This window comes from Struthio camelus, chromosome 1, assembly GCF_040807025.1.
Source record: "Struthio camelus isolate bStrCam1 chromosome 1, bStrCam1.hap1, whole genome shotgun sequence".
Classification (NCBI taxonomy): domain Eukaryota; kingdom Metazoa; phylum Chordata; class Aves; order Struthioniformes; family Struthionidae; genus Struthio; species Struthio camelus.
In genome coordinates, this window is record NC_090942.1 from 41985629 (window position 1) to 42273986 (window position 288358).

At 38.4% G+C, this 288358-nt stretch overlaps 1 protein-coding gene across 1 annotated transcript; it reads left to right on the forward strand.

Annotated features, from left to right (window-relative positions):
• Positions 1-8435: 8435 nt before the first annotated feature.
• On the forward strand, positions 8436-234044 carry TRHDE (thyrotropin releasing hormone degrading enzyme). The gene is made up of 19 exons (XM_068935803.1): positions 8436-9306; positions 14744-15017; positions 51069-51195; positions 96869-97023; positions 103074-103187; positions 115468-115605; positions 134958-135023; positions 151703-151768; positions 154236-154423; positions 175948-176036; positions 187121-187254; positions 187353-187408; positions 204500-204647; positions 206766-206863; positions 207365-207472; positions 221688-221855; positions 222459-222599; positions 227428-227509; positions 229742-234044. Exons 1-19 carry the CDS (start codon positions 8468-8470, stop codon positions 229883-229885), a joined length of 3135 nt encoding a protein of 1044 aa, XP_068791904.1. The 5' UTR covers positions 8436-8467; the 3' UTR covers positions 229886-234044.
• The last annotated feature ends 54314 nt before the right edge of the window (positions 234045-288358 follow it).

Below are 288358 nucleotides of genomic sequence, written 5' to 3' on the forward strand. Positions count from 1 at the left end.
AAAGTGAGAACCAAAGGCAAAATGCCATATGCTGAATCAATACTATTTTAATTAGGAGCACGCTTCCTTTATTGTCAGTTAAATTTTATTTTGTGAAAAGCCTTAAAGCTACATAGTGGCAAAAACGGTTCATTGCCCCCATCCCACAGCAAAAGTTAAGTTTTAAAGAGAACGAACGAGACATAGGTCAGCCACTTATCGCAGTTCCAGAATCTCAAGGAGGATAATTGTGATCAAAATGTGGTTAATTAATTTTGTTCTCTAAGGAATAAAGGAATTCAAATGAACTAAAAGCTGAAATCTTCTTTTCATCATGTTTGGTCATGTTAGTAAGAGATACTACCCGAGGAGTTATTTATTGTCTGCTGCATGAATGAGTTTTCTATCAGAATATTTTGACGGTTTAATTTTTACACCTTTGTTGTCCAGTGCTCTGGGCTTATTTTGTGAACAAATCGCTTAAAATAATATGGTTCTGTCATTAATAATCTTAGACCAACAGAGCTGAAATCTTACCACTTTAATAATGAGTAAGAATTTTCAGCCAAGACATCTTAGTCATGTAACTCCTCCTGAGCTCTGAGTTGGAAGTGAGCCATCAGGTTGACACTTTTCTCGCAAGAAGGTAGCAGCCACCTCTAGCCATGGCTGTCCTCTACCTGCTCACCTGAAGCTTATAACATAATCAAATGATACCTAAGTGATTTCTGGACCTTTCGAAACCTGACTAGCCATAAGGCTTTTATTCCTTCCGAGATGTGTGCCAACAGGATTGGTACTATTAAGCGAGACAGGCTTTACTGGTAGAGACATATTTAAAATAGCATCAATGCATTGAGGAAAAAAATCCCCAAAGTGATTTCTGGACCTTTCGAAACCTGACTAGCCATAAGGCTTTTATTCCTTCCGAGATGTGTGCCAACAGGATTGGTACTATTAAGCGAGACAGGCTTTACTGGTAGAGACATATTTAAAATAGCATCAATGCATTGAGGAAAAAAATCCCCAAAGTGATTCTAAAATACTTTTCTGTGAGGTGAGTAGTATTATTGGATACCTGATAGTGTGCTCTGGGACCCATCAAGCGTATCAAAATGTATTTTGATGCTTAATCAAATTTAGGAGACTTTACAATCACCGTGGTAGTCAAGAATGACCCATGTGTAGCTAGCTGGAATGACTGGAGTCTAGAATTCCTTGGGAGGATACTTTCATATATTTTAAACATTGGTTAAAGTTTAAGCACATTAATTGTATTTGGAATAGTTTTATCACTGGAAACTTTTTTTTTTTTTTAAATCAGTGATGGGTATTCTACATTCAAAGATCTTGCTCAGTTGGTTTGCACGATTCACTGTACAAGGAAAGAAAAATGTCTATTCATTCACGCCTCAGATCCCATTAAAAGCAAACCCAGGCAAATTCTGGCTCAGGTGATCACTGAGGCAAGCACTGGTGCCCATTCAGCCAAACTCCTCTTCCCGCACGCAGTTCAGCACCCCTGTTTAGGACTTCAGCTTCAGCACTTACTCAATGGTAAATGCTGGCCAGAAGGAAGCTATATTTAAGCACATACCAAAGTGCTTTTTTGGACACAATTATAAAAACATGCCAACAGTAAGCACATGCTGACCTGCTTCCTTATTCAGAAAGTTTGGGATCAATCAGAGTTGTGGCTGAGGAAATTCACAGTGGTCCTGTTCACATAGGTCTGCCTTTTATCTTGCAGCTCATTCTTCCCTGGGGACTGCGGCACGCTGGGAGGAGGTATTTCCCTCAGTTGTTCAATTTCTAGCCACATTTCTTCAAAAATTATCTATTTTATACTCACCCAGGACTTCCGGCACGTCAGAGATCCAGGTATCTTGACCAAATGGGAGGTAAAGGTCAGTATCCTTACAATGTCTGATACTCAGCAGCAATATCCTTACAATAACTGAAGGGGTTCATAAAGGGTGCAACTGGCTGCAGTGGAACGGAGCGTATGAACACGTCCACGTGCTCACAGGACACGCAAAGGGACCTGAGGCACGTGAAGCATGACAGACGCTCTGGTGTAAGGAAGGGCTCTCCAGCTTAGCTGCATGAGAACTACGACCTGACTGCTAGTTTCTTTCTCCTGTAAAGTGGGCAATGGGATATTGAAAGTAATAAAAGAGCTCAGGATGTTTACAAAGTTTTACAAAACAAAACAAAACTCCACCTGCGCTGGCATTTAGTATGCATAAGATTGGGAATGGATTACAGGTTTTAATGGGTAATAAGATTAGCTGGACATTTTTTTAAAACTGTATTTTAAAATAAACTGTAATGGAAAAAAAAAACCCTTAGCTTGCCCACTACTTGTGTTTTTCAGTGAAAAGGTGCTGAACTACTAGATAAAATATGATCTAGATGTGGAAACATCCTAATATAATCTGGGATTTCCACACATGCTTGTCCCCCACCCCCAACTTCTTATCACCAATTGACTCTAATTAACTAGTTTAAAGTGTAATTACTCAGTGAAAGAAACACACAGCAATATATCTATGTTCTGCACTTCCCTACTAGCAACATGTCATTATTGAACTTGTGGAATTGAAATGGCCCATGGCTGAAAAAAAAAAAAAAAACCTTCAAGAGGCTGTGTTTAAAAACACTGCAGAGGAAAAAAAAAAACTTTGTAAAGGAATCCAAGTATGCTTTAACTAAAACTTGCTAGTGGAGAATAAACACATTTATTTTCCTTCTTATATTGCTGCTTAAATGGGAAGAAAGGAATGAATGGAAGAAAAAGACACATCAGTTTCGTGAGGCTGTAGACATGGATAAATATGAAAACAGAACATCTGGGGAAAATCACACATTTCTGGCATCTAATTTTGAAATGTAAAATATCATTTAATTCTCATGTAAGTGTAGATATTTTTAATCCTAAAACTTTGGATTGGCTTTGAGTAAAAAAAAAGGTGTTATGGTTTATTAGGATAGTGTTGAATAGGATTAAAAGGATTGAAATTAAAAAAAGAAGAAAATTCCACGGCAAAGGATGGTGATGGTACTATTTCGAAGAACAGGAGCAATGAGAATCAACAGATGGTCAGTGTGACCTGGTTTAGGTGCCTACATGGTACATAGGCAACCCCCTCTAGGTGCCTTCTCAGATGTTCCTTCCAACTCGAGAGGCTACTGAAAAGCGGGAGGGGAAGATAAAAGAAAAAGATGGGAGGAGAAGAAGAGAAAGATCCAGAGTACTAGAGATCCTGTCTGTGCTGTGGTGAACTTCCAGTTTCTCATTATATAGGACTTCATCCACAGCATAATGTAGCACCATGCCTTTTCCTTTTATGTCTGTTCTTTTACAAATGGGAAAATGAAATTTGTCCAGGATGTAGGTGTATCTAGTCATCTGGCCATCGCCATCTTTAACTGGAAGCTAAACATATAAATACTGCTTAATGTCACTGGACTTTAGGAAGCAAGGTTATTTATACAGGCAGCCTGAGGAGGGTTAGGTTGTACTGTGAAGGAGCAGAGGAGAACTGTGGAAGGCAAACTCCATTTCTTGGTATCTTTAAGTCAGCACAAATCACTGCCTGTCAGCCTGTTTTACAATCCAGTGTTTTGGCTGTTTAGGCTTTTTATTGGAAAGTCTTTCTCTTAGCGTTTTTTTTTTTTTTTAGTAGCAATTTTTAAACTCAACAGAAGGTGTATGCTCCAGTGCCATATGTTAAACCTGACATGTTACTGAAAACGTATTCTGAAAAAAAGTAAATAAATAAAGGGTAGGCTCACTGTCCTAATCCACTGCCTTTGGCCTACTTGCAAGCCTCAAGGGGTGAGAATGGTCCCTGTTGGGCAGTGACCCTTCTTTAGGGATTTAGTAAAAACCTGCAAAGCCAACAGACCACAGGCTGCTAATTTTCTCTATGCTTCTCTGAATGCAAGAACCTGTTGTAGCTTGGAAACAGTCGTCCCCCAGCTACCCCTTTGGTCCCAGGGACAGTTGGAAGGTACAGTGCCTAAAAGCTGGGATTATGGGAAGTGAGTATCTTACAATACTTTGGGGAGTCTTTGGCGGGGGGGATATCAAAATCCATCTGCCGTTCAAAAAACCCAAAACCTTACTAATGTGTTCTTGACCAAAATGTTAGTAGGCTGTGTACTCTCTTTTACATCTTAAATGTAAGGGATTAAGAGGTATGGGTATCACCGAAGTATGCAAGGAAAATCCAATTAAGACCACAGAAATGCCTGATCATGGCTGTACCATGGAAGCAAAGGGTCTGTGGAGCTGACTGATGTGGGCTGGCTCAAGGGTCACTGGCTGATGTAGGCTTACTAGCTCTTTTTCCCCTGTAATTCTTCCTTGTATAGATTCCATGGGGGTGCAGTTGTTCCTGGCCTTTGCGTAGAAGGACATTTTCTGAGCCTTTTACCGCATTTTTTTTTTTTTGGTGTGAGGTCTGTAAGATAAAGTCTGTTGGTAACTCTTTGATATACCCAGATGAATGAGGAATGGATCAATCAGGTCAAAAAGCAGAAAAAGTTAGGCAGCCTCTGAAAGCTGTAATGTGCTGATCCTCTGTTTGGATGAACAGTACCCAGCTGCATGATATACAATAAGGTTGCTCATCTACAGAGCTTTTCTGCCAAGATTGTAAAGTGCCAGTGTGACTACTGAGTGGTTTGTGTGCAATCTTAACATAACGTAAAACTGCAGCTTTACTGGGGTCCCTCATCAGCTCTTTGCTGGCTGCAGTATATGCTGGTATAGAATTGGAAACTGTATTCTCTGAAGTTTATCTATGTTTCTTCTGACACTTGTCTAGGGAGGGCCATCTCTGTAGCAATTCAGTTAAGGTGAGACATGCTTTTTTATTTCGTACAACTGAAATCCCATCCTATAAGATCATAAAATGTGATTGCATACAAGATGTTGATGGCCTAGGGGAAGTTTTGAACAACTGGGAGTCATTATCAGGATTTTGCTGCAAAAATGATCCATGATTTGATGTCTTTTCCAACAGTATTTGCAGAAAGACCAAAGGAATTGCAGGCTTCAGCGGCACTACCCATGAAATCCATGTGTACACTTATAACTGTGGGCAAATGAACAGCCAAGAATTTTTCTCCAAATTTGCATAGAGCATTTCTTGGAAGCCTCATGTCTTTGTGACCTAACACAATTTCTCTTCAAAATGGCTATTTATACCAATCTGTACACAGGACTGTTTTCAGAGAATAGCATTTGAGAACAAAATGAGAAGTTAACACCTCCCTTGATCTGTATGTATCTGGTCAAGCTACATTTTAGAAACACATGATTACTAATACGAAGAAGAGGTTAATCTAGTAATGTGCAGTTTTAGGATGACAGTCGAGTCCAGGCACATAAGTTTAACATAAGACTTAGCAGCACCTTCCTGTAATAAATCTTCAGATTAACAAGAATTCCAATGAGGGCTGCAAACCTCTCGACGCCTTGTTTGAGTAATTGGACCAATGTCAGAGGCGAATATAAACAACCCTAACTCCCTTCACTTGTGCCTTGCTCTGGCATTTTGCCTGTTTATGCTATTTTAACCTGGCTTTATAAGGAATTAGCCTCACAGCTGCTTACCAGCATGCACCTTACGTCTTTTACATACCCTCTCTGATACGGGCCCTTCAGTTTATAGATTCATGTCGTCAAAGCTGAGTTGTGTGACTGCCTCCCTCAGCTGGCTTTGGAAGATCTCAGCCCAGACAGTTACGTATTCGTTATTTGAATAGCAAGTTGGCCAGGATGATGTCGTGCTGTTATACGCAACTGCACATTTCTCTTCAAATGTGGCAGAATTGGTTAGCTACCAAGCATGGCTCAACTGCCTGACACAGAATTCCCCACTTTTCTGAGAAGGTTTCACCAAAACGTTCATCAGTAAAACTTGTAACTACTTCCTTGAGCTCACTGTATTTAATTAAAAATGTTCCTAAAACATGATTTAATAAAAATGTTTATAAATGACAGTCAAACTGTTCCAGTTTATCACAGTCTACTTCTATACATCATTGCCTGAATGTCTCCCTAGTCTGCTGACGGGAACAAACATAAAGACCATTGCAGAAAGAGATAAACACTGCCTTTTCTACTAACGCCTGATACTGACAGCCTGCATACAAAATCTTAAAAGCACTCAGGCACATCTTTTGTGCCCACTTTTAAGGGGTTTAATGAAACATATAGAAACTGACATTTTTAAACCCGTAGCTCTGGAAGTTATTTTGTAGTGTCAGTTTGTTTCTTTTTTTTTTTTCCAAATCACATAGCAATAGTTTTCTACTTTTCCGCCTCAAACTTCAGTCAACAAATAATGAAGGCTATTTTCAGATAATAAAATGTTTCTGTTCTTTGCCCTATTATAACAGGTGGGTAGCTGAATAAAACTGCAGTGAATATGTGGGAGTGATAGTTACGGGGCAAAGTCTTACTCCTTCTAGGACATACAACCACAATTAGCAAGTGTATCACATACTTATGCTTAAGACTGCTTCAGATTACAAGCTATTGTTAAACTGTGCTGCAAGATTAAAAAAAGGCTCAGATCATCCCAGGGAGAGCAGACTTATATATATTCCTGACTTAAACTGATTTGAGTGTCAGTAAATGATCACTCGTGTTCTGCAACTGCATGCAAAGGCAGATAAAAGATGTAGTAGGTTCAGGGGAAATAGAAATCAAGCATTCCTTCAGAAAATAAAATGGCCAGTCCATCCCATTGCACGATCCTGTGCACATTTGCCTTGCTTTTGAAAGAAGTGTAGGACCTTTCTGTTGTTTTTGTTTTGTCCTCCTCCCTACGGAAAATAAGGCCCTGATCCTGCAAATCATTATGTACGCGTTTAACTTGACATACAGCATGTATTCCCATAGACTCCGTAGGACTAAATGCCGTGGATAAACACATCTGTAGCTGTTTACAAGACTGGAGCTAAAGAGCTTCGAAAAAGAAAATGAATGGAGATAGTTTTTGAAGTATGTAAGCAAAATAAGAGGAACAGGGATGCTTTGAGACATTGATCTAGATCCCTGCTGCGTTGACTGATTCTGCGTCTCTGCAGTCCCTATGGGCACATGGGTTGGCAGTGGGATGGTGGGGTGGGGGACAGGTTGGAGAAGCTCAGATTCAGTAATTCAGTTTTCCGCTTGGGGGTTTGCTCCCAGGTACGCTTAAGCCACGTGTCGGAGGTACTACCCTGGAGAGCATTTAGCACGCCTTCCAGTCCCTCCCGACTGAGAAGCGGGGTTCAGACCCGGCTGGAGGGTGAGGGGGAAGGCTGTCCCGGGGCTGCTGCATAACGGCGCGGTGATTTCTGGAGGTCCCAGCCAACACTTACAGAGTGATTTCTCTCCCCCATATTAATCCTACCGATTTAAGCATGGGCACTCATCCCTTTTTTTTCGGCTCCATCCCCGCGTTAGTATGACAGTCTCCCAAACGCGCAGTCGAGCCGCTCCTTATTAATGAAGTCCACGTAAATACGACACCGTGCCAGCGCTCAGTAATTTATGTGGCGAGCACGCTCGCGTGTGTCAGTGACCCCAGGAAACCCTCCGGCTCGGGGGCTTGCAGCGAGGCACCCGCCACGGCTCCCGCTGCAGCCCGGTCCCTGCCCTCCTCCGCCCGGGGGCGGGGGGGGGGGGCTCCGGCCGCGGCTCCCCGCCGGCGCTGCGCGTGTCGCCGCGCAGAGAAGCGTCGCCCCGTCCCGCGTCCCGCGTCTCGCCCTCCCCTGCCGCCATCCCGCCCGCCCGCTCCCCCGGGGGCGCCGCCGGCAGCAGCCGCGGAAGCCGCCGGGCGGCGGGGCTTGTCCGCCCGCCCGCCCGCCTCGCCCCCTTCCCGCTCCGCTCCGCTCCCCGGTGCCTATATATAGCTGCCTCTGCCCGAGCCAGCCGGGAGAGCGCTCTGTACCTGCAGGAGAAAGAAAAGAAGAAATAAAAGAGGGAGACGCCAGGAGTGAGTGACTTTCCGGAGCCAGCCCCGCGAGGCGCCGGCGGCGGCGGAGGAGGAGGAGGAGGAGGAAGAGGAGGGCGCGGCACCGCCGCCCCGGGTGCCCGGGAGCCGGGTCGCCCCCGCCCGCCCTGCGGGGCGCGCATGGCGCGGGCGCAGCCGGGGCCGGGCGCGGACCCCGAGCCCCGCGGCGGCGGCGGGCGGGGGGCGGAGAGCTCCCCGCGGGCGCGGGGGGGCGGCGGCGGCGGCGCAGCCCTCCCCCTCGGCGGCATGTGCTGAAGTGCCCCGCAGCAGCCGCCCAAGTTGCCGCACGGCGTTTACCGGGTCGGGTCGGGCGGCGGGAGCGCCCCCGCCGCCCCTCCGCGGGGGGCGACCCCGGCGGGCAGCGCCATGAGGCCGTGCGGGGAGTGAGGGGCGGCGCGGGGGCCTCGCATGCCTTCGGGGCGCCCTCGGGGGGCGGCGGCCCCGCGGGAGGCGGGGGCGGCGCTGCCGTGATGGCCCTGGCGGAGAAGCGGCAGAAGCGCTCATCCTTCACCCCCATGATGATCGAGGAGGACGCCGCCTTGCGGAACGGCAGCCGGGGGCTGCCGCCGGGCCCGTGGGCGGACGCGGCGGCGGCGGCGGCGGCCAGACCGCGCACCACGGAGCGGCACATCACGGTGCACAAGCGGCTGGTGCTGGGCTTCGCCGTCTCCATCGTGGCGCTGCTGGCGGTGACCATGGTGGCCGTGCTGCTCAGCGTGCGCTTCGAGGAGTGCAGCGCCGCTGCCGCCGCCGACGGCCCGCCGCCGGCCGGCAGCAACGGGAGCTTACCGGGGCCGGCCCGACAGCCGGGAGCGGGGCAGCCCCCCGGGCGGCCGGCGGAGGAGGAGGCGGCGGCGGCGCGGGGCGGGGAGGAGGCGGCGGCGGAGGAGGAGGAGGAGGAGGAGGAGTGGCAGCGACGGCGGGAGCCGCCGCCCTGGACCCGGCCGCGCCTGCCGCGGCACCTGCGGCCGCTGCACTACAACCTGATGCTGAGCGCCTTCATGGAGAACTTCACCTTCTGCGGGGAGGTGAACGTGCAGCTGGAGGTGCGCAACGCCAGCCGCTACATCGTGCTGCACGCCCACCGCATGCACATCGAGGCCGTGCGGGTGGCCGAGGACAAGCTCGCCGGCGCCGTGCGCGTCGCCAACTTCTTCCTCCACCCGCCCACCCAGGTCTTCGTCGTCGTCCTCAACCGGAGCCTGGAAGTGCAGCGAAGTTACAACCTCAAGATCATCTACAACGCCCTCATCGAGAACGAGCTGCTCGGTTTCTTCCGCAGCTCCTACGTGCTGCACGGCGAGCGGAGGTACCGAGACCGCAGCCACCGCGGGGGCCGCGCCGGGGCTGCCGGCCGGCAGCGCGGCGGGACGGGGCGGCGCTAGGACCCGGCGACGCCGCGGCGGGTCCCGGCGGCGGCGAAGCGGCTTCGCGGCGCGGTGAGGGGCGCGCGGCGGGGGGCGGGGCGGCCCCTGCCTAACGGTCGCCCGGGCGGCGGCGGCGGCGGGGGGCCGTGTGCCGCGGGCCGCCTTGAGTCGCCTCCGGCTCCCCCGTCCTGCCGCCCCCGAGCGGGGGAAGGGGAACGGGGGCTGCGGCGGGTCTGCGGGGGCTCCTGTCAGGGGAGGCTGGCGGCGGCGGGGACAGGCCGGGCGGAGGTTTAGCCTGGCCCGGTGGAGGCGCCGGGCTCGGCGGCGCTTGGGCGGGCTGAAGGTGCGCTGCCGGGGCCGGGCGGGACGGTGAGGGGCGGCCTCCTTCCCGCCGCGGCGGCCAGGGGGCGGTGGGGACCGGGCCCAAGCGTGTGAGGAAGGGCCTGTGCGCGGCGCGGGCTGTGCTGCGGCGTCAACTTTCCAGCTGCTGCCGAGGTGAAACATCCCGCCAGCTGCGTCCGGGTTAAAGCCGCCCCCTTCCCTCGCCGCCGGTCGTGTTTAATGAACGCTCCTGTGCCCAGCTGCGATATGTCGTTGTGTAACACAGCCTCGCGAGGTTAAAATTAATAGTGTTTAGCACAGTGGAACTTTTATGCTATTGTTACTACCTGCGTATTCAAAAAAAAAAAAAAAGTACCGTGATGTGATTTCACACCAAGCAAGTAGGTATATTCCGCTTGCTGCAGTGGAATCGCCGCCGCATATTTGCGCTCTGTGATGGAGCGAACCGGCTCGATTTTCACTGTTCTCACGCAGAACAGGAGTCGATCTTTATTCATTCCTGTAGCTCATGGGTCGTGATCGAGGTCCCTGCTGTGGTAGGCAAGTTACAGAGGTACATTAAATCAACAAAAAAGTTTTCTCCTTTAACCACATTCAGGCTCTGTAATACAGAAGGAGAGATGGGACGGCTTCTTCACGGTTCTGTTGTTGCTTATTATTTTAGTTTAAGCTGTCCTTTCTTGAAACATCCATGTGGTTACAGGTTCTGTCTTTCTCAGTCTTACTATTCTGTGCTTCCTATGAGGCTAAGAGTTTGTAGTTGGAAGAATAAGCCAAAAGAAGCAAGTCAGGCAGAAAAAGAACACTCCCCGACTCAATTAAATCAACAGTCCTCATGTTAAAAGATGCTTTTGTTGCTATGGTTACTGTACGCTCTAAACAGATTGATGTTAGAATCATAAGCAGGATTAAAATTAAATTTGTATGATTTATCATCATAGTGAAATAAAGTGGAGGTTTTGAATAGCGTGGTAGGGAAAGATGTGGATAAAATTCCTTTTGTCATTGAGGACTGAATGACAGAGGTAATCAAGAGTTCTGATCTGTCCATTTTCATACAGGTCTCTAAGAAGATAAAGTATTGATAATACTGGGGATGTAATTCACTCTACAAAAACAACAAACAATTATTCAAGCAGTTATCATTCTTGTCAATTTGAACTTTATATAGTAATAATTAAACTCAGGTGTTGCAGTGACATTTCTCCAAAGTTGCTGTACTGCACTACAATACTGATGCCTCAGCTACGATAGAAAGTTTACGGTCCATTCACTTTTAGAAACATCAAGATAGCTTAAGACACAGGGTGGGAGGCAATAGTAAAATGTGTTACCCAGGACTTCTTGTATAACTTTTCAGCTACAGCTCACTTTCTGTTTCTAATATGCTACTTAATTATATTTATATTGGGTGAGATCCTTACCGAATATAAGGTAGCATTGCTATATTGAAATCAGTGGAATTTCCTCTTTACACCAGCCAAGGGTTTAGTTCACTTACATTCCTTTCAGTAAAATGCTATTTTTAAAACTAGCCAGTGTGTGAATATAGTTTCAGGTGTTTAAAAGAAGTACTGCTTTTTCTTTTGAACTGTCACAGGTTTGGTGATTGACTGTAGTATAAAATAAGTAATACGCATTCTAAACCATGGAACTTCTTTATTCAGAGTGTGTTCCTGCAATGTGGCAATTTGCATTTTGATTAATAATCCGTATATAACGTGGGTAACCATTTGCAGTTGTTAAACACGGACAGTTTCTAGTATGATAGACAGAATGGCTTCTCTCATGCTCTCAGGGACCTTGATGTTCCAGTACAACTGTACTTTAGCTTTTCAACATCTTTGTATTTGATTGAAATCTAGCTACATCACTGTAGTAGTGGTTGCTATAAAATTATCTTAAACATCATTTTTCACTTCTGTTGTACATGAGAAGTGCATAACTCTGGTTAACAGTGAGGCTTCACAAACATAATGCTTTCAGCTTATAATTTTTTTCATAAGCTGAAATGTTCATCCATTTTCTGTGTTCTTCATAGGTGAAAGCCGTGTATCAATCTGAAATGTTCCTAGTGACATGAAAGTATTTATTTTCGTACAGAAATCTTTGCACTTTTAATTGAAAGGTAAAATGCAAGTGATATGCTACAAACTTATTTTGTGTCACATGCCGAAATTTACTGGCAATTACCAACAGCATTTAATAGAGAGCTTTTGTAGAGTGCCATAGTATCCATACATAATTTAAATGATCATCAAACTTTGGCATAAATGAAAAGAACAAAAATTTCTTACATCATTCAGGCAAAACAAACAGACAGATTTTTCCATCTTAACAACTAAGATGTCAAAATAGACAAGTTGTTGAGGAAACACATGTCTCCCTTTAATAGATGAGATGGAATTAAAGTACCTGCAAATTACTGCCGTGGGTATGCTGAAAAGACAGGCTGCAAGGCTGTCATTCCCAGAAGTACAACTTCTTACGGTGATATTTTTGGGAAATGGAGATAAAAATGTCAGTGCCCAGAGAGAGATGTGGAGAGATGGATGAAATACTCAGCCTGCTCTTTAGTTTTGGCATGGTATAGAAATTGTGCTTGGTTTTTTTCCCCTAAAACAGAAAGAAATAGATAAACATACACTCTCCCCCCCGCCCCAACATGCATAACAGTCTAGTGTTTGGGAAGCACATTTTAACTTTTTTTTTCTTTATAGTACAACAAGCAAATTCATATTTGATAGTAAGACACAGGTTATAAATATTACTGTTACTGGTAGTTTGATGTATTTTTAGTATGAAATATTGACTGCCTAGTGTTAGCCCAGTTGTTACGTCTACGCGGGTGTATACATCTGTCTGTGTGTATACAGAAGATGCAAAGTTTGTCAATTTTTATTAGTCTAGTGAAGAGATTGTTTCGATTGCCTAACACACAACAAATATTAAAAGAACACTGATAGGACCTCCAAGAAGTGAAAAACAATACTTCCTTATTTAGATTGTCAGGACATATACAGTATTCCCTAAGTGCATATTTACATGTGTATTTGAGCTTATTAAAATTGCTAATTGCAGAGGCAAGTTCATCGTTCTTGCTTTATTAATAACAGGCCAGTACCGTTTTCCATGCTTGCTTGAAGTCCCTGTTGATGTCTGTAGCTACTGATGTCTGATGCTATTTTGAGTGTGCTCAGAATGCAGAATCAGGCCCACTAGTAATACTTAGCATATAAATTAAGATGCCTTGCTCCATTTAATAGGCCAATTCAGCTTTGTTGCAGTAGTGCAAATCCACTGCTAATAATGGAATTTTGATGGGCTAATGCTGGAATATCTGAGAGCAACATTTTCCTGTGTATTTAGCAACCTTGTGATTTTACTAATCCATGTTTTATGATGAGACAGGAAAAACGCAATATACTGAATTTCTTAAACAATTACTAGCCAATTAAAGTTTTTTTTTTTTTGATGAAAGACCAATGGTAAAAGCTGCAGCAGTGTAAAAATTTCCAAGTTTTTAAAAGATTAGCCTTATGAAACGTGATCATTTCACTAGGAAACATTTCTAGTAAGACAAAAGTATTGTAACATTTCCAGATGTTTATTTCTTCATTGCTTTTATAAAATATTGCAATAAAATATCCATAAAATCCAAACAAGTTTTAGAAAAAGTTAGACAGATATTTTGTTTTCCTTATAGGTTACCTTTTTTTTTTTTCTTCTCTTTCCCTCCTCCTCCTTCAGCATCATATCGGAGTATCATATTGCAGAATAACATTTACAGAGGGATTTACAATGGATGCCATTATTTTCATTATATCAAATATAGCTATCCCTCCTCTTCCCCCAAAAGAAAAAGAGATGATTAGTCAACCTCTAAAATTCTGACAAATGCTTACCTGGTATCTGAAATTATTTGGGTATTACCACTGATGGAACCTTGACAAATGAGATGTGAATCAACACTACTCAAACTACTCAAACAACCTACATACGTGCTACTTTTCCAGTTATGTTGTTGGATCATAGTTGCTTTCTTCCAGAAAATATTCCCATCTATCCTGCAATTCTGCCTTTTATGTGTAACTTTTTCCTGTGAAGAGCTTGTCACACATGGGCTTTCTCCAAATGTGTAAATATAAGTCTTTACCTACAAAGGTCCATTTACTTTATCTTGATTAACATCTATTTAGTTCCAAAGAAAACAGTTACACAATAAAAATTGCCAAAATAAGAGCTTCCCATTCTATATAATGACATAATAAATGCCTTTTTCCCCCTCAGAAATCTTTTCGTAATTTGACCCAATTGACTGAGAGCATTGATTTGTCCTCCATAAAATTCATTAGAAAAGAAAAACATGCATAGAAAAAAGAAACTGCTCTGTAGATGTTTAATCAGTAGCTTATATTTGTAATTTTGCAAAGCCTGCAGAATGTTTTTCATTGGATTTCTATAGTAACAATAGCGCTGTAGTGTAGACTCAGATACCTACATGCAACCAATACGCAAATAATCAGGAGTGGAAAATAATGACCCTCTTGAGTACGCTCTATGAAGATAAGTTCTAATGTCCAAGGAAGGGCAAAGTGTGCTGTCAGTGTCTCAGGGAAGAGTGAACTCCCTTCAAGTCATTAAATCCTGATTTTAACTGGAGACTGTGCTTATTTGTTTTACATTGTATTCCTAATATTGGCTAACTTTTTTCACAAATTGATAAACAAAACTCTACTGGTAGAACCTGAATTTTGATACAAGGCAAGGGATTATTTATTTAACATCAGTGCGGTGTCTGCAAATTTGTTGTGAATTTGTAGGCTTTGTGTTGATTGTCTTACAGTACAGGCAGTAAGAATTCACACCAAGAAGAACCACAGTGATAAAATAGTGTTATAGATTGCAGCGTTTAGCATTTTCTTTTTCGTAATCCAAAACAGTCAAACATTGGCTTGCTTGGTATGTCCATGAACCAACTGCTGCATGCAATTAGTAATGCTTTTTGCTTTTTTTTTTTGTTTACTTCTCTTCCAGGTTCCTTGGTGTTACACAATTTTCTCCAACTCATGCCAGAAAAGCCTTTCCGTGCTTTGATGAGCCTATCTACAAGGCCACTTTCAAAATCAGTATCAGGCATCAAGCAACCTACCTATCTTTGTCCAACATGCCAGTTGAAACTTCTGTTTTTGAGGAAGATGGATGGGTTACAGACCACTTTTCACAGACCCCTCTCATGTCCACATATTACCTAGCTTGGGCAGTGTGCAATTTTACGTACCGGGAAACTGTCACCAAGAGTGGAGTTGTTGTAAGTATTTCTAATGTTGGATTAAAACCATTTTGTTATTTTGAAAAGCCTTGCTTTTTGTAAGGAAACATAACTTCAAGAGCTTAGAGTCTTTTTTTGATTAGCATTCCTAAAACTTATAAGTTTTTTTCAGGATAGTGTGTGTTATTTGGGATATTTTTTAAAGGGTTTTTAATCATTAATTGCTTAATAATTAATTATTTTTGATTTGTCTGATACTTTTTGAAACTGTGTAGTAAGTGTGGTTGCCTGGGAAATTTTTAAGCTTTTAAGTTTTTAAATATGCCATTTCACTTCACTTTGATTTTTCTTCTGAAGTTTTCTATTATTTTCCATAAATCCTTTTTCAATACCAATGTTCTATCAAAAGAACACAAAAATACTGGCAGGTTTTCCAGGCTCCTTCCTTCCGTCCTTTGGTATGCTGTGCCTTAGCTCAGGAAGCTGGTAAAGTACTTCATAGCTTCGAGCTTTGGCTTAGGCTCATGACTCTACATTCTACCAACTTCCTGTAGATTTTCGGACTCATAGAAACAGTAACTTTCTGGAGCTGTTAATATGAAATGGTTCCAGGTTGTTAAGCCACGAAAAAAGAGAGAAAATCCTTTATTTATGTCACTTTTGTTTTTGTTTACAAATACCAAGCACAGAACTGTCTAACAAGCCAAAATATACATGAGAAAGGCTGTCGGCTTAATAGAGTATTTCACAGTGTTGTCATCTCGATTTTTCAGGCCAACGTACAGAGAAACCCTCCTTTCTTAGTTCTGAACAACAAAACAGCTAGTTTTGGAAACAGAGGGCTAGGTTGCAGTTTAAGCTGTGCGCCTGAGCAAAGGTGCCTTATGCTTCTGCAAAGGCTTGTAACTTTGTGCTGTGGCCTGGGGGCATAAGGAAGAACTTGAGGCCTCAGTTCCATGGTTGATCAAGGCAGGAAATAAGTCTTCATAATGACTTTAAGTAAGCTAGCCTAAGCACTGAGCTGCTGTATAGGAAGGAGACCCCACCTTGTTTGAGCCAAGTGTTTTCTTGTTCTGCTTTGTGCCAGTGCTCAGCTCTGTAGAGCCACATGATCGGGCTGAAAATTAACCTGAAAAATAAATTAAAATGGTGAAAGTTTTCAGCCGAATAAGAATCTGCCTGAGCGCTAGTGTGGGTTCAAGGCTGCACTGAAGATGGAGGAGGACGGACCCAGGGCAGCCCTTTTCTGTAGCAGCATTCGTTTAGGCCAGGCTGAAGCTGTAAGGAAATCCAAGCCTTGCTTTTTCTTCCTGGAATAGCTGAGTAGGACATTGATGGGCCTTTGACTCTGCTACAGCCCTTTCATATAATGGCTAAGAGATGATGACACAATCCTATGGCCCCACTAAGAGCGGGGAGAAAGCATGGCCGAGAAGTGATTGTGTGAGATGTTTTGCTAGCATAAGGAGGTGGGAGCTGCTGAAGCCAAGTTTGCAGTCCCAGTGTGAGGGGCGGTTAGCTGTGATGCTAAGCTGACTTCATGGCTTACCATTACTGAAGGGGAGCAGCTCCTACTCCTGCTCCTGACTGGGTCATACTGTTCCTTCCTGTGCAGTAGCTCTGGGGCTAACTGGGCTCTTTGCTGAGCTGACTTTGCTCAGTGTCTTGAAAAACAAAACCTTTCTGTTTTTGCCAGGTTGTTTCTCTGTCAGTTCAGTGAGTTTAGAAAAGGATCCTACAAGTGCCAGTGCTATTAAGTACGGAGAGAGAATGGTGGAGTTGGATGCTTAGTTCTTCATGTCACTACTCGCAGATTGATTATCCTGACAAGAAGGATTGCTCTTGGGATGAGGAATTGGTCACCTCTGGTTGCTTGTTTCACTTCAGCTCAGTTGAGTGGTTACTGGAAACATTAATAATGAGAGGTGTGTTCACTGGCCTAAGCCAAACAAGCTGGGGTTTCAGTCCAGTGCTTCCTACGTATCAATCAGTACTGAAACAGACTTTTATCCAGGTAGCGGTGGAGGATGTTTGTTACAGTGTAGGGCAGCTGCTGAAGGATTTGGTCTTAAGCTAAGAAAGAAGCTGTATTTTTCTGCTCTAGAAAACACTGGTTACTCAAGGTTATCCCTTAGCTCTAATAAGATGAAAGTTTTTAGTGTATAGTCTAGTAGATCTCATGTTCCTTGTGATATAATACAGTGTAACACTTGCAAGTTAGTCATTCATAATACTAGAGTATTATCTCACTTTGAAACATCTTAGATTCATATGAAAAAAACAGCTGCAAGCAGTTCAGCATCCAGTATCAGTGGAATCAAATATATGCAACATAGGGGACAGACCTCAAGACCTTCACTTTGAAAAATGCAGGCTATTTCCCTTCAGCTCAAGGAGAATCTCATTTTCTTATAGTAGTATTTAGAGCTCATATCCTGTAGGCTTTTACTGCTTGTATGTTTGATACCCTGAAAGCAGGGGGCTGCTTTTGTCTTAGAGGCAATACTTGGTTACTTTCTGTCATTTCTCATATTAGGCAAAACTGTTCTGAAGGCTTTAGGTTAACAGGAATCTAAACAGAACATCCAACTATTAATTTGTAGGGAATTTGTGGCAACTGGGGCCTCTACTTGTAAAAGGACATGCAGCTTGAGTCTGTTAGTTCAGCATATGTAGGACACATATATGCACACTCTATCAGCTTGACTGGTACAAAATTTTACCTACTAATTTGCACAGTTGCTGGCAATCTCTGCAAAGAGTTGAAGACCAAAAGCCTATGTAGATTGAGATATTCTCTTATTCCTAAAGATTATTCCATCGGTTCAGAGCTTCTCTCTCGTTTGTTAGTTGTTGAGCCCTTATCACAGTGGTATGTTAATGCCTAGGAAGACTGAAATAGCTTACACTGAGTTGTTGATTAAAGATATTTTGCTGCTTTTTCAGTTCATTTGTAACCTGATCATCCTTAAAAGTTGTTCAAATTTGTTGAAAGAGTATCTTTTACACTATGAACTTAAGGCAAGCACTCTAGATTTAGAGCTGTGTTCATTCAGATAAGTTGCTGAGGTAAGCCATCTATTATGATTTCTGTATTGCAGTTCCAGAATTTCATGGGCATTATGTAGGTGAATTTAAACTTAGTTTCCTTTGAACCCTGGCACATGCAATTCTAAACTCTCTGTTTTCCTCTGAAGCTATTTTGTCACTAAAATTTGGCTACTCCAGGGTTCATGGCAAGTGAATGCAAATGTGTGATCAAAGTAAATTTACTTCTAAAAATGTATGAATGTTAAGGAGAATTCACCTAACCCTCGTGTTGAAACATTCTGATGAGCAGTTTCTTACACTGAGGAATCTTCCTTCAATTAAGGTGGTGTATATTATATTTCTTTTGTAAACACTTAAAGATTTCAGCTTGTATATACTGTTGCTTTTGGTACTTTTGTGGATTTGATTTCAAATGTTTCAACATTTGAAAAAAAAATTGTATCCTTTCAGATTTTGACAGAATTCTAATGATTAAAATCTCGCCTCTCTTCCAGCTGACCAATTAGCCTGCTATGGTCAAGGGTAGTTAAACTCCCTGAGGAATAAAAGAAACAGTGAGTTTAAAGCAGGTTTGTTCCTCAAAAATGGTTAAGTGTTAACTGTTCAATTTTCTTCCAAAGAATGACATTGGCCTCGAAATTAATTTTAACTTAAGTGTGACATTCAAATAGAAATCAAGTTATAAAAAGAAACTGACTTTTGGAAAGCTTAGGTAGCCAAGAAAAATAGTAATATCTTCTATTATTCTTGCACACATGAAGATGGTATGTATTTCATACACTAAAATTAATTTGGAAAGGGGAATTAAGACAAGCAGTGCTTTCTAAGAGCACAGCTGAGTGCATGTGAATCATTAGCATAACTCTTCAGTCCGTGTGGGACTGATCAGAATCCCTTCCAGAGCAGGTAATTTAAAAGCAGTGTTGCCTTTTTATATGCATTACAGATATATAATATGTTGTTCATGTTTGTCTGGGATTGCAGGGAATGATTCAGAAACCCCTGGAACTACCTTTCAGTGAGGGCTTGATACCTGTGTGAAGGGCTGTGGTGCAGTAATCTGTGCTGCTGTGGGCCAGGAAGGAGTATAATTCTACCAGGGTGCTTCCTGAGGTAATATGTTGTACTGAGGCAGCAAGGATGCCCTTATGACCAAGCTTAGCTAATCTCTGGCTCTGTACTGCACTGCGGATGTGCCAGCTGTAGCCAGTGAAAATCATGGGATATGTGTACCTTTGCACAGTACAATAATCCAGAAAACCCCACTTAACCTTCACATGCCTGCCTGTTTTCACTCTTGCATTATATTCTCTAATCATGCCTTATATGAATGTTCTTTGTGAGTAATTCTTAAAAGAAAAATATTGCTGGCTATATTGTAATGTCTGCCACATGATCTCTATAAGTTTCTTTCCTTCATTGTTGTCTTTAGCTGTCCTTTCAATCCATTAGGCCTTTTCCTTCTGCTGTTGCTATGTTTTTCCCTATGTTCTGAATTTATTTTTACTCTAATTGATGTTTAGCCTTGCTCTTACCCTCCAGACCCTCTGTTCCTCATTATTCCTTAGTCAGATGGGTGTGGAAAATCAAAGCCTCTTGCATATCTTCTCACTGTCTCAGGTTATTTTTATTCCTTGCTTTTTGTTCTGCTAATTCTCTTTCAGTAAGTGGAAGGAGTGAGCAATCAACGACAAAGCAGGGGATATCAATAGAGGTGGACATATTGCAGGAAAGACATGTTTCAGGGAGATCTGTCTTCTACCACCTTTCTTTTTTGCTGTGGGTAGGGTGTGGAGATAAGTTTGGAAATGAAGTGACAAGTTGCCGCTTTAAAGTGATAGGCTCTTCTCAGGGAGAATATATGCTTAAGAAAAACAAATTGTACGTAGAAAGGAGCAGAGTCAGGAGGAATTCTGGGTAAAGGGGTGAAAACAGCAAGTGCAGGCAGCACTGAAGCAAATCAGAGTGAGTAGCAGTAAAAGAAAGTGGCGCTCTGTCTGGGTGATGATGAATGGGAGGAAGAATGTCGATAGAAGTGAGTGCTGAAAAGAAGAATTGTATGTGGCTTCACTTTTATTTCTTCCACTACTATTTCAAAATGGTTGAACCCTATGTTGCAGAACTGACAGTGGGTGGGCCTGAGCAGAGCCTGGTCAGCTGCACAAGGTAGGATAGCCACTGGGTGTCTGAATCTATGCTTGTGACGTTTTGAAGAGAGCGCTACAATAGGATAGGTCTTGGGTTTTAGTTTTAATCTTACATTACTGTAGAGTCATCAGTGATGAGTAATTTGTCATGGTGCAGAGAAAGACCTTGAGGCTAAGAAAGACCTTATGAGATGAGGCATAACAAAATAAGGCCAACCTTTATTGCGCTGCTGTATTGTGTTATTACTTTTATCTATAACATAATTAGAGATCATGAACTCCTGGTTAGTAAAGATCTTATTTCAATACTTTCATACAGTTAACTTTTATCCTGGCTAATGAGGAGGGGCTGTAATAATCTGGATAAGGTAATTACTGTTTCCATAGTGCTGCCTGCCTTGCAGAGAGCGTGCATAATTGTCCCTGCACTGAATTCTCTTTAGCTGGTATTTTGGGGGTGCTCACTCGATTTGGCTTGGCATTGCTTGATTCTGCATGTCCTTTTTGCCTTGGATGGTGCACAGGGTCATATAAGCAGACTTGGGTCAGAATCATCTCATGTCGAATGACTCTTATTAATTTAAGTTCAGCAGCGTCAGGTGAACATCATTTTATACTTGTTCCTAACACAAGATGTCTGGAAGTAAAGTAGCACTTCTAGTCATTCATGGGATATTAGAGAGAAAGACTGAGCACGCCTTTGTCTGCAGGGCAGTTTGCATGCAGCCTGGGTGATCAACCTGAGGAGGCTTGAAAGGTGATTTTCATTAACAGTTTATTAAAAAAAAAAATCAAACAACAACAACAAAAAAGAAAACCAAAGCCTAAATCCCGCCAGCCTCCAAAATTTTAGACTAACCAGCTATTCAAAATACCTTTTTTCCCTAGTAGCTTCTGTCAGTTGTTAGTTGCTAAAAAAGCCTTGATTTTGTCTGAAATAACTCCACACCCATTGTGCAGTTCAGCCTATAGCTTTTCAGAGTATAAAATAAAAGATATTCTGTATTTGAAAAATGTAGTAGTATCTTTATGTAACAGCAATAATGACCTCAAGACCAGGCATTTTCTGTTTGTTAATGGCTACCTGGGTTAAAGGCCTGAGGGTCTGACTTCTGCCCGCACTCCAGCTGCTAGTTATTAACTGCCAGCAAATGCTTTCTCCGTCGGTTACATTGGTACTGAAACAGTTATACACTAGATAATTCTTTGTGGGTGAACAATTTGGTTGTAGCAGAATGATTTAGCTATCAAAAGTAGGATTAGTCCTGAGTTAAAATCCATTTTTCTTCCTCTTCAACCTGAATTTTGCCCAGCTCCAGAGTTGAGCTTTACTTTTTAAACCCATCTATAAGTGAGAAGTAATTTTTGTTAGCCCGTCACTTACCACTGGGAGGCCACACGAGTATCTGATAAACAGATAGCCAGCTACTGCAGGGAGCACCAGGCATATTTCTGAAAGCTGGTGCTTTGTTGACTTTTAACATTTGATCTTTATATGTCCTGGAATGCTGCTACGGCTGTGTTATGATGATACCCATTCTTTCTTGATCTTCACTATATTTGTCCCGCTTTTGCCCTCCCAAATAGCTTTTGTCAAACAGTTAAACCCACACACGTTACAAAGCATGTGGTTAGACTCTGTGGGAGTTATGTGGTTGTATTGAATTGGAAAAGCACTTAAACAAACATGAACATGGACAGGTGTTTGTTTTCTTTTGCTTATATAATTTTTTCTTTGTAATAACAAGAGTAAAGGCTGATTCTACAAACATTTTCTATCCAGTTAAGTACTTACTATTGTGAATAATTTAGTTAATTGGGAAACCCTAACACATTAGTAATCCAAAGAAACTGTAATTTTCAATTTCAAAGACATTTTCAGATTCATCACATCAGTATGTATTTACCCATTCTGTTTCAGGTTGATATATTGAAAATGACTTTTAGTTTATTAATTTTTAAATAACATAGATAAAAAATATGCCGCAAACAAACAAAAACCTATACGATCAGCATCCGTGCTAAACTGAATATGCGAGGGCATCCGTTAAAAAACATAAAACTGCAAACTTGCAATCCATTCTTATTGATTTCTGGTTGAATTTGCAAGTCAAATGCACTAGGAAAACACTGTACATGTATTGTGCTTACTCCTTTAAAAAAAAAGTTCTCGGTCAGCACTTGTAGTACATGCAGTATTTAAATGTGAAATTTATTAACATAAACTCTCAGCTGCACTCTGAAAAGAATGGCATTGAATTGAAAGACTCGAGATTGGGAATGTCTTGTTTTGTTTTTGGCTAGGAAGATCAACTGCAAGTATCTGGTGGTATTCTTGTACTTTGTGTGCAATAGCAAGAAGATTTTTTTTTTTTCAAAAAGTACAAATCAGTTTCTTAATTCATGGCAGAACGTTAAGTTTATGGCTTGCTTGGAATAACAGGGAGTAAAAAGAGAGGTGACACAGGCAGTTGTTGCCACAAGCATCAGACCACAGTCTTGATGGCAATTCTTTCCTTCTAAGAGCATTGCTTCACTCGGAGTCTGTTCTGGCTAGCAAAAAGCAAGAAAGATCTAAGGCTCTTAGAACTTGTCTACTCCTTCCCTGCCATGTGCTCCCATGAGTAGAGTAAAGTCCCTGCAGTTCCTCACATCTCCCACGTTGTAAACAGGGGAAACAAGGAGGTGGAGGAGAAAAGACACTATTTCTTTTGCTTTCAGGTGTTAACAAGGTTATATCCGGTAGTAAGTACTGTGACAATGTCAGTCAAAGTAGAGCATGAACACTTTAGTTGTGGTCTGCTTTCTATACTACATTCTTTTATGTTTCCTTAGATCTCTTATGTTCTACTGACATATTTGACCTCATTACCTTTCTCGTTAAGGTCTCTGTCCTTTGCACCAACATAAATTCTGATTCCTACGGTATCAAGACTCTATTAACATGTTTCCGTAAGAGTCATATTCTTTCTATGAAATCAAAAATGAAGTGCCAAGTAATCTGTAGGAGGTATCTCACCCCAGGACAACATAAAAGTGAACCATTCCTGCACCGGCCTGAACATCTGTCAGTCAAACCAGTGTTATCCTGTACACCTACCATGGTAACTGCATGCTACAGAATGAAAATGGATTACTGAGGCAAGTGTCTTAGCTGACATCTGTTTGAGTGACAGTTACAGTATTCGTGAAGCAGGAGAGTGATGTGTATTTTTATTTATTTATAGACCAGTCTCTCCTTCAAGGTTTAGGTAAATTTTAAATCTTTTTTTTAATATAGAATAAAAATATTGAGCCTGTTTGTTGCCCATTGTTACAGCCAGTGAGGGGAAAGAAATCACTCATATTAGAGATTCATAGCTGTTGAGTCCAACCCTTCCTTTTTGACAGTCAGATCTCTGTAACGTTCACCCTTTAGGCTTGGCTTCTACCTGACTTTTTTTTTTTTTTAATTTTAAAACTTAAGCAAAGGCTTTCCTATTTTTATCTTTGTCCCCATATTTTTTGCTGCCTTGAGTAAGAGTAGTGCTCTAAGGTTAGTGGTGCTACACCCATTAGCCCTAGCAGAGGAGCAGTCTATCTGTTTGTTTTATTTTCTATAGATGTGTCCATGGGGTTAACAGGACTCATTCTTCCAGCTGGGTGCTTTCACACTTCAGGTACCTTTTTGAAGACTTTCATGAGCCAGAATGGCACAGCTTCATAGCATAAATGCACTTTTCCAGTGTCCAGGCTGGATGAGTCTGGCCACAGTTGTTCACACATTCTTCCCATCTTGACCCTTCTGTTCTTAAAGGGTGTCATTTGCACAGTATAAACTCTGCAGCTATAGGAGTAGCCATGGTGACTCTTAAGCTGGCTTGTAGCTGGCTGTTTCATTTTGAGTTTTTTCCATGTAACAGCAGCTGCTGTGAGTGCCTAACTGCTAGAGCAGGGTGCACTGCACCTGTCCCTGGCATCCTTCTTGTGCAGCAGGGTGGGGAGAGGTGGCAGGGAACTAGCTGCATTGGCTTGGTTTCACTGAACAGTACCCTTAGGAAATCCTCAACTGCTTCTTTCTGGCAGCTTTCTGGCTGCTGTGTGCTGTTGAGACATAGGAAAAGCAGCCAGAGATGAGAACTGAGCCCGTTATCTTCTTACTTGGAACAGCATAATTTGAAAGCAGATTATGTTTCTCTTTGAAGGGTAAATGACCTAAAGTGTAATAAAAAAGTTACCCTACAGTGGATTATTCTGAAAAATATTTAGCGACATGTTTTGTTTAACAGCATGCCGCAGTGCTCTGTGGCAGTTTAGGATAGAACACGAAGACTAGTTCTTTATTTATTTGAAATGACTACAGTGGGGGAAGGGATAAGAAGTAAAATGTAATTATCAGCATTCATTGGGGGCATCTCTGGGGGTCCACACATTTTCTTTTTCCTCCAGAGTGCAGCGGATGGTTTGGTAGTCACAGCAGCTTGGAACCTCAATTAGAATTCATGTCCCCAGGACAGCAAGCGGTACCTTGGTTAATAAAGATGAAAAGAAGGAAATAAAAGGTGGAGGAGGAAGAAGAGAAGGGGATTCCTATGGATTAGTTTCAAGGAAAGAAGTATACCTACCGAATCACTTCCCACACCACCTATGTATTTCTTGTCGTTCTCCAGTCCTGTGGCTAATTAGATCACAGTCTGTGGTTGAACAACAGTAGACCATGCTGTGTTTCATTTTGCTGAGAATTGTTCCTATATGTTTAAAATTGTATAGTGTTGTTTTGGAATAAACTCATTGTCTCCCTTTAAATAGTAGGGGCAAAAAGGGAGACTGATTTGTACTGTGAGAAAGTTTGATAGTTTTTTTTGTCTAACCTGAGTAATTCAGATGTAAGCTCAAACCTATATGTAGGAGTGTTAATGAGTGATAACATGCACTGCTTCATTTACAGTCATATGTGTGAATGTATATGCATTCATAAAATAGATACTTACATTTTTGGCTACCTCTGTGTTAGAGAGGACATACGATTTTTGTTTTTTCCTCCCAGTCTGAGAGACAGAATTCCCCTTCTTTCAATGCAATTTTGTGAACTGGATTCAGGCGATGGAAGTTGAGTGATGCCCAGACTTGATTCTCCTCTATTCATTAACCCTTGCCTTTTATTCCTTAACATCTCTATATATTTAAAATGTGTTAAATGTGCAGTTTTAGAGCAAGAGAATGCAATGATCAAAGGGAATGTCAATGTATTTCAGTCTACGATACTTGTACTAAATCACCTTTCTGAGGCATCAGCAGAGGTAATAGCAGCATTGTTTCCACATTTGGAAACCTTCCTGTGAAAATTTTACTCTTACAAACCTTTGTGCATCTGCATGCACAGAGAGTGTGCCTCTGTGATGGATGCATGTTCTATGTCCACCCTTGCACATGCTTAAAAACTCTTGTTATGCTGGTTGCTAGTGGGAAAAGGGATGTTGTGTATTATTTTTCTATTCCTGTTCTTCCTTTTGAAGAAGCAGGGACTTCTTTTGGAACCTGAGACTGAAATATTTCCTTTTCTCAACCTGAGGTTTAGTTAGGGTTTCCCATGGGGCTGTGATTTTTAAACCCATGAAAAGTGGACTGGTATTTGCTTTTTGTGTCTGTTTTTTTTTTTTTTTTTTTAAAAAGGCAGGGCTATGTGTTACTTTCCTAGGAGCTGTTCAGAATTTGTATTTGAGCCAAAGGCAACTGGGCTGAACTAGAAATTTAGGCAGTTAATGTGAGCAGAAGATCTAAAATTACATAGCAATCACCCTTTGACCCTGATGATCACTTTTTAAAAAGTTTTAATATGCAAAAGATTAAGAAAGAGAGTAGACTCCATTAAGTTTTTTGCTCAGAAACATTACATCTATTGTGAATGGGGAAGTGAATGAGTGTATTAAAATTAATAGGCCCCAAGACAGCAGAAAGGGGATTTCCCTGAGATTGTGATGTCTTGGTGTAGAAAGTTTGAAAAATTCCTTGCATCACATTGCAGAATCACAGAATAGTTGAGGTTGGAAGGGACCTTTGGAGATCGTCTAGTCCAACCCCCCCTACACAAGCAAGATCACCTCGACCAAAGCTGCCCAAGACCGTGTCCAAATGACTTTTGAATATCTCTGGGAGTGGAGACTCCGTAACTTCTCTGGGAAGTTCTAGCAATGTTCCAGTGCTAAGGACTGGTTTATGATGGTCCACAGAGGACAGGTCGTTCAGAGTTGCCAAGGAAAATGCTATATAATTTGTCTGCCAACTACAGTTATGTCATCATCTGGCCACAAGAAACATGTGAGGCATCTGGAGGACATACCGTTGGTAGCTTAGAGTTAAGGAGGTAGTGTGAACTTTTTCAAAACTGCGATGCAGAAGCATGAAAAAGCTAGAAGTGAAAGGTGATGAAGTCGTCCAACTTTCGGAAAGCTTGGGACTGCTTGGTATGAAAAAAACTTTGAAATGCCTAACTAGTTCTACATGTGAGCTGCTTGAGCAGCACAAAAAGTTTAGAGAAGGCGTAATTTACATATGGAAATGAAGATTTGTAATTTGCATGGTTACAATAGAGTATATTATCACATTTGTCTTTACTACAAAATACTTTGATGAGTCACACAGGACTAGGAATGATTATACTACCATAAAGTATTGCGAGGATAAAAAGCATCAGTGAATCATAGAGCAGCTGGTAATGTAGAGTTGCCTGGTGTCATAGTTTTGTTATTCACAGATTGATGGGTAAGAAGAAATACCCTGAAAACTGTTTTGTATGTACGTATGTTCTTTAATGGTGTTTAAAGTATTTCAATATTTAATTATTCAGTCTGTTCCCTAATTGAAGTCACCAGAATGATGCCTTTCAGTACCTGCATGAGAAAGTCTGGAAGAAAACTAACTTTCCTACAGAATCCATCTGCTCTGAAAGATGCTTTCTCTCAAATACAGAGGAGATTTACTGATGCTAGGCTGTTTTCACAAAGCTGAATAACCGTAAAGATTATGATAACATTTACAAGTTGAAGTGCTTATCCGTATTTATTGAGCTCTGTCACCTAAACTTATCGTGAGATTATCAGTCTTTCTTCTTCTGTGGCTGCCTTGTAGCATGTTGTCAGTTCAGACCTGCCATCTTTCAAGTTGAAGTTGACTTCTGTTTTTCATTCAGCAGAACAAGTTAAAATTATTTTGCTAAACATTAGGGTGCTGTTTCATGTTGGTGTAACTGAGAGCTGCTGCTGAAAGTTGTTCTCCTCACCCTACCCTGCATACTTTTGCTGTATCATTTCTGTCAGATCTAGTGATCTGTGGCTAACCAGTGACTCAATTCAGTGACATGATCCAAAGGAAAACTAACCGAAAAATGTAATAATCTTTTTACTGAACTGTCTTACCGAAGGTGTACATAGTCCATGGTCTACTCAGGAAGAGGAGGAGATGCATGATGGCCCTTTTTAGCCACATGCCAACATATCTGTGGAGTAAGTGCAATGTAAAACTGCCTATTTTGCAAAATGTTGTCTCATGGAAGTGCCGCTCTATCACATCCAAGCTGCTATCATTATTACTCACGTGAACAAATGAGGTGTTTCTACTTTTACTATTTTCTCTACCTCATCTTCCTATTTAATAGGAACCCACTGTTAGTTGGATTCTAATTGCATTGGTCACTGTTTATAGTGGAAAAAACTGTATTCACCGTTAGGAAAAAGCAGCGTGAGAGGGACCCGCAGCCACAGCCGGCCTTCAGGTCTTGTGCTAGATTACACTGAAGTGTTTTTTCAGTCTTTTCAACAGCAGGCTTATTGTAAGAACAGCCACACTGGATGATATTATTTAGCCCTGTACAGTATGGAGACCAGTTTAGAGAAGATGACTGACAGAGTGTTACTCCTAGATTCCAGCCGTAGGTGACCATGGACCACTGGTTCAATAGCCACCGAAGGGCCTCCTCTATCAATGTAAATTATTCATGTTGGAAGCTGTAGCGCTTTGCTCTCCCATAACAATCAATGGCAACAAGATCGATATTTTACTTACATGTCTTGTGAAAAAGCCTTTCTTCTCTTATGTCTTAATGCGTTTATTCCATGTTTTTCATTTGTTACCCTCCCCTTTTGTTGTGAGGAACAGTGACTGGTAGTTCTTTATTTACTTCCTGTGCACTAGCCCTGCTTTTCTAGACCGTTTAGCTGTCCTTTCCCAGAGCTCAAAGTACTTAATCTCTCCTTGTATGGGATTCATTTCCTATCTCTTTTTATTCTTTTCTTGCCTTTCTGTGCCTTTCAAGTTCTACAGTGTCTTTTTTGAAATGGTGAATGGGAAAGAAGTGTGGTGCCACAACTGTCTGCAGTGCTCAAGGTCTGTGTACTGTGGCATAATGATCTCTTTTGTTTTGTTCTTTTTTCCTTCCTTAATAAGTTGTAACATTCTGTTTGCCTATTGAATGTCTACTGAGCACTGAGTGGACGTTTTCAGAGAGCTGTCCGCAGTGACTCAGAGAATTCCTTCCTGAGTAGTTGTAGTTAATTTAGACTCCATCACGGTGTATGTATAGGTAAGTTTTTTTTTTTTTTCCATTTGCATTACTTTGCACTTATCGGCATTGAATTTCCTGTGACATTTTATCAGTCAGCTACTCAATATTATGAGATCCGCTTGCAGAATTTTGTACGTGTGACTATCCTGAATAATTTTGTACAGTCTACACATTTTTCCACCTCTATGTCCATGTCAGTTCTGGACACATTCCTTACTGCTTATCTCTGCTGGTGTAGCAGAAGAGTTTGTGACTAGCAAGAAAATGGCAGTTGCGTATTCTGTTTTGTGACAGAAAACTTTCAAACAACTTCACTGAAAACTCTTGCTGAAAAAGATTCAGATAATGTGAACCTAAACAGGCTCACAGCGAATATAAAGGTTGTTATTAGAAGACATATGTAAGTATGGTTGAGGTCACTGCCGTGTGAGAAGATTAGTAGTTGCAAGACAGTCTGTCACTGCTGAAGTTCACCAACAGCATGAATACTTTGTGAATATATTTTAGGCTTTATAACCTAAATAATACTTAAGAGTTACTCTTGTAATCTTGATGCAAGTGAAATTCCCACTGGGTATAGAATTGAGAGAGGGAAAGAAGGAGAAGGAAAATGAAAACAACTCAGAACAATTAAAAGAAAAAGACAATCATTTGATTGTATAATTATTTTATATTTTACACCACTCTTAAAACAGGTTTAAAGGTGGAAATGGCATTTACCTTAAGACTTCTGTAGCTGTGAATACTTTCAAGAGAGGATTTGGAGAGAAGGAAGGAATTAAAAATCTCAGAATAGATATTGTATATTTTTCCTTGTTTCAATGCATCTAAAACATTTTTGAGTTCCCCTACTTTCTTTTTCAGTGTGTGCATAAACTAAGACTTTGCTGAATATTTAGATGGTAATGGCCACTTGTGCTCAAACCATTTTTTTTTATCCAGTAGCATAAATTGTATTTTTAAAATGTAGCCTTTTGATTTAATTTCAACTTTTATAGATATTTACTTTTATAGATATTTTTCAACTTTTATAGATATTATATAGATACTTTGGCCAAGTAGTCCAAACTGGCTGGGCTGGCATGCAAATTGTGTACTTTTTCAAGTTATGCAGATTTATAGTAGAAAGTAGCACAGCACTGAAGCAGAGCTAGGAACAATCTTTTCAGTGAATAGTGAATTTTCGTTGAATACGTTCAACAGTTTTGCCTGAAATACAGTCAGGAGGGAGAGTAAGAATTACAAAATTGTCAGTGAATAAAGCATACCCTTTTTTATTTAGTAACTCAGTAGGATAGAATGCTCAGCCAGGCCACAAGAGATGTGAGCTGTAAACTCTCCTTAGTCTAAGAACGTTCAAGCCCACTCTTCCTGTTCTTTTGGATGTGCCTGTATGTTGGTATTGCACGTACCCAACAGGATGCTCTTAATTTTTTCTTTTTAGCTTTTAATTAAATGTTTAACAAGTAGTGCTAGGGAAAAACTTTATATAGTTGAGACATGGGGTAGCTTTGTCCCAGTCCTTGTTCTAATTTTTGTTTCTTTTTACCAGGAATGATGTCGGTGGGAGGAACTGAGAGCGTCTCAAAAGAATAGCCTCGTGACTGAGGCACCCTTTTTAAGGGTTTCATGCAGGAGAGAACTGAATTCTCAGTTTTATTCCCCTTCCATTAGTTTATCTAAATGAAAGTCTGGGCATGTGAGTGGTGTGCAGACTCCCACCATTTTAGCACAAGGTAATCTTGCTCACACAATTAGTGGTTCAGCTGCTTTGATGTAGATGCCTGTTTTGGAATAATCCATATCTTTAGGCTCTGTTGACTCTATTGACCAGACCTCCATTGACTTATAGTGGGAGCCTAGACACCATCTCATATGGAGATGCTTACGTTACACCTTCAGTTAGGACAGGAAAGCCGTCCGAGGTGTTTGCTTTTGTGAAGCATTGCTGTACCCACGGCTTATGGTGTGGTGACTATAATCTGTTTCCTTTGCTTTTTGAACAAATCTTGGAAAACGAAACATTCTTTTTATTTCAAGAGGCAAGTATAGTCTGTCATGACATAAAATATTTTGTTTTTGTTTTGGGTGGGAAAAAGCATTATAGCAAACTTGATTTGGTGCTAAGCAATTAAGAACGGTAAGTTTGGCTGGTGAACTGAAAGAGTCAGTTGTTCTTACATCCTTAGCGAGATGCAAACACACTTAAAGTACTAGAACACTGGGAAGATTTTTTTCTTTGTTTCCTGTTTTCCTGATTTTCTGGAATGTGTGTAAACTACAAATTTAGCAAGTTTAATACAAAGAAAGCATTCTAAAAAAAATTATGATTTTGATATGTGTAAAAATGTTTTTGCATTGGTCTCTGTGCATTTGTGTGTGTTTTGGTTTATAACCAAGGCTGCAGTGACAGAAAGATTATTTCTGTTCTTAACAGAAAGCAAATAAGGACCATGAAGAAACATCATATCATTGTTTGAAAGTTCTGCCTAGTCTAGAGAAGGACAGGTAGTGAAATTTTTAAACGATCTCTATATAGCTGGACAGTGCCAAATATATGGCTTTTGTGGAAACTCTAAAATGAAAAAAACTTGCGTATTCCATACCTGAACTTTTCACCTGAAAGAAACTGAGATTTTTGTACCATTTTCTGCTCATCAGCATTCAGCAACACTGCAGGATAGAGGAAAAATACAGAAACATAAGAAAAGAGATAAAAGGAGACTGGGAGCTGAAAAAAGATAAATGACTCTGCTGTCAGTGCAGTATAATGAAATCAAATCAGTGCTTGGCAGTGCACAATTGCCCAGTATGGCTAGCTCCAGACTGTGTTTTAAGTAAAATGTATGTATTTTGTTATTTTATTCTTGTATTCATATAAAGATGAGTGACTTTGCTATTAGTTGATTGCAATGGAAACAGAGGTCTTGATTCTGTAAAGTTATAATAATGTGTGTGACTTTCATGTTTAGTGTCTGCTCAGTTATTGGCTTTGTCAATAATAGGATTTTGTTGTAGTAAAGGTAAGGCCCCTCTTTGGTTCATTCAGGCATCTTTAACTGGATATAAAAACATTTTACAAGCAGGATGTACTTACCTTAAAAGCATACAAGACGTGTTTATTGACTGACACACACACACACAAGATAGCTGGGACTTAATGAGCTGTTAGGCTCAGCATTAGTGTGCTCACCATCGCAGGCTGGCCACCTGCCCAGAGTCTGTGCTGGCCTGGCAGGCATTAGTCAGGAGGGGAAGGGTTGTCCTGCATCAGTCCCTTGAACAGCATTGCTGAGCTGCTATCTTCCACCAGCTCTGACACTCATGATACTGAGCTGATGACTCCTGACAGGCCTGACTAACCTCTCCTTTTTTTTTTCTCCTTACCCTCTCCTTTTTATGGTTTTACACTTTGCCATGTTGGTGTTTTCTTCTTGAATGCCGTAGCTACTGATGATCTCGTCTTGATAATCCTAGCCATCTGTAATTTTTACTTTTTATCTTCCTATAGAGTTTCTTATAGTTCTTATTCAGCAAGTCACACAGAGCTGGGCCTTGGTATATAGGCAGGTAAACTGCTGGGTGGGAGAAGCTTACAGCAGAGGTAACAGAGGGGATGATAAGCCATATGGGGAGTATTCACAAGACCAAGTTATATTCCTAATTGAAAGTATTAAAAATGAGTTTTAACAGACTTATTGATTTCATTTTATTAAAAGAATTATTTGAAAATAACACAGAAAAGGTATATTTTTATTAATTTTCACGTTTCAAGTTGTTATGCATTAGCATAGTGGCGCACTGTTTGTGAAATACACAGTGGAAGCATAATTCATTTTAGAATGTGCTTATACTGAATCAAAACACAAAAAGGAATCAAGAGCAACTTTGAAAGACTTTTGCAAACTTGCATTTTGTTCCAGATTGGATCTGACAATGTACCTTTAATGAACTTAGTCTTGAACATCTGCAAACTGTTTGCAAGCTGGAATTTTCTTTTTGAATAGCTGACTGTGGAATCGGTCTCTGTAGTCACTTATGCTGTGTCTCCACAGTACCTATTTGCAATATAATAATAATAATAATATAATCATAACAGCAATAATAAAATCCCTCCCTCCCAGTTAAAATTTAGCATTTTGGGCAGCATTTCTTAGTAGTGTAATGTGTTATTGGCTGTTTATCGTGGCTCACAGATGACTGCAAATGGCCTCCAAGCCCCATGTACAGCTGAAAGTACACTCATTTTCTGGACTGTTCCCTTCTGGTTTCTTCATTTTAGTAAATGAACCCCAGAATCCACAGGTGGACAAGAAACTTATGTACTAGAGCTTTTTTTCTTTTTAGATATAGATTAAAATATACAAGACTAATAGAAGCAATGTTTTTGTGGTCACAGGAGGAGCTTGCGATACTTCTAACTTGCTCTTCACGGGAGATAAATGAGGCAGCATTGCTCACAGAATCATCCCCTTCTGTCCATACCTGTACTTTTAAATATTCATATTGATATAGATTGTTTTAGATTTTGGTTTAAGTCTTTGAATGCATCTCTGTGAGTGCAGTGCAGTGTACAGACAGGAAAGCTAACAGTATATGAACTAGCAGGGATAGCTAACTTACCCATTAAGATCAGGTGCAGAAGCACCCCAATTTAAATGGAGAGACTGTATAGTTGTGACCATGCTGCGTGACATGGGAGTAAACACATTCCAGATCAATGTTAATAGAGGAACCAAAAGCCATTTTATCCTCCGCTACCCATATGTGTGTGCGTGTACGCACGCACACACGCACACACGCGCACACACACACACACACACACACACGCGCGCGCACACACACACACACACACACACACACACACACACACACACACACACACACAAAAAGTAAATTACCTTTCACTTTGTAATACTGCCTGTGATACCTCAGCTAGTGTTGGTGCCTCTAAACATTGCAGTGTTCAGTGAAGATATACCCTTAATCTTGTATTTGTTTTCTTAGCTCATTTTTCTTTATAAGCTGCAGGACCAAAAGGGAGTGAAGGATACCAGCTTTTCCTTGCTGTGCTTACTGGCTCATTCATGTGAGAGACCTAGCAACTCAATCCATTTCTGTAATTCCTGAGCCCTCAGTGACCTAGAATTTGGAGTTTCTTCCAAAATACTTGTTCTTTCTAACATATGAGGATAGTTCTGTTTTCATGAGCTCAAAGACGAAATGTTACACTTTATTTCTGCATTTGATATCATCCTAGGGCTTTCAGAAAGTCCTTTGCTTTAGGCTCAAGAGTCTGAAAGAGCCATTGACAGTCTCGGCAGTAATGACAAAGTAGAAATCAGCATTCAAAGATGAGTCACTTCTCAGAGTCTTGAGCAAATGTGCTTTGCACAGTGTGCTGGTGGAACTTGGTTCCGAGAAGACCAATGGAGCAGCCTTGGCTTCTGCTGGAGGATCTGTGGTATGGTGCCCAGATACAGAAAATGATGGGAAAGAATGAAGAGAATGATGGCTGTTCAGCTTGCACTTATCGTACAGCTCATATTTGACCCCATTCTTGCAGTGGCATAAAATGAATGAAGCACATCTGTTCTTTTGGGGGGAGATGAGTAATCCTCAGTAGAGTACAATGTTGTGATCCCTTAATTGGCACCGTTTTAGCTGTCTCTGGAAGTGAGAGTAGGATAGCAATGTCAGCAGAGCGTCATGTCCCAGGTCATTTACTGTGTGAGAGTCAAGGCTTATTAGCTCAGACACAGCTCTGCCTCTGTGATACATATCTCTGTGCAATGCTGGATTGTAACAGGCAGTGATGCCAGCACGCCTGTTAGCTCCTCTGCACCATGCTCTGCTGCACAGGATAGTTCTGTCCTCATGATCTGGGCTGCTACAGAGGTTGCTCGTGTCTCTGTGTGCCCTGTCCTTGGAAAGCTGACTGTTTTACGAGTCTGAGCTCAACACTACCTTTTGGATAGCTTTTTTTGTTTGTTTAATTTGTTTTGTTCAGTGATAAGGCATTTTCATTCTGCTAGAAAGAAAAACAGAGGTGAAGTACCTCAGTAATTGTTTAACCCAGTCTGTGACCTACTAACCTTTTTATTTTTCCATAAGCAAAGTGACTGGGCAAAGATCAAATGCAGCTTTAAAAGTCAAAAGAATTATTTGAATTCCGAAGTGTAATGCATGGAGGCACTTGGGAACAACAGCAAGTTGTGTTATGTTTGGAAGTCCGTGAAATACATCAGCTGGATGCTGACTGTAGTGCATCTTTCTCGTAGGCTTAATCTGTTTGGATGCTAATGAAGAGATTGACTGGTCCTTGAACCAGGGAACACTTTCAACTTTAGCCTTTAGTTTAAGGAGGAAACAATACTGACAGCAGTAGAATCCAGCAGTGGTGTTTTTCTCTGGGATTTCTTTCTTGTTCCCTCATAATTTGTTGTCCTTGTTCTCTGTCTAATAGGAAACTGTAGCTTTGAAAACCCTCATGGGAAAAACACAATAGATATCTCAGAGGCAGTAGCAACAAGCTACTTGGGAGCTTTAGGTTAAACTGGCAGCAGAATATTACTAAGTGATATTTATACAAATGTTTTCCTTAGACTCTTCTGGTAACAGTTTCCTTCATTTCACAGGCTGATCTTAAGACTCTCAGTTGAGTATTAGTTAATACTTTCCTCTGCTTAGCTCCTTCAAGCCCCCTTTTCTTTTTAATAATCTTCCCACATCCCCTTGGTATTAGTTGCAGTTTTATTCTTACAGAAGTCAAACTTTCAAGAACAGGGATGCCTACTCCTCACTGATACTTTGTTGCAAATAGTTAGTTTACAGAAACTGTGGTAGAAGATCACTTGTCCTTTCTTCCACTGTCCCACCGACGACAGTCTAGTACCAGAAACTTGAGGAGAAAAAGAGGCTGGAGGTCTTATTCTGAAATACGCTGAATCTAGAGAAAGCGTCTTTATAAAGTCCCCATTTTATCGTTTACAATGTGTGTCTCCCATGAAACCTTCCCAAAGCTTTTGCATTTGTTCATGTCAGTTCTCACTAAAGTGAACAAATGCTCTTGCTTTCTGTCCATATGCTGTTGATGCTTTCCCTAATAATTGGATTTACGGTTGTTAATCTGGATGCCTGGAGGTGCGAATTCTCAGGTTGTAGACAGTTTATTCTGTGGGCACGAATACGATGAGAGCAAATAAAGTCTTCGCTTTTAAAGGTTTGCCTCACACGATGTAGTCAGTGTATGTCTCATGTGAGGGAATGTTGAAGTGTTGGAAAGAAGGAGACTAATGAAGCTGTTACATTGACATGAATGTCATCTCGAAGCTAAGGAAGGGAATAGCTTTCTTCATCAGCTAGGAAAAGGGAAGGAAGGATTGTTCAAACATGGATGTTCTGCTCCAGTGTCACTGAAGGAATACATCTGTGCAGTCTGTGTTTTATTGTGTTAGGAACTGAAGAAATGATTGTGGCAAAAATGCTGCAAAACTTTTGGCTTCATGTTGGGCTGCTTGGCTGTTTAAAGCCTAAAGCTTTAGTGCAAATTGAGTTTTGCCAGTGGTATATCTTCCATGCTTGCAGCATCTGAAACTTTGCAAAGTGTAGGTTTTAGAAATAAGTCTCATATCCACCTTCCCACAATCTGTTGGGCCTAGTTGTTGCATTTTGTGTTAGTGAGTTTCCTAGGGAAGGAATTGCTTTGACTTTTCTATAAGAAATTGTTCTAATCTTGTTTCGTCCCTTGAGACATTATCCTGTTATAAACAAACTATTAATCTGATGCTAACCAGGAAGTCAGCATGAATAAACAGATCAGCTCTCACTAAATTGCTTTCTTTATCTCAGGGAAATGAGTGTGATGGTGATCGAGTCCTAGTTTAGTCTCAGCTGGTTATTTGACTGATTGGATAGCTGTCCAGACGTAAACCAGATGTGATTTGAACTATGGCTGATCAGAAAGTGTTACCAAATCAGTACTCAGCCTGTGCATTAGATGTGCAGGGGACATCAGTGAATAACTAACATCTTTCTAATAAGAAACGCATCCCAGTAGTGGAGATTTAAAGATGGGGGATGTAATTTAAATGATAAAATGTGCCAAAATTAATTTTCACAGTCAAGCATCTGAGCATTTCATATATTGGAAGAGATGTGACTAATAACCCTGCAGTTAAATATTTTATAGTATTTTCATTTTAATTTAAACAATTAACACATTCTTATATTAATTTATGTTCTGTGGATTAAAGCCAACATGTCTCAGAGTCTTATTTATCGTCTTTGTCAAGGTTTGTGTATGTCAGAACATGTGGATTTTGCATCTTCTTCTCTTTTAAGCAGCAAAAAGCCTCTGTCTGCCAGTTTAGATTTTTTATGTATTATAATCTGCCACCTCTCGTCTGTATCTCTGCTGCCTGCTGGTTAGGCTGTTAATCACTTTGATCCCTGCTTGTGGCCTTGATCTTTCTCAGATGGGAGTCCTGAGATAGGAATAATGCTCTAATTGATTGAGCCCTTCTATTTTTCTTTCTCTATTTATAATTGTCATTTGTCTTTATAATTTTTTTCCCTAATTCTTTTCATATTTTACACTCAGATTAGTGTGCCCATAATGGGGAATCCTTCCAGCAATGATTTGGATACGTTATTGATAGAAAGCTGACTCTTCACTGATTTATTTTCTCTAGTTGAAGTGCTCATTCTGCCCATAGTTTTGTCAGAGGTTAACTGTGCAAAAGTTTTTTGGATACTAACACATTTAGCTTTTTGTTGTATATTGTTCTGTGGATTTGGAGGGTTCTTTAGAGTATTTAAAACATATCTTTTAAAATATTTATTCAGAGTCAGAAACAGAGCTTTTAGTGAAGGCTTTTAAATGGATTTTAGTGGACGTCCATATGAAATTTTTGATTTATTGTTTTCCTATTTCATGGTTCATGGATTTTGCTTTTACTGGGCAAATTACGTTTCTTTTTGTTCTGAAAAGTTTTTAGCCTGAAGGAACTTACACTCTGGCCTGCTAATATGGTTGCTGCTCTTACTGATGTAGCCTGATTTTTTTGTTTTTTTATTATGGATTTTGTACAAACCAGAATACACAATTTCCAACAAAATTTGCATTATTTTTCTCCCTCCTAAGGAAGGGAATACAGTTTTTCAAGAAGTATTATGTGTTTGATTCAGCACAATGCCAAGACTTTTCTACAAAGTGCTGAGTTTCCTTGATGTCAAAAGGTTTAAAAGGGTGCCGAGTACCTTAAGGTATTAATCAGTTTATCTTGCAAACAGTTTTTTTTATCAAGTTTTCTTATAGCTCATAAGGTACTTTCCTTGCTTATCTCTGCAATTATAAGGTATACATTGAGTACATTCATTTGAGCTCACAGATGCACTCTGCTCTGCTGTTCTTAGGACTATATTTTATCGTTTATTGTCTTTATTTACCGTAGTTTTTTTTTTAATATGGATAAAGATCTTCTACTGCAAACGTGATAAATATGGTGAATGTTGATCTCCAACAGCTTTTCCACTATAGTTATGTTATATTTATGGGAAACATGAAAATACTGACATGCCCCGGCAGTCACAGTGTTTGGATTGTCCTGTACAATTTGTCTCTGCCTTCTCCTCCTCTTTCTGTTATGGTCTGAACAACTACATTGCTTTACTTACTAGATATTCTGTAGGTGATTTCTTTGTTGTAATCTCTTAAAATGATTTGTTTTAAGTGAATAATAAAATATAAAAGAAAATAAAGCTAAATTGTCTGAGAAGAGTAGTTAGTTGAACAGAAGATGATATGTAGAAATGGGATGGTTACTCTTAGATATGATTGAAAATGGTGAATCTCAGTTTTCAGAATGTCTTCTGAAGAAAAGCAATTTCAGGGATCCAGGTTTACATTTTTGGGATATAGCTTAGGTCTGGCTTTTAAAAGCAAGTTGTGATTGAGGGACCTGAAAATAGGATTTTTTTTTTTAAATTTCTATTAAAAAAAGCAATTTTCAAGAAGGCGTTTTAGGAATAATAATTTGATGATTTACAGTGAAAAGAGTTTGTCAGTTTAAGGGAGCAAGAAAATTTAAGTTCTGTTTTCAGCTCTTTTTCAGACTTTCTTATTGATATTAAGCCCATCTTTCTGCATCCTTCAATTCTGAAGTGGAGGAAATGACAGTTCATTTTCCCCTGGTTCTTCCTGTCACTGTTTAGACCACAAAGCTCTGAGGGTAACGGTCAACCCGTACTCCTATTTATGCTCCCTGCTTAGCATAATGGAGCCTTGAAATCACATTGACAGCTGCTAGACACTGACAAAATGCAAATCCGTAGTTATAATAGTTACAGTTTATCATTTCAAATAGAATCACTCTAAGGTGACTTCAGTGTACTTGTAACAGCGCAATATCTAGCCAGGTGAAATCAGTTGTACTGTATAGCAGCTGAATGTTGTAGGTCGCTTGTTAGCGCTGTCTTTAAACATATGTACTTCTGTAACTCTCTTTTTATCCAAGAGTAGGTGGAATATTATTTCTGGGTGGTGGTGTGAATGGCCAGTGAAAAATACTCTACGTTAAACATTTCTTGTAAATCCTAATCCAATCCCAGTCCAACCAGGGGAAATGGAAACTGGTCTAAGCCTTTGGGATATGTCTACCTGCATTTTTTTCCTGGAGGAAAAAAAAAAAGTTCTCATACCATCTTACCACCAATGTTATGATACAGCATTTTTATATGTAATATGTAAATAATGTAAATATTTGTGCCTGATTTTTTTAAAGCTGTATTGGTTTCCACCTTTTAACATTGAGAATCTGAAAAATTTAGGCACTGAATTCCCAACCATAGCAAAGTTTGTCCTCTTACCTTGAAATGCTGTAGCAACTCAAATTTGTGTATATCTGTCTGTCATGGTCCTCTCATCCCTCTCCAAATGCTTTCTCATGTTGGCCCTAGCACTTGCCTGACAATGTGGGTGGCCAGGTTAGGAGGCTGGGCTGCCTGGACACTACTCATGTGGTTGGCAGAGTTAGCCCACTCCTCTGATGACGGAAAACTCACGGTGTGATCAGATGAGTAAAGGAAGAATCAGGACGGTATGACTGTGTTTTTGGTGGTGGGATCATGGCAATCTTAGTTACCTTAAATGAGCATGAAATGGCATCTTTAATTACATTTGCTACTCATTTGTTGTTACATGTTCATTTTCTGTCCCTGAGCCATTTCAACAAGATGATACAGCTCTGTGGTGCTCTAAATTAATATAATGGCACTGTGGTCAGTGGCATAGTCATTATTTTATTTTATGCCAGCTGAGCATTGGTTGGATTTATGTGTGAGTGCAGCTCATTAACTTTCTAGAGTAATTTATGATCTCTTCTCATGTTAGAAATTGTAGCATGTCCGCATGACAGTTTTGCCTCCTGGTGGAATATATAGTTGCACCTTTGCCTCAAGCACTCAGCCAACATTTGCAGTTGTTTTTATTCGGATAAGAAATTGATGAGGCAGCTAGAGGTTTCTTCCATACAGGCATGTTTATGTAGAAAGGAGGTACACCAAACTCTCCTTTTTTGACAACGCGGAAAATATTGTGTAATTTCATTGCTTAATGTTCCTCATTTTCCCACCATCAACTGGAACCCCAGCAGTTTCTTTCACTTTGGTCTCCTTCAGGGTCATGCTACAAGCTTTTATCCTGGAATATCTGCTGCCTTTGTTCAAAGCCAACTTCCCCTTGCCCTGCAAAAATATTCAGGCACTCCTGTGTTTGTATTTCGTCTCCAGTGAAACCTCTCTACCAATATAACTCCATTCATGACCATTTCTTTCATATGAACTGTGTTTTTAGTGATTATCTCTGTTATTTTAACTTGTTTATTAAACCAACTAAATCTATCTTGAATGAGGATGCAAAGATTATATTTGTTTACTTCAACAAAGTTCCACCCAATCACCAGTAAAACAAAGTTTTTCATTAAAGACTACCGGGTCATTGAACTCGTATGGTTTGCAGCTAGCTTTTAAAAAAATCTTAACTGTAATAAAATATTTGTGGCTATAGTTATATCCAAAAAGACTCCAGTGCACTACTGTGTGTGAGTGCTCAGCATGTGGAAGAAAAGGGTGTCCATATGAGCTGTCCCTTTGGTATTCAGTGAGCAACTTTCATTACCATACAATCTCTTTTGGGTATTGTCCCTGATGAATAATGAATAGGAGACTGAAACAAGGCAGTTTTTATAATTTCTTCCCATTATTAGGTTTAACAATGTTCACTACAGCAGACTTGATGTTTCACTGTAGTTACTACTTTCTTTCTCTCCTGCACTCATCAGTGTATCCTCTCGTTCTTCCCCCCTCCCCCGCAACCCTTTTCCAAAATGCACTTAGTTGTAAAATTTATTGCATTTGAACACCATAAAACTTGTAGAGTTGTGCACACACATGAAACAACTCATGCTCTTTCCTAGTGGAATTAGGTTGTTTGCTTAAATAGAGAAGACCACATCAAAGTGTTATTTCCTTTAAATCTATCAAATTTAAAAACTCATGTGAGATTCAATACCTTGTTTGCAGAAGTGACCTGGGGAAGTGGCAGGCAGAGACATTGCGCACAGACATTTATCTACTATATTAAATGTGCAAACATGAACGTTTATCTCTGTAACAATAATGAATACAATACTTATGCCTAAGATACAGTCAGTGAACAGGGTTAAGATAAAATAAATCTCAAATTAGCAAGTAAATCAAAGCTTTAAAATACAGAGGCATTGCACATATTTTTCCGCTAAAGTGTCACTTGCTGCGAAAGTATCACAGATCTTGAAATAAAGAGTATAAGACTATTTCCTCCCCTTTTATAAAATTTGCAGTCTGCTGCTCTACTGAAATGTTAGTCTGTTGAAACACTTAAGTACCCATATAAGGTTAAAGGTGTATTTAAAATAAAACGTATGCCTAAGTGCTTTTCTGAGCTGAGATCTTAGATTTTAGATGTAAGATCTGATCAATCAGAAGATTGGGGTTTCAAATGAATTTGGAGAGGCCTTCCCAGAACAATGTTTGTTTTATGCGCTGTCTGCTGGCTTTGAGGAATGGATTAAAGAATAAACATTATTCCTAGGGTGGTATTGCTGACACCAGCTGATGTGCAGAAACATCTGTTTTGTAATGGGAAAGCACTTTCAGCTGCATTAGAACACCTGACAAAGTTGCTTTTAATTCTGGTTGAAGTAGGTGGGAGGGGAAACTACGTTTAATTGTGAAGTGGATTCCTATGTTGATACCATGTTATCTAAACTATGTTTGACTGAGAAACTAAAAAGTTTTAAGACCATCATCAATCTTTTGCTCAATTTCCACTTGCTCCAGTCTGTTCTACCTTCAGTACCACATGTAGCAAAATGAACCAAAGACAGAAAAAAGGGGGAGGGTAAGTCTACAGGGTAGCAGAGAGATGCCATCCTCAGAACATGTTTGTTTGAAAGGATGCTATGGCTGTAATAGTGCCAAGCTTAGGAAGAAGATTCAGATCTTTTGTGGTTCCATAATCCTATGTGGTGCAACAGCATTCACGATTAGATACAGGCACTGTGTGGATGGAGGTATGTTAGGGAGTGGTTTATGTAGTCATGCCCCATCTGTGATATCAGATGGGGTTAATTGGGGGCTGCAATTATAGACACATCTTCTCACCTTGTCAGCAGCAAAGCTGGCCTTCTTGTACCTGATACTGTGGCAGAGATACAGTGAGTAGTTGTTACTGTGTAAATTCTATGCTGGGGTGCTTACAAGAAGCCAAGAGCTATTCTCCTCATAGTACATGGAGTGTAAATACTAGATTCACGAAATGGTTCTACTTCTCTTAATCTAAACTGTCATCGGTGGTCATGGCCAGAGTACTACCATTTAAAGGATTACCTTTGTTCTTTTTTTGTGCACTGCCTAACAAGGACCGCTCAAGTGGGTGCTCTAAAAATCTGGATTGTAGACATTGCATCAGATGCTTTTGGTGAAGATTGCTTTGCCAAAAGAGTCCCCAGTCCAGGGATCGGGTTGAATCATATCTCCTCCAGTAGCCTGATTTAAAGTCCCTATAGTTAACAGGAATCATTCCATTCAGCGGGTGTTGTGTTAGGTCATTAGAGCCCAACGAGCCATCTGTTCACACAAGCCTTTTCTTGCAAAAGGGCAGTGGTGCACTTCATTCCCTTGGAGCAGTATTTCTCAGTCAGTGAGCTGTGGTTCCCCAGGGCATCAGTGAAGGCAGTGAGTGCAGTGGGAGAGGTCTTAAAACATGGAAAACACTGTTAGAATTTTAAAGAAAAGAAGACTTGCAAAATTAATGTGTTTAGATCTTCAAAACTTATGAAATTGAATCTAGTAGATGTTGGAGTAACTGTTTTATGAGATTACCATGATCAACAAATCTTGCTATTGTAATAACTAAAAGAATAAAAATATGTCTTGATGTCAAACAAGGTGAAACGATTTTAAAAACATAACACTAGTGTAAGGGTGTAAGTTTTTCAAATGGGATACACTAATAAAGAAGGTCAAATAACGAATAATGTCCTCAAGAGCAGGCTTGGGATGTAGATGTGGATATTTAATTTTTAAGAGGTGAGCTATAGCGTATGGCACACTGTAGACCTGTAGGAATCACAGCCTGGAGGCCTTTTACTGCAACATCCTGATTTCTGCCAAGTCTTGAGCTCCCTTAACTTCCTGCGGAAGCAGACTGACAGGCTTGTGGCACCTCTAGCAAAGTTTATTAGTGATTTCCTCTAGTGCCTGGGGGAAAACATACTTTACTTCACTCTGATTTTCCTTCATCTTTGGTGAATTCCTGCAGAAGGAGGAGGTTAGACAACAGTCCCTTTGCAATTAGACACGTGTAAATAATAGTTTGACGAGTTACTTCTGTGGCCAGAATGATGAACCTAGTCCATATTCCTCCTACCTGCAAGGCAAACCAGAACTGAGCAAAGCGTTCAGTTTAACCAGAACTGTTTTAGAGGGTGGGAGAAAAATGACTGCAGGTTTTTCCTTACAGTTCTTCATACTTCTCACCCTTTTCCTTTTTCAGATAGTTCAGTTTTAATGCAAAAAATAAAGAGGAGGAATGTTCTTAAAATGTTAAAATAGACCTATTTCACTTTTTCTGAACCCCTTATGTGCTGGAAGTATCACCAACCTTTAGTCCACTGGAGAGGTTTTTAGCAAACTTAATATTCATCTGAAATAAACATATTGACTGCTATTTTGAGTTCATAGTTGTCAAAACTTAGCCATTGTACCTTGTATATAATTACTAATTCACATTTTTTTTGGAAACTGTCTGAAATAATAAGACAAGTCTTTTCCTTAAGTGTTAACTTTCTTTTTGATGAATTTCTACCTGCTGTAGACAGGAATATTTTATCATACACAGTAGTTAATAACCTGGCTTTGGTTAGATGTGATTTGTTCTAAATCCCTTACACATTTCTTAGCATGTATCACAACTGTCCCGCACTGTGGGAGACGGCTCTCATTTTACAATCACATTTATCTGTTCTGATGACCTGGTATTACAGGTACTTTTGAATTACTTTGACTACAGAAAGTGTTGCAATATATAAAAATTTATTTGTGAAAGTTACTTTTTGCACAGCAAACAGTTCTAACTAACTGTAGAGAAGTAGACAGTTGATCATTCATAACTATTACATGGTAATTTACCACATAAGTTTCAGGATTTTTTTAGGTGGAGCTGATAATGCTGCCAAATCCTTTCCATTCTAAGAATCTGATTTTGCTTACTAATATTTCTGAAATAATCCTTCAGGAAGAGTTATTCATGGTGGTATCTGATCGTGGCTACTGTCTTGTCTTTATACAATACCTTAATTCTTTGCTCTTAACAAAAGGGAAAACAATTCCTGGCAAAGTGTGTCTCATAACCCCCACCAATGTCTATACCATGTAAGAACAGCAGCATATCCTCAATGTCAGAAGTGGATGTCTGTGTTGCAGATCAGAAGATGCAAAGCTAGTTGTTCAAACTGATGGAAGGACGGGGAGGATTGATCCGGTTCCATTTAAAAGATTAATGAGAGGTTTTCTTTCTTTTTTTTTTTTTTCCCCTAAATGATTAAAGATTCTTTTAAAAGAATGATATGGTTGCAAATGCAGATGCAAAGAAGGTAAGACAAGTCAGAGTTCTTGCTGAGCATGCAAACTTTTTGTCTGCATGTTTGCAGGTTTTATGACACTATCTTGACTAAAATGATCCCACATGATGTTATTTTTCCTTTATTTGCCTCTTTCAAACACATGAGGAACTATACTACGTCAGGGCGCCACAATATACCTGTTATCTTAAGAGTCCCTGCCTTATTCATTACAGAATTTGGAAAATGTTTGGTGCAGACTAGGAACTACAAGCCAGTCAGACTTACTGGCTGGAAAGGCTGGAAAGTTCCTGGAAAGGTGATGGAGCAGCTAATCCTGGATAGCATTTCCAAGCATATGAAGGATAAGAAGGTGATCACAGGAGTAGTCAACGTGGTTCACAAAGAGGAAATTATGCTTAACCAATCCGATAGCCGCCTGTGATGGGACAATTGGCTGGATAGATGAGGGGAGAGCAGTGGATGTTGTCTGCCTAGACTTCAGCAAGGCTTTTCCCACTGTCTCCCATCACATCCTCATAGGCAAGCTCAGGAAGCGCGGGCTGGATGAGTGGGCGGTGAGGTGGACTGAGAACTGGCTGAATATCTGGGCTCAGAAGGCTGTGATTAGTGGCACAGAGTCTAGTTGGAGGCCTGTATCTAGAGTGGTTTCCCCCGGGGTCAATACTGGGTCCAATATTTTTTAACTTACTCATCAATGACTTGGATAAAGGGACAGAGTGCCTCCTCAGCAAGTTTGTTGATCAACAAAACTGAAAAGAGTGGCTGATACAGGAGAGCGCAGTGCTGCCATTCAGAAGGACCAGAGAGAAACCTTCTGAAGTTCAAAGAAGACAAGTGCAAGGTCCTGCACCTCGGGAGGAATAACCCCAGGCACCATACAAGCTGGGGGCTGAACTGCTGGAAAGTAGTTCTGCAGAGAAGGAGCTGGGAGTCCTAGTGGACAACAAGTTAAGCATGAGCCAGCAATGTGCACTTGTGGCCAAGAAGGCCAATGATATCCTGGGCTGTATCAGAAGGGAAGGTGTCAAGAGGATGGGGCCAGACTCTTTTCAGTGGTGCCCAGTGACAGGACAAGAGGCAACGTGCACAAACTGAAACACAGGAAAGCCCGTCTGAACATAATGAAAAATTTTCTTCCTGTGACTGAGCATTGGAAGAGGTTGCCCAGATAGCTTGTGGAGTCTCCATCCTTGGAGATGTTCATAAGCCGTCTGGACACAATCCTGGGCAACATGCTGTAGGTGACCCTGCTAGTGCAGGGGGGTTGGACAAGATGGTCTCCAGAGATCCCTTCCAACCTCAACCATTCTATGGTTCTCTGATTCAGACTGTCAGACAGGCAAGGAGTGGCTGTGAGGCTGCATGCCATCTTTGAATTCTCTCTCTGCCTCTGCCACCAGAGTTTCTATGTGATGCTGAGCAAATCACGTAAACTGACACAGTCTCACTGAGTCACTCACTGTGTGTTACTACTTTTCTTAATATCCAAACTACGAAACCTGTGACCAGACCCAAAGCTGTGTAAAGCTTTCACCACTGCAAAAAGAATTAATGAGAACTATGCTTTAAGTGTGTGCCATAAAAACGTTAAGTATACTTGACAGTCAAGGCTGTACAGATAGGTACCCAGCATTAGTCTCAGTCTCTCTCTTTTTTCCACTTTCTTATATGAAAATAATGTCACCTAATCTTGCTAAGATTGTGAAAAAGAGTTTCATTAACGTTTGCAAGGCAGTAGCATGCTATGAGATCACCATATAAATAACCCAGGGTTTTTTTTTAAATTTGATGAGTGGCAAATAAAATGTGGAGCCACACCGAATAAGGAGGATAAGAAGAATAAATTAAACAAATATCTGTTTTGAAAGAGGCAGAAGGCCTGCAGAAAAAGATAGCATGGTTATATAATCAAGGACTGTATCCCAATACAGGTATGCAAGAGGAAATGAGTAAAATTGTATGGACTGCCTTAATACAAACTTTTCTTAACTCCTGAGTTCTTAAATTTGTAACAGTAGCTTTTTAAAAATGTTTTTGTAGTTATTAAAGGCTCAAAGAGTTGTTCCTAATATTGCTCATATAGCTCCCTGCTCAAGAGACGCTAAAGCAGCGATCTTGCTGTACAGTGCAAACATTCATAACAATACAGGGACAGATCTAAGCAACTAATTCTCATTGATTTCTGTAGAAGAGAAGATCCTGAGATGGTATCCAGTACATTTAATGTAGGTACCTAACTTTCATCTAGGTTTTAGGTACCTACTGAAGTAGTCTTCCTGAAGGATGTACTTTTCCTAGTATAGATTAGGGAGATAAACAGATCCCTCTCTTTCAGGGAGAGATTCTGCTGGTTTAATTTTGGTGCCCGCGCTTATGCTGAAGGTATTTTTTTCTGCAAGCCCGTCAAGGCATCTTTCTCTCTTTACTGATTATGGAGGGAACATAAGCACTTTGGCAGGAAAGACTGAGTATGCACCTGAAACACAAGCTTGAGTTGGTGCCTGTGTAAAATAGCCTGGACATTCCCTTTGTTTCAGATCTTAAAGGGGATTCAGATGTATTTGTGTAAGCATGTGTATGAGATCCGGTTAAGGGAACAAAAATACCTGTGAGAGCTGAAAAAATTAGAAAATAATGTTATTTCAAAATGATTGTCAGTGCTGCAAACCTTTTCCTTGTGAATAGCTCCTTAGTAGTGCCATTGCAGTCAGTGATGAATTATGCACCTAAGCTAGAATCCTATTTATCTTCCATAGCAAAACGCAAATTACTTTTATTTCTGCAAGTCTGACCCTGTAGAAAATCTTCTGTTCTTCCTCTTATTTAAATTAATGTAAAATCAAGTTCTTAGGGTAGTGATCAAACAGCCTATGGGGAAAGTGTACAGTAATTACGCATTATTATTCAGTTCAACCTACTTAGTGATAACGTAACACAAGTTATCTGCATTTTGAAATGAAACTAGTAAACAAAAATAATTTTATGCTAAACACAAATCTCATGTCTTAATCTTCATTCTGTTTTGTTTGCTTAAGCTCCTTGTTAGGGCAGCATCTGAAAACTTTACAGTCTTTACTATTTAACTCAGAATATTCCTGTAAGCTAAGGAAATAATAAAATCTCCATCTCACAGAGTTGGAAGTAAAACATGAATAAGATAACCCCAGCTCTGTTAAAGGACCGCGATGCATGAAAGTTAGGGGCTTCAATTTCAAGCTTTTAGGTGCTAGGCCTCAGATTGAACTCTGAATCAAATTCCTTACATAGTAAATGAGGGAGACACCTCAGAATGTGTTATCTGAAACAGCCAGCAAGGTGACTGAAGTATCACAGCTTTAAAGTTGTATGCAGTAGACCTCTGATAACCAAGAGAGGCCAGGGTAGGTCTAAGATGGTACCTCTAAGGCTCCTTCAGGGATTCTGCATTAAAAGGTTGTTGGGTGAAAGACGGAAGCAGATCCAGCTCCTAGGAGTTTGTCTTCCTAATGAAGACACTGCCTGGTTACTTTTCACTCCTTCATTTTCTTTCATAGTCTTTTCACATAGAATTTTAAGCTCTTTTGTGAAAAATGGCACCTACTCAGTACGAAGGATACAGCTACCTCCTGCCTCTTTTGATCAGAAAAACCTGTAACTAGGTATTTAGGGTATTCTCTTGGGCCGTGTAAGCTTGAATTTCTTCAGAGAGTAGAAGAAGCTAAACCCAGGTCTCCTGTGTTTTGGGCAAGTGAACTAATAACTATCTATTCTGTGAAAGAGCAAAAGAAGATATGTTGTAAAAGGAAATATCAGCACCAACTGCCCTTTTTGTGGAGCTGCTCAGCGTTTATAGATTGCTTGCATGCTTTGAGAACGCCTGTCACATCAAAGCATTTGAAAGACTTGGGCAAAAGCACAGGTAGTTTCTGAACTGTGTTCAAACTTAAGGGTGATCTTAGTGTTGACCCATGCAGCCCTGTTGAGTCTAGAGCCATTCTAGACAGGCAGAGAGGCACCCAGGGAAACTTTAAGGGCAAAATAAAACCCATCTTCAACATTAGGCAGGTGGCAAATGAAAATTTGCAGTATTGTAGTTTTGGGGCTTTGATACCTGTGCTCCATCTCAGAGGCAGTTTAAATGCCTTTTCTGCATTTACCAAAAGATATACATTGTAATGGGGTAAGCTGAACTTAGATTTTTCTTGTATATACCTGTTGAATCACCTTTTTCTCTTTCCTTTTGTTGTCCTATCCCTTAGTAGGAACACATTTAGCCACTGCCAAACAGAGTGATTTTTTGCATACCTGCTGTCTCATTTTTTTTCCCCCCCTCTGCTTTGCAGATACGGTCTACTGTGGCACGAAGGCAATTATGCAAAATTGTGTATGAAGGTTTAGTGATACAAAACAGTGTTAATCACAATTCTAATTGTGATTCTTACCATTGTTCCATAAACTAAAGGTTTCAAGGTGTTAGAATTGGGATCTCTGTGGTTAATCTTTATTTTATTAAAAGATATATTTAGTTTAACAGATGGGGTACAGCTAATACATGCCATTGGAAGGAAGCAACAACTAGACACAGGGACTTGGAGGAGTTCAGATAATAGTTTATATGCTTTCAGATAGTGGTTGAGAACTCTTGCTTTATTACATTTCTCACTAGGTTACATTGTGGTATCTTTCTCACATTAGAAATGGTAACTGTGTATGACTGTGTGCTAGGTCTGTAATATGACAATATGTAATATGTATGTAATATGGTAAAGATAGACCTGTATTAGTTGAAAACAAAGGAAAACAATGTGTCTGAATACCCAAATTAAAGAGATAGTGAGTTAAAACAGAGTTGACACATAGAGTGTATTGAGGTTTGATATCTGGTTTCCACTTGGGTAACTGAACTGGTTCAGGAGATGAGCGATAAAGGAACTTTTGGTAATGATTTCACTGAAGGTAAAAATCCCATTGGCTTTTCTAATCCAGAATAGAGCATTTTAAAACATTTCAAAATTGATATTTGTGCTTCATATTTGCCTTGGTATTTTCAGCTTTCTGCCCTACTGCTTTTCTCAGAATCCTGGGTGGGATTTAATCCTACCGCAGAAAGTATTAGGGGATCTGATATTATTATTAGGACTGGCATTTTGCAGAGTATTGTTTGTATCAGGTAGGTCATTATGTATTTCAGGGAGCAGGAGCAGACCTTCTGCCACAGGCGTTGGAGATTCAGCAGGCACTTCTTCCCATTGTTGGCTGCATCCCTCAGACTATGTATGAGGAAGAAGTATGAAAAGTTGCCCTCCTTTCTATGCCTTTCTTGGTTAACAGATGTCATTAGCTGTATGTCATCTTTGCAGTAAGGAGATATTAAGAGCTGTAAGGATGGGGAATAGCAAAGAAATAATCTTGTGGTGCTTTCTGCTACCTTGTTCATCTGAACAGGAGCTGGTCGCGTTTGAGTACTGAATTACGAAGGTCACTTCTGTTCAGTTTGCTCTATGCAGTCGGATGTGTGAGTTGTTTTGTACTGAACACGTCAGTATGTGACTTGTATAAACAGCTTTAATTTACTGCTTTCTGAAAACAGAGGCCTGGAGCAGTCATGAAGGGTTTCAGGAATGTTAATTGTTTGTGTACAGGAATGAGCTTATAAATGCTTGTTTTGCAGTCTTGTGTTGCTCATTGAGGCTAACTATGTCACTGGCAGAGAAGAGAAGGGAGAATGATTATTTTTTTTTCTTCACAGTCTATTGGTACTTTCAGGGCTCGATATAATGTGCCTTTAACAAACCGTGAACTTCTCTCCTACTGAGCCACTGCACCCTGCTTACATTCAGAATAGGCAGAGAACCATTATACTAATCCACTCTACCATCATATCTCTAGCAAACACATGTAAGTGATCGCTTTGAATATTTATTTTGATGCAAGGAGTGTTAGGTCTTTTATTTGGCAACACAAACAAACAGAAGATTGTAACTTTTCTCAACCTTATAACCTTAATTGTGTAAGTTCTGTATTTTCAGCTACAACGTGTTTTGACAAATGTACAACAGTCATATTTGGCTTTCAGAGAATGACCCTGCCGCCTCACAGCAGCCTTAGAGTAGTTCAGCTCTGCTGTGAGGATAGTTTTAAAATGTAGAAGCTGAAATGATCAAACTTTCACTTTGTTTTTTAACAGGTACGATTATATGCAAGGCCTGATGCAATCCGAAGAGGATCAGGGGACTATGCTCTAAATATCACAAGGAGACTCATTGAATTTTATGAAGATTATTTTAAAGTGCCCTATTCCCTGCCAAAATTAGGTAAGGTTTCCCCTCGAACATGAAGCTTACCCAGAGACTGGGAAATTAAGTTTTAAAGAAAACTTAAGACTGGGAAGTTTTCAAAGGAAGGAATGTTTTAGTTATTTGAGAAGGATCAGTAAGCAAGGAATTTTTCATCTTTCCTGCGGAGGAACAGAAACCAAGCTGTTACTTCTCCAGCCTTTCACTGAAAGGAGCAGCAGGCAGACAATACTTAAATTTATTAGGCGGGAAGAGAACTTTGACTGATTAGTTTCCTTTTTTCCGATACTTATTATGTTGCGCCTCACTTTCATTAGCTAATATTCATAACTTGATGGCTCAGCTTTAGATGGAGAACAGAAGTGAAAATATCTGTGCAAAGTGGGAACCTATAATGTTGTAGGGCACTATTTGTTATGCTGGTTTGTGCGGTTTATTAATTACGATTAAAATGTGCTTAATTATGTTGTTGCTTATGGAGGAGAATGGCCACGAACTCGTTTTGCTGCTCAAGTGACCTAAACATAAGAGTTGTCAGTTTCTGTTATTTTTTTTTTTAAATAGTTTCTTCACTCTTCCCTTTCACCACAGTCATTTGCTCTGCTACGCACTGGATTATTTCATACCATATTATTATACCCTCCCTCCTTAGGAGCATGTTTGATCAAGATCCATAAAAGCCTATTGCTTAGCAGCAAGAAGAAAGCTTGTTTTTGATCAGGAGTGTTGGAGTTGGAACCACAGGTGATCCTCCCAGGAGCTCAGGGCCTATTTCATTAAATTCTTTGCCTGCTGAGTAACTTTATTAGTCTTACAGCTAGCGGTGTAGGAGATAGATAAAGTAATTGATGTTGCTAGGTGAGGGTGTTGCATGCATTTTTTACAAGACTGTTGTGGCATTTGTTTCTTGTCCTCTTTAAATGGTGAGTTACAGGCAGTGTTCTCCTGGAGACATAGCAGAAGGATTTAAACATGGCATGCACATCAGACTGTGTATCCTTTCATACCTGGCTTCAGCTATGTAGTGATGATTTCATACTGTAAGTTATATACTCACCGATGCCAAAAATATAAAAAGGAAAAAAATAGTCAAAATCTTTCCTGTGAAAAAGGATGAGCAATGGGACTCCGATCATTACTTCAGGTAGTATCCTGTGGATGCCAGGTAACAGCAGGCAGTACTGAGTGTTTCTGTTTCAGAATACCTTTCATAATTGCAGCATATGACCTTTCAACTCCACATGTTTTGTGGGTTATCATTACACTGTGACATACTTTTTAAAAATATCTCTGAGGAGACAAATATGTTCCAATTTGTTTCTATTGAGAATAGAACAGGAGGAATAGCCACAAATCAAATTGTACTTTTTCATAAACTATTTGTAGAAAAAATTATTATGTTAATGCTGCTATTACTACTGTAATAAATACTATTTCGTTTATAAAATTTGAAAACTGTTGGTTATCCTGTAGTGATACTATAGGAAATATTGCGAAGTTTCTTATCCTATAATGAAGTTAACTTTACATGACTGTGAACAGTTTTCAAATTACTCTGTACTTTCGATAGGACTTACAAGAACATCATATTTAATGTAAATATAATATGGGCAATTTCAAAACTGTTCCAATGACATAAATATTTTTGAAAATGTCACTTGTATAGACCACTGGGATCTTTGGCTGCTGTTCAACAGAACACTGACATTACCAGCTTTGAGCATATAGTAGTGTCTATAACCTGAAGGAATGCTGAAAAAAAATTCTTTGGCGAGGGGGAATGGAAGGTTAGGGACAATACTCTAGCAGATGAATAGAAGTGCTGAAAATGAACGCACTGTAGTCTTTCTGCTGTAGCGGTGCTGTAGTGGTTTTGCAGTAGTGTTAAAGAATTTTCCAGACATCCATCTGAGGAGCAGAACAAGAGGCAAAACAGCATTAGCTACAGCTGTGGAAGGAATCAGGAGACTATATTGGTATAGAAAGCACACTTGTGCTTTCCAAAGCGAAGAACGAGTTTATCTTAGGACTGTCACCTGATATATCGTTGTTGTCATCACCGCAGAGGATTGTATATTTCATTAAGGTTTTAAGAAAAATCAGATTTTTGGGGGGAGATTTGAGAAATTTTTATTTATAAAGGAAATGGGAAATATCTTCTAGTGGGAGTAAAAATTGAAGGATATCCTGTAAAAAGCTTTTTAAAGACAAAAACCAGTTTTGTAGGAAATGCTCTGTTTAAGCATAGATGCTATATAAGATTTTTCATATTTTGATTTAAAAATATATCATCTAGTTCAGAAAAGAGTCAGCCGTCACAAATGTAATTCTTTTGGTTGAAAGGCACACTTATTTTTTCAAAAGAATCTTCTTGCAGAAATACTGTCCAGCTTACTGTGCAGGTGCTGTATAAATCAATGACTGATATGTTGTTAGTGTCAATGCTGTATGCTGCTGCTCATTCTTTTGTTCCATCGCTGACTCTGTGTGTGTATGGCGCACTGTTCTGTGCTATCTTCACATTCCTGAGGTAGTTAAATTTCCTAGGGTCTTAGGCTCTTTGCTTTAGTGGGGATATGGTAGTCAACTGAATCATGGTTTGGTAAGGGACCTGTGGCCCTTGGTGAAGCACTGCCATTGTCTACATGGTCATCTATTTTAACTCTCTATATGATGCATATTCAAGGCATAAGGTGCGTATTTAGGCTACCACTGTGCTGCTATATCGGAGGGACTTATGCTCATTTGTTCACTTGCTGTGTCACTGATGTCCATTTTGGTGGATATTTGGCAACTGAAACTAGTGCTGGTCATCTGAGATTGTCATAAATCATCTAGGGTTCTTTATAGGAACCACTATGTCCTGACATTCTTGGCTATTAGACTGTTTTTGACCAGGCTTTTTTCCTTTACACGTACACATTCAGATATCTGCAGTTGTGGTCTGTTGTGGGCTCCTCTGGCTTCTTGGCAGCCTTTGTTAGTGTGTGTTAGCACACTTTGAAAGTGTGGAGAATCTAAGGGAACTGTTTGGCCATACGATGACTACTTTTTTTGGGACTAACGTGGCCTGTGTTAGCTTTTAAATATACTGGAGCAGTAGATTTGTCTGCCAAGTGATGTGAATTCTAGCTATGAATGTGAATTGGGGATTTTCTCATGTGAATAACCAATTTCCACACTCAAAAGTTCTACTTAGCTTGTAGGCATGTACATTTTTCCACATCATACTCTGAACTGGAAGGTGCTTGTGTGGGGTTTTAAACTAACAATTCTTGTATGAATTTCATTTCTGAAAAATAAGTCAGGTCTTTAAAAAAGCAGATTATTTCTCCAAGTCTATAATGTTATTGTAAGCACTAGTTTAAATCAGGAGAGGGTAAGGGATTGGGCTTTATTTAATTCTGAAAAGATGTGCAGTAGAGTTTTTAATTGTGTTTCTATGGCTGGTGAATACGAAAGACTTTTCTGTATTTGTAGCACATATTTAATTTTAATCCAGTTTGCAATATACAAAATCTTTTCTTCGTATGTGTAGAGCTTTTTCTTACAAGGATCATCGAACCATGGAACAGTTTCCCTCTGGAGAACGATTAAATACGCTAGAACTCTTCACACTCAGAAAGTTGCGTCTCTAAGTTGTGAATGGTAAGGAGTGGAGGGGTTGACTGTTTACTGTCTCTTGCAGTCAAGAATAAAGGGCCATCCGGTGAGGTTAGCAGGAGACAGGTTCAGTGAAAACAAAAAGATATCAATCTTCCTACAGCAGGTTGTAAATCTGTGAAACTCCTTGTCAAAAGACCTTCTAGGTGCAAAAGGTTTCCATGGGTTCAAGGGGAGATATGGACAAGTACTTGGAAAAGAGTTCCATTGGAGGAAATTCCCTAGTTTAAAAATAGAGGCTGGAAAATACTTGAGAGAGTACTATATATACTTCCCAGTTCTTGCTCTTTCCTGGATGCCTGCTTATGGCTCCTGCTGGAGAGCAGGATGCTGAGCTAGAGGTCCTTTTGTCTGAACTGATAGGTCTGTTCTTGTGTTCATGGTCTTCTGATTTCTGCAGTGTTTCCATTAAAGGGCTATGGAATATCTTTACAGGAATACTCTGTGTACTGAAACTGGGAAACTGTAACGTTTTAGTTATGACAGTCTGTCAAATCTTTGCGTGAGATGCATAAATGAGTTATTTTGTGTGAAGATTTTTTGGTTTCTGGGTCTCAGTTTTCCTGAACAAAAGAACTTAAGCGTCCCAAGGTTTAGATGCAGTGCCTAGCTCAGAGGCAGTTTGCTCAGATTCATCCAATCCTTATACGCTCAACTGGGATGTCTAAATTAACAAGCTGGTTGCCGTAGGTTCCTTAAATCATCAGTGGAGAAAAGCTCTTCCTGAGGATAATTTCTCATATGTCTTATGCGGACAGAGTCTCCCTCTGGAGCTGCCTAGGTAAAAGAAAAAGTGCGTTATTAACCCCTGAGCTTAATTTAAGTGTGTTACAAGATTAGGATTTCACAACATGGGGGACCTAGGAAGGTTTCTCAGCCGTGCATGCTGCGGTGATGGAGAGCTGGGAGTAGGGTTGGGGAGAATGTAGCTTTAGGTTGGGCTCTTCTAGTTTTGGTTTAGAGTAGGCTCTTTTTATTTTCCTTGACAGTGTCCTGAAAGGTGGTAATATGAACAACTGGTGAATCCACTTTGGGACATAGCTGTGTATGTTATAGAAGGGTGAAAATATATCCCCTTGCCATTTAGTTTTGAGGCCAATGGAGATGAAACAGTATTTCATTTATAAATACTACAATGTGTGTGAGCACTATGATGTTAAAAAAAAATCTAAAAAAATATTTTTTTCCAGACTTTGAGAAGTCTCTTTTATTGTAGGATTGCTATATAGCAAACTTTGGGGTTATACCTGATACAATTTATACTTTTTTCTTACAGGCATGTTTAAGGTACTAATTACCGCACATACTTGTTAGTGCCAAAATGATACATTCTTGTCTTCATTATGCAGCACAAAACACTGAAGTTGTGAATGCAAGCTCAGAAAGTGATTTTCCAAGGGATTCAATGATATATGCACAATGGAAGACAAGATTGAACCATTACCATTTGCTCTTTGAGTATTTCTGGAGAGCAGGATTCAGTTTTTAAAGTGTATCACTGAAGAATTAAAGGTGTTTGTTTCCTGTGATGTAAAAAATTGCTGAACCATATAAAGAATTAAAATCCAAAGGAGAACTGTTTTGACTTTTGAAAGAAACTCTTGGACATCTGCTGTTCCCTGCTTGTTGACAGTGAATATTTCAGTGAAAGATAGTGCTATTACTTGTTACTGTGGGAGGTGTTAGAGACATGGAATAAAAGTGTTGGGATGCTTCTACAGGATGCCCAAAAGATTTACTGTGCGCACTAGTGATTAACTGTTCATTTAGATTTAATTGCTTTACTGTTAGCTTGATTCTTCGACGTATTCCTGCCCTGTTCACTGCGGTATTGTCTTCTGCTCTGCTTGGTCTTGCATCATCTACATCCACACTCTCTCTTCTTTACTCCTTTCTTAGTTTCCCTTCATTTGTCCCTCATCCTGTCTCTGTCACTCCTTTTAATTTGAATCTGACTCCACATTCATGCATGCTTTCTCTACTTTAATTCTACTAAAAGTTTCGCAACTCCTGCCCTTGTACTTTGTCTTTCTGCCCAACAGAGTGGCCTTTTCCTGTCACCTGCCCAAATCTGACCTGGAATTGCACTATTACATCAAGAAAGATATTTAATTTTTTCTTTCTCCATGTATAAAATGAAAACAATAATACATTTTTAGTCTTGCTTTAACAGTAGTTGAAAATGGTGGTCAGTTGTTTTGTTTTGTTTCATCCTGATCAAGAGCTTGTCAGTCTGAAGATCTGAGAAATATTGATCTGGTCTGATCTCCAGCACGCCAGGTGTTTAGAGTTTCATTGTTTTCTTGTGCCATCAAAGCGGTAGCTTCTATGTGAGCTACACACAATCTTCTTGAAAGATATCCAGACTCTACTGAGAGAGAATCTATCACAACCCTGTAGGAGAGAGGAAAGGAAAGTAAAAATTTATTATGAAGTCTGAATGAGTTAGTAGTTTTACAGTGTTCTGAACAGAGAAGAAAGGAGCATAGGAAGGGAGAAGCCCTGGGAATGGGACACATGACTTCTGGAATGAGGAAGGGTGGGAGGGGAGGCATTAAGGGATTGATTTACGTACTTAAACTGGTACTGTTTACAGTGTCTTGGAGTATTCCTAGCTGCTGGTTCTGCTAGCATCCAGATGAGGTTCTGTTAGCCTCTGTCATCCCTGCCAGCTCCATATGAGTACTTGGAATAACACTGAGTATCTCAAATGAGGCAACTACCTGTGGTTAGGCCGCAGAATTGAAATTTTCTATTTTCTGTGACCAGCTGCTTGAAACAAATCTAGTAGCTCTGCACATCTGACTATCTTGGTAGATACAGAACATTTGTACCCAGAATGAATTATTTCACGTGCACCATGACCTTTACCATGACCTTTGAAGCTTTGTTTTGAGTTTTTTTGGCTTGTTTTTTTTTTTTTAAACATTTCTAAACTGTGACCACTTCAAAACAGCAGCTGGTCAGGGCTCCAGAGGGAAAAATTCCATCTCCAGTCATACGAGAAAGCAGTGATTTTTTTCTGAGCAGGACTTTGCAATATGTAAGGGAATAGTGAGTTACTAAACTGAAACAAACAATGAATGGGAAATTCAGTCCATAGTATGATATTAAGAAATAAAGGAAAAATAATCTTCACTTAGGACTTTTTCTTAATATATTGTTTTAAACTGTGTGAAATGGTAAGACAATTCATTCCAGTAATTCCTATAAAACAGTTCATAAAGGCCATTGTAACCAGTTTTGGAAGTTAGGGGAAGCTGATCTCTGGTGAGTTGGTGCTGTGCAAGCTTGAGTCTGATATTGTTTGCAGGAGGCTAGAAAAGTTACATATAGGAATAAAGCAGCTTTATATAGAATGAGATAAATCGATCCTGGTGGAAATAATCCTCTTTTGAGTGAAATGTTTTCATTATGCAGCTATTGTCCTCCCATCTGAATTATGACATGAATAGTGTCCAAACCTCTTGAACAAGAAAAATGTTTGGATAATAGCATTATTGCCAGTAGTAGCTCAGTCAGTCTGTAGTAAAAGGAAGGTGGCCAAATCTGACCGTGTTCACACTGGCTACTTGGCTAAATCAGCTTATTAAATCAGTAGGCTTTTAAATGCTTAATTAAGGGAAAATTAGGAGTAGGAAATGATGTTCTTATGGGAGTGTAACAGAATGTGGGGTTGTAGGAGACTTCATGGAAATGCCAGTGCTTTTTGAGCCATGACAATGCCTCATGCACAATCCTTCATATGAATGTAATGGCTTTTTTCCTAAGCTGCTCTTAAAGTCATGCAAGCAGTTAGCACCAACACAGAAGTGGGATTCACTGAATTTTAGTCATCTAAAAGCTGTGTCTAGTCCAAGCTAGTTCCTTGAGTTTCTTACCTAGTCTGAAACGTAGGTACCTTTAGAAAATGACTCATTTTATAATAAGTTAGGAGAAATAACTTATCTCTGCAGAGGCACCAGTGAAGGTACCTCTGCTGACTACAGATATAGGAAAATGAACTAAGTTAGATTTGATGCCTGATTTTTAAATGGCTAAAAGGTGAGGTGAATCCCTCTTTAGGAGTTATAAAACGGGGTAAGTCTTTGACAGACACAAAGACTCTACAGAAATTTTAGGAATTGCTGGGAAAATGTGTGAACTTTTACCTGGTAAGAGAGAGTTAAATGCCTAAAAGCACATGAATCCAAAATACTTTTTAGATAGCCATGGCTAAAGTAGTTTTCATTATAGCTCTTTTCACTCTGCTCCAGCAGAGCTCTCATCCTTGATTGTTATCTTCTTTGAGGCTGCTAATGATTGTCTTTTTGTTAGCTTAATCATACTGTTCTTGACCAGAAACATTCACTTACGACTGTCAGATTTTGAAGGGCGGTAGTGACTTCTGCCATAAAATGGTATTGCTGGCACAGCAACCCTCTTGACCAGGTCTTACTTCTTAGCCCGGGGACATTTTTAAAAGAGGCACCTAAAGTTTGTTAGTAACTTGTTAGAACTGAGAGTTGGGAGAGTTCATCAGAGACTTTCACTAGCAGCCAAAACCTTTTTCACCATTGGCTTTAACTTCATCTTAAAGAAGAGTCTGTAGAAAAAAAGCTTAGGCCTGGGCCCCACAAAGAACTCCATATGTATATAGGGACTGGAAACTGTGGCTTTCTTATGGATTTGGGCTATATGTCATAGTATATTTGAAAGAGCTACTTTTTGTACATAGCACAGCACTGTGAAAGTTAGACTGGAAAGTTAGAGAACATGGAGACAGAGCTGCATGGAAAAAAACAGGTATAAAAATGTTTGGAAAAGAAGAGCAAATTGCATCACTGAGGATGCTGTGATAGATTTAGATAGCATTCATGAAGAGGTGTGTGTGAATCCTTGCTCAACACATGGGAAGATTGGATTGCTAAACTAGGAAAAATTCCCCTTAAAATTGTTTCCCTTTAAATAATCATATCTATATTATTTATAGTTTGAATTAAAGTAGGTAACACAGTTGGTCTAAATCAATTAACTAGTGCACTGAGAAGAATGTAGTGGTCTTTCTTCCCAGAATTAGACAGATGTGTGGTAGAGATGTGATAACCTTCATTTGGAACACAGTGTAAAAGAAAGAAAAAATCTCTTCAAGAATATCTTCTCGTAATGAAGAAAGGAAATGACTACTGTTGACCTAACAAAACATATGGTCTACTTATATGATCTTCTTCAGTGAACAGTTTTCAAATATCATCAAAGGATGTGTGGATCCTTAGACACAACTAACAAAATAACAGTAATATGTTTATAATGACACTATTTGAGTGAACGTGGAAGCTTGCTGAGGACTTACACTTTATTTAATTTTGAGTGTAGCTGGTTCATATTCATAAGCATATGGTAAGCCTTAAATAAGGACAATTTGAAGTTAAAATCAAGAAAATTCCAGTTTGCATCTAACCCAGCAGTTCCAGGTAAGGGAGAAAGAAAAGGTACTATGCTGAATTCTGGCAGGCTGCTGCCTTGACAGGTTTTGTTGCCCTTTGCCTGCCTTATGAATGAAGCCCAACAATATCATGGTATTGTACTGATCAGAATAAAAAAAATACATAAAAATATAGGGCAGAGTGCTTTATGCTGCCCCACATTAAACACCGACATAGCTCGTCCGACTTTTTTTTGTATGCCATTTGAGAGCGGGGCTTTTTTATTTTTTGCTAAGAATTTTTGTTGGGAATAGATTGAGACAAGTAGTTTTATCTTTTGGAGCAGTGTTATGTTTCTGCAGTATTGTCTTTGCGTTCAGTGTTGTGGTAAAGGTTATTGGGCCTCCTCCATTTCACTTGAAAAGTGATCAGGATTGAGTTTCAGGTCAGATTCAGAAGTAAGTTCAAATGAATTTAACAGGAGCTGTATATGATTGTGATGGACTCTTTCTTCCAGTCTTGTCAAACTTGCCTTCTGTATTAGTTTTAGCTCTGCCTGGTTTTATGCTTGCTAAACTCTGTAGGTTGTTGGCTTGCCAACTCTGGAAGAACTAATGCCATATCAAAGCCTGTTCAGAACTTTGTCTTAGGAGCACCCTTTTTTTAGCATTACACTCGGAGAGCAACACCAATAAAGGCTGTTTCCTCGGTTCAGGTAAGCTAGAGAGTCCTAGAAGACTTTTCTCTTGCACCTCCTTCCCACACTGCAGGCACTTAGATCCATTAGGATTTGCCCAGCTCCCTGCCTTCCTCCTCTGAGGTAGGTCTGATGTTTGGAAAGTTGTTAGGTACATGTTTCAGGGTGCTTGGCAATAGTCTTAGAGATACTTTATAACATCTGTTGCGTATTCAGAATCTCTGAATGGCTGGAATGACAACTTTTATGCCGAAAGATCGGAAAGAGAAGAGCAAGAGGTGATTTCAACAATACTTACATTGTTCCTTTTTCAGAGCTAAAGCATTTTTGAAAACATTGCTGTCATTTGTATGCTGATTAGGACTTTTAAGAATATGCATTTTTCATCATTTTTCCTATCAATAGGAAACCTTAACCTTAACTGAGGATAGAATACAAGCTTCTTAGCTGCAGCCACTGGAGAAGTGTTCCTGTTAACTCTCTACATTTTCCGTTTGAGAAGGACTGTGCTACTTTGGAATAGTCCATTTAGCTGTCCAGATGATATTGTGACAAAGTTTGTTTTCCGTTAGATGCTGAAACAGAAATTTTACTAGGCAAAGGTGATGAGAAAGCACTTTGCCTACTGACTCATTTAAATCAACTTGCATTTACTTTTGTTTATTTCTTAAGTTTAACTTGAAATTTGGGTACATATTTAAAAATTTTGACTTCATTCATGCCTACTGTAACTCCAAAGTCACTTCTTAATAGTCCCACCAAAAAAATCACTTTTTCTTCAATTAGTATCTTTTATGTTCTTCAATTAGTATCTTTTGTGTTAGATGGAAAATAGATAAGGGAAGTACAGATACCCTTCTCCCCCCCAATTAATATTTTTATTTTATTTCCTAATTTATCTAAAGCAGAGATCTGCATTAGTGATGTGCTGAGAGCTACAAAAAAGTAACTACATACTGATAATGCCCGGGATATTAGAAACGGTTAGAGTGTGTGTGTAGATGTATAAAGTGAGCTTTCACATCTTTCTTCGGTACTGTAAAAATACAGATACAGACATAAAGCAGATACATTTTCATATATCATCAAAGAGCTGAGGAGTTCCTTTCAAGAGATTATGACAGAGTCTTGAAAAAGATTATAGCATATTAAAGTGGGACTTAAATAGGCCAGAGATTTCTGTTTGTACAAAAGATGAGAAGAAATGTATAACTACAGTACCGAAGAAACCTATTGTTACCGTGTAGATTCTGTTGGCTTAGTTATAGACCTTCCACCTGTACTAGCTAGTTTCTGTAAGCTACTGAAATTCAGAGGGATGTATGTGCTCACCTTTTATTGCTTTTACTAAGGATATTGTAACTGAAAAGATATCCTAACACATTGAATTATGCTACATTTACAGCACCTTGCCTGAAGCAACTTCATTTTTACATTAAAGAAACCATTGAATTCCAATGTCAAAATAAAAATATTAAGAAAGGTGAGCAGCTTTCATTAAAAAAAGTGAATTGTCACTCTAAATATATATATTTTTTCTACGTGCTGGTGAGCTTCTTAAAATGTTATATGGACATTAAAACAATCACTTTATAAGAACACTATGAAGATCCTAGGCAGATACTGCTAAGCTTGCTTTCTCTGTTCTCCCTTTCTGTGTATAAATTTTCCTTTTCTTTGCATCTAATTTATTTGAATGCCATCTGCTTGTGTATTTAAAACAAAATGCTTCCAGATTCAGGACCATTTCTGTGAATATTGCATTTTCCTTCACTCTCTCTGACTTCTTATCAGTAATGCTTTTTTACAAAGTAATCCTCAAAAAGGTATATATTTATCATAGTGACAGCATACTTCAGAAAGTGTACCAAGCTAAACCAACTCCCACTGTTCACCTCAAAAATATGTTCCTTGTCATATGCTGCTCCTCACTGAAACTAAACTCAGAAAATATTTTAGACTAGAGAAATCAAGTCACTTTTTCTTATAGCATGTTCAGCTTTGGGATGGCTCTCCTGTTTTACATTACTGGGTAGAGAATCCTCGAGAAGATGAAGACCAAAACAAGGTCAAGGAAAGGGGAAAAATATAGAAAGGCATATGAAAGAACATAACTTAAAATGTATTCTGGAGACCCTGGTCATAGATTTCTGCAACTATTGTTGTCTTTCTGGACAGCTTAGATGAACCTTTTGAAACCTCAGAATAGCCCCAGTCTGTGGCTCTGTTACTGATCTGCAGGTCTGTAATGACAGGGAACTTGTTAGCTGGAACTGATCACAGGAAGAGAGCTCCTGTAGGTACCTTAAGCAGCAGGTGGTTTGGTCTGTCGCGAACGTTACGACATTAACTACAGACAGATTTCCTTTGAGAATCATGATCTTAAAGCGCAGGTGTTTTGACAGAACATTAGTTGTACACATGGCTACATTTGTGATATGACACCTAAACCAATAACAAAAGTCATCACTTGAATTCCTCATATGAAATTGCATGAGATATTTCTGTAGTCATCATACTACCTAAGCATTTCGTAATCTGACAGTTTCAACATAATGAATCTTGCAAATGGAGAAGTACCGTTGTTCTGTTGTACTATTTAGAGGCAGAACTGGAAGAGTGCTGAGAGGTGAAGGCACTCAGATGTTTAGCTGATCACACCTATATAAAATTCAGTTGTCAGATGAGATTTGAGTATCTGTTGAAGCAAAAGAAACAGAACACAGTTGGAACTTACACCCTTTCATAGTTAAGTATTGATTGTTCAGTTTCGTGTGACGACATGCATGTGGCTCCAGTATTTCCTACTTTAAAATTAGTCTGAGAGCTTGTGTTCCTAGGTGCTAATTCTCAGGAGTGGAAATATGTGAAGCCCCACTAGATCATTAGAGTCCTAACTTAGATACGTAGAAAAACTACATTTTATTTCTTTTCTTTGATAATGTAAAATTATTTCCTAAGAATTTCTTCTTCATACTCTTGAAATATTTTAAGTAAATTTTTTCTATCTTGTGGGAATCATGGACAATTGAATTTTATGAAGAAACATGGCTGTTAATCAGTAACAAACAGATACACTAGAAATAATGTTTTATGCTGCATATCCTCTCTCCTGATATTTTTGTATAAACTATACAACAGTTTCCAAGTGATTAAAAGCATCTGAATTGTATAAGCTCTGACTGATAACAGAATGATATAATGTGGCTCTTAATAAAACCTTCCAAAGATAAGAATGTTGTCAGATGACACTGAAGGACATTCAGAAATTGCTCCAAGTCACTCAGAGTCACAATGAACAGACAGCTTTCTCTAATGCTTATATTGCATTTGGGGACAGCTCGATGAAAGTATATCCCCAGTAGAATTCATTATGTTTTATCTTTACCAGTCTAAGTCTTTAAAAAAAAAAAAAAATTGTTGTTGTAATCAAAACACCGTACCTGTTGGCAACCCTGATATTTCTGGGTATGGGACTATAAAATGGTCACATCCAAGTACTTAGCTAAACGCTAATTTAATGTTGCAATAGCAAAGTGGAGAAATAAAACAGTGCAAGTGAACTTAATACAGTTTTAAACAATAAAAGCGAATCTTCCTACAAGTGGTTCTAAATTCTCAAAATAGTACATGTATTTGCCTGCACATGCTCCTTTAACATTAATCTTTCCAGTCAACCATACATAAGTACATAAACACACATAGGTAGACACATGCAAATACGTATATTCATTATCCTGGCTGTATTTATATGTGCCTATCACTGTAGTTCTATTAATTAAGAGTATACAAATATATATTTATAAAGATAAAACTCCAAGCAGCAGGTGACATGGACTTTTATGGAAGCCCTTCCAGGTCGTAATTCCCAACTTTTTAGTGTCACATGATCAAAATTAAAATGTAATGAGGCCAAATCTGATCATACAACCAGACAGTGGTTGTATTGTGTGATAGGGAATCTGTATTTGGTAATGGATACACTTCCAATCATGAGATGACTTTGGGTCTGTGGATAATTAAAGTGGGGCTGTAGGGAGTGCACTGGCTTTCAGGCCCTTATCTGAGGGTCTCATGAGGACACGGGATCCTTTTTATTGACTGTAGGTTAGATTTCTGACTTAATTATGATCTTTTCCTAGCTGCCCCCCCCACTTACGGATTCTCCTTGCAAATACCCCCTCCTCAGATCCAAGAAAGATGAGGCAAGCAGACTCTATTCTAGGTATGGTTTCATAAGGCATCCACTTCGGTGGTAAAGTCATCTCCCTTCCTTTTATTTTTGAGAGATTATTTTTAACCAACTCTTTCCAGAGATCTTGTTTTCCGGATGGTCCCACAGTTGCCAATGCCAGTGCCAGATTCTCAGTGCATAGCTGAGAAGCAGTGAACTGTAATGTGGAGGTGGGAACTGGTGGCTGGGATATGGGTGAAATCCAGAACTTCTTAAGACAGCTTTACTACCTAAGCCAGTGTTCATGAAACTATAGCCCCAGCAAGGCTACTTACTTAGAGTGCTCCTATAGTGCAGCACTAAGAATATGATAAATATAATGCAGAAATAACTCTTAAAACTCATATGTAAAAAATCTGATGTGTATTGTATCTGTGCTATAAAAATCAGGGGAACTCAGCATCAGAAACTTGCTGGTCTTTGCCTCTTAGCGAAGTAAAGATGGCAGAATCAGCTCATCTAGAAAGAACTGTCTCTTATACTTCCACAAGTAGCCTGTTTCCATTATTTCAGTAGCCCTTAAGTGGAAGACTACCGAAACAGAGCTTGTAAAATTGTTTCACTTCAATAATCATGTTTAGGAGTAGTGCTCCTACAGGGAGATAATAGGACCAGAGATAATATAAATGTCTCTCTCCATATCAGAACTTTTGACAGGACAACCAAGCTATTTTATTCTTTGGAGGGTAATTCCATGCAGAACTAGGCTTGTGACAGCATATTCTTTGATTTGTGAGACTGGTGAGCTCCACTTAAACTCATTTTAATATTCCTAGCTAGGATTTTGCCTTCACTGCACGTGCAAAATCAAGGCATTTTGACCTGAGGATTATGAACAAGTCCGGGAGGCACAGTGTTGCTCTTTCTTTATATGAAGATGGAAAATTCCTGATAATATCTGAATTGGTTCTTGGGATTAAAATACAGAACCACTCATGTAGGTATATTTATAAGCTTTTTGGATGTCTGTAGCCATCTATCATCACTTATAAGGGATAATACTTCAAGTTGCTGAAACCTCATCTCTGACATGGGCCTTTATAAAACACAGGATTTAGATAAACATATAGAATATATTGCAAATGTAGTCTCTTCAGTCAGATGCCTTTTTTCTGTCCTAATACTCTAGCATTATGTTCTTCCTTAGGTTAAGTATACTATTGAAATGTATGTGCCGTAGAAAGGTAGTGATCAATTCCTTGCTGTTGTTTCTGTGACATGTAAGTTTCAAATTGTTCTATCCGTAGCTTCATATCTCCTGCTCTGATGGAGATGTTGCATTGTGCGTTCATTTCAGATGCATTTCCATCTGGTCTCATGATAACTGACACTTCTCTAGAATTGAATGTGGAGTACCCCAATAAAGGAAGGGCATCCTCTTCATCCTCTCACACATCAGTTACAAGAGACACATTCTAAAGTGAATACCATGTGCTGCATTTCTTTCAGAATGTTTTTTTTATATCATCTATGTTAAAAAGTTGCACTTGCAAAAATTCTCTCTTTTTTTAGTGGGGGTAGTGAAAAACAAATGGCAGATGCACACATAGTGTTTTATAATAAACAAGTATTGGGTCCCAGCTTACATTTCTTTTTGTGATGGTCAGTGAATTTTACTTCAAAATGTCCTCTTTAGCTTATTTCCTCTGCTTTCCTGGGAAGAATTGAGTGTATAAACTGATTGCAGAGTGTCACAGTTATAGAGCTAATTGCCTCTGCTTTTTTCCTGTGGTCTCTCTGGGTGTGGTAACCAGCTCTTGGTTAAGCAGTTTTCTCATCTGTACATGGTACTTTTCTGTGGTGTACTATGGTTTTCAGACTCTATAAACCGCAAGCTGAAGCTGAATCCTGTTCCTGATTAAAACTATGATCTGAGATTTACCTGAGGTTTAAAACTTATATGTACTTAAAATGTTATAAAATTTTGATAGATTTTAGATCTGTATTCTTTAAAACGGATTTTTCTCATAGTTAAAACAGAGAGGAAAAAGGATTTTTGTTGTCTCCTTTTTTATCTCACCTGAAAGCCCACCTTCTGATATTTGGGATTGCGTACTTGCTTGGATCTTACCTTGAACGTTTGGTTTGCTGTGAAGATTGAATGATTGGCTTTGTGGATAACACTAGCTTCAAATATTTCACCATGTTACTGTTTTAAATTTTACATCCCTGCAAACGTGATTATGAAGCCAGTACAGCGGTAGAACTCAGCAGCATATAAATAACCTTTTGTTTATGTTTTCTGCTCTCAACGTTACTTTTATGTCCGCTGGACCTGTTCTAACAGTGAATGCATCTTTAAACTTGAGTATGAGGGTCTTTTCCATTACAGCAGTCTTTACTTGACATCTTCCCTATGCGTTTTTACATGTTGGGCTGTGGAGTTTGGGAATCCCAGAGGCTGTTAGGCTAGAAATTCAGCACATAGTTGGAGGCCTGCCAGGAGCTGGGATGAGTTGCAGATTTGAGCATCATTTATGAACTACCTGACTTTGCTTGTGGACTACCAGTGGCTGTCCTTGGTCTTCAGTAGGTGTTTCCGGTTTATGTTTTAAATGGGAATGCAGCAAAACATACACTTTTAAAAGTTAATTTCTAACATGAAGATAATGTTCTATCTGTTTGATCTTAATAAGATGATGTATCCTATTTAAGCCTTAGAGTTATCATAAATCTGATTTAGAATGTTTTCAGTGAAGAGTTTTGATTCCATTTGATCAGACTCTATTCATTCCCTTTATATTTCTTTTAAATCTTGATGTCATTAACATCAAGAAGTTAAATTCTTATTATGTTCTTTTACTTGCTATCTGAAGCCAAAATGTTGTGCAATTTTAGATGAGATTGGGGAGACTTCATATATGCAGACAGAGCTTTTCTGAAGCAGAATTCTGAAAAAAGGCATTGCTGAATGTGCACTTAAGATATAGTGTATGCACATGGTTTTGTGCTTAAATTTCCCATTTCTGTGCAATAAAACTAAGCAAAAACGTAATATATTGAGATCGGAATTTTTTTAACACTCATCACCATTGATTAATGTACCATGGCACCTTTTTGTGCCATAGCACATTTTTGTATTATGATATGCCTCAACTAGACTATCATCCTGTCAACTATCAGACATGAATAGGCCTGATCAGAGTTTGCAGGAAGGCTGCCCTATTGGTAAAATGATGTTTTAATTTAGTAGGTGATGCTTTTTCTTCAGATCAACTCAATTCCTCTATTGCTATTGGATGAAATACAAAGCAAGGAAGTCCTTCACCACATTATTCATTAAAAGAGTTGTGTATTTTGAGAGGAATAAATATGGATGCTTACATCTTGGTCAAATTCCAACGTAACGTAAATTGAGCTTGTATGTAAACAAATCACGAACATCCAAAATGTCACTAATCTAAAGTGGCTTCAAAATAATAAGTGAAGCGAGTAAATCAGTGATGAATTGCCATAAAATTGTTCATCACTCACTTTTCTCACCCTAAATTCTATAGTCCACACAGAACTTGATTTTTACCCTCGTTTTCTCTTCAGTGAAGTTACATTGTTGGATGCTCAGGATTTATTCTTTATATTATCTATTGAATATATAGTACAGGTTATGAAAGGAAGGTCTTAGGTTGTACTAAAAATGTCAGAATAACTTAAATCTCCTAAGTATTTTCATAGGGTGATAGGTAAGGCTGGAATAACACCTTTGTGACCAGAAATATTTGGCATTGTCAGTTATGAGGACTACAGAGTTATAGATTTTATAAGTTTATACAACTTGCAAATTCAGTTTATGACAAGATTATTGTTAAGGTGATTTTCTGGAATGAGTAACACTGGAATATATAGCAATATCTAAATATATTAAAAACATTCCTGTTCAATAATAATTGAAGAAATATTCTTATATTTTATAGTTAAAAAGAATACTACTTTTTTTTTTTCAAATATCAGTACGCCTTTTTTGTGAGAAAGGCAGTTTTGAAATGTATCCAATGTTTATTTAGGCCAGCTAACTTGCATACCTTTAACAGACATAGAAAATAGTTACTTTTGTCAGTAAGGACATAACAGAAGAAAATAGACCTGTGCAGCCCTGTACATTCAAATGGATACTTTGCAAATGCAGATTTCAATTAAGGGTCTAGTTCAACAAATCAGGTAAATAGTTGACTGAATTTAAGTGCATGATTATTTTTACTAATTTAAATCGAGCAAGTACTTCATTGCACTCCCTGAACTTTTAAACACATAACTGGGAGATGCCAATGGATGATTTGTATGTGCAGTTCTATTAAATGTACAGAAAGTTGGGTAGGTAACAGATGTTAATATCAAAATGCTTACTGAAGAAATGTTAAAAATTCATGTAATGACGTAGAGATGGAGGTGAAATAGACTTAGCCTATTTATTTACTTGCAACAGATTTCATTTTTGAAGAAATATATGTGCTCACCTGTTTTGGTCTTGACTGTATCTGAGGTTTATAGTTTATAAGAGTGGGAAAAAACATAGATGATAAGTAATGGTTTGCAATTGGATGTAGTAAGTTTTCATGATAAAAATATAGCTGCTATTTATGACAAATTTATGACAAATTTTCAAACAGCTATTGCATGATACCTCTGATTCCAGAAGAACCCATTTTTCAAATTTACCCTTTAAATCTTTGAAAAAGAAGGGACATTTTTTAGGATAGTTCACTTAATGGGAAGTGCCCTAGACAGTATGCTTTTGCCAATGTTTGGTGGAATTTTTGATACAGGCTATCTAGATTTTCAGTTTCAAATAATCCTTTCCTCTCAAATTCTTATCTGAATCCTAATTTATGTGTTGTTGCTTGCATTACAACTAAACTAAGAGATGTTATAAAGTGCCATGTGCAGTTCATAAAAAGGTGATCTGCTAAGTGATGTGTCCTACTGTTAAAGATCCATGGGTAATAATGTTCTTGTTGGTGCATGATACAGCTGCTTCCTGACTCTGTGGGGATCACCTCCTAAACTAATGTCTACCAGAGGGAGCTCCATCTCTTTTTGACAGCATTTCTTCTACACATCACAGCTCTGTGTAACACTTTCTCTATGAGGATTTTTCCATCCTAGAAATACAGATATTAGCTGCAAAAGTAACAGGCCAGTAAGTCTTTACGTCCCCACTTGGATTTCCTTGAAATTACTGGCATAAGGACCAAATCTTAGGTTCCACAAATATAGATTCAACTTGATCAAAAATCAATTGAGTTTCCAGGCTGAGAAGGATTTCAGTTGGGGTTTTGAATCCATGATGTCTTTTTGACTGCTAGTTCAGGAAATCTTCCCTGTTGGGTCCTTTCAGACTTTTATTTTGGGATGTGGTTGTACCAAACGAAGTTCAGAAGTGAATCTGCGTTAAGAAGCTCTTCTGCCCATTACTGCCTGTTCCTGCTTTCCTCACACAGGGGTCATTGAATATTGCTATAAATCAGCTTGCTGAAATAACACAGGTAAAAATAACCTGCCAAGAAAGAGTCCGTCGGGCACTCAGGTTTTTTTTAAGGATAAGCTTACACAGTCACTTTTTTAAAGATACATGAAGAAAAAAGGTGTACTGTTGTTGGTAAGTTGTGTCATCAGGTAAAGGAGTTATGTGAGGAAGTGAGCAGGCTGCATAGCATCCGAGAAGACGAGTGAGAGAGAGATAAGATATTCTCAAAGGTCCTACAGCTTCAGGTGTCTCAACCCCCCACAGCAGTGGATATGCAGGTGTGCTCTGTGCCATGTGGAACAGTCATAACTCTGTAGAAGATGAAGGTTGAAAACTGATCACTTATAGGAGGAGAAAGGCTCTTGCTCTTTCTGAAGACTTACAGCTGATGAACAGGTTCAGCGCCCTCCAAGCTGGGTCTGTTCAGCCTGGTGAAGAGAAGACTGAGGGAGGATCTTATCAATGTGTATGAGTATCTAAAGGGAGGGTGTTAAGAGGATGGGGCCAGACTCTTCTCAGTGGTGGCCAGCGATAGGACGAGGAGCAACGGGCACAAAAAGAAACACAGGAAGGCCTATCTGAACATAAGGAAAAACTTTTTTCCTATGAGGGTGACTGAGCACTGGCACAGATTGCCCAGAGAGATTGTGGAGTCTCCATCCATTGAGATTTTCAAAAGCCACCTGGACAGGGTCCTGGGCAACATGCTCTAGGTGACACTGCTTGAGCAGGGGGGTTGGAGTAGATGGATCTCCAGAGGTCCCTTCCAACCTCAACCGTTCTGAGATTCTGTCAGAATGCCTCACAGCAAATAATTAAACTTCCCCAAAAGTTCTGTATTGACATGAGGCACTCATAAAGGAATATCTGGAATCACTTATTTAAAATACAAAAGCAATGGACTGAGGTCAGCCTTATTGTAAAACATGGATAAACATTGTGTGGTTCTTTGACAGTCCCCTTTCTAAAGTTGCTTATGATTAGAGCTAATAAGATTTTTTTTGTGAATTTTTTTTTCGCTTTCTCCCCCAAATGTAATATTTTAGTAGCTTTACATTTTTTTCCATGCACACTTGCCGTTTTCTAAACACAAGTGTAAGTAGCTGAAAATTCTGTTTCCCTTTGCAGATGAGTCTTAAAGAAATCTTTACTGATCAACTTTACTCTCACTCTGAGAGAACAGGCCAGCTCTAGGAGGAGTGTTCAGAGACTTTCCCTTGTCACCCCTTTCTAGTGTACTTGGATTAAGGTAGTCCGTAAGGGAAGGAAAGGGGCAGATTGTTGTTGTTGTCTGCATAAGCATCCCAGATGACATCTGTCAAAGCTGGGGGACGGTATTCCATGTCTTTATTGTGGGAAATGTCAAATGTAGGAACAATTTTATTAACAATATTTCTGTCTGCTTTCCATGTATGCTTCCATAGCATATATGTGGCTTAGGAAAGCTTGTTGATGTATAGATCAGATCTTGAGAATCAAAGCTGTTGCCTTTTGTATTGTTTGTTTAACAAAAAAATGCAGAACAGTTCTTTAGGTGTCAGTTTTTGCATTTGACTTTAGTTAATTCTTGTTGGCCAGTACCTGAGAAACGAGAACTGGCAAACAGGGGTAGACTTATCTCTGAGTACCGCTAGCTTTTTTCTTTCCTGAAATTGAGATTTCTTCTGTAATGCTATTGGGTAACAAACCCAGAAAGATAAGTTGTATACCTGATATAAATAAATAGACTTATTTCTAAAGCGGTAGGAATGGCCTCACTTGCTATGGGACTACCTTGAATGGGAAAAAGTACAGGGATTGTTAGGCTGGTAGAATGCATAATAAACATAGGAACGCAGCCTGGGTCATTGAGCCCAGTCCTATTTTTTTATTTGACTACAAGAAATATTTCATCAATTCGCCAAGGTCCACTTTGAATACAGCTAGAGTTTTCTGCCTCTGATAGTTCTGCAAAAAAATATTGTGGATTCAGAATTGCTTGGCAGAAATGAATTTGTGGTGTCTGAATTCTACTCACAGTCACTAATGGGATTCTTTATGTCTAGTTTCTCAAAGTTCACTGAGGTCTTGAATTTCTAATATAGCATTACTTTTTTGAAGAATATTAAAACATCTGTTTTAAAACATTCTATATAAACACTATGTATACAATTTTATTTTTTTTTTCCCGCAGAAAATGTATCGTGACTTGGTAAAGGAATAGGTGAACTGTTTGTGAACAAAGTACAGTTAACTATTTGGAACTGATAGCCGGTATTGGTCTGTAAGGAGTAAGAAGGAAGGAAAGTGTGAGAATAGGAAGGACTGAACGTAGATCTTGTGCAGTAGGTTATTAGTCTGAAGTGAAGCCTTTTGCCTTATTATCAGACCTTAGACCTGGAGCAGAAAGAAGAAACAAATGAGAGAAAAAAAGGCTCTTGGTAGTCATGGGAAAGTCTGGCAATTAGGTCTTGCACTGCAACTTGTTTCTTCCTAGAATCTTTAGCTGCTTAACAAACACTAAAGAGAAAATCCAGATACCCTACTTCTGGCAGTTAAATTAGATTTTGCAGTTCAGGTCCAGAAGCAATAGTAACTCTATCTGTGATGTTTTTCCATTTTTTGGGATAACTAGAGTATTGATTTTAAATACATATTCCCTAGGTACCATATCCTTCCTCCTTTTCAACCTATGTCAGTACCACATCTTTTCCAAATCCACTCAATTTCTTTCTTCTTTATGTATTGATAAGGGCCATGGCCAGTTTTACTGCAGGCAGTTCTTTCTCAGAGCTGGGTCTTAGAAAATCCACACTGTGTCTGGGAGGCAGATTCATTTGTAAAACCCAGTGCTTCCAGGTCTCATCAAGACCAGAACTTTGCAGGCATTGTGAAAGGGTTGAGAGATTCAGATGAATAAAAGCATTCATTTACAGTAGATTATTTGAGACTTTATAAGAGATATAAACCCTCCTGCTTCAGCACATAATCCAGCTGCTGATTGATAGGGATGGAAGGGCAGAGGGAAGAGAGCTAGCAAATGAAAAAAAAGGAGAAGCTTTTGCTGTGGGTCTTTAATGACTGTTCATCCTCAGTGGTGCTACTTGCTGAAGCATCTAGGTAAAGCAAGGTGCAAGAGTTAGATAGACACCAGAGGTGATAAGGGATTGCAGTTTCTAGATCTGAGTGCAAAGTCAGCTTATATTTGTTAGGGTATCATTGTACCCTTGCAGATAGGATTAAGGTCTGTTCATCCCAAACTTCTTATCATTGCCAAGAGACTTGTTACCATCATAACTGGTCTTCGTCAAAAGGCAGAATTGCCTTATGTGTGGGCCACACGCATCCCATGTGTATCTCTTTATATAATATGGTGGATTAACATGTTTCTTTGAATCACAGTGTCAGGCTATGAATCCGGAAAGATTTCTGTTCCAGTGGAAGATGTCTTACACCACATAGTAAATAACTTGTTGAGGGTTCATTCAAGGCATTTGTTATCACTCCAGGCAAGTGACACTATTCAAAGCGTCACCTCACACATTAGCACCTTCAAAGAAGTAGAGGGCAAGAAGAATTTGATGGGAGGAGATATTAGATTACTTTCTATCTGGGTTGAGGTTGGCTGGCAGAATATGGGAAGGTGAGAGAAGAGACTGGAATGTGAATGATTCCAAAGATAGATCTGAGTTATAAAAAAAATGAGTGTATTCTCTTACCTGGGATCTTTTCTGTGAAGGTGACCCTAGGAGGTTGGGCACATATGAAAACCACAATCTTCAGCCAGGAAAGCTCTTGGCTTACTTACTGAACCATACAGTGTTGGAGAAACTTTTAAAGCTGACTGAAGTCAAGGTAGATGGGGGCCTGCTTCTTCTTTTTTTTTTTTTTTATAAACCAGTTTTACTATTTTTAAACTGTGCAAACTGGTTTACTGGTTTGGATTTGGAAAATGAATATTTTTATTTTTACTTTAGCTTGATTTAAGAGTGATATAAAAATAACGATCTAACATAAGGATACTCTTTATTACCTGTAACTATTCTTAATAAAGGGGCATTGGGCCACTCTATCAGTAAAGTATCCAGCTCCCAAATTCAAGGGCATCCTGAAGGTGTTTGTCCTCTTAAATTGTATTGGGTAGTTCTTGATTCATTGATCTGGGAGGAGTGTTCACCAGTGACCAGTGATAACCAGGAAAACTTTTTGCTATATGCTAAAGTGTGTGTTAAGGGGATGTCTGCACAACAGAGGTTAGAGTCACTCTCTGATTTTGTGAGAAACCTGCCAAGTATAAGCAACACATAATAAAAATGTGTATATCGAGGAAAGTGGGACAGAGCAAGATAAAGAAGGATCTTTGGTGCTGGAACAGAAATAGAACTCTTAAGTTCTCATAGGCCTTAGAGACCTGATTGTATCAGTTTATATTTTCTAGACCTGTTTCACAAAGAAAATGAGTACTTTTTAAAACTACAAACTGAAATCCTTTTTCTTAGGCTTACAAATTAGGTTTGTTGACAAAGTACTCATGAGTTGCCTCCAGGTTACTGCTGTAAGTTGAAAGCCACTGGCAATTTCGTTTGTTAGAGGATGAAACTGTTTAAGAAAAAAAAGCAAAAAAAGGAGGAAGGGAGAAAAATAGAGGGTTTCCTAGAGGGTTGTTTTTAAATTCTACCTCCATGATTTGCACCTGCTGGGAAGGTAGGACTTAATCTATCCTCAGTTCCCTGTGGCTACTTGCTGTCAATGCCTGTTTTGGCAACTTCTGAGCAAATAGCTTGAAACAGCTTTGATTCTGTTTCTTCTCCCCTCCTTGCCATCTGTTGCTTCACTGTCGATCATGAGGTGTGCCAGCCTCCTTCGGCTGGGAGTGAAATCAAGCAAAGGCTTTTCAGTAAATTTCACAGGAGTCTGAGACCTCTATAGTTGGTGTTATCTACAATACCTCAAATTAGCTAACAGCAGAGGAACAATGCAAGCAAAGCAGGGAATGTCACTCAGAGCCTTTGCACAGGTGTGAGCAGGTTACTGAAGACCGAAGACCGATCCTGCAATTTTCTTACAACCTCCTTACAACAAGGCATTAAGAGCATTAGTGTTCTCTAAAGCTCATACCTCTCAGGAATCAGGCATGGGGCTGAGCTTATACAGCTAGCCCTATATAATTTTTTTCCAGTGTATGATACACTAAGGCTAATATCAGGCTAAAGAAGAAACTTTAGAAAAGGGTGGCATGCATTTCAAGCTGAACACAGAGAGAATATTTAATCTTTCCTCTTTAATTATTGAACCATTTTTTTACTGAAGCTGGGAGCAGAGGCAGCAGGCAGGTGTGAGCCGATTCAAGGATTCTGCCTTTCCCAGGAATAATGCCAGGTGTAGGTGACCAAACAGCGTGAGAGATGGGACACTTCTGTCCTTAGCTACATGAACATGAGTTTGAAATGTGATTATGAGATTCCTCTTGTAACATATGAGTCTAGGGATTTGATTTCATTCTGACCGCCTTTTTACTGGAAAACCACTTTGAAGAATGAAGGTTCTCATCCTGTTTCTGAGAGCTTAGAAAGCTGGTAGATATGCTAACTATTAGAGTTTATCAAGCTATGTTAGATAAACAGAGCTTTCCAAGTATGGCTGTACCTGTCAGTAGTGAATGCTGATTTTTTTTTTCTATTGTAATGTTTCCTCCTAAACATCTCCATATAATGGGCAGAAACAGTAATATTCTTTCAGATTCCCTTGTTTTCAGGAGAAAAGGTGGCTAGCATGGCAGGAAAGCATATGTTGCAGCACCGAAGTGATTCAGATAAGAATTGTTCTGCAAGATGGAACTTAAAATAGAACAATGTTCCTAATTCTTTTTCTGTCTTCTTTCAAGTTTCTCCTAATTTTATCCAGAAACTGTTTTGACTTTGAGAGTACAAACTGTTTTATCAAGGTGGCTTTTCACAGGGAGTTTAAGGGAGAAAATAAAATGGTAAATGAATTCATACAGAACTACTATTCATCAAATCCTACAAGGCTAGAACATGGGACACTTATTGAAAGTAGTAGGAGATTGGTTTAAAACAGTTAAACAAAATACCTTTCGGTGGGGTGGCTAGTGAACATCTGGAATTTGTTGCCACGGAAGGTTCTTGACAGTGGGTCCATAAACAGATACTAAAGTGCCTGGGCAGAGATGTTTCTTGCAGCATCCCTGATCAGCTCATTGTGGATGCTGGGGTAGTATAAGGAGGATAGACACAGGCAGTGATGAGGCTGTCATGCTCTCCCTGAATAGCGTCTCTTATTGCCACTGTCAGAGGCAGGATACTGGGCTGGAAATGCCCAGTGTGGCATTTAATTTACTTTTATGCTGTTTTTTTTTTTCCTTAGCTGTGTTCTTATACAGAACTCTTCAGACATAGCCAGTCATAGATCTCTGCTTTCTTTGACACCACATCAAAGGAAGTCAGTATTGACGTTTTCCTTGTTTCTTTCAAGACATTTTTGTTGACTTAGAGTACTAAGACTGAAATAGCACTGTGAGAAAGTGGGAAAATTAACAATGAAATTCTGACTGTTTGAGTGCAGGACTCAGGTCATCTGCATTATTAGGCCCTTAACTAAATAAATTGCAACATAATAGCAAATATAATATGTTAAAGAGGTACATACTACACCCTTCTTTATTATGTAGCCCAAAGCAAACTTGTGAATACTGTGCTTCAAACAAAATTAGTACTTGTACACAACCAAGTACTTGTACACTTGTACAACTTGTACACTTGTACAACACCCAAACACTTGGGTGATTGGCCCAGAATGATGAGGAATGAAAGCTTTATTTAATACTGAGGTTTATAATTATTTGATGCTGAGTGGCACAGTTCTGCGTTTGTTTCCTTGTGGAAACTGCCAGAAATAGTGATTTTTGGCAGCCATACAGTCAACATGTCTGTCTAGGTTAGTTGATTCTTTCTCAGGAAACAGAATCAATATCATGTTACTGTAATAAGTAGCTCATATCCAAAATCAGGTTTGTTTATAATATTGAAATTTTTAAAATTTAAAGTTCATTTCTTGCAAATTTGCAGCAGAAAACCTAGAATACTGGAGTGTTTATGGCAAGGAATTATTAAAAGGTCTCAAATACTGTAACCAAGGATGAAGTAAAATTTTACATTTGAAGCTAAAAGAATTTTCCACTGAGAAGTGTCTCAGCTGTGGTTGGGATATCACAGAGGGCAAAGGTCAACTATGGAAGATAATTTTTCATTAATTTCTCCAACAGGAAATCAGAAGGATGGTGCACCCTTTTTATTAGTTTCAGAAACTGAAAATGTAGTTGCTAAAAATTTAATTTTTAACATTTTCATGATAGGCTAGTGCCTTCTGACACTGGCTTTGCCGGTTGCTGTAGGTTCAAATGACTCTTTTCGTGTATTTGCTTATATTATGGATATACCTCTTCTTGATATACTTATGAAATAAAAAGGAAATGAACAGCTCCTGTCATTTCCAAAAGTGTCATGATGAAATAAATCATAAGCATAATTTGGGAAACTTGTCAAAGCATAATTAGGATTAGCTTTTATTGAGGACTGTGGTGTGGTAGTGATAGGACGTAATTAAAGGCAATCACTTCAAGTCACCTCATATTATGTGCATTTTAACTATTGATTTACTGATGCAAAATTGCGATGACATGGCAGTGCCTGCCAATTCAGCGTATTCTGGTGAGCCATTTAATCACCTCCAGCTTATTTCCTGTGTGGGCCAGAAGATGCAGCTCTACTTCAGGTGGCTTCTCTGCCAGGGGAAGATTGATATAGCGTGGAACTGAGCAGGCAAGCACTGCTTCGAACAGTGCTAAGTTGGTGTCTTTCCTGAGCTCCCTGACTCAATCCCTTCTATTTCACTAGCACTAGCTTTGTGCACATACCGATAAAGAATCTTGACAAAAAAAAGTCAGGAAAAGCACATTGCAGCTAGGCCACTCTTTTAGACACATTATGCCCTTTGTCTTAAGGAAGAGGAAAGATCAGTGATCCTGCTTCAACCTGTTTAGTAACACACAGATTCCTGCAAATTCAGGAGAACCCTGAAAAAAAGCAGATCTCTGCAGAATATGAAGTCAAGGAAGTGACAGGTCATTATAGTTTTATGTTAATGTCGGTGTGTAACCTTCAATCTCAGATCTGACCACATAGATCTCTGTGGTTTTCTGATATCCTGTGCTGGAAGAAAAGAGAGTCATAGATAATTATCAGGCCTGAAAGAAATGAACTGAATGACTGAGTCTAGTCCCCGTTAGTCACAGATGACTATTTGGTAGTCCTGTAATCCAGAAGAAACCACAAAATATTTCCCAGCTGCTTATACTGTAATACTTTGTTTAGTAGAAAAGATGAAAGCTTCAGAAGTATGATATTGTATGAGAAGAAAGCAGGGAAGACCAAGATGTCTAAATATTCATTATACCCGGAAATGTATAAGACAGAATTTCCCAGGTGAACCTGATAAACTGATTATAGCTCTTCCTATAAGCTAAATTAGGAAAATATTAGTGAACTGTGCCAATGTGACCTGGAGGAGAGTTCCTGGCATGTCAGCATGATATATTAACAAGGCAGCCAAAGGGTGAAGTTGCTGATGCTGTGTAACAAAGGCCCATAAAGCTGATACATGGGAAATTCCTCCATGTGTATGGTTAGGCTGAACTGAAAGAGAGAAAACCTCCCACACTGCCCCTCAGTCTCAGCCTCGGTTGAAACTTGCTCCAAGAAACTGTTCAAGAAGGTAAATTCTTTCATCATTCCTGAGTGCTTGCATCCTGTATCATCACTGTCCCTTGTGTTTGGGAAAACTTCATGAGCAGATCTCTACTGAAACAGATCTCCACTCTCACCAACAAAAGCTGTCATCTAAGGGGTGGCAGGGATTCAGGGCAACACAGAAAAGTGGTATGAGTCCTACTGGGTGGGGGAAAACCTAGTGAGGAGTGATGACACCGCTACTTTTCTTCCTTGTGGAGGCACACAAGATTCAGTTCTCTGTTTAGTTCTCTGTTCATCTCTGTTAATCTCTGTCTCTCTTTCAGCATCTAAGCATAATAAATTGGGTTGGTGCAAAATACACCGAAGAATGTGAAAGCCGGTAGTCTAATATGAGCAAAAAGGGAATAAAAGGGCTCGATCAAGAGAGAAATATAATTAAAGTGTTAGGAAACAGGAGGACTTAAGCATAAGATGGACTGGATGGACTGGAAGAGATGTGATGGAATATGCAATGCCACCTCTCAGATGACAGCTTTTTTTGATGACGAGCTGTTTCAGCAGAGATCTTCTCATGAGGTCAGAATGTCTGAAGAAGCTTGACTTTTCTGCAGGCCAAGTGGAGAAGTCATTACAGAGATCTAGGTTCCTTGAGGATAGGCTCCCTTAGCTGTGATTTCAGCTGTACTATTCTGATCAGAGTGCACCCTGACACAAGTCAAGACATTTTTTTGATTCTCAAAAAAACACTTTGAGAGGTGGAATTTCTAGGAATTGCAGCCTTTGCCACTGTCAGAGGGATTTCTTGTGTATGGCCTGAGTAGCAAAACATCACGATGACTGGATATCAAGAAGGTTCCTTACCTTTTTTCAATAACTGCTATAAGCTATTTTTATAGTCCCATGCATTTCTGTGGATTATAAAATATGTAGAATTAATTCATTGTGTTTGGATAATTATGAAGTTAACCTATACTTTTATTAGACAATAATTAATATGAAATTTAGGGAAAATGTATATGGAACAAGATGGGTATGTAGCACATTGAATACCAAATGAATTAATGTGCTCCACAGGATCTTAAAGAGATGAGGTGCTTCTAGAAGTTTTTCATTGGTCACTTGAAGTACTGGAAGGTTTCAAATAGCAAGTTATAATCTTGTTCTTCAATACGATCAGGCAAATTACTCCATTCACTTAAATTCGTTTTTTGCTGCAACGCCGAATACTCATTTGTAAATGAAATAGCAATTCATTATATAGCAGATAGTTATGGCAAGACACAAAACTGCCTTTTGAGAAACTTGTGTTTTATTCCCTCATGCTGTCAGGCTAGCTGGTTTTCTTGAAGTCCGTAGTAATTTGTGTATATGGATGACTATCTTTGGTCATCACTGTTAATACCTGGTAGCTGACATCAAACCGAACTCCCAAGAAGGGCACATACCAAAGACTGTACTGAGATCATGTACGATAATGCAAAGTGCAGTACCTTCTCTGCCATCTTTGAAGAGGACGCATTGTGCTTCTTTTAAACAGCAATTGAAGCCTTGAAGAATAGATATTGGAATATCCATAAAGAACTAGTCACAGCTGTGTATTTCAATTCCAGATAGCCAGAGGAGGTTCAGCACCTTTGAAGGTGTTAAACAAAAACAGCCCTGCTTGTTTTAGCTGTTTGAAATGCAGACATGGAGGAGTGAATAAATGTTTGCTAAATAGGAGAGAACAAAATTGATTTTAAAAGTAAAATATCTTCTTGGGGAGTATCAAGATAAAAGCATGGAAACCAAACCAAACTAAGCTGTCTTCCTATAGAAATACTGTAGTGTGCCCTTCATCAAGTAAAGCCATGAGATATGGGGATGGCTCCTCCAGTGATACCGTTATCATTGTTTCATTTAAAGCAGTAGATTTCTAATGCTTATACCATGAAAGAATCCCCCAGTTCTCCTTTGTTTTTCTTTATCCTCTTCTGTATGTCATTTGCATTTGCAGATGATAGTGAAGTCTTAGGCTTTGATCTTCCAAGTACTTAATCATTTGCTTTAAGCAAGTCATTAGTTCTATTAGATCTGATTCACATTTGAACTAATGCTGTTATACGTTATTCCAGCACTGAAAAGAGACTAGGAAACACACACAAATTAAACCACTGTTTCATTAAGGCTGTTTTATAGGGGGTCTTTGAGGAGGAGAAGAAGAAGTTTTCACTGCAAAGTAGAGCTTCTTTCCTAGACCTTAGCATGAATCTCGCATACTTTCAGTGCGGATGATTTGATGACTTGGGGGTACTGACTGACTACAGGCCCGTGAGAGTGCTCTCCCTGTTGTTATGAAAATCTTTAGGAATGCTTTCATGTTGCACATTGAATTGTGCAATCTGACCTGTGTTCATAGGAGCCAAAACATGAAGACTTTTTATACTCTAGGAATATTAAATCCTGATCCCATATTGGTTCTTCTTTTGTGCCCTGTCCTCTTTTTAAGTCAAAATCAATTGTTGAAATTAATATTTCCATCGTAAGAAACAAACCAGAAGCCATCAGTTTCTTGAGTATGTGATATTTTACTCTTTCCCTTAGTCATTATGCCATAAATTTGTGTCCCCTGCAAATTTGGATTTTAGGTGTAAAGTTATCCAAGTTACCTCTTGGATTAATCTTTTAACACTTACTTTGCTGATTAATCTTTGTGCCAGAAGTCCTGTGTGTTCAGGCATTTGTGAAACAGTGGGAATACAATGGGGAGCTATGTTTAGGGAATCGTATGATAGCAAACGTGTGAGTTGGAGTCTTTTTCCTACATTTGTCATCTCAGTCCTCCTTCCTGTCTTTGCTTTTCTTTATATCTTTGAGATTCTCAGTTATTCAGCTAGTGAGCTGAGTGAGGAATAACAGCTCCTTCTGTCAGGCTTCCCTTGTTCCTCCCTTGAGTGATAGTGCCAATATGCTGGTAGCTTCAAAGAAGAAAGGAAGGTAGGAAGAAAAGATATCTCTAACTCTTCTTTGTAAGTTCATAAACCTCACTCATGTATCTACAGTGGCTTCTGTTAATAGCATCTTTTCCTATGTTTTGCTTTTTTAACTCTTTTATTGTATATCTTATGTTAGAATGCACTGCCACTTTGCTGACAGATGGACTTGCAATTTTAGAAGAGCCTTAGCAGTAATCTTCATACCATGGTCAGTATATTATTTGGATAAATTGCCTCTACACATATATATAGTATAATGGCTATATGGGAAGGTGTATGGCCTCTAAGGGATTACACCTAGTTGAGACATCCTGTTCAGACACTTGCCTCTATGACTCTTGTGTAAAGGCTTAGAGTAGCAGGGTATGACCTGCTTAATATGATTTTAACAAAGCTCTACCACGTTATTCCCTATCTTCTAATTGACCTTGTAATAGTTATTTTGTGCAACTTTTCTTATATTTTCTAAAAGAAATGCACCTACTCTCTATCAAACTCTTCATTCAAACGTTATTGATGCAGCAAAATCTTTTATTGGATTCTTTTTTTTTTTTAAAGATTGGAAACTGCTTTTTCTGTAAATAATAATGAAGCAAGATGGTATGGAGAAATTACAAATCTAAAAGAAAAAAACCTTCACAGAGGAAACACTTTAAAATGAAAACTATATTATTTTAATGTAAATTAATCATAGGTTATCAAGTTTAGATAAGGTTTGTGACCCTAACTCTGTTATGATTCTTTAATATAACTTTAATATAAGTTTAATGTTTAAATCTATGATGCGGGGAATGAAATTCTACTCAAGGAAACCACTCTGATTTCTGTATAATTAGAAAAGCTTATCTTTGTATTCAATGGGCTACTCTGACAGCATTTATCTCCTTCTCTTTTTAACTCCACAGTTTAACATGGAACACACACAGGACAGTACAGAGACAAGTAGTGCTCTTTTAGGAGAACAAAATGCTGTATCTGTTCTAATCTGTTTCTTTTTGCTAATAAAAGAGCTGGTCAAGGAAGTTCTCAGTTTCTGTTATATGGTAGGTGCAATTGGTTGTACTGATTTTTTGTCTACTTTACCTTCACTTTACCTCTGCTCACTCACCTCCTTTTTATGGTCTCTGTTGCTAGTCTGGCTTGTTTCACTGCTATTTTTTCTTTCAACAACTTTGATGCTCATGTAGTCATTGAATTCTCTTTATCGCTCCCTTTTGTATATAACTGGGTCTCAAACACTGCTTACCCTGTAAAGCTTTTCCTTCAGTAATCCTCAAGCTACTGTTCTCCCAAGGTTATATTGATTTCTAGAGTCCCTGGGAAAAACTTTGCAGCCCTTCTGACTGTGTAAAGCTCTTCAGAGAGGTAAAATACAAGAATGTCTATAGTGTTGACATCTCTAGTTAATAGCCAAAAGTTGTTGAAGTAAGTTATTTCAACTTCTCATGCGCCTTCAGCTTGTTACTTCAACTCTTTATACTTGAGCAGTGGAAATGGTGGGATTTTGTTGCTTGTCTGCAGTTATGCTTTTTGAGTACAGAAGTACATTTCTGTATATTTGGACATTACTGAAGTTCCTTGTTTATTTTAACTTTTATTTTTATTTTACAGACTTTTAAATGTAAAATATCCTCTTTTGAAATTTGAACTCCAAGTCGTATTACATTTTTTTGGGCCTAACTGATCTGTGTTCTCTCATGGTGATTTAAATTAAGATAATATTCAAACAGTTTACTATTGCTATTGAAGTTTTAAAGAATGTCAGACTACTAGACCGGGGAATGTAATTTGCTAAGCCCTAGTAAACAGAGATTGTTGAAGTACTTTATTGGTTTTGGGTAGGTATAGCTTCTTATGCTGTTGGAAGATTTAAATTTTTAAAGTAGTATTGATTTATTCTGTTTAGTTCCATGACTTGTTCAACATGGAGCTGAAAAATCAGGAAAGCTGACTCTCCTTTTTCAATTTAGGTCACGTACTAAATATGAGAGACTGAGATTTACTAGTTCAGAAATCATACGAGGCATACTGACTGAAGCAATCTGTTTAATTCATACCCCATAGATAACAGCAATGCGTGATACATCAGCAGAGTGGCTTTATTGCAGCTCCAAATGTAGGTAATGCTACATTACAGATTATTAGGTGTTGAAGTTATTGCTGTATCTCTTATAATAGTCTTGTACTTGTGTCTTTATTATCCTGCTTGGCTTGACCTCCCTCCAAGCCTGTTCTCCCGTCACGAGCTGACCAGTACCATCTTCATGTGTCTGGAGTCTGTTCCCAAAATGGGAATGTTGACTGTGCTAGGACAGAGAGGTCCTAAGGAGAGGAACACATCTGCAGACTGCGGGGCAACGTGCAGTGAAGTGGAGTTCCTCAGGGTCAGGTCTAGGCAAATGTGGTTACTGGGAAGAAAGAATTTAGAGAAGAGTGAAGAAGAGAAACCCTGGCTTCACTAATAGTTGGCGTAAAACTCCCTGTCTGCTTCCCTGAAAGATTTAACTGCACTGCGATCCTTTTTAAAGTATCAGTAAGGTGGAAGTTTAAGATGTTATTGCGTGTCTTGAATAGATAGTACTTTAGATAATCAATCGGTTCATTTTAAATAAACTCATTTTAAAAATGCTGTTATCCTGCATTTTTAATTTAATTCCCATTTCCATTCAAAGACAGCTTGACACAAAACACAAATAAAAGAATTGAAAGTGGGTCATCTAGTAAATAAGGAACGTCATTCAGCATTTCTTATGTAATTAAATGTAAAAAAAAAACCATAGGCCAAGTAATGCCTTGGAAGCGGCAATTTGCCTCCAGATCTAAGTGTGGAAGTATATACTGTATGCATCACCTTAAGTCTAGGGTGCTTTCTCTTCACTGATGTTTCCACAACTTCTTCTTCTGAGCAGAACATGGGCTCGGACAGAGTCCCTACCTGTAATAATTTTCTGGAAAGCAAAACTCCTTACAGTTAGAACTCTCACCGTCTGGTCTTTCTTCTTTAGCCAAAACATATTATAACATCACAAGGACATTGAGATGACAGAAATTCACCAATCATTTGACCAGTTTATTGACCGAACTCACTCACTAACCAAACTTAGGAACAATGTACAATTAATCTCTGATTTGTTCACATTTATGAGTCTGCTATAAATTTATACCTGTATTATACCTGTAAGGTGATGATCAATTCATTGTGTTATCTCAGGAGTGATTGCTGAAGTTTGTTGTGATTGTTGCCTGGTTATTTTCCTTGTTTCTTGATTCTCTTTGGAAAGTAGAGAAAGTGTTACCTCTTTATCCTCAGTAAATACTTATCTAGAGTGACAGCAATATTCTGCCTTGGCCATCCTATCCTAACGTCATTGATTACTTTCTGAAGGGCTGCTGTTCTCTGGTAATTACAGGCCATATTTTCTCTGATAACCTTTTTGTTATTGGTATGGACATTGTCTAGCTCTGGATTTTGTTCCCTGTGTATCTGTTAAATAATCCAGAGCACTTGTCTGATTTGCTGAAACGACAAAGGTTTCTACGGGGGTTCATACATTTGTAACAGAAAAAAGTAATCTCTGTATACTCTGGAGAAAAAGGGAGGTCTGGTAACCTTTTTCAACCAAAAAAGGGTCTCTCTGAAGCAGGTTATCTATATTATGTTATGGACTAAAGTTGAAGTCCTTTCTCTGCTTGAATATTGACTTCCAAGTTTTTATCAGCACCCATGATAGCGGTCTCTAGTTATAACCGTATGCTGGTTAGAGCATTCACTAATACCATGTTAAGGTTACACGAGCAATTTAGTTTTGTATTTCCTGTCATGCTGTTTTTGCATTGGTGTGGGATTACAGTGAGATCTCTTTATTTAACTTACAATTTCTTTTGGCCTTCTCAAGAACTTTTCCTCATGTTCTTAAATGGGATCTCTCAGTAGCACTTAGCAGTAGGTGCTGATATAAAAAACTACATTTGGCACAAATTTGGCATAATCCATCATTCCAAGGAATCTCAGTATCTTTTTTTATCTGTAGACTAGACATGATAGTGCTGTCAAACTTATAGTGGTTTACATGTGCACCTTTGTGCATTAATGTCTATCCGTACAGGTATTCCAGTGCAGTACTTCCATTGTGTCTCCTTTATGTTTTTTTTTTTTAGCTTTAGGTTGGCATTTTTTGATCTTTCCAAAGTTGTCCAAAACCTCTTGTCAGCCTCTCTATTCCTATTTTTTCTTAGATGAAGTGTTACATAAAACTTGGTATTCTTATTCTACCTGTGCCATCACAAGATAAACGTATAACCGTTTCAAATAGCATCTGCCAGAATTTTGCCTTTTCATCTAACGTTTTTGAGCATCAGTGATCTCTCGAAGTATCTTCCCTTGTAGGCAATAAAAAATATTCCAATGTTACGTTAGTTCTTGTTTATGCAAAAGTGCCTTTTTTAAACTTCATTGCTCAGTACTGTTAGACTCCTCTGATTGCTAAAGCAATGAGGCTGTTTCAGTGTGGTTAGGAGAAATAGGTTTGGAATCAGTCACTGCAAGCCCACTGCCATCCCACAGTGGTTAATTACTGTTGTGTATAGTCTCAATTAGCAGCCATTAATGAGCTAGGTACATATATTTTGTTTAGATTTTGTATAATGTAGGTAGAGGTTGATACAGAATGCAGGTTCCAGTAGAAGTCAGATTACACACTGGAAAATGCAAATGAATTACCCGAAGGGAGAGGGATATTTTTTTATCCTCGCAGCACTGAAGTCATTGAAGTAAGAAGTTTAAGCTAGTTTAAGGACGATAATTTCTAGTCTAACAAACAGATATTTGCATATCTAAGGAAGTGAACAGGCACTATTAAGAAGAATGGCCAGACTGTGTCTGGGATAAAGAGGAAATAGAATGAGTCAGGATGAAAGATTAAGCTTGTTTAGATCCCAGGAACATTTCAAAGGTGAGATTGGCTAAAACCTGTTGTGCTTTAATCACGGGACATCCATGAATGGGAAGGTCTAACATGTGAGTGGAGGAGCGCACCTGAAAGTGCTTTATGAGAAGTTCTCTCCTGTGGATAAATTCTCTGATAAGAACTTCTGAATAGTTTTTCAGTGGTAGAGAAAACCTGAAACGAAAGGCATGCACAAGGACCAAAACCTGGATTGCTTCCTTGTGAGTGCCAGCTGAACAGGGATGTAATATCAGGGTAATGCACTAAGAATAGTTTTTTTTTCCTTTTATTTGGTGGAAACTTTCATAAACATTTGTTACAGTGTTATCTGTTTTGGAAGTTATTGGTAAATCCTTTTATCTGCTTTTGACCCAAATTTGGCTTAAATGTGGTTTAAGGGAACTATAAGGCATATTTTGTGTGAAGTGTGCCAATTCTATACCATAGGGCATTTGTGTATCATAACAATATCCAGGAACAGCTAATCTGAGTTGATGTTGCTGTCATCATGCTCTTCGTCAACAGCATATACACACTCCATCAGTGAAGCAAGGAGGTTTAATCTCCTACATTTCCAATATTTCTTCCCACATACTGAACAGTATTCTCGCTTGTCCAGACTGTCACTGTGTGTACAGCCCCGTGTGTTCTCTAAACTCTGCATGATTTTCTGTTTCAGGCTTCTTTTCTGCTGGAATATTGGATTATCAATTTTACCTACTGTGTCAGAGAACTGTCTAATCTCTATAAACTTTATTCTGGACTGGATAAATCCTGTTGCTTGCCAGACTCTACTTTTCCTTAATTCTGAGTCTCCCGGGAGTCTGTTTGGAAATATTTTTCCTAGGTTCTTTCATAATCTGCTCTATTCTCAGCTCCTGTTAGCTCCTTGCCAAACTTCAGTAGTATGGTTTAGTTTGTATCAGTCATCAACTTCTCTATAGTGCGTCACTTCTTTTGTACCTTTGTATTAAAAACATTTCTTTCTAGAGTTTCATTTTTACATGGCTTGCAATATTCTTCAATTTCTGTAATATGTTTTGGGTACTTCTCTCTGAGTTAATTGAAACTATTCAACACATCAGATATACCTGAAACCACAGCTATCAGAAATAAGACTACTTTCTAATTATGGTCTTTCTCTTCACTAATACCTATTGCTTTCAGGTGCAGAATAAAGTACCGTCTAAATGTCTTCCTGTAGTTTTCCATACTTCCAGACTGTTTCAGCTCCGGTGGAGCTTTCAGCTACTCTACTTTTCCATTAAGCTTATTTCTTTTAATTCTTTTTTTTTTTTTCTGCTGATAACCATGTGGAGTTTAGTAATAACTCTGCACCCAAGATGCTTAGGAAAAAAAAAAGATCCTCTTTATTCAGTGAGATAGTACTATCTGCCTCTGCGTAACAGAACTTGAGCTTCTGTGGAGCCTTTTACTTCCTGCATCTGGGAAGCTAAACTTCTTAAAGGTTCAGTTCCTGATACTGCAAGAACTGTGGGAAATTCAGAATACTATGCAGAAAAGGTTGATTCTTCTGTCAAATTCTTGAACTCCTGCTTTTTATTGTGCTTTTTCACCTGTGACAGTGATAGGTAACAATGCACAGTTACATTGCTGGCAGCCTGCGTGCAGGCTGATCTGGAACAGAGTGAAGGAGTAAATTCACTTAGTTAGACCTCTCCAGGACTTTGATTTTTACCTTTTGGTCCATCTGGTCCATCTTGGTGTTCCTGGGAGACTCTTGTAAGGATGAATGTGGATTCTGTAACAAGGCTTAATTTAAATGTCACTGTGCATCCTTAGGCACAAGTGAGGAGGGAGAGTATGGACCTGAATAAGAGTGGAATTATTGAGCCATCTATTATTCATACGTCTTTAGAACTGAGTATAATGGTGGTTTTTTTGCGCTATGTCATATGATATTGTTACAAAAAGTTATTGATTCTTTTTGTATTAAACAAACTGGTGAAAAGGTACATGCTGGCTTTTGTTGGCTTTTTGGCTTTTTGCTGGCAAAGTATTTGGATAATCTATTTAACTCATACTAACAAAATAAGCAAGAGGAGAGCAGATGTTTTTACTAAGATGGTGAGAATTTATCCTAATGTAATATTATCAAAATAATTTGCATAAGAATATAGGAAACACTTTAGGAGTTAGGATAAGCAGGAAGACCTAAAAATGATATCTCAAGAGCTGTCCTTGGTATGAAGTGATTTTTTGTTTCAAGATAGTCCATTCTTATTTTTAAATCTTACACTGGAGAAGAGAAGAGAAATGATACTAAAAGCTTAGATACAGTTTCCACAAAAACATTGCCTGCAGATGTAGTGCTTATGACTAGCTAGCTATATTGTAATTTTGTCTCCAACTGGAATATTCTGATATGTATTTTTGAGACACTGGTACTAGTAATGCGCAGGACACCTGCCCCTCTTCCCAAAATTCCTATTTCTACTTTCGCTGCTTAAATGTGCCCATTGCCTATGAATATAATCTTGATTCAAAGCAAACAAAGGAGATAAATCTGGGTATACAGAGTGTTTTACTAGTGAAAACATTTATGTCTTTACTAGTGTAGCACAAAGCAGTTTTATATCATGTATGGCAGAGAATAGATTTGTTTTACCTCATTATTACAATAAATAATATGGATTTTTGGAGTTTTCGTTTGCCTGCTCCGTGGTTTTGCAGTGAAAAGAAGGAATATGGCAGTGGCACTTGCTCATTTTCTTTACAGCAGTATTCATACGGGAAGCGTTCAGTAATCAGTTGCATGTTGTTTTCATCTGTAGAGTCCTCATGCTCTATTAACTATGGTGTTAGGAAAATGGCTGCTGGCAATTTTCCATCATGTCAGTGCTTTTAGTATTTACGTTAGAAATAGTACTTATGAAGGCTACAGAAATCTTTCTCCTTTTTCCTCCTCTCCAAATATTTTGGTGTTGAGAATAGGAATGTGTTTACTCTGTCGATATGTGATGTATGTTCTATAAGGGAAGCACATACTGTACTGGCACTGTAAATTGGCAGAGCAGAAACTCTGTGAAAGATTTTTGTCCTTGCTTGGTATTATGTAGCAATTCATAATGATCTGTCCAGGTATTATTTAAAAGAAGGACATTGTTCATTTAGAGATCAATGCAACCAAGATGATACGTAATTCAGCCTCTGTGAGGCATTATATTCATTTTTCAGTTCAACATTGAATCATTTGATGCACTCTGAAATAACAAAGCAATCATCTGTAGGTTAGGGTTATGAAAATTGGAAGCAGTTTAATAATATGCATGTCAAAATCAACAGCTTGTTGTTTCATTTTCTTCAGCTGTAAACTAGCTATCATACAGGGTCAAGGCTCAGTTGCTTGAAAAAATCACAAAGTTTTTCCTTTTATATTACTGCTTATTCTTCCCTCTTTCCCCCCTTCCTAATAGCTTTCTCTCCCACATCTTTTCCCTCTTGGAATCTTTAATATTCGCATTGCATTAAACATCTGCTGTTCATATCAAACACTCTGGAAATCCATCCATTGTTTATGTCAGTTAATGTTAAGTAATACTTTGTACTGCAATAAAAAGCAATAAAAAAACCAGCAGTAAACTGCTGTGTGTCAGTGATTTCTCCTCGGGGTCTGCAACAAGCCATTTGATGTGACTGAAATAATGGCAAACAGTTTTAGCCCTTTGCATTAACTCTGCAGAATAACGTCCATGTAGGTTGGTAAGTAAGTGTCAGGCTTATAGCAGGATATTGGCAATGTAGTCCCACAGATAATAAATGATGGGTGCCAGAATAAGCATTTGAGTAAACAAATGCAAATCAAAGAGTTCCTAGGTGGAGTGACTGTCCTCCCGGTTGTTTGTGACTATTGCTGTATTTGAATACTTCCCCTTTAGCAAGAGAAGGTATGAGAATGCTATTAAAGTAGTATAAATAATGATAAAAATAATAAGTATAAAGACAGCTAATTAGGGTACCTAGTTCCGAAGTGCCAAGACCAAGCTATGTGAAAGTGACATAGTATTCAGAAGACATGCACTTAGTATTTTCTGAAAATCAGGTTTCTCAAAGTGTCTGAAGGTACCCATTCAGATCTGCTACTTCTCTTTTGTTCTAATGTTGAAGTCAGTTGGAAACCGTCCATTGACTTCAGTGAGCTTTTGCCTAGGCCTGTAATGTTTAGAAGAACTTTTTGAGAAAGGAGTGAAACTATATGCAAGGCAAACTTGATTTCCCAGCACAACCTTTTCTGTCATACACCGAGCAAATAGAAGAGCAAATAAAGTTTTTCAGTAGCCAGTTTAGATTTTTCCTATAATTACTATTGCTATCAGTAGTTCTTTATCAGCAGCCGGTGTAGATATTTCTTATAATAACTACTGTTTGGTACGATGATTTTTAGCTGCAGCTGTCATTTTTTGTAGTTGGCTTGTTCCTTAAAGTCTGCATGAATCATTAAATGGTGTTCTGTTATAGCAAAGCATCTTCTATTAATTATCAATAAAAGAAATTGCTTTGATTAAGGAATCTGAGTGACAGAAATGTAAACCCCTTTGATTAAATAATTCCTGTTTTGGTATAACAACATTCATTTAGGGTATTGCACAAGACTTTTAGAGAGACTGAGCTATTGCAGTCAGGTTGTTGATTGCATTATGCAACATTGAGAAGGGGCGAAACAATGCTTTAGATTTACATCTGTGAAGATAAAAATAAACTGATATTAGACATCTTTTCTCTTAACTAGTCAAAATCACTGTCAAAAAAGTGTAACACCTAGTATGAGGAAGTCTACACCTGAAGTCTTGAAGAAAGACTCTCTGCAGGAATGAAGGAGAATAACACTGTGAAAGGCATGTAGATAAATTGAAGGTATTTTTGTGATATCATTTTTTAAAATAAAAGTATGGATTATAGGGGTAAAACATGCAGAATAAAGACATGTAATTAATACTAAAAATGATCGTGTGATTTAGAGCATTCACAGAATGAATGAACTGTTCACGGAGTGAATAGTTTATCTCTGTATACTTCCTGATTTTATTAGGAAAATATATGTGTAAAGATGATTGATAGAAAATTCTTGTTTCTCACTGTATATTCTCCTTCACAAGTTGCAGTGTTTCAGTGTTCCCAGATTTGTTTCGGAGACTTGATGTATCAGAGAAAATTTGCAGAAATTATGCACACGTTTACTTGTTATATCTTTATTTTTCCAGTAAGTGCTTTACTCTCCTCCTTTTGAATATTAGGAATTAAATACTGTCATGTGTTCTGCAGGATCTATCCCTTGGTCACATTTTAACCAGCAGCTAAAGCAAATAAAATTGCAGTACATATACTAATAAATGTGTGCCTGTGTATGGATGTCTGCCTGTACTTACTTATATACACACTCGTATTCCTATGTGTAGTAAGGATGTGTGTCTGTTATGCCAGTATCCTCATGAGACTTCAAACTGAGCTAAAATTGAGGTGGTGAAACATGGTGGAATGATAGTGATTGAAACGGTTCTTGGCTTATGAAAGAGTAGGATGATAAAGGAGGGGGGAAGGAACCCCAAATTCAGGGTGCTCTGGATGAGAGGGTTGGATCTTGTTTTGCCTTTAATCTTACTCGGCTCTGAGCCTTCTCTTGTTTTAAGCAAGAGCAATGTTCCCGGTGGTGGAGATTTGGAAATTTAATGGTTTTTAAGGATATCTAGAAAATATTATGCTTGAATGGGGAAAGTGAAAAATGACTATAATTTTTTTGAATTACATAGATATTAAGTTCATAGATAAAGTTAAAAGAACCATCGAATGTAGATTCTCTCTGTGACCAACTTAGGTGTTGAATTGATTATTTTTATTTTGCACTATGACAATTATTGCTAAGTCAGGAAATTGTATTTTGATGTGAGCTCAAATAGTTACGTTGCTTTAATTACATATTTGGAAATAAAAAAGGCTGTTGAGCTATGTACAGTATGTGTAACTTGAAATGTTTTTCATGAGATTCACACAGGAATGGATTTCAGAAATGTCCAAATACTATCCTTATATTTGAATGATTGTACTTTCATCATTTTCCAGTGTAGTATGATAGTGTGAAGTTCCAACACCTTTTTGCTTCTACAGCTTTTCTGGTGATTTTATTTTAGCTGTATAGTTTTTACTTCTCTGTCATGAATTTAGTCTATGTGAAGGCCAAGAGGTGGAAGCCCTCTATTATTCCAGGGCTATATAGGACTCTCTGCACTGCTGTATCAGGAAATCTCAAGTAACAGTTTTATGATGTATGAGGATATTATTCTCTGCAAGTAATAACAAGCACTTCTATTTCCCCAGCAATATCCACATAATCAAACATTCACAAGTGCTTTACAAAGAATTTAATTAAATAGTGTGCAGAGTAGCTGGATGCAGCATGCACACCAGCTATTATATATTCAGCCGTTCACATTTTTGCAGTTAGTGCAGAACGCTTCTGAGCAGTACAATGTGTGAATGATATTTCTATGAAAACATGCATCGTTGCCCCTTTTTGTGCCTTGCTTCTTAAAAAATACACTATAACCTTAATGGATGTCAGCTCTGGGAACATAGGGTACCTTCCTCAATTCTCTAATGGTATGATAAGCAGAGGGAAGTACTAATTAGTCTATTGAGACTTGAATCTGAAATGCTGTGCCTTTACCTGCTCCACAGATAAAGGTACGGATTCATGTGCCTTTTACCACGAAAGCCAGATGTGTTTGGAATTTTGTTTAAAGGTATTAGAAATTTAGGGAGCAAAAGCAATTATCTGCACAGTCAAGATCAACCACGAAAGAATGCCATTTCCAAATTAACGCTAAGACTGACAATTCCGAGTTTAGACATAGACAATGAGAAGAAACAGTTTCTCATTTTGAAATAATGAATACACTCAGAGTGCGGTCTGTCAGCTCCGAAAGTTTAAGGAAGTCTGTTCTTTGGCAGCAGTGTGCAGTGCATCTGACCCTCAGTCAGGAAAAGTTAAGAGGGTGTTTGTAGTGCACTTCTCAACTCATTCAGCATTTTGTTGGTGTGCGCATGGCACCTACAAGGATTAACATTCTGGTAACTAACAGGGTTATCTATTACCTTCTGTTTTGTCAGTTCAGAAAAGCACTGTAAGCATTAGCCTATGCATGAGAGCAGCTTCAAGGCTTGCAGAGCAATGGGGCTGTGTTGGATCACAGTGATGGAGAATATTTCTTTGCTGTTATATACCTGCAATGCAGTTAGCTTTCCATCAGACTGGAAGGTTTTACTGATATGTGAGGTGTATAGAATATCCATCTAAACCAGCAGACCAATACTGATGAAGTAAATACTGAAAGGCAGCCTGTACTTAGGCTATAAAGGTGTTCAGATGGGGGAGAACTCCATTCCTGACTGTTAGGAGACCTCACCCTAGATTGCTGGTTCCACAGTGTTATTCCAATTTATTACTGACTCACACTAACAAAAGCTGTCCGTTATGACTGATGAGAAAGACCAAAAAGCTACAAACAAACCTAAAAGAGAGGAAGTAAAAGAAAGGATCAGTTAAAAGTACGGAACTAATTTTTCTTTTATGTTAGTTTTATTCCAGTGCTGCTCTGCTGATTTGAGGGGAATTGCTGAAAACTTAATTGGTGTGAGTTAGGACAGAATCAGTCTCTCTATTCTTCTTTTGAAGATGTCTTTTGAAGGAAAGTTTAATTGCTGTAGGAAAAGTTATAGCTTTCTTTATAGACTTGACAATGGGAGAAATCCCAGATTCATGTTAATGAAGACTTGCCATTAACTTCAGTGATTTTATCCATTAGCCTTTGTATTCTCCCTCCCCCTGCTCCTTTTTTTTTTTTTTTTAATCCTTATCCCTTCTTTATATGACAGACAGGATTTTTTTCATTTTGCATGTCAGTTGAAACAAACTGCAGTTATTCCAAAAGATGAGCATGTTTCAAGCCCCAACTAAAGAAAAAAGCAAAGCATGTAATTTTGAGTTTACTGGCATATCTACTCTTGAACGCTATGGTTTTGATTTTTGCTTTATTTGCTTTAATCAGGTTATTGTTCCAATGTCTGGCTTTATGTAAAATAGTTATTTGCTACCGTTTGTAAAATGCCTCTCTTTACAGTTTGGATATTTTCAGTTACCTTGTATTTGGAGGTAGCTACTAGGCTCTCTTTGTGCTCCCACTTGAGGTTTATGATTGTTTTGCATCTTGCAACAGGCCTTTCTTGGGACAACTGGCATATATCTAAATTCCCCATTCCTAATATTTCAGTGGCAACTTCCTGTGTATCCCAAAGTAGAGCCCCTGCTGTCAGGTTGTTCTCCAAGCCAATTCTACCACATAGATCAGCAAGCCAAAACAGACAAATTTAGATGTATCTGGGCTCCAATAGAAATTTTCTTCTTCAGGTTAAGAAGTCAGCCCAGAGACCTTTTATCCCCCACAGTGAAGCACCACCTAGACATACTAGTGTTAGTTGCAAATGAACTAGCTTTGGAATGAGAAGTTATTTAGCCAAGAGTAGAGTGTGACAGCCAGGCTAATTAACTAAGAAGCCAGGCTAGTTAGTTCAACTGGAGCACCATGCTGATGTGACAGTATAGCTTCCAAAATTCTAGCTGATTTCTGCACTGGTTGCACTGGGCTTCTTGTAGTCACACGGGTTGTTCTGGGCTCTTTCTAATAGTTTTATCATGGAGTCCAACTGCGTTTTGGTTTATTCCCTATGTCATTTTACTATAATTCTGGATGGATGTTGAAACACTGTTTTGTTGAACCTCATGCCACTGAGAGAAATTCCATACCACTCTTTTTTACATGCTGAGGGATTGTCCCATATTTATCTTAACAGTTGGTCACCTATTGTAAACTGAACTGAAGTAATATTCCTGAATTTGAATACTGCACTGTTGTTTCAGCCTGCAAGGCTGAGAGGTGGCTATCAGCAGTCCTGTCCTCAGAGGATGCATGCTCATAATATTGCAAACTGAAAGATACCTTGTTATGTAAGAACTAATATTTTAAAAATCTGAGCAGCTTGACATCTTTTTAGTCATTATAAAGCAGTATTTCTTCAATGCTTCCTTTAGTGTTAGTCCTTATGTACAGTTTGTTATGTAAGGGGCTCATAAGGGAGTCACTTTCATGCAAAAATAAAAAATACTTTTGGTAAAAGTCTGTATTACTGCCTTGACTGTCGTGTATTAAACATGAGAAGCAGTATCAAACCCAGAAATAACTGAACAAAAAAGTATTTTTAAAAAGCTAGATTCTGTATAGAAAACTTCTTCAGTTAGAATACTATGTACTGTTTTACAGCAGTAATGAGGTAATTATGAAATATGCGTGAACAGACATGTAAGAACAAAAATGGCTATTTTATTAATGTTTTTTAGATATTACTGCTAGAGAGCTGAAATTAACAGTTTTGTTTTAACATGTTTAGTATTTAAAATGTCTTTAATGATAGTTTATGACTTTTACTTACAAATAGCTCTTCAGCATAGTAGCTCCCACAAGCAATTAACATATGTTTTGTTCTGTTTCTAGATCTGTTAGCTGTGCCTAAACATCCGTATGCTGCTATGGAGAACTGGGGACTGAGCATTTTTGTGGAGCAAAGGATACTGCTAGACCCAAGCATTTCTTCTATATCATACCTACTGGATGTCACTATGGTCATTGTGCATGAGCTATGTCATCAGGTATTAAAAGTGTTCAGATATTTGTTATCAACCTCAGAAATCAAGCATTCCTTATCAAAGCTGAAAATGAATGTTTGCGTTTTCATACAGGTGATTGCAACTTTCATTCTAACTGTAGTCAAAATAATACGGAGATCTGTAAGATATGTAATAACAATGCAGAAAATAGGAAAAATCAAAATGGGAATAAAGGAGAATTAGCAGTGATGAAGAACTTGCCTGTCTTCTATATGATTATATTCTCTGTGTTTGTGTGTAGAGTAAGCACACTGATAGCTGTAGAAAATAATTTACTGCAGAATTATAGCAGATGAATGTTGAACTTCGTGTTTGTGTTAAAATTTGCTTGGGCTGAAATCGATTTGATAGTCTTGTTCTTCTTGCATCACATACATGCATACTTCCTTTTTTTTTTTTTTTTAACGTGGTATTGACCTTCTGTTTACTAACGATGGATAATTGAGTCTTTATGTGTACAGAAACTTTTGTATCAATAAGAAAACTTGTAATAAACCCATATTAATTTATTTCACATATCTTTCATCTTATCTCAACTGAAACTTTGAGTGTTTAGTAATATTGAATTGAACGCAAATGTTATTGAAGAAACGTGCTACAGGGGCAGGAAACCCTTTTTTGCACTGGTAACAGGCATAATCATAGCCTTCAGGTTAAAATGTATGAAATCCTACTGTGTAATTAGCATGGCTTACATCTGTGACTTTACACAGGATTCTTTAAAAAGCAATGCAAATTCTTAACACTGCCTGCAAATAAAAAGTACTGTATAAAGGGGAGCCTTTGTAATGGAATACTGGTAGCTGAATCTGGAAATATTATTGTTTGGTTCATATTCGTGTTTCATATTATATCTGTAGATGAATATTAAGTCCTCAACTCAAACAGGACGTTTTTATTGAAAGTTATGGCTGATTTGTTCTCAGTATGATCATCTTATTTTGTTATACGCTCTTTATTGTACAGTACAATAGAGCAGCACACTATTCAGCTGGAAAAATCACAATGCCTTAGGAATCAAGTATGGAAAATACATATTTAGGCCATCAAATCCCTGCTCCTGTTAGTGTTAGATCCTTCCATGTAGTGCATTTTTCTTGTGCTGGGTTCAGTGTTCCTAATTACAGGGTTTCCACTGCTTCCCTTAGAACGTTTCCTATAGCTGGTTAAATCTCATGGTCAGTAACTTTTTCCCTTGCGTTCAGCTTAAGTCTTCCATTTTCTGAAGTCATTCCATTACTTCCAGTTATTCTTTGAACAATTTTAATAGTTTCTTCTCCTTCCAAAGCAATTTATACTTCAGATGTGAGCAATTATCACATCAATAATTTGCCACGTTTATTTACTTGATTCTCATTGAAACAGAGGCCTTTCAGCCTTGCTCTGAGAATGTAAGAGGATCTTGAAGGGTGTGAAAACTGTATTTGAATTTATTTTAGGGTCCTTGTGTGGTCATAGAGTACTTTTAAGTGGCTTTAGTACAAATGAGAAGTCCATGTTGGTATTATTTGCGATGCTGTTTGCCTGTTATAAGTATCTTTCTTACTCCATTCATGTTGTTGCTGTTTCTGTTTTAGTTCTATGCAGATCAGGGCCTTGCTCAGCTACTTTTCTGGGTAAATAGACAAGACAGAAAAAGTTCAGGTGGAAGAAGTATTATTTATATTTTTTAGATGCAGAATTTAGTCACAGAGAATATGAACTGGTCATCTGCAAATAAACTTCTAAAAGGAGAAAATTCTCCAGAAACACATGCCCTGCATGTCTAGTACCTCAAACTTGGTATCATCTTTATTTGAACATTTTTTTTCTGCTTTTATCTTAGCATACTTTATAAGCCTCTCAAGGAAACTTTAACTCTGGATGGCATATAGCAGTAGCTATAAACTGTATTAGGTTAGCTGCAGGGGTGTTGAACTGAGGCCAGATTGGGCCCAGATTCTCTTGCCTCTGCTGTTTAGTTGTTAATTAATTATTCACTGCGTTTTTCGTCCTCTTTTGCTGTGCAGAACCTCATCTGCTAACCTTGGGCGGCACATGAATATTCCTTCCCTTCACTCATTTTCACTTAGAATAACAGATATTAACCAAAATCACTTCTAGTGGAGCTAAAAGTAGAATCCACATCTCTAGTATTTAGTTTTAATCTTTATTTATTAATTTTGTAAAATTTCAGATAAGTAGAAAGGACCCTACCCTAAAATATATGTTTTCTTTTTTAAAAAAGTATATCTTTCCAATTCCTTGCCTTATTTCATCACAGAGTTCCCTCTCCGATTTTAATCCCATAACTTCGAACTTTGATACTTAGAGAACAAATCTAACTACAGTTGTAGACTGTCCTGTCACTTAGGGCAATGTAGCGAACACTTTGCTAATGGTGTACGCAACATTAGAAAAATTAGACAAATGTTAAGACTTGGGATGGTTACCTTTATGAGATGACTGCTTAGAATCCGAGTTCACAAGCCCCTTGTGCATGAACGCTTGAGTGCTTGTGGTGGTCATCTGCAGTGTTCAGGCGCAGATAGAAAATTAGAGATAGCATTGCAGTAGTATATAAGGACATTCTCTGGTTGTCAAAATATAGGTGCAAAGCATACAAGACAGAATTTTGTGCCTAATTTTTCCACAGATGACTTTATCGTGTCTGACTGGATTGTTGTTTTAGATATGTTTTAGGAATGGCATATTAAATTTACCCGGGTAGGTTTAGCTTTGTCATTTTGCAAGTTGTCAGTGCTGATATTTCAGCTAGAGTATTTTTTAGAACATTTTATGTATTTAATTAGAAAATTAAGAAGTGGAAGAATAAGGAATGTTTCAGCATAAAAACTTCTCCTCCAACAGTAATATAAAGCCCCAAAGCACAAATGAGATATTAGTCAGTGCACACATAAGTAGCAGCTTAAGTTGATAGCTCCAAATAATTACCATAATTTATTAAAGTAATTCTATTAAAGTAAGTAGTAATCCATTTTATTTGCATATCACATATCAGCCCTCTCTACAACATTTGAATAAAAAGTCATTTGAACTTAAGCACCATGATTTTTTGTGATAGATGACCCACCTGAGTACAAAACTTGGTATGACAGAATGAATTAAATGGGCATGAATGCAGAAGGAAAACTAAAAATTCCTAAATTACTGTTTTTTTTATAATCTGCAAGGAAAGTATATAGAAAAGAGTGTCCTTTCATTGTGCCTAAAATTAAAATAAGTGCTTTCTTGCTGTCAGGGTGAACATAATATCTTCAGGAAACAAGCAATTTATGCAGTCAATACATATTCCATATTCATCTTTTCCTTGATAATGAAAAGAAATAATGATCTTCACTCAATCCAAATAGTGACCATATTCGAATACACAAACAAACGAAGTGCTATACTTAATGTTGTCTTTTCAGACATCTATCATGTAGGAAGGTAACAGCACCTTTCTGCTTGAAAATTTGACTTCATTAATTGCAACCTCTGTGACTGCTCTCTCTCTGACATTTGTCAATATTCAAGAACAGTTAGGCAATTCTTACACTTTCATATTGGTATTATATGCTGTTTTAATACCTATAGAAATATTTCTTCCTTTAGCTGAATAATTAAATTAGTACTTTTTGTCATTACTAAATAAAAATGGAAAATTCCCAAGAGTAGTGCTACTGCATAGGAAATACTCCTTTGTGACTTCGTAAATTCTGAAAGTATTAAAACAAAATTTTCCACTTTTCTGCTAAGAAGTCACAGCTATGTTCTCGCCTAAGTCAAATGTATTTTTATCAAACTTTAACGTAACTCACTGTTTAATAGATAATTTTGTTAATGCTTTTGAGTTTCAAGAGGATGTATCATGATCTTTATATCCTTTGTTTTGTAAACCTTTCTCTGAGTAGTCACAGCATACCAGATGTTACTGGTTTCATATTTGTTCAGCAGTCTTATTGTAATTTAAGAAATAAACACTGTGGTATTCTGTTTAATCTTTTTTTCATTAGAAATCTTTTCATTAACCTATTCTAGAATAAATATACCTCTCATAACAAACTGCTATAACTTTTCAAGTGGTCAAAAGTGCGTAATATAAAGGTATATAAATTCGTTTTTAGTGTTGCTTTGTCTTTTCAGGTAAATGTTCGTTAGAACAGAATCTCTCTCTATTGATGCTGTGGAGAGTGGAATTTACTGATACCATTCAAGTAGATTATGATTACTGAATGTCCCTTAATTTCAGTTTCACTTGGCATAAAATTAGAGTGAATATGACTTTTGTTAACCCCATCTTTTCTCCAGAAATTCTTAAATTCATTGTCACCTCTTAATGTTTTGCTTCGTTTTTTCACTCATATCCTATTTACTGCACATTGTGTGGCAATCTGATAATCAGAGTTCCTGTAGTGCGTTCTTTGCACCTCTTGTGTTTAGCTTACTCAGGTTCTTTAGTCATAGCATCAACCCTTCCTTGGCACTATTATCACCCCGGAAGGATATGCACAGAAGCAAGGCCTTTCATTCGGGTCCCAGACAGACCCGATATACAGGCAGTCATGCAAGCAAACTTGCAACCTGCTTACTGGCCAACTCTGCTTTCCTTCACTCCCACTCTCTTTACAGCGACAGCAGCAGCTTCTGTGCTCTGACATGAGTCTCTCCCTGTGGAATACTTATTTGCTGCTCCTTTTCTGTTTATTTTTATAGCTTATGACTCCATGAAAGCTCAAAATTTTCTCAGTTGATGATAAATTAATCTCTTTCCTAGTCATATTAAGAAAAAAAAAACTGGCAGAGAATTTTACTGAAACAGAGTTTTGGTATTCGTTCAAGAAAAAAAAAAGGTGCTACCGAGACTGAAATATGTTTTCAAAATATTGTATGTGTTTTTGTTCTTGTGTCTTGTTAAAATAATCCGGTTTGTTAAAATAATCCAAGGCCATTCTAATAATTTAAACAGGGTGGTCTACGAGCAGTGGAGTTGATGACATCTGATTTCCTGTGAATTTTTATACTTAATATCCTTTCCAGTGATAATCCCAGATCGCTCTAAAATCCCTATAACACCCACAAGTCCTGTACCATGACGGGTTTGCAGCCACATCCCTGGGCCTGTTGACTGCTACTGAGCAGCATAAATAATGGCTGAGTTATTGCCTTGCCCTCAACTTTAGGTCCTTCTCCTCTTTTGAGCTGCTGATCTTCATGTAGTTTTGTGAAAGGTTAGTTATGTTTGAGATACCTGTCCTTTCTAAATTTGATTGAAGTCAGTCAGGAAGTTTAAAAGGTACTAGGGGTAATGGGACTGGCAGTAAGCTTGGATAGGTTTCTTTTGCATCAACGTAGGTAACCTAGTGCCATTTTGGATACCTTGTGCCTCCAGTTGCTATTCTGGAAGGCTGCACATCTCCTGTATGTACTGTGTTAAATTTCCCAGGCCTGTGTGGATATCTCAGATGCCCTGGAACAGTCTGTGTGGCACTAGCTATCTTCTTTTAGGCAGCTGAATCCTGCCTGTAGAGAGATGGCATAACTACTGCTTTCCTTGGGAAACCAGGCAACGAACGGACTGTCAGAAGTGTTGTAAATCTTACGGCATAGACCTTGTAGAGGAAGAAACGAAGACAATTTAGGTCTGAGGTATGGAGGCTATTGTTCCCCGTTTTGCCAGGATTCCTGTTACACACAGTGAAGTTTCCAAATGATGATTCAGATTGCCTGAGTTAGAAGCCTGTTTCTCGCTATTGCCTCTGTTAGTTCCTTAAATCTAGGTGAGCATCTACATTAAATGACTAAAGTAGACACTGTGAATGCTCTTCTCAGCGCTTGTCCTCCCTCGCTTGTTCTTTCCTCTTTTACTTAAGTAACTCATGTAGCTCCTGTAAAGGGTTAATTCATTAGCATATGATAAAACAGTGTATGACTTTCAAAGGGATGGTATAAGCTATTGTTATTATTAAAACTTGTGTAGAGCGTGTTCCGTATAAATGAGATGTATGTGAACGTTGTTTCCTAAACATCATTTATCTGAACCTTCTTTGCAGTGGTTTGGTGACCTTGTGACTCCAGTTTGGTGGGAGGATGTGTGGTTGAAAGAAGGTTTTGCTCACTATTTTGAATTTGTTGGGACTGACTACCTCTACCCAGGATGGAACATGGTAAGTTTGTGTTATTTTGTTAATTTGGAGACGCCACAGAAAGGTCGCTTTCCTGTTATGCTACTGGTTCTGTAACAGACAGGGACTGCTGAAAAATATCGAATGATGTATGCAAGTATCAGATGTGCAATAAAGCAAAATCACTAGGTGTGAAATAATTTGACAGCATTCTAAAAGTGTAATCTGCGATTTATTGCAAAAGAAATAAGGTCATGTCTATCATAACCCGGTGTTAAAATAACTACTGCCTCTCTCCTCAAAAACATTTTGGATTGAAGCAGTTATGATTTAACATGGACCATTTTTGAAAATGGTCAGAATATTGAATTTAATCCACAAACACAACATGAATAGGAAAGGAATGTTTGACTAAAACATCTGTGAAATTGAATATATTTTTACTTACAGTAAAAGTTCTGTTCTCTTCTCCTTAAGTTTACTCATTTTATCTTACTGCTACTATTTGGCCATCTAGCAGTAGATACTTAGTTAACATGGGTTAAATATTACTGAGGATCTAGGTTACAGGGTTATTGCTTAGGCTATATCACTGGGTGTGCTTTGTGAGCCTTGTATGCAAATTCTGGAGCTCTCTGAGGGAGAACTAGGAAGGGGAGAACCAGGAAGGCCACGCTGGGACAGTCTTTTGGAGGTTTTTGGTGGTCATGATCTATACTCCCTGTGTCATTTCCACTCATGCCTCAGATTACTTTTAGGTATCAAAAGCTGTAGTTAGTCTATGACTGTTATGCTTACTGGAAAAATGAGAGTTATGAGACCTCTGGATAAGGAAATAACCTATGAGACCTTGTTGAAGGTTGCTGTATAGATTTTATTGTCCTTCACAGAAATTTTCTGTTCACTGTCCTTTTGTGTTTATGCAGGTTTAATTACATGAGAAAATATTTGTTACAAACACAGATTGTCTGATGAAGATTTGTTGTAGCTTGAATGTTTTGGTTATCTCTTGCGCACTGACTTCTGAAATGGTTTTGTCCATTCTTGGGGATTTGTTTAGTATTCTTATGCTATTAATTTTTGTGTACCGTGAAATGACTTAAAATGAGAAATTTTTAAGATAGTTGTGTACAGGTACACTTGCTTTAAGGTGTGCTTATTTTGAAGTTGATTTCTCTGCAGTATTTATTTTTTTATTTCAGGTATTCATTTATAATTGCATTATTAAAAAGGGAAATAAATCTTTATCTGAACTGACACCTGCCTTGCATAGGTAGGCTTGTTGGGTTCACCTAGCTTTGGCTGTAATAAAGCTCATTCGTTTCATCTTTATGAAAAACACACCCTGAATTACAATGTAATCATTCTAATTATAAATGCAATGAAATCTGGCAGCCCTTTATGATTTTAGCGTAGTGAAATGTCATAGATGACAACGTTTATACACTGAATTTTATCTTCAGATCATCACAGTCATTTGTTCTCCACATAATCAGTTTAACAAATCCAGAATAACTTTGCTTTAGAAGTCATTTGGAATACAGAATATTTGCTTTAGATTTCTGGGGAATGAGCATAATGTTCACTGTTATGCAAATGACATGCATATCACGTGAAGTCCTAGCGTCTTAACAGAATACAGGCAAAACGAAGGGGTTGAACAAGATTTGACAGTTAAGCATGGAAATCAGACACATGTGCTGCATAAATTACAATTAACAACAGTAATACTGCTGTGCCTGAAAAAAATAGTAATCTGTCAAGTTTTTTTTAAATTAAAAAGGAGGTAGACATAAACTTTTCATGAGGCTTTGGCTATCACTGGCCTTTGATATCAGGATAACTATACTGACATACTTAAGTAGCTAGAAAATTCATGGCAAGATGGAATACTTGACAAGTTAAGCGTTTGAACATTATGCCATCTTTTACAGGCTACAGTAAGAATCAACAGTATGACGTTTCAACCTCATTATACAGATTGTAAGAAGGGGAAGCAAAAGCTATAGTTACTGGAATTTGGCTTGTTGGATATTTTTGTTATCGGTGCAAAGTGCATTTGCTGTTTAGATCAAACTAACGTTTGTAAACTTGAGCAAATAAAAAGTGAGCATTTATAAAAAAGAAAAGCTGTTCCAGACAACTTTGTTTTTTTCAGAAGTGAAGGATACAGTACAAGCTTCATGAATCAGCTGCAAGAACAAGAACTACAAGCCTTATTTTCGATAATGATGGTTAAACAGAGCAACATTTCAGCATTCTGGATGGTGCTTTGTCAGCAGTAATTCATACCTGGGAAATAAAAATAAAAGACGTCTTGGTATATGATAACACGGCTTTTTGTGTCAGGAAAACTAAGAGTAATATGTCAAAATCCTAGTTCTTTCTAAAGAATGGGGAAAGTTAGACAATTAACTTCTTTCTCTTTTAGTTTTAAAACGTTACCCTTATAATTTTCCTCAAGAAGGCCATGGACTAAAATGTCAAATGCAGCTTCTTTTTAGCTTATTAAAGTTTTTTTTTTCATATTTATTTTGGACAGATATAGAAGCAGAAAACTGGTAGTTACTTCCAGAAAAAGGACTTCGTTGTCTAAAAGTGCACCTTGGGCAATGTGGAAGCATCTGACTCAAAATGATCTTCCTAATTAACTTGTTGGATGCTTATAGGCCATAGACACATAAGCTTTCACCATTAAAGCTAGGTAACCACCTAAAGTGCTGCTTCTGCATGTCCAAAGATACTTCTCTTTTAGCAGAGCTGAGCATTTCAGTGTCCGTCTTATTTAGGATTCACAGACTTCATATTGCTGAATCGGAGACACCTGAGAGGAACTGTCCATTAGGCATGCTCACACCATTTTAACGCAAACCAACAGCTCTGCTCAGACACATGTCCGCTTTCATTAAGAAGGGCTGTATTCCCTCATTACAGTGGGGTCTGTAGTAGATACAGCCATGTGATTTCCTTCTTGCTACAGCATGGAATCATCCAGAAGTCCCAGGCCTTTACGTTCCCACTTCTGTTCAGTTTTTCAGCGTGATACTTTCAAGTTTTGTTCTCAGCCCAGGCTATCCTTTGTAATAGTACGTCTTGTTTCAGGGGATTTTGTCTTCCCAGATCTAGGACCAACCCTCTTCCTTTTACTTTTCTGTGGACGTTGCCTGTTCAGTGAGACTTCTCCAAGTCTCACTTGGTAAGCTTGTAAATATGGGCTTTATTTGAAACCTGTTTACCAGCTTTGCCTTCTCTTCTAGGCTAGTTAACTTGCTTAAGCATTTCCTTCTTTTCTGAGGGTCTTGATTTTATCAATTTTTCTTCAATCTTTTCATAGGCTCTTCTTTTACCTCAGGAAACATGGATAGACAATGAGATTGAACTGCCCTGGAGCACAAGCTGTAGCAGTTTATTGAGGCTTCCATCAGGTTTAGAATTTCTTGTCTTGTCCACAAGGCATTCACGTATTTCTTCAGGTTTGCATAGTCTTAATGACAAAGGAAATCCAAGGCTTTTAATAAAGCCTTCCCTCGTTATGCTCTGGATACCCCTGTTGTAATAATGGGTGAGCAGTAGTAAGAACAGAATGAACAGAGCTCTTCTGGCAGAAGCTTCTACACCTGTTGCAGTTAATATAAAATGTAACAGAAGATACATGAAGAACCGGACAAAGTTTTGCTAGTTTCAAAACATCCGGCGTAGATAGGAAGGTGAGCTTTCTGTGCTGAGATCCTGCATAGTCCCATCAATGTTCTTATATCCTTTTTAAAATTTAAGTTAATTCAGGTCAAAACTAAAAACCCTCATTTCCTTCCTTCAGCTAAAACGTTAAGTCCCTGCATGTTACTTTTGATTCCTTGAAGGTGAAGCTGCCTTTGATTTTGCAAGAAATATTTCCCTACAATGTGGTCATTAGACACTTACCATAGCAGTGAATCCACCATTCTTTTCATTTTCTCTAGCCTTCTTTGCCTCCCAAATTAAATGGTCTTTGAAACTGTTATTCTGAAGTATCTGAAATTCTTATTCTTAAATCTCATTCTTCAAGGTCTTGGAAGGTTAAATAATCGTTTCTGTGTTGTCAAGACTTTTTGTTTTGAAAGGAAAGCTGGCACTGCAAACTGTTCCCATCAGAGATCAGTGAATATCGCTTGATCACGTGTACTCAGAGGAGTTATTTGCATGTGAATGTCCTGGCTGTTGGCTATTTTATGACAAGAAAGAGATGAGGTTTCTGTATTAGAGACATACCACGTAACTATTTGGTAGCCTCTCCATGCCAACAAAAAGCAACAGCATCTGGAGGTGAGTTCTTCAGCTGTAAGATCTTATGACTGACACAACAAGGTAATCTCACCTCTTTGGAAGGTGACTGCTAATTTCAGGATTGGAGAAAAACAATATGTTGGTGATTTCCTTCTCATAGTCCTGTATTTTCTCATCCTATTCACCATCTTCCTTTCAGAGGCAGTTTTGCCGCTGTATATTCCATTTTCCTTTCTGCTTGTTTTTCTCATTATCTCAAAGTGCTTGGTATTTGGCTCTGTAAAGGAAGGAATTCAGCTGAGACTTACAGATCCATGAATTTATTGGCTGATCTTTTGCCTCCTTGTTTTCTGGTGGGAGGAGGAGTCATGTTTGTCCTTGAACGTCTCTGTTATTGGGATAGGTGCTGAGGACTGACAGCAGGAATTACGGGCATGTAATTTTCCCTTTCATCCATCAAACGAGTGCCAAATTCTTTAGCAGTCAGTACTCTGCTTGATGCTGAGAAAGCATTTCACAGAGCCCAGCTGCCTTCTCTCCCTTCTTTATTTTAGAAAAGTTGGCTTTGGTGACAACTTTATTGAATAAGTCAAGGTGTAGTACGTCAGTAATAGCTTTGAATCTTCTGCCTTCTCTATCGATTGAAATTCTGGAACGTGGTCTCCCAATTTCTTCTATGCTTACTACTTTTATAGGCAAGGATGGTCATATTTGCCAGAGATGTTCGTAGTATTAAATAATTGTAATTAAAGTATTTGGAGTAAAACTTCTGTGTCTGCATGGAATGGCATCTTTCATCTTTTTTAAAGTGAACTGTACTTTCTTCATACTACTAGGATCAACAGTCTAGATGATCTTTACATTACTACAGCTGAAAATAGTAAAGCGGTTGCAGATGAATGTTTCTGTTTTAAAAATGTGCTGCAAAAAATTACCTGTGCATAAAAAAAATTAATAGAGAAGCGTTAAGCTAAGCTTGGTTATGTTATGTACTTTGAATATCATGCAACAGGCTGCCCAAATCCAAAATGATCTTAATTGATTGTCTTTCTCATTGGCAGGATTAAAATAATAAAAATAAATACAACCATTAGACATATGCATCTCTTTAATATGCTTTGGCTCAGATTGTCTCCTACAGTGTTTATCTCTATCTATAAAGTGTTTTTAGGTTTTGTTTGACTCACGGAAAACCCAGAAAATCATTAAAAGTTTTGAAGCAGACTTAAGACATGGGCCTTTTTGATTTTGTTACTATTTTAGCATTTCAGACCTGAGCTGTAGCCTGCTTGATCCTCTAACCCAATATAAATATCATGCAGGCTCAGCACTGAGAGAGATTTAGCCTCTCCTTTTTCAAATTACTTTCATCTTTCCTTTTTTGGTTAAAGACTCCCAATGCCTGTAAGAAGCAGGCCTTTAATTAATACCACATGGAGTGTTTTCTTCCCCTAGTAACTACTCACCAAAGTCAATCCTTGTGTGATTTTCTGTTTTAACTCAACTAAGGGGGAAGCTTTCTATGTAAAATTAACTACAATCTCATGTATAATTGACTTTGGTGGGGAGAAAAGAGACACGTAAGGAAAGGTAAGCTGCAAGATCTTCTGGCTGCTAATTACTAGTCTCTTTTAACTATATTAGCTTACAACTAAGAAAATAAATTTCCCTCTCCGAACGATCCTTCTTAATACAGTTTCTTTCTTTCTGCTTTGGCAAGATGGGTTAATGTATAAGTTTCCTAACTTTAAATAATTAAACTCTTAGCATTTAGAGATCAAACAAAAAACGATATCAACATTTAGATGAAAGATTTATTTAAGAGATTGAATACAGGTTTGGAGAATGTCACTGTCTTTTTTTGTCTTCGTGTCATTATCTGCTCATCTTGAGACAGCAGTTAAAATGACATTGTTATGAGAGCTTTTGGGTCATGTGAGTTCAAATCTCCTGAGTTTAGGGTTTAGATGAAGCTTTAATTTTAGAATAAACTTTAGTGAACTTGCCAAATTTCACATAATTTTGATCAGTAAATGCTCTGTCTTCAGTAAAGATGAGAAAGAAGCTTTATGGTAACTTTTGCCTCCACTGTGGGAGGAAGACTGAGGCAAGGACTTCTGGTCACTGTAGGAGCTGCCTTACTGGAACAAGAATGTCCATGTTATTAGGAATTATATTTGAGATGGGAAGTTCAGTGGAAAAGCAAGTAGCCATATATTTGAGGGCATCCTTGTTGAACAGTGCTTCTTTTCAAATTTTCAGGTGTCCTGATCATGCTGCCACTCTTTATTTTAAAATTGTATACAATTACTTGGAACGCTCGCTGATAAGTAATTTTGGCTGTGCCTGCAAAATATCTTTGGTTCCTTCAAGACTTATGTGTACTGAACCTCATCACTTTCAGGATGATGCAGGCTCTAGGTGTAGAAAATCCATCCAGCAAATGATAGAGCACCTGAAAAATATTCTGAATGATTGGCAGCTGTTGCTGGGGGTTCCAGTATTTGGCTTCCAGTAAACCAAATACATCTCAAAGCTATTTTTAATATTTACCGTTTCTTGAAGGGGAGTAAATTTCCTCTGCAGAGTCTCCCTGTGGTGCTTGCATTGAAGGATGAACTTTGCACTGTGTTGCCTAACGTTTTAAGATGCTCACAGGACAAATGCATGAGGAGATGGTAAATCTATGTTAATCTGCTTCCTTTTAGTGACTCTGGTCTATGTGGATAGAATAGTGTCTCTGTGAAAACAATTGCATACGAGGTAACAAAACAGCATCTTGAAGATGCTGTTTTGAAGGAACCAAAAGGAAGGAACCAGCCTTCTTTTTAAGCATTGCTGGTGAATACAAATTTTTTTTTTTGATAAAACTTCCTACTTTATACTGTGTTCTTCCATTCTTCAAACCCACACTTGTCAAAATAAATCTAGCATGCAACCAAAGCTATACGTGAAAAACAGAGTAGTGAGTGGAAACACCAATTACATTAGCTGGCACAAAATTTCCCAATCAAGTACCCATCTTATTGGCAACTCAAGTGGTATAAATATATCTTCCTGGAGCTCATGAATGTCTGGTTTGGCACTCCGTTGGAAAGAGAATACACTTCAAATTCTCTTTCTTTATACTAAAAGCTGTGGGTTCCTATCTTCCTTGACTGTGATCTTTCGGGACTTCTATGTTGCTTTACAACAATAAAAATTATCAGCCAGTGTGAACATTTCTCAAGTGCAGGGACAGAAACGTCACAGGAGCTTTGATTGAAAATACAAAGAAAAGGGTTATGGAAATAGACATGGAAGCCTGACAAACACGGAATGTGTTGCAAGTTTCCTTCAACAGTCTGCGTAATTGAGGCACACAGAGATATAAATTAAAAGAAAAGCTGTAAGCAGTTCAAGCCATTTCCAAAAAATTACACTTGAGAAGAGAGAGAGAAAGAAATGTTGCTTTCATTTACAAGTGCTCAGGCGGCACCCTGCACTATGACAATGCAGTGTTGATAAACGTATAGATAGAAAGAACTTGCTTTTGGCCCCCAGCAGATCTTTTCTGGCCTTGAGGTATTTTATTCAGCCGTGGGTTTCCCCATTGATGTTTCCTCATATTCTCCTCATTCCGTGGGTTTCCTCCTATTCCTCCTCCTCTGTAGTTAGTTAAGCTTCACTCTGAAAGCTGTTGTATTAGAACTGCAACATTCTGGCACTGTATGTGCTAGTGTTCTTTGATTGCTTTCAGAGTTTGCTCCTATTTCTTTCTCTCGAGCGTGCACTTTCCCTATAAACCCAAGTATAGCTTTTTATGCAAATGCTTGTTTTGTCAGGCATGAGAGATCACGAGTCTCTTTTGTACTCCTGATGACTAGTAAAGCTCTGTATTTTGGAGAAGATATTTCCAGCAAGTTTGTCAGGAAAATCATTTACAAATTTGGACACCAGTCATAAACTGTTTGAATGGCTGTCCCAGAACAAAGGCGATGCCTTTAATACTGCAGCCTTTGATCTCTTATGCATAATAATTATCAGTTTGGGCTTTCATTTTGCTATTCCTTTTGTTCCACTGTTGGATGTATTCCCTTTTTTTCATTGTAATTCTTTTTCCTGCTATTTCATATTAATTTTTAGAAATCATTTTTATGTGACTAACTTAAGCATTGCATTATCATCATGCTAACTAACTTGTGCTGTTACATTATGTCTCAATATGATGTTATAAAATCACCAGCAGCAAGCTCCTTCCATTACATCATTCTTTTCTAGTTAGGCGCAATAAATTTTTATACTGCTTTTGAAGGTACAATCTTTTCTACCAAAAAAATGTTATTTCACATTTGCTTTCTTTCCATTCAGAGGTAGACTACTTGAATAGCGGGAATCCTGTTGAAGAGTAATATACAAAGAGTGACCACATTCTTTCCATAAACCTTCCTCCCTAGAAAAGAATGAAAACAAACCAGAACCAAATAGCTTTCTTATGATTAGCCAGTTTCTTACTCCTGAAAATATTTATGCTACAGATCCGTATTTAGTTATCTCCGGGTATTTCCCTTATGTGGAAGAATTGCTCTGGGTAGAAAGTTTTATACTGTATTATCCACAGTATTTATCATATCTGGACAGGCTGCTTTTACCCATAGCAGTGAAATATGAACTTTCACAAAGGTGACAGGTTGCCTAAAGATGGGAGAGTGCAGAGAAAGGGTAAAGCCTTCAGAGCAACCTTGCACCAAGCAGAGAAGATCTTACTGATGAGGAATACAGGAGTTCATTCCTATGAAGAGACAGTTACTTGAAGCCGGTGACCAGAGATTTTAGTCCAGAAGGGCACTTCAGTCCCTGCCCCTGCAAGCTCACTGAAGCAAGAGTAAGAAGGAAAGCAGCTAGAAATATTACTTTTTTCTTTCTCAACACAAGAGGGCCTGGCCTTCCTAATTTTCACCATCTGCAGTTCAAGGAAGGCTCTTAGGAGAGAGGATGAAGAGATACAAGATGCCAAGTGGGTGGCAGGAAAATAAAGAACAGAGAAGCACCCAGTGGTTCCTGTTTGCCATTAAAGAAAGGCACAAATTTGAGTGGAATCACCTCTGTTCTTATTTCAATCTTATTTCAGAATAAGCTTCTGTTGTTGTCATACCCTTACTCAGAGCCCTGGCCCTATGCAGTGCCTTGCAGTTGCATGCAGCTACTGACACATTCCAGACAAAGCTCCAAAGACTCACCTGAAGCCATGTTGTCCTCGAAAAATGAGGAATGTGGATGAAACTCAAGAGATCTAGCAGTGAGTGTTAATGCACAGGCAGGTCAAAATGAGTCTTTTGTTTTTGTGTTGCAGTTGAACTCCCTTGGAGGAGAGTAATCTTGAACAACATTTTGTAATTGTTTCATGTCTAGCTGCAAACCTGTCACCTACCATGTTCACAGCTCACTGACCTCATTAAATGCATTCCAAAATTGATTTTCCCCACAATTTCTGTGCTAGGTGTTTCTTTAGTCCAGTAGATATCATTTTACAACAGATCAATTCCACCCTGCTGCATAGGGTGGAATAACCAGAAAATAGAAAGCTCCTTTTCCATCAGTATAAGCAATTTGGTCATTTATGTTGGGCTTTTCACCTTAGTGTGCTGATACAACTTTAATAGCTGAGGTAGTATTTCTTCAACATAATAATTAAGGTAGTTTTAGTTTCTACCTTTTTCTGCATTTCAGTCTTCTGTTGCCTCTTTGAGTGGCATTCCTCCTGTCAACAGGCAAACTCCTCTCTTTCTCTCTCTCTTGCTGTGAATTCTACATACGTTTGAGTCTCCTTTTGTAATCTGCTCTCAAAGGCTCTGCATTGAAGGGAAAAGGTAGTATGGCTTGGAAATCTTTTTAGTTCAGTAAATTTAGCTTTACGGCTCAGAAACTTTCTTAATAAGAGTCTCACTAAAATGCAGGTGAACATGTTTGAAGGCACACTAACTGTTCTAGTTGTATCCCTGTGTTATGCTCTGCCATAAATTTCAAGGACGACTTTTCAGCTACGGTAACTTGAAAGAGCTCTCGTGAATCTAATGTGCCTGTTTTCTGTCTTTCAAGACATGATCTAAGAAGCAAACAGAAAACCAAAACGTATCCTGTCCTTTTTATATCTTTTGTATTTATCTTCTTACAGCTTCACTTTATGTTTTCTACATGCTTATTTTCTTGATTTCAGGTTCTAAGTTTTCCCGTATAATTAACAAATGCCACTTTTAATGAATTAATTTCAAAAAGTAACAGTCGACTTCCTCAGTTACTTGGTAATTGTGATATCCAAACTTGAATTTGGAGATAATGTCTATGCCTATGCCTGCGTATGTTACATATCATACTTCTGAGGCAATTGGTGCTCCCTTTCTGATTAACAGAGAATGTGAATAAGGTATAACCAAAACACCTACAATCCTTTATACCTCAGCAGTTTTCCCATGAGTGGGACTATCACAATAGTTGTTTTCCTACTCCTTTAGTTTTCCATAAAAAGGGTAGTTACTAACTGTGTATGCCTGAGAAAATTCAGAAATGAACAATAATGTGAACAAGACATTACTTTTCCCTTCACAAACCTTACCTCATGCAGCCAGCTGAGAACACTAAGAGTGTGTTGGGTAATTGGCTTTCTTGCATCCCATATTTTTAATTGCCTGAATATACAATCAGCTCAAGGTACATTTCTTGTGCTCTAATGAATTTTAGCATAAAGTTTTATTTCCAGATGGATCAGCACTGGAACAGCTTTTCAGCTGTCTTATAAATATAATTTAAGTTAACACACTGATACCAAAGTTTTGCCACCCAAGAAATTAAACATAGAATTTATTACGTAATTGTTTGGTTATTTTATCTGTGGATTTCAAGGTGGCTTCTGGAAAAAATGCAGCATTCCTTTGTTTCTTTAAATTATGCCACTAGGTTAACATTAGTTCAGGATCCATTATAATTTAGGTAAAGTTTGAGATATGTCATTTCAGGAAAAAGAAAGTTATTTAAACCTCCCATAATTTTTATTTCACTCTTTGGACTTACTTGTGACTTGAAAAACCAAGCAAATGAAGCTCTTCTTTTGCTGACAAAATGTTTTGGAGTGGAGGCATCTGTCTAGTTGCACTGTAGAAGTAAATGCACTCTAGTTGATACAGTATGCATGAACATTTATTTAATGTTGCTGCCAGAATGAATATGCAATGGTTTTGACATACCTCTGCAATCCATATTTATAGATGGTGTAGAAACAAATTAGTATATTGGACATTGTTTGGGTCTGCATTTGCCTCTGACATAGCCATGGCTTTGACTGTTTCATTTAACTTACATGTGCAATTATTGTCTCACTTCTGAAGAGAGATAATAATGGTTTTCTTCAGACAGAAGTTGTGAAGATGAAGGAGATAAAGTCCGTAGAGCACGCAAGTTCCTGAGAATAAAGGATTTCTCTCTCTGAATTATGAAAGATAATGTAGCCATTTGCTATGATACTGCCATGGCTTCTATTCAATTTTGATCCCGCTCTGACCTGCCTTGTAAACTTGACACTAAGAGACAAGTGACTTAAACCTCACTATGCTTCAGGGTCACAGTAAAGTAGTAGTATTGTATTTACCCACCTCTATCAAATGCGTTTGTACCTGTGTATGCAATGAGCTCTACACTTGCTAATTTGTAGCATCGTATATTTTTGTGATTGAAAACTATTCCATCTTCTCTCTCACCACCCCTGATAACTGCAAGTGGATAACTGTGGTAATCAGAATTGCAGTCTGCACCTTCAAATAGATTTTAATTCTTTTAATGATCTTTAATTTAATTTCAGACAACTTACTTGCATTCCAGCAAAATTCCCAAGTCAGGAGGATCCCTGATAGAGATCTAATTCTCGTCTGTTCCGTATACCTATTCAAGATTTTAGAAGGTCATAGTGGGTTACATTCAAACCACAAGGTCTAATTTTAGTCAGAGGCTGCCTCTGATAACTGTATCATTTTCATGTTGTTATAAATGTCTACTTGTCTGTGATATTGCTGCATGTGCTGTATTTCAGGAAAAGCAGAGATTTCTGACAGATGTCCTACATGAAGTGATGTTGCTGGATGGTTTGGCCAGTTCACATCCAGTATCCCAGGAGGTGCAGCAAGCCACAGACATTGACAGGGTATTTGACTGGATCGCCTATAAAAAGGTGGGACTAATTAAACTCTCTCTATATATAGTTTGTTATGTCAGTAACTATTAGAGGAAAATGTTCCATCTGTAAAACAAATACCATTGTAAAAATACATACACCACAGTAGTTACTGGTTGAGAAACTTTAATTTGGAATATATTACAGTGATTCTAGCCAGTTATGTTCAGCACTTACAATGTTATTGAATGATATAAACAAACTTATGAGGCTGTCAGCAAGAGGATTTGATTTTTTTATTATTATTTACTTTGTGTCTGAATTGTATTAGATGCTTTAAAATGTAGTAGAACGTGTTATCTTTGTCCTAGTGAAACTCTCTAGAAAACTTGTCAGGTACTAAAACTAAATATAATATTTTTTATGTTTTTCCTATATGTGAGATGTTTTTCTGTTCTGCCAGCTAGTGAACTCTCAAGTCATTGCTAACCAATGAAAGGAGGGGAACTGACTTCTATGGGTGATGAAGGAATATGTATTAAATTCAGGCAATTTCAAATTGTATTTCAAAGGTAGGAAACCTTTTGGCCAGCTTTGGAGCTGTTATACTAGCTTCAGTGGAGAAATGAAAGGGCTGCACGCTTGCACCTTCTCAATCATATGACTGGACTTGCTGTTAGCAAGTGACCCGAAAGCTGGTGGTTTCCGTTAGACCTCATGATTATTTTCTGCTACATGGTATGGTATGCAAAATACCTAAATATCATGACTGAGCATGATTGCTGTGTGACACAGCAGCTGCTGCGTGCAGGCTTCTCCTGGGAAGGCTGCGTAGGAGCTCTCTACTGGTGATGCAAAAAAAGTCTTTTGACTATCACCCTGTGTTTGATAATACTTTTCTTCTGCATCATTAGTTGCATAATGTTGGATTGTAACATCGCATCAGCAGTGTAGTTGTGACTTGCCTACTGAGCCTCCAAATATTCTATGTGCAGATGATATTATATGTTTATCCAGTGCTCAGACTGGGCTAAAAAGAGGTGTATCTTCTCTTTCAGTTGCCAGCTATTCCCATTCAGCAACAAATTAAAGTTGTTCCTCTTCTCTGTATGTATATGTAACAGGTATTGGATGTAATATGCGAACATAAAATGCACAGGGCAATATTTTGAAATGCTGGAGTTGCTCAAGAGCCCAAGTAACATTTTCAAAAATCCCTTAGCTGGCTTTGAAAACGTTACTCTTGGTCAATTAAGCTATAATAATGAGCAGCTTTCAGCATACTGAAGTATTCTGATTGTTTAAATGTTTCAATCATATATTTGCTAGTAATGGCTGAAGCTTGGTAGATTCAGAGATTTATCTCAGATCAGTATCTTAACATTTCAAGCTAATTATTTTTTGTAATTAATATAATAATAGTAATATTAACATAATACTTGGCACTTAACTTTTCCTCATACGACCATTTTACAAAAATTAAGTAATTTTCATTTACATTGAAATGACAAATAGGACATTAGGACATATCAATATACTGCTAGCTACTTTATGCAAGCTAATAGGATCACTCTGTTTTCTGTGCAGATTAAAGCACTATCTTAAAGGACAATATTGTATGTGTCTGTTCATTTAGAGGTTCCTTTTTAGTGTACAATTACTATGCCTAGTGGATATGACAGCTTCTCCACTCAGCTTCTGTGGTGGCCTTTCAGCTCTGCCAGAACCCTAAATGACTTTGAGTGTGTTCATATCAGGCCCTGATCCTGTAAAGTTCTAAACCTGGTTACTAGATATCTCAAACTACTTAGAGGAATGATGATGGATGAATTTGCTTACACACTTTTTTAGGTGAGAAGGTTAAAAGACGCAGTCCTCCTCCCATGAAGTCTCTCTTTTGCTATCTGGTGGTCTTTCTCTCTGCTTTTCTATCCATCCATCCCTTTATTTCACCTACAAACAATATCTAATATAGTAGGAAGAAACTTCCCCCACTGACTTCATAGCTGCTCTTTTCACAGTTTCTATACCTTCCTCTAAGCACCTGACATCATTGTTTCCTTCTGAGGGTAAATTGATAGAGTAGCTTTAGCATTTTGTAGATCCTGCATTCTTTTATCATTCCTACATAACTTTATATGCATGTATGCATAGCTTGCACATCAGATAAACTAGCTTGTCGATGAAACAAACTCATTTATTTGATAAAACCTTTGGCAATGCTTCTCACTCTCAGGTGTCCGCCTATACAAATACCATGATGAATCATACGTCAAAAGAATCCAGATTGTAAAATTGTTCCAAAGGCACTGTCTTTCTCATCACTGATACTGCTGTTCATCTTTCTTTGTTTGTGTGTGTGTTTCGTAGGTAAAGCTTTTACCTGGTGAGGGATGTACTCAAATATATTCAGGTGCCTCATGATCGTTGTTGCAAATTGAGCCATTGCTGGACTTTCTGGAGTGGCGCTTTGGTTGTTTGCTGTTTTGTTCTTTAAGTGATGACAAATCTCAAGTTCTTGAGAAATTTTTCTATTGACTGTAGTAAACTTTGGATCAGGTCCATCAGCGAGGACTTTTCTACTATCTTAAAATGTTTATTTTTAGTAGGTCTACCCTTACATGCAGTCTCTTTCACCTATATTTTGATATGATTTTTTTTTTGCATTCCCTTTATTTTAAAAAGTTTTCATCTTTTGCTCCCAGGGGTCCTGATTTCTCCATATGATCTCTTTTCTCTCTCTATGATTTTCTGTGTGAAATAGAAATGATGAAACTTTCTCCCATCTGATTTTTCTTTAGTAAAATTACAGTCATAGAATGTCATTGTCATTGTCTTTCATCAATATGGGATAAGTCAATTAGGCACCATTAAAATGTCCATCTCTGGCAGACACTCTACCAGCTGTCATTTTAAAGATTTGCCTTTTCCCCTTTCTCTTTCTATACACCTTGGAGATGGTAATTGAAACTGTTATTTAAATGCCTTGGCACTGAATATATTTTTCATTTCTACTTGTTTGTCCTCAGTGATTGCACGTGTTAAGAAGTCTGGTGCCACAGAGTCCTGAAGAATTGTATTCACTTAATCCCACAAACAGAGTGAAAGAGATATTGCAGCCCTTCAGAATACAGTGTTTCCATTTGAACTGTTGATAGTAATGTTTAGCTTTTTTAAAAGCATCATACTAATCATTCCTAAGATAGGAGCATGTCATCCTCCACTAGGGCCACAAATATGCAGAGAAAAACACAGAGTCGTGATAGTTCATTAATTAACAGTATTGACAGAAGATTCCAAACTCTCAAGTTACATGAGAGAGTGAGTATGTCTTTATAGTGCGGCTGAAAGTAAGATAGTGTTCTCCCACAATGATGGGAAAAGTAGTTATATGCCAAGTGCAGCAGGAAATATAGCCTATTGAACACAAGAGTGGATCTGAGAATTGTTAAAACAAAGCGAAAAGCGTGACAGCGTTTCCACACCAGAAATAACTGGCAGCAGGCATCATAGCCCTGGAGAGCTGCATCAACAGAGGAGGAAAGCGTGCAGCAAGAATAACATGAGAAGCAACAACCAGCAAGGAGCAACCAGCTGTAATGAAATGGTGAAACAAGACAGCTGCATCACAAAGGGAGCAGCCAGACCCAAGCAGCGTGAGATAGTTATGTCCCAGATGGACCTAAAGAAGTCACAGCCCTAGATTAGCAGTTTCAGCCAGATGAGAGACAGGATGACAGGGCAGCAAGGACTGTGTAGAGAGCCAGATAATATCTGAAGTAGTTCCCATCAGCCTCATGAATGTGAGGTTCTCTGACGTTACCAGCTGAAGATTCTGGCAGCAATCAGAGCAGGCAAGAGCAAGAGGATGGAGTGCAACTATAAAAGAACCCCCAATAGAAGAAGCCTGGGCAAGTGACAAAGAATGATCCAAACAAGGAGGAGGATGGCTGGAATAGGGAAGAATATTCCTTTTTTTTTTCTTCCTTGTAAGCTCAAATGATCTCAAGAGTGAAATCAGTCACTGGCCTAGGCTTTGCAGCACAAATAATTTATTTCCTAAGCCTTTGTATGTATAGTTTCCTTTTCCTTCTTAACTCGGTGCCATTTATTTAAAAGTGCTTTTCCCCCTTTCTGCGTCAAAGTGACGGAAGGAAGATATATTCCTAAACAGTAAAAAAGGGTCACTGTCCTCCCTGTCTCCCCTCAAAGGCAATGGTCCGTGTTAGGAACTCAGTAGTAGCAGTAGTAGTGTAGTCAGTAGAAAGGCTCTCTGAAAACTTTGTGCTTTTTACTTCTGCTCCCCAGGCACTGCAAAGCATGTTGGCACTGGGATAACAAAACAGAACAAAATATCAATTCTGCCCAATAAAATCATGATTAATATTGGAGTGAAATCCACTCAGTTCATGAGTGCAATGTAATTGTGACTTTGTCTAATAAAATGGATGTGATATGCATCTATGAAATACAGAAAAGTGAGAGCATCTCATTAATAGTAAAAGAAATGCAAATACATAGTAAAATTTAGTAAAGTAGATTTTATTTTTAATTTCTCACATAAGATGACAACCAGCTATTTTACAAGTCCTATGATGCAATCCAGGTGGCCTTGCAATCCATTCTCTTAACTTAATATAAAGGGAGAGCATTTTGTTCTTCCTGACTGATTTAGTTGTGACGTCATCTGTGAATGTCATTAAATTCTTTGTGTGCCTTTATATGATGGTGGTATTTGTTCCATGACTAGCTAGCACAGCAGCTCAGTGCCTAGATTAGAGAAAATGATTTCAAAAACCATTTGTTCATAATGCATTCTAACAGAGGAAGTATCTTGAAATGAAAATAATTTCATTCTGTTTTGATAAAAATACTGTAGGTCTTTACCATGTCAAATATGAAAGCCACCTGATCTCAGAGACAGTGAAACCTTTAAGTTCAAGTTCAGAGCCATCCCAGGAGTGCCTGACTTTGAGTATGCAGATTATTCTATTCCAGCTGGTGGTGTGCCAGTGCTTAAGATTAGACAGATACTTTAAAATATTAAAAGTGCCTCTCTTATTATGGCATGTGAGCACTTCCCTGACTCAAAACAAACTGTTACTGGCCTATTACACTGTTTAGCATATACTAAGATAGCATTTTCTGAAGAAGAAACATAGTAACCAGTGTGCCCTGTAGGTGTGCCAGTTGCACACCTACAATGCTTCAGGAGGGTTACTTCCCCCAAGTTGCGGAAAACTGTGTAAGGGTTTGAGTGGAAATAATAAAAACAGAGCAAAAATGTTAATAAAAACACTATATTTTAAAGAAGAGCTCATTAGGCAAGATTGCTTAGTGAGACTAACACAAGGAAAAGCAATCATTAAGATACAAGCTGTTGTAGTAAAAGACAATTTTCTGGCTGTTCCCCTTTGAGGGACAAGGGCAATCTAAGCCTTGGAGTAGATGATCAAAGCAGAAGTGGCACCAGTGACTCAAGACAATATGCCCTGCTATCATTTATTATATTTTTCTCCCGTACAGGGAGTGTAGGGTACAGAAATGTGTGTGTCCATGTCTCAGATGTTTCCATGGCTTAAAAAAAAGTTTTGACAAAGGCGGGTTTAAATTCCAATCTATGCACTGGAGTTCCTGAAATGCACTCTATGTTCGGTTTCTACAGCTGTACTTTGTGACAGTAATTTTCAGCAAAGAGGCAAAAGAGAAAGCTGAGTGCATTAATGTCTTAAAACTTTCCAGGTAGTTTCTGGCTTTTCCCTAAAGCACTCCAAAAAGCAGCAATTCCATAATAAAGGCAAGAGAGAACTTTTGCTGAAGCACATCCTGGTTGAGAGCCATGAAACAAGTGCAGCGATTACAAATGTAAAAATAACCTGTAACAAATGATAGGAATGAGAGAGAGAAAATAAATTGGAGGTAATGAAATAGTGTAAAAAGAAAAAAGTTGTCATAAAAAACATGATCAACAAAGTTTCAGAGTCTACTATATGTTTAGCAGGCCTGGAGGACTTTTACTCGGGAAGGAACTGGCTGAAGTTGTGTTGTTTTTGTTTTTTTTTTTAAGAAATGTTGAAACACTGGATAAATTCTGAAGCTTAAAAGAGGTATTAAAAGAGAGTAAGCAGAAAGGCATGCTTAATTATAGCTAGCTGCAAATCAGTCTTTAGGCAAATGATTTGAGATACTTATATGGGATTCAGTTAACTAAAAAATAAAGGAATATCAATATCCATGTTCTTTGGAAACAAACCTGGTCAAACAGACCTGATTTTGATCTTTGATGAGATTAAACGTGCGGTTGGTAAAGATAAATTGTGTTGATACTTAGACTTTTTAAATTGTTGTTTTACTATGGCATAATATTCTAGTTAAAAGACAGTGCTATACAGTATCACTACAGAACACATTGAATGGATTAATAGATAACTGTCAGACCATACCAATCCCAAAGGTAGTAATCAATGGGGAATTGTCATGTTTTTTTTAGGTTTTTTAGGATTTCCACGGGGATTGGTTCTATGCCCAGAGCTTTTCAACAATTTCATCAGTGCTCTGGAGATAAATGGAAAATCATTTCTGATAAAATATGTAGTTGACAGACGGGCTAAGTTGTAAATAATGTTGAGGATGGGGCTGTGATATTGAGTGACCAGAAATGCAGACCATATTTACAAAGTGAGAAATTATGTTCTGGAAGTGAATCATGTCAGAAAAGGGTTTAGAAGTCATGATGGCAGGCAGGAAGCCCACAAGTGCCCCATAAGCTTGATGCTATGCAACAAGCTCTCCAGTGTTATGCTTGGATAAGCAGGAGGAAGCAAATAGTAGAAAATGGCTTTTATACTGTATAGGATTGGATTAGATAGGATCCAACACTGGTTGGATTTAGAACTATCACACGTTACTGCTTCCCTGGACATGTCCTCTTTTCACACTCGGACATTCTGTCAGAGAGAGAAGAACCTGGTCATGTGTTTGCATCTTCCATCAGCCCAGCTGGAGCTCTTGCTCTGACAGCACTGACAGATGTCGTGAAGTCAGGGACAACAGTAACTCAACATGAGCAGAAAAGACTGTTCTGGGTGTATCCTTGGGTGTCTGTGCATTTCGTCACCATCTGTGCCATTTAAAGGTAGCATGACACATGGTGGACACAGTGGAACCAATGCACATGTGCTGGGCCATCAGCATGCGTGTACACAGCCAGGGTGACCCAAGCAAACTGTATCAGACTTGCTGCATATGTCCTGCATGGCATATCACCCACATTTCAGCTCTGAAGCTGTGTACAGTTTTTGTTTTCCGCATTTTAAAACAGATGTTGGAAACCTTTGAAAGCATATGGCTTAGGCTGGAGACAATGTCTTAAAATGGCAGACTGAAAAAGCTTGATTTGTTTGCTTATTTAAAAAGAAGAACAGCTGTTAACTTGCCAAAGTATCAGGAAATGTATGTATGAAAATAGCTCTTCAGTCTAATGGGAAGGCCATTCTAAGAAATAAGGTTGGAAGCTGTAATGAAGTACATACAATTTAGAGATAAGGCACTGGATTTGACAGTGAGAGTTTGATAATTCCTGGAAAGAACTATTAGAGAGAAAAATAATGTGTAGTCTCTCTCCTGCTGTAAAGCAATAGAAATTATACAAGCACTAGGAAATGGGTTTTACCTAAAACCCACGTCATGCTTAGACATATTTAAGCTGCTGAGCTGAATAATCTTGTGGGATCTAATAGCCTGTGGTACATGAGGTTCCAGCTTGCCAGTCCCTTCCAGACTGAAGGCCTCAGCTGAGGAAAGGACCTCTGCCTACTCTTCAAATGAAGCAGATGTGTAAGCGTTTCTCTGAGTTAGTGTTTTAATATTCTTCTTATTGGAAAGTTATGTACTAGGATGTACACTACGTATGCTTCATCATTCAGTTACTGCTTGAATAAAGTGAAGTATGCATTGCTGATTTGAGCTAAGAGATAAAATGGAGATAATTATTTTGATCATAGACACTTCCTTAGGCAATGAGCATTTGAAAACATTTAATCTGATGGACCCACTCTGTGAGACTGGAGTATGCAAACTGACAGTGGGCCCATCTCTGCCAGCTAGAGAAAGGGCCAACAGGTATTGTTTCACAAATGTATTATTTTAAGAAAAGACTTGAGCCCCTTGAGTAGCAGACAGGAATAATGATTTCTTATTAAACCACAGCAACAACTAAAAGGTATGTGATGCACCCCTCTTTTGATGAGTTCTGCAAACTTTGTTCTTTCAACAGCCTCTGAACTTAGATTCATAAAAATTAGAAAAGCAAAAGGTCTAATGATGTCATACGTTCTAATCCCTGTTACTGTAATATGAAAGAAAGTCTTTGTCTGCAGCAATATCAAGTTTTATTTTATTTAATTTGGTTTTGGATTCTCTGTACAGCTGATTGGTAAAATGGTGATGCATTTCGTATTTAAACTGAAAGTAATTCTTAAAAACTTACTTCTATAACTGTCCCATCATACACGGAATATCTTTGTCCTTTTTTCTAATAGAAAATATGGAGTTGGAGAGCCAGTTGTGTTATTAGAGTAGATTCTTCATACAGTGGAGTTTAAGATGCAATGGTGTATATGCTACCGATTTGAATTCTGATGATGGCCCATCTGTGTAAATAATGTTGTCAACCTCACGTGTGCATCCTTGAAGATCTCCTCATACAAGCGCTTAATGAAAAAGTGTAACATGCTTTTGTGCATGTCAGTGGTGTTAGAACACGTAAGAGAGATTTTAGTGGCAAAGCTAAATAAAACTACTGTTGTAAATGGGACCCAGTACTGAGTCCCATCAACATTTTGTCTAGGCAACTGATTCATTTGATTATTTGAGGAAAATGACACTACAGTGACCACCTGAAGAACATGCTTTTTTATGGTCATTTACCACTGAATTATATCATGTTTTGTTCATTGTATCACATTCAGAATAGAACTGATGTCTAAGACAAACATTTCACCAAAGTTCATCTTACCATTTTGGTGTTATACCCCTAGAACAGCTGTTTTTGTCAGAATAGAAAATGATTATGATTTCCCAGTGAAAAGTTCTCCGTGCATATAATATTACTTTTTTCCAGTGATGTTTTTGCATCAGATAAATGGCCTTACAATATATAAAAATAATATAAGATAAGTTGATACATCTTTGATGATTTAGCACAGTACATTACAGGTTACAAGGTTATTTGCTGATTTTTAACCTAATGACCTAACCAAACTGTTAGTAAACTTTTAAAAATAATGTATTTGTAAGTTAAAATTCATATGTTAAGATAGACCCTGGTTTTATTCCTGAATATCAGTAACACATTAACTTATGAGAGAGTACCAATTGATAAATATCTATTGGAAATTATATATTATTTCAAAAAAATGAAGAAGATAGATAAAGTTAGGGAGTTTTTTTTTTCCTAATCTGTACTGTTAAAAAGGGGTAGTTTTTTGTCTTTTTTTTTAAAGGTATGAATGTAGTCCCTTACTTTTCTAATAATGTACTTCTGAGTACAGGGAAATTTTATTTATGTGACCTTAATTCAGCCAAATACATAATTTCTTGCTTACTTGTCTGTGTTTAAGCAGTAGAATTTAATTTGAGCTGCTTATGTGTTATAAGGTTTTTCAGTGTTTCACTAAATGATGGCTTGAACTGAGGACTTCAGAATTAGGCTCATATTGCCACATTTTGTACTAGTATGTTGCATTCTCTGCATATACCAATCTCCTTCCTTCCTTCTTCTCATGGCTTTTGCATGTGTTTTCCAAAGGGGAAGCCTCTAGGAATTCGTTTGAACATTTTACATTTCTGCCATGGGGAAAAATCATAGGCACACGTTTACTCATTTAAACAAATACCTTCTGTTATCCTAATCAAATAAGGAAACATTTGCACCTAGCCAATTCACATTCATTAAGCTTCATTTTAGGGAGTGTTTTTAGGTGCTCTTAGAGAACATAGGAAATAGCCAGACTGGTGTATTACAGTGCTCAGTTTCTGAAAACGGAAGAGGGATTTGGTGCATTCTAATTAATTCCATGAAAAAAAATCTCAGTGAGTACTTTTATAGTTCCCAGAGATAAGGCATTTTGGATAGAGATATTTAAAGAATTGGAGAGAAAACTGTGCTATTATCTCTGTTTTCACAGTTTAATAGAACAGGAGAGGTCTCTCAGGACCCTTCTGCAGTACTGTATTGTAACTGCTAGTATGAACAGGACACACTCGTTTTGTGACTACCAGAGGAAGGCCCTATGCCATGAAAGAGGGGTCAAATTGCAAAAGTAGGAAGATAAAATATATTCCAGGACAATATTCTGAGTTGGGGGTGAGGAATGATCAGACTTCTTGTCTTGGAGTTAATAAGGAAAACCAGCAACTGTTTATGGTTTGCATAAGAAAGCACAGTTTAAATGCAACATCAGGATTTGAAAGTGGATTAATTTTTTACCCAGCGGTCAGCTATTCTTACAGGAGAACTGAAGGGATGTCAGCTGATTTATTTACAGTTTATACTAGTTGCTCCACAGACCTTACAGCTAGGCTTCTCTCATTGCTCAGTTCCCTTCTTTAGGATGACAATAAACAAGATTCAGTTAATTCAGTGGACTACTTGTAGTGTCACATAACAACTCAGTTGACCAAGTTTTTAAATAAATATTCATTTACAGACATAGACACTATTGTTAGTATATGTGCATTTGAACAAATTTTCCAAATTATTCTTGCAGCTGTGACTTGGTGAAAATACATTTTTCTGTAAAATTCAACAAAGATTTCACTTTGTCTCTTAATTTTATGTAAGTTCTTTTTTAAATGTCACATTTTTGTTACATGTCTGACATACATTTTTGTTTCACTTTAAATCATGCTGTGATTTTCCTAATAAGCTAAATTTCATAGGGCATCCAGCTGTGGTTGCTTAGTACCAACAAAGAATAATTATTTTGAAAAACTTGACTTGGATGTTGTTGGCAAGTGTTCAGATCACAGAAATAATGTGCAAAAGTACGTTCTTTGTATGAGTGTTTTTTAATGTGCTGTTAAAAAATATCTGAAATGATCTTTGAGTCACAGAATTATGTAAGATTTTGAAAAATAAAGAATATAATACATACATTTAGGAACTTTGAACTGAAATGAAATTATGCTAGTTTGCTCAAGTAACCATTTGATTGTGGATACCCCAAAGCTTCTATATGAACATAGCACCTTAAAAATGAGCTCAACATTTTAAGGAAAAAAATACATGCACTACTTTTATTGTATTTAGAGTTCTACAAATCTCTTCCTTCAGCACCTTTCATGAAGGAATGATACATTTCAATCATTAATCAAAATGTATTAGCCAGAATTTGAAAATGTCTTCTTCAGTTTTTATGTGCTTTCAGATGAATCTCCTAAAGGGGATGGTGGCTGACCTAAGTGTACAGGACCCATGGCTCTGTGTTATTGAGTGATGGCCAAAGTGTAGGAGGAGGACTCAGGTTTCTAAGCATAGAGCAGAGAAGCTTAAAGAGTTATTTGTATTGGACTTTCCTGCTGAGGAGTGGATTGATTCCCACATCCAGTTTATTCTTGGTGACAAATAGGTTTCAGGAGCTATCAATTTGAGATAGATATGTAGGAAATACTAACTAAAATAGGTTGGTAATATTAGCTAAAATAGTTTTAGTTGTTAGGAAGTCACCAGGGCTGAGTGGCCTCCACCTGCACTGTCCTGAAGGTACTCGGGTGTGAAGCTGTAGAACTTCCAGTAAAGGTGTGTAGACCGCCATGACAAACAGCCAACGGGCTGGAGAATTGCTAATGTGCTAATGCTAATGTCTACACGAAGGGCTCTAGAGGAACCCCTCGGGCGTCCTGGGAACTGCAAAGTGGTGAGTCCAACCTCTTTCTCCAAGTTGGGGGCTCTGTTATAGAAGGTAGGAAAATTGAGCACATGGATAAATGGAGTTTGTTGATCATGACTTGACTTGACATCTGCAAAGGGAAATGCTGTTCCATGAACCAGCTGGAGTTCAGGGAGGATGTCAGCAGACAATGGATTTTCAACAAGTCTTTGACAAAGCACTTCATTAAAGGTTTTAAGTTGTCCTACCAGGAGTTTCAGAGCAACTAATGTTGCCACAGGACTGGGGGAAAGGTCCCCTTACAGGCTGGAAATCCACTGAGTAAATGGTACTAAATGAGTATGGCTTACGGCCTACTTATCTCCCCATCTGCTTGCCCACAGGACGCTTTCTTCAAAATGCAGTGGACCTTTACACATTCTTCCTTCCAATCCCTGTTCTCAAAACCTTTTCACAGCACAGAGCAAATAGTTTAAGGAGAGAACTATTTCTGTGCATTTAACATCCCTGATTCATTAAAAAAAACAGGCTAGTATATATTAATTAATATCCCTCCAACCTCATATATTGATTCTCATCTTAAATCTAGGAAAAAATGATACCTTCGTGAGTGCCTCTATGAGGTCTACACCATGTTATAAACAATGAAGATGAAAGTGATTGTATTAAATTATTATTGATAAAAATAACTCTAGTAATATGAATAAAATCAAGGGTAATTGAGATAGATAGAAGATAAAGTAACTTACATTTTCTTTGCCTAGAGAGAAACTCACCCTAATTTTGAATTGCAGAGATGCCAACATAAGAAGAAAAAGAAAAAACTTCAGGCCTCCTGTTGGTGTCCCATTGTATTTGAAAGAGAACTGGTGCTATTACATATTAATCAAGACTGATTTTGACCTGACTACTGTGCAACAGGAGAATGTTAATAAATCTCCTGCATTTCAATTTTTTTTTAAATATGAGAGAGATAAAAGCAAAATAGAAGGGTGGTCTGTTTTAAAGAACAGAAAAAGGAGCTATTGTTGCTTTTGCAGCTTTTCATGATTCTCTATTTTCACTGCTGTTCAGAGGGCGCTTCTCATAGCTGAACTGTACGTATAAAGTAACTGATATGAACAGAGACAGTGTTGCACAAATATAGAATAACCTTGTTAATGTTTGTTCTTACTACACCTGGAGGTTTTATGGAAAATTGACATATTTATTTATTTAGAAATTCAGTTATGAAATTTCTGTTTGTAGTCTAACACACCTCTCCCCACTAACTCATTCCTCATTTACACCCTGTGCTATCGTGGTGGTGTTTTCTATAACAGTATACTTCCTGGTTTTAGTTTTGATGTGACTAAAGGGATTTTTTTGAACTAAAGCAAAATAAACAGCTTTTATTCCTGAATCAGGATAGCTAGGTGGACATTCATTGAAGAAAGGATATATTGAGATCTATGTAATTATTATTAGTGATAATTAGACTTACTTGAACGTCTAGGTCAGCCTGCAAGATGCTATCTCAGATTGCAAACCCAGGCAGGTGTTTTCGCAGTGTTTATTCTTTTACATTTTTCAGGGTTTCTCCGTAAGTCATGGAATAAAATATCTTCAGAGAGATTCATGTCACCTAACAAGGGATGTTCACTCTGTAGACTTCTACAATTAACTGGTCTTCTAAGCTCCCTGTATAATCAGTGGGATAAAATGCTTGCACTTTTAAAGTGAAATTCATCTGGCCTGCTTTAGATGCATTTTTTTGGATGAGATGAGTCAGGATGATATGAAGCGCTTGTTTCTCTCTCCATTGCCTTTAAAGGGAGTCTAGGCAGCTGGATCAGCTGTACACAGCTGAGTTAGCTTCAGATATGTACAGCGTAGGCATCCGCATTGAGTCAGATGAATTTCAACCAAAAAAAATAAAGCACAACACACAAATGGCAGGAGCAGAAGCAAAAAGAGGAAAGAAGTTGGTGCTTTAGGAAAAAAATGACATGTTTTGGGGGGAAGTAAGAGGGAAAAGCTGTGCTTTTTTTATACTTTTTTATGTTAGCCTTTTATGGTCTCTTTTACAGAATAGCAGAGTAGTTCACCCTTGTAAGAGTCAGCTGTAGCTCATGGTATCTGTGCTGTGTTGGTGACATTTTTCTCTCATGGTCACTTTTTAGAATACTGACATAATTTTTGGTCCTTTGAAGAATAATGCTGAATGAGCTTACCGCTCATCAGTGTCTCTTCACGCATGGCCTCTTGCTCTTGCCTCGTAGCTTCTGCATAATTCTGTGTCCTGGTTTGCTGATCCTCATCACTCTTCACATTGTCCCATTCACTGCAACTGCTTCACCAGTTAATTATTTTAAGTGCTTTTCTTTGATCTCTGCTCTGTACAGAATGTCCTCCTTCAGCTAGCAAGCCCACTGCCCTCTCTTTAGGGGTCTCTTTTGAAAACCTGCCTTTGCTTTTTTGTGGTTTTCTTGTATGAAATTATGGCAGTGTACTCGTAGGATAAACGGATATATGATTTATGTAATATGTCTGTATGTATATAAAAGGGTGATGTCACATAGGTTTTATATTGTAACACTACAGAAATTCTTGGGGGTTGCCTAGTAGAATAGAACTCTTGTAACAGAATAGAGAATCAACGTCTGTAGGGCCTTTTTGGACAATGCAGTTGAATAAATCTCACCTAACTTCAGAAGTCTGCAGTGCGGATATGTACATATGAGTTAGTTATCCTAGGCTCCCTTTCTAGCGAATTGAAAGAAATAGAGGCTTTTAAGGTGCAATTCATCTGATCTGTTTTGATGTCTACTTTAAGATGAGACAAAGTGCACCCAGAAGTGACTGCTTCTGTCCATTAACTGTAAAGGGAGTCTGGACAACTAAATTAATTGTAAACACAGAGCCTGTAGGTATCTACATTTAGTCAGATGTATCCCATCCTATGTGTGACTGTGTTGTATGCAATAGTCATGTTTTTGTAGTTTCATGTGTAAGATCAACTTTTTTCCTGCTAAAGACAACTCCGTTTGGTACGTACTTTTGTATCAGAAATGATTACAGAGTGCATTTCCAAGAAGTTGAAAGTGAAACTTTTCATCAGTTTAATTCAAATGTAGCAAAACTGGGTAATTTAATAAGTCAGATAATTGAATTACCTTAGTTTAACTGTGGTCTGTAGTCACGCCACAGGTTCACAAAACATAGGAGTGAATCTTTAAAAATCAGTTTCATTTAATCTGGAATCAAGGTTACAATCATGTTATTTTATGTTACCACGGATAGAATTAGATTGAATGTGTTAACTGTGACTCTGTATTTTCTAGCTTTTCAAAGACAAGTTCAGCACACACATAAAGGAATTTTGCTCCTAATTTTAATTATGGATGCTCTTTACCCAGGTGTGGATGTGCAAGCAAGTTTCTTCAGGGAAAGAAAGACAGTAAATTTAGAGCACTTCAGCTACTGTTGGCTAATTGCCTCATGCATGCTTTTTTCCAAGAGCACTTTGCAGAAAAGCAATGCGTATGTAGCTAATTTCCATGGAGTAGATAACAGGCTCTCAGTTCATGTTCTAGCTTCCTTTCCTACAGCAGTACAGTCCCAGTGCTGAGGCTTAGGAAGTTTGGAATGCGTCACAGGCTATTTGGTGAGCATACTGAGCGATCTCCTGCAAATTATTTCACTATGATGTGCCTCAGTTTCCCTTTAGGTAATATGCAGAATATTGATATCAACCTCTTATTGGTATCAACCCACTTGGAGATTTACTAATGAATAGTGCTTCACAATAGCCAGATAATGCTATTAATCACTGATTGAACATCTAGTATGTTTTTCTGAACAGACTTTTATTAAAATGGGTAGGTACCTATCTACCTACCTACAGGCTCTGACTTAATGTACATCAGATTTTATACTGTCAAGAACAAAGATATGTTTTGTGAATAGGAAAGGATTGCTTTCCACGAGACCTGTTAAACCAATGTACTTTACATCTTGACAGGGTACTGAGTCATCCACTGCCTGGAGGAAAGCATTTAAATCATCAATAAGTGACCATTTTGCCCTGTAAGAGAGCTAGGTTCACTTCTCAAGACTCCGTATGTCATTCTTCAGCTGGACAAATGTTGGCAGAGCAAAAGTGGCCCCGAGAGTGAAGTGGAGGAGCAGATCGGTTGTATATCAGGGCATTCAGGGAATGATGCTGACAGCTTCCGAAGGGTGTCATCTGCAGTAGAACAGATTTGTGATTTTTGTTGTGATTTACAATTTTTTGTGTAGGTTTAGGTCTAGGTCACAGAAGTTTTCAGAGGGCATATATGGAACTGTAGGTCATCTGGACTCCGTCTAGTTCACTGCTTTCTAAATGCAATGAAAATGCTAGCATGTTTGGCCATTCAGATAACGCCAAGGCTGTATATTCCATTGCTCCTGTAATTGAACTTACTCCCCATCCCTTCCTTTCCTCCCAGGGCCTTCTCTTTAGTGTCATACTCCAAGATGCTCTGTTTAGTAAGTCCCTCTTCCTTATGACAAGTGCTTTCTAATCTTTCTCCCTGTAAACCTATTCCTCTTCATCTCTAATCAGAGTTCCCGTGTTTCGTTTCTCTCCCTTTCCTTCCAAAATCTGGGAATGTATTGATTGCTCATGCTCTTAACAGAGTCACTGTTCTCCATTCTGTGTGCTATCAAAGGGTAAGAAAGGAGAAATAAGTGGTCTTCTCCCATTTCTTCCCTTCTTATTACGTGTCCTTTTTTTCCCTCCACACGAAGGGCTGCGTTTGCTCCCCAGTTTCTCCTCCCTTCTCTCCAAGACATTCCCCCTCAGGGTTCTCTGCTTTTCTGTTTTTCCCCTTTCCCTTCCCTCTCTTTTTCTCTTTTCTCTATTGCTCCCCAGCAGATGAGTGATCCAGATAGGTAAACTGTGTGGGGAAGATAGCAGAGCTGGGACAAGTATATTGTTGTTCTGGAAGCTGTTAATAGGACTTATGGATTTCCTGAAAGTAATTAATTGGTGGAAAGTACTTCAAAAGTAGCTGTGAAAAGACATAGATCCTGAGAGGGCAGTCCTTCCTTTGTGCATTAGATTCCTTATTCAGTCTTTACTTGCTGTTTTTATTTTCTTTGCTAAATAAAGGCCAGCTGTAGTTCCATCCAAGATGTGGCTAAATGCTAGCTGTGAGAGCAATTTTATAATTATTTTATGTCTGTCTAACTGTTTCTGGTTTCTGGATAGAAAAAGACTTTATAGGTAAGATCTTATGAAGAAATTTCCTTGCTTACTTCTCCCAGAAATCAGTAGAGTAAGGTACGTGTATAAATATGTGTCAGTTGTTACTATGTGAAATTTAGATTCTGTGAAAACAAGAAGACCCTGAAATACTAACACATGAATAGGAAAAAGGATGTGCAAGGAGTGGAAACTTGGCTTTGCTGGTAGAGGTTTGGACTGATACTTTTTATATAAGTCCCATTTTGGCTGTGCTTTGGTTCTGTTTTGGGCTGGCCTAGTTACTTACTAGATCCTGAAATATTTTTAGCTATGTATATCCTATTTATATGCTTAAACATCTGTGAGGACTTTAGTCGTTCTGTTCCTCTGGTAAAATGAAGGTAATAATGCTTCCTGACCTATGGTCTTGTCTGTTCAGATAATAACCTGTTTGAGCGAGGGATTATTTTCTATGCTCCTCTGTGTATTCCAGACATGACTGGTCTCCCGGTAAGATTAGGTACCACCATAAAAACATAGCATAGTGTTAATAATGCGAACACCATCTTTTGGTTTATCCACTGTTCAATTCTTATAAGCAATTACAAACATCTCCTGAATTCATTTCATTTTTTTTGCTTCAGTTATTTTACTAACTGTATATTATTTGTTGTTGCCACCTATAAGAAGAACTTGTCATATTTTATTATGATTTACCAATATTTTACTAATCAATCTTTTTGATTATTTCATTATTCAAATTTTTGAAAACAGGCAATATACAAAAATCAGTGGAGCATGTGTTAAACAGGACTAAAAACTGGAGAACTGTTGAATCCCAAAACTAATTTTAACTTTAATCTAGCAGGAAAAAGACATAATAAAATCTTGTTTGGAAAGGTGAAACTAGAGAAATTCAAATTAGTAAAAATAGTATACATTTTAACTGTGAAAGTAAGTATTACTTGTGACGAATTATGTAAGATTGTAGAAGATTTTTCTTGTCTTGAATCTTTCTAAAATAGATGCTCTTGGAGAAAGATAAACAAAAGGATTTTTGCCTAAATTACCGTTTGACCTCTATTAATGCAGTAAGTCATATTACACTATTGTAATAGTCCTTTTGGCTTTAGAACCTGTGAATTTTTGAATCTGTAAAATGTGTTTTTTTTTTCTAATAGAGCATTAACCTTATTCCTGAACCTACCTCTATATTGCTATTGAAGTCTAATATCCTGATTTCCTATGTCCTTTGATTCACTGTCTTTAAATCAAGAGTCCTGCCTCTAGTACAATAATCGGTAGTACTACGTGTAATATTTGAGTAATAGGATTGGAAGGCTGGTTTTCCTGAAGTTGAACTGCAAAGTAGGTATTATAGCTAAATCATCAAATCAGATGTGTATAGATATATCTACTTGAAGTAAAGCACCTGTGCTTTGTCCTACTGAGAGGGAATGAAAAAACACACAAGGAGTGCCTTTAAGAAAGCTAGTCTAGCAAGTGTATCTCTGTTTCTTGGTGTAAGTACTGTGAATTAGAATCACCTGTGAAACAAAAGACATTCTAAAATCTCTCTGTTTTGCCTGAAGGGACAAGGGATAAGAACTAATGTAAACAGAAAAAGTATATTATACAAGTACTTTCCTCTTTGCATGACAGTGTGAAAGATAAGAAGCTGACTGTTAATAAGTTGAATGTTGATATTCGCATCATATAAAATTCTTATGAAAACGAGCCACTTCAAGATCATCAGATCTTGAGGGCTTTCACAAAGGAACATAGTATCACTAAATCCTATTATACAATAGTATAATTAAAATAAAAATATTATGAATAATCACTGTGGTAGAATTTATAGCTCTAGTTAGCATGGACTAGGGCTAGTTAGCATTAATTTTTGCCCTCATTTAAAACTGTACAGTACAGCCAAGTGCATAGAATGGCCAGAGGCAACCCGCTGTGAAGCTGACACATCTCTGCTTCAACAGTGGAGAGTATGTTTTATGACTTGCACCTTATTCAGTGTATAGTGCAGGATATTAACAATATCAGTCTACTTACTGATCAGTCTTTTTTATAAGCATCTGCGTTATCTTCTCTGTCTTTTTTCATTCCAACTCCACTAAAGATTATATTAATCACTATATTAACAACTTTTTTGCTTATCTAAAATTCATTTTTAAAGAAGATACAAGTTTCTAAGAGGATAATGTTGGATGCAATTGCATACTGCAGATTGTTCCTGTTGTATAATATTGAGGTGCAAAACAAGTAACTTCTTTTTTCTGTATTTTTTCACATAGGGTGCAGCTTTAATTAGAATGTTGGCTAATTTTATGGGTCACTCCGTGTTTCAAATGGGCTTACAAGTAAGTAAGGACATTTCTGTCTTCGTGTAAGTATGCATAATCTCTCTCTTCTGTTCTCTTAAAAAAAAAAAAAAAAGTTTACATGTATTTGTGGGAATTTTCCTTGACTTTAGGACCATCTGAGACACCTGCGTGTCCCTGAAGCCGAATTTAATAGAAATTGTTGAGTAGTGTAAAACACACAACATCATTGTCTCCATAAATGAAAGTCCCATCTGTATTTCTCAGTGTATCAAGTGATTGCACTTCAAGTGCCACGCAGCTTTATTTCCGTTTGTGCACCTTGCAATACAGAAGCCATTTTTAACCATGTGCAACCTCTGTGAAAGGTCTAGCAGAAGAAAGAGCTACTTCTTTTCAATTACATTTACATGCAGATATGAAAATAATAATAAATGTTCGATCAAGCTAGAAAATGCACAGCTCTAAAACTAGTAAGGTTTCTCAGATAAATATTTTTGCATTCCCTTCACTCCTATTAAAATCCTTGAGCTTTATTTTTACCTTTGATGAGCATGGAGCTCTCTCTACCGTAATGGTATTTTGAAAACTCTTTTTGCTTTTTAAAAGAAATGTGAGGACGTAACATTTCTGTACGAAGAGAAAGAAATGCAGCGTGCTGATTGCCAAGGCTGAACTCTTTGCAGTAATAATTCAGGGCAAATGAATGTTTTGTAAACTATTTAAAAACAAACAAGCCAAAGTATAAAAAAACAATGTGACTCTCTCGATTCCATTGAAATCTGCGTGAGTAAATCATGTTACAGGCAGCTGTGATTGATGAATTATGTATGATGCAGCCTGCTACTTAGAAGTGTCCTTTAAAGTAAATTGATGTTCACCTGAAATACAATTATGCTAAGATGGAAAGAGTAATCAATCTTATCTGTTCTTAGTAAGCTTTTCATTTTGAAATTTAAATAAACTACATCTGGGATCAGGTCATATTTTAACACAATAATTCTACCTCTAACCAAAATAAATTGGAAGATAAAATATAAAACAAAAGTTAAAGAAATACACTAGTTGTGTCCTAGAAACGTATGTTCAATGCAGTAGGCAATGAAAGAAACCCTGCTGGGGAAATATGGCTTTTTTGGAGAGCTAATGGGACATTCAGGTTTTAAAGGATAATTTATTCATGGGACCTCACTGGCTCTTTTTGTTAGGTATAACATGAGGTCAGGTCAGGAGTTATTCTTCTTCCTACCCAGAAAAGAGGTCTTAAACTTAAATTTTCCTTCATGCAGTCTTATCTACATAAAGGATGAAATCCTCATCTCATTTAAGCCAGGGAGACCTGTATCATTAGTCCAGCAAACTCCATATTCCAACCAGAAACTTTTGCGTGCACAGATCCATTCATATAGAAATTCAACAGCACTTCTTCCCAAAAAGGCATTCCAGTCAAGATTTCAGAAGAAGAAGGCTTTACTACACACATGTCAAAACTTCTTTTGCTATTTCCTTTTACGGTTGCCTGAGAAATATAGTGTGAAAGTTATCCTGAAATAAATTTAGAACAAAGTTCAGATCAAAGAATAGGGTTATGCAGGGATTAAATACTCATAATCACCATAAAGTTGTAATGGAGCTTTTTTTTTTCTTCTTTACTTTGAGTGCTTTCCTATTGTTTCTGCTTTTCAAAGAAATCAAGATAGCTTGGGGATGAAACAAAACACTTATTATATGACAAAGAAAACAATCAATTCTGTTAAAATGGAGAGGAAAAAAGTTGCTGTAGAGAAGAAGGTAGGGCTCCTTGTTGGATATTCTTTAAAAATGAACGTGAGCTGAAGCAAATGTACAAAGGTGCCCATGATCCCTACTATTCAGCAAACTATGTCTGCAAGCAAGTAAAATTATAGCAGTGACACTCAGTTTTACAGCATAGATGGGTTTGGAGAGATGCATATTTATTGAGAATAACTGATCTGTTCCTGTTACTGTAAACATATTTGTTAGAGACAAATGGATTATAGTGTGGAACTTCCATGGTAAAATTGGAGCCAGGAGACTACCTAGAGAAAGTATGTTTTTCTAGAAGCCCTGCAAAGACATACGGTATCTTGAATTGTGCTATTTTCAAACTTAAGATTTAGTAATAGAAACGTAATTTTCTCAGTATTTTCATATAGCACTCTATAGACAAAACAAAAAGTGAACGTGTTTTTACTGACTGTGATGAATAATTGAATAATGATTGTAATAGCTACAGCTGGTAAAACTTGGACACGACAAAGTAACGACAATTATTTTTGTAGAAAACATTTAATAAACTCTTCTTTCTCACACAGTGAGATTTCTCTGTTTTTTAAAATCATGACATTTTTCATGGTATTCAAAGTTTTTTGTGTTCCTAGGGAAATAAAAGAAGGGGTACATGTCACTAAATACCAGCACTCTTTTTACGAAGTGTTGTTGCTTTACTGTCAAAAAGCCATTAATCAGCTAGGGTAGCTATTAGATTATGGAGAGGCTTGGTCACCACCACTTGCTCTGATTATGCTTCTGAATTGAATAGGCTGGTGGAGGAAGAAGTTATAAGTTGGTCCTATCATTCAGTCATCACTTAGGGGAGTAATAAGCAATACAATTTTGGATTTGGGTGAGATTTTCGTCTGTTGTTCCTAATCCATGTGCTTGAAATGGATTGTGACTGGTGTCATGACTGAGGTCACTGTATTACATTCCTTGGAAAGCGTTACTGCTTTATAGCAAGGCACCTCTTCAAGTTATCAGTGTTGCTTTTTTCGTATTAAACATGGAGAGAAAGCCTGGTCATTTGAAGGTCCAGTACTTAGATGTGTTTAAAGCGGCACCCTAACTCTGTTAAGAGATTCTTCTGTTCTAGTTACATTACTTCTTTCTTATATTTGGGCTGATTATTTCAGAGCTTTATCTCTGAAATACATTGTCAACATTGTATCTCTGAAAGTACATTTGTCAACATTGCATTTCATTTGCCATGTGGCAGCTCATTGATCACATGGATCTGTATCCTTTTGAACTTCACTTACTCCTGTGTATGTGTTCATCACTCACTCTGATTTAGTGCATCGTCAGCAGTTTGAATTAGTTACTGTGGGAATCTTTGCTTCTGTGATAAATTAACTGCTTTTGTTCTTTAGGCTGCACACTGTACATTTGGAAGAAGAATTTTCATACAGTTCTTTGGATATACACTATATTTTTTGGTGCTGTTGAGTGGCCACTGTATTGAAACAAATTGTTCAACCTTTCAGAAGAAACGTCTGGGGAAATGTGACATGCAGGCTGTTAAATACAACAATGTTCAGATTCCAATCATTTTTTACTATCATAAAGCCAGCTAGTTAGACAGAGTTTCTTTCATGCTATACTGCGTATTATTTCCCTCTTTTTAGACATACATATGCATACCTGTGCTTCTTGTTGAATTGTTTTGGCAGTTTTGAATGTGAAACTCTATCAGAAACTTTCTAGATGTAAAATAAAGCTCTTAGGCTATTTTCCTTGTTGTTTGCCACTTCTGTGCAGAAATCTAGTAGCAGAAGAAATGTATGCATCTATTTCCACAGTCTATTTTAGAATTATTTTTACATAGTATGTTAAATAGTTTTCCGTGTACCCATTTTATCTATTTATTATGTCTTTATTCCTAATTCATGACAGTTAGCTGTATGCTGTTTAATATTAGACATGATTAGGAACTTCTTAATAGAGTGTTCTGTAAAAAACAAAAATATCAGGCACCTTAGGGTTGGATTTCATGTTAGATCAGTGTTTACAGTAAGGCAATGAGCTATGATGCTGTCCCCAGAAGAGCGGTACACATGGAACTGCCTGTAGTCCTCCTCAACTCAATGGGAGGATGTAGCTTGTACGACCAGCAGGATCATCTTGACAGATGTTGCACCTCTGGTGCTGCAACTCTGCTAGCTAGTGTATTTAGTAGGTGTTGAGTAATGTCCTTTTCAGCTGATTCTGTACCCATTTGCTGTGGTTTAGAAGAGCACTAAGTATATGACTGTCTCTTGGGTGCCTAATATCTTATGTCACTGTATCAACGTGGTCATAACAGCCATGACCTGCCCTTAAGTTAATTGCTATTGATGATACTTTTTTTTCTTCAAACTGCCTTACTTCAACTGACAGTTGTCACCAGGACAGCCTGAGCATGTTAATAGTAGAACATAGGAAGTCTTTCAGAGCTCACATCACTGTTTTTTGCACTACTTGTCTTAAAAGAGATTGATAGCATCTTCTGCCTTCTTCTGCCCTTCAGTGTTTCTCATGCTGCTGCTTTACATCACTCTGGATTTTGGGTTTACATTTGTTAAATGAATTCAATGCTAGGTTTTGGTTTTGTTTTGTACCCTTTCCCACCCAGATATAAGGAGTTAATAAAAGTTTCTGTAAGAAACATCTGCAAGATCCAGTGTTACAACATTTTTTCTATTGAAAGGGCTAAGATTTGCAACATAGTAAGAGCCAGACTTGGAGATCACTGAAGGAAATGGAGGCCTTCCCCTGGCTCCAATATTATTTTGAGTACACCGAATAGCAATATAGCAATAACAAAATGCTTCCTTAAAGAAAAAAAATACAATTTAAGATGTGTAATTAAGTGTTCAATTGTTGAGAAATTCCAGAGTTAATTTTACCTGTGCAATTCTCATTCTTCTTCCATTCTTCTCCTTTTTGTATAGGCCTTGACCAGGGTGTTTAATTATGCCATTGCCCAGTATTTTCTATGTAGGACAATGTCTCATTCCATTCACAAAGTGGACCACACTAGCTGAACGGTCCCTCTATTCAATATTTTTGTATAGTTTTCATTTATTTTGTAGCCCCAGGCCTTAACTGCTACATATGATCTCATCTGGAAGACAGACTTTTTTCATGGCATTTTCTCAAATGCCGACCAGTATGGTATCAGAGTAACAAACTGTAATTTAACAGAAGACATGAGCTTCATGGGGAGGCAAAGGGTGGTGCTAGACTTATTTTATAAATGCAGATGTAGCGCCACAGAGATTTAAAATTCCACTAGTTTGGAGTATTCAATATATGTCCAGTACTCCATTTTTCCCTCCCATATTTCTTAGCTCTTATGGCTCCGCACACCTTATGTATTCAAAGCATAGCTTCCATTGGCTTCATTTTCAGTTTTGAGCTCTCAGTACTGGTGCAGCTCAGCTGCCAGGGACATCAAGGTGGCCTCGAGAAAATGTAGATCATACAGTTAATGTTGCTAGAACTAAATTAGTGAGGGTTGAATGCTTGCATGTATGGGGGGAAATTGGATCAATGTAATTAAAATCAAAAGTATCTGCGAACTTCAGATGTCTTTTTGGAAAGCTGAGAGGATGTTCTTTTGAAGTATTCAGCATTACAAACTATTTCTGATACTCAGAACACACTTCACATTGGCTTCGGTCACAGTGTCCAGCACTTCTACAAATAAGGACCTTAAGTAATGCACCCAGAATTAAAACAGCCACTGTTTATGATTCCTGTTGTGTTCATCCAGTATAATATAGGTGCTAGTGCTGTGCAGAGAGAATTCTTCCCACAATATTACATTACCAGAATATTCTGATTTGATTATATTGACTTCTCTCCCTCCTTTCAGTTCCACTTTTTGTCCCCTGGGCATTTGGATCAGATCGCTTTCTTCTCAGGCTGTTGAGGTGCCTTCTCTCAGTAAGGGAAAAGACAGGCTCTGAGCTTTCTGTTTTAGGCCCCAACCTCACCCTAAATTTAAACAGCTGTGAGCCATCATTACAGAGAGAGAGAGAGACTGTCTAGCTGCCGGATTGTCTCAAGTTGACCAGTTCTAGGAGAAAGCGTGTTCCTAAAACAAGATGACTTTTCTTCTAACCTGCAAATCTCTGCTCCAATGCTTGGAGACAGTAGAGCTTTTCAAAGAAGAGTGCCAAGAATAGGTAAAATGAGATATTTTTCCACACTTCCATTTTTGTGTTGACTGGAATTTTACGGAAGCATTCAATCTGAGACAGACATTCTGAAGAAAAAGAGTTCAGCCCAAACAGTTACATTTTGGCCAAATGGGAAGTAACGACAGGGAGAGCTATAGCGGAAGGCACTGCCAAACCTCAGTAGCAGGTGATGTTCCCAGTGCTGACTTTGAGAGCAAGATTACAGTCAGTGTCATACTCATTAAGAGAAAGTGATGCTGGCTTTCAGCCAGGATAAAAGGTTTTATTTCTTCAGTGCTAAAGCTTAAAGAAAAGGAATTAATAAACACAAAACTTTGCTTGTTGTTTCCTCAGAGCATTACCAGCCTTTATAACAATGTTACAATCAACTATATTACATATAGTGCATGCATACTCACTTGACCTGCTTTCAGTGAGCTCTATCCTCTTACTCTGTTGCATGTGAAATTCAGCTATGACTATTTTCACCTTCATTTTTATTATAGGAATTATTAAGAGGAAGAATTATAGGTGTGCATTCTCAGATAACGTCAGCGGGCTGAGCAGCTATTTAAGAAAATATTTTCTTTCTGAATAAAATTATACTGTTTTCCTGATATGAGCTTAGTAGCAATCTTGTCTCTGTTGCTATGAAGCAGCACAATGGAATTTGCACAGCACAGGAAAGTACACGTTTTATGAGCGATTCTGCCATCCTTGTGCAATCAACATTTCTGTTAGCTCTTTAGAAGTCAATAGGAGTGTTTCCAGCACAAAGGTTGCAAGATTGAACTCCTAGTTAATGCTTAATGCATATAAGAAATTAAATAAATAAATCCACTTTTGTTCAACCCAGTGGAGGACATTCAGAAAAAAGCTGAATCCCTACTGGATAAAACAGGCTGTCATCTGAAGTCCCTGTCTTTCTTTCTCTCTCCCTCTCTACATTTATTCAATATGCAGTTACAGCAGTTAGGCAATCATATTTCCTATGCTACACCCAGAAGGATCTAGAGAAGACTCTCAGGTGGAATTTCTACAGCCAGGCCAGTGAAAGCAGTCCATAAAGGACATACCTCAAAACCATACCAGAAGTTCCTTCAGTGCCTTCACTTCAGTTCCTGTACTATCCTATGCTTATGTACAGCCTCTTGCGAAAGCTCATTATCATCTGTTGCAGTTTGCATTAATCTGTCTGTAAATAAAAAGCAGAGGTAGTCAGAACAGCAGAGGCTAGAACCTTGCTGTCTTCACTCCCAGCTGTGTCCTAAGCCGAAGGTTTCAGCATCAGCTGTCCTTGAGTTGGTTGTCTTTCTAGCTTCAAGATTTTTTGAATTTCTAGCTGCAGTATGGTCAGTCTTCAATAGAAGGATGAAGAATCTATTACAGTATCATCCTGAGAGGCAGAGATAGGGATTTGGGTCCCCCCTGAGGCGTAGAAGGACCTTGAACAGATTTCCATCTGCAGAAAAATGTGTTTTTACTATGTTATTAGGACCAAATTTGTTGAGGTAATTTAAAATAATGAGGCCATAGAAATAAAATTTGTTAATAAAATATTTCAGTTTTGGTGCTGTAATTTCCTCTACTTAAACAATATAGAATTCCAAGTGGATTGAAAAATATGTTATTTTTAAAAGTTAAAAAAATAAATAGAATTAGGTATACACAGTAGAATATAGACGAGTATAAATGAGAGAGTTTTTTAGATGTGGGGACTGCATCAAATGCAGCTTTAGTTACAGTATGAAGGTCTTCTGCACCGTGAGTAAATGTTTGCCAGATTAACACAAAAACTGAATAATTTATAAGCAAAGTTGAAGCTTCACAGTTCCTGGTTTTCCCACCTATTATTCACTGATACTGTATAAAAGTTGCAGAGTATTATGATCGAGACACAGTGACATGCAAATCATGTTTTAAATAAGTTTTCTCAGGTGATTCCTAGTAACCTCCTCATACTAAGGAGCATTAAAGCAGTGTTTCTAATTCTGGGGTTTCTGTTGAAAATTTATTGTAGAAAAGGACAGCAGAGATTTTTTTGCATGCTGAGCAATCCGTGGACATGGTGCAAGTTAATGCAGAGGAATAAGCAGCCAACATGTCACAATTAGCAAGTGCCATCCAAATATATGTGGTAAACATTTCATCATTTTTTGTGTGCATTAAAAATACATTTATTGAGCAATATCTGTGTTCAGGTTCAAATATATTATACCAAACTGCACAAGGCAGAATTAAAATGAATGCACAAATTCAGTCAAATATATGCAATTCAATTTCAAGCAGTTTAGTTTACTTCTGTAAGGTTTGCTCGTAGTTCAGTAGTTTAGTACCATTACCAAATAATACATCAAGTACATTTTTCCTTAAAGAAAAGCTCAATATACTAGTTCGTATCTCACTTCACAGCAGATAACATCAGACTCTGCTAGGCAGCAACCAATAACTCTGCAATCCTTCTAACAGTTCCCTGTTTTGCCACCCCACGGCAATTGCTGTTGCCATATTTCAAAATGGAACCTTCTTCCTCTTCATGTTAGTAGCTAATAGTGAAGCTGAATTTTATAACGGAAATAAAACTATTTAGTAATTCTAATTTTTGGTAAGAGTTCCCAGCAAAGCAGGATGTATTTTAAAGTAGTGTATATGACACTGCAAATTTACCTGTGTACCAGTTTTGAATCTGTTTTATTTAAGTGCCCCATTCACACTGGATTTGCTTAGTTGCAATTCAGAGAGGTGTACCAGTTGCAAAATTGCATATTTTACAGTGATTAGAGGTTTGATTCTTTTCTTGTATTGGAATGAAAAAGATAAGGCCATATTGATTTCATTTGAATTACTCCTGATTTACAGCACTGTTCCTTTTCCTTGTGAACAAGAAGCAGATAGAGTGAAGCAAGCAGTACTTGCTTGATCACTCTTTCTATTCTTTTCTATTTTCTTTTCACTTGCTAAGTTCTCTTGTGTCTCAGCCTGGACAGAGAGCTGTTTAGATTAGGGCTCAGGTCCTATCTATATCCTTTAACTGAGTGTTACACTTTCAATACCATGGCTGAGATATTCAAAACCTCTTAACACTGACATAATAATTCTCCTACTGAAATCAATACTAAAAAATCCCATTGACCCATACAATGCCAGAATGACAGTACTGCTGATCTTGTTATTGTCATAGCATATGGGTATATTACACATTACAAAGGAAAAAGGACAATGTAAAATACTATAATATGCTGGCCTATACAGCATCGTTATCAGTGGTTATTTTCCAGTGTCTCATGATTGTGAGCATTGTAACACTTGTCTGTGAAAAAATATCTAAATATACCTTTTGAAAATAAAGGGCTAGATTTTCAGCCAATGCGCGCTGGTGGGTTTCCACTGACTTCCATCCCTAGGACCTTATGCATTGACTGAGGAACTATCCAAAGAAAAGGCAAAATGCAGCTGAAGTGAATGTTTGCATGCTGCATCTGAAGTGGGGTTGTATACCTCTCAGGCTATGTTTAATCTTTTTTACCTTTTTATACTTCTTAATCTAGAAGTTTACTAAGAAGCTACTGGTATATTGGACATTTAAACACAGCTGTCATGGTAGCCCTGTTGAATTATTAGGAGCATTGAAATTACTAGCTGTTAAGTGTTTTTAATTGCTTAATGAAACTGATGGTAAAAGTACAGGCCTAGATAAAATAGTAGTTGAGAAACTGTGATGGTTTAAAGAACAGATGAGATAATTCTTTAGTTTCATTATTTAAAGAAAAGACAAAAAGGTTTTGGGGAAGATTAAAACAGAACAAAAAAAGCAGTCCTGTGTGCCAAGCCTGGATCTTGTATAGGTGCCCCTCTTTCAAGAAGTAGAAACAGCTAGAATTACTACACACTTTCAAATATATTAGCCAAAGAAATTTCTATTTGGAAGAGATTCAACGAGTAGCTCCACTGATATGCGTAGAATTATTAGAAATAAGGAGAAAAACCATAATTATCCTTAGCAACTATATACTTTATATGTTCAAAATTTTGCAAAATGCTAATGCAAAGTTTTGTTTTTAATGGTAATTAAGTAAAGTTTAGGCTGTATCTATATAGAGGTACGGGAAAGTACATTCAAAGTAAACGAAAGTGTGAATTGTAATTGGATTAGTTAAACCTTATTATAGACCCATGTGGTCACACATTCAAAAATGAAGCTACCTTTATTTCATTTATTTTAATTCATAACATTTTGAATGTGACTTGAAGACACTGAGTTTAGTCTACTTCAGCTCTGAATGAGTGTCCATACATAGTGTTTAATGTAGTTTAACTTTAGAAACTAGTAACTTTAACTGCAGAAATTAATTTATTGATGAGGGATGATACTGTCCAACTATTAGAACGAGAAGAGCATTTCAGCATCTTCTTTAGAGAAATGCAATGACTTCAAAATAAATTTTTTCTTTTGCTCAAATGTGACCCATTGATCACTTTTCTCTTAACTGTCTTCTAAAGTCACCACAGTGTTTCTTTCAGTCATGTCTCTTCCATAATACTCAGTGCATAGTTTCATAAAATGCTGGCTGAAGAAGGTGCCCCTCTGTGTTTTCCTCAGTGCTACCTCCAGCTGCTCGTTGCCATCCAGTGCCCCTTCACTGATACTGGTAGAAGAGTTTGTGGTCCTTTGGGTAAATTTGATAAAGGAAGAAAAGCACCATTAGTGCAGAATGATAGGGTTACTTTCTATTCAGATCATTTGAAAGATCTAGTTTACAAAGTAGCCTCACAAACAGGGGAATTGGGACAAGGAGGAGCAGTGAATTGTGGTATTTAATCTGGCTGTAGCACCAAAGTATTTTCGAATTATAGCTCGAAAGAGATACAGGAAGATGTTTGATGATGTACCTGTATATAAAATATATGTGACAGTTTCAATACTAGCTGATATTCTGGGGACTGCAGCTATGGCCATACACTCCTTATGTGCCTGCCATTTCATTATCATTTTGATGCTGATTTTTGTTACTGTAGGTTGAAATTCTTTTGTTTATTAGTTTAATTCTCTTTGGCTTGTTGGTTAACCAATAACTTCATTTTTGGTTGGAAGAATATTTTAATGTAATGGTTGATGAAAATACAGGAAGGATATCAACATTTTTGATTCTCTGGTAGAACTCACTCATGAAAGTTAAAATATATTCCGTAACTTTAGTTTAATCTGTAGGTTGTCAGTTTCTGATGAGAGTACCTGGAACCAGTTTTGGGCACTCGTAGTAAAACTAATGTAGAAATCGAAGTTTTTTGGATTACTGGGCCTGGAAAAATGTATTTTCCAGATTTTCCTTTGCTGGCTTTGCAGTATTGCTTTAGTAAGTGGTCTGATCGCAGCTGTTCTTTCAATTCAGAGGTAGCTCTGCAGCCTGACTCACTGCTACAGATTAGTTCTGACACAAATAGAGTTAACCCCCATCTAATTTGCCTGAAACAAAGTTTACCATGACCAAACAGGTGAATTTACTGACTTTTTCTTTTGTACTCTGCTCCCTTGTCTGACTGCTCAGCTATGAGGGTGATCACGTCTCTTCCTTCAGACTCTTTCTCAAGGGTCAATCTGTTGTACAGTTTAAAAATATTGCAAACCTAGTTGGTTATTCTAGCTCTTCAGTGATCTTGACCTCTTCTCATAAGAATTTTTACTTGTCTGTAGCTGACTGGTAATGCTTTACCGCTGTTTCTCCCTCCCTCTTGATTGTCCCTCACCGTCAAAAGCCTATTAGGAGCACTTTTCTCCCTCTGACCCTTGTCCAGGTTTTTTTATTTGATTGCTAGTTGGTGTTAAGATAATACGAGATAGCAACTTTGATACTGGCAGTTTGAAGGAAAGGGGAGGAAAAGATGGCATGTTATAATCAGCATCTATTAGACTGTGTCTAGTGCTAAAGCTTAAGTATACAAATTTCTGGGAGAATGAACCTGCTGAGTTTGATAGCTGGAGCCCTAGAGCCTGATTTCCACCTGAATTGAATGTTTTTATTGGCTGCTCTAAATCTACAGTCAGATACAGCAGTCATATGTAAAACTGTTCGACATGAACATATTCTAGGCTGAAGGGAGGAGGATATGAAGGAGCAGGAATGAAAGACAAAAGAGTGAGGCAGAGGCAAGATAGCTGTTTCCTGAGCCCTGAGAAATGAGAGGGATATATTCAGAGGAACACTGCCATCAGAGTTTGGTGCTGAAATATTTTGCTACTTTCTCCTCACTCATCCTACATAGCAGAATTTCCCAGTTATCTTTAGCAGAAAAAGTGAAATTATTAAACTGTTGATCAGATTTAGATCTCAGCACCACTCATAGAAGTTGGGAGCCATCCCTTCAGTCAACCAATCAACTTTTTACAGATAAACTAAGAAAGGAATTTTGTCCTGGAATTGCTCTTTCAGTTCCTAGTTATAGACTTGAAGTCTCCCTTCCAAGTGTGATACGTGTTTGGAGACTTATTCTCACCTTTCACTTTTTAACCTCTCTATATTTATGAGTCACCACCTTATATTGGTTATGAATGTTATCATGTTTGGATGGTGGGGTAGTTCATTTTTTCTAAATCAAGAGGCTCAATCCCTAGCAGTACTGAGAGAGCTAAGATTGCAAAGGGATAAAGACTTCTTTATAAGTCATCTTCTTTTCTTAAAAAAGTCTAATGCCATAAAGGGCTTGCAACCTTAATCAATACAGTATTAGTAAAAACATATTTGAAAATCCCTTAACACTTTTCACTGTGCTCCTATTTCTACTACCGTTCAGGCTATCGGCTTCAGTATTCAAGTAATAAAATAATTTCAAAAGTATTAAGGCTTTTAATTTTCTTCAGAGATTGAGATTATTATTTGACAGAGCTTTATATTATAGTCTAAATCTGTTGTGGTTTTTTTGCAAGAGCTTAGGTTTTATTGTACAGTCATGGACTTTGTTTTCATGGCATGACAGTTTTTGGATTTCTTCTTGGTATTTGGAATTAGATACTATTGAAACAAATGTCACAAAAATGTGTTATCTGATTACTGATTTTATTACTGATAGAGGTGAAGAGACCACATTCCATTATTCTTTTTGCCAAAGAGTGGCTTCATGTTTTGATGCCAAGATGTTAGGAAGAATAGTTACAGGAAGAGGCATGCTGAAAACCTAAAACCATATGATCATTTTTTTGGTGGATTTGATTAATTTTCATATTGAGTGACACTTTGGGTCACGGTCTGTGGGCTTCTTTCTTACTGTCCCCATGGCAAAGAAGAAACTCAAAGACAACATTGCAATGAAGGGGAGAAAGGGGCTGTTGTAGAAGAGCCCTCTTGAATCTTAGGTTGTTAAAGAAGTTTTCATGCCATCTTTTCTCCTGACATTTGACAGTCGGGGAAGTGGCTGAGTCATATCTTGGTGCTCCAGCATACTGCAGTTGATGGAACAGTTTTATAGGTGATAGACTTGCAACTTTATGATGAGAAAAAGCCTGGCAGCCAGATGGTTCTAGGCATATGTGTTTATGAGAAAGCTGCTTTAAGTCACTTCAGCTTCTTTGAAGCTGAGCTGAGTGCAGCTTAGATTCAGGCAGCTGTGTTTTCCATGTCATCTTCCTTTTGTGTTCTGCAGCTTACTTTTCTTTTCTCTTTGCTTTACCTCTTCTCTTTTCAGTGTAAAGTCAAAGGGGTGGCTGATATAATGACTCAGCAGAAAAACAGTGAACCAGAACTTCTCTTCTGCCCCTTTGCAAGCTACTTAGACTTAGATGTGGGTCCTCAGGAGGAAAAATGTGTTATGTCCCTGCTTGTTCCATCCTTAGAATTGACAAATGGAGTATGGATAGATCTTTGGCTCCTACTTTAATACTCCTTGGATTGTATTTGATACTGATATGAACAAGCCTTTCCTCCTCTTTTTTAAGTTGAGGACCAGTTCATGAAAAGCACTGCAAGACAGGCTGCCTAGGTTGCAATTTGGAAGTGGAAGTGCGCCTTGGGTCACTGTAACCCTACCTAGCTTTAAAGTCATTAGCTCGGATGCAAAATGTAACCTTGCAGCACAAAGGGGAGTGGTTAGGTCTGGTGGTATCCTCAATCTGAAAGCATGCTCTGGTATGAAGGCACCTATAGTAAAGACTTGTAACAGCACACATGGGCCTGGAAAGAGTGGAGTAGCGAACAATACTTCCCTGTCTCTTCGAGTACCAAAACTAAGGTACAGCAAATGACACCAGTAGACTGGCAGATGATTGAAACAAATAAAGGCACCTTCACACGATGGGTTGCTGAAGTAGGGAATGCTTTGTTATAAGCTGTTGCAAAGGTCAAGCACCTAAATGGGTTCAGAAACCAACTGGCCAAATCCACAGAATATAACTATAAAGATACTAACCTTCTCAGGATTCCTTGGGCCATGAAATGCCAGATGCTGGGGCAGTGTACTGGAGAAGTACCATTATATGCTTGCCCTGTTTTATACTCTTTCTAGGTGTTTGCTAACGATTACTATTGAACATCCACTACTGGTATATGTGAATTTTGATGGAACCTGGTACAGCAACTTTATGTTCTTGTGCCTGTATAAACTGCGCTCAGATTTTGGATTGTAATGCAGATTTACCACTGGAAGCATATTTTCATGCACACTGTCATTCAGGGCTGCTTTTAGGGCAACATAGATTAGGTAATACTCCTAGCTTGAGGCTGTGTATATGGTCTCAATGCAGTTTTGAGATAATGAAAAAGTACAATAGAATTGCATGGTACCAGGACTCTACATTTATGTTGTTTTTATCATTGTATTTTCTTATTCATTGTAAATGCTATGATTCTTTTTATTTTCCTCATATGATAAACATGTTAGATTGGAAGATAATAAATTTTTAATTGTGAGTGACGAGCTACTTCTAAGCCTACCAACCTGTATATTGAGACATAAAAACCAGAATAAAAGAACAGAAGTATTTCATCTCTTTGCAGTCTTTCTGAATGCAAAATATAAAAGCCAAATTTGTTGTCTAATGGCAGACTAGTAAACAGGATTGTTGGCTGTACGTAGCAAATCCTCAAATGTTTCACCCTTTTTATTGTGTTGCGTAGTGATTCTGAGAACAACTCTCAGAAGAACTGATACATGCAGCATTTTCTAGGACCACTTAAAATGCATATGTATATTTGTTGTTATTTATTACCTTGTCCTACTTTTGTTTGTCCCTATTTTAGCTTTTTAATTTGCAATGCAACTTCTGTAGCTTTGAAAGCTATTGAATATTTCACTGTACCTCAGATGACTCTATATTTTTAGACAAAATGGAAGCACAGTGTGGTATAGGTGAAGCCTATATAATGTTGTCTTTCATCCAAGTTATTCACATGACATTGTTAAGACTAGGCACTACAGTTAACAGAGTCACTGTTCTCATTTAGCCTTCTTAGCCTGTGATTAAATGGGAGTTGCTGCCTGTTGTACTGTGATTTGGCTGACAAAAGCTAAATCTTTCACAGGTGCTACAATTTGTATATCAGAAAATTTGCTTTCCAAATACTAATTATTCCCAAAGTATCCTACTTCACACAAAGCACAGATAACACAGTCAGCAAATATGTCCCGATTTCAGCATTGTGCTGTAAATTAGGGTTGTCTCCTACCATTGTGTAAAGTGAAGATGATGGAAATGCAAATGCAGGGGAAGCCATTAATTTACAACCTCTGGTGTGGGTGGGTGGGTGTGTGGGTGTGTGTGTGTTTTACTTAATTCTTCCAGTCAAAATGCTGCAAATGTATGTTATTCAAGTGATCATTGCTGAATTTCAGTTCCATAATTTAATGAGCTGTTCTCTAGGGATGTAGGAAGGTAGGAATCTAATAGTGCTGTCCCTACAGATGACATTAAAAAGTGGGAGCATTTTGTGCCTGGAAGGCTCACACCTAACCTGATGATATATTTAAACTATTAATTTGGAAAGTTAATTTAATATGATGGTAGCTTATCAGGCATTATCTTTCCGCTTGCTACAGGAGAAGAATGAACACTCAGTCATTGTGGCTGAGTAAGTAAAAGCATTCAGTTTATAACTGTCCCAGTCTTGAGTCATGTATACAGTGACTCCACACATGTATGTGCTTGTGCAAAAGTACAGAGTCCCATTCCAGTCACCCCTTTTTCTTGTACACATATTCCATTGCTTCCTGTGGTGGAGAACTTTTCTGATAATCTGCTATGGCCTGAGTTGCCAGTATTACATATTCTGACATATAAGCTGGGTAGATATTTATGGTTCAGGCAATAGCAGATTAGTATATCTCAGTTAAATATTTTGTAACAAATCTAGCTATCATCAGAGTAAGCAAATTTTTGACACCAGAGGCAGAATGATGTGTTAAAATAGTGACTAGAACTTTGTATCAGAAACATCTGCTTTCATTGCCAAGAATTACCTAAGAAGCCTTTTCAACATTACACAAATATTTTAAAAGTAGATTCAAAATATTTAGCTTATAGAGTGACTTACTCAGAAAAGGAAGAACATTGACTGCTGTAAATGAAATTCCTAGCAACAATTTTTGCATTGTAAACTAGCTTAAGAAACTGTTTATTTACTCCCCTAGGATGAACATATTCTATATTTCTGGATTTCTGACAAATGCAAACATTAATGTGATTTAACTTATAATAGCAGTGATTCACAGCTCTAGTTATTTGGTTTGTGTATAGTAACACCAATTTGGTTTTTTATTTTATTTCTGCAGGATTATTTAACCATTCACAAGTATGGCAATGCAGCCAGAAATGATCTCTGGAACACATTGTCAAAGGTAAAGTGCTTTAGTCTATTGCACTGAGGGAGATGCAGGAATGCACTGTGGTACTTTTCTCGGTGAGGTTAGGAGTGCATAGTGCATGTTGAAATCATCAGACCCTAGAGGAAATTTAAAAATTGATGCAAAGAAATTCCATTTGAGTTCACAGAGTGACAATATTAAACCATTTTTTCTTATTATTTCTATTCTTTGCTATGTTAGAATATATTTCCTTATTTGTACTCTGCCACTGATATGCAATAAAAGATATTTCATGGAATCTGCTATCTCTGACTTTAGTGGCAGCAGACTGAGGCCCATAAGCTGTAAAGCATGTGAAAATGCTGTGCTTTGGCATTTGCCTGGAGTGGGTTTGTCATTGTGTATAGAGTTACACTTTGTATGAAGGACAAAACTAGTAAAGCTTTAAGGTTTGGTGTAAACAAGTAACTATTTACTGTAACGTTTGGCATGCTTCAGAGAATCACGGTTGCTATGTCCATGGTCCTATTGATTGCTATCCCCAAGTCAGGCTTGAGGTTCTAGACCCGGGTCTAGGGGTCTGTAAGGGCAGAGTTAATTTTTGTAAGAGTGAGTAAACTGTGCTTGAATTTCCTGCCTAGAGAACTAGTCTGGGCACTCAGGGCACAAGCCAGTACAGGGGACAGTCAGAGTGTCTGGGCATGAGTACAAGGTCAAGCCATGAGCAGACACAGGAATCTAGTTTTAACCAATTAGATTTAGTTGACATCAAAGCTGAGATTCAGCTGGAGGTTAAGATACCTGCATTTATCTAGATATGCAGATATCTCTGGATAGGCTAATCATCTAAGCTCCAATTATTGTCAGTGAGGGCTGGATTCAGTTGCCCATTTGTAAGGCCAACATTTGCCTTAAGTTATTCCACCTGGCTTCCAGCTGCCACTACAGATAAGCACACAACTGCTGTAGGTCCATCAGTTCTGTGAGGATGTAGGACATCTCAGTTGACACTAGATGAACATGAACAATTGCAGTCCCATGAATTTAGTGAATATAGTCAGCAGACCATAGGGAGCAATTCAATTCACTAGCCACTATGTGATTTCCGAAGATTAACCTGAACCACTAGCTCTTGATGAGGGGCTTGACATAGTTGCTCAAATATAGGCAACTAGTGCCAGCTTAGGCACTGTAGGGTGTCCAAGACATTTAGATAGGGCTAGTAGATGTGACACAAGGTTTGTGGGGAAATCTGTGCCCTTCTGGAGTGGCAGGTCATGGTCAAATGGCATTAGCCATCTATGTATGGGCAGCTGAACTGAGCTTAAGATCTGCGCTGTTAATGAGAATTTAGACATGTGACATACGTTGAGGCTCTCAAAGTCTTAATCGGAAGTTGAATGCCACTGCAAAAGTCTTTCTTGCTTCTTGCTTCTGACCTGGTGTCTTCCTCTGCTAAAGCCTTTGGGACAGCTCTTGGTGATTACAGGTCAGAGGCATGAACATACTGTTCAAAGAACAGCAGAACCCGCAGCATAGTGTAAAGGCACAAAAATGAAACTATATCCTGGGACATAACCGAGAGGGCTATACTGCATGTTCAGACCTATTGTTAAGGCTTAAAATTGCATTTCCTTCACCTATAAACACCTTTATTGCCAACCTCTTCATTTCTAATGCATTACAATTGGAGCTTCAGTTCTGAAGGCTTCTTGATGTGTCCTGCTGGCATTCACCAAGGGTGGCTCAGTCTGTGCTCCAGGCCTGCTTAGCAGTCAGAGACATTTCCTTCACTGAAGAGGAAACAGTATCTGTCATTCTCCTCATACCTAGTCTCTTCTGCTCTTCTTGTTTCAGCTGAAATAAATGCTATAATAATAGCATTTTTATTGACACACTATATGAAATACGAACACAAGCTGCAAGAGCTGCAGCTTTTGAAGGAGCTGGGGATATCTTTGTATAAATGGCCTCACTCTGGACATGATAAACAGTATTTTCAAATAAGTAGTTATTTGATTTTCAGACCAGAGAAACTCAGTACTTTTAAAAATCAGGCCCTTTGAATATACCTTATTTTAAGTACCCTGCATCAAGTAACACAGCTGAAAACATGTCTTTTTTTAACATTCACTGGTCAAGAATACCTGCTGGAAATAGCAGCCCTGTGTTTCTGTGGCTCTTGCAAGCAACCTGTAACGCAGGTTGTTTCTTCTGTTATGCCAAAAATGCCTGAATGATGTGGAAAACATGACTTTCTGATTGTCCTCTCCTCTCTGGTAAGATTCCTCCTTGTTTATTTTTAAGATATGTAGAGACTATCGGTATAATTATGTAGTGTGTGTAGATACTGGGTGTAAAGATGTGTGTTTATGTGTGCACGATGGTTATTTAAATCTCTAAAACTAATTAGGGTCTTCTGTGACGAAAAAGTTTATTGTTTTACACACTAGATAGTAGTATTGTTTCAGCATATTAAAAATGTTCTTTTTTCTTGTAGGCTTTAAAAAAGGTTGGAAAATTTGTAAATATCCAAGAAGTAATGGATCAGTGGACACTGCAGATGGGTTATCCTGTTATTACTATCTTCGGAAACGAAACTACAGACAATATCATAGTTATCGCCCAAGAACGTTTTGTTTATGACAGTGATGCTAAAACCAAGGATCCTGACTTTGGAGACAACAGGTATTTACATTTCTCAATGAATATTCATTCAACAGATTATAGTTAAGATTATAGTTAAGTGCCTCGTGTATATTTTTATGTAGATGCCTCTGTAGAAATCTCTGAGCTTTGCCTGGAATCAATAGCATGTGGTTCCATTTTATTAAAGATTTTATTAATCTTTTATTGAAGATTAGGCTAGTTAATAGAATTGAACAAAATCATTAGAATAAGAGAACAGCAAGATAAAGCTTTTAATGTGCCTATTTACATCTCTCTGTTTTTATGCAGTCTTATGTCATGCATCTGTTTCCTCTCCTTTTCTTTTGATTTTGTCACACTCCATGAAGTAAGCTAGAATGTGGTTGGAAGGTCTATGGTTGGAATGCCTTTTTTTTTTTTTAAAGTAATTCCTCAGACTGGACCTTTCCATGCTCATTTATTAAGTGGGAGATTGACAGATACAACTGTGTGTCAGATATATGCTTGTTTTGATCTGGGAAGGAGTCAAGACCTGAACGGGAGCACTATATAAGGCAAGGAGTTCCAGTTATTCCATTTTTAAAGCCAGTTAAACTGGTCACGTAGAGACTGTTAGACTGGCTGAAATAAGCAGGCCCATATCCTTTATCCGCTGCTAGATTGTTTCCTTCGTGCTCCCAGCTGACTCTTCCTTCATCCCAGAGACAAGCTGACATTGCTGGATGATGCTTGGGAATCCTTATTTTATTATATAAAGCAGCTTTAGGGTCATATTGTAGGGCCAAGGGTGTAGAGCTGATTCTAGAGAATTAAAGTGTAGCTTTAGAGACCCCTGTGTTCACCTTTTCTTGTTCAATGGGAAACAAGGCACATTCTGAACCTTGAATTCTTGGTGTTTGTCGAATAGATATAAACCATTAAAAGATAAAATTTAATATCAATTTTTTTGACCTGTCTGGAGCTTATAGACTATTCCTGTTGAGGAAGGTCTTAAAACTGAAAATATAGTTACAGTTATTGGTAAATGATGTTTATAACTTTGTTAACTTTTTTAGAATGTGAATATTACGGAGCTCAAACATGACACCCAGTAAATTGTTGTTTTCTTGACTGTATTAGAACAGCCTAGCTGGGTATTAAGCATTTGTTTAAGTTCTGGGCTAGAATGAGTTCCTTTGTATCTAAGAGATAAAACAAGTGAATGTGTACTGTTGGAAGTGTTCATGAGTCATAGTTCAGTGCAACATGAGAGCAGTTTGCCTTTGCTCACTTGAAAATTCCTTTTGTGTGAATGTATATACCAACATATAGTGTGAATGGATTTGACTACTTAGGAAAAGAGTTTTTTATTATTTTTTATTTTTTCAAATTATATATATATATATATATATAAAAATATATATACATACAGATATATAACATATATATGCATATATATATATACATAAAATTTTTTATTAGTTTTTTGATTGCTTAAAACAGCTGTATTATGTCTTTAAGTATTGTGGAGACTTAGGTAGATCTGTCAGGTACTCAGTATCTATTTTAATAACTATGCTTCTCTATAATTCATGAGTAAAGGTATGTAGTATTTTGTCAAGTGGAACCTTAGGGGTGAGAATTAGACTCTTAATAATTTTATTTTCATATATGACATTAGTTCAGAATTGAATCCACAGCTAGAGATATGTGGAAGGCTAGTGTCCTGCTCCAGCAGGGCAAGTTGTGTTGGATTTCTCTAGGAGATTTTATCTACAGAATTTATCACAATTGTAATTACTAAACATTAGAAATCACATTTGGAGCTGTACAGAGCATGGAAAAAGAGAACAGCTTTGGCCCTGCCAAATAGAAAACAGACCGTCTAAATACCCAATACAATGTATATTATGTGCATCTCCTTTGGCAAGCTTTTTTCCCTTTCTTGTCTCCCTTCAGATTTGTTTTTGTCTATGCTTGCATGTCCTTTTAAGCACAAATGGGGAGGCAGCTCATTACCCAGGGAAGGCTTGAGAGATGGAATGCTTGCACCAGACAGTTACGTGATGGAGCTGGTTTGCCACTTTGCCATTAAAATTATTTAAAAATCATATTGCATACGTATAAATTCCAAAGGACAGGAGCCATATATATTTAGCAAGAGATGATACTTGCCTATGCCATTCACTTTTCAAAAATAATCTCGCAGATTACTTTGAAGTCTTATGGCTTGGTTATAAATTAATGTCCAGAGTGTTACAGCAGTGATCATGTAATTCATTAGTGCACTGCCTACAGGCACACATGCTTGCTCTCTGTTGTCAAAAGTCCTTTTATATAATCAAATTTAGTATAAAAACAAGACTGACATCCTCAAAGTAAGTTTTATATTTGTACCAGAAATGTTACATAACTTAGATCTTTTTTTTCTTTTTTTTTTAAAATGAAAAAGTCACCGTTGTTTCAATGGTGGATTCTTATGAAAGCAATAGGCAGGGAAAATTGCATTACTGTGATATCATTTGATAGTTCATGAAACGTTGCTCCATGTTGGTTTTCAATATTACATGACGCAGAGTTTGCATGACATGACATACAGAGCTAGTTTTTTTTCTACAAGTACACATGGAGCAATAACTAAAATTTAAAAAAGCATGTTAATGGACATCCAGTCCTAATGAGAAGTGTAGCACTTTGGTCGATTCTGCAGATCATTTTGGTCAGGAGGTTGCAAGGGTTTGCTCAATGGTTCAGTGGGGCCTTATAGCATAGCTAGACAGTGTGGGCAGTACAGAGGTGTATATATAACATCAGGCTGCAGGCTTAGGGGTGTTGTGTATCAGTGGCCTAATTCACAGTCCAGTAAAGTCAGTGCTCATCTCTCCTGAGTGACCCATGAATTAGGGCTTGGATGCATGGCTCCCTGGGGAACCATAATAGGTACTGTAAATAGTGGGGAACAGATTGTATTTATGCCACAGTCGAGGCACTACTCTTGCAGGGCAAGCGATATTGGCTTCCTTAGGATAGTTTATCTGTGGATTAATCATGATTATCATTTTAAAAACTGTAAATAATAGAGCTGCACAAAACATAGAAAAACATGCTGGTCCAAGCCTTTCCAGGAGTTTATCATCTAAACAGACAACACAGTATGCACTAGAAGACTCAAGGGATTGTTCTTAAAGCATACATCTGCTGAACAGTCTTTAGTTATCCAGAGGTGAGGCTTTAGTTCAATATGACCCAGCAATAAATGTCAGTTCTGTTACCTTCAAAGTGATGGGAAATTAAAACTTCTGGTTCAGGCCCTCTTTAGGCAAATTTAACTTTACTTTCCTTTAGGAAGACGCTATATAGAATAGGTCTTCCAGATGTATCTGCATAAGGAATGTAAATAAAGAAGCAACTAAAGGTTTTACAACCATTTTAGTTTTATAGAATATCTGTGTTTCTCTATGCTACATGTTTATGCAGCAATTAACTGTTAAAAATGAAACGTGAAGTAGTACATTTAATTTTTCTCTAAGATCATATAGAGGAATATATAAGCGACTGGCAGATTTGTCTAAGGGGCAAATGGTAAAAGTGAAAATTGTTGATACTTTTGACAGGGGTTTACTCCTAGTTTTGCCTAATCCGTTAATATAAGTGTCTTCAATTTTCCTGCAGAAGAGAACAAATACATTTAGTTGTTTCTTCCACTTTGTATAACATTGGCCTCCCTGTCTCTAAATAAAATGCAGAAAAATGTGTTTCAAGGGCCACAGATATGCGCAGTGATTTATTTGTGTGCATCGACTGGATGGCATTCTAAACTCTAACGTTTGGTATAAAATTATAGAATATATGCAGTCTCACTGTATGCAAATTGAACATGGATTTTACTTGACATTCACCCATTTACATTATCTATACCTCTCATTTTAAGAGAGAACAAAACTAGCAAGGACAGACACCTTTTCTAGGAATTCCATTCCTCAGAAAGGACAAAGTCACTGGATTTTCATTCAAATCTCTAACCATGTGATTGGGTTAATGTTTCAGTAGCCATTTGAAATTATCCAGGCAAAAGTTTGTAACTCCAGTCACATACTGTATTATTCATAGTCTTCTCCTGAGTAACAATTGTTTAATTTCATTGATATATGCTAGACTCATGTGTAGCTATCTGAGGATGGGTTATGCTCTTCAAACATAAGGCTACCGGGGATGAGGTGATATTCCATCTGATAGGGTTCAGTGGGTTTCCCTACTGATCAAGAAAATCATGATTTTAAGGCACCAGATGCATCCATCATAACAAGAATGGGTCACAGATATGACAAAAAATGTTATGAAAAATAATCTGTGATAGAGAAAATAAACTAATCAGTTTTGATGAATCCGTAAACCATTTATATACTATGCTGAAAAACAGACCAAAGCTTTCAGGCTATGGATGTAAACTTTGCCTTTTAAAAATATACAGAGCCCATCTCTTCAAAAATAAATAACTTTTCTTAAATTATCAAAGCAATGAAGTTCATGTTGCTGAGGTAATATTTATTCACTTGTACAGTGTTTTTATCATACATACAGTTTCCATAGCTAAGGTATGCTAGCTCATGATGACATCTTCAAGGGAAATGCCTTGCTAGGCATTGGACACAGCTAGCTGTGAGATAAAAGGGGAAGGGTGGGGTGTAAACTGGGAGATAGACAGTGTATTCGTACATGCTGTAGTGTCGTAGTCCTTTCTGTATGTGGTTGGACTAGGGAAAATTTAGTGGAATGGTGCAAGACAGGGACATGACCAACAAAGCTAGAGCTATACAGACTCATGAATCTAACACCACGTAGTAATTACTACAACTGAAAGGCTGTACAACTGGCAGCAGGGCTGCTCAGCAGTCACTGCACTCCAAGCTGAATGATTAACAGCGGAATATATTTCCCTTCAAGTCTCTTTGAATTCCCTACACAAAGCTCATTTATTCAGGCTTTGCACAAAAAAGGATGTGCTTATCCCTTTACTGATAATTATTTGAATAGTAAAAGCATAGCCGTGTTTGGATATTGCCTTGTATATTCTTACCTATTTGTATGGCATTATCACCTGTGCAGAGAAGAGGAACTTACTCTGTCCACTTGCCAGCTGAGGGAGTGGTTAAACATAAAATGTCAGGAGGACAAGGGGAATGCTCATAAGTATCTTTGAGTTCTTCCTGTCACGGTTATGGAATAATGTAGCATAGGCAGTATTAATTATGTAATACAAAGGACAGTAGTATTAGCATGGTCAAATATTGTTCCAGAAGCTGAGCAAAAGGGGCTAACAAAATGTAAACAGAAAAATGCAGTATTAATTTTGCCTATGGTAGACAGACCTCCCCATCTCTGGGAAAAATCATCTAATCTTCCATTTTCTCATGTCCTTTGAGTGAAGCTTAGAACTATTTTCTTGTTAGGTCTTTCATCTTTACTATAGCTGAGTGATTAAGTTTCTATCAGCATTCCTACTAGAAACAAGTTTTGTGTTGTTACCTAGTGAGTAGATGCAGTACCCTGGTTCATCTTGACTGACCTGACCATCTCTAACTGTATCAGCTATAATAAAGACAAAGGAAATGGGCTCTAAGAGAGGAAGGTACTAGTGTATGAGACACAGAGGAAAAAGAATTAGCAAGAATAAGATTAAAAAATCAGGAGTCCTTAGTGAAGAACAGAGTTATCTATGAACAAAGCCAGACATTGATTTAAGCAGGTTCTTTACTGGTCAACCAGCAACTTGAAAATACTTGTTCTTACAGAAGACGGAGAAAGTGTGGGGAGTTCCTTCTCTTTTCTTGTACGCTGACATTCAGTAGGAGGTGACTCTATGAGACCAATACATTTTGTCCTCCAATATATACAGAGGCAATCCTTAACTTCAGCTGCATGGTGGAGGACAGTGCTGTGCAGGGTGCTTCTCCTGCGAATTAGCAGACAGAAGAGCTGCTGCTTGGAGTGAGCTGGAGGAACCCTGCCTGCTTCAGGTGCGTGCAGGTGGATTGCTTTTGCTATAAAAGCCACTGAAGAGTCTTCAGTCTTTTGTCTTGCCTTTTTTTAGAGGCTTTTCTGATTGTTGCATCATTATTCAATCAGAATAGGAAGTGCTCTTAAAATTTGTTCGTGCACGTTTCTGTGCTGATATCTCTCCAGCCAGATTGTTGCTGCTAGCAAAGATCTCAGAAATGCCAGTTTTAACACTTTATTTCCCAAACCATTTCAAGGTTTTTATTTATGAAAGATGCTTCTCACTAGGCAAGCTTCTGGGATGCTCTGGTGTGCAGGATATTGGTAACTTTCTGTCTTGTAATGTGCAGAAGGCTAAAGAAAATAAAATTGGTGTATAGTATCATTGCTTCCTGTGTGGTGGCAGCACTCTCATATCCTGACAGAAGTTAGGCTGACAGTGAAAAGCTGCTGCAATATTTTATTATCACTGCAGACTATGTCATTTTCCTCGTGTTATTTGCTTGCACTAATTCTTGGGATTTGCTGCATACCCAAACCAGTTAATTAACTCACATTAATTGAAATGTATTCATGGTAAAGGAAGGAGCAGGTACTTCAGAACAGCAAAATATTTTGATTTAGAGTGAGGTGAGGAGGCTAAGTGGAGAATCAGGGTGACAGGGCTAGCGGGGAGGTGCCTAACGTGTAAGAGGAGGAGAAGTGAATGGAGTGTGGCAAAGTGCAGATATGAGCGTTAAAATGTGCAGCTGTAATAGGCAAATGAGGAGAACCAGGGAAATGGAGAGGATGGTCAAGATGGGGGCCTACGTGCAAGTGTCAGAGCAGGACTGGGGAAAGAACAAACAGCATTTGGCAGAGACAGAGGTGATGGGAGGGCTGAAGGAGGATAAATGTCATGTTTGTTGGCTTTGTAATGGAAATTGTAGATCAGGATGAAATTACTTACATGCTTCATTTTTACCTCTTCTTCCTTTTGTAGTCTTAAGCTGCTAATAATGGATTTTTTCTGCTTATCTCCTTTTGAGCCTTCAGGGTCAGTTGTAAAATCTCAGACATTATAGAGAAGATATTGTAGTGGGGGACTTTTAGGGAAATTCACTGACAAAGTAGAAGCTATCATAGGAATTATGTTTGAATCTTGGTTAAATACACAATATTCTGAGGAAAAAACAGAACCGAATAGTGGAACACACTGCAGAAGGCATCGCTGTAAGTTCCTGAGAATGGATTGGAGAATTGTAGGCATAGCTAAAGTGCTTCCTTATTCCTACGGCTGGCTAGTGGGGTCACAGGGAGTACCAGTCCTTCCTCAGTCCATAACACGTTCCTCCACTCCTGACTAAATTAGCTCAGAGAAATCTCAGGTCTGCACTCTGTAGTTGGGGGACTATACTCATGGGTAAAGTACTCATGGAGACAGGGGTTTGCAAGATCAGCACCATGTGTGCAATTCTGCAAGCACGTTTTACACTGATGCAAGACAGAACACACAATGCTTGAGAGATTAAAGGCCATTATTGGAGAATAACGAGGCAGCTGTTGGAATAGAGACTTGACACTGCTTATAACCAGCTTCTTTTTACCTGTCTCTGACTCAGCACCTGAAATTGCCTGTCACTTTTGAAAATGAAGCCTTTTGTATTTAAGCGTAAAAAAGAGAAGGTAGGTAGGGGAAAAAAAGACATGTACTGAGAAAGAATTTGTAGTATTTGTTCTTTGCCCACAACATGTTTCTAAATTCAGTAAGATACTCTGCTAGCACTGACATTTAAATAAGTCAGTTTTGAAGAACCTCAAAATATTTGTAACCATCTCATTTATAATTTATTTTGGTTTGAAACAGTAAGCTGAAATTGCATAGAATTTTGTATTAGGTAGAAGGTTTAATAGTCAGCTTTATACAATGATTTTTTTTCTTTTCAAATTAGGTCATGTAATTTAAAAGAATTCACTTAAATTACCTTGAATCTACCCTTAAAAAAGCAAACAGCTTAAAGGAGGGTGGCTTTTATGTGGGATGGCCAAAGACATACAGCTGTTTTCTAGTAGAATGGGCATGCTGTCATCACAGGACAGTCCCTCAATCTGGTGAGGTGCTCAGATTTTTTCGTAATAGTGCTCCTGTTACGCCACTGAAATCTTTTCTCAGGACTGGAACTTAGTGGCTTCATTGCATTGGTAGGGGAACTGTGTTTGGCAGAAGACTCTGTGGAGCATCCAGGCAAACTGAAAATGCAGCACACATGCCGTCCTTCTCTGTCCTTGTTTCTAGGTGGAAACTTCACAACATTAGCCATAACTGAGAGTCAAATATGCATTATACTACCTGTCTCTTCTGTCTGAAAAGTGAGTAGACCTTTTGATAGCGGAAGGAAGTGGTTGCCTATGCACTGAACTTATTTTTTCAGTAATTATTAGCAACTGAACACTTTCACTAAAGTTTCAGGCCAAACAGCAGCTCTGTCACAAAGAAACTATACAAAAAAAGTATATTTCTTTCCTTTTTGGAGGTGTGTAAATCATCCTCTGGCATCAATAGAAGTTAAAATGTCAGTTGTTTGTGAGTCTGACCATGAAGATTTGTGAAACCTGCAGTTTCCAAATGAAGATTTTAGAAAAGCAGGGCAAAAAGATCATACTTTTGTCAACCAGAGCTGCTTTCTGAAAACCATCTCCCCATTATATACTCCTTTGCCGCAGAGCCCATAAGGTTCACAAGTGAGTAGCCACCTCAACTGTATGTGATTGATAGAAACTTTTCAGAGGTGGATGCACCAGACAGTCACTACTACAGCTCAATATTATTAAAATTTTCAAAAGAAAAGTCCTTAAGAACCTGAGCGCTCTTCCAGATTAGAAGCAACGACTTTCATTATCTGAACATGCTGAAAAAAGAGTTATATGCAGGGATTTGGTAGTATACCTTCAACTGGCAAATAGAGGGCACTTTTTTGTTACGTAATTACATTATTGCATCATACTAGCTGAAATCTGAACAAAAATAAACCCCCTCTCTGGCAATTTAGCTAACAGCATTTTGGGAGAGGTAGACAGATAGCACTTAATTGCAAAGAGGTGGCATGTGTCTTCTAATTAATATCTTTTCTGACAAGGACAGAGTTCATCTGTTCCGTGTGAAGAAGGTAAACTGTTTTCCCTGTTTCAGCTCAAGTACACAGGTATTGCTACAATCAGTCCAAAGATTCTTGTAAAATCCAAGAGAAGTAGCAGTATGGCAGAGTAAACGAAAACCACAAAATCCTCGTCTCTGATAGGTTACTATTAAACATATTAACCACTGATCTGGCTGCAGATTAGTTATTGTGTCAATGATTGTACAAAATACATAGCCCTCTCTTCTGTGCTGCCAGCAATACTCTGCTGGCACTGAAAATCCTTTTCCCTCCGTATCTTTGTATTTAGATCCTAACACAGAAAAAAAACAGGCCATGATCTATCCTAGAAATAGTCTTATCTCATAGAAGCAACAATCAGGCCTTATTTTGGAACGTACCAACATGAGTCTCTCTTTTAAGATGAATTTACTAAATGAGATCATACATAATAGAAGAATATATAAAATCAGTAGTGAGAAAATAAGCAGCTGTATTGAGGCAGAACTGCAAATGAAGAGGCTTACCATCAGAAGTGCTAGCATCTTTCAAGACCAGAATAGGAACTTCCTATTCACTCTGTCATGCAATTCTAAATATTTCTCCAAACTAAACTGAAAATCTATGGTTTCCTCCGGTTATGTAGCTAAGTATAATTTATGTGCAGAACGGCAGTAGGCCCACAATTCCAAAGACCTTCCAAAGCCCCACGTTTTGCTTCCCTCAAAAATATATATTAGGTGATTCCTGCTACATGTCTAATCAGAACCTTTGAAAGCTCAGAGAAAGTAGACTAATGAATGTCAGATAAATCAGTCCTTCGGGAATTTCTCTGTTAATGGACAAGGCAGTTTTAAAAACTGATTGCTGTGATCTGAGAGGCATCTATTAAGTCCATATCTGTTCAAACTAAAAACTTGCAGTATTCTCCAAAAACTCAGATTTGTAATGCTTCCGAGCTCAAATGTTGCTGGAGTCTATTCAGATCCACCAGGGGTTATTTGGATCCTGTAAATGCATCAGAAGCTGCTGCGCTTGGCTTTTCTCATGTCCTGTAAATGTATCAGAGGAGGCTGCCTATCATCCTTTGTCAAATTTTGCCGTTTCTGGCTTTTGGCTTTGGTACTGAGCCTTTACTTAACTGTCTATTGTCAGACAAACTCTCAAACTGTCAGTTGGCTGTGGGGATAACTCAGATGACTCTGTGAGGCTTATAATTACTTATACTGGTATCCTGAAGAAGAATGTCAAAAGGCAATAATTCCAGCCATTCTGTCCATGATTCATAAAAGTCCTGTTTTCTCACACCCTGAAGATGGTTTCATGCTTTCTAACTTCAACAACTTTCTCAAGGAAACAGTCAGTTCCTGAAAGTCCTGGTCAAGAGTCACTTTTCCATGTTCCCTGAGTTTGGATCAGAGCTAACAAAGTGCTCTGCAGGCTGCGCTGTGTATCATTTGATCATTGCAAAGACTTTACCTACGTGGTGTCCATTTGATTGTCTCTCAGATATACACATAAGCCCCTTCCTTTGTCAAGTGATCATCTGCCTTTGCAACAAACTATCAAGGCCTGAAAGCCTTTCTGTTGTTTTAACTAGTAGGTTTCCTCAGCCAAAAAAGTTTAATTCTTTCATAGGTGAGGCATCAGTGAGAAAGAAGAAACTGTTATAAGAAGCTCATTTAGTTTTTGACACAGTCAGGTTTAGATGGTGAAATATTCCATTTATTCCCAAATAACAGATGCCCCAGTTGTAGTTGTGCTATCTTCTTTGACAATACTGAAGACTGAGACAATTCAGAAGACTGAGAGGTGATCTGATCAACGTGTATAAGTATCTGAAGGGGGGGTGACAAGAGGATGAGGCCAGTCTCTTCTCCGTGGTGCCCAGTGACAGGGCAAGAGGCAACGTGCGCACACTGAAGCACAGGAAGTTCCACCTAAACCTGAGAAAAAACTTCTTCACTGTGAGGGTGACAAGAGCACTGGAACAGGTTGCCCAGAGTCTCCTTCACTGGAGATATTCAAAACCCGTCTGGATGTGATCCTGGGCAATATGCTCTAGAAGACCCTGCTTGAGCAGGGAGGTTGGACTAGATGATCTCCAGAGGTCCCTTCCAACCTAAACGATTCTGTGTGATTCTGTGTGATACTGCACGCGAACAAAATGGTACCCTAACTCCACTGTGTCTGGCCTCATGGATGAAAAAACTGCAGTTTGTCTTTCAGTCAGTCTGAGCTCCCTAAAGACTATACTAGAACACGCTGTCTAACTCTGAGTCCTCCTAAATCCAAATTCTTCCCTTGCTTTTGCAAGGGGTTGGAAATGCCTCTGCCCGGTATAGCCCAGGATAATCTTGGAGTAAACATCTCCACAAATGCTTGTAGTCTTTGTCTAGTTGATCATGTAGTCACTGTTGTTAATGTCTCTGATTTAACTCTGTCTCTGTCTCTCTTTTTGCCTTAATTTTTTGCATGTTAACAGGTTCATTAGTCTTGTGTGTGGGCGGAACATCTTGAACCTCAAAATCCCCATATTAGCACCATTTGTTTTCCTCATTTTGCTCAAGTTCATCAAACTCGTCAGGTCCTGCTTTCCTCATTCCCTCTCTAAAGAGGGCGCTGCAGACAGAAATTGGCCAACAGTTGGAATTGTGAAAGTCCCATCTAATTCAGACAGTAGCAGGCCTTCTCCAGTTAATGAAGCATCAGTACTGTCCTTTCTACATTCAGGCTGGCTAATGGCAATCTCCTGTTGGATTAAAAAGTCTACTGTATTTGTTGCCTGCTTTTTCAAGCCAGTTGTAGAGGAATCCGTCTTTCCAGTACTTTTCACCTGTTTCTCATTGTTGCTTGCACTAAACTTCTTGTTTTCAATCTGAAAACAAGGGATTAAGATCATACTGGATGTCACTAGATGACCAGTGAGTACACCCCAACCTATACTCAGTTGGTCTCAGTACTTTCCATTTGTTCTCCTTTATCCATTTTTCATCTTGTATTTGTCTTTCCTACAAAGTTAGTGAAATCTTTTCCTTGCTATCTGCTGTCATCTGTGCTGACAGAGTACTTGGAATCCCTTGACACTCTGGCTTGTGTAGGAGGCGTAATACTTGGGTGAGTGGGAATAAAATCTTTCTCTGCTGTGTTGTGCCTCTGGGCACAGCCTACAATCATTTTACTGGAACATATTAAATCTAATGAAATCTCTTTGTTCTTCAGTCTTGTGAGAATGACATGCATAACACAAATATGTCCTCTGCTCCTTATCCATTAAACAGACCTAACGCTCTGCAGAATCACACTTAATAAAAGTATGTGATTTCCTGTGGTGTTAGCACGAGCTTCCCCTGGAACCTGAAATACTCTTTATTGAATGAGATACTATGCTATTTAGTAACCCAGGAAAATCTCTGATGCTTTTGAATTGCCTTTGCCAGTGCTAGCTCTCTAGAAAGTGTGGGTTACAAAATTTTTCGCTGGTACTGCTGAGTTCTACGTCATGTATATTCTCTTTCTGTAGTAGGAAGCTCTAAAGCTGTTACACTTTTGAACGACTTGCCCTTGTTTCCCCTCCACCAGCGGAGTTCCCATATTTGCGCTCTCAGTCTAGGAATACAAGCCTCCAGGTGTCACAGCAACAAGGCTTGCAACCTTGTAGAACAGCTGAAATATACTTTCAGGTTTTCCATAAACGGTTTGTCTTTGAACCTTCCATTATTCTAGTTTTCCGAATTAACTAAAAACTGAGGTCTTCTTTTACCTTGTTAACAGATTACAGTAATCTTGGCAAGGAGAAGAAAAGAGAGATCTCTACTTTCTTTTTGCTCTACTGTTTCAATGTCCAAATGTCACACTATCATGTAGTTCGTTCACAAGTTATCAACTTTCTGCGCCCTTTATTTTATTACAAGCTTTAAGATCAGAAACTTTTGCAACTGTGCTGCTAAATTCTTTTACTGGCCACTATGTGAATATGTCTCTGCAGATCAACCAACTATGCTACTGGAGTAAGCAAACAAACCTTTAATTCTTAGTTTTCATTTATAAGTTTTATAAGACTTATTTGCTTTCTAGGAGCTCACATTTGTTCATTACATTGCTTTTGTGTTCTTTTATCTTCAAAATCCCCACAGTGTGGGTTCATGGAAACTGCTCATACCAAGGTATTCCCTCTAAAAAAATGACCCTGTCAGCATCACAATGTAATCAAGAAATCATGACTGTTGTCAAAGGGTGGCCACAGTGAGTTGTCTCCTCCTCAGACTCAGCATTGCTTGCCTGAGCTGCTGCTTTGTAAAAGTGAAATCTGAGCATTCTCCGCCTGCAGAGCTGAGAATGGGAAACTAATGCTAAGGAGTCTTTCCTTGCTCACTGTTTCTCAGCTTCCACCACTCTGGACTTTTATTTTTAACTGAAGAGACAGAGTTAGTATTTTGGATATTAAAATCTAGTGGTTAAAACAAGGAGGTAGGAGTCCTAACCACTGAGTTTTACTCTTGTATTTTCTTTTTATCCTTTCTACTCTTAACTTATTTTTGTGCCTCACTTTATTTCTGTATTAAATAGGTTTAATCATATACTTTAGTGATAAGAAGTAAGTCTTAGATTGCTATGTTCTCAAAATGCTTTACAAAGATTAGCAAGTGTTGTAGTTGAGCAAGAAATGGATTCCCATCCCACAGAAATTTTCAGCATATCAAAACATTTCCCTGTACTGAATCAGGACAAAAATCAAAGCAAAAGATGGGGGAAAATTGGTTTAGAACATTCATTTCAATTCCATAATTTCAGTACCCTTCATTTCAGTTTCACACATTTTAAATTCTCCCTTTAATTAACATGTATTTTAAGCAAAGATTCATTTTGAATCAGCAAACTGGAAATTTTTATTTAAAATATAGATATGAAATGTTTCAGCAATGTCTATTTTAAGCATTATAATTGAAAATCTATGCCGAAACCACCTCTTTCTCATGAAATATTTAGTTTCCAATATTTGCCTTTTTCAAATAAAAATGAAAAAGTTTCCTTGGGAAACTACCAGTTAACTATGGTAGATATTTTTATCAACATTGAGCAAATGGAATTGCTTTCGCAGAGATGGCTAGTGCCATTGGAGGTGCCCTTGGGTGTCTTGCTTGGCCTTCTACTGCCACTCCATGGGCAGGAGCTTCTGTGGATGCTGTGTCATATCTAACTGCTTCTGGCAGATGTCTCAGGTACCCCCTGGCAGCTCATCTGGCACTAAACATCAGTGTTTTCACAATTGACTTTATCCTAGAGAAATTGAGGCACAGAAAGGTGATGCCTGAGATTTCAGCAGTGCCAGTTGATATAAGGTACATTATTTCTGTCTTTCTAACCCTGAATAATTTGGACAACTCAGAATTTCATTTCTGAACATAGTAAGCTGTTTGAAGGTCCGTACAGCTTTTTTGAAACTTATTCTGTAGATGTGTTGCACTGGGAGGGATCAGAAAAGGAAGACGATGGCAAATCTCTTGCCGTGTGAAAAATTGGATCTTACTGACTTCATATGATACAGTTGAAAATATAGCCTGTATATCCTTCTCTGATCTCATCTTGTAGATGCAATGAAACTCTGCTTTCCTGTACTGTTAGTGCATTTGAGCAGAGGATTGGATCTCCTAAGATCCTTTCCACCCTAAAATAGTATATGATTTAAATTTATTTGTTATGAGTGCCACTACTCTTGAAAGTAATTATGCTTATAATAGTCTGTTAAGAAGAAGATCATATAGTTCCCTTTTGTGCATATCATTTTAATTTTGTCTCTTATTCTTCTATTGTTAAACATGCTAAAAGATAGCATTTTTTTCCTGATGTCTGTACTTTGTTCCATTCTTCTGCCTTGTCATGGTTCTCCTACTTTGTGTTCTAGCTAAGTAAAATAATCATTATTATTAATGATAATTATGTCTTCTATATCTAAACATATGTAGTCTTCTTATCATTTTAACTGTATTTTTGAAGGTCCAGCTCCTTCACTAAAGATTCTTCAAAAAAGCAATCTGGATTGGGATAATAGAGAAAATCTCAGTTAAGAAATATAAACAAAGAGTAAGAAATCAAGTGGTCAGATTTCTCAGTGGATGGTGATCACCCATTAAATTCTTGAGGAATCAGTGCTAAAGTTGGTGCTATTCGGTGATCTGACAAAGGGCATTGAGAGCAAGATGACAGGGTTTTTGTATAGTACAAGATTTGTGAGGGTAGTAAGAACAAAAGTTAATTACCAAAATCTACAGAAGGATCTCTAAACTCTGGTTGGCATGGTGATAAAATGACAGATGAAGCTTAATGTTGGTGTATGGAAAGTGATGCGCTTGGGGAAAAACAGCTAAGTTCGCTCAATGATGGGTTCTGAAGCAACTCTTATCTCTCGGGAAAGAGATCTTGGGAGTTGTGGCAGGTAATTTTGGAAAACATCAGCCCAATATGGAAATGCAGTCAAGCAAGTAAATAGAACACTGGGAATTATTAGGAAAGAAACGTATAAAAAGCGCAAATGGTGTACAAAAGAATTATACCATTCTTAATCTGTGATAGACTAGACCTGCATTCAAAACACTGAGGGCACGTCTGGCTCTCTCATCTTGAAAAGATTATAGCAGGTCTTTGAAAAATACTGAGATGGACGAAATAGAGATGGTCTTTGAAAAATACAGAAATGGGACCCGGAGATGGGTCTGACAGGGATGTAGAAAGGGATATGATTGTTCACTTTCTCTCCCATTCAAGAGGTAGGTTAGCTAAGTTTTAATGCAGTACTTTATGTATAGATGTGCTATAGATGTGATTACATTACTTGTATATGCCTTATAATGCAGACAAGGATACCATGTTTCTGAATATTGAGCAGATATCTTCATTGTACTGTGTGTAATGACTAGGAATAAGTGAACTTCCTTAATTAGTTCTGAATCCAGGGGAGAAAGGAGAAATGTCACTGGAAAAATGTAGAATTCGCTGCAGACAGTGGGTAGAAGCTTGGCACGTTGTGGTTGCTGGAAAGGTGAATCTTGAAAACATATGGCTTTAAACCTCAGCAAAAAAGTTCATTAACTTGAAAAAGTAGTTGAAGAGGTGTGCAAAATCTGAAACTCCAGGAACCTTGCCTTTTCTGTTTTAATGACCCGAGTTCTTTGTATTGTCAGCAGAGGAAATAAACTACTACCCTTTTTTGGTTTTGCCTAGCTTGTTACAAAGAACTAATTGTTCCACTGAAAATCCAATATTACCGTAACATTACTCATCACAGAGAGAAGCGTGAAGCATTGTGTTTGCTTAATAGTTTATGGTCTATGAATTTGCCCACGAAGGGATCTCAGTTCTTATTTGTTGAAAGTCAAGGAATAAACAAGTACTTCTTATCATAAATATGATCATTTTCTGAGTGAGATAAAGTACACTAATACTGGCTATGTAGACATAATGTAATGCTCAAGGCAAAAAAAATCTATATAATCCAGGCAGGGCATAATTAGCTAGCTTCTGGTATTACATGCACCTCAGCAACTGCAAAATTGTATTACTATATCAAACAAGTCCCTCTGAATTACTCTGTTACCAGAATGGAGATGCTAATGCACTTTGGTATCATGCATTGTTGTGAAAAACAAAAAAACACACACCAATGTATTCCCTTTAATTATGGATGTTATCCTGGCAACCTAAATATAACTATTTTAAGTTAACAGTTTCTCACTAGCAAACAAGTAGTAGAAGGATTATTTAAATGACCTTTTAACAACATCTCCCTTTCCTACATCTCTTCAAGGTGTTTATGACTGAACAGTATCAAGTACAGCGCAGTTCATACCTACCATGTTCAGTACAATTTTAAATGTCCGTCTTCCTCATCCTCAGAAGTGGTTCCTTAAATTCCACAAATAGCTCTGAGATTCCCCCCATTAAAATGGTCTGTGTTGAATTCTCTGTCTGATGGTCAACTTCGTATCCAGAGGGACATGATGTGCAGGTCCCTCTGAAGCTCTGCAGCATCATAGGCGAATAGGACACCTAGTCTGATAGCTATTACACTCCATTTCACCCTGCGGGCTGAGCGAGCTACCTTAACAGCTGTTCTGTAGACATGTTCTTGGGGGTAGGAGGACCAAAAGGGTTAAATCCTGCTGTCCTGGTCCCTAGGCCTTCAAGACTAGATTCTTATTTACACTGGAACTGGTTTATCAGAGCAGGCAACCATAGCCAGCTGGAATAGTATTCTTTCTTTCCCTAGCCGGGTAGTGTACAGAGAGTATGCTGTTGGTGCTGCCAGTGTATAAAAGAGTAAATGAATTGGTGTACACTACTTCCAGACAAAGCAGGAAGAAAAAAGGGGAGCAAGTCCCTTTCCTGTTTCCTATTTAGAATAGAAGAGTGCAGTAGAAGTGGAGACAAAAAAGTTTACTTCTTCCTATTCACACCTAGAGAGCACAGTCTGTGTAGATCATTCAGAGATGGTGCGTAGGAGAAGTCATGCCACCTAATATTCTTGAAAGGTGAGACAGATACATCTCTGATGCATAAGGACAATAGTAAAAAAATAAGCTAAGGCTTCTGCTGCAAAAGCAGCAGATGTAAAAATTTCACTAAAATAAAGAGGACTAGAAGGAGAAAGCAGATAAAACATACAAAAAGGAGCAGCAGTACAAGTAGAAAAAAAGGGTTTCTGGAGAGGTCCATTACAAGGAAATCTATGTTTCACGTGGTAAAACAGTAGTCAAGGAGATGAGATTTAGAGGTTCTGGAGAGCACTGAGAATATTAGGAAGGCTCTGATCTCAGGGAGGTATGTATTCAAGTTAAATCTACCAACTAAAACCACACATGTTTTGTGAAGATGAGCAGCTTGAATAACTTGTTACGTTAATGGGAGACATCTCTGCAGACATGAAGCTGGGTGTCTGCAGGATTAGGAAGAGTCAGAAAGTGCAACGTGTTCTTGCTCCTCAGTTAGAAAGCCTGTGAGAGCCAGCAGAGCAAGGGAACAGTGCCGTACAAGAAAAATAATTAAAAATTGGGTTCCTGCTTAAGGAATGTTTCTTCCAGAGAAGTCCTAGCCCTGTTTTCCTCACCACTGTTCATAGTTACCAGAAGCTTGAAGTTGCTGTCAAAATTGAAATATATCTGTAAAACAAAAAACCTATTTATTCTAAACGTTTGCTGATATTTGTATATGGTACTGTTTTCTTGTACTTCTAAGTAGAAGTTTAATATTTGCTATAATAAAATAGTAATAAGGTATAAAATACTTGTCTGTACAGATATTACAATGTACAGATATTACAATGTACAGAGTATCTTTAACAAAATTCCTTCTCAAAATAGCAAGTGTCTGTATATGTGTTTATACACATATGTATATTTGTGTATATGTGTGTATATATATATATATATATATATATGTTTAAATCAACTAATTACACATCTATCAGTATTTTTATTTTGCAGTATTACTTTTTTGGGGGTAGCAGTTGGTCTCAGGAATCATGAAACTATTATGCAAATACAGTTCTTTCATTTTTTTTCATATACCAAAGTCCCTGTTCTTACAAATAATGTGCTAGCTTTGTGCTTAATTTTGCCTCATTTTTCTTGATCAGAGTTTGCAGTGTCTTTCCCATAAAGGAGAGCTGAGTATCTAGAACTGAGTGTATTTCTAAAAATGGTATATTACACTGAAAGTGGAAAATTCTTACACGTTGGTAGGTGTCTAGTAAGGTATAAGGTATTTAAGAGAGTACTGAATGTTCTTCAGTGAATCTGTTCGCAGAAACTCCTGACTGTCCTTATCTATTGAACCCAGAAGTTACTGCCACTGTAGCAGAGTCAGCAGAGCAGAGTGCCTGCTTTCACCTCATTACTCCAGTTCACAGTTCAGAATATCAGTTAAGTCAACAGTGAAGATAACTTTGTGTGAAGACACCAAATTGAGAACTGGAGAAACTAAAGCATCAGTGGACATCCTTTCCTACTGACTGTGCTATGGAAGGCGGTAACCTCCAGCACAAGGGAAGGGCAGACTGATAAAGCCAGTAGTATCTTCTGATGACATAGCTGGATTATCTAAAACGTGTCTGCTAGAGCATGTACTCATACAGAGTGTGTCTCTGGTGCCTGAGTGGGTCTATTAGTTTTCCCAGTGTGTGTCATGAGTCTAATATTCAGACAACCAAAAATCATATAGGACATTTTTCCTCTCCCGTATGCCACTAAATGCCATGTTTTCCTTCTAGTGTCACTCATTGCTCTTTCAGCTGTACCGTTTTCCAAGTATCTCCCCCTCTCTACTTAATCACTGCTGTATGGGAAATTATTTCCTAGCGCATACGGTTCTCTCCCAAATGCTGCAAGCTCATATGTAAGTGAGAAGTCGAGTGTCAGAGCACAGGGAGGGCTAGCTGCTCCTGAAAGGATGAGGAATCAGGAGCAAGGCCATGATAGCAAGGACAGGGACCTCCCCAGTAATGGCCCCATCCCACAGCCCCCGAGCGAGGCAAGCAGGGTAGGCCCTGGGGTGGTAGTCAGGGTCAAGTGGGAGTCCAGACCCCAGACAAGTCCATGGTGATGAGGTAAAACCAGAAACGCGAGTTAGCAATTTGGGGTCCAGATCAGGCCTGATGAGGGTAACTGGGGTGAGACGCAGCTCCACGATGGCTGGGCAGCCAGGCGGTCACCCGCGGGTTGGTTTTGGGGTTGAGGCCAGGCTCATTGGGTTCGTGGCTGGACAGTGGCGCAGCTGCAGTGCTGCCAGGGCTATACCTCAGATGGGGACTAACCATGAAAGCCTCAGCTGAAAGCAGCTCCCCTGGGCTGGATGTCAGCCCTGGCTGTGGCCTCCCCGCAACATTGCCAGGAGCCTCTCCCCACAGGCACCAGAGGGAAGGGCCTCAGCTGCATTGGCTCTGTGCTGGCTCCGAGCCTCTGCAGTCAGACCTCCAGGAGCAGGGATGCTCTCACAGCCCTTATTGTAAAGTGTGTAGAGTTACTCATGTGTTGAAGTATTTGCTGGATCTGGCCTTTGAACTAGTAGAGCAAAGGAAGCAAATAAGCCTTGTCTTATTGATAAAATCTGAGAGTAGCAGGGGACAGAAATTACTGTAGTAGTATACCATTTCTCACTGAGTACCCATAGAGGGAATGCAGTGGTGTGTTGCATGATTTCCAGAGTGGTACTACAGATGTGTTCCCAGGTGGAACCCAGCAGGGCACGATACACTGATTGTTATTATGACGCATTTAGATAGTGTTTGAAGTTCAGTATAGCAAGCTTCTGAATAAGCAGAAATGGACAAACCTACAGGAATGGCTGCTTTTTGGTACCACAGGCTGATTTTGTAATGTTGTGTACTGGCAGAAGAGCTGACGTAGACATCGAGAACTTGCCCACCCTCATGCTTGCACCATTTTAACTGAATTAGTCTAAAACAATATAGTTATTTGGTATCTTCGAGTGCTAAGCTGACCTTAGTGATAGTGCACAGTGATACAGGTACAGTATCACTGTAACAGTGATACAGTTAGGGTCCATTCTTATGCCATGCTGCCTTCCTTATTTCACATGTGCTCCCTAGATAAAGGGACCACTGGTACCATTATTCAATGCCTTCAGATCAGTGTACAAAATGACATGGCAGGCCTGTGAGGGAAATGTCTGTTCTTTCATTAGATGTTGAAATGGTGATCTTTTGGGGAGTTTAGGAACTGAGACAATGATGAGGAATCCATCCTTTCCTTCTTCCCCAAAAGACAGACTTCATAGAGTAATATCTGTTTATTGAGATAAAAGGTTATAAAAATCTTAGGTGATGTATAACAATCATCCAAAATGAGAAGCAATTTTTTTATTAAGGAAACTGGGATCTGATTGCACCGGCATACCTCCAAATTCATGTGTAGCGTGTTATTTCCAGTTTGCCTAGTGATCACAAATGGTGCAAAGAAGTGGAGAATCCATCACATTCATTTTATTTTATAAACAGGCAGTTATGAAAGGCCATCATAGTTTTTTAAGATGTTGCTAAAAGGACTTTTTTTTTTTTTTTTAATTTTGCAGTCCTTATAAACCAAAGTATGTTTTTACCTGGAGGTTCTCTTTTCCTAAGTGAAAGTGAAAAGTGTTTTTCTTTCTATAGGAAAAAATTATTTCCTCTTTTGTGACTCATTTTGTTAAATTAGGAAAGGCTTGCAAAAAAGGTCCTCATGTGATGATAGTGTGTGAAAAATGTAAAATATAATTTAGTATCTTTTTCAGATGAATGACTTCTTCATTGTTTTATTACTAATAGCAAATGCATTTCAAAATCAAAGTAACATGTTAGAAACCACATCTTTACGCTGCTGCTGAAACTGTGTTTTGATTTCTTTGACATGATCCCTGATTGCTGTGAGAAGAATCAGTTCAGTATTTTTGTTCTTAGATTCCCCCTCCTTTGTCTTGCAGCTACTTGTGGCAGATTCCATTAACAATTGCGGTAGGAAACACGAGCCACATCTCATCAGAGGCAATTATATGGGTGTCTAACAAATCAGGTAAAAATAAACTTTCCTCCCAGTGGAATCTCATAAAGCATACTTGTGTTTTCCTCAAATGTTTCTTTGGAAGTGATCCTAGATAATTGTTTAGTTGCTCTGCATCCAGTCTTAGCTACTTGAAATGGATTGCAAACAGGAGAGTTGGGAAGGGAGGGAGGAGGAAGGAAGGATAAACACCAAGCAGGGAGATTAATAATTTTCACAGAAGCTAGATAGTATAATGGAAAGCTTTTACAAAGAAATGTGTACCTAAGTACCAAATATTTTATATTTAGCAAAACGTATCGAATTATTGATGAATGCAGTTCTCTTTATTGAGTGCTGCAAGTTAAATGTAATACTTCTATATCAAAACATCCAAGGATTTTGACGTATACATGCAAAATATTTGAATTCTGACATTTTGCAACTCTGATCTATAGACTGAACCAGGGCTGAGAAATGTTTATTGTCTTTAAAAAGTCTCCTTAATGATCTGTCAAGGTATTTGTTATCCCTACTAGATGAATAGATACTGGACGTTGAAACTGCATTATTCTGATTGCCACTTGTTTTATCTCTCCTCAATTCCTACATGGTCATGTTAGCCACAGTCCTGAGAACAGCTAGGGCTGGATACCAGTGCTCTTTTATCACCTGAAAAAAAGGAAATTACCCTGGAAATTTTATAAAATATTTCTCCATTTCCTTGCTACATCAGCTGACAGTTTTGGACTGGAATTGAAGTGGATGAGGAAAGAAATGTGGACACTTGAATAAAATGATTCTAAGCAAGGGGAAATAAAGAGCCATTTATCCCCTTGGCACATGCATGCTCTCGACACATGGGCTGTAGAGGGAGAACTGACTCCTCCTTGTCGTGTAAAAAGGATATAGAGAATTCTTTCCAGCAGAAATCTAACTGGAAAGGGGAATGAATCAAACCTGTGTGTGCCTGTGTTTTCCCTTGTTTGTTTTCTCTTTTATAAGTCACTAAAAGATAAAATTCACATAGAGCTTAGCAGCCAACAGGACCAGAAACGAATGGTGAATACAATCAGGGGAAATATGAGTATCGCAACTTTTTAGTGGTATAAGGTATGTGTTTCTTCACCCTAATTGTTTGCAGCCTATCAGATTCTAACATTTTTGCACTGCCCCCATGATATAATGCTGTTCTGGGCACTGATCTGGAAATGTGCTTGAGACTAGGGCATATTTTGTACCTGGAAAACACACTCTAGTCCGAGCATATAGGTGCTACCATGCTTTGCAGAAGCATTGCACTGGCCATACTTTTTAATATTAACACTTGAGGGAATACTTCTAAACCTCTTTGCACTTTCACAGTGTGCCCTAATGACCTGCTCTGCTCTTGTGCTTTAGGGCTTAATTGAATTGTCATTGAAGTTAATAGTAAGATTGGTTTCATGGAGAGTTGATCATTTCATCTCATGTTATCTCATCTCATTAGATTGTACATACATGCCTCCTTCCCGCCACTTCTGCCTTGAAAGATCAGAATTTCACTTTCTCTCACATTATCTGCAAAGCTGTTTCCTCATTGCCTTTTACTTGCTGAGGAGGAACAAGTCCATGAAATCACTTTTAGGATAGCTAACTACTCCTACTGCAGTGCCTACAAGAAATTAAAAAATTAAGGGTAGCCAGGTGAGCAATGATTTTTGGGGTGGCTGTTATACAGAAATTAAAGATGAACCTTTCACAGTGATTCTGAGTCATTAGTTTCCTGTGTAGCTAATCAATGCCACTATGATCTGTTGTCATCGTCCTTGTCCTTCTTTGTTTCTTTTTCACTCAGCCACTCACTTGCTGCGTCTGATTAAAAACAAGATCATAAACTTATGAATATAGTGAGGATGTCGTCTTGCTTCTGCTTGTTGTTGTCTATCTCACTTGGAGGATTCCTCATCATAAAAAATCAATGAGAACATTCCTGGGTGTGCTCAGAATATCCCTGGATGTGCTCAATGTATGATTCATTATATATATCATATATATATATGATATTGTATGATTTTATATATATGTATTGGGGCTGCTACTGATGATTCTGTGATATTCGTGGAAGTTTTTTGCAGCTGGTATGCTTGTCTTCTGGGGATCTGGAAGGCACTCTGAGACTGGCAGGAGCAGTTTCCATGATCAATTTCTGTGGGAGGAAAGAGTCCTAAAGAGTTTCCACTGTGCAGAAGACACATATTTCAGTGTTTTCTCAAAGAGTAGCCTGAAAACAATTCTGCAAGCTGGAGATGAAACATTATTTCAAAGGATGTTTGGAAGGCTGGGGTCAGTCACACTGCTCTTCAAGTGAGTGTATTTGAATGCAGACACACAAATCAAATTTGCTGGACTCTTTTCAAGACTCTGAATTTTAACAGAGATAAAAAGGTGTAGGAAGACTGAAGATTCAACTCAGCTAGCTTAGAAATCTACAGCGTAGAAAGTTATACCAGTTGGATACCTGGATACTATGGATAGGAATAGATGCTTCCAGGACATAGTCCATCTTTCCAAAGTCTGTCAGTCCATCTGACTTTTAACAGAAGACATTTTAGGATGAGACGTGCATGCTCCTCTCCTGCCTACATTCTGTCTACATCGAAGACGTCTAAATTTGGTCAAAGGGGTTACACTACAAGTGTCATTTCACAAAATAGTGTGATGGAAAGCTAGAAATCAAGATAAGGTCCCTGTCCTTGCCAATCCTTGCCATTTATATATGTTGTCTGAAGCATTCTTCAGAGAAGAGACATATATTTTATGATATGATCTGAAGCATGCTTCAGAGGAGAGAGGTAAAGAAGGAGGAACTAATCTGAAGATCAAAGTTAAGAGGATCTAAGTTAAGGGAAAACATAGGCAATCGTTTACATCTTACCTGCAAGCAAAAATTTACAGCTATAACTAAATAGATGTCACAGAAGTGTCTATGCAGCTGCTCAGGAAATGAATTTGCTAAAGGAAAAGCCAGTATTTGGATTTTTTTTTCTTCTACAATTAAGAAGAAATACCAACAAAATACTTGGGAGAAAAAATACTCTAAAGCACTTCTATTTGGAAATGCTGAAGTGCCACTTTCTAAATAAACTAATCCAGTTTATTGACATAGAAAAGGACGACATTTGTGTCCAGAACTGTCTGGATTTCAGTTTTCTTTGAGGTAGGCTAGGAAGTCTCAGAGTTAGGCCAAGAAGAGAGCAGTGAAGTGGCATATAGAGTAAAAGAAAGAAAAATGAAATTTTCCGAAAGTACAGTGGGAAATCAGAGAAAGACAGTGGAAATGATGGGAATGTGGAGGAGGCAGCCAGTCCAACTGGGAGCAGACTGTGTTGTCTATTTCAGTAATGGCGAGGTGACCTTATGTAGCTGCTTGCCACCATGATGATAAGAGGTCTCCTGGAGAAATTATAAGAGGTTTCCTGGGGGGAAAGAGTTTCCTTTCATAGAGTTAACTAAATTTAGTGAGGAGAACATCCTAGAGCCATGAGTGCTGTACATCAACACTATACTAACAGAGTTATATTGAGAAGGAGGGAATGACAAGAAGGTACCTGATCCTGCATGACCGCAGCATGCCAAGGTATTTTGCTGTTTATTCTCATGTTTCCAGAAGTGCACAGGTGACAGGTTGGTTTGTCCTGTAGTCTTTCTTTGCCATAAATAAATGATATACTCAGTCCACACAATAGTGCAGGCACTGGGGTTTGATTGTAAGTTTTGTTTTGTCTCCTCCCTCACAGAAGGGTGCCACTTCCCTTACAGCATTTGAAAAGGGAAGCGCCAGGAGCTGGCAAGCATTAAAGGGACCTGGCACAAGAAAATCCTCTCAGATATTCGTCTTTCTCAGCTATGGTCTCAGGATGTATCACCAGATTGCTCCTGGAATCCTTTACTGATCTGCGTTTGTAGAGAAGGCAGTGCTATTCATGAGGATGGCTTTTCATGTTCTCTTTAGGAAGGAGCGGGGTGTTTCCTTATTGTTGGCTAAAGCAACTGCTGTGCTAAAGATATTTTCAGTGTAACCTGGAAGGTGGATAGGAGGTGATGGACAGCTGTCCTTACGCAATACTGATCACATATCTTTTTTCAGCTGCCAATAATGAAAAGGTTCCAAAGTAATGACTACCATTATGATAGCATGGCATATCACTTAAATGTCTTCTGGACTGCAACTGCACACTCCTCTTAAAGGGAAAAGAAAAGACAAACAAGGCCAAGGTCTTCCAGGTTGCCTGTCCTAAGGAAATAGCCTCCTCCCTTGATATCTGTGGTGGAACTCCTGGCTGCGATATTTCATACAGTCTTGCCACTTGGTAGCCAACTTGGTGCTGCTTATGTCTTGGAAGGCCACAGCCAGAGACTTCAACCACAATGTCCCTCTCTCTGTCCTAGGTAATTCTTCAAGTAAATTAACCTTGTCTCTGTGTTTTCCGAGAAGAATCAAACTATGGAATTTTTGAAATGGCTACATGCGTTGCTGACAACAAATACTGCTTCTTCTTGATAGTTTAAATATTTTTGCGGGAGAATAGAGCCTCTGACTTGAACCAGAGCTCATCAAGGCTGGGTTTCTGCTGATGGAAGTCTCTCCATGTAGATCCGGAAGAAGGAACGAAGGAATTACTTAGCTGATTTCTGTGTCCTCTTTGCTACCATGTCTGGGACCTCATGAAAGTACTGTAGAATTGTCAAAGTATTGTAGTAGTGCTTCTTCATGAGCAGGGATAAAGGGTTGCTGTTCACTCTTGTGAGAACCACTAAATGTAGGATGCTTGAGTTGCTGCAGTCTACTCATTCTGACCATATCTGGTTGCATACTAGAGATAACACGGCTTGGAGATCTCTAGTTGTTCAGTATGCTGAGCAGGATTAGTTGATATAATTGCAGATCATCCTGACTGCTGGCAAGAGACCTCATTCTATCCAGTCTTCACAATGCCAAGGCAAAGGGACACACTGCAAATTACAGGCATGCACTGCCTTTTTGAGATATAATTCATTACCCTTTGCAACAAATTCCTTAGAGAGGACAGTGGGGCTTGGCAACTTGCCTGACAGAGTGCATTGTCTTCAAGATGTTTTGTATTCAGTGTGGCTCTTCACACCTGTTTATGGGAAGTATATTGTCTTAGTTTTGGAAGGTTTTCATTTTGCCAGCACTTCTGTCAGTCTTTCTCCTCCTTATCCAGTGAGCCATAACATTTCTGTAACCATTTTTCTACCCATCAGTTTGTATGCTAGTGATCAGATGACCCTTTTACTGGCTCGTGTGTTTAGGGCATGTTGCACTGGAACTGTCCCTTTTGCTCTCACAGCACTGCACAGATATGCCACCACCACCTTCTTCCCTGTCTACCCCCCGACAGCCATCACTAAGGCTATTCTGCCTCAGAGGAATGACAGCCTCTGAATGGCCTCAGAGATGGAATGAATGGCTTCTGAAAACCAAACCAGTCACAAGGAAGAAAGGAATCACCTCATGATTAGCCTTCCTATGCATGCTGAGGTCTCTGCATCACACGAAGATGGCTGCAATGCTGTTTTTGCTACAGTCTTGCAGGTCTGCTTAATTAAATTTTTTCACTGAGATTGTGGAAATCATTTGTGCACTTCTGCTCTGTAGCAGATCCAGGGCTTGTTTCTGTTTCTCCTGGATTAGTTTGTTTCTTGTGAAGTCTCTGTAACGGTATACGTACATAATGTCCCCAGTGTTTTGGGATCAGCCCAAAATATGTAGCGCATATCAGGTACCGATGTTGCCCCTGGGATCAACTTTGAACTCAGTTAGTTCCTGCAAGACAACTGCTTAGCAGGGCTTACAGGAAGGTGCTGCTGATTACTGCTGTAAGAGTAGTTAAGTGTGGAAACACAGTCTTACCTGCCATGTTTCTGCAAGTCCTGCAGAAGTGGAGTCAGTGGCCTTAACCTTAAAACAAGAGTTTTAGCTAGCACCCATTTCAAATAGCAAAGCTTTGGACAAAGGCATACTGAGCATGACTGTTTTGTGAGGCAGGCTCCAGGTAGGAGAGAGAGATCTTCATATGGCTCAGGAAGTGGTACTCAACTTACAGAACGAGCTTTACAGTCTGCCTAACTGTCATTTCCATCATCACCTCCTGTACCTTGACTGATTTGTTGTGTGCCAGGCAAGTACTCATCTGATGGACCTCCCTGCCTCTGGTAAAGTGGATCATTTGGACTCTTCCTCTCAATATCTTCTGAGGATTGCCATGAGATGAGGGAAAGAAAGTTCAGCAGGGCAACTGGCTCCCAGATAAGAAGATCCAACTTACTATATTATGGCACCTCCTAATAGATAATTTCTTTTAGCTGTAAGTCCCTTGACTTAAGTCTGATTCAACCTGCTGAAGTGTTTTGTAGAAGACAGCTGCTTCTGAGCTGGGGTTTACTTGCTCTCTACTGAGGAATGGTGTTAGTGCAGCATTAGAAAAATACCTTTTTTTCCTCCTTTCTGAGAATCAGACAGCTGCTGAGCCTCATCTTAATTGCTTTCATACTCCCCTCTTTCATCTTGCAAAAGAGGGAGGAGAGGAAGCACTGTGAAGTAAAATAAATTAATAGGTCCTGCTTTACAGATTTAGCCAGCCATAGTGAGGACCAGGGATACAGCACCTACAATCCTGGCACCATTTTAACAGAGTGAAGCAGGACCACTGCCCCTTTGTCTCAACAGCTGAGCCAAGATCCTAAAAGAAAACTGTTTCTTACACAGTATAGCATCACCTTAGCTATTGACAGTTCTATGGGCTAAGAGTGTTAACAAATGGCAGGATAGTCCACGGGAAGAGCATGTGACACAGGGCGTGATTTACTGATTTGTTCCATTTACTGCAGTGTTCCCTATACTAAAGTGTTTTTTCAACATGGAATTAAGTGAGATGAAAAGAACCTTTTATTCTGATTTTTCTTCTCTTTGTATGAAAAGTTCTTGCAAAATATTTTGTAGCGTTTAGTTACAGACAGTATGTTTCCACAAAATATTGTGATTACTGTGAAGTTCCTCATGGAGCATTTTCTTCATCAGAAAATTTTCACTTGCTCTTGTTGGTATGAAATTGTGTTATACTTTTGCAATTATTTTTGTACGAAAAAGGAGTACGTTTAACTGGTAAGGATTTTACCGTTATGAATCAAATTCCTAATAAGCTATGGGTTTTATAAAATGAAGAATTTAAACAAAGTAGCAGCTCTGAGTCTGAACATTTGAACCAGTCGAAGAACTGTGTGTAGCTCAGACTCTTCTTAGCATTAGACTAGTTTCTTCCAGAGAGGTGCCCCGTACACAGACTAACTCACATGATACTTGTGTTGCTGTGCAGAGGACCAGTCTTCCATCATTCTTCCTGGTTTTGATGTCAAAGCTGCTCAGAGACCTGGGAGATAACTCCGACCTTCAGGCAATGTGCTGTTAGCACCAGCTTGGACTGTTTCACACTTGCAGAGCAGTGAAAATGGGAATCAGACACTAATTGATTTTCTTACTTCCAAACAAGTGTTGTAAAAATTAACCATTCCTGCTAAAGTTCTTCTATGTGTATGTGGCAAAACTGGTACTTTCAGAGCAGTGTTATTTTCTGAGGTATCCAGGCAAAATATAACCAGTGAAAAATACTTTCTGGTGGAATAAGATTAAAGGAACTCTCTTAAATCTCCACTGTAACTGTATGTATAGTTTAGATTGAATTTTAAAGGGTGAACTAAAACCATCAAAGATAGATTTCTTCCCAAATTAAATTTTTGTTTTTGCTTTTGAAAGTCATGAATGGCTTAATACAGGGTTTAACACTGAATGACTGCCTTTTCCCTAACAATAGTGCTTTTAACGGGAAACTAATAAATGTGTTTGTGATAAGTGGAGAAATTGCCCATGTGTATAGAAATTTTCAGTGCTGTCTTTATCAGAAGAAAGAATGTCTTTTATAGGAAGGCATTAGAATTGACAGGCTCAAACATCAAATGCCGGTAAATTATATAGAACTGTGTGAAACACCTGCATCAGACAGTCCCTTAAAATAACCACCTGCTTATAGGAGCTTGAAAAGCATGAAAGATTCCTCTCCTGTATTTCATGAAAAGACCAACACATGAGTGTTCTTATCAAAAAATAATAGCAAGGGTTTATAATTGCATTTAAAACTGACCAAAACAGCAATAATGCCATTAGACTTTGAAAAGATACTGTTCTCCATTAGAGCAATATTTGTCTGAGGTGTTCTACAGCTCTTATTTATGGACTAGGTTATTTTAAAGTTGTCATATTTGACTGGCAAGTATCATTCAGTATTGTAATACAAAATGTAAGTAATTTCCTCAGTTCAGAGATCAAAATTAAATGAAAATACTCCAGCAAGAAAAAATGTATCCATTTGTTTCTTCTATAACATTTGATCTTGACAATTCCTATTTAATGTATTTATTTCCCCAGCTATGGATTAATGTATGCTCATAGTCCATTTAGTAGGTTTTTAGGTATTGTAGAGGTGCCAGGGATTAACCAGTTACAAGTAGCCATTTTCAACTATGATGGCATTTGAAGGGTGGTTCCTAATAAGAAAACTTAGGGAAAACACAGTGCTAAATTAACACAGCAGGAATTTCTGCCACGCACATACCTGACCCCACAAGGCAATACAGCACTGAAGACCCAGGCAGTAGTTTTCCCCCCAACAGTCTTGCCTGCATGTAGAAGTCAATATTTTTGCTGTTGCTTTTAACAAATCCACTAGGTTGATATAGAACATAGCTGAGATTTAGTGGTGACAGGTGGATCACGGCACTGGGCTGGGTAAATTAAATAGGATGTGGTAGATTCAGATTCAAATTCCTTCTCCTCTCCCTGTTTTACAGCAGGCATTTGAACCAAAGCCCTTCGAAGAAGGTGCCTTTATGATTAAGCTAAAAGTTGTTATGGTGATCTTTTACAGCATCTCTAGTTATTATTTTTCTTTCTTTAAAATAATTTAATATATACAGGAACCAGAATTCAAGTCTTCCAGAAGTATGCTAGACACGAGCGAAAGGGTGATTCTGACTTCAGCTCTGGTGAATAAAGTATTTGAACAGAGTAATAATTTCAGCGGAGCAGTTGAGCTTGTTTAGGACTGAGCTATAGCTATAGCCCAACGTTTAACAGACCTTTGCGGAAGTAAGGACATTATGTCTTAAGACCTTTTTCCAGATAAGATTGTATCAAACGCAACTCAGGTGCTTGGACAGTAGGAACACTGGATAACAGGAGTCTGCAGGAAGGGCCACCAAGGTGATTCACAGGTAATAAATATTGAATTGTAGAGCCATCTTTGTCCAGGTTGGATTTAGCTACTTTATTACTTTTGAAAGACTAGATTAATCATACCCCATAGTTTGGCATTTTCTATTAATAATCTGGTACAGATCTTCATGCAGTTTGTTATCCCTACACATTCCAGTCTTAATTACCTATTTCTCTCCACCTAATAGTTTGCATGCCTTTCTCAAGGCCTGGAATCCCACAGAGTTGTGGGATTAATTCCCACAACCTAATTCTCTTTTTTCACGCTAGTACCATTTCTGCAGGATGTGTTTGCATAAAAAGGATCTCTCTACTTGACACTTTATCAGAGCAAACTAATATTTTAACTAAATACAGAGGTCAGTCTGTTATTGCTCAACAGCTTATGCAAAATAATTAAACTGAACTGGTGCAAGTGAGTTAGACAGACCCTCAAAGAACAGTAACAGAATTGAATTGAATAGACGACAGCTGAATTATTCTAGGCTTAGTATTTCTAAGAATTGAATTTTTAAGAGATGTTAATGATTTCTGAACTACCTAGCTGAGAAGAGGACTTTTTTTTTAATCCTGTAGCTTTTTCTAAATTCATTTGCATAACAGAACTCCATGAATTTAAAGACGTAATTATATGTTTTTAGGATTGGGGCCTTTTTATTTTTACACCTTAAAATCATGCTTATTAGTATGCTTGCTAGAGATAGTTAGTTGAGGGAGTAGCATAACTTTGATCTGTATTTCTAGTCATCTGTTATTTCCTCAGAAATTACTTTTTTGCAAGAAAGGCTGTAAACAATTAAATTTCTCTGTTTTTAGGTACTAGATGGTGTATATGAATTATGAAGACCATATTGTTAACTTTTTTTTTCATTATTACTTTCAGGCAATTCAAGCACACAGATCAATTTCCTGTTGGAATTATGTTTAAAACAAATTTTCCATATTGCTTTTTATTCTTAAAATGCATGAGAAGACTGTTCCTTTTTTCAAGTGTATAGAAACTAATTCTATTATAGTAGAAAAAAGGTAAAGGATTTTTCAAGAGACATTGAAGCCTGATCCTTCATTCTATGATGATTTTTTCCTGTAGTGAAAGAAGCTTGTGATGTGAGTTCAAGGTATTTTGTTGTGCAGATCCCTAGTCCTGCAAATGGTCATGCACTGACTGACTTCTAGCTTGAACAAATATCAGAATAAGTTTATAATTTCAGCCTCTAAGTGATTACTTAAAAAAAAGGAGAAAGCGGAAGAACATGTTAGCTGATATGAGATTAATTGGTCTAGCTCTAAAGGAGAGCCTCTCAGCGGTTAGTAGCTAGAAAGTCTATAACTGGAAATACTTTAACTTAAAATCTAGTAGCAAAAGCTTCATCAACTGCGTGTAAAAAGACTTAAGAAGCTTTTTTGAGTCAAGGTTTCAGTCTTCTCTCTGTAGCAGATTCACTGAAGTTATTAGAATTGTAGTTGTATAAAGCTATTTTCTCATGGCCAGAATCATAGTACCAAAGTTAAATGGGTACCTCTGCTATAATTACTATTAGCCAGAAAAAAAGACACCCTTGGAGTGCCGTGTGGGTAGATGGTCTCCATAGGAACATCAGCTAGTTCCTCTTTATATTAGAGCGGATTAAGAAAATTATTAATCAACCACAATATTTTTCTCAGTCTTTGAACTAAGTTTACTATCCTCCTGGCTATTTAAAGAAAGAAAGAAGTAACAAATATATTCTTTAGAATTTTTAAAATTGACATCAAGTCCCTTTCCCATATTGTTCTTTGTTTCCAGAACACCACAGAATTCCTGCTTTAGAAGAAGCAAGTTGGTTGCTGGGAAACATCAACCAGACTGGCTACTTTAGAGTTAATTATGATATTAGGAATTGGAAGCTATTAATTAATCAGCTAACAAGGAACCATGAGGTAAGCTCCTCTTCTCATCACTAAAATCTGCTTTGATAAGTGAACCTTCATTGTTTTATCATCGTAAATGGTTCCATTTTTCTGGTTGCCCCTCACAGGTTATTTCTGTCAGTAATCGAGCAGGCTTGATCGATGATGCATTCAATCTAGCCAGGTATGTTTTCCTGAAGATAATCTATCCTCATGAACTTTCCCCCAACAGTTCATGCAGTCATTAACTCAGTGGTTGAGTGTGTTTTGAAGTTAAATATATTTTAAGCACAGTTTAGTTCTTTTCTCTTTCTTTTTTCTTTTTGATATGGTGCATAAACATGGTCTGTAGCACATTCACTGCTCTTGATCAATAACTGCTTTAGAGTATTTCCGAATCTGGAGAGGTCTGATCAATTTTGAGGCAAGTTCAATTTAACATTTCGGAGATAAATGATCTCTTTCCTTCTCTAATGAAGAAGTTTTTTTTTTTCTTTTCTTTCTCCCTAACCTCCTCCCCATCCTCCCCCCCTTTTTTTCTCAGTGTCTCTTATGTAGTATTTGGAAGGCACCTTCAAGCTTCAGGATTTCTTTTTTTTGCCCAAACTTGTACTGTCACATCATTTTTCCATTATCTTCTTTCTCTTGTAATCCGCTAGGATAGACTCTTTGTGTGATGCTTTTCACGTAGAATGGAAAAATCAGTTCTGTTCAGCAGTTCTGGAACTGATACAGCATTTTATGTTTTACTATGATCATAGTTATATAATTAATATATATAGCACTGTTTAGGTAATCTCTTCTTTATGAATTGAGGCAATGAAACTTTTCCTATTTTGAAATCAGGACATCTAATACCTTGGTAGTCAAAGTGTAAAATGAGAAGAAAACAGTGGAACTTTTCAGACTTTGGGAATCCTTAAGAACGTTGTGTCAGTAAAACACTGTGATGTCAAAAGCTGTGTGAAAAGAGTTCCTGATATTACTGGCTGTTGTTTGCTAGCGTATTTATAGCCATATTTGAGCAGTAGCTTGCAAGAATTGGCAGTGCGGAGGTACATTTTGCTAGAAACGATCAGCAGAGATGTTTGAGATTCAGGCACAATGTCACACAGAAATTATGGCCAAGTGATGTTCCAGCATCACTGCAGTAAAAAATAGTTGTGTGCCCTACAACTTTGTTCCTGCTGCCAATACTAGTCTGAATATATGACATAAACTAGTGATTAGCCCTTACTTAACAGTCCAGCGGGATAGTGGGGAAGAAGATATGATATGGAGAGGAGGAAGAGGAGAAGTCTCCTTTTGCTTTTTGCACTGCTCTTCATTCTTGCCTTATGGCCTCTTCCTATTGACAGCAGTTCAGGATTGAATGTAGGTCATCACTTTAGACTTCAGTGGACCGTGATTTGTGCACTCCCTGGCCGGCAGAATATTGCATAGTATTCTGAAATATCTAGGCTATTAGATGAACTAATGAATGTTCAGTAACATAACAGCTTGTTCCATTTTATTTGTTGTGTGTGGCACCTCAAAGCTTCTTTATTAAATAAATTAAATAAAACTGAAGTAGTCTGCAGTTAGGCAGAATCAGTCTGTGGCTTTCTTCTTCTTTCATGAATTGAACACAATCAAATGTGCCTTGACTTCACTGAAAATCTAGGCACTGAAAAAAGCTGTTTCTTAAGCTGGTTCTTGTAAGTGGGTGTTTTTCTTCTGAGTCAGTACTGAGACACTGCTCTAAGATGTCTTGTTCATGAGATATAAAGGCAAGGACCAGACCGCTCCTAGTTAAAGGCCCAACCTGCATAGTATGGCTGAGTTTTAATTATTGCATTTTTTCTACCTAAAGACTACCCAGATATTACATGAGTAATGCGTTCTCCACTTGCTTTTTAAAGCTATTTTATAGTAATACTGGGTCCTGCTGCTTTTTCTGAGGTAACTATACCAGAGCAGTATGAATTCTTTCACAAGATTTCGTGTTGTAAAAACATGAATTCCTTTTGTTAATGCTGAGCTGCAGTGAACTGCTGCTGCATTTAATATGTGTGTGCCATGGAGAAAAGTAGTGAGCTAAATATTTGCAGTGTATACGCATGCGAATGTGTAGACATTGGTTATTCAGAAATACTCTTCTAACAAAGATCCATAGAGATCATCTCTCCTCTGAAGAAAGGCTGAGAGAGCTGGGCCTGTTCAGCCTGGAGAAGAGAAGACTGAGAGGCGATCTGATCAATGTGTACGAGTATCTGAAGGGAAGGTGTCAAGAGGATGAGACCAGTCTCTTCTCCGTGGTGCCCAGTGACAGGGCAAGAGGCAACGGGCACACACTGAAACACAGGCAGTTCCATGTGAACCTGAGGAGAAACTTCTTTCCTGTGAGGGTGCCTGAGCACTGGCACAGGTTGCCCAGAGAGGTAGTGGAGTCTCCTTCGCTGGAGATCTTCAAAACCCGTCTGGACGCGATCCTGGGAAACATGCTCTAGAGGTCCCTGCTTGAGCAGGGAGGTTGGACTAGATGATCTCCAGAGGTCCCTTCCAACCTTAACCATTCTGTGGAAAAAAAAATCATAGGTCTTGCAATTCTGTGAAAAAAAAAATCATAGGTCTTGCAATTCTGTGAAATCATAGATTCCTCTTTCTTTTAAATCTCTGCACAGCCTCCTATCAGTAGTATTAGCTTGAATATGTGCCTTATAAGCCAATATTGGTGTGACAAAATGGGTTGGAGGAGAGGTCTGCATATTTGGAAACAATAGATTTATGCTCGATGTTCAAAGAGGAATTATAAGACAGGTGGACCCGACTAAACTTGGCATGTTTCTTCAGTAGCCTGTACAGTTTGTTGATTTTTTTTACCTCAGTTATCTATGATCCTTCCTTTAAAAGTATCATTATGCTGATTTTTTTTTTTTAAATTCTAACTGGCCAGCTAACCATATGGCTCCTTTGTAAGAAGACTGTGATTCTTTGGTATTTTTTGTTTTTATTTCATCTCCGTCAGATACAGAAGGACAAGGAGCACACCTAATCCTTGCTCTATCCCCTTTATGCTGAGTAGGACTAGAGTGGCACTGCGAGACTGTTAAAAGAGGAGTTTTTGGGGGTCAGTCCTTGATGGCAGAGCACCTAAAATTCTGGGAGCATTAAAGCAAGTGTAAAAAGCCTGATTGGAAAGCGGAATAGAGTGATTAGCTGGTGCAAGTGGAAGTGTACACTAACGCAGCTGAAGAGCGCAGCTGTACCTACTATGCTGGGTGCTCCTATGTGACACAGCAATGTTCCTAAAACAAGCTCTGATGGCTATCAAAATCACACAGATGCTTTCAATTTCCTCAAAAAGTCCACGTTCGGAAAGCCACCACCAATCTAAAAACAGCTTAGCTTTCCTGTCTTGGCTGTAAGCCACAGTGCAGCATGTTGCTTCCCTTTCTGTTTGAGCAGTGCCAAAATTTGCATGTTACCTGACTTGTGGATGCTATATTGATTTAATCTCATGCCCGATGCAGTGTGTGTTTCTGCTTGCCCATATAATGTTATTTAATGTGGAGATTAAACATACACAGTTGTCTCTGACTGTGAAGTAAGAAAAGGTGAGCAACCTTGTTGACCAGGCATAGGGGTAGTTTAGACCTGACTTCTCAGAGGACTGGCTGTTTTTAAGGATAATTCTGTCCTCAGTTATGGTCCCAAGGTGCACTGATGCCGTGTTATCTTGTCATCTGCAACTATACACATTCACATTTTGAGAGATAGCAGAAAACTGGAATAAATCCTTTTTTTTTAATTGCTATCTATTATATCAATGATAAAATAGTACGTAAAAGCAAACATAACTTCTTAAATTCATGTCTGTCTTTTCTAAAAGATTTTCCAACATAAACAGTTCTTTATTTACTGTACTAAAGAGACCGTATTTCTTCAATGTCCGTTTCACAGCAGCGAGATTTGACTCAATTTTTCCAGCATCCTAATAAGAAATTTCTATATATTATTAGTACTACTTGATTTTATTTGTAGAACAAGTATAGGTCTTATCATTAGTATAATTCAATAACTAGATCTGGAGAAAGCTGGAAAAAATTATTCCTCTAATTTATTTTGGAGTGCTGGCAAGGGGCACTCCAAAACGGCACAAGGGGAATGTATGTATGTCATTCCTCCAAAATGTTCATTATCCTTTTACTGTCCAGCATAATGATTTCTCAAAAATGAACAACATCAATTGATAACTCCAAGGAGTATTTTAAGCTCTTTAACTTCCTAATATTTTGTCCATTTTATATATCGATATATTCCTTCTTTCTTCTTCATGCGTTTTGGTCCCATGAAATTAATTAAGCAGAGTTGAATTGACTAATAACAACAAAAGAAAGCTACAGCTTGCACACTTTGTGTCTGACTTCTCACAGACTTGTTTGTTTTTCAGCTACTTAAGCATAATTCTGTTCTCAGCTGTAATACTTGCATATGTCCTGAGGATGTAGAGCAATGTGGCCCTGGCAGTAACAGAGCTTACTGAAAAACATACCCAAAATTTTGCACAAGAATAGAACCTAGACGCTCTTTCTTTCCTTCTTCCTGAATATGCTTTATTTTGGGGGGATGTTCACTATGAAGTTTCAAAATAAATTGAAACCATGTGGGTTGTAGTAAAATTGATATATTGAAGGTAGACTGAGAAAAATGAGAAAAGACAAATAGAATTGTATGCCTTCTGTAAGCTTAAATTGAGCAGAAGGTAATTCAGATAGCTCTAATAAGTACTGTGACAGGAAATAAGCAGCGTCCTACTGTTTCTTGAGAGCGTGAATAGTGTTGTCAGCTTCCCCTGTCTTTCTGACTCTTTCCTCAGGATAGAGGGTCAGATACGTAATATGTGAGGTGGGATGCCCCTCATCTTATTTTAGATATGTCAAAGGTTGACCTGTATATCTGAGCTAGTCATCTTGTGGTCCATTCACAGTTAATGGAGAAAAATGTGCACCTGACCCCTCAAGGCTGCTTAATACAGGATAAATTACCCTCCTGATGCCAGGAGCCTTGTGTCACCCCTAGTTCTTCTTGTTGGTCTCTAATCTTCATAGTAACTTCTCTCATTAAACTGGTTGATTTAATCTAATATTAAATCAAAGAAATATTTCTAGTTCACATTCAGTGTTAATAGTATAGTGTTCAATCAGATGTGGCTGTCGATACCTATTTTATGCTCCTCTAAAATAGTTATTGTTCTTTCCTGTTCTGGAAGAATACATCTGTTTTGTCTCTTGAAACCTAGTATGTGTCTAATGTCCCTTTAATCTTGCCTGCCCCAGAGTCAGCCTACTGTGTTAAAGTGAAAGGTACTTAGTTTGCACCCCGATTGCTTGGGAAATCAGTTTTTGGTGCTGACAGACTGCCTCACTATCGACCACTATCCTGTCTTCTCTCCTGTCATTGAAGATGTTGTGGTGTAGTTCTCTGAGTACTCAGGTTTTATTGACAGTTCCCTTTTGGATCATAAGCCTACTGACAGGTTAGAGTATGTCGAGACTGCATTCATTGGTTACCTGCTAACGAAGGCCAAAGATAAAATTTAGGAGTAGTTTTTGCATATTTTTCAGCAGCATTTCTTCAACAGTTATTAGGATTTTTTCTTAACTTGATTCTGGGCCTTAGTACTGATATATGGCGTTGTTTCTTTTTAATCATGAGAAAGCATGAAGCATTGTTGTTAGATAATTGTTCTGCTCCAGGGATGCTTCTGTGTTCCGCAGAAATCTCTTTTGCCTCTTCCTGCCATTCAATTCTTTTAGCCTCCTTGGGACTTCAGAGAGTAGGTGAGAAAGTCTGCCTCTCGGTCATCTCCTTAATCAACCTAGAGCAGCAGAAAAAATAATCCGATGTGTGTATGAATGTGGGATAATACAAATGGTGACTAACTGTGACTCTGAGGAAGCGGAAGGAAGAATTTGCAGACCTGTTCTTACTAATAGCATAGGTAACAATCTGGTCATACTGGACCACTGTTCAGTGCCACTGTCCGTTTCCTTTTGCAGACTGGGGGGAGAGTAAGCTGTAATCTCTCTAGCGAATTTTTTTTTAGGCTAGCAGAGCCTGGCCCTGTACACTTCAACTAATATAGAAAACTCTGTCGGAAATGAGCAATCACAAAAAGCCATGCCTCCAGAACTGTCTGTGAACTAACCAATTTCTCTTCTTCATGTGGCCTTTTTGAAAGTTTCCCTCTCACAGAACTTCATTCACCTGGCCTTTGGTGTCTGGAAAACCATAACTTTAGGAAAAAAAAAAAGCCAGCAAACCAAAAGTAACGCTCCCTTTATTCCTTAAGTAATTTTCCAGTTGTGGAATATTGCCACTGAGGCAAAAACATCTGGCCACTCAGCTACCTGAGGCAGCACCATTCTCCTCATTTGTTATCAATCTATCTGACTTCTGGATACTGAGAAGCAAAGTGATTGCAGTGGTGATCATAACCCCATTTGAAGCTTTCACCAAACTGGTGCAAAAAGTAGCACAGTGTCACCAACACTAACACTGAAGCAACTACTGGACAGTGGAACTCCTGACTGTAGTAAGACTGCAACTAAGCTTCTGGTTTATACCCATCATGAGAAATGTAAATTGTTTTGAATGTAAAATTCAAAACTATTACTGATAAGTTGGAAGCATATTTATATTTCTTAAAGTATCTGGTGGAAATATGTGCATAACAAAATTAAGCTATGGTGCTGAAGTTGTCTTTACTGCATTTCTCCTGCAGAGATCAAGACTTCATTTATTCCAGCATTTGAAGTCTTCCAATATATTTAAGATAATTGGTTTCATATTATTCTTGACTGTTATTTAAAGTTCTGTTCAGCATAATGTCATGAAAAGTCAAGGCATTTGAGGGCCCATTTAAAATTCTAGGGATGGGAATTAAGAGGATAATAGGTGTCTGACAAAGGTAGAAGTTCTCATCTAGCCCAATTAATGAACTTCAGAATCTTTCCAGATTTCAACAGCCACATCCAGGGTTGTTGGTCTTGTTTTGCTTGAGTCATGCATGAACACAATCACACAATAACATGCATTTAACTGTGCAGTTTAACTCCAACCTTGATTATTACTCCTGATAACATTTGCTGATAGTTCAACACAAAGGCAAACAACAGATATGTTAACTAGATTCCTTAATTAGTGCCTCTGACTACCAGCTAAGGGAGTGACTATTAGATTGATCATTTCTATCAAGCTTGATTGATAGTGATATAGAGTTACTATTTTAGTAAAGGAAGCCTCATCTAAATTATTGCAGCAGATGCCATAGTAGCTCTCTTTCACTGTCATGCAGGTTTTGGTGGCTGTTCAACAGGTCAGCCAATTGATATTGCTTTCTACAAGAGCTGTTTGTTTTTCTTTGACATAAATACTCTCTCAATGGGTCATAGCAGTTGCATGTTTTTTGGGAAAATAAGAAGCCACACATATTTTAAGGTAGCCATCATTCATTCCATATGCTGCTTGTCAGTCCCTATGTTCTATGACACATGACAGCCTTGATACCTGCTTTGCTTGGAGTTATGCATTTCATTTGCATATGTTCATACAAGAAGAATCAAGGATTCTTGACAATAAGCACGCTAAAAGTCAGTTCTACTGTTGTAGTTACATGTCATTTGTATATCTTATCCTGTTACGTGGCTAAGGACGGTGAAGCACATTGTACAACACATTTCAGGGAAGCACTGTATGAGGAGAGCATCCTGGTCAATAGAAAAAGCATATAGATGTAGATCTGAGTTTTCTGCAGAGTGTTTAGTGCAGTGGATAGATCTTGATATAGTGTACATACATCCTCTGGAAGTGGGTGATATTGTTAATGCACACCCCCACAAAATAGGCCTATGTTTTAACTATTTCTAGGACTTCTGAGTTATTATAGCTGTGATTGTTTTATCCTATAAACTACATCAACTCTATTCTTAGCAAAAGGCCAGAATGAATTCTGTCAGGAAAACATGACTAATTTCAGGGGAGCAAAAGCATTACTGTTAGCTAATTGTTGTTAGCTATAGTTGGCCATTTATAGGCCAAGCTGGTCTTTGAAGTTGTCTTGGGATGGATGTATCCATGCTGCAGTGCAGCTGCCATGAATTGCTGTGTAGTGGCAGCGGAGGGGAACAGTCTGTGGAATTTACCTGAGGAACATTAATCAAAACAGATCCGAATTACCCATCAAGAGAACGCTTTCCTTGGTGTTTGAGGTTAAACGAGAGAAAGAGAGACAGCATGAGTGGAGCTTGCTGAAGGCTTGTTAGCAGCTTGGGGTGATGGAAGGGAGATGAGAGGTGCAAATATGACTTTGGGAATCTGTAGGTGCTAGGGCCAGCTGGGAGTCTTTGTCCATCCTCACAACATGCACCTTTCTGCAGAGGCCATATCCCTAGGATATACCTGTTCCCTGTGCCTTCCTGTGGTCTATAACCCCCCTTTGCTCCCCTACAGCTGCCAGTTCAGCCCTTTTCCCCACCTCGCTCACCTCTCCTCTCACAAGAAGCAGCTTAATTTCTCACTTTCCTTCTCCCAGAACCCCACTGCTTTTCTTTCTGAGCTGGGCCAGAGTGGAGAGCAGGAGACCCTGCTGCTTCCAGAGTCGAGGTAGGACAGCAACAGCTGCTATGGGAATGAGCAGCCCCCATGAGGCTGGAGATGCCACTCTGAACACCCCGTAATGGCCGGTGCCTCATGAGCATAAACAAGCTAGTCTGCCACCTTAGGCTGCTGATTGCTTTGCCTGCTGTTTCGAGCTGGCTGTATCTGAGGCTCCTCAGAAATGATCCCACCTTCTGGGCTTTTCCAATTGCTGTGTGCCAGGATTGGTGTCTGGAAGAGGTCTGATCTTTGTCAGCGTATGCTCTGCTTGCTTGGCAGAGGATGCTCTGCCAAGCTGCCAGGGTGAACTTCTGAACTGCAAGTGCAGATTTTACTTTACAGTTCTTTGGTCTTCATTTGGTGACTTTATAATGCAGTTTTTGAAAATGTATGTCAGGATATCTCTGTGGCTTATTGGGAATAGAATAAGAGAGTCCCTTGGCTTGATTAAATTTAAGATAAGACTTTTGAATCAACACTGTGTCAATTTGGCTTCTTCCTACTTGGCTTTTAGTATTCTAGAAGTGCATTTTCCTCTACCTAGAGATTAAACAATAAATGGGAAGGACTGTGTTACGCTTGAAGCACTGGGCAGGGACTAGAAAGACTTCAAATGCTGTTTCTGCTATAGACTTCCTAGGTCTATAGCTGATCCTATAGGATCTTGGTCAAGTCGCTTAACTTATTTGCGTCTCAGTTTTCTGTGTGTAAAATGGAGATAAGAGAAAAAGTGGGGGTTTATGAGAGTTTCAGAGAGTCTGCTATTATAAATATGCTTATAGAGAGTTGCCTTTACAGAAATAATATCCAGTTCTGTAGATATTTTGGCATATTAAATTTAAATGGAAATGCATATTTTCCAAGATCAAGCTTCTGTACTTTCTGTATGAAAGTTTCTAGTTTTTAAACACATATTTCACTCTGGCTGGTAGATATGCGAATTATGCACATTAGAATAGAAAGAAGAGGGAGAGATGAAAGTGTTGTGCATAATAACAAACTAATTCTTAATTTTTGATTTGCTTGAACATATTCTCACAGATATCATTGCCCATTGACAACTTAAGGGAAACAAGGGCTGTTCCATTCTACCTCTCCCAAAAAATCACCATGAAAGAAAATAAATAACACTTTTAATAACTGAGTCATCTGAAATTGACCTCTATTAGCTCCTGTAATGCCTTCAAGTTTCTTTAGTTAATTTAAATGTATGAATAACATACTTCTTGAAAAAAGGCTTTTGTGATAATGAAAAACATGACATTACCTAGCTTACTGCATAGTCTTAATTTTAAGCAGCAAGATGATTCCTTTTCATCTTGTACTCCTCTTTTTCAGTTCCTTTTTTCATGTGGAGAAGAAAAGGAAAGGAGAGATACTGAACTCCAGTTCAAGGAGATTATTTTGTTGTATTTTTTACAAATGTAGGATTTTAAAAGTTTTTTTAAAGGTATTCAACAAAGGTGATTAATGCAAACTAACATTAGCCTTTGCTTATGCGGCAACTCTAAATCTGTGCAAGATAATTTAAGCCACGTGATACTCTGATAATTGCATTGAATTTGAAGTATTCCATGTAGGATGCTTCAGATGCTCTTGTGTGGAGGTGAACATCACTTGAAGAGTCCTCAAATATTTTGCATGTAAGAAAACATAATAATAAGCATGCCTCACTTATAACTGTCGTACTCTCTGAATGCTTTGATGTTGGAGAGATTGAATATAAATTAAATTTTTGCAGTTGAAGTTGGCTTACAAGCCAAATGGTACTGTTATATTTATCAAAGAGCAGATGTGCATTCCTGTACTCAGATCACATGGAAGTCCACAGCTGGTATAAATGATAATATCTCCATTAAGTCACTTTGGTTACCTTAGAAAATCAGGGTCCTTATTTGCACTTAAGTCAGCCCAACACTGGGAGTGGAAGATAAGGTAGGCCATTCTTTGATACTCGAGATCACAGGGCTTTTTTTTTTGCAGGCTGCCCATTAGTGTTCTATGAGAAAGCATTCCCTTTCCAGCTTCCATTCCTCAATATGGATGCCAGGCATCTTAAGTTTTTAATCTTTGACTTTGCAGGCTTGCAGGAGTTGAAGCTGGTGACTGTGACTAAAGGAGTTTATATTCCTATTGCATGGGTCACCTTGCTCAAAGTGTTTTTCCTTGTCGGGGTTCAACATACCTATTTCTACCCAGCTGCCACAGAACTGCTGTTGGAGCACAGCGAGAAAACTTTCCCTGAATATGTCGGTAGGGGCACCAGTCTTTGGCGCTTCGGAAGAAATATATAGGGTTAGAAAAAGGCAAATGCAATTAAACATAAATGTACACTGGCACCAAGTTTCTCTGTAATTTATTCTAATCCACACTATTGACTTCAAAGCTAAAAGAGTGAGACAATAACTAAGAATCCTAACTTATTTTAAACAATCCAATTATGGATTATTGGGCATAGCCTAATGTTTCATATATTGCATATGTGCAGAAACAGAACTGAAATTAATCTGGGTTGCACATCTATGTTTTAAAGAGATGGGATTTTTCTTTTCAAAATTATCCAAACAAAAAACTAGTCACACTTTGCACATTTCACATGAAACAGATGACAGCGGATGAGTTTTAAACTAGTGGCAAGTAAGTCACCTCATTTCTATTGTTTCAACAGTGTTGACCAGTTTAGTGCCAGCTTTGGTTTTCTGATTTTGATTTAAATACGTGACTTAAAATGACTTTGTTGGGTGGTGAGTCTAAGGGATTTATGGTGCACTTGTATGTGGGACTCTCATCACTGTACGGCAACCCTGTTGTTTTTGTGACAGTCTGTTTGACTGGTTCTGGATTTATGATAGAAATAATTCAGAACAGAGTAATAATTTTCCCTTGGCAATTACACTACCATTTGGTACTTTGTCCCTAAGGGGAAGATGAATGTACTGGGATGTGTCCATAAGTTCAGTGGCTCAGGGTAGAGAACAAATCAAGGTCAGAACGCAGCTGAATACACACTAATGTTTCATAGTAGAATCTAGATCTCCTGCTTTTATATGACTCATTAAAAGCGCATGTAAATTAAAGATTAATTTTGACCACTATGAGGTTCTTAGTGGAAATTCTTTGTGAAGGGTATTTCATTATGGTGTTCAGTACTTTCTCTTCTTCATTCATTTCAAGCAATGAACAATGGCCACCCTAGTAATTTCTTCTGTGTAAGCAGGGTTATGGCTTGTTGAGGAGTTGGTGCTCATGATATTAAACATGTCATAAGCCACTTAGATACATTACCTCTGCTCTTGTAAAAATGGCGTATCACCTTTTCACCGCGGTTAACAGCAGCCTCTTCAGGCGTGAAAAGCCTGCTGGTTCAGGATGTTTGCTTCTAGATAATTTGTCTAATAACTACGTCATATCTCTGTGCTAATCGGTATTCCTGTTCTCCACTTCAGCCCTGCAGGCAATTGTGACGCTCAGCAACATGGATGATTGATAAGAACTTCATGTTGTGCTGTGCACATACTGAAGTTCTCCTTGCATGTAGCAGTGGCTACGGAATGATTAACATGCTGATAAACCGATATATAAGGAGAATTATATAAAAATGATAAAACAACCAATGGACTCAAATGTGATGCTGCTGGTTAAATTTTGCTTTTACAGTTATATTTTTCTGATGACTAAGTATGGGGATGGCTAGCTTAGAAGGGATTTACAGAAGCTCTCTTCTAAGTTTGGACTCCTTTCTATGTGATCAGTGATGCCAAACAAAAACCTGTAATCCAGAATACAATAAAGAGGGAGCCCTGCTTTTTTATCATTTGTACTGAAGCTATATAAATAATGTTTCATTTTAGGACATGCACATGGATCTGCCAACAATATTCTTTAAATATTTATGAGTGAAAGACAAAAATTAGAATATTCTCGTTGTCATGCCTCTGAAAAGAGGAGCCCTGAAATTTTAGGGTCTCCATCACTGGAGGACTATAGAAACAAATTAGACAAATTTCTATCAGGAATGACACTGGGATGAATCTATCTTGGGATGGGGACTAGATGAGTTCTTAATGTCCCTTCAAGCCTTTTCATTCTAGACTCCTTGTGAGTCTAAGTTTTGTGAAATTTAACCTGTACTTGAGAAATGCTTAACCTGAATATTAGTTTGCATACAGCCACTATTGTTGGTTAGACTGTTTTGCATGCTGCATAGTTGCCTTAACTATCTTGGATTCCTCTGCAGAATTTTTTTTGGCTGTAGATATATAATGCTAATATCCTCAAGTGGCTGCTACAGACATGTCTGCAGAAACAGTGTGACTGTTTCAGACCAGTTGTCAGAGTGGACATCACAGTGTTTCTGCTGTGTTTATGTTTGTTAGCTGCTTTTAGTATAGCCCAGAATCACTTGTTCCCTGAGTGACAGACACTGTTTCAATTTTCCTCTGGGATGACTAAGCCAGTAAAAGCCCATTTGGACTTTGGCAGGCATGATCTGATGGTACTTTTGCTGGACTTTAAGGATACCAATATGATTGATGGCTAAAAAGACACAAGAAAAATAAGGATTTCTGTCACTGACATTGTTGGAAAGGACAGGGATAAATCAAGCTGGAAATATAAAGTATATACAGAACTTTAATATTACATTCTGTAGTACCTATAATACCTTGGAATACTATTATCAGAAAATTATATGACAAGGAAATTATTTTACACTTTTTCCGTTGATGGAAAAGTTGCCACTGCTACTTTTATTATTATTGTAATGATAATTGTTAAATATTTCTATTTAACATTTCTACAGCTCTGTGTTGGTCCATGAGAATTTACAGAGATATTAAGAACAGACCCATTCCAAATTCCTTGTTCTGCCTTCCTTCCTTATCTTGGATATTATCCTGCTCCATAAATGGAACAAGTGGTTTCAATTAGAAGTTCTTGAGCAGCCTGGTGGTGTATGCTTGCCACAGGTCCAGTGAAACTCATGAATCTTTGACCTACTTTGCTGCATGCAAAAATTTTTCTTTTGTTGACCAGATCCTAGTTTTTGCAGGGTGGTGAAAGGGAACCTTATGAGCTCTTTGGGACCCCTTGCCTAGTGGGTGAGTTTGTCACTGTTCAAGTGACCCAGTATATCTTGCTGTATTCAGTATTTTATGGGAGGGGGGATTCTTGAAATCACTCTTAGCACTATAATGAAAAACATGGTAGGATGCTAAAACATAAAGCTTACGAAATTAGCTACTAGTGAAGATACCGAGCTCTGGAGCATAGCACACCACATAGCCACTCTGATTTGGCCGGTTGCTGTGTTCTGCTGAGTTGCTTGCCGTGGTAGTCCTGATTGATAACTCCCAGGACAATTCACATAGCTCCTAGACCTTTGTTCCAGGTTTTAGATGTGCCCTCTCCTTAGAACTTCTTATCCATATGTGATTTTTATGGTTTATGGATTTTAGGGTATAGAGTGAGACCTTCTTATATCCTGTTTTCCCAACTATGAAAGCCAAAAATTAGTAGCCTTAATATTTGGCCTGACTATTAACAACTCTTTCCTTCTTTTGTGAATAAAAATATTCCTCAGACTTTTTGAACTGTCCTATACATTTAATATTTTATAATATATACTTTATATGCTACATTTTACACAAAAAGTAAAACAATGAATGTATTTATCCCTAGCTCTTGATGGAGGCTATTTAATGGCAAACAGTTTGGGAGATGATAGTGTGTTTGGAAAGAGAGGCCCATAAACAGGAATTAGTGACTGAGGGTGAACAAATAGGACTGTAATAGCTTTCTGTAGGCATCCATACAATAAAATTTTATAGAACATAAAGAACATTGTCAGCTGAAAGCTCCGGAAGGACTTCTGTTTTCTCCAGGGAAATACTCCTCTCTTAGGTGCCTCCGTAAGCAGATTTGAGATATGTCTCTGCTCATTTTCACTCAGAGATACAGCCTCGTAGCTATACTTAAAGTACACTTGCCCGACATATGCTGATACAGAGTCTGACACTGATCATAGCAGCAGTAGCCACTTTCCTTCAAAATCATGGTCTGAGGTGATGAATGTGTTGGCACTTATGTAATTATGTGATCCACAAGGACTTACCCTCACTCCAAACTTGGCGTTTTGATTACGTGTATCTGAGGAGCTGATTTTGATGATGGTGTGCCTAACTTCTTCAAGGATCAGGCCCATAAAGGGAGGAAGTTCAGGAGGAAACAGGAAAAACTTAATCTTTGCTATATTATGTTTATGTGAGAAGGAATATACCTGTGAGGAAACATGAGGAAAAGCGGGCAATGAGGGGAAACGTAGGAAGAATTAGAGGGACTGATAAATTTGGACGTTACCAGCAGTGAGGTGATGTAACAGCTTCCATTGTGAAGAGGATGAGGAGCATCAACATAGAATCACAATTTTGAAACAGATTAGGAAGGGAGAAAGCTCATGAATAAGTAAAATCTCTTTGCATTCACTTCTTATGATTATTTCTAGAGAAGTTAGGCTTAAAAAGAAATAATCTGTTTTGCAGTGATGGTTTCTTTTGTACTTGGCATAGAGAGACTTTTAATTTCAGGAGCATGATCTTAAATGTTCATTAGTGCAGCTATAATAACCATTCATCTGTTTATTCCTTAAGCAGCACGTTTCCTAGAGCTGTTCCTCTTGTTCCTTGTGCCACGCTTTCTTATGTCAATCAAATTAATCAGTAACAATAATCACGAACCCCATTAGGAACCAATTACGCATATGCAACTTCAGGCAAGTTTAGCTCTTTGCTAACATTATCTCCAGGATGTTTAACTCTGCAGCTTATCCAGTGTGCTTCTGGTTCTGCATCTTCAGAAAGCGTTAAGACCTAGAACATACTTTTGTGATATTCTGCTGCTTCTGGAGTAAGAAAGGCCTATAGAAATGAAGTAATTTCTAGTTACCTTTTTTTGTCTATTTTAAGATGCATCACACTCTCTCCTGTACCCTACTCTAGGAGCCCCATTCAGATTCCACATCCGTTCAGTTCCTGAGTGACTCAGTGAACTGCTCAGTCCCCAAGCGCTCTTGTTTTTCTTACTTGAACATGTGCTGTGACAAGAGCCGAGAGCAGAATCTTGCTGACAAAATATGGACAAAGGATGCATGAAGCAAACTGGAGAGTGGGTCATGATAAGGACATGTGATAGATCTTTCTGAAGATGGATGCATGAACTCACTTCTTTCTGGAGAATGTTAAGGAAAGAGGGTGGAATTCTTCCAAAGGGGGAATGTGAAGCCCAGTGACTTGCATGGATGTAGTGCTGCTTGCAAGAAAACTGGTTTCGGACTGTACCGAAAGGAGCAGTCTATTCCAAAGAGTTTAGCAGGGTAGTTCTTCATTTATGCTGTTACAACTGAGATGACGATTTACCTCTAAGTATATGTATTGGTTCATTTCCGTAATAATCTGTATATTTTTCTTTGTTTACTGTATGTATGCATCTTTTCCCTGGATAGTGATGGAAATTAAAGGGAACATTTACATTCAGTGAGGAGAAAAAGTGGTCTAGGAGGATATATCAAACTGGCCTGTGTTGAATTGATGCTTGTGGAATCCAACTTCCTAACTTAAAGTATATTATGGAAACAAAATCATTATCTCCTCTGCAGGCAGGTACAGAGCTCCCATGGGAGTTAAACATATGCATCAGGAGAAGAATAGGCCTGTGTGTTGTTAGAAAGTTTGCACCACCCACAGGGTGTTTCTGTGGTCTGGATAGTTAAGAAGTAATGCTGTTCTGAAAAAGAAAATGAGTACAAATCCTAAAGCTTGATGTTTCCAGTACTGAATTTTAAAAAACATCTTTCAAATGCTTGAGCCTGTATTGTACTGTGCTTGTTATGCTGTTCATTTAAACAGCCTTCTTGAAACCTTGCAAGACTATTTCCCTTGCAGGGGGATATCCTTTCTGTCAGTGAAAGAATGGGGCAAAATTTTAACTGATTGATTTTTTTAAACCCTTGAAAAAAATAGAACTTATATAGAAAGTACTGAAACTTCCTTAACCAAAGTGTTGCATACTATTTCAGTTTAATAAAATAACTCATTCCAAAATGGCTTACAATGGACACAAGACAAGGCAGCTCTGGAGGAGAAGGGAAGGGGTTAGGAGAACAATGAAACTAAAGGATGGTTCTTCACAATTAATTTTTCCCCATTACCCATGACTAGTAGAAATGTTCTGTGAAGCAAAATGCCTGGGGTTGTTGATTGCAACTGCTTTCTATCATCTTACACGTGAACAAAAGGACACTTCCCTTTTGCTTGTTATATGAAGTCAGTTAGTTCATTGTTCATGTATGTAATAGCCACTGGAATCCATAAAAAATAGGGATACGTTGTTTAATTTTCTTTCATGTGTATTCACACCTTCCTTCATCCCAGTATGTATGTGCCTGTTGCATGTTTGTGCCTGTTGCAAGAGACTGTGTGTTACAGATTTTTATAAGGTAGACTTTTATGTCATTACAGTATGATGATTCTATCAGGCATTCTGCCTTCTAATTTAATTTGGAAAAAAAAAGAAGTCGTTTTTGCATCATCATGTATCTTCTGCAAACTCTAATTAACATTAACAACTTCTTTTTGTGCAGAGCTGGTTATTTGCCTCAGAATATTCCTTTGGAAATCATCAGATACCTTTCTGAGGAGAAGGATTTTCTGCCTTGGCATGCTGCCAGTCGAGCTCTTTATCCTTTAGATAAATTACTGGACCGCACAGAAAACTACAACATCTTCAATGTAAAGATATATATATATATATACTCTCTCTCTTTCTCTTTCTTTCTCTCTTTTTTTTTTCTTTCTTTCATTGACAAGAGATGAACTATCTCAGTTAGATACTGTAACTGACCTAAGGATACTAGCTTTCTTTCTAATTTTTCTTTATTTAAACATAGCAATTGTCAAGCTTTGGTTCATTTGCATTTGAATACTGATAACTGTTGTTTGAGGCATATATAATTAGTAGAAGGAAAGGTAATTATTCCTCCTATAAAATATTATGACAAATAAATTATTTCACTTAGCAGAAAGTAATCTATTTCCACATTTTCTCTTTTGAGGAATCCAATTCCTGTATTTAGACTGAGGCCCCAAATCTGCAAGGACATCAAATGCAGGCACAACAGGATGCATGCAACTGAATTAAAGATTTAGTTATTATTTCCATCCAAAAAAACATGGTGAATTTAACACAGTTACCTTAATTAACAAGGATTAGATCAACATTGAATCAAAAGCCCATTCATAATTGGGTCTGAAGGGACAGCAGCAGCAGCTAGCAGGAGATAATTAAGATAGGTAGACATAGCAAACATTTTAATATTTTACTTGAAATAAAAAAAAATCCTACCTAGGTTGGAGTATGTTCTGATGAAAGACAGCATTTGATTGCAGCCAGTGACAATTACACGCTCTTGGATTTTTTACTCATAGTGAATTTTATGTAGTTACACATATTGAATGGCCAACATACTGCATATAATTTCATACAGCCATTGAAATGAAGGTACTCTCCAAAGCCTGCAATGCCTAAAGTTTTTTTTTTTCTTAAAAATATATTTGTGTGTGTGCGTCTGTACACAGAAACACATCCACAAAGCAGGAATCTAGACTGGATGTATGTGTGTTTATATGTATATATATGTATGTATGTGTGTATGTATATATATATAATATAGATATATATACACAGAGCTACCTGCTAGCATAGAAAATTATTGTGTAGTAGATATGTTGCAGATTAATATAGACATTTTGAAATTCTTTCTTTATGCACTTACAGTTAGGTGTACATGCAAACCAGACAGCCATAATATACAATGACATCATTGAAATAATTTGCATTTTTAGTCTGTCATTAACTACACAGAATAATTCTTATGAATCTGGCATTGCTATTTCACTTTTAAACATGGCTGTGTGAAGAAAATGCAATTTTAATAAATAAAAACAGTAAAATTCATGGCTGGGTTGTGTTTCATCACTATTGATGAGAGCTTTGAAAGCAGAGGTGATAGTGGAGGAAATAAAAAGTCTTTTTAACACGGAATACCATATCTGCTAGAGATAGCTGCGCTATGAATCTCCTTTTGTGCTAGCATCGTATACGTGCCCATGTATCCATAAGAATGAAATAGATGTTCTTCTATGCAGTTATTTATATTTCAGTTCTCTTTTTCAAATTTGTGAATTTTGCTGGCAGATTATACTGAAAACAGTGACAGTTGTTTTCTTCACAACTGGCAGAGTATTTAAATATGTTTACTCTGTAAAAAGTAAAAGTAAGCTAAAACACATTTTGTGCTGGTTTTGTTATTTAAGCATACCAAGAACCTAAACTTGAAATATAGTGTTACTACATATCCAGATCTCATTTGCAGCCCACATTGTTCAGTATTCTGAAATCAATTGACTGTACTTATGTAACATTTTTGCCATGGCTATGGATATTAAAATAATATTCTTTTAACAGTGAACATGCACAGTATGGTTAAGATTGGCCATAGAGCAGACATTAACCTGTTGACACTTTAGCAAGTTTTCAGCCATGCATAGTGAGTTCAAAATAGCATGTAAAAACCTCTGTTTAAATTGAAGGAATTATAGCAATAAATTGGCTAACACAAGGCATCAAATCAAGTAGCTGTTCTACAGATTACTTCTCACTGTGGAGATTAAGGAGGATTGTGTACGGGCACGTTATTGTACTAATTGTGAATCAAAACCTTTGGAAAATGGGACATTATTTCAGGGGAAGAAAAGAAGCAAAAACTCAGTAGTCAATACTATTTTAACTCGGAGTCAAAAATCAAAAATTAATATTAACACTGAATATATTTTTCTTTTCCCCCTCAGGAGTATATTTTAAGACAAGTTGCATCAATGTATCTGAAGCTTGGATGGCCAACGAATCATTTAAACAAATCGCTTGTTCAAGCATCCTACCAACATGAGTACTGTTATATTTCTTCCTTTTTTTTTTTTTTTTGGCACGATATAGTTATAATAAAACGCTCTCCTAAAATTTGGTGTAATCTTCAGCATATTATACTGTTCTGGCTCTATCATCCTTTCATTTTTCCTTACCGGGTGAGAGGGAGGGCAACAAGATGCTGTGAAACAAATTCCTCTTTCGTGAGTTTTACCAACAAGAAATGATTTGTTAAGCCTTAATTTACTGTTTGACTGCACTGGATATTTAAGAACTTGGATGCGTAACCACAGAAGTCAGGAAGAGTGCATAAGTGTAAAGGAGGGCTGTTTTTGCGCTATGACTTGTTTTTAGATGTTGCAGCTGCTCTAGGCACATAGACACTGAAATCTGTATAGCTAGATTATCTGTGATATATGTTACCTAACCGTCAGCTGCTCCCATTATCTTCTAAGAAATGCCTTTTGTAAACATTCAGACACCTTTATTAATGCAGCCTTATTGCTCTCTTTAATTTGGGCAGAGAATTGCGTCGTGAAGTCATCATGCTGGCCTGCAGCTTTGGTAACAAGCACTGTCACCAGCAGGCTGCAACATTAATCTCTGACTGGATTTCTAGCAATAGAAACCGGTAAGTGAAACAGAGATATACGTTTCCCTTTTCTCCAGTTCAGAGGTAGTACAGCTGGAGCGCTCTCCTCTCTTCGCCCCTTACAGTGTCCGGTTTTGCAGAATGGCAAAGGTCACCAGCTGCTCTTTAAAAATGGCTGTGGGGCTTCAGAATGAATTATTTGAGTTTGTCTGTATGAGTGGGTGGAAGGGAAGCTCATGTAGCCCCTGCCCACTCCCGATACATTGCAGGCAAATAATTACATGCTACAGGGAACAAAGATGGGTTTTAGGGAGAGGTGTAAAAGAAGAAAGGGAAAAAGGAAGAATACCGCGTTGGTGGACAAATGCAGAACCTGCGCCTGGGCAAGACAGCAGACGGTGCTAAATGGTAGAAGAAATAACAGATGAGAGACAGAAGGATTGAGAAGTAAGAAAGGAGACAAAATAATGTAGTTGAGGGAAATATTATGTTGTACTTGAAGGTGAAGACTTGGAAGTAAAACATGATTCAGGAAGACACAGAAAAGCTAACCTTGGGTTTCAGAGAAGGGGATAGCTGATGTGTTGACAACTGGGGGCACTGCAGTGGTTTGACAGCAGATATGTAAGTTAGGTTGTCCAGACACAGGGTTATTCAGCTGAGGCAAGGGAACAAAGCCTATGGAGAGTGTATGAAGCTTAACTTCTAAATGCAAGTAACTAAGAAATGTTAAATTATCAAATATGTAAGTACTTAAGTATGTAGTGATCTATAGACAATAAGTAGAGACTATAGGTTAAGGCCACAGCCTCTTGAGAAGAATGGTGTGCTTTCTGATCATCGGGGAAGGCAGCATAGAAGTATTTGCATAAAACATTATCTGATATTTTAGTTTAAAGGAAAATATTTGACTTTCATATAACAAAAAAAAGAGGACAAGATTCAAGTTCTTAGACCTGACCCTTTATTAGGTCTGTAAGAGTGTCAGATCTATATAGATGTTCAGGCACGCAGGATTTTTCGAAGATACGTCAGCCAATCAGGTGTTTATTTGCAATTAAAATGTAGGTCTGTCTGACTTCACAAACTTTGAAAATCCCTTAAAGGCATACCCACTTACTAAGTACCTGTCTTTCAAAACCAGCCATGAGATGATATTGGAAATTACACTTCTCTGTGACTTTGAAACTTAAAAAAAAAAAAAATCCTGAAACTACGACTATATACCTTTAAATGAGAAAGCAGTGGGGGGGGGGGGGGGAAGGGACCTTTTCTGTGTAAGATGTTACCAGATATATTTACTATGGAATATATACCCCATGGTTTTATATGAATTGTTATCAGTGGCAAAAATCACTATATAACTATCCAAAGAGGAAATTACGGAGAAAGAGCTGTTGGAAACAATCAGCAAAAGTAATTAACTTAGATATTCATTTGCCAAATTAGTTAATCAAACCTAGCACCGTCTATTAACATGCACAGCGGTAGATTATTCAATGTTAAAAAGCTGTCACTCTGCAAAGCTTTCTCCTGTCCTTTGTCTTCATCCCTTCCAACAGTATTGAAGGAAGCAGCATCTGGGGGAAAAAAAAGCTTATTGCTTTACTAACAATAGCAAGAGAGGGAAGGAATAAATTTAAGGAGCCATCTGAAGATTCATCTTAGCCTTTCTGTGGGGCCATTCTTGGGAGCATGAGATTGTGGCTGCCAGAGTCTGATGAGTATTATGATAAAGGCATCACAGCAGGGCAAAGGAAGAGAATAGCTGTGAAGTTAAAGCAGTGCATTTCTCCAGAGGAACTGCACAGTTTTGAAAAATAACCACAACAAATAGTGTAATTACAGAGTTCAGATTGACAGTCAGCTAATAAATAAGGGTACAACTTCCAAAGAAGACAGAGCTGTAGTTTTATTTATTTTGTAAGATTATAGGATTAGTTCTGTTCCCCACCTCAGAAATTACCTTTTGTTGTTCTCAGAGCAGTCTCATATATTGAATGTAACTAAAATAGTAGCAGACTGATTTAATATTTCCTTATATTGAAAAGACATTGCAAAGGCTACTAGTAATAGCAGGGAGATGTTCTAGCAGCTTGGTAGACGTAAAATCAGCCTATGTTTCACAGTAACAGCAGTTGTAGAGTCCATCAATGTTTGCTCATTTATGAAGGTTCAGATTGCTGCTAAATCAAAGGTACCCCCTATCACCTTCAGTCAGTTTAAATCAACTCAGACTGAAACCTGAAAGTAAATCTGGGTTTGTTTTCCTTCCTTTTTCACCAAGAAAATGATGATGATTCTATAATAAGAATTTAATTAACATGATGTTTGAGTCATACCTCTCCCTCATTTAGCACTTCAGAGACAATAGCTAACTCAAGTGTAAAGGGTAAGCAGATTAGTGCAAGATACATGCAGAGAGCACATCCAACAGGTGCCACTGTGCACTCTTTATGATCAATAAGAGGGTTTTTTCTCAGTTTGGTGCCCTTAACAGCTGTTTGTGAATTTGCTGCAAACTAACGCCACAGAATCTGCAGGAATCCCTCAATTCTCATGTCTTCACAAAGAAGAGGAAACTCATGCTGTTGGTCATTTTCCAATGCCTGGTAAGAAAAAGCAGTCAGAGGTGCAGATAATGTATATATCCATGCCTGTTCCACTCCTGGTCAACAATGAGTCAAGGTGTAGCTGCTGAAAACTACCATTAAAAGTTCTCGTAGATGCTTTTCCATCTTATGAAACAGACCAAAGGTGTTGCTTGGGGTGTCCAAGAAAGCCCAGTGTTGGTGAGGTTGTATAGCCAGAGAACGAAGAGAGAGTTCCACAGAACTCAGAAATAATCAAAGGAAAAGGAGTATCTCTACCTATGTGGTGCTGTTTCTTCAGGAAATATCTGAGATCTGCAATGTTTGTGGATGGTCTTCCTAGTGGGAATTAGGTGGTACTGTTTCTGCTGAGAAAATTCAGAGGAATTTTGTGCAAAAAGGAAGCCTGGGCTATCTTCAAGCTCATGATATTTTTGCATACAGGCATAATTTGAGTTGGACTATGAGAGTAAAAATAAAGGCAAACTTGCAACTTTCCCACCCTTCTTCCCCCCAAAAACCTATTCTGGTGGTTCATGCAATGAGCTAATTCTCAAGTAGTGCATTTTGGAAGGACAACAAATTCTTTAAAGCAGTAGACACCAAAATGAGACTTGGGATTTGGGCTTGTGCCCCGGGATCCAAATCAATGCAAAATTAGAATTTTAATAAACTAATACCACATAAATGCACAGGAAGTAAATCACGTAAAGGAGGCTGTTGATTCCCTGGCAATTAATGCAGTCAAAATTAGAATGAAGTGGATTAGAAATCAGTGCAAAATTAGAAATCAGTGCAAAATTAGAAATTAGTGCAGAATGACCAAGTAATAATGTTGTAGAAATGCTAAAACTCTTAACTTTTTAACCATATTTTTAGTAAGTCTATGGATCCATAGAAGTTCTTTTGAAATATTTCTGCATTTTACTTCTAGCATATAATTGAGGATGAAGTCTTAGGTAACAAACAAATATAGTAACATCTAAAACTCTATTTTACCAGCATATGCCTACAGTTGCTGTGGTTCCCAGTAATTATATTTAGTGTGATAGGTCCAGAAATTAATTACCATCTACTCTTCACTCCAGGGGATTGAAATAATCACAGTAATCAGTTACTGTTTGTACTTTGTAATTACGTGTTCTTTACCGTGCAAATAATTTGCCACTGCTCACCAAGCAACATAGTGGTCATTCATAGCACAAAGTCAGAGATCCTCTTTGTGTTTCCAGCAGTATTTGAAAAACCCCATTAGATTTTCAGCTGTAGCACTGTAGATTTTCTTATGGAATTACACAGGTCTGCAACATTATCCTTCATGCAGTAAAGTGGAAGTTTTTTATCCTTCCTTTTGTTCTTCTATTCTATTTGAAGGCTTGAATCTCTGAGCAACTTAGATGTTGCAACGCCTCATTTTTAGACACCTGGTTCACAGAGCATAATCAAATGCCTGGAGTTAGGCTTCCTATGAGGAAATCTGGGAATCTGTGAAGGAGGTTGACAAGAGCCAGCAAGCTGAGTGGAGGGCTTCTTAACCCTCCACTCAGCAATCTTAAGAGTTAGGGGTCTTTTCAAAAGATGCCTTTCAAAAGTGTCACTAAAGCAGAAAAAGGCTTGCTCCTTTTCTTTTGAAAAACAGCTGGCAGAGGAGCTGCTACTTAACCCCCCTTTTAAAAAATAGTTCTGTGATTAAGGCAGTAACTGAGATTGTGGTAGATCTCCAGGTTAATACCTAAGCCTCACATTTGGTACCTCACGGAAAACCACCCTGGCCATCTATCTATGATATGTCTGGGACAGGACTAAGACCCTGCAGCACAGTTTCCTCCTCTAGTTGAAGCTATGCCACTGGGATTTATTTCATTAACAGAGAAAGAATACAGCTGTCTAACTCAAATATGAGAGCATTCATCTGAGGGAGGGAGATTTGAGTTCCAACCCCTGTTTCTAAGATTGCCTGTGGTTTTTATTTAATGTTTCTCTAATCTATGTAATTAACCCTTGAGGCATGACTTTAAACCTCCATCCCTCTTGTTCAGGTGACTATTAGCCTCCAGGGCACAGAGGGTCACTTTCTATCTTTCCCTCCCTCACACTTTTTTGCAAAGTGACATTTCATAGAAAAGTTACCTTAGTAAGGGGGAGAGTTCAGCTTCATGTGTGCCTGAAATATCAGGATTACTTAGTATGCAAAGGGCTTTGAGGCAATATTGCTCACTACCACTTTTCAGGGCAGAACATGATACTAAAACAAGGAACATAACTCTGGAAAAGAAGTTTGGCTCTATGAGGCACAAACTAAACAGGCAGCATCACATAATGGGTTCTAGGAATAGGAGACATCTGATTGTTCTGGTCTAGGAATTGGTATCGTATTTTAATCCTTGAAATTGTATTTAAAAAAAGATATTATTTCTCTCAACCGAAAATCTGAGACCAGACTTCAAGGCAGGGCTAACTGTCTTTTTAATCACTGAATTTAAATCATTTCACTATTTTTGTGTGATTGAAGCACAGGTTGCTCCAAAGCCTGCATCGATTTCTGACTTGATACCAAGGTAAACTTTTTTGCTTGGTTAAATTGGGATACTTGCCATTTCTATACTGGAGCAATGGAAACCCTTGAAACTTCCATGCTTGTGTTTAGAAGAATACAGAAGTAGTACAAAACATGTAAGCCCATTGAAATTTCCCTCGTGGATTGAGAATGTAAAGTTACTGGAATTCAGTCTACAGCAGAATGCTGTACAAGAGCAGCTACAGTTGGCTGCAAATGAAGATGTTTGCTTCTATCTTCATTTAACTAGGCTCATCCCTGTGAAGCTCTTTCATGTGTGAAGAAATACATTATTCACACTCCTTAGATAAAACAGCATTGTCGTTCAACCTAAAAAATTAACAAAATTACCATACAATGCCAGCCTGAGCTTGAGAATCAGCCTTGTTAACCCCTTTAACCTTTGCTGCATATCTATTCTGAAAGAACAACACATTTTTAAGAGGATTAGCATTTTCAGAGTTTTGGCCTTGGATAGATGGAGTAAATGCATATTTCTAAGGTTCAGTAAAGAATGTATGGAGAGCTGCAATCTGGAAACTCCTGACATGAGCTATCATAGCAATATACGACATGTTAATATGCACTGTGATGCCTCAAAGCATAACTTACCCCATAGACACAAGCATGTTCTGCAAACTGCTTTGTGGGTTGCAGATGTGATTTTCTTCTAGCTGTTGTTACCCTCCATCAGCTACAGGTTGCCACACATTTCTGCTGGTAAAGTGGACTGCGGAAGTATGCTCAGTTCAGGCAAAGTTAGACAGGTTAGTGTGAACATGTGAGAGTGCTGTCTTGAACTGAGCTGCCGATTTTGTCTTTAGCAGATGAAGAAGAGTTCGTATGCTGGTTCTTTTAGTAGTGCTGCACTGATGCTGGTCTTCTCTTAATGGGCAGTAATGAGCAGTAGAGATGATAGTACTGCATCAGGCACGATTACATGTTAATGTTTCTCTAAGATGTTACCGAAACCATTGGAAAACCCTTAACTATTCATAGCTCCAGTTTGCTCTTATTTTTTCGTCTTTTGAAGTGTAACCTTGGCCATTTATTGGTTGCTGCCTTTTAAGTGTAAACAGATAACTTTAATTAATTTCCTGGAATCCCCTTAATACCCCTAGAAAACTTCTAGTAAATCCATTTGATTGATCTGGGCTTTGCATCGCCAGGGGTTTAATGTAGTTTTTACTATTACACTATTGTTTGTCTGTCATGAGGACTCTCGTCCCTCTCGTTTATTTAAAATACTGGGTTGCAGTTGACACCAAAGCAAACAAGCGAGAGGATCCAATATTTTATCACAATAAACATGCATAAATTGTGGGTTCATTTCCATGTCTGAAAATTTGGCATCTCTTGTCCTTGCATCTGTTACACTGACCCTCTTTGGAGTAACATTTTCATTATCGTTGGTAACAGTCTGCTAATCTTCATCAACAGAGCTGAACTTACCCTGCTATTTGATAGTAGAGTTCAGTATTCAGCCTCTTTTTCGTAGTTTTTTCTGTTTTGCAATTCTGGGTGTACTTTCAGCATCCACTTTCTGACTGTATTCAAAAGTCAACAGAGAGGAAGGCATGGGCTTTCTTTTTTCCTTTGCCAATGAAAGCAACGTTCAGAAGAGCAGATGATGTTTAAGGTGTGATGCAAACTGCTGCCCTGCAACAGACCGAAGTAGGCATCCATTCAGAAGCCCGGGGGTCAAGGAAGTTTGCATTCTTCTCTCTTCATGAGTGAGAAGCAGCAGGGACTGCCAGCCAATCCTGAATGCAAATCTTGAAGTTTGAATCTGTTCTGGTCTCTAATCATCCAGGTTTTTCCTGGATTAGGAGTGTTGGAGTGCTGAGATAGGGCCAGAGATCTCTGAAAGGAGAACATACCATAAATTTGCCTCTTCCATCTGTGAGTTTCAAGTTCGAGTACATCTGTGTCTTTTTGCACTACAGATGAAACCGTTGCTAAAAAAAAATGAAATGAAGATCTTGGAAGATAGCATCTTAGGACTTAATTGTCTCATCTGATATCTTTTTAAGTGTAATTATGGGGGCATGGGCTTTTCTGCTGGCTTCTGTTAGCCATTTCAAAGGCTTTTTATGAACATTGCTGTGACTGGTAGGAACACTGGTTAATTGTTTATCAGTTGTAACAGTGGTGTAAGCAATGAAATAAAAGGTCTTCTATCAGGTAGTTTGAACAAAGACAGTAGTAACTAACAAGCCTAATCTGAGAATACTAAATTCCCATACTTGCTGTCCAGAAATAGTATTTACTCTTCAAGGGACAATGGATTCATGTCAATCCACCTGCCAAAATTGACAGTGTGTATGCTTGGCTAGACCTTTAACTGCTCACTGGAAATGCCACCAGAAAAATAAATTGCACTGCAGGAGTGGCTGTAACATGTCTACAAATGAAACTACCCATAGATCTGAGGAAGTGGTAAATAACACAAATTACCAGTCATTAATTGATAGACATTTCAATGAAGTCTGGCTCAAGCGATAGAAAATCAAACACTTTTCCAAACAAAGTGTTCTTTCTTTTTTCTGTTGATTTGTGTAATTTTGTTGCTTTGTTTCACATGTGCACAGTAGTGCGATAGTCTTGTAGCAACTTATAAACGTACTTAAGTTTAACCACCTACATAAGTATTTGTGGGATTGTGGCCAACAGGTTAATTGTTTTTGCTAGTTGCTTAGAAGAGGCTTTTCCTGAGTTTGTTGCCCACCAGCTATTTTTGGAAATCATTAGCAGCAAACATGAAAAAATTAGAGAATTATTTTTATTTTTTTCATGCACGAATGTGTGGTAAATGTAAAACAATATAACAGATCCCTTCTTCTGTGTTCTCAACTTTTAATTACTGACAAAAATTCAGGCATAGCTATTCATCTATTTTGAAATGTTACTGGAGTTTTGCCAGCAAGAGTCAGCCAATGTTGCTGAAGTGATTTAACTAATTAATAGGTTGTTACAACATTTGAGTAGAATCTTGCACTCAAGTCAATAAAACTGTTTAAGGAGGAAGACGGGACTCTTGAGTGCATGTGTTAATCAAGGAGTTAGTGCTAGGAGCTGGATCTGAAAAAGGATCTGGGGAGTATGTCTGAAAAGAGAGAGGATTTCATCTTGTAACTGAAAGACAAAACAGGGCTTTATGGGGTGACTGTTTCAGGTAGCATTTTACCTTCTGACTGTCATGGGTGATCACAATAAAATGACCCTATATACAGCAATTATGAGTTAACAGTAATTAATTTAAAACCTTTAGAAGTTTGCTAGATTCTTCTCCAATTTTTCCACTTCAGGAATGAGAAAAAAAGTCTCCACAACTCTGCAAACAACTGGATAGAGAGGGCCATATTTTTATTGCAAAAAAGTTTCCAGAAAGGACAAAATGAGAAATATCCACTCAGAGATAAGTCGCATAAAGAAGTGTTACTTACCATTCAGACAGTAAAGTCAATGTTGAATAGCTAGCACGGCTCAGTAGGAAACTTTTTTGGAGAGAGGTAAGCAAAAGTACAGCCAAGTGTTTTCTTGTGAAGGTAGCTGCCCTACATGTTTGCAGGCTGACTGATGAAATAAGTACTTCTCGTCTGCTCCAGAGCCGAGTAAAACTTAAGCTGTAGAGGACTTAAACTTCTATTTTAGTTTGAACTGAAATATGCTAGGAGTAGTTGCATGCTCCGTTATGGCATATCTGCTGTGGGAAGAGACAGGAGCAGTAACCATCAGTTGAGGGACGATATATTCTCTACCTGCCCTGGTCGGATCTCTGAGATACCTGCTCTGAACCACAACACTGGGAATCAGGAGACCTGGATTCTGTACAGAGCCCTGCTACAGACACCCTGAGTAGCCGGATCCTCAGTTAGTCTCCCCTGAATTAAATGGATGACAGGCACCTGAGTAATCAAGGCCGCGCGTGTACTGTGGGAGAGGACATTCCCCTACAGTGTGTGCGCAGTGGTGCAGGCAGTGCAGCTCTGTAATACAGATGGAAATACAAGCTTTGGGGTTGCCGCCTTAGCAAATAAACTGTGCTTTGCTGTTACTCATAACACAATCCATACCACGTATCTGCTGACAAAGTGCCAATGCATTGCTCCATGTGAGTCGATATTTCATTGTTATTTCTTGTCTGAGCTTTGTAACCTACTAAACAAGGATATAAATATAGTTATCAAGAAGAATAGGCTTAAGCTAAATGTTATATCGTTGCAAAAATAAAGAATAATATTTCTAGTTAATTTTCTTTATCAAATATTACCCTAAATGCTATTGAGATTTGTCACTTACTCAAAAAACTGTGTGCAATTACACTGAAAAAAAATAGAACACAATTTGCCCAGAAGATAAATAATTATGGTCCAATTTTATAAATGTATCTCCAGTTGTTAGCATGTACTTTAAATAGGAGCAAGTATGTACCAATTAATTATAACTCAGAAGATTTTTCTTAGCTCATTGCAGAGCTTTGTTATTCCCTCTTGAAAAAAAAAAAATTTCTGTAAAGGCACAGCACGATTTTAATTAATTTTTTTCTAGCTGTTTAATTTTTAACTTTTTTCCCAAAGTGTTTAATTTTTAAACATGATCTATGCTAGCCCCATATTTCATCCTCACCATCATATCTCTTAAGCAAGAAAAATAAAGTTAAATAAATTGGATCAGTATTCAAATAAAAGCCATTTAAAGTGATGCTTTCAAAAGTTAATTTTTATCTATATTCTTCTGAAGTATCCATCAATCATATTAGCACTTAAAAAATGAGAGCAGGTTTGAAGGCCCGGAAGAGATTTCATGTAACAAGGGAGTACATTCTATAGTGTTACTACCTAAGCAGTACTGAAACAATGGTTAATTTTTTCCACTTGATTCAATTAATGCAGGAGGCAAACATTGCACACGCTGATCTAGTGCCATAGAACTGCAGTTTTAGAGCAACATTTTCCATGAAGCTATAAAACGAAGAAATCTATAGACCAGGGAGTTTTCACATGTTTAGATAATGATGAAACGCAGGCCCATAATAACTGAAGGAGAGAGAAAGCAAAAATCTCCACAAAGGAAGAAAATTCAATTAGAAGGCTCTCTGTTGAGGCAATAGTTAAAGAGAAATGACTTTGGGGATATCCACATTTTCATAAACAATTTTCATTTCCACAAAAAGGAACCCCCTATTACAAACCTCTCACAGGAGTAATTTGTAGCTTTCCATAGCCATAGGTTTTGTAGTTTCTGAAGCTAAGGCTTTTAAAGTCAGTATTTGATTTGATGTTTCGGTTTGTGGGGTTTGATGGGTTTCTTTATGTTGTCCTAATGACTTTGCTTATACATAGAGACCTAAAATCTTCCCCAGAGCACTTGGTCAGATGTTTTTGAATAGATCTGCTGCTGCACTGCAAGTACACTGTTACAGATCCGGTAGCTGTAGAGTTTAATTAGCAAAAAGCATAGTGGCATCTAAACTGTGGGCATGTGATCAATGCCATCAATCTCTTAAGTCTTCCTTCCTTCTCGGAGTGTGCAAATGATCCTGCAGTTACTGACTGCCCTGCTGCTAAAATCAGTAGTGTGGGAACACAGAACGTAGAAGATGGAGTAGCTGGGAAAGCCTATTGAATTCATGTATTTTACTGTAACTTTCAAAAAGGTAAACCTCACAAGCGAGGATTGCTGTCTTCTTCTGGGTTTGGTCATCCACCCCAGGTTACCTGTGCTGCTCACTGTATTCAGACACAGAGTGACAATGCTTCCAGTACACAATTCCTGCTTGAATTAATGAGACAATCAACCAACAAAGGACTAGCTTTTCCAGGTGCCTTATAGTTCCTTGCGGTGTCTGTTGGCTGAGTTGCATCTCTTTCAATAAACCAAAGAAATTATTTCTGCCAGCAAAGCTCAGCAAGAACTACGTGTGATTTAGTGTTTATGTGTCAAGATATATAGTCATTCTGTCACTGAAATAAGGCTTGATTGAATTCAGCTCTTCATACCCAAATATCATAGGATAAAGCAGATTTGGGACAACCAGTCATTTGGTCCTGTTGTCAGGATAGCATTCCATACTCCTTTTAATTTAGCACCCTTATGGTTGTTGTCAGTTTATTAAATCCCGAATTAAAGCAGACAAAGAGCATAGAAGCTGCATACAGCCAGCATAGAAGTTGCACTTTAAGAACAAATGAACTAGAGACTGTCAAAATCAAGACATAGTGACAATTAATATCACCTATATGTTGTATGCACTATATGTGTATATGGCTGCATATGCATATTACTGTAACTGCTAGCTTGAAGTTTTGATAAAGTTGCAGCTGTTTAGAAAATTGTAAGCCTCATTCTCAACTGATACAAGCCAGCACAAAGAAAGCAGCCTAGTATCTGCTCCAATAATTTTAGTAGTTTTTGAATTCTTGTGTTTAAAGATGTAATCTTTATTTTCTTTAGTAGACTCAGCTGTACGCAATTTCCTTTTGCATGCACTTTTTGAAAAACAGGTGAAAATTCTGTTACAGTGAAATGGAAATTCAGCAACTAACTCACTTGGATAGTTCTGAAAATGTCACCCAAACTCAGATTTTACTAATGATAACTCAGATTTTGGGAATCAAAACACAGTAGTCTGAAAGGGCTGGTGAAAGCGATGACTTCTTCACTGGCTATGTATGTTTAAACATAATTTCTTTTAATGGATCTGGTCAGCTTTAAGAATTTTCCAGTTTCCTTAATCTTGGCAGAGCTGTTCTGTAGGGACCACGGAAGCAGTTACACAGACCAGACAAAGGCCAAGACCAACTAACTGGTCCTTGATAAGTCTTAGGAGACTTACTAACTTTTTTCAGTGCAAGCCCAATTTACTAGAGCATCAGAACATCAAGGGAAAAAATCTAAGAAAACAGAAAAAAGCATCAAGAGGGAAGAACCAAGGAACTAACATTTTCTGCAGGTTGCAGCTATGTGGCAGAAACATGTAGAAGTTGCGTACCCTGTGGTCATAGCTACAGCAATGCTGCTTGTGCACCATGGCTAGGGATGGGCATGTGCTCACGCAGTGATTTGGTGGAGGAGGGAGAGGAACAACAAGATCTTGAACCACTCTAGGATCTGCATCGTAGGCACCAATCTAGCCTGGCTAGATAGTAGCAGTTCATGGCACTGCACATACGATGTTGCTTCAGAAGGCAATATCGCTGGTGTGTGCTGAGCATAGTTAAAAGGCTTATGTTCCTACCAGTTTTAAAATGGGTTATAGGTCTCTTGCCTACCCTTTCAGTTTTGCTTTGGAGAGTTTACTCCGAAATAAATGGCTGAGTAGGTCTGCATCAAATGCAAGCTATCAAGCTACCAGCGCTAATCAAGCTGGCCTTGTGTGGTTCTGTTAGCACGGGCCTGCGCTATAAATTTTTCAGGAAGCAGAGGTATTCACGTGACTGCAACTAAAACTGCAGTTACCTCCTGTGAGCCGATGACTACGCTAACCAGAGACTATGAATAAAGAGGACCTCAGGACTTTTTTAGTACTTTTAGCACTGAGAAAAAGCATATCAAAAAAGCAGTAAGCATTAATTCTCCAAAGGTCTTCAGGGAGGAGGAGGAGGGGTGCAGTTTTACTTCAGTTTTGCTTTGATTTAGCTACATATTCTTTTTATGCTTGACCTCAAAAAGCCACCACAGCTGTTGGGACCCCTTAGAGGCAGCAACAGTTTTTATCCCTTCACAGTTATCAATATATAGTTTTCTACCTTGCTTGCTTCCTCCTGAAGCACTGATGAGCAACCAAAACTTTGAAATGCTAAAAGCCATGCTGGTTTCATTTCCCAGGGATTCAAAAATTGCCAAAGGGATTAGCTGAAATTTCTTACAAAAACACTCACCACTGTTGAGAACAACAACAAAAAAGTTCTGAGGAAGAATTTTTCTGAAGGGTGAATAGATGGTAGTAAAAGAGCCTCTTTGGTTCTTGACTGGTGTAGTCTGGTCTTTTGTATAGGACTTTGATGGAAGTCTTAGAGTGAAAGTCTTGATGCAACTTTTCTTTTTGTATAGTATAAGATTTGATATCAAATTTTAGAGAGGTAATTTTATTCTTTGTCCCACTGTATTACTGCCTAGACACTGACAATAGCCTAACCTGTTTCCAGATTCTTTAAACAGGCCTCACATTTGAAGTTCTGGAGGTGTTTCAACCCAGCTGTTTATCACTAGAGTACTATGTTTTGCTGTAATTTTTACTGGCAAAAAAAGAGAATTTGTTTGTTTGTTTGTTTGTTTGTTTTTGCAAGTCACGAACATATTTATCTGAGAAATGTCTAGCCTTACCAGTAGAAGTATTTTTCACTGGAAAATGTTTCCACTTGTAATATTTGTATCAGAAATGTTAGTAGGATAGAAAATTGAAAGCCCAACTCAGATCTCTTTGTAAGGAAATGGTACAAATGCATGTCCTTTACTAGGTCTGAATTCAGTTTCAAGAGATTGTTTCATTTAATTGTAGTCTGAGTTTATATTGTTTGAGCTCCTCATCCAAAACCCTCCTATAGCATTGCTGATTTTATACTAGTCTGCTGAATAGGTGAACAGATCTCTGAATTTTCTTTACTCCTAAATGTACTGTTTTTAAGTAGCCTTCTCTGAGCACATCCTTCCTTACCTGTACGTTACCGTACAAAGATAGAGTGCTTTAAAACACAAGCAAGGAGGAGTACTCAGTACTAAGGACAAGAAGAGGAGATTTGGCTTAGAGCCCAGAAAGAGAGAGAGTGATAAGATCCCGTGCTAATTTGGAGAGCTTGTGAAAGTGTCCTGCAGGTTATGTGGTATATTATGTATTGATGAAATAGAAGACCACAACTTATAAGCTTCTGACACTGTGACAGGGTTATGAAATAAAAGCCAGGCATGTATTATGCTATCAGAAAATCCATCAGGAGGGCTGGGAAGGTTTTGGTGTAGGTAAAGAGTTATTATATTTAAGTGTAATTCACCAAAAAATGGTTACTGTTGCCCTTTAATTTTGTAATCACCTAAAAGTGATGTTCCTCCTTCATTTCCAGTATCAAGAGGCTGCAATGCTCGATCTTACTGATTTCTTTTTTAGAATCCCACTTAATGTAAGAGACATTGTCTACTGTACCGGAGTTTCACTGATGGATGAAGATGTATGGGAGTTCATTTGGATGAAATTTCATTCCATCACAGCAGTGTCTGAAAAGAAAATATTGTTAGAAGCCTTAACTTGCAGTGATGACAGAAATTTGCTTAACAGGTAGAAAAATACTATTTAATTATATCTGATGGTTACTGATAATCAGCTCAGTTTTTATGAATTATCACTTGAGCTTTGGTCTAAATGAAAGAATTTTGGTTTTAAAGCACAGGTTTACTTTCTATTTAAACTATCTTATATTTTTGCATTAGCACACATGAAAATGGACACATTTTCATGTAATTTCACTTCCAAATTGTCCTATGTTCAATGGAAATGTTTGAAATCTTAGATAATTACTGTTTTTTTAATCAATATACTCTTTATGTAAACATATTGAACAGTCTAGTCTTGTTATTGATTTTTTAAAATGTACATAAAAGTCTCAATTCAGCTTTTACTGAAATCCTTTTACATACCTCCAGTTATGCTATCTTCTAAAAATACCAGAATTCAATAGAAAAATTCAAGATTATTTGATTCAGACATTGGTCTGATCTTTGGAATCACAGAAATAAAACCATAAATGCAACTTGGAGATTTAAAGCATTTGGCAGTCATTGCTTTTTCCTGAGAGTTTTTAGCATATCCTGAGATATGCTGTTGTTAGATCATGTATTGAAGCAGGTGAAGCTAAATACTTTGTCCTTGTTTTCCCACCAGGCTTTTGAATTTATCCCTCAACTCAGAAGTTGTCCTGGATCAGGATGCAATTGATGTGATAATCCATGTAGCTCGAAATCCACATGGAAGAGATCTTGCTTGGAAGTTTTTCAGAGAAAAATGGAAAATATTAAATGCCAGGTAAATTAAAAAAATATTTTCATTGTTTTAGTTTGATACTGTTCATGTAAGTATTGTATAAACGTGTTCCTGAATCTGATCCCTTCTCTTTTTATCCATAAATAAGGAAACTTATCCAAATATGAGATAAATAAATATGAATCATGAATATATTTATTCATAGATTCCCACATACATACATAGAAACATTTATCTCCTGGTCATCATCTGTTTGTATATCTAGTATTGTATTATGTTTGCGTTTGTGATAATGAATTCTATCTGTATGTCAGTTGCTGCAGTCCTACTTTTACATAGATTTAAAAAAGAAATGGCAGTTCCCAAAGGAATTTTGCTAATTTTAGATCTGGTAGAAAAAAAATCTTCTTTTCAATCACATTAATTGAACTGTGAAAAAAAAACTTTTTGAAATATCTCAGTTTTCAAAATGATTTCTATTGCTAATGTAGTGTCATCTCCTTTCCTTCTGAGTTTCAAATATTGTGAATCAAATACAGATGAGCAGGAAGGAGACTGTGTTGTTCATATACCTACCTATGTTCTCTTTGAACATGGGCTATGTGCTCCTGTTGAGAAGCCCAGTGAACATTTTAAAAATCCTTTTTGATGAAGACTTCAATATTAATGCAATGAATGAGAAAATGTTTTAGTTCTTTAGGGACACCCTGAGAGTCTGAGAGATTTCACAGCAAATCATCTGATACTGATAGACTAGAAGGGGCCATAACTCTCGTGAGGTTCAGGTTCTTAAACATTGGTGTCCAAGAGCTTTGGACAGCCCAGGAGAGGCAAGCCACCCTTATGGCATTAGCAGATATGCCACAGAACGTACTGGAGATCTGTTCACTTCTGGATTCACAGGAGGCCATGTAGGATACCACAAAATATTTAAAACAGTATTTTTAAGATCCTAAATTTAAGTAACTGAATCCTCATGTCAGAAGTACCAACTTACTCTTAGTGTCACCGCATCAAAAAAAAAAAAAAGCCAAGAAAGCTCAGAGTGTGTCTGTGCAACTTCCCTAAAGATTCAAAAAGTTTGTTCATCCTGCTTTGGATAATATTTTATAGCTTAGTAGGTTTTAGAAGTTGTTCAACTAGGAAAATAGGTTTGAGCTGAAATTTAGTTTTGGAAGTTTATATTGCAGGAGCATGCTTTTCAAAAGCAATTTCCAAAAAGCTATGAGAGTTCTGAAGAGTTTAAAAATCAAGAATCCTCTGCTTCTGGTATGATTATCCAAAGAACTGGACTTTTACTCAGAAAGTGGATGGCAGGCCCATAATGCAACCCAGTGAAATTAGTTATGTTCAGGATAGCAGGCAATTTTTCAGGTTCCTTAAGGGATTTGTACAGAATTTAGGTATAAATGTGTCAAAATCTGTATTGCTACAAGCACATACACAGAAGATAGTGTCCTGCCTTCTAAGCGTATATGTGCATCGGACCACCTAGCTGACACCTGTGATTTTAGACACGGACAACTTTAGACAGTGTAGACAATTGGATAAGATTTAGAAAACTATATCAGATCCCAAATTTATTGCTTGTTTTAATTTTAAATGGTTGAACTGGACTTAAAATTTGAATTTTATTTTATCTTACTTGATATGCATCACTGTGATATCTGCTTTCCTAATGATCAGCAAGGCTTCATGGAACACCTGTTACTGTCTACTATCTTTTCACCCAACACCAGCTTTATGCTATCTATACTGAGTCCAACACAAGTCAGAGTCACCAAAAGGATTGTAGCAGTTGGTGTTTGCCTTATGCGTTTTTTTTGAAAGGGACGTCCAGTAGAGTTCCTATTGATCGTCAATGGATTCAGTGCAATGGAATGAAATAATTTATACAAGCTTTAGATATCTGATGTATATTGAAAATAACTTTATTTTGTAATTACAGGTTAAAACTTTAGAGAGACTTTCAGAGGGTGCTATTAGTCTAATACCTTTTCTCTTAAAATATTCAGTGAAATACTGACATGATAGCATGCAAAATTAAGCTTCTGATTTAAGCTTGCCCCACTAGCACATTTTTAAAATACAAACTTTATTGCAGAATTATGGCTCAAGTATATTTTTTCCACAATTATATGTCATCCTTTAATTTTATTTAAAATTATAGTACTTTATAACAAACATTAATTTAATAAAGTGATATCTCAATGGTATTTTCCATTGAATTTATTATGAAAGATGCTGACATTTGAGACAGTAAGGCAAAATAGCTGAGGGTGATTAAAATTTTAACGCTTTTTCCTCTGGCTTGAAAATACTGCATATCAAAGAGTTAGAACAATGACAACAAAATATTATTAGCCATTTACATTATTACAGTAGGCTTGTATTCACGTTGTCTAGCAGATATGGATAACGTATAAAATCTTCAAAATCACTCTGAAACTGAGGTGACGAACAAATTTTTCATTTGAAATTAGTGTGACTAAGACTGTTAACTTTTATGAAATCCTGAAAAAAAAAAAGAAAATGCTATGTTTGAATTCCTGTTACCTGAGCATGCAGGACTTGGGCTTCTAAATCATTCTGATTGTGTGTGTTGCCTGCATGTGTGCCTGCATGTGTGTGTGAAAATTTTTTTCCAACATGTGCCAGTAAGAATTCATCCATTCTCAAGGGCTGAATCATTTGTCAATATTTGGGAATTTGTCAAAGTAAATGGAATATGCTGCCAAATTTACTCAAAGTTACTTCACACAAGTGCAAAGCATTTGAAAATATAAGGCACTAGAAGTTCAGATCCCCAGAACAGAAGGAGCAGGTGCTGAGTCTATGACTCTTAAGAAGTTTCCAGGGAGTCAAAGCATTTAAGCATTTGTTTCTGCAATGCCATTATTTTTTCTGTGAAAAGTGGGAAGATTTATATTTGCAAGAGCAAATGCTTTCTCCCAGATGTCTGTTTATTTTTATATTTCACACTTGCAAAATATCATTTTGGAAGGTGACTTTACCAGAGTTTTTGACAGTAGAGCCCACAAAGAAATTGCTATTAGTGGCTGGCTTTTTACCACATAAATGTAATGGGCAGTAACCAGCACAGGTATTCATGAAGGAATAGTTTCCACTGGAAAGAATTTTGCTATTTTTTGTTTACCCTATGGATACAGCACAGGCTGCAAGAAAAATAAAATCCCTGCAACGGTGTTCGTGGGGTCACTTCTGTAAAGTGGATTGGTAACCTTCGCAAAAGACCCCATCAAGCGGAGCTTCCAATTTTCCAAGCAGTCAATTATGAGGCTAAGCTGAGAATGTAACAATAAAGGACTTTGTTAGAAAGCCTAAACGTGCTTAAAAGACCATGAAATCCATATTTCCCATGGGAGGACTTTGCCTCTGGATGTCTGTATATGTCAGTGTGTCTGAAGTTTTGGAAAAAGAGATGTGCTTGCTGAAATATCCATGAATAATTCAGTTATTAGTGGTCAAGGAGTAGGATTTTTGATACTTATAGCAATGATTCCCTACATGCAAGCTCCAGGCAGCAAGCAGCACAGTATACATTTCCCCTAAAACAGAAACTTCTCAAAAAACACTTCCTTCTCGCTTTTCCTCTCCCACTCTATCTTCCTCTTCCCCTCCTCACTCCCTCATTCTCTCCATTTCCCTTTCTTTTCTCTTTCTAAAGGACTGTCTGGCTAACATTAGTAGCTAAGCATTTAAGGCTAATTAATTTAATATCAGACTAACAGAAGCAGAACAGAAAGCAGTGGATATGCTAGTTCATTTCATTTTGAACTCACCCTCTAAACCAGTTTATAAAAGCAATGTGTAAACTAAGTTCTTCCCCTGGATAAACCTAATTGCAGTGAAGTCTATTAGCATTATTTATGGAAATCTAACAGGGGAGCTGGATTCCCTATCCTTAACACGATCATATTCAGATTAGCTAGGTACTGTTTGGATATACGTGTAGATATAGGTAAGGATAACTATTCGTCAGGTAACTCATTCCATCATGTAATGAATATGAAAACTCAGGAGTAGTCTGGTGTATTTTACAAGAGGTGTAGATGCTTTGTTTGGGAGACTGAGAAAGCTTGTGGACAAGCAAGCAGAATGGCAGCACTTCAACAAACAGTTTCAAAGCACGTATCTGCAGGATGTCGTTGCTGCTTGCAGCTGAATATCCTATCCAGCTATACATTTGCCTTTAAATGTTCTGTGCCCAAGCTTTCACATCTTCATTGACAAACTGGTTCTTTGTAGATGCTACATCATGGCCCAGGGGATTTTTTTAGCAGTATTACTTTTCATCAATATTGCTTATTTTAATTATCAGGTACTGGAACAATAGAATTTGATTCAGTTCACTTATCTAAGGGCTGTTAGTAACATAGATGAGAAAGATGAGCACAAAATGCAGGAAGACTGCAAAACCTCAGAAAGTTTACTGTAATGGTGCAGCTAGAAGGGTTCCTCAGAACACTCCTCTGTAGTTGTTGCTCCTTTCTGTCTTTGCTGCCTGTATTTTGAGCTGTTTGTTGTCCTTACATGGAAAGCTGTTTCATAAGCACAAGACGTTTGTGTGGTTTGGTCTTCTCCTTTTTTGGAACTCTCATCTGTGACTGCAGTTAAACTCATTCTGCTTAATAGCCTTGCACTAAAAGTTAATTACGAATACTTAGGTCTAAAAAACTGCCTCAGTCCAGGTTTTCAGTATGAAACATTGTCTGTTTCCAATGCTATTCTCTTGGCTGCCCAGAATCTGTCCCAGGTCTTCTTCCATGCTTATAGGAGATTATTTTCTCATTTTCAACTAGCCTCACCCTTGCACTAACTCTCTGTGTATCTTCTTTTGCTCTTGAAGGTATGGAGAAGCATTATTTATGAATTCCAAGCTGATCAGTGGGGTTACGGAATTCCTTAATACTGAAGAAGAACTAACAGAGGTAATTTTTAAATCATTTTCAGTACCTGAGGCTGGTTTTGTTGTAAGCAGGGAGCAGGGCAGGATCAAAAGGTGTCAGTAGCTGCTAAGGTCAGAGAAGATGAAAAAATGTGCCAGTCCCAGGGGACTGATGAGTCATTTTGGGTTCCTCTACAATCAGTCTGAAGCAGCACTGAAGGACTGCTGCTGGGAACAGCTGTCGGTTGTTGGGGAACTGTAGCTTGCTCAGCTGGAGTCACAGGCCCATCCTGCAGCTATGCAGCACGAGGATGAAGAGCAGATTGCGAAGGCACCTGAGCAGATAGAAGGAGTATCAGGAGGTGGATAGCGCAGGCAGTTCTCTCTGTGCTCTAAAATTTTGCAGTTCTTCTTCTCTTCTTGCTGAATCTTGCTATAGTGAATCTTTCTTCTCTTTTTCTTCCAATAGGATGTGGCAGGCCCTGAACTGAACTTTCAACCTGAAGCAGGGTTTTGGAGTTGTCTTAAATATAATATAATTTACTTAGGAATCTTATTTTTAAGTATTCTGATGTTGAAAGGAAAACTGCTGGTTACAAATCTTTCAGTCAGCCTGGAGTAAAGGCCTGGCTGGATAGGAAGGGTCAGTCTTTTTTCCTGACTTTGTTAGCTGAGAAGTTAAATATGAGCTCTTTCCACCCATATTGGTTTAGGTTACAGAGGAAATAAACAGCCCTAAAAAACCCCTGTGGTAAAAGTAGGAGAAGCTGCCAATGCCTTCACTGTTCTTCTCTTGCCTGCAGTATTTCATTGTGAGAAAAGCTATTAACCCTGACATTCTGGCTGAAAGATACCACAGTAATTTTTTTTTCTAAATACTGAGTACTTCTCATCTAGATTGCCAGGATCTCTCATTTCTACTTAACATCTGCCCTAACTGAGGTAGTTATGAGGGTGTGTTACATCCTGCTTAGCAGCTGCTTTATATTACCCCCTAGATCAACTGGTTCTTACACAGTCAAAGTTAATTAGCATTAATTGAACTCTGATTGCGCTATCACGTTTGTGCCCAACCATTTGTTTGCGCTCAAGCCCAGCGGACTCAGGAACTTTGGGAAGAGCCACAGCTAATTTCCTCAAGGCTGCCCAGCTGGCAAGGATGGTACTAGCCAGCTGTGAGTATCCTTGCCCGCTGTATCCTCAGTTTCCACCTCCATGGCAATGCTGGCAAGTTGCCTGTTTATACTTCCTCTAAAAAATCCTGGCCATATAAGCATTTCAGTACAAGAAGCGCAGATGTCAGGTCAAGTCTGATTTTGATAGTTTCCAGGTTCCTTCTATCTTTTCAAATGTGATGCAAATGAAATAGTTGCAGGGCCAGCTGTTCATTTTTGAGACTGTACACAAAGAGAAGTTGTTGGAAGTCAGGTTTAAATGCACAAGGTAATATGGCATCACCAGGAAATACGAGTTTACTAGTATCAATAAGTGTGGCTGAAACCAACTAATTTTATACAAATCAACATAACCAGCAACCTACTGTGCAGATCATCCTCGCAGTTCTCCTCACTTAAAGAGGACAGTAATTCAAAGCACATCAGGGCCATCAGCTATAATAATCGAAATGTTAGTGCTATAATTTGAGTGTACATGAGAACAGAACAAAGGCCTTTTCAGTTTGCTGAGAAAAGATCCAAGATTTCTCATAAGGGAAAAAATCTATTTCGAGAGTTCAGAAATCATCAGGTGTGTGCCCATTTGCTATTCTTGCTGTTCTCTTCGCACTGAAACCATCCCTTCCTTTTCTAAACAAAAGGGTTCTGCAAATCAAAATTAAATAAATTTGCTATGAACTTTGATTAAACCGAAGGGCATCGGGGCTACGTTCTGCTAACATTTGCTTATAGACTTGAATGGGGAGAATTTCCAGTGCTTCCAATTTATTTTCCTAAGTAGAAATGGAAAGTTCAGAGAACCCCAGCTGTCTGCGAAGTACAGCAGCTGGGCGATAGTAGAAGCAGAGGAAATGATATTAATGTGATCCGGCATTGACGTGTCCATATCTTCCAGTGCAATTTGAAGCAATTGCATCACATGTAATTGACAGAGTTGTGCTGTCTTATTACATTTTGTATTAAATCTCTCTGCATGATATTACATTTACTTCAACAGTGATTGGGGAGGTTTGTCCTAAATGCCTGGCTTGTTTATGTGCTCTTGAAATATTTACTTTCTTTAGTTCCTGCAAATTTAACATGTTAAATTGTATTTCCAGCTAAAGAACTTTATAAAGACTTATGAAGAGGGAGCTGCTGCCTCTTTCTCTCGGGCTGTGGAAACAGTGGAAGCCAATGTGCGGTGGCAAAGGCTTTATAAGGAAGAACTATTCCAGTGGCTAAGAAAATCCTTGACACACTAATCGGTCTTTCCAGCTGACCATTGGACATGAAGTTCTGCAAGAGGAAAAGGAGAAATTTTAGGGATGTTTGACATTAAACTCTCGAAGACAAAATCAGATTGCAGGGAGGAGGTTTTTTTTTCCTATAATTATGGATTTTTTTCACTGGGCTCTTGCAAAATTGTCAAGAAGTTTTGCAGAAGAGAAGGTCATGAATGCTTATGAAATTCAGTCCTCAATGTACACAACCAAACATGATATTATCAAGTGGTGCATGTAAATGTTACTGTCAGTTTGAAGAAAAAACAAACAAACAAAAATCCTTCAAAGACTATTTTGTGCATGCCTGTACTGTCCCTGCCTGTGTTCTAGCATGCTTACGTATAACAGCCACATTTTGTATGTGAATTCTTGTTACATCAAAAATGGGCATTATACAAAGCACAAAGACTGTCTCTGACAATCAGTGTTGCAAGGATCAAAAGGAAGGAAAGAAGGAGAATGAAATGGCTTTTAAGTAAGGGCAGTATGAGATGTAAAATCAGCTGTCCCTCCTAGCTGCCAAGTAGTCCAGCACTCAGATTTTCTCTTAATGATTATAAAGATGTCAGCTCATTTTTTGAGTTGCCTGTTGTTATAGCTGCATATTCCCATGTTTAAATAAACTACATATATATAGAGAGAGAGAGAAACCAAGAGAGAGAGAAAATGGATGTGTGAGAGGGATATCATTCATGCACTGTAATTATATAGAATTATTTGCTGCTGATCAGTGCAACCATATAGTTTTGATCATCAGCATATGCAGTGTTTATGAGGAGAACTTTGCATAGTTGATTGGAGAGAATCCATGAACCACCTCTTCTGAGCAATTTTACAAGGCAGTGATATTCATGATGGGTCACCCAACCCATGCAATAATTAGTAGTGCAGCTGATAATGCACAAGTATTATAAATAAACCTAAGCTTCAAACGGAAATTAGCAAAAGGGGGGAGGATGTCTTACATGCAAAGGCATAGAATTAACCAAGAGAGCTGAGTTGCAGAGACCAGCCTCTGTAATGATTTATTACGATAGACAAGTCAGCTTTTCCAGGTGGGCAATATTTTTGCAAATATGGGATGTACCACTTATGTCAGCTTAGAAAAGTGAAATATGGAGAAAGAGGGGTGTGTGTGTGTGTGGATATTAGTATTGCCTAATAGTGAGAAAACTTTTCTTTCTCTTTTCTTATATTTCACATAAACTTTTCCGGGGAAGTGATACTTTTCTAAATCATGTGTTTGTTCATTTTTTCTTAATCTGAGACACTGGCGATATAGTCGAACTGTTAGTTGTACAATGACCATCTGTGCTATTGATGCTCTATGTTGAAGATAAAACTGATTTATCGTAGGGCCAAATACTTGCCCATGTCTGTGCCATGGAGAAGCAAAAACTGCAGAGGGTTTACAAGAGGCAGGTTGCAGCAGCTCAGTGAGGAAAGTAGACGTACTGCAACGTTTCTATAGCCCAGCCCAGCCCATCGCAACCAGCTGATCACAATATCACCTATAAGTAGGGAGCATGTGGCGAGTGAAAGCAGCAAATAGACATTTTATCTGGTTGAGTCCTTCTCAGGGCATGGAAATTACCAAAATGTGTCATAGTAGCAGTTGCTCATCTCTAGTAAGCTGTTCAAGAGTGGAAGTGTTAGAGTGAAAAGAACCAAAACCTGGCATCTTCAAGTACTATCAGAGTAACATGGAGAGAGTATTGTTTTCTAGCCTCTCACTCCCGTGGTACCCTGTTCTTCAAGAACCAGTAGACACATCCTGTAAGTAAGCTACCATACCCTTATCATGGGCTAAAGCATCCATCCTGAGCCTCTCATTTTGTATCTTCTACCATGCAGAGGATGCTATTTTGTGGGCTGGGTGCACGAAATCCCTGTGAGGGCATTTTCCCCACTTTTTGGTGGTGTGTAGCACTACATAATAGTTTGACCGCATATAGCCAGAAGAAGAGGGAATCCTTTGCTATTGTACTTTTTACTTTTTGCCTTATAGTAAGCTCAAAGTGTCTATGCTAGATTGTAATGCTAGTGAACTTATCCTTTCCACCCAGAGACAATAACATGAACATGCTGAGTGAAGTCCTCCTCCTACTATGTATTTTACCTACCTCGCAGGGGTGTTGTGAGGCCTGATAATGTTAGCAAAGTACTTGAATATCCTCTGATGAAAGGCTTTTTAAAATGGAAAGTATTATGTTATGTGGTTGACCAAACTCAACCTCAATGCCAATATGTAGCTTCACATTTTTGATTTCTTCTGAACAAAATCACATGCAGATTTGTTATAATAAAAAACAAGCCAAATATTCTTTAATAGAGCCTCTATCCTTCAATGAAGCCCAAACTTATGTTATCCGAAGACTGTGCAGAAAGCCAAGCCCTCAAACATGATTGCTTTGGGAATTTCAGAGAAAAGTAGTGTACATAATGGTCTGTCCATTTCAAATTCTGTCAAAATTCTCTTTGATGGTTCCTTCTTTTTTGCGTATTAAACCATATACCTTCAGGCTGTACATAGACGCTTCTGGTCTTTACAGATGAAGGACAGGCTAACAATATGTTCCAAAGCTGATAGTCTGGTTTTTATGTATTCTATGCAGTGAGCAGATATTTCCACTGTTGCTCATATGAGTTGAAGATCTTGCACATGTAGCTGATGGATGTAAATATTTAGTGGCCTTGAGCAACTGGTATATCACAAATATCAAGCCCTAGCTGCATCTACTATACATACCTGCTGATGTATTGGTTATAATTACTGTATTATAGTAATGTTGATAATACTGCTATAGTTAAGGTTGAGTTGGCCTTTCCATTATAATTACCTATTTTTTTATTTTTTATATTATGTATGTTTCTGTTTCACATGCAGTCAGGATAAAATTTAAATGGCTTAAATCTAAGAAAACTAGAGCTGTATTCTACAATATTCAAAAACCCTTTATTTAGTTATATCTTTAGAATCTTTTTTTTTTTTTTTAAGTGGCACACAGTTATGATACCTCATGGAATACTCTAATAAGTCCACCTAGAAAAATCTATTTATCTTATTGATTTTTATTCTATTTACCAGTCCTTTTCTTCCTTTGTCCTTATCTAAAGACAGGCCCTGTTTTTATAATTTGGTCTGTGTTGCAGCATTCTCAAATACAAAGAACACAAAAAACAGCAGAATGTTGCAGCATTCTCAAATACAACGATTTCATTTTGTCCCTTTTAGTGAGAGGAGATGCTGCAAAATATGGATCTAGTGCAGAGGTGGACCTCACTCAAACCCCACAAGTCATTGTATAGAGATTTGGTAAGACCTGTATCTCTAATTAGCCTTTGTATGACTCAGGATCCTTTGCTGTAACTAATTCTTTATGGCATATTAAAGCATATGGGAAGACACATGAATAGATGCAAATCAATGCCAGCATAACAATATGGTAACCTGTTATATTTTTATAACATTGTCCACAATAAAAAAACCTCAGCCTTTTACTTTGTAGCTGATAGAATGGTTCTCATATTCAATATTGATAGTTATTAAAATGATGGTAGCTACTAATTGTGACTAGAGCAGAACAACGTGAAAACATTATTCTGAAATGAAATGTCACTTCTGCTTTTATTGGGAGTACTTGAACATTAATTTTGAGTGATTTTGATGAAAACCTTCATATGTCAGTAAGTACCCTCAAGTATGTGACCTTGGATGGTCTTTTCAGTGACTGCAGCAGGAATTCTTATACTATATTGGAAACTGAAGATGAATTTTGTGTAGCTTTTGGGCAATTGTGGGTATTTCATTGAGCTTTTGAGTGTCAAAGGAAATACCTCTACTGATGCAGAGGGGTGCTTTCACAGCAAAGACCCTGGACCGTACAATTAAATCCTTAATTGTAAAGACTAAAGGCTAAGAAGAGAAGAAAATGTTATATATATGCTGATGTGAAATACACTCTGTAAAGATAATTTTCCAATAGAATGTCAGTATGTCTTTTTTGTTTGAATGTGATAATATTAAAGTGAAGCCAGTATTTGCAGACAAGGGTGCCTTGTTTAGGTACCTACTGAATAAGGATTTGTTTTCCCAGATCATTAACAGTACTGAACGCAATTAAAAGAGACTTTGAGTCAAGCGTAAATTTTTTCCTTTGAGGAAAAGGGATGTGACTCTGAAAATATAAATCACAAATTTGTATTATCTAAATATACTCTAGTTAACACCCATTCTGTAACGAGCACTCAGCATGTTGTGCTGCCTGTCCTGACGCAGAGTTTACAGCCACAGTATCAGGGTGAGCACGAGGAAATAAACAGACAGTCCTCCTGCTTTTGACCTGCCTAAATATAGGCTGCTCTCCCAGCCTTACGCAGTCTGAAAACTGCTGGCTGTATCATCCACCGCTGCTGTCAGCCTGACTGGGTCAGGAAGGCAGCTGGGAACTCGTGAATTGCAGAGAGACCCCATGCAAGGTTCCCTCAACTAGACGGGAGGGGCAGAAGGTCCCTGTGCTGGTTACAGGTTGTGCACAGTCTTCAGAGATTAGTGTCATTGCGTTGTGCTCGCAGGAGATAAAGGTCCAGCTACTGAGCCTGCACTGTACAGAAGAATCTAAGTTTCTGCACTGTGGTCACCCAGACTGGAAAATCTTGACAGAAATCCTTGTAAAGGCCTAGAATTTTGTCATGTCTGTTTTTCAGAAGTCATTTCAGACGGTCAAACATATTTTGAATTTTAAAGTGTATATAAGAACGGAGAGAGTCTTCTCCTATATGTTTTTTTGTTGATGCTGAAAATATGCCATGAGTTTCTCAGGCGTTTTTGTCACAAAGATTTTGGAAGTAGGCCACTACAAATGAGCGTAGATTATGTGTACTGAATGTCAGAGTGTCAGGTGACATCAACATCTCAGAGAGCTGTGTGGCAATAGCAGTAGTAGTAGTAGTAGTAGTCGTAGTCGTAGTAGTAGTAGTAGCTGTACTAATACCACCACCAAAAAATTCAGAAGTCCATGTAAATCTATATAGCACTAGTGCCTGTGTAGTTCCCTTTTTATATACAAAACTGTAAAAAATTAACCACTTTGTTTCTCAAGTGACTGTGGCAACTTCTGCCTATTTTAAATACTGAAATCCATTAAAACCACTGTCTTGATCAAGTAGTCCTTTCTTACATGAGTAATTTAGTTTTGAATGAGAAGGAAGAGGAGAAAGGGGCTGGTATGTATAAGGATTTTTTGCCAAAGTAAGGCCACATGCTAAGTTGGAGAGTAATTTTAAAATCCAGTGTATTTTGAAGAAAGCTGATTGATCTTCTGAACTTAGCTCTGTCTTGTCACTTCATGCTGACATTGGAGGGTAGCTTGACCTCAGAATACCCCTACATTGTAGCACAGTTGAGGTCAGATTTTATGAAACACTTACAAGTGGAGCTGGTTTCAATGCGACTTTGTGTTACAGAAAGATCACCCACATGAAGCAAGTGCTTTGGGTTCAGACCTGTGGTCCTCTCTCAGAAAACAGCATGTATATTTGATTAATTCATAGCCAGCGAAGTAAGTGCTGAATTGCCAAGTAGTATTTCTGAACGCTTTGTTTACTTTATGTGCACTATTTCCGAAGGCTATTAAAGCACCGTTGGCAGAGGACATACAGATCGGCAGTGTTGTAAGAGTTGAGCAGACTGTACCGCAGCAGTCACGAGCCAGAATGCTTTAGCTCGAGTGCCCAGCGTTTCCTTGACAGCTCGGCTCAGATTTGCTTCAGACTGATATCATTGGTTTAATGGATGAGGCCAAGAGCCGAGATGCATTCTCAGTTCTCTGCAACACGTTTCAGTCCATGGGATTTATTAATTTCTGTAATTTCAAAATAATCTATCGCCAAACCAATGATATGTATGGCCTCAGACCCCCAGCTGGTACGCAGAGAGGTAGATCCGTTGAAGTGAATGATGTGAATTGCAGCTGAGGATCTAGCCCACTGCTTTCAAAACACCCCCCTGAGGTGACAGCTAGACTGATGTACAGAATGTTTTGTGTATTTGTACGTAAGCTCCAGTAGCACATATTTGATGACAAATGTTTTTTGTTCTGCTTTTGCTTTTTGTTAGAATAATACTTTGTAATTGGCTCCAGTATGATAAAACTTTATAATATATTTGGAGAACTGCAGAATACTGTACTGTGAAGAGTGTGGCTACTACCCTCTCTTTTTACTGCAAATAGTAGATTTTGGCAACGACCGAGTTCCCTGGACTTAGAAATTCAGTGAAAAAAACATTCTGCGTGTTTTCTAATGGAAACATCATTGTAATTACTGTATAATTACCCTGTACAAAGACGACTTTATTATATGTGTAAATGTAATTTTGCTATGTTGTTTTTATGTTTGAGGGACAACTGGCTTTAGTGTGGATGAGACATATAGCCTTATAAAAACAGAGATTGTAGCTCTCTGTCTGATGTTTTGCTGAAAGGTGTTCGGTTGCTCTATTTTGCAGAAGATAAATGTATACATAAACCAGTTTTCTGAAAACTAATGATCTGTTCCACTACATACACATCAATGACATAAATGGATCATAATACTGAAATAAAGGCTTCATAATAAATTGCATTATTTTCCCAAAAGACTCTACATGTAACATCTTATGACACTACAAAAAGTAAGAAAAAGTCCTACAGCTATTAATGCTGGTTATAATGGATGAGTTCCTCTATTATTTCTGTCTCATCCTTATATTAATTCTAAATATTCTAATTAAGTGAGCATACTTTTCCATCTGTTCTCAAATCTACACTCTTCTTGAATGCAATTGTCAAGTAAGAGGTGGAACTGGCTCAGTTTAGATAGAGTTCACCAATGATTTTGCACATGAGATGGTGTTTGTGGGAACAGAATGTCATTTAAACTTACAGGAAATATAGATCATCACGTAGTATCAGAGTTCTCTCTGTATGTGCTATATATACATGCGTGTATAGCTTCTAGTTCTGGACTGTTTGCTTTGGCAAAACTTCCGTTAGTTGTTTGCTTTTGACTCAACAAAGCAGTTAGACATGTGCTGAATGTGTGGCTATTGCTGGCCGTGACTCAGCCACATACTTAGGCACGTAAGCAGTCCCAGTGATTTCTGTGAGACTAACCACCTGCTTTAAATTATGTATCAGATTATTTATCTGGCTGAAACAGACTTTCTCGAAAGTGAAAGATTTATACACGTGTTTCAAGTGCGGAATAGAATGATGCGTTTTTGCTGAATTTAAAATCATAACTTATTTTATACTGGGCCAAATGCTCTTCTCTCTTTTCTTTTTTATAGGAAAACATATATTTTGCATAGAAAGGGGAGATAATGAGTCTCAGTAAATTTCAAAATGTCAAATTTAACAAGATTTTTCATTTTTGTTTAAGCCATTCTAGGATTTGGGAATAAGAATGGAACTACTTGTGCAATGCTAATTAACGACAATACAACAAAATACAACTTTACTAAGCAATTTAAACCATTAACCAAGTAAAATATATGAGTTTATGTTACAATTTACCAGAAAAGTGTGTTTCCATGCTATACCTTTAAAAACGATTCCATAAATATGGGACCAGTATGTGTTCAACATGAAATTTTTATTCCACTCTAACTAAGGACTGACTAAATGGATTTTTTTTAAATGAGAAACTTTATCTTCTGTATTTTAAGCAGAACAAATTTGAATTTTGTCTCTGATAATAAAATTTTGTACAGTAATGTGTAATTCATCACTGTCTTAATTTTCTGACATGTGGAGACATGGCTAAGATAAATAATACCCTCAGCCTTTTGATGATGTTCCCGTTTTCATTTGAGATAACAGTTTAATAGTGCTGAATAGATACACTGAGGTTTTACAAAAGAGAAAAATATGAAAGAAAAAATATTTTTGACATGAGGAGGTTTTCAAAACACATTAAAATGCTGGGACTAGTACAAAGCAGAGATTCTGAAAAATCCCAAAATTTGGGCTTGGAAATATTCTTAAACACTCGACGACTAACAGGACACTGAGATTGGAACAGAGAGCAAAGCATGTCTTTTATGCTTTTCTAATTGTGTAAATTTTGAATAAGCAAAAAGATCTTTTCATTGGTAAGAGTGATTTCAACTGGAATGCAGTTCAAATGACTTTTTAAATAGAGTCCTTGAGTTCAGGCTATTATTTCCTTTTTTTTGAAGAACAGTTTTCAGTAACAATGAGATGTAAAATATGAGTAATTATTTACCCGTTGGATACAATCGTGTTCCCACTGAAGTCAGTTGGAGCTTTGACATTGACATTACTGGGAGCAAAAGCCAACCATATATTTTTCAAAATATACCTTTCAATGCCAGAATATCTTTTTTCTTTAACAGTGAAGATGATTTCTCCTGTACTGCATATCTTAATCTGGTGAAAAGGTGAAGGGAATTTTTCAGCTCCTCATTCTTCAAAGTTCAATTGGAAACATTGATGATTTGACCACAGGTAAGCTGAATTGGGGCCTAAATGAATATGTTTATAGTGCCCTATCTGTTAAGCACCTCACTATGTTATCTTGGGGCTAAATTTTGACAATATGCAAAATTGTGTATGTGCAATTTTTGCATATATAACTAGAACATGGAGACAAATCCATCATACCTCTTCTTCCTGAGGTCAGGTCTGAAGCAGGAATTCAGGAGGCCTGAGAATGCAGGTGGCCTGGGAACCAGTAGAGAGAGTTCACGTTAAGAAGGGATCCTGGTATGAACTCTGAAAGGCTAGGATGTACTGTAGCATTCTCTGGGAGCATTAAAACAGCTGAGATAAACTGCACAGCCACCTTGGAAGCATTGCTGGGAGAGGAGGTACAATTTGCGGAAGTAGAAATGGCACTTCTCTTTGAAATCCCAATGGCAGCATATCTCCTAATCAAACATCAAAAAGAGCATGCTTGTTTCTTCCCCAGTGCGGCCACTGCAATCAGCAGCACTTCAGTCAGTGGCTGAGCTGCTTTCAAGTTGAGCATTTTCATAGAAGACCAAAGGAAGAGCTGTTTATTTGCTCTCAGCTCAGTATCTTCAGAAAGAGCAGAACTTTAAAAGCTCCCATTTGCTTTGAAAGCTCAGCAGCTGAGTTGGAGGGAGTAGAAGAGAGGGTAGTTAGAGCTTTTGATTTGCAAATTGACTTAAGAGTATTCGCTTATTCAGGCCTATTTTAATAATGGAGAATCAGTTTTTGATGACTAATTCCCTGCTTCCTCCTATTCCTAGCACTGATTATCTTGGTTTCTTTAAGCTGCACCTTGTGGATAGAAGCCACCATGCCAAGTCTCACTGCTATTAGAAGCACTCTGACTCTTGTATATTAGAACTGTGCAGGAGCAAGGCCTTGGGAGAGTAGACAAACCGTTCAGTGATAATCCTGGCTTTTCTGAGAATCAAGGATGGAAGAACCATTTTAGACAAACAGTATCCAGAAAGACATATTTTGATAAGAGAGGCTGTATCTTGGATAGGATGGGAAGGCTGAGCACAAAGATGGTTGTCAAAAAGCTGTAATGAACGTTATTGATATGGGATGTGAAATGGGTATATGCTTGTGAAATTAAAGCCTCATTACATTGAAACTTAGTCTTTGAGTTAGCAGCACTTATACTGGGACCACAAACCAATTAAAGTGAACAGAATTTGCTGAATGGTTAAAATGAGGAACCCTACTGAAAAGCCTTCCAGTGATTGTTGTTTGCATCTTGGGGCTGTTGCTAAATTATAGAAATTCCTCTATGCTAAATCTAGTCCATATCGTGCTATATGTCTATGCCAGCTTGTGGTAAATCGGAATTTGGAATAATCCTGCAGGGCTGGAAGAGAACTATCTTAGCAAGGTCAAAGCAAAACTTGATCCTCAGATATGTTTCCCATATGTCACCTCCTCCCCTTTCTATCATGGTCTTGCTGCTCTTCTCAGGCCACAGCAACTCTAGGAGCAGCAAGTAGAGTCTGGGTATATTTTGCATGGTTTTGGCCTTTGTATTGCCTTACCTCTCAGCAGTAATCAGAGGATTACACTAAAAAAAACAGGGCAGAGGCATCTAAAAAGTCTTGATATTGCATGGTGTTACACATCTTGCCCCTGATCCACTAACATGCCTCGCTATCTGCTAAACTTCAGAGGCATAAGAAGCAGCTTTAGGGCTCGAGACCTACTATTATGCTTTCATTTTGCAGTGTATTGAACATAGTGTTAATTACTCACTGTACTGCTACTGTGTTACTTTTAACAAACATCCTTTTGCTTCTTAAACTTGCTCAGAAATCACTTTTGCCTGTTACGTATTTTTGACCAGCTCATTGCAGAAGGTTAAGAAAAAGAAAGAGGAGGAAGAGGGGGAGGATAATGAGATGCTATTACATGACATGTCTATTGCGGTAATTCATTTCATATGGCAAAGAACTCTTGCCAGTGATAAATGCATGTTCCTGGCGCAATTATGAGATGTACCTTGAACTTTTCAACAATAGCACTCTCAAAAGGTTGCAAAAAGCACAAGCACAAACGTGAAACAGTCCCCTAAGAAGATGAAATAGCTCACAGATATGATTCTAAAAAATAGTATTATCTTGAGAGATGCACTTTTAGATCCAGTAATTATTTGTAGTTAATACCAAAAATAGCATTTTCATAAACTGCTTCCACTCCACAATCACCTGTGTAACCCATTCGTTTCCAGTCCACTCAGTTTAGCAGGTGACTGACACATTTCAAATACATTCCTGTGGGGATTAGAGTAATTGTGTCTTAATATAAGCCTTAGCACAAAATCAGCATGTCTTACCATAAGGATAAATGGGCTGATATCCAAAGTGCAGTTAATCAGAGTGATTTTGTCCCCGTCAATGTGTCTATAAGGTTTTGAATGGCTAATGATCTGGTTTGCCACACTCTATCAAAGAAGGTAAAGCCAAGCAGGGAAGCAAGGCCAATAAGTAGCTCCAAAGAAGGAGCACATGTCAATATGGAAAGCAGAGGCACATATGAGGTTTCTTTCCTGATCATTTTCTGAAGCTTTGTGCAGTTGTAAAGGACAAGCAGAAGAAAACCCAAGCAAAGGAGCTGGAGCAAATAAAAAGAAAGCCGGGACACAAGCAAGCACTGTGTCTCAGAGCCACTGGCTGAGACAGTGGTTCTGAGAAAAGCTTATAGAGAAGGATTTGGGGGCTAAACGATGGCTAAGAAAACTGAAAAAAATGTGTACAGAGGGTTATTTCACATTGATTCTATTCAATGCCAAGCAGTTATAATAATGTCCAGTGGAACCACTGTGATAGGAGAGAACTCAAGTTTTTACATAAAAGAGTCTTTACAGGTCAGCGTTATATGATTAAGGACAGATACACATTTTAAAACATATTCTTCCTTCAGTTACTGACAACTGTAAGACAAGCTATTTCTAGTTAAGGTAAATAATGGATGATGGTTATCACTAAATTTGGTGGGTTTGAGATGCAATATAAGATGATTTTAATAATGCCTTACTTTGATTGGTTTAGGCTTGTAGGCTATGAATCTTGGCTAGGATTTTATCCTGTGTGCTATGCAATCTGCAGCCTTTTCCCTTTATTTTCAAAATAGTGTAAGCCATAATCTGTACGATATATACAGAGTGCTTATATCATATTAAAATAAATGAACTGCTTAGGGAAGCTCTCACTTTAACTAAGATTAGTTCACACAATTCAGTAGCAGATAAATGGTTGACTCAGGAATTTTTTTGTTCTGTTTAAATCTCCTTATTATTGAGAGTATTTTTCAGTAACTCATACTTCAGCCTGGCAAAAACAGTCAGATGAATAAAAAGCTAAAGAAAAAAATATTGAGATCATTTTCATAAAAGTTATCTATACATAATTCATTCTTCTGTGACCTTACCCAGCACTGAAATTTCAAATCCTTGCAGTATTTTGCATTTTACTATTTTTGTGTGCACAATATATGACACTAAATTAAAATAGGCATATGTTTAATTGATATACCTGCATGGTGCTTCTATGGAGGCTAAATACTCAAAATTACTTGTGCAATGAAAAATGGAAAATGAAGGTCAAAGATTTAACATTGGGACTGCAATTGCAATTACATTTTTAAGAGCATTTCACTTGTGTTCAGCAATTATGCTTCATAATAGAATGTAAAATGGTGCTACATGTTTTAAGTGTCCAAATGATTTGTTTAGACTATAAAAGGACAGAAGTCTACTACTTCCTTCCTGCATACGTTATGCTTGCTACTTCTGCTGACCAGCTACAAACCTGATAGGACATAAAGGTACAAAATGCTAATTGTACTACATTTGAAAAACTGAAGTAAATAATGAGAAAAGAGATTTGCTAAAACCAAGGGATTAAGGGAAATATATATGAAAACTATCAGGAGGTATACATATACATGTGAACAGATTCCAGTAAATGAATAAATGAACAGACTCCAAAAAATAACTCATCTTCAGCTGGGCCAGATAGTATTTGTTCTCTTAACAATTGAATATACTTAATTTCTACATATCGTGTGAGCAACTTTGGCCAGCCTGGTAAGGACGGTTTAAACTAGGAAAGATGGGGGAAGGAGAGTGCCATAGAGACAGGGTAGTCAATAAAACACAGGTGGTAGAGAAGCCAGCAAGGAGGGGTGTGCTGCTAGACCTTGTACTAACAAACAAAGAAGGTCTAGTTGGAGATGTGAAGGTTGGGGGCAGCCTTGGCTGCAGTGACCACGAGATGGTGGAGTTCAGGATCCTACGAGGAGGGAGCAGGGCAATGAGTAGGATCGCAACCCTGGACTTGAGGAGAGCTAACTTTGGCCTCTTCAGGGACCTCCTTGGAGGAATCTCATGGGGTAGGGCCCTAGAAGGAAGGGGGGTCCAGGAAAGCTGGTTAATATTCAAGCATCACTTCCTCCAGGCTCAAGATGGCTGCATCCCTCTGAGTAAGAAATCCAGCAAAGTGGGCAGGAGACCTGCATGGATGAGCAAGGAACTCCTGGCCAAACTCCAGCAGAAGAAGGAAGCACACAGAACGTGGAAAAGGGGACAGGCCACTTGGGAGGAATACAGGGACGTTGTCAGAGTGTGCAGGGATGCGACAAGGAAGGCTAAGGCCCAGTTGGAATTGAATCTGGCAAGGGGTGTCAAGGACAACAAGAAGGGGTTCTTCAAATACATCAGTAGCAAAAGGAAGACTAGGGAAAACATGGGCCATGCTGCTGAAAGGGGTGGGTGCCCTGGTAATGAAGGATATGGAGAAGGCAGAGTTATTGAATGCTGCCTTTGCTTCAGTCTTTACAGCTAAGGCCAGTCCTGAGGAATTCCAGACCCTGGGCACAAGAGAGGAAGTCTGGAGAAAGGAAGACTCTCCCTTGGTTGAGGAGGATCAGGTTAGAGATCTTTTGTCCAAACCTGACATCCACAAGTCCATGGGCCCCGATGGGATGCACCCACGCGTGCTGAGGGAGCTGGTGGATGTTATTGCTAGGCCACTCTCCATCACCTTTGAAAGGTCCTGGAGATCAGGAGAGGTGCCTGAGGACTGGAAGAAAGCCAATGTCACGCCAGTCTTCAAAAAGGGCTGTCAGCCTTACCTCCATCCCTGGAAAGGTGATGGAACAGCTCCTCCTGGAGGTCCTCACTAAGCATGCGGAGGACAAGAAGGTGATCAGGAGTAGTCAGCATGGATTGACCAAAGGGAAATCATGCTTGACCCATCTGATAGCCTGCTATGATGGAATGACTGGCTGGGGAGATGAGGGCAGAGCAGTGGATGTTGTCTCCCTGGACTTCAGCAAGGCTTTTGACACTGTCTCCCATCACACCCTCGTAGGTAAACTCAGGAAGAGTGGGCTGGATTGAGAGGTGAGGTGGATTGAGAACTGGCTGGATGGCTGAGCTCAGAGGGTTGTGGTGAATGGCGCAAAGTCTAGTTGGAGGCCTGTAGCTAGTGGTGTCCCCCGGGGGTCAGTCCTGGCTCCAGTCCTGTTCAATGTATTCATCCATGACCTGGAGGAAGGGACAGAGTGCACCCTCAGCAAGTTTGCGGCTGATACAAAACTGGGAGGAGGGGCTGACACAGCAGAAGGCTGTGCTGCCATGCAGAGGGACCTGGACAGGCTGAAGAGGTGGGCGGAGAGGAACCTCCTGAAGTTCAACAAAGGCAAGTGCAGGGTCCTGCACCTAGGGAGGAATAACCCCATGCACCAGTACAGGCTGGGGGCTGACCTGCTGGAAAGCAGCTCTGCAGAGAAGGACCTGGGAGTGCTGGTGGACAACAAGTTAAGCATGAGGCAGCAGTGTGCCCTTGTGGCCCAGAAGGGCAATGGGATCCTGGGGTGCATTAGGAAGAGTGTTGCCAGCAGGTCGAGGGAGGTGATCCTCCCCTTCTACTCAGCCCTGGGGAGGCCACATCTGGAGTACTGTGCCTAGTTCTGGGCTCCCTCCCCAGTACGAGAGAGACATGGCACTGCTGGAGAGAGTCCAGCGGAGGGCTACCAAGATGATGAGGGGACTGGAGCACCTCTCCTCTGAAGAAAGGCTGAGAGAGCTGGGCCTGTTGAGCCTGGAGAAGAGAAGACTGAGAGGGGATCTCATCAATGTGTGCAAGTATCTGAAGGGGGGGGGGTGTTGAGATGATGAGGCCAGTCTCTTCTCCGTGATGCCCAGGGACAGGACAAGAGGCAACGGGCACAAACTGAAGCACAGGCAGTTCCATGTGAACCTGAGGAGAAACTTCTTTCCTGTGAGGGTGCCTGAGCACTGGCACAGGTTGCCCAGAGAGGTAGTGGAGTCTCCTTCGCTGGAGATCTTCAAAACCCGCCTGGACGTGATCCTGGGCAATATGCTCTAGAGGACCCTGCTTGAGCAGGGAGGTTGGACTAGATGATCTCCAGAGGTCCCTTCCAACCTTGGCCATTCTATGTGTGAACCTGTGTGTAACTTCTGATTTGTATTAAAGTTGGTGACAGAAGAACTGTGTCCATTGGTCTGAAGTCACACAGGATTAGGACTTCCACATGTCCTGGTAGTAATGATTCAATTAATGTACTATCTGGTCCTATTTTAGCAGAACTGGAGAGATTTGAACAGGTAAGACGAAACGGTGCGTACAGTACTTCCAGGTAACCTATTTTCTACAATATGTCAGACTTGCTAAGTTTAGGTGTCTATGAAGTAGATGTCTACATGTGAACGTGTTATTGAGGCTTCCTTAGTCAATATGGAGAAAAAAAACCAATTAATTGCATCTTAAAATATGTAACTAACACAATGAGGTGGGTAGAAAAGGTGGGTAGCATGAATAAATTTCAGCAATAGGATAATGTAAGTAGGAAATTTTGAGGCATGACCTGGAGTGAATTAACCTTTCTTGGAAAAGGTTACTTCATTTACTGCAAATGAAATTAGTCACGGAAGCTGAACTCTGGGAGCTGATTGAACCATGCATGTAAAAAAGTAATCATCGAACAAAGAGAGTCACAGTAATGCTTTTCTTCTTCTGAAGTTTGGACTCAGTTTTTGATTTTTTTTGGTTAATGTTAATGTGTACTGTTAAATGTACATTGAGGTGTATATTAGATGGTCAAAGAACAATTCTTGGAGCTCCAGATGAAAAGACTTCTGATGATCCTGAGTCTGAGAGTTCATTGCTGAGAGAGATATGCCTGTACATGTTACGCCACGATCTCAGACCAACTCTTCAGATGGCTCATATTGCCACAGAATCAAGCTTTGTTTGTCAGGTTGAAAGTTCATTTAATTCTGCAGGGTGAGGCTCTCAGGAATAGCCTAAAATTGGACACTTCAGATAAATCTTTAAATATTATGGTTGGGAACACAAAGCACTGAAAATCTTGAACCATCATCCTGCATAGATAGGGGGCAGATTTCATGTTCATCTACACTAGAGATGACGTGATGCATCATTTTGTATTAGTTGAAATTTCTTAAAGATTTCAGCCCAAGTATGTGACATTGAGTTTACCCAGATGGAAGCTAATATAATAAACAGTTGGAAGCTAATATAATAAAGAGCTGATCTTCATTCACCAGCATGGACTGGGATCTTCAAACAAATCGATAATACTGAAAATATTTTTATCATCTTGTAGATAAAAGATGCTAAGAAGACTGGAAGTATTCCTGAACTACCAATTGAAGGTACTTTTACAGGTATCTTTCAGCCACAAGAGACTGCCTTACGTCCATAACTTTTCCACATACTTTTTTCTGCCCAGGAGAGCCATCTCTCTGTTGCTCGGAAACAGTTTCAACCAACAGCTTTTTCCTCCAAGCACTAGGGCATCTTGGGGACATTGCTAATGTTATCAGAATGCATATAATCCACATATTAAGTCCTTGCCCTGTTACTTTTTCATCTCATGGCTTAGACAACATTGATCTTCCGCACTGAGAGAGTGAGGTGCTAGAGTTGTTTTCCATGGATATGAGTCTAATCCACCCCCCCCCAACCCAAAAGACCTAAATTATTGTAGTGTATCATCATAGACCTCTGCCACTTCTGTTAGACGGAGAAGCAATATCTCCTGGTCAAGACACGGCAAGAAGATCCAGAAAAAGGAAAACGGATAGCAGTACTATCTGTACGGATAGTTTGGACTCTGATAGCAGATGACTGTCAATCAGTGCTGCAAGCTGATAAGTTGATTTTTTTCTATATCCCAGTTTTAAACATAGATTTTTTTCCATATCACATGGTGTGATATTTGCTTTTGTTCACTTAATTAGCATTTGGGTTTGACTGTTCCTGGTGACAGCACTTAGAAAACAAGGGCAGTGCTTTTTGCTAAAACCAGGGTGGTTCTTAAGGCGTTCACTGGAGAATGGGTAGAGTCATTGTCTGAATGAGGGTCTGGTTTGCTTAATGCATGAATAATATCACTCTCCCTGACTCTTTGATGCCATGGTAGCTGAGATCTTCTTGTCTCATACAGAAAATCCTTTACTTTGCCAAGGTCTATTCAATGTGTAACTGTCTTACATTATAAAAGCAGAAATAGCATCAGAGTACTATGTAGTGGCAAGCAGAAGGTGGTGCAATAATTTTGTTCATGGTGGAGGCAATTGGCCATAAGAGTTATGAACGAGTTTACTATACTGAAAAAGAGTAGGTAGGTTGCACGAATATAAAATAATAAGAAAAGCCCTTACAGTCTTGAGTAAAGGCATTGAAATGTAAACAGAATAACATGCCACTTTAATTTAGGAAGGGAAAAGTGCATCAGACAACTCAATATTTAGGAAAGGAGGATATTGAGGGAGAGGTACAGAAGTGAAACAGTGCAGTACAGAGTCAATAAACTGGAAATTATATATAAAAGTAAAGTATTTCCTTTGACCAGGGAAGGAGCAACTTTAGGCTTCATAGCACACATAAACACACTCATTTCAAATCACTATTAGAAACATAGCATGCAAATTTATTGAAATAGAAGAATAGATTAAAACAATTGTTATCTACTACTGGCCTTCAGAAAATAGGAGGTGGCTGGACACAATGATTACGTGTAGTTAGGCAGCCAGGCAGTTGCCATCTAGTAAGTCTAACTTTGATCATTAGCATGCTAAAGAACTGTTGGGGAAAAAGGCATCTCTCAACTTCTCGAGGATAATGAAAGCAACAGCAATAAGTAGTGTGAATTTACAAAGTACAGATCTGGTGAGACAAACTTGATTTTTTTTTTGATAGAATTGTAAAATTATTGGATGAATTTAGAGAAGTAGCTATCATCTATTTGGATTGTAATAAAGCATCTGACAGTCGCTTTCAAAAACAATTTAAATTATCTAGGGAACAAACATGTTCACATGGACTGAAGCTGGCTGAAGAACTGTTAACAAAAGATAATGAGAAGTGGCAATTCAAACGGCCTGGGTGGATGTCTGGGTTTACTCAAGTTTTAATGTCTTCATTAATGATTTCTCAGAAAGGAAGGGAAAAGGAGCCTATTAATGAAATTTACAGTGTGAGGGGGCTTATTAACAACAATAAGGATGAGGAAAATCTACAAGAGCCTAGCAAATTGAATAATGTGCAGAAAATAAAATAAGATTCACCTTTAAATGCAGGCTAGTTCTCCTGGGGAAAATCATTCACTAACTCAGTTTCTGCATAGAATGGAGAAAAGTGAACAGTACCAATGCAAAACAACCCAGGCAAGTTAGTAGAGGAAAGCAAGCATCAGTCTGCAAGGATTTATAGTTGCAAAATGAGCTAGCACCATTTTGGGATCACACTCTAATGCATAATGTCATCAAGAAAAGAGTTATAATCTTTCTCCACCAGTTTTGGTTTGACTACAACAGAAATAATGCATTCAGTTTGTCACTCTCAGATAGAATTTAAAAAACTGGAAGGAATTCAAGAAGAGACACAAAAACAGGACTTGGGAAGATGGTATCTGATTGCTCTAACTGGATGACTCAATTTTCTAATAAAATGAAGCCCTTAGCAAAGAGATTATGAAAATAAAAAGTTTCTGTGCATTTATATGTGTATTGAATAGGTATAAGATAATTGAGAAAATCTTAGAAGACCAATGACTAAGAGAATATTTGAGGAACCTAAGCTCAGTAAAGGAGAGGCAGTCTTGATTATAGGGAGATAAGAGAAAGAGTTGTAATACATGTAAGAAGTGTATTTACAATGTCAGCTTGAGGCTATTCAGATATCTAACAAGTACGTTGGATAGTTTATGTATTTAATATTTGGATCCTTATATCAACTATGGAAATATATGCCTCTAGGGGGAATAGGAATGGGGAAAGAAGAGGCACTACAGCTTAGATGGGATATCCCAAGTTTCCTGGAATGGATGGTGTGAATTCTCCCGTAAGAATAATGGGATGAAGTTAAGACAAGGGTAATGTAAAGTGAGCATCAGGGGAAAAACAGAAACTAAACTTCCTGGCTATAAAACATACTGGAATGGGAATCGGTTTGTGAAGAGAAATGTTGGCAGATTCATCATCTGACAGTTTTCAAATTTTCAAATAGTTTTCAATTAATTTCAAAATGAATTTCTTTTTCTTATGATGCTCAAGAGTAGGGGAAGAGAGAGGTGCTACATGACATGCTAGTGTTTCAGCCAACCTCCTTCCCTTTTAGCTTGCCAAATGGCTCTGGGGCAATGACGGTACCCTTTGCTTACAGGAATAGTAACCCTCACATGGGTGCCATTAGCTATTGGAAAGTCAGAACCAGGTGAGCATCCAGCTCTGCAAGTGCCCTGTCAATGTTTCCATCATTTCAACCTGAAAGTCTCTAGTCTGGAAAACATATTATGAAGAAGGAATCCAAATCAGCACTGGGACAGATTTACTGCCCTGTCACGTCTTTAAATTTCTCCACCTACTGTCAGTTTGTGTCTTTAAAAGATGTTGAAGAACACTGAACACTTTCACTCACTAGCTAATAGGTGTGTAGATTGAAGTCTGCCACTGGAAATGGATTATACTTTCCTGTTGATAGCAGAATTGTAAAGACTTGAGCGGCAAGAAGCACTGGGCATCCATGAGGGTTTTGTCTCACTGGAGCGTCCTCCATGCCCCTGCCAGGGTCCGGATCATACATCAGTCTATGATAAATCTTAGCACAGTGATTGTCAGAAGAGATGGCTTTGAGGTAAGTAATTATTGATAAGAAAATATAAAATGTATCCTTTAATTTTAATTGATTCCTGTCTTTAGCTCTTTTTGTGTGATTGTGGCTATACCTTGAAAAACTCTTACATGACTCTGATTTCTAATCCTCAGACTCTCCCAGAACCAAATTATAGCAGCTCTCAGAAACTCACCCCAATGGTAATTGAAAGCACTTTGGGTATGTTAAAAATGAGATTTTGATGTATAGATAAATCTAGCGACACATTACATTATTGCCCTCTGAAAGTATGCAAGATATTCTTGGCTTGCTGCATATTACATAACATAGCCATTAAATGCAGATTATCTTTCAAAGGAGAGGCAGAGATTAATGAGTCAAACAAAAATGATGAATTAAATGAGCCTGATCAGATACACTTACAAAATTAGCTAGCAAAGAGTTCTATAGAAACAGGAAATATTAGCGCTAGATTGCTCAAACACAATTTTAAGAAGAGTGGCAATGCACATAAACATACATTATCACATTATAGTATTCTTATCATATTCTTTTTTTTTTTCCTGTCAAATGCATAATGCAAAGACATTAGAGACATTACTTTGAAAACAGTTCCTTGGGCAAGAAAGAAAGGGCGTATGCCTCCCTTTCAACTGAGAACTGAGAATCCGACCAGTGGATCCTGGCTCAGCGCTGGGTCTGTCTCCAGTGGGTGCTGAATGCTTCAGTGAGGCTCCATGAGAATCCAGAAAAGTCTTCTCCTATAGTCAGGCAAGATCAAAGCTATAAATCAAAGCCAATGATTTGCTCTATGTCTTCAGGCAAATCATTTATCCTTAGTGGAACTGCAAATCATTTACCCTTTGCATAATACTTTCTCCTCAGGGGATAGTAGGAGATGTAAATATTGAAAGGTGCGAAAAAGCTGGGAGGTCCTTCCTTGGAAGTTGTTTTGTGAATACAATGTTGTCTTGTTTTTATATGCTAGAGTGGGTAGAAAGATGGTGAGTAGCTAGTTACCGTTTCTAATGCTTGTTTCCTGCTCAGGTCTGCTAAAGGATTTCCAAGCGTTGTGGTAAGACTGTCACTGGATGCTGTTGTTATCCAGCTATCATTAATACTGACCCTGGAACAAAGGGTTAACACCTCCTCAAACTATTTCTTTTAATGTTATTCTATTTCTTTTAATGTTGTTCTACAAAAAGAACATGCAGTTCCAGTGCATCGGGGACAGAGCTTGGAGCTTTTCATGGGACCCACGAACTTTCAGGGCACCCTAGGCACATCTGCCCAAAACAGAGCAATAGTGTGGTCCCCACAGCCCAGCTCACAGTCTGAATAGGAGTAGTTGCCTTTACTACCTTCCCTCTTATCAAGACTGAGGGCTTAAGGGCTGCACTGTTCAAATGCAACTGAACTGCTGATACTCCTTTCTCTTCCACAGGTACAAACTACTCCCTTCTCCCAAACACTCTAACTCATTAACATAATTAAGTTAAACAGCAATCTGAACTTATTTGTAGGTTGTTGTTCTATTTCAAAACTAAAGAAGGGCTTTTGTGCCTGAAATCTTAGGGATTTTTTCCCACTCTATCCGTAGTAGAATGAAAGATATATCTCTGCCTGCTAACTTTGCACTGCCTTCATCCAGAGAATCCTGGCTACAACAGCAGTACCTCTGCAAAAATTTATGAACTGTATACTCAGAGGAGACTGCCAAGATGCCTTGCTGACACTACTTTAATTACCATATCATCTGATAAATGACTGCATAGCTTAGTGAGATTACTTTGGTGATGGAGATCAAGACACTGGCTCCACTAGACTGAATACAACCTCTTCACTTAATTTATGTAAATCTCTGACATCAGTCATCTCCCCAGCATATGTTTCTGGAACTCCATCCATCACCGTCATGATGTCTTTATCAGCTGATGTTAATACTGCTGTTTCTAACTCAAAAGCTAAAAGAAGATGTGAAAAGTGATGGATAGGTGAATAGCTGCTACCCTGGAGATTTCTTATTCTTGATGGAGTTTTGGCTGACTGGTGTGTGGTGAGTGAATACAACAAGATCCCGACTGCGCTTGTAATTACATTCTCCGTCCTTATTTTTTAAAAATTCAGTATTTAGCATCAATGTTCCAAAATATTGTCATAAAAGACCTGTGATCTATAGCACTGTAGCCAGAGCTTGTAGTGAGAGTAATATATTTTCTGAAAATGGGCAATAGAAATCACTAGAGAAAAGGAAACGAATTCAGATGCTTGATCACTGGTAGACTTAAAAGGAACATACAAGATCTATGTGTAACTGTTGTGACTGCAGTGCTGTTTAATTAACTTGGATGACCAAGCTTCTCAGGTACCTTCTGATGTGAACAATTTTCATTGCACTTTACAGAGAAGGTGGAGAGGAGCTGGAGAAATGTCTCCAGAAGAGTTAAAGCAGTCAAGGCAGGGAATAAACACTGTGGCTGTGATTTCCTTCTGCTGGCCGATGGCTGGAGATGGAGGTTGTAGCCTGCAGAGACACTGTGTGTGTGGAGGAGTTCCCAACTAGCACCCTCTAAGAGGCATGAGAAAACTGTCAGACCGTGTGCGTGCACATCAGATTTAATTTGCCCTTGCCTTTTCCAACAGCATTCTCACAAGCAGATTTTAGGGCATGGTTTTAGGAAACCATGGTTAGGGAGCAGCGAGGGCTGCTTGCTCCTCAGAGAAAGAGGAGCCAGGAGCTGAGCGGGAAAATGGAGCAAGGGCCTGTCCCACCACCCAGGGGCTGCCCAGGGCAAACAGCTCAGCTGAAAAGCACTCAAACACTACTTGGAACTGATAATTTTTATTATTATTTATTATTATTGAATTATTGTGCCCCTACACCAGTCTGAGATTTACCAGTCTCCAAATTACCAGTGTAATTTGGAATGATTCCTACCAAATCTTTGCACATGTTTTTCCTTGAGGAAGCTGGGGCCAAAGAAATGCAATACCAGAGCACCTCTTCCAAATTTTTAGTGCTGTGCTTCAAGCTGGAATGTCTTTACCAAGAAGCAATAATTTCAGGGGTTAGTGATCTCATGGAAAGAGCAGCACTGCCTGATCAGAGAAACACTTCAAAGCACTATCAAAATTATGATAATTCCTTCATTTAAAAACTCTTCCTGGCTTCCTATCCAAGTGTATGCCCGCACTGTAGCCACATAAGTGTCATCATAGGTACCTTTAAGCTAACTGTGTAGCTTTCATAATAGGACAAATAAGCTGATACTTTACTGCATACTGCCTCAGCCATCTGAACCAAAAAGCTTTAGACACTGCTCACAGCCAGTTTTCACCTGATGTTTACAATCTTTAGCTAATATTTCTAGTCTAATATAGTCTAGCTTCATACTGTGGTCATTTTCAGAAACAGCCAACTCTCCTCACGACTTCCTCAGATACAGATGTCATCATTTCCATCCATGTCATTTCTGCTCCAGGGCAGGTTCAAAGGTATGTTCTGCCTGGGGCTAATCTTGAAAGACATTCACACTTTTTGTGAAATGCAGAAATGCCCTGGTCCATGTTTTCCTTCTGGCAGATGAATTGAACTTACTGGAGGTTTATAGCCTGAGCTAACACCTAGTAAATGCCGTAGGATCAAGTCAGTGGGATGGTGCTCCCAGCTTCCCCCCCTTATCTGGTGGCACTTACAAGCAGTCTGCATTCCTGTGCCTCACGCTCCAAAGGGCAGGATGTCAAGACTTTGAGATAAGGCCTGCCTGGGCATCAGGACCTTGAGAAACAGAGGTTGTTGTGGTCTGGAATTATCTGCTCCTCCTCAGGACTCTGAAAGACAACACCTGCTTTCACTGCTGGGGCAGTGCTAACCACTGTGGTCTGGCATTAACTCCTTCTTCACCACTGCACGAGTAAAGCTGTCATTCACAGTCACTCAAGTGCCTTTCTTCAGTGCTGAAGCATGCTCAAAGCAGCCAGCCTGCCGCTGGGGGTGTTCAGCCACCCCCCTGCATACCCCATGACCGTGGGTGCCGTCATGATAACCATGATGGAGGAGAGTTGAACCCTGCAGCAGCCAAAAGCTAAGGACTGTGGCTGCCCGAAGAGAACTGTAACTGGCCTAGTGACTCTGCCTCCACCTTCCCCTGAAGAGTATATGCAGGTTGGTCCCGGAAGCTGTCTGGGGCTCTTCGCGGGTGACAGAGCGTCTGCCAACTTGCGGAGCCCCTTGGGACGGGGACACCCTCCTGCAGTTACTTCCCTGGGATTGAGTGTACGTTGGCTGCTGAGGTAACAGTGGGTAAGATCAACCAGAACTGGCTTGCTTAGCTCATTCATTTGGGTAATTACAATTAGTATAAATTAGCTAGCTTTGTCTGTTTACTAAGTAGTTACCCTTAGCATAACTTTTAGTGTAACTAGAAAATAAGTATTCTAGTTGAGCTAAGTTTCTGTTGATAAGAATTGTTGCTTTGTACCATTGTAACTTGTGAAGTAAACTTTGATCTTTGAAACAAGCTGTGGAGTTATACAGTAAATCTCCTTCTCCCACTCCTCCCCTCCCTCACACCGCACGAAACCCACACGGTCCGGAACTGTAAGGTAGTTGGCCATCCTGCAATAAAGTCCAAACTTTCCAAAGGGCAGTAGTTATAATCATGGCAGATATACTATGCCTTCAAATAATGGTGGTACTATGACTGCCATCATTAAAACGTTTACAGTAATTAGGGTTACCAGATAGCATGAAATTCACCAAAAGAATGTTATCTACCTGAAAGAATAACATAACAAAACATCTAATGATGAACAACGCAAATAACAATTGTCCTTTAGGCAAAAATGGCAAAGTAAAATTTAATGTAGTCATTTTTCTTACTTTGTAAGCATGCACATCTAACAAAGGAAGAATGTCATTTTCTATCAGACAACTTTGATCAAGACTGACGACTTTCTTACAAACGGCTGTTTTTCTTTAGATCTCCATACTTTCTCTAAAAACTAAGGTTTTTAATTATTTTTTTTTTCTGTGGAGAAGGACCTTTATGAAAACAAATCCTGAGCCTTGGAGCACTGCATCACTGTACTCTTACTTCCCATTATTAGCATAATTAGATTAATATTAGCATAATGATCTCACAGAGCCTATGGACACATTTCTGTTATACATTGCCAGCTCATCCTGCAGAGTGCTTTCCACTTGATCTAGTATTCTCTTTTTTAATTTGACCATATAACTCTGAGACTCTAAAAATACCTTTTTCAAAGGGTTTATTCTCAGTTAGTTTTTTGAAGGACAAGATGGTCATGGTTTTCAAAAGATCTTAGTAGACATTGTCCTAACTCTTTTGCCATGAGGTTAACTGTAAATTTGTATTTATTCTCTGAGAACAAAGTTATGCAAAGTTACTTCCATCTAAGTACATTTTTATGCTTTAAGTTGGTGAATTGTGAGCAGCTTGCTCAGTTGATATTTATTAAATGATCAGTCCTAACAATGAAATCTAGTCCAAATAAGTGGTAGGCCCACAGTGTAACATTTTGGACTATTACAGATCTAATCAATTGAAGAAAACAGCGAGTAAACTAAAGAGTGATTGAAATATTGTGCACGAGTCTTTGTATTAGTCTAATTAAGCTAAAAGTAGTAGCACAGCCTTTATCAGGCTTGTCTGCAACAGAAAACGCTACCATGCTGAAACTCAAGAATCAAATTTTGTATTTTCCATCACATGATGCAGAAGAAAGCAAATGAGCTTAAATTACTGCCTGGAATGCCAAAGGAAGGCACTTGGAGGAAAAGTGTAGCTACATGTTGTCAAAATATAGCACTACACACTTTCCATTTACATCAACAATATCCATCTTATAAAAAAAAGGTGTCAGCTGGCAGAATTAGATTTTAGAGATCAACTATTTTAAGGAGTTATAGAATTTGTGCTGCAGTGTGCTGAATTTTGAGTGAACCGCGTCTTAATGGAGAAAACTTATATATGCAGAGAGCAGCGAAGCATTGGTGGTAGTATATCATGTTATTGATAGGAAAATAGAAAGAGAGAGAATGCAGAGTGTTTCAGAAACCCAGATACAAGTGGAAACCCATTGCAATTATTTATCATTCCTTTTTCCTAATGAAATGACTTGCTTTGGCATGTAAGTAGTACAAAACACTTGAACCAAAGGAGAAAAAAAGCTTGAATCCTGGCATCGTGGCTCATTAAAGGATTGTTGTCATAGTCTTTTGTTCCTTCTACATTGTAGAAAATTACCTATGCTAAGGTGAAGACATACTGCAGTGCCATCTATTTAGGTATCACCAAGGAATTGCCCAATTCATAAATATATATGAAGAAGAGGAGAGATAAGGTTCAGAGTTGTGTCCCATGCTGTGTGTAGCATTAAATATGATGCAATAAACCACCAGTTAAGACTACATTAGCAAGTAGAGAGTGCATTAGGAGCAGATCTGTAGAGAGAAACAATTGGTGTTGAGGTCCCAATGCCTGGGCTATGCATTTTCCAGGGATTTTTATTTCATACTACCTCGGTCTCCCATGAACTACATGCCCATTATTGGATAGAGAGCATCTGATGACTTGGTTTCAGAGCAAGCTCTCCAGTACAGAGCTGTGATGTGAATCAAAGTGCAATAAGTTTTGGGGGAATGATGGGAGATGGTTGTCAAAAGTACGCTCCTGACCTGAACTGAAACACTGATGTAGAGGCCCCCACTGTGACATCTCTTTATACTTGTGGTGCAAAAGTATCATTTCAAGGTTCTCATCTTAGGCTAAAAAATGTAAACGCCTATAAGGCATGAATGATTTGGCTAATGTTTTAGAGTACAAAACCATTGTTAAACTGATCTTGTTCATACTTGTGTAAAACAAGAGTAATCCAAATTAAAGATCCCTTTAAAGATGAAGACCTACATCTGCACATGGTAATCACATAAAAAAGCTAAAACTGATAACCACGTAGCAGTCTTAAAAATGATACTGTTTTAATGTTATCTAGATATGAACTTAAATGCCTAACTTTGGAGTCTTAAATTTGAATTTTTGTTGTGACTGTGCATTAGGAAGTTGTCTGTGGCATGTAGAGTTCATTATGCAAATAGAAACAAATAAGAAAAGTGTATTTGAATTAGTCATCCAGTCTTTTCATAGTTAATGGAAAGAAACACAATGTTATTCATCTCATTGTAAGGTGGATACCCAAAATAAGCCAGGCGGTCATGCACTAGATTGCATGCATTGCCCATTTAAAGTGTCGAGCTAATCGGAAGGAAGCAGAGCAGATGTGTACAGGGAGGTGAGGTGAATATCAATCATAACATCTACAATGTAATTGATATTATTACTGAATCTCACCTCGGTGCATCATAAATAGGTCTTGCATAGCTATTACTTGATGCAAAGATAATGGACTTCATTCTTTTCATGGCTATGTGGCAGTTTGTATACATCAACTCTTTTGAAATTGGTGTTATCCAACCAATATGAAATAAGTGTACAGGACAGTAAAATCAGGCTTATGTTTAAACTACTGCAGCATTGTTGATTGTCTAACTGATATTAATTAATTTGCTCAGAGTTCTTAATTACTCACAGTTTTCAAATTAATCCGTATGCCCCATTTCTCCATTTTCTCTCAGTTAAGCGCTTGGAATGAGACACGACACACAAAATATGTGAAGTTAACCTTCGGTCATTTCAAGTATTAACATAAGTAGTGTTCATCTTTGTTTTTAAAAAGTTAAGAATAGTATTGTTTCTGGTTCCAAATCTTCAAAAAAAAAAAAAAAAAAGAGAGGCACACACAAAGAATTACTTGGATTTTATTTGTTTACTGCACAGTAAAAGTGTGTGTACTTACCATAGCAACCTTACTTTCTTGAGTAACACTAGGCACATCTGTGAGCCACTAATCTTAATAGAACACATTTACTCATTTAAGCTATGAACTCTTTGAAAATTGCGTCATCCATAGGATGGGTCACTGAACTACAGTGAGAAACCTCGCTTCTGTCTCCCCTTTTGGCACTAATTTAGGGGAAATACGCTTGTGTCTTTAAGCCTCTGCTTCTCATCCTATCATTCCTCCATGTCCTCTAGTCAGGCTGTTGTTTTGTTGTGGGCAGGGCTGTCATCTCCTCCTGATGCTCACCCAACATGTGCCAGAACAGGATCCAGCTCTTGCAAGCAGTTTGCTGTCGATCTTGTACCACGCATAACCACTAATCAGTCGGTAGAGGCTAGCCAAAACAGCCATGCTGGGGGACATTATTGATGATCATCTCTTGTAAAGCTGACTCTTTCTAGTCTTTGTAACAACGTACTATCAATCCTGATTATGTGATGGAGATGAAATAGCAACTGTATGGAGAACTGTGTGCTGCACTGCATGTATTTATGCGTTCATTTACCTATGTTATTACAGCTCCTAAAATGTGCTCTGTGGACAGGAATGAGGAGTCTGGTGTTGCCTGCAGCAGAGCACACAGATCCTGAGCTAATACCCCAGTCCTTGCCTGCCACGGTGTGACTTTACTGGTGACTCAAAATCTAAATGATATCTCTTCCTGATAGAAGGCAACTATTACAGGTTTCTCTCCAGAATTCTCTCTGTAATAGCTCTTTCATTCCCTATAGGCCCAAAAGGCGGTCTTGCTCACTGCTAGGAGCCATCTCCAGTGACTGGTACTTGCCTAGGCAAAAGCACAGAGAGGAGACCACGATTTCCTTCAGACCTGCTGCAGGTGTCTCAGAAAAGAGTTCAGGAAGAAATAAGTGACGTCAAGGTCTCATGCGACCTCTCTATGACTACCATTTTGTTTTCCACACATGTCAGCGCTGAGGCTAACCACTCCGTTTCTGAAGATGCTGATATGGAAGCGCCTTGTAGAGAATCCCCAGCTTTTATCACAGCAGAAAACCTCTGTGGCTCTTTTAAGATGCCGATGTGATGCATAACGATGTGATGTATTCCCCCCACAAGGCTACATCTACTCTGCTGAAAGGCATCTGCTCCAGGGAATGTTCTCTAGCTCCCGGGCCAAATCAGAACTTATTTTCATTTTTGTTCACACTGCTCAAGGTTAGTTCCCCTTTGTTCACGCTCTGTAAACCTGGTTCATTTCCTCTTTGGGCTCTATGTTGCATGCTTGTGGCCCTAAGAAGTAATTGTTCTTTTTTTCATATGTTTTCTTCTGTTCAGAGAAAGTGTCTGGAATAATGCGAGGGCTGTGTTATAGCCTGCTAGGCGGCTCCCCTTTTCTGTCATGATGTAATGAATATGTGTTGCATGTCCTAAAGGGAGCTTCATTAAGGCGTTTGTGGGGTGTAAGACCCCATGTGGCATTGGAGGGCTGAGGGAGCCAAACCTGGCTGATCTCGCTTACAAAGAGAAGGTGATGAAACAATCTGGCACCCATCCTTGCACTGCCGCACTTCAAAAGAAAGCTAAAGAAGGAACTTATGCGTATAAGTACGGTATGCTGAGCGGACCAGGACCTGGGAATGCACTGGGAAGCTAGCTCTGACAGCACACACAGTAAAGCTCTATAATTATTTGCAAGGGAAAAATGCATAAAAAGGCTGATAATTATGAAAAGAATTGAAATGGATGGCTCAGAAATAAAACAGAAAGCTACAAATGTAATGACAAAATAAATATCATCAGGGTAAGATGAATGTGTTTTTTTGCAGGGAAGCAGGAGCAGGATGGCATAGTAAGAAGGCAAGCTCTTTTCTATAACATTAGACTTATGCAAATTCATTTTATAAAGACTCCAACCACTTATTCTGGGAAAGACTAACATACCTGCAGGTTTTGTCAAAAGGTGCTTTTTGTTCAATTTTTTTGTACCATACTGAGGATTATATGCACTGTAATTGCTTACATTCTGAGAATATGGGACGTAATTACACCAGTGAACTTGAAATAGCCCACTGATGCATTTATCCAGTTATAGTACGTCCATTGTCTAGGGATGGAGGATCACTCTATTGTTTCTTTTCTGTATGATGCAATTACATTTTCTTTTCCGCACAGTGCAAATCACAACAGCTTGTCAGTCCTCACTGAGGACGCTGAGAATTGCTATAATGTCAATATTTACTCATTTTCTACTAATACACAGCAAAGCTGATTTCTCTCTCCTTGTGTATATGTGTGTGTATGTGTTTATGTCAAGGAAGTAGTCTAGGGTGTAAAAGCACTAAAAAGATGAAATCAATCTCATTTTAAATGGAAAAAATATCCAAGCTAGACAAAACACTTAAAATCAAAATGTGGGGCAGGGGGGGAATACATGACCAAACAGATACTTTTTTATACTTTTACTGCTTGAGCTTGAAAGACTATCAGGGATCTCATGAGCAATATCTTTGCAAATATATTTTCTAAGACATCTCTGTACAAACTGCTTGATCCAGACCCCTTTGAAATCATAGGTGAGATTTGCACTGATTTTGCTGGACTTCAGATTAGATCCTGAGTGAAGTCAGAACAGGGCTCTAGTGTGAATGCCTCAATCTGTATTCTGTACTGCTTATCTAGCCTGCAGGTATATCGCAGGATCACACAGACAGAAGTGTGAGAGGAACTGTAGACTGAAGTAGCGGAAGGAATAAATCAATGTGAAATTATCTGCTGAATGGTAAACCTTGTCTGAAGTGAGTTGAAATGTTGAAAGGGGATGCTTAAAAACATAAATGACTTCAAAAAACACTATGGAGTATATATTTAAATATATACTACATTTTATTTGTATTATACATATATTCTGTGTTTATGTGTGTGTCTATATACATATATATACATGTACATACATATATGACTTTCATGATACATGATTTACACTTATGTAAATCCGAAGTCTGCATAAATTCTCTATAAGTTAGATTGCGATGAGGTCCTTATAATTTCAGAGAAATTCTTTCTCTGACAAAAAAAATATTTTAATGAAACAACATATTTTTAAAATATCTGACTACTTCCCTGTGGAAGCTGGAAAGCACGGATTAGTGACACAAGCGGGGAAAGGGTACTATTTCATAGCCATTTCTTTTGAAACGATAAAAAGTTCTAAAAGAAATTAAAACCCTAAGATGGTATTGAAACTGATAATGACTTTGACTTTGGGCATAAAAGAGCCTGCTGTGAAGTAATCTAAGGGGTGAAAGTGTTACTTAGCTATTCCACAATAACTCCTGGGGTATAAGCTTCCCTGGTCAGTATAATAAAGTTTACCCTCTTTCTTGCTCCCCTTTGGCTCACAGCATGCACTTAGGAAATTCCCATGCAACAAGCATGTTGCAGGTTAATACCTTTCTTATTCACAATAACTTGCATCTTTCTTGGCCTGCAGTGTGTCTAAAAGGATGAGAGCTACCCAAAGCTGTGTAGAGACTCCGTGCTGTCTCTAGAGATGCCTTTGCTGGCTCTTCCTTCCAACTGCAGTAGCCTTGCAAACCTGTTAGGGAGGACAGTTCCCTCCACACTGAACTCAATTGCCCAATTTTGACCACATAAGTGGCAGCACAGGCTCGGGTGGGCCGAAACCAGGGGATCCAGAAAGCAGTTTGTGCCTTGTAGCTTTTTCTCCACCAAGTGGAAATCCAGGAAAGTCGAACTGCTCAGTGTCTGCTGGCAGGCACCACCGACCATGATGTGATCTAACTGCCAGGAGTCGATCTCCCTGAAGCACCACCCAACGTGCCAAACGCTATTCTGACTGTTTTTTGGTTTTTACATTTTCATCTGCAGCACCTTTCTGTGGCAAGGGCTCAACAGAGCTCAACAAAGTTCAGAAACTGTAATCCCTGGGGGCAGGTTACATGTACTGCTGTGCAGAGATGAGAGAGAGGGAAGGTATCTGTAGATGACAGCAGGTGAGATGGGGCATGATGTGGCTAGGAGAGGATCTCACGGGCGAGAGTCTCCCATCCTTGCAGATCAGGTATTCCCATGTGCAGATCAGACTTCACTTACATCTCAGGCTTGATTATTTTTCCAAATTCACTCAGGATGAAGACTATAAGAATTGCCACACAGCACAAGACATGGCCAGGATCTGGCTCCAGGAATGCTTTGCCAAAGCAGCTGTAAGCATTGTTCTTCAGTGGTCACTGCAATATATAAATTGAGAAAAAACTGGAAAAGAGAACGAATTAATTCATCACACAGTGGAGCAGAAAACTCACATCTGTCCTTTACACAAGCCAGCACACCCCATTTATTAATGCCGTTCTCTGCACTGCTGGGTCTAGGCAATTAACTTCCCCTGACTGACTTCCCTAGTATGAGAAAGGATAGACTGTATGTTTATCATGGGACCATATTGATTTCTTTTTTAAAATTCTCAGGTAAATTGCATAATTTTCAATATGTTTGAAACTGGAAGATAAATTCCTTGTCACCTGCAATAATAGATAGATGAACTTAGTCCTCTAAATTCCGAGGCTGAAACACACTTTAATATGTAAACAAATACAAGGTGGTTCTGGGTAGAATAAGATTTGGCTCCTTTACTCTGCAAATTAAGGTATAGATTCAAAACTCCAGGCACTTCAGTACCCCAGAAAGATGTATAAAAATTTAGCCATTCACATGTGCAAGCATTAAAAGCATTAGATTTTCAGAGATAGACAGCCACGTGCAGTGTGCATCTGAGATTAAAATCCACTAGCCCTAAGGCACCTATTTGTGAAGAAATATTTAGGTCATTTCAGTGCCCATTTTTTGTGTTTTGATGTGGAAAAATACATAATACTATGTTTTGTGTAAAGCCTCTGCTTTCAACTCATTATCTCTCCTTCCCCCCTGCTCAAGTTTCTCAGTCATTTCTCACCACTGCTACAGTCTGAACTGAAAGGAAAGAAAGAGTTCACAGTCAAGGATTGACCAGACTTTCAAAGCAAACAGCAGTATTCAATACACAGAAAACTAGGTGATTAAGATGCGCTGTCACCTCAACATTTTAGAAAGATTTGCCGTATCTGTTCACTCTGAGCTTCCTTACCCAAATTTTATTTACCCTGATGCTTTCCACTTTAAACAGATGGTGAATCAACCTTCTGGGTCTAAGGCTGGCTGGGCATTTTGAAAAGGATTTGAAATAATAAATAAAAGGGAAGATAAAGTGCATCATCACGGAGATACTGTATAAGCAAAAGAAAGCACGGAGCATGGCTAAGATTAAATACAGGGAAATGGATGCTGCATCTGTTACAAGCGAGGAAACAGCCAAGTTGAAACATCACACATTCTTGCTTATAGAGGACCAGACTCCACCAGCCTTCTTGACACCAAGTGACATATTACCTTGCAGGTAGCCATTGGAAGTTTGCATCAGAGGCTCATCGACACAAGTGAGATGGTAGGACACATCTGCCAAACTAGGGGAGCACGGATGGTTATGAAGGGCTGATCCATTCAGGAAAGGAGAACTTGCAGAAAGCTTTTCCAACTGTTTTGACTTTAATGAAATACTTAGGGCCTTTTTTTTCTTAAGAACTACTCTGGGCCTTGCAGTATCAAGCTCAAGAAATTTGAATTCCAAATGCTATTTGAATGAGTCTGACTTAAAAGAGGTAATCTAGGATCAAAGCCAGGAGGAAGTGTTACTCTAGAGAGGGAGAGCAGTCCAAAGAATAAGGTCAGACTGGTGGGAAAGGCAGTAACAATCAAAATCTGTAGGCCCATATGAAAGCGGAAATAGCAACAAAATAACAGAGCCAAAAAACAAGCAGAGAACCATAAAACAAATAGTAGACCAACAAATCAGAATGCCTGAAAATAAAACATTAGGAAGAAATGACCTCTGAGGAAAAAGTAGTACAGATGCAAAATAAAAGGAGGAAAACTAACAGAAGGAAATAATTGGCTGAATCTATTGCAGAACAGAAGCAGAAAACTCAGGCATATAAACGACCATATCTAGCAATAGAGGAAAATATATTAATTTTTAGGAGACAGCTAAAACCGAGTGTGTATTTAAGATCCTGATTAATGGTGGGTAGAAGCCCCAGCAGTTCCTGGCACTAGGGAGCGCCCACAGAGTCTGAGCACCGCGATGCTCGCGGCTGCGGCCCTCGTACCCCTTGTACCAGGCTGGCCAGGAGACGGGCTGGCTGCCTGCGTTTTCCGGGCCGTTTCTGCTGGCTGAGCTCTGTGAAATCTGGCTGGAGTTTAACACCATACTGCTGTTAGCCATCCAGTGGGGAGAATATTTCCACTGGCAGAGAACCACTGGCAATGAATCAAGCAGTCAGTGAATGAAAAATAAGTGCAGCCAGACATTTGATAACAAAAAACATTGTCGGAGAAAATCTCAGGCTCATTTAGAACTGTCTGTCGTTGCACTCAAGGTGTCTGTATGCTTCGGGAGCTGGTCAGAAAGCAGAAAAGGAGCCACGCTGCTTCACTAAAGCATAAACGCACCAAAAATGTTTATCCATTTTGACAAACTGCTTTCTGGGAAGATTTCGAATGGTCCACAGGAACTTTTTGTGAAAAACTAGAATGGGATGCTGTAGTGCTCAAAACACTTTTCCAAGCAATCCAAAGTGATTTAGGCTGACTCTGGAACTGAAGTGATTTGGGCTTGCCACTTTGCAGCTGAATGCCACAGCCACCGCACTCAAGAATTAGCACCCTGGCAGAAGATTTCTGATGGATCCGGCTGTGGCTGTTTAGGACGCTACTGCCCGCTGTTCCTGCTCTGTCTCTCTACTGGCATGAATGAGCGTGAAGCAAATATACTTATGCTTCGCTTCACAGTCCCATATACTCACATAAACCCCCTGATAAAGGTGGGTTTCTATTAAGATGGCAACTTACGAGCTTCAGTGGCTGGGGTACGTGTTCACTTTAGTCAGACCTGATTTGTACTGCCTGGTGGAGCGCAGAGTTAAGCAAAGATTAAGATGGGCTTGAACCACTGCAGCGATCAGCTTCATAGAAAGTGACTCAGAGCCTCCACATAGTTCTTGACCCAGTGCCTATTCTAAATCATTTAAATCCATATAAAATGGAATAGCACCAACAGTAAATACTAAATAATCTTTCCAAACAGTCATCCTGAAAGAGACTCCATAGGGTACTCACATAAGCATATGACAACCATGTACAAATCTCTGCACCAGACCAGTAAGAGTAAGAATCCAAACCTAATTTTTTCACACCTCTATTGTAACTTTGTGTTTACGGGTTGTTCCAGTATTATTTGTGTTTTGCAAAGATAAAATGAAAACAGGTCTTAGGTTCCTATGATGCAGGACAGGAAAAAATTGTTTGAAATCACAAAAAAAAAATCCCTAGGATGTGAAAGCACGAATGTCTCATCATTAGACTAGTATCTTGTTATAGATAGCCTTGCTAGTAATAATCAAATTGATTTTGCAATTTCATGCATCTATTTTTCTCTTTTTTCTTAAAGAAGGATATTGCAGAAAAGCTTTCCATCTTCTGACTGATGTTACTTTCCCTCCTTTGCTTTTTATACTTTGCTTATCCTATTCATTTCTTTCCATCAGTACCTTTTCTTCTGTTCAGTCATTCAGTCACTTTTTTTCTTTCTGTTCTTCTCTCAGCAATATTTATTTCTTCTTTCCAGTGACTAGTTTTTCATCATGAGAGAAATCTGGAAGAAAAATAGTTCAGGAGGGTTTTGTCTGCTTCAGTAGAGAACAGCTGGTAACACAGTTGGCCATCTCTCCATGGGTCTGGGTTGGGCTCCTGAGATGCATGTCCTATCTGACTATACTAGCCCTCCTTTTCTTTTCTAATTACATTGTATGCTTTTTTTCCAGGCAGCCTTGCTGTTAAGATCCCTCTTCCCCCTTCTTGCATATCTTCCATAACACCTTCCGTCACTTTCTGCAGTGATATGTAAAACTGATGTCTCCCCTTCAGATTAGCCCCTTTGGATTTTCTTCTAGGTAGGATATGAGGGCCTTTACCTTTGGCTCCTTTACCTTTACCTTTTTGGCTTTACTTTTACTTTTACCTTTTAGCTTTTACCTTTGGTCGCATATCTGGTGGTATAGATCCACAAAGAAGGCAGCTGACAGGATAATTACCCAGTTCAAGCATGGATGCATCCACAGATGGAGTATGCCATCTGAGTGTGCTTTCTTTAAGCAAACAAAGAATAAACAAAACATTTCTTAAATTAGAGCAAACGCAAATAAAAATACAGAAGGTTTGGAATATGGAACTAAGGCTTAAGAGCAGAAGTACATTTATTATGGCTTAGAGAATAAAAGACACATAATGGGCTTCCCTGTACTTAGCTGTGTAGTATGTACATAAACGAGGAAAAAGTTCTGATAAAGGCTTAAAAGTGGTTCAGCAATTACATAATTGTTGTATGTTTGCATACAACTCGCTGTTTGCGAGTTTCTCTGAGACAAACATAATTTGAGATATTTATTATCATTTCTCTAAATGCGTTTAATTTGTCTTTATAATAATAGTGACTGGAGGGAAAAATAAAATGTTACTGTGGCAAAAGTACATAAGCTCAAAATGATTTAAAGGCAAGTAGATTTTTTTTCTTGCTTTAAATATTTTAACATTAATTCAGAGTGTATGAAGTACTGTAGCTGCCTGTGGCAACTGCATGTTCTTGCAGTTGCAGGACTGTGAAACACAGATCAATATCACAGAAGGGCTATAATCAACACGCAGATTAATGAGCAGGATTGTATCCACCAGGGAACAGTAGAACAAAGACTAGTTGAGCAATTTAACTGCTGAGTTTCTACTAAATCTGAGCTTTCTATCAATCTCTCTCCATTATAACTGTTGACGCATAGCAGACATTAGGAGGAAAACAATAGCATAATAGTTCAGATAGGCTGGGGTTCAAGTGAATGGGGAAACTTCATGAAAAATAAAGTTAGGATAGTTTTGAGGTTATTCCTAATTGTCTCTTTGAGTGGGATCTTGCTTTAATCCTTTTGCTCAGAATAATGTTAGTAAAGCAAATAAATAGTTAAGCAAAACCTTCCTGGACCAATTTTAAGTCTATCAGTTTCAATGTGCTTTTGCATAAACTTTCCAAATTGTATTAATTTAATTAACTAGAGTGCTATAGAAAATTAGTGCTGGAAATGACCTCTAGGTATGTATTATTTAGCTTAGCTACCTGTAACAAAAGCTTGTTAACTCCATCAGACTGTCTTTTTAATGCTTTCTCTGGACCTTTTTATAGACATACAGTTGAGCAGTTCCTGAAGAGGCTGTTCTTCACTTTCATAGGCTCCACTTGTGGGACACTTTCTCCCTCTCTTACCCTTAAATTTCCTGCTGTTTCATGTAATTTCTTCTTTTCCCTAGTTTACTAATAATCCTTCAGTTTTCTGAATCTTATTCCTTCACAGTTATATCCATTCATATTTATACCTTATTAAAATCTCTCTCCTTCTTGTTTGACAAAGCTGAGTACCAGGCTTGCTCCTATTGGCATTACAACACCGCTAGCTAATTCCTTTCCCTTCCTGTACCATTTTTTCTCTTCACTTAATCCCTACAGAAACATGATTGTTAATTATAGCTCTCTAAATTCCTTCCTAGTACGTGGAGGAAAACTAAACCTCAGGATGTGATCCCTTAGCTTATTCAACGCAAAATTGCACTGGCTTTCTAATGGCCGTTATTGCTTATTACAAACTCATCTCCAGTTGGTTGTTTCCACAGTACCTTCTCAGCTCTCAAATAATTTTTTCAACTTTTTTTTTACCTCATTGCTTTCCAAATCTCTGTTGTGTTCACTGTCTGTATTTTTATTAACTATTACTAGATGAAAAAACAGATTCCTGCTGGCCCAGTTTCACTTATTTTGGTACCTTTAAGGCAGCTTCTTGTGAAAAATATATTTGATTTTCAGCTTAATTCTAATTTTACTAGTTTTCCTAACTATAGTTCCACAAGTTCTGCACCTTACCACATTTATTCTGTATGGCCCCACATCTGAAAATTGCATGTGGCATTCCTTCTAGCTCATCTTATCTACCCTGTTCTTTTGAATTTAGAGGTAGTCAATTGAATGCACATAGCGTTCACTCATTGTTCATTATGTCATGTTGTAAGACATCCTCATCTTATTTTTCTAAAATTTATATTGAAAGTACAGGTCAATATAAAATTTTTACTGAATCTTAAAAAAGATTAATCTTCTGCCATCTTGCTTTTTCTCTTATGGGGTCTCTTAAGTCCTAGTTTAAAGCTCATGTAACAGGAAGCATTTTCCTCCTGCCACTAGCACTCTAACTTGCTTCTTCCCTGTATTATCTCTGCATCAACAAATGGACACTGATGAGTATGTCTATTCCTTTGCTTACGCTCGGAAGATTATTTAGAGAGAACTGCCTGAGAGGATCTGAGAAATCTGAGAAAAGCTTTTCGTTTCCCTTTCAAGGTCACTAAAGTCACCTGAGCACTTGCTCTACCTCTCCCCAGTCAGAGGTTTGCACACAACGAGTGGAAATTCCCCAGCACTTTTCAGATGATCCTTTGACCTTCTTGTCACAACTCCTGTCCTGGCACCCGCAAAGCAACATACCGGCCTGTTCTCTTTATCTGGGTCACAGATGGCCCAAGCCACATTCTTCACTTACTCGCTGAAGGAACATCCATGAGATAAATTAGAACAGATGTACAGCAACTTTTTCTTTTGGCATTTACACCACCCTCTGGTCTAATTAATCCTGACATTGTGACCATCATAATATGAACTGCATCAAAGGAATGAAATAGCAGATTGTCCTCTCGACAGCAAATATGTTTGTTTTCCCTTCCAATGAGACAAGCTTTTATTTTCCCTTTCTGTGAGAAAAGTTCTTATTTTCCTCTGCTCTCTCTAAACTTCTAGTAATAAGAGAAAACATCATGAACCTCATACACTGAGGTTTGTTTAAATTCCCATGAAGGAAAAGTGGTTACACTTAAGAAAAAAAAACGGCTACTTTCAAACATCTCTTCTCATACAGATTCTATATCACAATTCTAATTTATTTTCCTGGTAATAAGGTACTACGCTAACAATTTTGGGTGGCTGTTAATAATATATGTGGCAGTTATACATATTTTATACTAAAGGCTGTCTTAAAAGCTACATCTTTATAGGTAATAGCTGACTTAGAAAAACACTTTCTTGAATTATTTATACTTATTTGGAACAACAAAATCAACTATCTTTTTGTAAGGTCAGGTACTAAACAAGAGCTATTAATAATATAGTTACATATCCTGGGAATAAGGTGCTTGAATATTTATTTTTTAATCACATAGGAGATACAGTTATCTGCAGTGTGACTAACCAAGCAAGACTTGTCTATAAAGCATTCTAATGTGACTTCACAGGTTAATAGAAAATTTACTAAAAGGAAAATATCTGAGAATGCTTTCAGCTAGAGACAGAAAGGCAATGGGAAAAATATTAAGCTTTGCAAAAAGTCATCTCTTCCTCTGAAAACTTAAAAAATAGCAACCACTGCCAAAAATGTTATTTTGAAAAAATTACAAAAGCATAAGGACACTTTTGTCAATGGTAATAATTGACATCATTAGAGGATAATCAACTTCATCAGACAGAAATAGAAAAAGAAGTCCTTCACAAACCTAGTCCCATAGGGACATTCATGGGGACAGGCAACCACACCAAATTTAATAAGCCGGATTATTCATTACCTTGCACTTCTTGCCATTGCCTGCAGAGAAAGGGTAAAATTCTCCTATCAGCAGTTTACAACATTTTCACAGGGCCCTTGCCAAATATTCTTTATTGCTATTCATATCTTCTCACAAGAAGAGGAGGTTTTGCTGTGGCCATTTGTTGTGCCTTTCCTGCTAAGGAGGGGAGGAAAAAACAGCACTTTTTTGGAATTCTGCAGTCAAGAAACTTGGCAGATCTCTAAGTTCATCAATGAGAAGCGAAGGCAGAGATGCTTGTTCCTTACCACCAGCCTGGTCTCCAGCAACCTTCTGTCCACTTGCATGAAGAAAGTTTCCAGGGATGCCTTTAGTTTTGGTCATATCTGGGGTGGACAATACAAAAAGTGACACCACTGGAGAATTTCCATGGAGACGGAGTTGGAGCAATTTTGTGTGACTCCAGGCCAGCCCTTTCCCTACCGACTTTGGCTCTGCCTTTTGACAAATCCTGGAGCCACAAGGAACCACAGAAGTAGCTGATGCTTTCTGTATGAAAGAGAGACAGATGTATGCATGGGAATGTTGTTATCTGGCAGTTCTTGTTCAATCATATTTCAGATTTTGCAATATAGTCACAAACTAAGAATAGGAAATAAGAGTGCGCTGTTTCTTTTTCCTGAATGAATGATTCCCAAATCCAGGAACAGCTTTTAATATCAGTTCGTGAATTTCAGAGAAAATGCTCATATGAAAACATATAAACAGAAAATCTTCATTGGCTCCCAGTTCAGTGCTGAAGCTATCTTCCTTCTGGTATAAATTCAGCTTTACTACATTTATATCTTTGAAGATATTTTACAAGTTCAATAAAGAATTATGAAAGTGAGACTAGAGAAACTGTTTATATTCAGAGAATAAAACTCACAGCATCTTAATTTTCCTACCCAAGTATTTTCTTTGTTCTCTTTTGGTCTCTGTCACTGTCTCCTAAGTTTATGCCTCACTAAGCTGGAAGGTCTGATACCCATTGCTGCATACCAGGACTCTCTTTTCTTTGAATATTTTTGCAATCAAAGCTTCTCCTGTGAGTATTTGTGTGGGTTGCTTCAGAGGGTCATAAACATCTGTGAAGGCAATATTGAGGAGAGGCATGACATAAAGAATGTTTAACAAATCCTTGAACATACTTTTTTCCATGTTACTGCCCATCCGTGTACATGAGATAGTGCTAATTCTCAAATACTTGTGTTTGCATTTGTGCACTGTGTTTTTCCAGTGCGCATGAGCGCATATGCTGGGATGAATGCATGCTTGGATAGATAATACCATATTTCTTTCATAACCGTTTGGTTTATGTTATGTCAAACTGATAGCATGAAACCATTTATTCTGCAGTTCTTCATTGTTATTGTAAAAAAATAGAGAGTAATATTCACATAGACAGGCCTTGAGAGTTATTTCCTTTTGTGTTTGATTTTGTTCCTGAGTGCAGCCTTTTAAAAAGAGGCAGATATTAATGGAACTACTGTTGCACAGAAATCAGTAGTTTGTGAAAGCAAACAGTCATGTCCCAGTCAGAGGAGGAAGAAGCTCCCAAATCCTCTGTTTTTTTGATACAAATCTGGGTAGAATTAGGTTGCTGCTGTCATTCATATAAAGACTGTGGCAAAAGTTTGTGGTAGGAATTTGGTTACACCATAGTGGCAATTAGGGCCTGGTTTAACTCTTACTAGCCTTCGTCAGATCTTTCCAATTAGCTTCAGATTTGCTGACCTCTGGTGAATGCTGCACAATGGTTTCTGATTTCTTCTCAGTGAATACCTTAAAGCTTCTTCAAGGAGCTTCTGGCTGTGGCTGCTGTCTGTGGAAACACCAGTGGAACTGTTTGTTGGACATCTTTAGTAACAGGGAACCAGAAATGCTGACATTTTAATATCAGTTGATGCTTTGAAAAATTTGTTGTAGCGAACAAAGCAGATTAATTTAGGAAAGCTTCTGGAAAAAATAACACTGTGAAAATGCATATTTGCTAACTAGGGCTTTTCATTTCCATCTTTTCTTACTGTAGTGTTTCCTAAGCTTTAATGGTAAACTCTGTTATATTCTGCTAAAATAATCACAGAATCACAGAATCACAGAATGGCCAAGGTTGGAAGGGACCTCTGGAGATCATCTAGCCCAACCTCCCTGCTCAAGCAGGGTCCTCTAGAGCATGTTTCCCAGGATGGCGTCCAGGCGGGTTTTGAAGATCTCCAGCGAAGGAGACTCCACTACCTCTCTGGGCAACCTGTGCCAGTGCTCAGGCACCCTCACAGGAAAGAAGTTTCTCCTCAGGTTCACATGGAACTGCCTGTGCTTCAGTTTGTGCCTGTTGCCTCTTGTCCTGTCCCTGGGCATCACGGAGAAGAGACTGGCCTCATCATCTCAACACCCCCCCTTCAGATACTTGCACACATTGATGAGATCCCCTCTCAGTCTTCTCTTCTCCAGGCTCAACAGGCCCAGCTCTCTCAGCCTTTCTTCAGAGGAGAGGTGCTCCAGTTCCCTCATCATCTTTGTAGCCCTCCGCTGGACTCTCTCCAGCAGTGCCATGTCTCTCTCGTACTGGGGAGGGAGCCCAGAACTAGGCACAGTACTCCAGATGTGGCCTCCCCAGGGCTGAGTAGAGGGGCAGGATCACCCTCTTCCGCCCAACTCTCCAGCCTGTCCAGGTCCCTCTGCATGGCAGCACAGCCTTCTGCTGTGTCAGCCCCTCCTCCCAGTTTTGTATCAGCCGCAAACTTGATGACCCTTCCTCCAGGTCATGGATGACTACATTGAACAGGACTGGAGCCAGGACTGACCCCCGGGGGACACCACTAGCTACAGGCCTCCAACTAGACTTTGCGCCATTCACCACAACCCTCTGAGCTCAGCCATCCAGCCAGTTCTCAATCCACCTCACCTCTCAATCCAGCCCACTCTTCCTGAGTTTACCTACGAGGGTGTGATGGGAGACAGTGTCAAAAGCCTTGCTGAAGTCCAGGGAGACAACATCCACTGCTCTGCCCTCATCTCCCCAGCCAGTCATTCCATCATAGCAGGCTATCAGATGGGTCAAGCATGATTTCCCTTTGGTCAATCCATGCTGACTACATAATGAGAGCTTCAGCGAGAGTGGCTCTAGCCTTTAGAGCCTGATTGCTTAACAGTGCACCCTATAGTGTCCGTTTAGGCAACTCTTTCATTTGGTGGAATAAGGGTTTTGGCCGAGGGCACTGTCAGTCCCTGGGTGAGCAGAGCAAAAGAATTCACATTTGTAACCTTCCTGACTCTGCTATTTGATTCTTCTTTGCTACAGTGACCTGTTTCAAGCCCTTGCAATACATCAAATGCAAATTCCTTTTGTTCTTTTCACTTTACATTTCAGGGTGGGTGGAAAACTTGCAATTAGTGTTTGGTACCCTACTGCTTTGTAAGGAGAGCTTGTTGAAATATTAGGCAACAGGAAAATGACCAGTGAGTAATACTAAATAGGCTGTACTTCAAATGAGAAAACACTTTAGGCTTTAAAATGTCAGTATCCTCATAGGATCACAGATTTTTTAGTCCAGCAATGTATGGTCCTCCAGTCACAGTATCCCTAGTGCATGTGAGTGAGTGGCCTGTTCAAATGTAAGGGAAACATGCTGACAGATAAACAAAGTGGACTGTAAAGAAAACATCAGTTTAGCTCTTTAGCAGATATGACCTCTTTTCTCTTGCCACAAGTAGGTGTTTGGCTGAAGGCTAATGCCACTGGAGACATTCCAAATCAACCGTAACCAGAAAATAATGTTCAAAATTTCATCCTAATTATAGTGAGCAAGGCACCCCTGGAATGTCTAAGAATATGATGATGCTGAGTTTATTCTCTGAGAAAATTGTAACTTTGGTTGGTAGAGATAGTGTTTATTTGTAAGAGACGTTTATAAGGCCCTTAACTTAGCACTGCATGATAGTGGATTAAAATGGTCAGTTCACACTGTCACTCAAGCACATATTAAATAGATAAAGAAGCAGCTATCTAGAAAATCCCCAAAAGCAACTGTCAAAGGGAATCATGGACTGAAAGGGTTTCAAGAGGTGCTGATGGGATTCAGAAGAAGCTGGATGCTGTTCAAGATTATCTTCAATGATCTTGAAATACATTTCTGATCAGACACATGGATAAGACATATTAAAGGCAGATAACGATAAGGATGGTATGCCTGCCTAGGGCAACTTGGATTACTTAGTGAATTTGGCTCATTCATGTGCGATGTATTTAGAGTAGCCAAATATTAGGTTAAACATCTCACAGCTGTGAGTGCAGGGCATCTGCACAGACCAGGCAACTGCCTCTTGGAAAAGCACATCTCAAAAACAATTGAGGTATTTGAAGTGAAGAACGAACTTGACATGAAATTTCAGATGATGAAGTGAAAAACTGGGGAATGACCTGAGATGCATGAAGTGAGGAGGAGCCGTGTAATTCATAACTTCAGCAGCATCTATAGGTTTCTTGGCCCACGTCTGAGATTTAGGCACTGCTGCACTACTAAAAACCCTTGTCTCACTGTCACCTGCTATGTGAAGTGCCATCTCTCGCAGTGCTGTGCACATAATCACACAGTCAAACCTACATCTGCAGGTGTTGGTAAGATCCTGAAGCTGGGGATTCCCCGCCTATTCATCTGCAAGGCCTTGTTGGCTAGGCATCTTGGTGCTGGATCAGACTTTGCACATGGGAGAGAAGTGAGACACTGCACCAAGTAGCCTATTTAACCCAGTAGCTGAAGCACCTAGCTGAGCAGCAGGAGACTTCATTGGAGCGCAGACCAAATCTCTAATTTCCAATGACATGGTCTGAGTCGGAATTTTCTTGGATGACACTATTTCAGGAGCATGAACTAATTAAATGTGATTTGGGACTGAAATAGGAGAAGAAAAGCATGAATCTGCCTTTAAAACCTACTGGCTAGGGCAGTTGCTAGGGATGTGAAAAGCTGATTAAAGATTCTTGCTCTAAATCAGGAAGAGTGGAGATTTGGAAATATGTCCCTCACCTAACAGGTGAGTGCTGTTCTCACTGACCTATTGGTTGTATAAGAGAGAGCTTTTTCTTTATTTATCTCTATTTCTTGCTAAAACTCGAGCCCAAGAGTAAAGCAAACCTTCTTTGTCTCACACTTGCTATCCTGGTGCAGATGGTTTCCAGGTGGACCACGGTCAGTGTGTCTACAGTGCGTTTAGGAAAAGCCAAGTCTGAGGCAGTCACTGGTGGAGTGGGAGGACTGAGAGTCCTTGAAGAGGAGCTGGGGCTTACGCTGTGGCACTGTTAAGACTCAAAGCCCCGCTCTGGCACACTCCCAGGAAGTCAGCCTACTCTTTCACTTCTGAGTTCATGTGTGGACAGTGAGGATACTATACAGCCTGAGTGTACCCTGACCACAATCTGAGGGAATGCAAGATCAACTCAGCAATCACGGCTTTCAGGCTATGTTCTTTCTGAGGTGGGCAATAGCCTGTTGTCTCACTCCTCCTGGCCACTTTCAAAGAAGCACGACCTATACCTTTTTAATGGCATAATGACTTGGTAATTATGACAGTTCTTTCTTTTGTTCTTCTACCCTTTGATATTCTATTTTACATTGGTGTGAAACTGTTCAGGAGAAAGACCTCTTACCATGTGTGCGCACCAAGACTATACTGACCTGGTCTTAGCTGGAAATAGGAATAAACTAAGGCATTTCTTCTCAACATTACTTCTCTTCTTGCTGCTCCAGAGGTTAATCACTTATGTTTTTAGTGATTAGTTTTGCAAGTAGTAGAAATAACATCTTGGATTCTTATGGACTTACACACTGAAGTTGAATTCTCCAGTGTTTAGTAGTATATGAGCTGTATTTGAAGTCTTTCTTATAGTTAGAGCATGGATAACAGCTTTTCCATTAGGTATTCTTTGGTGTCTAACGGGAGCTGAGTGGGTGCCTTTTTGTTTGTAGGGAAAACATATACAGCTTTTCTCCTCTGGTTGCTTATTTTCTTGCAACTTGTAGAGACTCAGCTATTTCTGAGACAGTATTTTTGAGATAACAAATTTACTTCTACGGCAAATATGGCTGATATTTACCAATAGGCTCCAGCAAGAGCTGGTGGAGACAGAGGGACGGACAAGACAAACACAACACAATTCCCTTCTTTTGGGAGCTAGACAGTGTGCACTGAATTGTTAAATGTTAATTTGTTTAGCCTCCTCCCCTAAACATTGTTTATTGATATACTTTTTCTATAGATTATAAAGGTATTTGGAACCTGTTTTCTTCTTGTCAAGGCAGTTCCATGCTATAATCAGGTTCCAGCTCCAGTTTCTTTTGACAGATTTCACAAATTGAATGCTCTACATCTGTCAGCATAAGATGTGTTTATTCCAGACCTGAGATCCGTTCTATAGTTCTTTTCTGAACCTTTTCCACATCTTTCAGTATCCTTTACAGAAAACAGTTTCCAGATGTGTATGTGCTGTACCAATATCACCTTCTCAAGTGCTTATAGGAAGTCCTTTTGTGGCGTTAGCCTTTGGTTTCAATCGGGAGTTTTAATAACTGCGGTTGACTAGAAGCTGCTACATTATGTTCTCCTATTATTAGAGGGTTTCCGTAACCCCACTATATTCTAGTGGCCTTTATATGGAGAGTGACCTCTTGGTTGGTAGGTTTGTGTTCAGCTTTGGCCAGAAGTAAAGTACGTTTAAAAAGGAAAAAGAAACCAGGATATTTAGTAGGTTTTGTAGAAAATTTTCAGGCTTCAAGCACAGCAATAACTGATGAACAAGTTAAAATTGCTGGTTTCAGCAAACATTGGAGGTTTCAAGTGTCATGCCTTGTGGAGAACTATGTTTATTGTCAATTGTTTAAAACAGGCAAAATGCAATAATTTAATGGACAGTTAATAAAAACTGGATTTAGAAAAATGGAATAAGTGGTCTTCTCCCCACTTTCAAAAACAACACAGCTCTCTTATTATACTAAACGAGAAGATGACATATCTGAGCTTTAGAGGTGGAACAGCACTTTGCAAGCTCGTTATGTGACCATGATGTCCAATGCCTCCAAGCTGCTGCATGAACCTGTTGCGTATTATTCTTTACACAACGACTTTTCAGAGTTCTATAAATACGGCAACAAGTCTTCGGACACATCATGCTCCACATAAATGTCCTTATTACAATACAACGCACGTCTTGTTAACGTCTGAGTTTTACAGCTATTTATAATCTGTTTATAGGGGTTAACTCTGTAGCTTTCCTCATCAGTTCTTCCATTTGTTGTAGTTTTCTTTTCTTTTTTTTTTCAGCTCAGCAAATTTCAAACTTATTTCAGATTTGTCTTTTTTCCTCTTGTTGTCTGCGAGTGACTCCTCCGGGATGTAAGCCTCATCTAAGTGGGCCTTGCCCTCAGTTGTTGGTAGGACCAGTTGACCTCCAGAGGTCCATTCAAACCTGTGATTCTTTGTGGAAAAAAACAAAACACCCCCCCCCCCCAAAAAAAAAAAAACCCAGAAAATCATTTATTTAAAAATATACTTTAAAGTTTTTGTGTAAACTGGAAAATTTTGTTTAAAAAAAAACAAGGATGGCAGAAGGTTATTGCTCTCGTGACTCAGTCTCTCAGCGATCCTTTTAGTCCAGAGTTTGTTTTGCCTTCTTTAGTGAATACCAGATGTAGTGACATGAAATAAAGGAAGCAAAGAATCTTGTGCTAAAGTCCAGGGGGTCTGTGAAGAAATGGCTGGTGGGTGCTGAAGGTATGGTATAAATGTATTTTTTATTTTCATTCCCAAGGCAACTTGTGGCGCTGATGGTAGCGGAGGGAAGTCAGATTAGCGATAAAATTTCCTATCCTACACATTCCTGGAGACCGAAGCATGGACATAGTCAGGGAGAGATGTATAAAGACAACGAAAGGAGATGGATGCCCATGATATTTGGGCCCTCTGAAAATCTCCCTTACAGAGCTCTTCCTAGGAGCTCTGTTAAGGGACTGATGACCTTTTGTGCCTCCTGTAACTCCTCTGCTTGAGGCCCCCTGTAGACATCTGAATTGCCCGTTGATTTAAAGTAACTGTTAAAGGTTTTTTCTTTTATAAGCTAGACAGCAATATTACATGCCATTAACCATAAGCGATAAGTCCATTTTTTCTCCAGATACTATACCTATTTAGTGATTTAGTTTAGATTGACATAAAGGTTTTAAAAAAACAGAGGAGAAACTGTCCTCTCTGGACTGGTACAGCTCAAAAGCTGTAAAGATTTTTTTCATGCATTTTGTTTTAAACTTGATAAATGGGAGTTCTTGGATTCTTCCTGCTGTAAAACATCCAGCGTTTCTGTAGTGAGCAAGAATCTTGGTGTAAGCTGGTGGGCATCTCCTCTCTAAAGCCTTTGAAGCATAGCAGCTCAGGGTGTAGACTCTGAATTACAAAGAAAACCATTTACAGCTTTCTTGTAGACTAGTTCTGACCCCTCTCAAAGAAGAAAGAAAGAAAACTTTTAAGTAACAATTTCTTTCTTGCACTGAATCTGCTGGTTTCAGTTAAAACCTTGAAAGTCTCAATGTTTGTTTAATGCCATTTCCCATTTTTCTTTAGATAACAAAATAAATAGTGTGGACTCTATTCTCAGCCAAGATAAATCCGCCTTGGTCTTGTGACTTTGGTTGACTCAGTATGATTTACACCTGAGCAGTATCTGACAAACTGAGAAGAGAAACACTCTTCCTTTTCTCTAAAAAGCATGTTTATTTAGATATGAATCATGAATTTTTACAGAAGGAAATGAAGCACTCGGACAACACGGATAATAGAGCTGGCCTTCAGTGCAGTGTCATTTGTCTGTTCTCAGTTATTGCTTTTGGCATTGACTTTAATGATTCTGACTTAAGGCAGCACTTATCTTTCATCAACAGTTCTTTTATTTGATACTTAGCTATGAGTAATGTAATTAAAAAAATCCTAAGTACATTTTCAGAAGAGGAGGAGTATTTAGAGCACTTTGGTCTGTTTTTTCATCTCTCTGCATTTGTTGTCTTAGGGGTTTTATGTTTTTTAATGGCTCACAAACTGATTTTGAGGGGCACATTCCGACACTTTATGGAACAACCTAGTACTCATGATAGTTTATCTCACAGAAGAAAAATGTTTTCAGACTTTAAGAATATTTCTGGGAGGCATAGAGATAGTGTATCGACTTGGTTAAGTAAAAAGGGCTGCTGCTATTGTGACTCTATCTATATCACATCCAAGATGGTCTAACGCTTCTTCTTACAGTGGGAATCCAGCAAAAGTTAGAATCCTAGATGCTAATTCAGGACCATAGTTAATACTTTGGATTTTATCTGAAAGGGTTTAAACATTTAAACATTATACAAGATTTAAAACAGAATTTGAGATACAAATTTCATCATAGGCATTTCTGGACTCAGTTGGGTGCATCAGTGGGGTTTTGAAGGCTTAAGCATTTCTGGGCCTTTTGCAGGCCTTTATGAAAACAGATTTCAGTACTCAAGTCTCGGTTAAGGCAGATTAGATCTGGCCCTGAATATTTACACATATGCAGCCAAGGAGCATACTGTACTGAAACTGACTGCTCTGTCTTGCATGTGGGGAACACACTGACCCTCAATAGCTTCAGGATATTGAGAAAACAACATCTTCTCATGGCTCATAATTCTTAATCACTCATTAAATGATTTGGGCAAGTGGCACAGTTCATTTTGACTTTGTATTACTGATGGTATGTGATTCGTCGCCTCAGTCCAGTTGATTTTGTTTCCACTCACTTGCTGGCTGAGAGCTTTTTAAATAGAAGGTATAAGTAGAGAAGGATCAATATGCAGCAACGAATAACTCTGTCTGCCTTTATTTATTGTCTGAAAACATTTTCATGAAAACCTGAAAAATATATCTGGTCATATACCAGAGATTTCTTAATGATCTGCATGACACTCATACCACATTTTCCAATGAAATGAAGTCAGCCCATTTGGCTATGAATATACCTGAGACTCTATGTGTTCATTATTAATTTTCATTAGATCTTGGAGAATTTTTTTTGAAGGGGAAAAAAAAGAAAATAAATGGAAAATCTAATTTCTCTTAATCTGAAGGCAGACTAAACAGTGAAACTTTCTAGGGGAGAGGAAGAAGCATCCAGACACTGAAACGGGTGCAAAGGCCAGCAAAGGAGTAATGGGCATCAACAGTAATTTAACAAGAATATTAACAAAAACAATACATTTCTTCTGGATTGCTTACTTTATTCACCTACTCTTGACTTTACATTCTAGTTTTTTTGCAACAATGACAGCTTGTTTCAGTATATTTTGCCTATTATCTCTGCACCACACGTTCTAATGCCAGAAGCAGCTCTTGGAACGATTGTGCCCATCTCAGGCCTTTTATATGTTATACGAGGTTTGGTGCTGTAGCTAAACGGGAACAGTCCCAGCTCCAAATGCTCTTTCTGTAAAAACAGCTTATGCCAGCAAAGTACTGTGCTATAATATCTATTATTTTTTCCAGTGAAATAAGCTGTACTGGCAAAACCCTTCCCTCCCTCCCCCCCAAACACGACCGTAGAAAGCACTGGCTCAGTGCTTTAATAATCCTCACTAAGTTACTGGTCTGGCACAGAATGACTATTGGTCTAGTAGAGTTGTCTGAGAATTAAATATACCACCCACAGAAACCTAAATTTTTAGAAGCGTGGACTGCTTTCAGTGACATTTTTGTCAAAAAATATTTCTCTTCTGTGGTTGAGACTTCCATATTAGGCAAACACTTTTTGCATAGCCTGGTGATGAATGGACTCAACTGTGATGTATGAAAACAGGGTTTATCACACCCTGTTCTGTGTGATATAACCCAATGTCTCAGCTTAGGCTTTTTCCCATATTAAGTGAATGTGTTGTTTCAGGTATTCTGGGATAGACAAATCTCACTGCCCTCTGGCAACTGTTGGCTGGAATTGGGATGTGAAACAGGATAAATATTGAAATCACAAAAATCTCTGCAGGATGATAAAAACTCTTTCCAGTCACCTCGAATGACTGTTACTATGTCTTCTGTGATGCTCCTCTCCATATAAATGATGTGGACAGGCACAAGGGAGCATTTCACTCTCTCCATGCTTCCCATCATCTCCTACAGCTTTTAGGGAAAAATAGAGATCTCCTTTTCCCCCATGGTCATGCAACACATATAGAGCTAGGCTGGGAACAGTTCTGTTCCCGGGTGCGACAGCAGACAATATATCCTGTCTCCTTTATATCTCTTCTCACTGCAGGAAAAGAGCTGGTATACATTCAAAATATTACTATCAAGCAATGAAAGCTAGAAAAAAAAATGTGCAGATGCTATTTCTGTATAAAAACCAGGACTTTTTGCTAACTGTTGGGTAAGCTGTCCTTTGCAACGCTACTGGTAATTAAGACTACAACATTTCTCTAGGAAGAAATTTCTGTAAGTGCAATACAAGGAAAATATATTTTAATTCATTGGACTGTGCCATCTATTTTAGCTTTGGAAAAAAATTAGTATTCTTTCTTTGACTTATCCACTGTGTGTTGCATATTCAGAACAGATATTCAATCCATCAGTTATTTGCAGGTAATTATTGGTTACCAGACATCCATGTTCCTGTGGTCATAGGATGGAAAATGGGTTTCCTTTACACCATTTCCCTTCATTATGAGACATTCATATCATTCTAATTTTTGACCTTTTTTTGATCTTTTTGACAAGGGAGATTTTAATTGTCTTGTGCAAAATGTTCCATGTGAACTAGCTTGAACGGAGTTTAAATAAAGAATGTTGCATTTTCTACATTGTTTGCTCATCTTTAGTTTCTACTCTAGTTTGATGTAATTGTAGGCAGAGAGCAGAAGATACTCCTATTTCGACCTTTTCATTTGAGCAGCTGTACAACTCTCCTTTTCACTTTATCAGCCACCTTTGAACAACAGATCAGATTCTCTATCAAGGCACAGGATGTTTACAGCTTTGTACTGTACAGAATCATATCAACCACATCTCTACTCTAATTAGTTAACTATGACGTATCTGTACTGATGTGCTTTCTAGAACTCCTATTCAGAGGCCCAGCAAAGGAATAAATACAATCTTTGCTTCAGACAATTTGAAGACCAGGATCATGCCACATTACAACAGATAGACAGGGTGGTAATAATTTGGAGAATAAGAAAACACCAACTTACATAAGTTGGTATACTCAAAGGATGAAATTATCAATTAATGTATTAGTATACTGATGCAATGCATAATGTATATTACATGCTAAATAATAATAATAATCTACCTTTAACCTTTATATTCTAACTACTAACTTTACTCTCATTTATCCTGTTATTCTGTTCCCTTCTTCCTTGTTTTCTCTTGTTTTCATTTTGTCTATTTGCACAGTAGGAATAGTCCAGCTGTCTCATAAATACTCCCGTTCTCAAGTGGTTTCAGCAGATATAAAAACTTTGAAGTTCTAACCTAAATTATATATACACCCGACTAAAGTTTTTTGAGTGATATTTCTGAAAACTTTCAAGTTACGAACAGGAGACTTTTCATACACCCTCAAAAACTGCCAGATCAGTTAAAAATTGTTCTAACTTATTATTCTCAACAGTTTCTATCTTTGTATGATAATTTCCAGTATACTTCAGAAGACTTCCTTATTTTCTTCCCTAAGTTATGGTCTTATCAGGATTGGCAAGCCAGAAAGAGTGTGAGCTTTGTTTCTGAGGATGCTCCACTGAGTCCTGGAGGTTCAATAGGAGTAATGCTTCCCTGAGGTTTGAACACTCTATCAAAATTGGTCAGGGATATTTCCTTGATGCTTCAGAAGCTCCAGAGGTGTCAGAAGTAAGTGCGAGAAATCATGGACAAGTTATCTCAAGCTAAAATAATGTTTTATCAGTCTCCAGAAACATTAATGATTGTGGAGTTTGCTTGGTGTATGAGACTACACGAGAAGGAAAGAGGCTGTGGTGGTCTTCACTGCTGAGATAGTCTTCAAAGTTTCCACTCACATAAAAATATAATTCCTAGATCATTTTTTACATGTTTACAGAACATGGAAAAAGATGAAAAGTTCACAGGCCTAATTTCTTCATCTTTTTCTAGGGTCAAGGTTAAGCCAATGGCTTTAACAAATGTGAAGGAGGTACTGCACTCTGCATGGTGCTATCTGTGGGGAAGAAAGTTCGAAAGAAATCAATATCTGATCGTAGTACAGATCCGACTTAACTTCTCATGTAAATGTCAGAGTCATCCTCAGGCCCCTACTTGAAGGTCTATGCTTCAGTCACTGCTGTTAAACTAAGCAGTTCAAAGCAGTTTGTCCTATCTAGCCCTGGCAGCACTGAGCACACGATGGGCCAATTACCTTAGTATTTTCACTGCCTCTTCTACGGGTTTTAAATTCAACCCACCTACAAAGAACTTCAAGCTAGTACCTCTAGATTTCTACTAGTATCTGATCCTAGTCCAAAGCTTGCTTCAGTGAGTCCTTACTGCTGTGTAGAGATTGCAGGGTAGTTGCCATTCATTGAGGTTCAATTTGCAAAATTGTATTTAAAACTATTATTTTCTGCCCTGCAGCTCAAGATGGAGATAAAATTTTCTTTCAGATCCTTAATCTGAGTGGTGATGCTGTATTGCAGTGTTTCTTTCACAGCTGTTTTGTCCTGCCTGAGCAGTGTATTTCAGTGGAGCCACTGAAATGCATTCTGGGTATGGATGACATTTGTAAAACGCTTTAGCTGAGCTGAAGAGCATGACCTCAGTCTAACCTTCTCATGCAGTACTCTTTTTCTCTCCATTTTTACAAGCGTGTCAAAGAATTCCATAGCTGTGTTATGATAGCAAGGGTATCGGAAATTATTCAAAGGTATGGAGTATACATATTTATTAACATTATTTCTGTTATTTTGCCTGTAATATTAATTGTTAATAAGATTTCGTTGAAGCTTATAGCTGTAAAATACAAGGCAAATTCAAAGAAGTAATTGTTACCTTTATTATTATTGGTGATAATATGTTTCCTGTACTGTATCAAGCCACAACACAGTCCTGAGCTAAGGCATCCTAAGAGGACACGCTGGACCTTCACAGATGGAGCTGATCGTGGTGGGAGACGGTTCTGAAAGAAAAAAGATTTGAGGGAGCCTAGTCCAGAGCGGGGCAATAAATGCAGCTGGAAGAAGGTACAAACCTGCTGCCAGGGTGCAGGAGTTGCGCTTTGCTCAGTTAGAGGGACTGAGAGCAAGAGAGAGCAGCAACAGCTCGCATGACAAAGTTTACAAACTGTATTTTCTGGAAGGATGCCTGGACAAGGGCAGGGAAAGTGGTCTAACACTAGCCCCTAGGAAGACCCCAATACGCTGTCAGAAAAAACAGTCAGTTTCTCTGGTTGAATACTTACGAACTTTGAAGAATGGGTGAATCTTGGGGACATTTTTAAAGTTCTCTTTCTGCGTGTGTCTTGCTTTGACCTAATAAATCTTTATGTGCACCATGCAAAATGGATCAGCTTCGTCTGGCAGTCCTGAGCATACCAATAACTCATCCCGAATAGCTGATATTCCAGTGCTTATGACATCTTTTGGAGATATAGATTTATGTCCCATCAGGTGATGAAGGGAACTTTGCCCAGGTTCCCCTGCATCTCAATGGATGCTCTAACTATGGTGTTATGGTATAAAGCATGCATCGATAATTAGTCCTTCAACTGTAGTGTCCTTCATAAAACATAACTGGATTATTAGTAGGTTGACAGATATCTTTGCAACAATGTTGATAGAGATGAATGCTCAGTCCTAAAGCTGTGAGATGAATCCAGGGTGGTTTCTGACAAGCTGAAAGCACTTTATATAGCATACCATTGTTTTCTGAGCCAGTAAGTAAACAAGGTGACAGCAGTTCTGCTATATACTGGCTTTCATGAGATTTTTCATTGCAATTCAAGGTGTACCCTTGAGGATCTTTGTTAGGCACTGAAAACCAAAATTTTTCATGTGTAAAAGGTCACAGTGCTGTGGGCAAAAAGATGTGGGCAGTGGCATCCCAAAGGGATGCACACGAAGGTTCAGTTAAAATTTCTTTCAATAGCGGTGTCCTTCTGAAGAACAAGACATATGGACATTGTATTGTTATGATTGCTCAGTTTTGATATTATAGGTGCCATCCCTTACTTTCACAATCTGTAACAATCATCTTAGGTGCCTGGAATATACAGTATATACATGTAAAATAATTGTTCATTTGAGACAGTATCTTTTCTCTTCTCTGTGCAAACACAGAGTAAGTTGTTTTCAATCACAAGTACGTTAGATTATTACTCTACCACTCAAAGAAACCTTTAGCAAGCATTAAGATTTCATTATTATGTTAAAGAGATGAAAATGGTAGTAGAATCTCTTTACATCTAAAGATGTTATTATCAAGTTTTGCTATTGGCTATAGGCTACTGTACGCAACAGAAGAAGGAAAGACAGTGTGATCTTTTAATGATAGCTAAAACACATCTCCGGCATCCTTCTTGTTTCATATCTTTCATTAGCTATTCATTATTCACTGTTGGAATACAGTGCACTGTTTGTAATATTCATTCAGGAGACACATTTTAATCATCAAAGCTGTTCTTTAAAATTAGGTGTAGCAGAAAAAAAGTTTGGTGAAATTTAGGTACAAGCCGACAAGTTAGTATTTATTTAAACAGGGAAAAAAATTTAGAGTTTTTTTATGACTGAAAAACAAAAAGACTATGGAAAAAAGGTCCTGGAAAATAATATGAATCATCAACCACCCGGCTCATACTGCTAAATTCTATACAAGAGAAGAATACAGTGGTAAGGAGCAGCGCATGCAAATTATGAAATATCTAATGTTTGCCATTTATTCTTTTGGACTATAAGAGAATACTCACTAGCTTGTAAACACCAGTTATGAGGCTGAATGACACATTGAGAAGGGATTGATTTTTTTATTTTCTATTTGGTTCATGACCAATAGACTATTTCATACAGGAAATCTATCACAAAGAGCTGTACAATGGAAATGCACAATCTATATGTAGCTAAAGGTATGTAAGTCAATAATTAAAATTCATAATAATAAATCCTGATTCATAACAGTAAGAAAAAACTTACAATTTAATGTATGTAGTCAGAAGCAATCACATGCAACTGCAACACAATTTCTTTCAACCCTTTTACTGAAGTAAAATAATACTTTTCCCATAATTTTCCTCAGCTTCACTCTTCATATTCACGTCATTTCCTTCTTCTTGTTTGATTTCTGTTTTTAATTTATATCGTACTTGAAACAATCTGATGGTCATCAACAACAACAGCAAAAATCAGTATTCCCCCCCGCCCCAATCTAGCTTGTTTTGTGCATGATTTTTGAAAGTGTTTCCTGTACTTCTGCTGCCAAAATTAAAAAAATAAATTGTAGAATAATTTGTGGATGTCTGAGGGTGTAAAAAAGAGGTAAAGTTATATGCTTCATGAAGTCATGTGACGCGTAAAGCTATTTCTATTTGGCCACAACGGATCAAAAGAACGAAAATGCTTTCTTCCCAGGAAGTTTAGAAAGTGTTTCACTGAAGAATACGTATTCACAAGTGGAATCAAGTCAGCTATAAGCTTTCCCATATAGAACTCTATTTGGGACCTAACATGGGGAATAGTTTGTTTTCTGGGCAGAAAAATCATGTTATTTTGATAAAATTAAACATTCCACCTAACTATGTTTTCATTCTTTATGTGGTCTGGACAACCACCAAATAAGCAAACAAAGAACGTGTATGTGAGTCGGAGGCACACTTCATGCATCATCTTTCTACATGGAGAAGGAAGAAAACAGTACATTGTGGAAGATCCTGCCCTGATAGTCTTGCTTAAAAAAGCGGATGTCATACAATGCTACAGCTCATTTTGCCCCAGAATATTGTTTCTTGATATTTTACCAAGAAGTAAAATGTATGCGTCCACATCTTGAACAAGTATGCAAAAAGTATATGTCATGTTAGTCAGGTTTTTTTTCAGGGTATAACCTGACTTCTGGTTGCATGTAGTTATAGTCATTTTGCTTTTAAAAAGTCCAGTAGAGAGGTGCAAACATGATTCAGGAAATGCAAGTTCCAGCCATGGGATTAACAGAGTAATTTGTGAGGATTTTCTAAAAATATATAAATGATTTCTAGTGGAGCCTTCATGGGTAGCTGTCTATACTAGATATCATTGTGTTCCCTGCCAAGGATAGCATGGAGAAAATTTTATAAAATATTTCTAGCCTGGTTTGATGAATCAGGCTGAATTACTCCATGGAGGAAAGGTGAGAATAACTTCAAAGTTTTAAAGTGAAGTTACCACTTGAAAACCTTGACACAAACAGAAACCCTGCTGGAATATGCAGCTCTCGCTGGGTTTGTAAATCAGCCTGATACAGACCTTATTTGTGGGTTTTGTAAATTAACCTCATGCAGTTCTGATAGTCCTTTTACACAGATGTGAGAGCTGTACTCCTGCAATGTACATGCTGTGAGCTGGCAAATGCTGGGTAGTGGCATGTGCTTCGTGTTCTGTTAGCTCTGCTTGTCATTTTGTGAGCTTGTATATATACATTTTTTTCTTTTCTCTCAACATTTTCTTTCTCTAGTTTTGTATGGATGCTGGAAGGGCTGGCTGCCTCCCTTGGGATGTGCTCAGTAAATGCGGTTAGTAAGATAATTTATGACACAGATATTTCTTGTGCAAGGTATTTTGCATATGCTTGTTTTTGTTTAAGTCAGTCATTTGTTATCAGAATCTTTATTTTAAGTGTGTCTATTTATTGAGATATTCTTCAATAAAAAACTCTAGCATGTATCTTCCACAGCTTGGAGAAAGGTGGTAATTTTTACTGTGGTGACACCCTTATTTCCTGGGTAGCATGTCAATTATTTTTGACATCCTTTAAGATTTATTGCAAAATATTTGAATAATTGTTTTAGAAACCATAGAATGCAAAGATAGGGCAAAGTTTGAAGAGAATTAATGGTAAATCATTGTGAAATCAGTGTCATTACTGGTTCATTGAATCCATTGAACTGGATGCGTGCAGTATATTCTTCCCATTTCCATTTGGTTTATATATGTTAGCCATTTTTTCAGTAACATAAAAAATAGAACATCCTCAGCCTTAGCTTATTCTGCGTTAATCTCAGTTCTTAAAGCTATACATTCTGTCTGTCACAGTGCTTTTGACTTGTAAAGTACTAAATGACCAGGAACTTGGCTTCCTATCTGATATCTTGATCAATAAAAGCTTTTAAAATAACAGTCTATGGTCTAAAAGTGAAAATGATGTTAGCTGAGGTGTTTGAAGAGTTTTTGCTGAACTTCATTCTGGCACCACTAAGAGTCATTGATCTTTGGGGCATTCAGTGCGATTCATCTATCTCCCAGAACATGCTAGGGAGAGGGGCTGACTTCTTTGTTTTTTTCTTTTGGTTCAAGTAGTAGCTGTCCGTACAGTGCATCTAAAATATTTTTCTTTAAATATTTATACTACCCTTTCCAAGTATGACCAAAGCAGAGCTATCTAAAATCAATGTGACCATAGAGATCCTCAGGACTTTTGAACTAACATTGACTTATTTTTCTTGATCCTTTAGTCTATGCGAAATTCTGGCACGAGTGGTTGTAGACTAAACTTGTAGACCTAAACTTTTGCTTCCAAACATACATTTTGTAATGAACCAATTAACCGCTCAAAATCAGAAAACATATAGGACAGATGTCGCACATACTCCGCTGATATGTTGCAATACTAATATTCAGTACTAAAATCATTGTCTTTACTTTTGGGCAGCCATTTGTTCAAAGATTACTAAATCTTGACCTCAATTTTATACACACCATCCCTTGATTTCTGTGTTAGGACACTATAGGAATGCTAATTAATGCAATTCTGTGGAACCAGCTTCAGTGAAATGAATGCTTTTCTAGCAGGAATATGTATAAGATCATCACATTTCTACTTAGTTGGAAATGGGT

Coding starts and splice junctions, on each gene's coding strand:
- TRHDE (XM_068935803.1), top strand. CDS start 8,468: ATGGCCCTGGCGGAGAAGCGGCAGAAGCGCTCATCCTTCACCCCCATG. Junction 187,255..187,352: donor AGCTAACAAGGAACCATGAG/GTAAGCTCCTCT, acceptor TGCCCCTCACAG/GTTATTTCTGTCAGTAATCG. Junction 206,864..207,364: donor CAAGCATCCTACCAACATGA/GTACTGTTATAT, acceptor TAATTTGGGCAG/AGAATTGCGTCGTGAAGTCA.